A 243,509-nucleotide genomic window follows, 5' to 3' on the forward strand; every position below is an offset into this window, starting at 1 on the left:
GGTTTGGTTTTCACTTTCAATCACCTTCAAGTGGTTTGAAAACTTCCAAGTGCTTACATAGGTGCTCACCTAAGCACTTGGCGGATTGCAAGTGGTTATTAAAATACTTTAAAGTGGTGACAAACTATTTTAGCACTTTAGAAAGTACAAGCTTCCACTTGAAGGGGGTTGAAAGCAATATTTTAGGTACTTTAAATCACTATCAATACTTTAACTGCTTTGCAAAGTACTTGAAGGGTGATTAAACCACTTTTCGATTGTTTTCTCAGTTCTCAAAGGTTTTTTTACAGTTTGATTGTGGTTGTGACAGATCGAAAGTGGTAAACATCGGTCAATATACTGCTTGGAAGTGGTTTTTTACGGTTTGAAAGTGGTGAACATGGGTCAATATACTACTTCAAAGTGGTTTTTTACACTTTGACAATTGTCATAGTTTGACAAAGTATTAGTGCATAGTTCATAATACCTGAGGTTGATCCAACAACTGCAATGGATGTCTAAGAACAACCTTTCTACTGATACGCCTTTGGCATATGTCCTTCTTGTTTGGAGAGACTCGGGTCTCTGCTGTCCAAAAACCACAAACACAAGTTTCTTAATGTCCTCTGTGATGATTGTAGAACGATGAGCTTGCCATTGACATGCTAAGACTGGAAAAGGATTGTTCTCATCCTCTACATGGAATCGTGCATTCGCAATATCGATGTTTCTTTCGTGTATGCCCAACGACTTCACAAGTGCTCTATCCGTAAAGGGACGTGCATCTACTTCGTCCCTCGAATTAATGCATGCCATCACTGTTGAACTCTTGAAAATCATTTTCGTGGCTGAGTGCGGGACCTTGACTTCTGAGAAGGTGTTGCGAATGTTGGAAAACACTGCTCTTTGTATAGAATGTGTCGAGTTTTGCAGGTTGCAAAATACTGGTTGCTGGAGTAACTGTTCCAAAATCTCTCCTTGGAGTTTGGTTGTCAATCCTTGTGTCTGCTCTTGCCAACACCTTGACATGGCACGAAGAATCTTCCTTTTCTGCTTCTCATTGAGCTAGACATCCTTTTGATTTTTAGCACAGAGAGTCTACTGCCTTTGCCTCTCTCTATGTTCCCTTTTCTTTGCCGCCCAGTAATCGTGTAAGCAACCTGTGAACTGCTCGAAAACTCTACTCAATTGTGTACTAGTGGGCATGGAGCCGGATTAAGAAAACCTAAAGAAAAAGAGCTCAACGCATGAACATACATCATGAAGAGCCCAGGCATCAACAAGACCAAACATGTCACAGACACTCACACACACCTAACTGGCGAGAATGCTCCATCCTATCTATAGAGAGAGAGAGAGAGAGAGAGAGAGAGAGAGAGAGAGAGAGAGAGAGAGAGAGAGAGAGAGAGAGAGAGAGAGAGAGAGAACTAAGCACACACAGCAAAGAACCGTGCACAAAGGAAAGAAAGGGAATGCGTTGCAGAAACACTGCACGGAGAAGGAGAGAAAGGTGCTTTTCTCTATGCAAAAACCGCCCATAGAGAATACCCTAAACCTATAGCTTTGTGCAGAACCGCACACAGAAAAGGAGACAAAGGGTATGCTCGTACGTCCAACACGTCCAAGAACTACTGGGGGTGGTAAAAAAAGGCATACCCCTCTTTTTTTAAAAATTCCCCCCCATCTTCATTACTCATCATTGAGTTTTCTCCCCCAAAAATCAAATTTAGACTCAAAAGTTCCCAAAAACTACTTTAAAAAGGAGTGTCCAAGACAACCCTTTTTGGACCACCTATACGTGCTTTCACCGTGCTACATTTTTTGATACGAGTGCTAGAATTTTAGACCTGGAGAGAGCATTCAGAATTCAAGAACGAATGCAACAAGATACCACAACAACAACACTAGCTTGAGAAGAGAGTCTGCACGTAGAAAATGCTACTCTCAGGAAAGAAAATGAAGATTTGAAAGATTTTGTAGTTGCATTACAAGCCAAAATCGGTTGCCTACACTAAAGATCATGGTGAAGATGACCAAAGCGAGCAAGTAGATATACAAAGAGAGTCTCTAGCTCAACAAGGACAACCACCGACACAACAAACAAAGTCATCCTCTGAAGTGACACACATTGCACCCACCAATAGTTGAGAAAATGGGAAACAACAAACTACCCAAGAAGCACCTGAAACAACTACAACACAGAGACAAGAGAAAAGGGTACAAATGAGCCTGTGGTGCCTAAAACCCTAGCTGAAAAACATACCGTTTAACAGAACATGCCATCGCAAAAATGAAAGAACAGATTGCAGGCACATAGGAGGAGCATTGGAAAAAAGCAATGGAATTAGAGATTAGAATCCTCCATCATTTAACCTGCAGCTCCTAAAGCCAATGACAATCAATGAGGATTAGTACCCTCGCTCACTCCCACTTCCTCTAATAAGGTATGAATGTCTTTGCAGGAAAGCTACCATCAAACTAGAAATGTCAAAAGCTCAACCAAATGAGTGACAACTTAAGTGGAGAATGGCGTGGCTTGAGAAGCATCCGGAGTGGCGGATTCACATGATGAGGGCACCCACTTCCCTTGAAAAAAATGTCATTTTTTGCCTAGTGCCCCAAGTACGGACTTGGATTTAGCACGAAACATTGCAAAAAAGGCATCGCCACTGGCTGAACTACCTAATGCTACCAGGGCCCAAATATAAAGAAAGACTAGATGAGAAGTACATGCTCATTACTCTCACTTTGACCATTAGGCAATATGAAGGACTTTGCAACCTATCTTGTTAGATGCTAATAAAAATATGCAGAATGATGGTGCATGCATCACAATGTACCATAAACACTGTATTAAAAAAACTCCATGGTTATCCTTTTTGGAAAGAAACAAGGGTTTATTCTATGACCTCAATACTTCATGAACACTTTTGAAGAAGCATTTCATACGAGATTCTTCACAATGAACACCACTCTCTTTGACCAAAAGTCAATGACATCCGAAAAAGGTTTGTGAGTTACCATGCAATAGAACTTCATCAAACAGACACCATGAGGCCCTTTGCCCGTGAAGACAAAGTGCTAGCATGAACATATCAAGAAGGATTACAAGAGAAAGCAACGGGCTACCACCAACGACAACCCTCTATCAAAGACCACCCCAAATTTGACTCATGTCAAGGATGATGTGCAATAGGAGGGGGGGAGTGTTGGAAGATTCCAATGACAATGAAGACCAATAGTGTACCAAGAGCATTTTCATCATTTTTGTAATCCCAATTGATCGTAATATTTTTGCCAAGACCCGTATCCATTATCATTATGTAATTCTGAAGCTTGAGATGTAATTCCTATTATTATTGTGGCAAATTCAACCTTTGTATCATAAAATCCAGAGCCAAAGTATAAAAGGAAACTTTGTAAAGTTTTTGGCATTAGCATTATTATGAAGAAGATGAAGAGATAAGGTTCTTCTGTACGTTGTGTGTCGTCTTCTTTTCTAATGTGAACTCATCTCTTTACATTGCACCACATGGTTGTCGCATCAAAATTTTGAGGGCACCATTGTGTTCGTCTCATCGAGCTCTACGTGTGGATATCTACATTGCAAGCGCTTCGCGAGAATTGAGCTTCAACTTTTGCAACATTCTAGGTAACATATCTCACTATCCGAGCGTCGTGTTGTGATTCTGTCAATTATACAACTTTCCTGACACTTGGGAGAACTTAATAGGAAAGTTTGAAATTTGAGATGATGGCCTGCATCTAGCTTGCTCGAAAAAATCGCATTCTTTTACTAGATCGGATTGTGCGTCTGATGACCCAATTATGTTCCGCACAGATTAAGGATGTTGTCTATTGAGTTTGGAGTCATTTGAAGTTGATTTACGAGTGGATTTGCATGTGGATGTATGAAAGGAGTAGAGGAATGAGTCCAGGTTTCCGGTAGATAGAACGTGCATTGAATATCAAAGTGGAGTGTATTGTGTTCAGACGAGAGTTTGACGACCTCTTGGCATGCCTCCATGCCCTAGTCGAGTCACTTGCTTCCTAGGATTGACATTTTAGTCTTGGCTCCATCTCTTTTGGAGATGTGATAGGTGTTGACAATTATGGTCTCGAGACAATTTGCTTTCTAGAGACACAAGCAAAGATGATGGATGTGGAGTTCTTTGATATGCTCATGCTGATGAGTTGATGCCAAGACACATAGTTCCACACATGGATAAGAGGACGTAGCCATCCCAATGTCTGCAAAATGACATATCTATATGTGATGAATAATATTGATGATATAGTGCATGCACATAACCTGAGGAGGCTAGCACAACCAAGTTTGCATAGATTTCGTCAGCGTTCGTCATGCCATGTTCAATCTGTTAATGTCAAGGCCCGACTTAGCAAGCAGGGATTGTCAGCTCTACAATGACTGACGCTAGCATGACTCTTCGTGGAGCCATGCAAACCATATAGAGATGTCTTTGCAAGATTTGCATGCAAACTCGTGTGGATTCGCACGCTCATCTATCACTAGAGCCGATACAACTGCATACAAATCGAGTGAGCGAGCCAGTGGGCTTAGATTGAGAGAGTCTCTCACCTATTTTCTTGTACATACCGGTATTTTAACTAGTAGGACCCACTTATCGACACATTCGTCTTTAAGTAAGAGTTTGTTGCGGTTAAAGGTGGATGTTCCTTTGCCACGAGCTGGACGTCCGCTGTCCGATCGTGTACTGATTGCACTAACATACCTTATTCTTTTATATACAAAGAATAAGGAGATAGAGCTAGCTGCTCTATTCTTTTATATACAAAGAATAAGGAGAATAGAGCTAGCTGCTCTATTCTCCACGCACACACTGTGCTCTGCGTCTCCCCCTTCCCTGCACGCGTGCATTTGTGCACTCACACATAGCTAGGTTGAAGCTAGAACTAATCCCTCAAATATGAAATTCTATGTATGCAAGTATGCCGTCTGGTGAGAGAATAGCCTATTACACATGTCCACAAGATCAAAGTTGCTCATTTTGTATAAGGCTAGTTGCTAGCAACTTCATGCTTTAAAATATCTACTAACCTTGGAGTGGTGCAATGTAACCAAGAGAGTGTTAAAAGAGTTGGGAAAGAGGGTAGTGGAACCCATGTGGGGTAATCCATACACAATATCTAAGAATGGGATAATACATATGTACCTCTAATACTAGCCTTTGGCATTGTCTTGAATAATAGGTAAACAACCTTATGGTTGAAGTGTTATTGATTTATGGTTACCTCAAAAAAGATTGGCTCACACCTGAGTGGACAATTAGCTATGTCAATTTGTTGATGTAGCTATCTCACTCGGTCGAGATGGAGCAACAACCCGAACTATTCAAAATTTGCAACACAAATCATCAAAGAGATATAGTGAGAGCAAGTTTTAAAGTAGCATTGGAGCCATGTAACCCCATCTAAGAGATGCCACTTGATATGATATTTATAAGTTGGTGGTTGCCAAATACATATTGCCACTTGATGTATTTGGCAACCACCAACTTATATAGTACGGCTCAATATTGGTGATCAATGAAATTTCTTCATTGTAAAACAACTGCTAAATCCAAACCCCCCAAAAATTACATCCAATGACCTCACTTTGTAGCTATGAAAGAGAAGTTTGCTCACCCATGATGTTTTAGGATTGCCCATGTGGACTACCTAGTTTCTCCATGCTCTTAGTTGCTTGCATGTAGCTCCAACTTTGTTGCCTCCTTCTTTATGGAACCAATTTCTCACCATTAAAAACAATGGTTTTAAACTTTCAAAAGTGACTTGCAAACCTCAACCTTTGCAAGTAAAAGTGGTTCCACATACTAGTGTGCAAGCCAAAAGCTATATAACATCAAATATTAGAGCAATATTAATATTTACTATTGCATAGATGACACAAGCAATATACAATAAGAACAAACGAATGAATGCTTTTCCCTCTCATTTTATATACACTAGTACGGCCGGCCGCCTTCGGCGGCCTCTCTCTCTCTCTCTCTCTCTCTCTCTCTCTCTCTCTCTCTCCTTATCGTGTGCAAAGAGGCTTGTTTTTGTTTTGGACTTTAGCCTTCAGCTCGCAGATTGCGACACGTGTAAAGGGCTCCCCCTTCCGCCATATTATGTTAGTAGATACACAAGCAAGAAAGCATTGCGTGCATGTAAGGTCATAGTGTCAAATTTCAAAGAGTACGTGAAATTCTTCGTCTTAGATGGCCATAATAAACTCTCACCTTGCTTTACTCAATATGGGTTAGCTTACTTACACTTTCACAAGAAGATTTAGAATTTTTCTCATGTAGGAAAACGGACCTCCCCCCCCCCACAAACGAGCCGGCGGTCCCCTGCCCCCAATCATACCTAGCTAGGTATGCGGTGCCTCCCTCCTCACAGAAGCTCGTGATGTTGAGGTAAGTCACAGTGTGGGAATTATTGGGAGAATTTGTCCTTTGTGTGTGTGGTAGCATGTCTATTTTTAGCACTTTTGTCCATTTTCAGAGGACAAACACATGTACACTGCCTCACTTTGGCATCTAGAAGACGTTAATAAAGCGCTCTCTCTCTCTCTCTCTCTCACTCACACACACACACACACACACAAAGTGACAAAACTCACAAATTATCTTTGGCGTGCAAAACACACACACACACACACACACACACACACACACACACACACACACACACACACACACACACACACACACACACACACACACACACATACACGCACCCTGCCTCCCCATCGGGCCGACGGTCCCCTGCCCCCAATCGCACCTAGCTAGGTATGCGGTGCCTTCATCACAAAAGCTCATGATGTTGAGGTAAGTCACAATGTGGGGATTATTGTGAGAATTTGTCCAAAACTTCTTGTGTTTTCCTCAGTGTGTGTGGTAGCGTGTCTATTTTTAGCACTTTTGTCCATTTTTCAGAGGACAAACACATGTACACTGCCTCACTTTGGCATCTAGAAGACGTTAATAAAGCGCTCTCTCTCACTCTCTCTCACACACACACGCACACACACACACACAAAAAGTGAAACTCACAAATTATCTTTGGCGTGCAACACACACACACACACACACACACGCACACGCACACGCACGCACGCACACATGCACGCACCCTTCTTACTATTAGGTATTGGCTTTACTTGAGTCATCAACTCTCTCATGCACTCGTTCTTAAAGTTAGCCTTGTTAAATTTCATTAGATGTAAGATGACAAGTAGCCCCAAAAGGTGCTAGATGGGCACCAACTTTACTAGTGGGCAGTGGCATCTCTATAATGAGACATTTTGAGTACCTTTACAACAGTAAAGCACGTTTACAATGAATTGGGCAAATCTACAATCGAGTTTCATCTGCACCTGCAAAATGAGAGCGAGCCGCCATCTCCCCTTCACAGAGCAAGCTGGTGGAAGCAGGGGCGAGGAAGGGGATGATGCAGGGGCACGGCGTCTTCAAAGGGGCTTTCCTCAGCACAGAAGCGCATTCCTCAGCTTCCTTCTCTGGCGCCGGTAAGTTAAGGTCTAGAATTAGCTCTTCTTTAAGTAGTAATGATCTCACATGCTTCTGCTGCTGCCATGGCTTGGCTTCACTCTCATGGCAAACATCCTCACCATTACCACCATCACCATGCCCTGTTTGTAAGCAGTCTCTTTGGCCGACGTCATAGTGCCGATCAACATGTCCTAGCATTTGCATCGGCTTGCTTACTACAGCACTGCACTCCACAACACCGTAGCCCCGCACAAGCCAATTTGAATCCTTTGCATCCTCAACATGGCAAAAATAGGGCCTCTGAGCTATGATATTCTCTGTCACTGCGGACGATCCGTTAACCGGAGCTTGATCTACAGTAAATGTGCATGAATCTCTTTTGCTTAGCTCTGACATTCTGTCGGACATGGAGATCTGTAAACAAAGTTGAGGATTTTCGTCGCAACCGCCATCACTATCTTGGCTGCCCTTCTGGCTGCTGTTGGATGTAGGGCTGGATCCCCAATGGCATCTCTTGTGGCCGCCCAGAGCTTGGCCAGTGGAGAACACCCGGTGGCAGACGGTGCATTGATGAATTTTGGGCAGCTGCCGTGGATGTGCAAGCAAAGCTCCTGATGCTGCGATGACAGATGAGGATGAGGAGGAAGAAGAGGACTGATGCTTGAGCTGTTTCTTATCTATGGTTATGGCCGACTCGTACATGTCATCTTCCATCTTTTCATGGCATGTCATAGAGAACTGCAAAAATTGCCCCATGGTCATTTTGGTCTGCTGATCTCTCACATCATCTTGCTCTCCCTTCTTCTCTACAGCCGTGTTGGTCGTGTCTAGCTGCATCTCTGTGATGTTTTTCTCATTCAATGTTGTTTCTATCTCTTGCAGAGCATGCGGTGCACCGGAATCATCGGGAGCTTGGGTGCGCGCAAAGCATCCTTTCACCTTCTTATGGCTAGCCCTGTGGCCGCCCAAAGCTTGATGGGATTTGAATGTCTTCTTGCAGGAGGTGCATTGGAATTTGCTTTTGTTGGTGGAGTCCCCTGCTCCACCATCAACTTCTGCTGCCTTTTCGCCTGCATTCAGGACATGAGTCATATTCTCCCAGCTCTTCTTCTTCATGGCCTTCTTTGGCTCTGCAGCAATTGAGGGTAATCTTGAATGGATCTCCTCACCCTGCTGGTCACGACGAAAGTGGCAATCTGCAGCTTCGCCCTTGGCTGCAAATGCAAGCATAACCAGGCAATCTGCCATGTCCTGCTCATCCATGATTACCTCCGATTCAGAATCTGGGCTTGGGGATGGCCCATACACGATGACATCATTTTGCAAAGGGGCTTCAGTGCCTTTCTCTTCCTCCGGACTTGTCTCCTCATCTTTTTCATGCATGTAAGCCGCCTCAATGCTCTCGGCATCACTTTCATCCAGAATGGGGGTGCATTGAGCTTTGCCACATGCGTCATTCCCGATGAGTGGCAATCGTGGATGTGATGCCTTGCAACGCTTCGCAGCTGGTGAGGATTTGAATTTGGGGGACAAAGAGGACAAAGAAGAGGGTGGCTGGATGCCTCTCCATTGCCGTTCTGGATGGCATCGCATGTGCCCAAACAGAGCTTTCCAAGAATGAAACTCTTTACCACATTCTGTGCAGGCCCGCGCTTTTTCAGAGAAGAAGATTGAAGGGGGTTTCTTGATGGATATGGGAGCTGGGGCAGGAGGGGAAGGGGCACATATTGCAGCAGCAGGGGTTTCGCCAGTGGTAGTGATGGAAGATGAGATTGTGGTGGAAGCAGGGGAGGTTAAGGGGAGGGTGTTGTAATCGGGGTCGAGGAAACGGCGGCTTCGCTTAGGATTGGTGCGGAGTACATACTGAAGCTTCTTGCCCTGGCACATTACTTCCTTCGCTATGCCAGAGGTCTCATTGCTGAAAGCAGGGCAATTCAAGCTCATGAGCGGGGCTTCTTGCTGTTGCTGCGGCTCCACACTTGTCGGTTGAGCAAGAACTTCATCTTCACTTTCAGCTCTTGCTGTCTCTTGCTGGTTCCTTTCCTGGCTAATCATCTCGGGCATATGGGTGATGCTGGCGATGGCGGCCTCGGAGGGGTGGATGCCATCAGCACTAACGTGGCAGGCATCAGACATTGGTGTATGTGTGCGCGTGCGTGAAACTGCTGCGGATTGCTGGCTGAAGCTGTGAAGCAAGGAGAGGACTTGATCACCTTTGCTGAATGCTAGAATCTCGTCATGTCATGACCCTGGAGCTCATCAGCAGGAGAAGCAGCAATAGAGGCATGATTGCCAAGTAAGCCCTCTCTCTCTCTCTCTCACACACACACACACACACACACACACACAGTCCGCACAGGCTGCCTACGATGCTTGGCGTTCGTTGCCGCTTCGCAGCTCCCCAAGCGCGCACGGGCAGCCCCTTCCCCTGCCCCGTTCTTGCGGTTGCGCCCCTTTCCTTTTTTTTTTTCCCCACCAGTAGTACGTATGTCCCTACGGTTTAAAAAAAAAGAAAAGAAGTAAGAATCTTTGGAGATGCCTTTAAAAAAAAGAAGGAAAGACTGAGTCGACCTTGCAGAGGAAGAGGGGGGGCGGGGACGCTGTTGGCCTCCACCCACTCCATCAAGACACTCGCCTCCATCAATGCACTGCAGAAGGTCCTGCCGATGACGGACATAGAAGCCCTTTTTTTTAATTGCAAGCGAGAGATTGGGAGCCCCTTGAGGCGTTGCTGTGGGGGTTAAGGGACGAGGCTTGACGTGCACGATGTCTGAAGTTTGATTCTATTCGTAAGCAATCAAAATTTTATTGAATGTGGTAGGAATCGTGAACCCTCAATGAAGGTATTTTGGAAAATTCCCATGAATAGAATTAGAAACCTACAAGTAGGAGGTACCGGCTGGGGAAAATTCCAAAAATGAAGGGAATCTTGGAAGGTGCCATCAGTGCGGAGGCATTGACAGGCGCAATACTGAAGCGCAGGGAGGCAGGTGGCAACCAGTGAATGCTAGAGGGGCCGTGAGGCGACGGAGCAAATGTTATGTGTTGGGTGAGGAAGGGAGCAGAGCCCGGACGAGCAGCAAGGGAGGGGAGAATCAAAATATTTTTTTATGTAGAGAGAGCGAGTCGCAAGGGAAGCAGCAAGTCGTGCATGGCTGAGTGGTTAGCACAAAAACTACCTCTTGCTATGCGCGGTCGTGTGCTCGATTCGCACCCCTGAATACTAGATTTTTGGAGTGCATCGAAGCCTCAAACGTCACCTTCTGAGGAATCTGAGGAGATTCGAAGCAATATGAATTGGAAGCTGCCAGTAGGCAACTTTATACACATAATGTATTTAATATTTACAACTGCACATTGTTGTACATTACACCCTAGAGGGGCGACTGTGGTGCCCAATAAGGAAGGAGGATACACCCAAGAGAATGCAACCCATGAGCTTCGAACCCTCAACCTTTGGGTTCTATTAGAGCTTGTCCATATTACGGTAGTTAATGGTGACCAAGGTTTATTAGGTTTCACACATGCATAGTTACGATAGTTAATGGTGACCAAGGTTTAATAAGGGAAGTGGCCTCACCAACCTTAACTATGCATGTGTGAAACCCCTTTCCTTATCAACCTTGGTCACTGTTAACTACCTTAACTATGGACACACTTTAGACACAACTTGTATTTTTTCATATGATCTACGATCTACCACCAAGTGTGTGCTACTTCAAGCAAAGATTAGGATTGGGTTTTCTTCTTGGCCTTCCCTTTGAAGATGCATCATGTTACCATATTGGATGCCTCAAAAGCTATGGTAAATTTACTCAGTAGTAAAGGACCTTAAGAAAAATTTTTTCATCCTAAAAACTGCCCGTTCGAAACGTGCGAGTTGGGACTTAGCTTGAACAATGGAGTCATAGGAGCTAGTTTAAGTATAGTAAATTGGAGGAATTGCTTCACCGTAACGCAGAATTGGGAGATCCCAATCTCTTGCTATGATTCACAATTTTGATTTTTATAATGGCCATTCATTCTCATCGTGTATTCAATCTATGGTAAGCTAAAATTTGATCCGATTTGATATTTTTGTCGATTTAGATCCGCTCCTCTGAGGCTCGAGAAAACTAATTAATTGAGTTTGTTTCAAATCCTTATTATTGTGATTTAAAAAGAGCATTCCGTAGTTGAGAAACCAATGTCTACAGAAAAACAAAGATATTCTGTATACTTAAAGATGGATTTAGTTCCTTCTCATTCAAATATGAGAGAATATCTCGATTTAAAGAGGCTTTTTGATAAAGCAAACCTATATTTTTCCAAGCCCCCCCCCCTTCCTTTATTGGCTCCTTCGTTCTATTTGCCTTAACCTTCTTTGCATTACCTTCATGGCAAAGCATTGTCTAGAGTGTAAGTGCTCTTAGACGAGTATCTTGCTTTGATGCAAGGTTTGTATTGTACATAACAAATTGAGCCTTGATATCCTACTAAGTGCTCTTCGATTACTGTCTTGCTTTGATGCCAAGTTTGCAATGTACATAACAAATGTAGCAACTCTCTCTCTCTCTCTCTCTCTCTCTCTCTCTCTCTCACACACACACACACACACACACACACACACACACACATTTTAACGACATAGGAACAATCCAAAGAGCTCAAAGATCCATGTGACAAGTCTTGAGCTCAAGTCTCCGCACTCTAGAGGAAAGTGGGATAAATATTCTACCATACTAAGGTGATAGTAAGGTTATTGTAGTTTCCTCTTTTTATTCACAAACAGTTACTTAGAAATATGAATATAAAGGTGCAAAAATGATGGAAATGTAAAAATCTTTTTTTTGAAGTGGGCTCGAGCAGAGCATTGCAACAAGAAACTTTTAATGTTATATATCCACAAAGTTGTTTTATGAGTTGAAAAAAACTTGACATTTTTTTGGGATACTAATTCCACCTTCAACCTTATTCTTGCAAAGCATTTCTCAACCTAAAGTGTGTAAAAAACGTGTGCTATTTTTGGTCTTTTTTTCAAATAATTATACCTATAACACATGAAAACTCATCTTTCATCTATAGTGCTAGAGAATTAGTATTAGTAGTTCTGAACATGTTTTATGCGTATAAGGAGAATCAAATGAATACCCCGTCTAGCGAGCTATACAACGATGGTTAAGTTTTTTGATTCAAGAATTAGAGTCATTCTACATTAACAATGTTACTCTTTATACTATTGCTAATTTCAGTGGCCAACTATGCGAATTGTGTAGTTGTATCCATATCTAATCATGATCTCTAAATTTGTCTATATATTGAGCGTTCTTTAGAGGATTGAAAAGATCAAGTTGTGGATCCCAATTTTTCATGTTGGCTATTTTAGTACGTTTATATTATGCACAAAATTGTCAATGGTGAATTTTTTTTAATGTTTTTGAAGTCGTCGATGTCTACTTATGAATGTAAAGACCCATGGGGACCTAAGAAAAGATGCACTTAGTAGCACCAATGAGCACGGCTATATAATCTTTGATGAGATGTCCGTAGAATGAGAAAAACGTATTTCTTTGAACCTTACTCTTTTGTCCTAAAACTAACTCTTTTGTCCTAAAACTAAATTGGCGAGGCTGAATTAATGACATGGTATGATCACTAATTCATTGAAGTTTATGGGAAAAATTATGATATGGTCTAGAAAAGCCCTCCGTCTTCTTAGTATGCAATTGATTGCAAAAAAAATGATGTTTTGAGTAAAATGTTGTGGTACAACATTAAAAATGATTTTTAAAAAAGAATGGATCTTACATGAGTTTGAAGGTTTTTTTCAAACTCTTGGAAGGACACTTTTATGTCCTGTTAGGTTACCTAGTGTTAAAACATCTTGTATACTTTGATTGTTCTCTCTTGCATGTGCATACTCACCCTTTGTGCTATATAATCTATCAAAGGCTTTGTACCTACAAAAGGGTGGTAATAAATGATTGTAAACAACTTTGTGGCCAGGAGACTTGAAGAGAACAAGAAGAAATTGTGCATGAAAATACCATACCAGCAACTCTAATTCCAACTTCTCACCAAAAAAACCATCAAATGCATAGTCTTTTCAACATTATACCACTGTCTTGTTTTGTAGGCAGTGTTAACAAGGACTATTCAAGGCTTTATGACTTTATCACAAGAAAAAGAAACTTTATCTTTCATTCAAAAGGTTATGTAAATGAGGTGCAAACATAGAGATGCACTCATGCACATGCACGTGTACAACATATATACACTCAACCCCCCCCCCCCCCCCAAAAAAAAAAAAAAACACACACACACACACTCACATGGAGCCGCTTATAAAGGTTATATCAAAAAGAGAAGAGAGAAGAGAGTAGTGAAATGAAAAGAGAGAGAAGGTTATATCAAGAGGAGAGAGAGAGAGAGAGAAGAGAGTAGTGAAATGAAAAAGATGAGTTTTTTTGGAGTTCACTAGCGTTTCTGGTTTTGAAGAGAAAGGTGGAGAGTGAGTGAGAAAAAGGAAATGGCAAGAGGGGACCCCTTTTATAAACAAGAGGGGGGAGGGAGAGGGAGGACAACAAGGGCGCCCACGTGGACTGTGGGGCGTCCACGTGGGCCATCATGGGACCTCACAATCACGACGGCCACATTGCATTGCCGCATGGATTGCAAGAGAGAGAGAGAGAGAGAGAGAGAGAGAGAGAGATAAGGCTTGCTCTATGATTGGTGCATATACAAGCCGGGGGAAGAAAATTTGGCGTATGTGCATTTGTGAAAAGATTAGCAGGCTTGTCATGTATATGTCCTTAAACTAGCATGGCATCTCCTATAGGTAGTCTCTCCATGACGCAACGATAATGCACATCTATGTGCTTTGTGTGAGCATGGAACATAGATTCTTTGCAATTGACAAACCACTTTCACTTTCAATAAAGATGGTGGTGGAAGACTGTTGTCCAACATCCAAGTAAGTCAAAATGCATCTGAGCCAAATGCACTCAACAATAGCTATGGAAGCTACATTGTACAATATGCACATAGCCTCACAACTAGAAGTGGCTCGTGTAGGTTGTTTCTTTCTTGACCAAGTGTATAAGCTATTGAGTGTGAAACAAAAGTCACTAGTGAACACTCATGTGTCATTACAACTAGCCTAATCCGAGTTTGAAAAGTATGTAAATATGGTGACAATGATCTTCCCTTGGGATAAAACAACCCAAGATGAATAGTGCCACTCAAGTAGCAAAAGGTTTTCTTAACTCACTTGTAATGTGTAGACCCTAGGCTATGTGTAGATCTTCTCACATGTGAGGCTACATATCGATATTATGGTCTTGTGAAGTGAGGCATTCAATAGCTTGTTCATAGAGTGTGACATCAAAGTAATCTCAACATCATGAAGACTAAGCTTCACATCTATGTCCATAGGAGTAGCAATAGGCTTACAATTCTAAAGGCTAAATCTATGCGATAGTGTGTCAATATACTTTGTCTGACACAAAGCAATATCATCATGAACCTGTTTAACAAGGGTGAATTGTATCTTCCATAAAAACATATCGACTAATCATGATACGCTTTGACTAATCTTCCATTAACTACTTGTATGCAATAACCCTCCCCCATTAAGGGGAGAAATACTTTTTAGGTAAACAAAAAGAGTAAGGATAGACAAGTATATTAACCCTTGATGTTCTCTGAAACAAAGCCTTTCACTCTTCTTTGTAAATGTAGCCTCTATCTCTTGAAAAATACTACTTAAGGCGTACACATGAAAACTCTTTGGATTCATCCTTCTTCCTTTTATCTCTTTTTGCTCCTTGCTTTTATCTCTTTCAATCTCTCAAATTCATAGATATAAATGAAATAATCTAATTTTTAAAAGTAAATTAGAATTGTATAAATGTATTTATCCATGAATAAAGTGCAGATATAAAAAGTATTAGTATTATTGAGTGAACATTGTACCTTTTATCTAAACTCCATAATAGGATAAAAAACTAAGTATTGTATAGACACTATTTATACTTCATGTAGTCTATGTCACGTTGAGATGACTTTTTTTTCCGGATTTATTTAAATCTAAACTTGTATAATCACACACTCACTCACAAAATAGTGAGAATTTAAAAAGTGAAATCAAAATGTTTACTAGACTTAATTCACCCTTGTTTTTCAAACACACATGAGAATACACACCTCTCCAATACGTGGAGCTACTTTGGATTTTCTTTCATGCGAACAAAGACCTATTAAATCTTCTTCACACTTCCACTCTCTATCTCTCCCTAAACTTGGTTCAAGTTTCACTCTTTTCTCTCACATATGAGAGAGAAGATTGGGTTTCTATTCTCTCTCTCTCTCTCTCATATGTGTAGAGAGAGTTTTCATTTCCCTACCCTTTTATAAAGGCCATGCCTTTTGGCACGTAAGGACATGTTGATATCTTCCAAACTTGGCAAAAATTCTCCTCCATCATACATCTCCTTGCCCTCTCAACTAGTGATCAACACTATGTCTCTATCTTTCACCATCTCTCAACCTCTTTGAGCTTGGCTTAGCTCAAAGTTGGGGCCTCTTATGAAAAATAATCTCTCATCTAATTTATCAAGTACTATACTCTTGTGCATTTACCTTGCATCCTTCAAAACTACAAAGCTTGAACCTTTTATTATATTATGATTTTTTAAAAGCACATCACTATAGAAAATCTTAAATACAAGACAAGTAACTAACACAAAAATGTGGGCATCAACAAGGTAAAGATCGTATTGGAAAGTTGTGGCAATCACTTAACTCAATTGTACAACTCAATTAAGGGTTATGTTATTGTTATCAAGCTCTAACTTTGTCAAAGGATATTTTGCTTGTGATAAAGTCTTTTGAATGTTTGCGTTGCAAAAAGATTAAGGAGCACGTGTTAAGGCATTTGAAAATTAAGCCATTCCAAGGAACTACGTGTTGCATATTACATTTAAGTGAAATTTTTTGGTGAAATTAAAAATATACATATTTTACTTTTCCAAGTGAGAAGTGGGTGATAGGTTGGACCCAAGAATGTGAGTACTTTCCTTGATGTAGGTAAACTATTGCTACGAAGTAAACTCCTTGGACTAGAGGATTAGCTTTTATTCTCTCATGTTTAAGAGAGACTGAGGGATAGATAGCCCCTCCAATGTGTGGGAACTTTTAAGAAACCTCAAGGTTAGATATTTCTCGAGTAATTTCAGATCAATAGGAGATGAAGGAGGATGAAAAAAGTTTCTAAACAAAACAAAAAAAAGAATCTCTTCATAAGTAAAGATGCAAGCATGGTTAAAATTCATTGTTATTAACATATAGAAGGGGTTTAGTTTGTGCAAAAGTATTTAGAGATGCTCATGCCACAAGAAAACTTCTCTCCCACCTATATATTTTAGACTCAAGAAGAAAATGCACATAAGAGAGTCCTTTCCCTGATAAAGTAGATATTATCAAAGATTTAAATTTTTTTTATGATAAAGGATGTATTGGACTGTCCACACATGCATCACATATCCTATTGAAAACTTCAACATCCAATATATGAAAAAACACTTTTAGTTATAGAGTCTATAGATACAAATAAGTGGGAAAGAGAATGTTAGCACTTTTACTTTGACATAAAGACATTTGAGGTAAAGATGAGACTCTAAAGAAGAGAGATTGGGAAATTGAATTGGAAATGGTTGTTAAATAGGTCCTCTACTCTGAAGGATGTCACTGAAGTGATACAAAAAGATAAATTTAGAAGAGAAACTAATAAGGGTGAAAAACAATCTATTTAAAATCCTTGTACTTAGGTATCAAAAGACTAGAAAGAGCTCATGAACTCTCTCTTTATGAATCTTGACAATCGATCCATAGAGCTATATAAAAAACATACACAAGGGTGAAAGCATGTATTGAGGTAAAAGCATGTATTGGTGGTATTAAAAAGTGATGTCTTAGACATCCCTTTGAAATCACTTTATAAACTCATTTCTTATGTTTAACATGTAAAATAAAACAATGCATCATATATCAATGGACAATTTTTTAAAAGTAGAATTTAAAACTATAAGATCCAACAAGTTTTGAGCTTTTTTTGTAAAAAAACTACCAATCTTCACTTTTTGTAAAAGATATCACCTTTACCACTTAAAGGTGGTACTTTATAAAAAGCGGAGATTGGTAATTTTTTGACAAAAAATCTCAACTTGTCAAATCTTATAGTTTTAGATTTAAACAACTACCCATTGATATATGACACGCTAATTTATTTTACATGTAAAAAATAAAAATGAGGTTTGTAAAGTGTTATTAAAGGATTGTCCAAGACATTACTTTTTGATACCACCAATACATGCTTTTGTTCATATATGCAACTTATTCATGTAAAACCATAGAATCAAAAACATACAAGATTCTATCTGTAGATACTAAAATCATAGATTCTCCTTCAAATTTTCCTTAAGAAAATTCCATGATACTTATCCTTAACAACTTAAAATGGATCCATATCTTTGGATTGATCAATACATACACTAGACATTTATTTTCATACACACAGAGGAAGCTATTTATAATTAAACACACCCTTTAATTTAAAAAGAATTATCATTAAAGATTAGGACCATATAACAACACCACTAGCAATGCTTTGAGAAATGAATGCAAAGATGAATTCAGGGAGAAAGAAAATTTGTGTCTATCCTTAAAAAAAACAATAAGAAGTTTAGTCAGCACAAATACAAGTGGCTTGATCTTATTCATTCAAAAAATTACAAGTGTTTTAGATCCCTTTAAGAAACTTAAAGTATCTCTACATAAATTTTGTTAAGAGTCTACACTTACAAGTGGATATGAGTCCATCATGCTAGTGATAATTATGCTATCCAAAGTGCCTTATTCACTATCATTTATAATATTTATTCAATGGTTGTAGATATATTTTTTATATGTTCATAGAGAAGTATGTTATTATATAGGATCTAAAAAGTGTAAGTGTCACAATATAGGATTATGAGCGCTTTGATAAGCTTTGAGATTTTCAATATCTAGAGAAACGTTAAAAAATGAGAAAGGAGATCCAATCTATAGCTTTAATTGTTAGAACTTAATACTATCAGTCATATGAGCTACCTACTTAATATAATTTGCCTATAACTCGACAATGCATGGAGATAACTCTCTTTATATCTTGAGATAATTACAATTGCATTACACCATTGACTTGGTCAAACTCTATATACGGAGAATAGGACTTTATTACACAACTCTCAAGTGTTCTTCAAAGAATGTGTCTTAATTTTCTTGTGAGTTAGGCTGAAAAAAAATCATATATCATCGAGGAAAAAACAAAAAAATTCTAGCTCCCTCATCTGTGACACTCCAAGATAGTCAACAGACAAACCTACAAATCTAGTTTCTATAGAGTCCATCTCAAAATACATCATAAGTGCCAAGGAGGTTTGTTAAATTATATGTATCAAGCTTTGACCTTATACTAAGTAAATATAAAAGAGCACTATCCAATGGAGATATTACTTTATTATAAATAATATCGCTTAAGTCAATCACTATGAGTCGACGACTTTCTTGATTAATTTTTGAGATGAGGACATCTTGATTACTTTAAGAAGGGAAGAATGTGAGAACCCTTCGCAATAAGAAGATAAATAATTTCTAAGTTAGGAATATTTTAAGATGCTAAAATGATTGGTGCAATCTTTGTTTGAAGCAAGATGTTGGGCAAGATATCAAAAGCTTGGATTATTATATTTTTATTCAGAAGCTGTTTTCATAAATTGGAAATGCCATGGATAACCTTCTTGGCAAAGAGCCAAGAAAGGGTAACTAATGATGTGTAGTACATTGAAATAATTATGGGAATCTTCTCATCCTCTTGCCAGGTAACCAATGATACCACTTGTGAGGGCTATACCCTCGACCCTACTCACCTCCCTCAGTCTTTCAGACTGCTCTAGGAAATGACGTAGATCTATTTGTAGGTATCTCTCCCACTTGGGACCGATATCCAGACATGACTTCAGCCTATCTCGAATGCCAATCCAAGGGGGTAAATCCCATCAATTTGACGACTATCCGCTTATCATAATTTAATCCGTCCTTGGCATCTCTCAGTCACCCACATCCGAAATCATGGTTCTTAGTCTTGATTCTCTTGATCTTTAACTTGAGGATTTGCTCTTGCTTTCTTGTTCTCCCTTGGTTCATGGCGATAATCCTTTTTTCCTGACAAGCAGGCACGACAGTTATCGCTTTCCCCTAAGAAGAGGGATCTTGTAATCCTACTTGGTCTCGCTCGTTCTCGATTACCCGTTTTTATCCCGTATAGTTCTAGCGTTTAACATAAAAATTTTATTCAACATCTGGCCCTCCGGATCCGTCCACCCACGGAACCATTTCATGAAAATCCCTTCCCGAGGTCGTATTTAACACTAGTTTGGTACCAAAACAGGACACGTAAGTGTCTTTTTTTAACAAATTTAAATTAAATGCTACTTGCACTAGAAAGTTTATTTAAAAAAACTCTCTTGATATTCTTAAATATGTTAGCTAGAGGGTCTTTTAAAAATATAACCTTGCATTTTAAAATCTACCATAATCAAGAACTATACTCATCAAGTTGACCCTTGTAAGACTGCGATTGATGGTTTTAAGAAATTGACTTTATAAGCTCAAGAAAAAATGAAGTGACCTTGTAGAAAATTTTAGGTGTCTTTTTCACGGTTTTGCTGTAGATAATTGAAAGTTTCATGTGCAAAAAAATCGACTTAGGAGTATATAAAATAATGGAAAGTTCTATGTTTTTGATATAACCATTTCAAGCATATCGTTGTATAAAAGGAAAAATATGTTTTTGATGTATTTATAAGTTTTAGAAAGTGATGCATTGCTTACCCTTTTTATCTAAGAGTCAAGGTGACAAATAGAAGGGCTTTGGTATGCAACAATTATTAGATTATTTTAGATATTCAAAACAGCATAAGAGAGAACTTTGATATTTTCATTCTTGAGACATAAACATTCAAAACCTCAAATAATATCAAACTTTCTATGTAGATGAACTAAATGTATCAAAGTACATGGTACATACACAATTGGGGTGCCAAAAACCTTCGTTTTAATGTTATTGTGGAGAACTCAAGATTTTCAAGAGTTTTTTCACTATAAAAAATTCAAGATAGAGTTCAAGCAACAAGATTTAATTGAGTTAGGGAGCCCAATAAATACGTAGTTTCTTGGTTTCAACCTATAAAGTCATTTGTAGTTGTCAAATTGCACTAGAATAGCCCCAATTCCATGAGGGGAGCTTTGGAAGATCAAAATTATTTTCTAATTCAGCACGTGCTCAATTATGAAATTATGTGTATAACTTGTGTGTGACTTGGAAACTTGTTTTTAAAGTGCATTCCATTGTTTTGTAACACTAAGTGCTAACACTTGGATTTTATAAACATAAAAAGGACAATCTCTATAAAAAGATATAAGAATTTTATGATTTTTTTGGTAAAACAGCTTGAAATTTTATCAAAATTTATGACTTAGAACTTACCAGAATTCTATCCATACGGATTGTATTTTGACGTGGAGAAAAATCGAGTGTGTTCTTTCCCTCATGACCAACCTATGGTAGAAGCAAAGTATAAAACTTGACAAATAAATTGCCAAAACTTGAAAGGAAAACATGACATTTTAGTGTCTCAGGACACTTAAGTGTCCAATTACAGAACTAGTGTTAACTACTACAAAATCAGGCAGACAGTCTATCAGACATCATCAGACAATAAGAAACATACAATCTGTTGCATACCCTCGTTCAATGAAATTTATTTGGTTGTTCTCACCAGATCTTTATTTAGAAACTTTTAATTCATTTCTTTACCTTTATCTGCTACAATTAGATTGTAACTAGTTTCCTAACTAATCATGTAACACATATAGTTTCAACCAATTCATCTCACCTTACTCAGGACCAAGATAATCGGTTACAAGCCATTAAAATGACAGCACCTTCATAATATTTCTCAGAATTAAATGTTTGGGAAAGGCTCATTAAGTAATTTAATTATTCCTTCTTAAGCATTTTATTTCGAAAGGTATAGTTTTTCAATTTTCAAAAGGTATAGGATGATGTGAAATGAAAAAGCATCCTTCTTAAGCATTTTAATTCACATCATCCTCCCCGAGTATGACTTTCTCATCCAACTATTGGCATCAGGCCATATCCGGATTCTGGCCGTTTTTCTAATAAGAAACCGCGAGTACAAAAATAAAACAAATCCATTCATCCCTTATCCTTCGGGCATGAATGACTTAGGTATAACAAACTTGTCAGTTACGCTGTCCTATCCAAAAAGGGTCAATCTTCATCAAGTTCCCCAAGAGAATCTTCTCACTGGGCCGGTCTTTCAATCAAATTGACCCCAAGAAGATCCATCTTGGTTTTCGGTCATTTCCAGACAATCTTAAAAACTCGTAGTTAAATCTATGTTTTGCAATGGGCTATCCCTATCACGTTTCGAGTTTCCTTTTTAACTCATAGTTGATAATTTTTAGGTTAATTTATTTATCAACTTTAATTTTTAATTTCATTAATTATTCACAATCCAAGTTTATTTAAAAAATACAAGCGAGTTTTTGTCATAGGTATTTGATGATTAATGTCTCTTCGAAAATGTCAACTTTTTAAGTTCAATCCCCATTTTGTACGATTCCCAAGTTTTGCAATCCTTTGTCATCCATGGATATCTCCATGGAAGCTTGTAGAGTTTTAGGTTCAAAACAACACGGAGATCAATTCCGCGAAGTTATCCTCTATCTTGTATTTGCAAACAAACTTGAAATTGACAACTTTAGGAATACTCTTCAATAGCAAAAATTGAAATACTTCTATCGAGTTTAAACGACTACTCTTTTCTTATGGTGCTTATCTTTCCATTAAAGATTGGAAGAGAGGATCATAACCATACATTCTTCCTACCGTAAAGAGACATGCAAACCCTAAGCTTGATTACCATAATGAGACTAAATCTTTCTGTCTTTAATGAGACAAGGTTTCCATGGAAGCTTAACCCTAATTACACAATGTCACCATGGAAGCTTAACCCTAATCACACACAAGATCACCATAGAAGCTAAACCTTAATCACACAAAATCACCATGGAAGCTTAACTTTAATCACACACAAAGTCACCATGGAAGCTAAATCTTAAATTGCAAGTTTGTCTTTCAAAGCTTTTCCTAAGTGCAAAGTTACCATCAAAGCTTAGCTTAAGAATGCAAATCTATCTTTGAAGCTTAACTTAATGATACATAGATACTCTTAGCACTTAACACTAATTGCGAAGTTATCTTAAACTTAAAATACAAAGTAGTCACTAAAGCTTACACCTAAGTGCAAAGTTACTATTAAAGCTTAGCTTAAGAGTGTAAATCTACCTTTGAAATCTTAACTTAATGATGCATAACTACCATTAATACTTAACTCTAATTTCAAGGTTATCATTAAAACTTAAATTTAAAATACAAAGTAGTCACTAAAGTTTACACTTAAGTGCAAAGTTATCATTAAAGCTTAGTTTAAGAGTGCAAATCTACCTTTGAAAGCTTAACTTAATGATACATAACTATCATTAATACTTAACTTTAATTCTAAAGTTACCATTAAATGTTAAACTTAAAATACAAAATAGTCACTAAAGCTTACACTTAAGTGCAAAGTTACCATTAAATCTTAACTTAACAGTGTAAATCTACCTTTGAAACTTAACTTAATGAGGCATGTATACTTTTAGTACTTAACAATAATTGCGAGGTTATCATTAAAGTTTAAACTTAATATGATGCACATAAATCTTCTTAGTATTAAAACACATGGTTTATGTTAATTAATCCTGTTAGAAGTGAAGATTACCTCCTCTAAACAAAAATGAAGTAAGGTTGAAGTCTTTCTTGAAGAGATGTGAAACTCAAGAAAGAGAAAAAAGGATTTAAGATGAAGAGGAAGGAGAGAGGAGCTTCTTCACAAAACTCTCAAGGGTTTGGTCTTCAAAAGAGTGAGAGAGCGAGAGCAAGGTTTAATGAAAATTTTGATTTACTTAAGCATAATCTTGAGCATGGCAAGTATGTAAGTAGTTTAGCAATGTGTGTAAAATTACAAAAGAGAGGGGTGCTTATATAGGAAATCGTAGGTAGAATACAGTGTATATATTGGGGGGTGGATGAAAAGGTACAGATACAGTCTTACTAAAAACCCACGAAAGTAGAGAGAGAGGGAGGGTGGTTGGCTCACCTTCAATGCAAGCTAGAGAGAGAATGAGTGGAGAGTTGCAACTTTTGACTCATTCAAGAATTTTACTCTAAATTGAATTTGAATTCTTCTCAATTCCTATTGGACTTCAAGTCTCTTCTCAATTCCTATCGAACCCCAATTCTTTTCTTAATTTTTATTGAACATCAATTTTTTCTCAATTCTTATTGGATCCCAATTCTCTTCTCAATTTTTATTGGACCTCAATTCTCTTCTCAATTCTTATTGGACCTCAATTTCTTTTCAAATCCTATCTTTTAACTTTATCTTCCAATCTGGTTAGTCTCTTTTTTTGTCAGTTCTCGATTTAGATCAGTTTCCACGCGGCTTTTGATAAAATAATCTTAATCTTTTTAGAAAAAATATAGGAATGACGAAATTTTTTATCCGAAATATCCTCGTCTTTTTATTCTAGAGTAAAGTTCCATTGTCCGTATGACTTATTTTTCGGTCTTTTTTTAAAAAATTATTTTCTAGGCCGAAAAAGTTCTGAATGGCTTTAGGGTTTAGGGAGGGACCTTAGAAACTTCCCAATAAAAAGAAAGAGCTTTCCTTAGCTCGGGACATGCTTTAGAGAGTAGATAGTCTCAATCTTCGGTCAACTTATGATTGAAGATAGTCAGTAACTTTATGGTATTTAGATTAAAAGACAGTGAAGCTGGTAGGGACCTTGAATAATACACTCTCTTCTATTTTTAGCGCTGACTCAAAAGTGTTAATCATAAAGAAGTCTTAATGACTCGGAGTTACTTTAATTACTGAATGTGATCTTACTCATTACCAAAACTAGGGATCTCAAAGACAACCACCTACTAACAAAAATCAAGCAAGGAACCCTAAGAACCCTGGGCTAGTTATTCAGCGTCCCAACTCACCTCCCACAAGGGTTACAACCAACCACGTGACTATCATGGATGAGGTGGAGGAGCATGCACAGATCTATGCAGCCCTAGATCCAAGTGGTAAGAATAAGCAATTTTCTATTCTAGAAGCACAAGGGGACTACCAAGGTGAACCCTTAGTTTTTTTTAATGATTCTGGTAGTTCGCATTCATTCATCTCCCCTGCCACTATCAAGCGTCTATATTTAGAAGCTCAACCTACATGTAAGAATCTAGAGTCTCATTAGCTAGGGGGACAACCTTATCTTGCGAAGAGCAGATTATAGAACTCCCTTTCCAATTAGAAGGTCATTCCACTAGGCAGAAGCTTAGAGTCCTTAAGATGAAAAAATTCCAGGGAATCTTGGGGATGGACTGATTAAGTCCGAATAAGGCTAATATTTATTGTAGCCAAGGAATGGTATCCTTCCTTTCCGCTAGTAAATAACGGGTACAAATCCATGGGAGAAGAGAAAAAGTCCCACTAAGGGTAGTTAAGGCCAACCAGTTAATGAAAGGGTTACGGAAAGAATTGCCTCTCTACATCTTGAAGTTAAACAAACCTGAGGAAGAGCCAGAAAAGCAAGAACCAGAATGGTTGAGTGAATACCAAGACGTCTTTTCCTTAGAGGCTAACAGACCTTTTCCCAACCAAAGGGCTAGTACATGATATTACCTTAGTTCCCGAAGCCCAACCCATTGCCAAGTCAATCTACAAGATGTCTCTTTCGGAAGCTTTCTTGTTTGGGTGTCGGTCCCAAGTGGGAGGGATACCTACAGATAGATCTACGTCATTCCCTGGAGTAGTCTGGAAGACCGAGGAAGGTGAGTAGGGTTGAGTCTGGGTATGGCCCTCACAAATGACAACTAGGGGGTCATACTTATGGATTAGACCCAAACTCTAGGTATCGGGATTGGGTTCCTATATGTGGAAATTCATGGCGGTGCTAGGAGCTCACTATGGACCGAGTTGGAGCATCTGAGAACGCCTTTCCATGCCATGAGTTACCAAATCAAGAGGTGCTTATGGAAATACATGAACCTCAATATGCAGGATGGAGAGGAAGGGTAGCCACCTTAAGTGCTTTAGAGTACTTCTTTTATTGGCCAACATTGAAAAGGGACACCCATAACTATGTAGAGTCATGCTTGGTTTAGTAGAAGTTGAATTTTGATATAGACAAAGGGCTTCAAGACTACTATAACCATTATTTGGATCAAATAATCCTAAGGAATCTATCACTATGGATTTTATTACAAGAATTTTACGAACACTGCAAGGAAATTATATGATTTGAGTCATCATGGACATGTTTAATAATCATGGTCACTTTATTTATTTCCACAAGATAATAACTTCTTCTGAAGATGGACAGCTATTTATTCAACATATCTTCAAGTTACATGGTATGCCTTTAGAAATAATCTCTAATAGAGATTCTAAATTCACAAGTAATTTCTAGTGTGCTCTATTTTTAGAAACTACGTAGAAGTTCTCCTCATCTTTTCATCCACAAATAGATAGCCAAGCCAAAATCATTAATCTCAATCTTCTTGATATGTTTAAAGCTTATGTCAGTGGATAATATTCACAATGGCAAAGTTACTTATCTCATATTGGAGTTTGTCTACAACAATATTGTACACTCATATACAAGAAGGCTTCAAATGAGATAATGCAAGGTAAAGTAATACCTCCAACTACTGAGGCGGTCCGAGGCGGGCAACAAAAAGAGCGACCTCTAAACACTCTTCGAGGCTCCCGTGCTACTCAATTGGGGCTGGGGCAAGCAAAATCAGAGACAACAACAACCCACAGCCAGAAACCAAACAAGAAAAGGGGCACCACCTAGTTGTAGATGCGAACTAGGACGCACGTGATATCTCCTTGTACTCAAACGCACAAAGAGAGGGGAACGCAAGATAGCCACACACACCAAACACAAACATTCACCACGCCAGAGAGAGGTAAAGCGCACAAATCAACTTGAGCAACTCAGTCTTAGCCTTAAAGACTAGATGCACACAAAGCTTGATGAGAAATAGAGAGACAACACAAAACTTGACCTTGTTGCCAATACACAAATTGTCTTAGGGTCACGGGAGCCCTCTCACCGAGCACCCTCTTACAATTGAAAGTTTTGGCAAACAATTCAACAAGCCCTCAAACCACCAAGTATGAAATGACACAACAAACTTCAAGGACAATATACTTTCAACCACCTGATGAGCCAACTTATCAAGTCAATTTGGAGAGAAGAGTCGTAGTTGCAGCATACAATTGCACCCAAAACTATAAATCTTATTTATGCACAAGAGTAGGCTACAAGTGTGATTGCAGAGTATAGTATCACTCCACTCCTCTAGATGGCATAACTAGCTTCAAGCTTCTCCATGCACCTATGTGTAGTGATAGAATAGAGCACTCACAATGCACACTCTACACAACTAGGCTTGAAGAGTGGTGTGTTATGTGTTGAGAATGGTGTGGTGTAGTGTGATCATGGGATGATTTACAAGGGAGAGAAGGGCTCTATTTATAGTTTTTAGAAGCCCCAATTAGGATTAGGCCTAATCAAGTTTATTTGAAGGAATAAAAGATTATGCATATTTTTATTTTTTTTTAATGAGGGTGGGTCTCTCTTGTCCTTTGAGTCACATGAATGTGGGCTCAAGGGAAGAGAATTATTGAGGATGAAAGGAGAGAGGATGGAGTGAATAATTTGGGAGTGCCTACTCTAGTAGAGGGTGCATTTTACAATAAGGTTAGTGGTTAGTAGTTAGTAATTATCACTAAAAAATATTTACAAAATCATTCATCAAATGGTGAGATATATGATGAAAAAATTTAGAGAAGGGATGAACTTGTAAAGAGAGGTTGAAGCTTTGGAGAAGTTGACATTCACCTCTTTACAACACCGGTAAAAGAAGCGGTCAGCATGGCGAAGTAACGCGTGTCGATGAAGCTATGTTATTTTCAAACCTTGGAAAATTCATGATAAAAGCCTTCATTTGTAGAGGTTATCCTTGGATTTTTGTTGATTTTTTGAAGTTCTTTACAAAGCTGAAGAGTGTATGGTAATATGGACATATATGTAGAGAGAAAGGGGGACACATAGGGTGTAGAAATGGAGGATGAAGGCTATGGAGGTGTGAGAGATGTGGCAATGGTGAAGAGGGTGAATTAAGACATGGGAGTTGCAGGTTTGGGAGTGGGAAGGAGAGGGAGGAGTGTGTGTGAAAGAGAAAAATGATAAAGTGGAAGAGGGAGTGTGGCTGCATAGCATGGACAAACTGGGGTCCACCAATAAAATCATAGCTCACAGCTCGTAGCTCAAACAAATATGAAAAAATTTGAGGTGAAAGTTCAGCTCACGAGCTACAACTTTTGTTTGTACCACCTTTCCAAATTCGGGGAGCATGTGATCTTTAAAAATTCAGCAAAACCGATTGTTTTTTCCACTGCACAGGGTCCTTGTGAGGTCCTTCTTTGGATGATCCTTTTGAATACCTCCAAGAGTGAGCTCCCCATGGTACATGCATGCATGCCACATACCCTTGACCTTATTTGGTAGGTCTATAATTGAAGATATTGTTGAGATCATGATATAAGTGAATAGTATAACTAAGAAAATCAAATATTTAGGGGTCTAAAAAAAAATGTACATGTCAAATATAAATAATATAGGTGGAAAAAATATAAAGGGGTCAAAATAAATCTCTCATTATAAGTCTACCATAAAAAGATGAATATTTTTGGTGTTCTAATTTATGAGAGTAAAAGAGAATAGATGTAGGAAGGAAAAATCACAATAGTGAAAAAATATACACATAAATAAAACTAGTTTTTTTGGATTTTTGTTGGGATGGAGTTACACCCAAAATAAGAGAAGCTTGCATGAAATTATTTTTATATGGAATGATGAGTATGCAAAATGGTAAGAAAAAATATGTTAATGGTGAGTCAATGTACATAGCATAAATAACACACCATAAGTAGAAATATTTAAATAAATATCAAAATAATTATAAAAAATCCTTTTATTTAGGCCCTATATACAATGAAATATTTACACACAAATGGGTCATAATATACTTATATTTTTTATATTTTTGGCTCAACTAGCCCAGTGACTAGCTAATTAAGGGTTTTTAAGAAGATATGGGAAAAGTCTCCTAATTCACACACACCTATATACAGTGAAATGGTAGGGATAACCACAATGTTTGGATGATTTTGGTAGGGTGGGTTAACTCACTATGGCAATTACGAAAAGCTGAAAAACGGCTATCACCACCATCAGTGCCAAAGATATTTTTTTTTAATGTTGATAAGCTTGCTTGACTATAAGAGCCCCATACAATAGAGTGCTTATTTAGAATGCAATACTTGAAATACTTCAACTAGATGTTCAAAACAATATCCAAAGAGACAATAGAGAGAGATAATGAGGGTTCATTGAAGATAGACAACCCCCCCTCCTCCCTAGAGTGAGTTTAAGTAGACTCAAACTCATTGATCATGCAAGATGTACACGATTTCACGTGCATAAAAAGAAACTACAAACAATAGTAGAGCCTTCCAATTTGTACAAAATCAGTCTATCCTTGCCATCTAGTAGTAGTTTATATTCATGGTCACATCCACACACACACAAAGAGAGAGAGAGAGAGAGAGAGAGAGAGAGAGAGAGAGAGAGAGAGATGGCTTTTTGAAGGGGAGGAGGAGGTAGGTGTAGAGAGGCGATGATATAGGGGCTTCTTGGGCTGAGAATAGAGAGTAATTTCAACAATGAAGTGATGGTCAAAATGAGAAAAAAGGAGATGTTTTTGTAGGTAAAATGGTTTCGCTTTGAATAAGGAGGCTATATGATAGCATTAAACAAGTGTCTTGCCATTTGTCAAAAAAAGTCAATTATCTTTACAAGTGTCCTTATATATGTCTCAAGTGCCTTGACACTTGTCTTTTTTTAGAAGACTCCTTCTAAGATCCTTCTAGCCCTTGATTTCTAGAAGTTTCTAGACCTTTCCAGAATCTTATAGAATCTTTCTTCTTGAGTGAAAAACTAATAATAAAAAGAAACATCAATATGGATATCAAATGAAAGCTCTCTGCAAATAGAAAGTAAATGCAACTTCAAAATAATATTTCAAGATATGCATAAAGAGTTTTGTGCATTTAAAGCATTCAACTCACCAGCCATCTTATTGATTATAATTGTTTGCTCAAATGGACTTATCCGACACTCCAAGATATTAATTCTTTATATGTGCGAGTATGACTTTGATATGCAAGAACTACAAGCCACATGCAACCCTTTTTGGCTAGCTAGGTGGGAGTGCATTATGTATGTTCTAATCCACTGTGTGGGTCCACCATAATCTGTGACTACTCATCAATGGCCTACTCAAATACACTTATATGGCTATCCTTTAACTTGAAAAAGATAAAAAAAATTATAAGTAGATATAAATCACCAAAAGAGATACAATTTTTTAAATTCCTTTTTTATTGAGATATGACAACCCATTAACTCTTAATTAGTTGTTCTTAGCTCAATAGACGGTTGATTAAGAGCTGATCGGTTGTCACAACTCATAGGAAAAGACTTCTGAAATTCGTTACCCTTTTGCTAATTTATATCTACTCCAAATTTTTTCCCCTTCTTTAAGTTAAAGGGTAGAAAAATAAGTGCATTTGAGTGGGCCACTAATGAGTGTGATAGGTATGGTGGATTAATTTATTGGATTGTGGATAAGTCCTCTCAAACAGAAAGTTACAATTAATACAATGGCATGATCATGAAATTTTATCCAATGTGCATGTGTGGGTTGAATGTTTTAACTGCACATATCTCTTTATGCACATCTTAAATGATGTTTTGAAGCGTCATTTTCATTCTACTCTAAAAAGCTGTCATTTGATACCCATATTGATGTATCTTTTTGTTATTCGTTTTCTATCGAGGAGAAAAGATTTCAAAAGATTCTATAAAGTTCTAAAAGCTTCGAAAAACAAAGAGCTAGAAGGATCCAAAATGATCATTTTGTAAGAAATACACGTGTCAAGACACTTGAGACAGATGTGAGGACACTTGCCAAAGATAATTCATCTTTTTTGACAAATGACAAGACACATATTTTAATGCTACTACATACTTCTTTATTCAAGAGAAAACTTCAGTTCTAGAAATTGAACGTTTTTCTCATTTTGTTTATCACTTCATTGCTAAAATTGCTCTCTAATCTCTACCAAAAAATCTCTACATTACCATTATCATCACCCTCTATATCTACCTCCCCCTCCCTTTTAAAAAGCTCTCTCTCTCTCTCTCTCTCTCTCTCTCTATCACACACACACACACACACACACATTTTTAATAGCAAAAAACCTACAAAACAAAGAATCTAATCTCTCTCTTGAAGATTTTTTCTCTCTCCTTTTATGGATGTGACCACAAAGATGGAATACTACCTTTTCTCTTATACTGGTCAAATTTCTCTCTTATATATGTGTTGGAATGTTTGCCCTTATGTTCTAGTTTATATTTATGCATTTGCTCATATGACATCTTACATGATCTATGAGTGTGATTCTACTTTAGCTCAGGCTTATGTTGATTGTAACTGAACACAAATCTAAGGGACTTGGATTGAGCAAAAATACATTATTTTGTGAAAAAGTAAAAACATAATGAATGAGATTCCATAAAATAGAGGAACATTTTGTTGTACACTTTTTCATTAAAGAGAAAAGATTTAAAAAGTAGTATTTGCCAAAAAAAGTAAAAGCCACAAAAGTGTCTTTTAAATTCAATAATATGCCTTTATTCAAGGTCCAAAATGATCTGACTATGTTTAGTACTGTAAAAATAGCATATACATAGATTGCACTCTACACATATCCACATATTTTTAAAATACAGTTTAGGTTTCTTTGATGATGTTTAAGGATCCTACATGGGATAGCATAAATATTAGTGAATTTTTTGCCAATTGCCAGTGTAAGTGATGACCCATGAAAAGTGACATACCCATTTAGGATTTTTTTGGGGTATTTTTTGACCACTTATATACCTTGGGAAGAAATCCTTGATGTAGGTTTATGCGATTCAAAAAAGGTGAATTACCTTTGAAAAATGTCCTTACGTATGTCTCAAGTGTGCCACTTGTCTTTCTTCTAGAACACTCCTTTTAGATCCTTGTAGCCCTTGACTTCTAGACTCCTCTAGACTTTCTAGAATCTTCCTTCCTCATTACAAAATTGATAACAAAAAGAAACATTTATATGGGTATCAAATGAAATCTCTTTTTGAGTAGATACAAATGCAACTTCAAAACATCAGCTCAAGATGCACTGAAAGAGATACATTGTCAGAAAGTTCGCAGTGTGGCTAGGAAAGCACCGGGCCTCTGAGTGTGAGAGTTCACGGCTTATTTGATGACAAAAACCACTTATTCAAGAGAATGAAACAAAGAATAAAAACCTCAATTTAGCCATGGAAGCTCCACTTATACACAAGGCCAAGATCAACTCAAAACTCTTCACATGTGAAGATTTAATGTAGCCTCAACCAGAATTACACAAATACAATGCCTTGCCTTGTGGTAAACCCTATCTTCTTCCTTGAGGCCATTTTATGGAAGCTTGGGCACTTCCATTGACAAGCCCACATGCCTTTCTGAAGGGGGAATCCCTAATTGTAACCTGTACATAGTCAAATACAAAGTAAGAACAACTCGGGACTGTAGTAGCACACCATAGAAGAAGCCTATGCATTCCTTCTGAAAGAGGCTTAAAGTGATGATATTCTTATTCAAACAAGATCCCCCCTTTGTTTCCATGACTATTGAATGATGTGGAAATTTGAGCCATATTTTTTTTTAAAAAAAGGATAGTTTTTGACAATTTTAGAACATTTTTTGCAATTTTTAGCTAAAAAATGATCCATGTTTTTTTGTAAAAGCCCAAATGAGATGGGAGGATTCCCTTGAGCTCAATTTCTATGCCGAAGCTCATTTGTCCACTTGACATGACCTCTAATCACATCCTTGATGGCTACGCATGCTAGTTTCTACTTTTATACGTTGTTCGTCTGCATCAAACTTTCTCGACAAAAAAATGTGCCACCATGATGTACTTGGCATACATACATTTATAAACCAAATTAAGCATGCTTTATTGTGGGAGAACACGAAAAAATGCCACGTCTAGGGCCTCACCTCGCCTGCATGATAGGTATATGAATGCAACCATGACAAATATTTTCGCACATATGACATTGTAGGATTTGGTCCCACATATCAAAAGGCAAAAAAAGTGAGGTAAAAATTTTGATTTTGAAAAGGATAAGTAGCTCCCGCTGTAAGTCCTCTAGTGTGTCGAAAAAAAAAAGTGCCACAACACAACATGCACCCCCTCTAAATCTACATATCCTTTGGCATGCAATAGTTTTTGGTAAGCATCAAAACTCATTGTCAAAAAACATATCTTCACTTTCACCCTCACTTAGTACATAGTCATATGTGTGAAATGATTGGGCAAACTTTTCACACTTATGACATTATGTACATTGTAGGATTTGTTCCACATATCAAAAGGCATAAAAAGTGAGGTTAAAATTTTAATTTTCACATTGAGAACATGCCACTACACAACATGCATCCCCTCTAAACCTACACATCCTCCGACATGTGCCAAAATAGTCTTTGGTAAGCATCAAAATTCATTGTCAGGTAACATATCTTCACTTTTATCCTCGTTTTGTACATAGTCAGCACGCCCATCATCTTCATGACTTGCTTGTGTATAAAATGGATCAAGATCCTCTCTTCTTTTGAATGATTTAGTCTTTTTCTCGCAATGGGAATTTTCATTTTTGTCCCATCTAACTCACGCAAGATATATGTTGCATTCCCATGCACATGCTTAACAACATAAAGACCAAACCATCTCTTTGCAAGATTCCTTATTGTAGAGTTTATTAAGGAGATTATCATACACCAACACCCAATCACCTTCCTCAATAACTTTTGGTCTAAGCATGCATGTGACCCTCCTCAAACCTGTCTTTATTTTTCAACCTTAGATCTTCCAATCGTCATACGACAAGCTCCATATCTACAGGCCTTCTTTCTAATTGATGCATTTACAGAGCAAGAAGGTCTTCCCTAATCATTTCATCCTCCCCAGAAAATACATTCCATGTAGGAACCACATCCTCAATTGGAATCACAGGTTTTGACCATACATAAACTCCACACATATAACCAATGTGAATGAGCTATGAGCTATACGATCAACCCATAAACAATAAGGTAATAATCTTGGCCACTCTCCAAGTTTACCTTTGCAAACCTTAAGCAAATATTTAATGATTGGTGAATGCTCACTCTTATATTTACCATTCCCTTCAAGATTGTAAGCAATAGTGAGAGCAAGTTTGATGCCCAACCTAGAAAAGAACTCCTTGTCTTCCTTAGAACCTATCTACTGTTAATTTCCAAGCATAGCCATAACAAGAAATTAAATATTCCAAAAGAAATTTGCATATCACCTTTGTGGTCTTTGTTCTCAATGTTGCACGATCTTCCACTTGGTTTGACAGATTTTATTTTGTAAGAACTATGTATCTCATTTTCCATAATATTAAAGGCATAGCTACCAAATCTACCACCCATTTGTAATGCATGGCTAATGGGTAAGTAGGGTGCAACCCAACACGATGCCTTACATTTGAACACATTTGACAGGTTATACAAGACTCCACAAATGAGATACATATTTTAAATTCCTTCCTACCAATACCTTTCTTTTAGTTTGGCAAAGGTTTCCCATATACTCTCATGAAACTCCTTGACAAGATTCATTTGAGTGTCCTACCACTCATTTTGGAATTTGATCCCTTTGTTTTGGATGCTTCCACAAGTATCCGTTCTTCAAAAAGTATCCATATGCCTTCCTTCATATTCTCTTGAATTCTTGTTCAAACCAATCTTATTGTTTTTCTAAAGTGCTCAAGTAACTCCCAATAAAAAGCCATTCACCTTCATACATCTTCTCTTGAAATGGCTCAAGTGAGGCTACCAATAACATTTGAGCACCTTTAGCATGAGCAATGGTGTAAAACTTTGTACCTTCATCATCTCAGTCAACAACTATGTTCTCTTCATCTTCATACCTTGCTCTTGATAGCATATCTACCATTGGATTATTCTTCTCTCCAATATTCCTAAACTTTGAATTCAATGAATTCATATAGAAATCCATTGTAACATAGAAATGTCAGGAGTTGTGAATAGTTTGTAATCATGCCAAGGATAGGTAAAAAATTAGTTTCTACAATCATTGTTGCCCCTATCAGGTACTCCTTGTCACGCCTTAATGATGTAACAACTCCTCCCAATTCCCTCTTTACATTGCATAATTGTGTCGTCAAGAACTCAGAACCTTATACCAAATCTCACCACATATTTGTTTTGTTCTTCTCATCATCTTTTTCTATTGTACATCCAATCTCTATAGGACTTGTATCTACTATCACAACCGCAAGTCTTCATGCATAGTCTACCTTCCTCAAGGTTGGTGATTAAAGAAGTAACATCTTTATGGTTTTTGTATTCTCTTCTTCCCATTGAAACCTTTGGTTCTTTCTCAATAGCTGATTGAGAGGACCTGCTACTACACGTGCATAATGTGGCATCCAAATAAGATAGAAGATGCATGCACCCACAAATCTTCACTCTTCAATTATTTTTGTACATGTTTTTGATTGCATCCACCTTTTTTGGACAAGGCCTTCCACCATAAGGACTAAACATATGTCCCACAATCATCACTTCATTGACTCCACCATAAGGACTAAACATATGTCCCACAATCATCACTTCATTGACTCCAAATACAAACTTTTTCCCGATAGGGTAAGATTACTTCTTTCAACCTTGTAAAAATATTCAATTTCGAATACAACAAATTTAGGCACTCCCTCAAATTCATAGCTTCATCTTTGTCTTTTTCTTCACATCCTTTGATAGACACATCATCAAGAAATGGTGGTGTGATTTGAGGTATAAAGTCATGTAGAATCTTATTCATCCCGCTCATCATATGTGCAAGTGAATTAGTTGCTCTGTGAGATAAGGTACACATCCTTACCAATATCAAGGTGTTTTCATTGTTGTCAAATCTCTGCTTTCAATAGCTAGCTGAAATTGATCATAATGTAACAGAATCGGACTTGTAACATGGAAAGTAGCGGAATTAAAATAATTGTAGTGATCATTTTTAAGAGAATTCTTCAAGAGCATAAAGAGAAGACTTGATGATAGATAGCAACATATTCATTATACCTAATTAGATTGGCATGAACAATACTTTGCAAGAGAGATAATTAAAGAAGCTGACAACAGTTGAGGATCGAATTTACTTGGAGCCGGTCCCACCTCCAGAAGCCTTTTATATTATAGATTCTTCCATAATGAGAGACTTGGTACATTACAAGATTTGTGTTCCTTAAGACATAATTGATGCAATGAAGATGGAAAGATTCATGCATCAAAATTATGCCTTTGATCAACTTAATGAAAGCATTAACTTGTCCCCGGCCTCAGTCCCAAGACCTCAAACACCTTCAAAGGTGGAGAGAGCTAGCAGGGAATGAGGGTAGGGAAGAGGAAGAAGAAGTAACATACGAAAAAGAAGTACCTTACTCACCATAAATTACTTTTGTAGCTTAGCTTAGCATAGCATAGTAATATAGATGGTAGAAAAGATAAGCATGCCATTGAATCTTGGTTCTTGGCTGGATTTGCATTCCATAGCCAAGAGTTGTTGGTGTAGGCTCTAAACTTCTCAAGCTTGGAGAAGAAGATGGAGTTTTTTTTTTATACCATCAAAGTGTGTGTGTGTGTGTGTGTGTGAATGAGAATAAGGATGCCCTGCCCAAATCAACCCCCCTTCTCATGCTTGGTTGACCTCTCTCTCTCTCTCTCTCTCTCTCTCTCTCTCTCTCTCTCTCTCTCTCTTTTGTATTATTTAAATATATGATTTGGACAAGTGTCCTCTTTTTTCTTTTTATAGAAAGAGATTAATTTTTTATTTAAATGCATCTAAATTCTCATTGGACCCCTTTAAAGCCTATCCAATAGGATTCAAGCACATCATGAGGGCAAAATGGGGAGGATCTTGACATGTGTCTTTTATGCTTCTTAAGAGATCATGTTTGAATTGAACACTTCAAACACCCTAGTCAATTAAGCATGACAATCTTTTATGCCTCTTGAGAGATGATGTTTGAATTGAATACTTCAAGAACCTTATTCATTTAAGCATGACAAGTACCTCAAGCTTCGACAAGATTCCCACAAACACCTTAAGAACCTTAGTCAGCAAGCATGACAAGCCCCTCAAGCTTGGGTAGGGTTCCCACCTCAAGGTTAGCTCCAGCTTGCTTAAGGTACTAGGTCTAAGAACTTTTAACACTAACCTTTGGAGGTCTTTAATGAAGCTAACCCTAAGTGTCTTCTAAGCTCCATTATATATACATGTCTATATTTTATCTCTTGTTCCCATTCATCTCTCCCATATTATATAATCAGTTCAATATAAGAAAGTCTTTTAAGAATAGGTAGATATTATATTTTATTACATTACCTCTCTCTTGAAACCATAGTCTTCCTCGACTAAGGTAGAAGAGATAAAGTCTTAGTCATTAGTCTATATTTCTTAGCGCGTAGAGGATCCCTTTACCCTACGACATCATTTCAAAATGGATGACTAAGACTTTATCTCTTCTACCTCATAGTTGAGGATGACTATGAGTTCAAGAGAGAGGTAATGTCATAAAATCTAATACTTACTTATTCCAAAAATACTTTCTCGTATTGAATTGATCATTTATTATGGAGGAGATGAATGGAAACAAGAGGTAGAATATAGACATGCACATATAATGGAGCTTAGAAGACCTTACAGTTAGCTTCATTAAAGACCTCCAAAGATTAGTGTTAAAAGTCCTTAGACCTAGGACCTTAAGCAAGCTAGGGCTGACCTTGAGGTGGGAACCCTACCCAAGCTTGAGGTGCTTGTCGTGCTTGCTGACTAAGGTGTTTAAGGTGTTTGTGGGAACTTTGTCCAAGCTTGAGGTGTTTGTCATGCTTAAATGACTTAGGTGCTTGAAGTGTTCAATTCAAACATGATTTCTCAAGAGGCATAAAAGATTTTTATGCTTAAATGACTAAGGTGCTAGAAGTGTTCAATTTAAACATGATCTCTTTAAGAAGCATAAAAGACACATGTCAAGATCCTTCCCATTTTTCCTTCATGATGTTCTTGAATCCTATTGGATAGGCTTTAAAGGGGTCCAATGAGAATTTAGATGCATTTAAATAATAATTAAGCTCCTTCTCTCAAAGAGAAAAAATAGATGACTTATCCAAATGATATAATTAAATAGAGAGAGAGAGAGAGAGAGAGAGAGAGAGAGAGAGAGAGACCAAGCATGAGAGGGGGGCTGATTTGGGCATCCTTATTCTCATTCTCTCTCTCTCTCTCTCTCTCTCTCTCTCTCTCACACACACACACACACACACACACACACAAAATTTGATAGGGCGAAGCAAAGAACTCCATCTCCTTCTCCAAGACTGAGAAGTTGAGAGCCTACACCACCAACAACTCTTGGCTATGGAATGCATATCCAACCAAGAGCCAAGCTTCAATGGCATGCTCATCTTCTCTATCATCTATATTACTATGCTAAGCTAAGCTACAAGAGTAATCTATGGTGCGAAAGGTACTTCTTTCTCGTATGTTACTTCTTCTCCCTCTTCCCTACCCTCATTCCCTCTAGCTCTCTCCACCTTTGAAGGTGTTTGAGGTCTTGGGACTCAGAGCGGGGATAAGGTAATGCTTTCATTAAGTTGATTAAGGGCATAATTTTGATACATGAAGCTTTCCATCCCCGAGGGATTCACCATGGAAAACTTACCGCACCACGTAAGTGCAGGGGAGGGGAGTTTTTTTATAAGTTACATAAGCGTATAAGTTAGGGGCAGGTCCCCAATAATTTATCTCCCAAGCTTAAAACTTAGGGAGGGGGGTATCATTTTATTTCTTTTGAAGGGGGGGAGGGGCTGACCTGGGTTGATTACTTGTAAAGATAAGTCATCGATGTGCACTAGAACTCCGATGAATTTAGGGAAGTTTTTTATCAGGTCACACATCAAATTTTGCATCAACCCGGTCATAGATAAGGGATGATTTGGAGCAGGTCAAGGATTGATTTACACCAGCTTTGGATGTGTCAAAATTGGACGAGTAGCTAGAGTGTAAGCTGATTGAAAACATAGTTGAAACTCAAAGTAAGACACATTGAGGATACATCCACCAGTTATCAACATAAGTGGCTCCTTAGTACTATGCTACACACTCTTTGACTAGCTTTACTCAGTTAGATTATGTGGGACCTAAATTTTATATGTAAGATAGGGCTATGATAGTTTTCTTTATTGATTGTTGTATAAGCGTAGAAAGGGGGGTCATATTCCCTAATATGAGTCGTATATAGGGGTTTTATCAAAGTTGTTTGCTCGCAGGTGGCGTCCCGTTTTGTATATAGACTGAATCCCCCGGGTTTTCATTTTCATTGCATCGATTAGGTCTTAAGAAACACAAAGCTTGTATTGTACCAAGTCTCTAATTATGGGAGAATCTATAATACAAAAGCCTTTTGGAGGTGGGACCGCCGGCTCCAAGTAAATCCGGTCCTCAATTGTTGTCAATTTCTCTAATTCTCTCTCTTGCAAAGTATTTTTCATGCCAAGCTATTTAGGTATAATGAATATGTTGCTATCTATCATCAAGTCTTCTCTTTATGTTCTTGAAGAATTCTCTTAAAAATGATCACTATAGTTATTTTAAAACCGCTACTTCCCATGTTTCAAGTCCAATCCTGTTAAATTTAATAAGATATTGTTAGATAATCTTACCATGTCTTAGTACCTTGTCTTTGTGTCCAAGAATTAATTCGGGTTGCAACACCTCTTCTTGATCTTCGATCTCTAGCGAGTCCTCAATTATTGGCTCTTTTGGTGGCTCGTCTTTGTAAGGCTTGAGTAGGCTCACATGAAAAGCATTATGGATGAGCCAATGGTTGGACAACTTGAGTTGATTGACCATCTCGTTGTTGGTGTAGGCTCTCAACTTCTCAATCTTGGAGAAGGAGATGGAGTTCTTTGCTTCACACCGTCAAAGTGTGTGTGTGTGTGTGTGTGTGTGTGTGTGTGTGAGAGAGAGAGAGAGAGAGAGAGAGAGAGAGAGAGAGAGAGAGAGAATGAGAATAAGGATGCCCAAATCAACCCCCCTTCTCATACTTGGTCGACCTCTCTCTCTCTCTCTCTCTCTCTCTCTCTCTCTCTCTCTCTCTCTCTCTTTTGTAGTATTTAATTATATAATTTGGACAAGTGTCCTCTTTTTCCTCTTTGAGAGAAACAGCTTAATTATTTATTTCAATTCATCTAAACTCTCATTGGACCCCTTTAAAGCCTATCCAATAGGATTCAAGCACATCATGAGAGAAAAATGGGGAGGATCTTGACATGTGTCTTTTATGCTTCTTAATAGATCATGTTTGAATTGAACACTTCAAGCATCCTAGTCATTTAAGCATAACAATATTTTATGCCTCTTGAGAGATCAGGTTGAATTGAACACTTCAAGCACCTTAGTCATTTAAGCATGACAAGTACCTCACACTTGGGAAAGGCTCCCATAAACACCTTACCACTAGGTTTGTGTTTAAGCCACAATAATGGCTTGGCATCTCATTCTATAAAATTGCCTCTAAGACTGCCTATTTTCCAAGAAACCCTGATCATAGGATATCATTGAGGTCCTATGACATAGAGGAAAATTCTAGTATATCCTTTTTTCCAAAAAAGTACAAAATAAAAAGATTTAGTTTTCTAAAAATAATAAGAAGACACAAAAGTGGCTTTTAAGTTTAACAACATACATGTTTTTGAGGCCTAAAACAAGTCGACTAGTTATTTTCTAAAAATAGTATATGTATAGATTCTCATTGTATACATATCCATGTATTTTTCAAAAAAATTCCAATGTCCTTTGAAGGTTTTGAAGGGGTTTATATGGAATATCAAAACTTTTGAGCCATTTTTGTTCGATTGTACCTAAAAGATGGCTCTTAAAAAATAACAATTTTACATGAAATTATTTATTTTTAAAATTTTCAACTCCCTACATGCCTTGAGAACAAATCCTTGAAAGGTTTTGATGAGTTTTTTTCTGGTCTATGAGAGCAAGAATCTCCAAAAAGTTTCTTATAGCCACAAAAGTGGCTCATGTTCATACAACCCTAGTGTTAAGCACCTTAGTTAGCAAACACGACAAGCACCTGAAGCTTGGGTAGGGTTCCCACCTCAAGGTCAGCCCTAGCTTGCTTATACTATTAACACTAACCTTTGAAGGTCTTCAATGAAGCTAACCCTAAGGTTTTCTAAGCTCCATTATATGCACATTTCTATATTCTACCTCTTGGTCCCATTCATCTCCCCCATATTAAATGATCAATTCAATATGAGAAAGTCTTTTTGGAATAGGCAGATATTAGATTTTATGACACATACCCTGAATAGAGATCATCTCCCATTGAGTAAATTTCCCTTGCTGCAAATGCCTCTGTAAATTCATCCATAGTTTGTTATGTACTCGCATTCCTAATAGTAAGCTTGTAAATTAATAGTGACCTTGTTTACAAGCTGCATATCTTGTGTGAAATGCAAAGCTCCATTCTTCTTAGGCACAATGAACCACCTGTTTGAATATGGTGTGCAAGAGAAGGCTCCAAAATATCCATCTTAATTGTCTCATTGAATAACTCTATTAGGTTTGGCAAATGTGCTTTTGGGATCAGAATTGGATGTAAATTCCAAGGTACGTGAGGAAAGGTCACCATAGGTGCAATGAAACTAGGATCAACACATCCTATCTCATGCCGCTGAAAAGCAAAAGCCACACCATGTCTTAAAATAATTTTATAAAACACTTCTCTTCTTGTGTTGAAGTCCCCTCATAAACAACATTTAGTTCTTTTAGAGATTCCACTGTGATTTTTTGTCCTGTTCTTTTTAGATTCCTGAGGTTTGGATGCAAAGAATATTCTCTTAGCTTCTCCCCAGAATCTGCGGATAGTAAATGCAAGGCCGTTCTTACTTCTTTCCACAATTTTGTACTTGGTCTCTACTTGCCTTTTAGTCCTTCATTGACATTGAATGCTTTCTCATTTTCAAAAGCCTCAATCATTTCATACATTTCCAGAGTGCACATTCCACAACTTAGCTTCCATATTGCATCTTAAAATCCATTACAACCTCAAGCTCATTCATAGTATCAATAGAAGAAACTTGCTCAAAGAAACATATTCTCATCTCATTCGGTACATTATATACTTGTTAACATTCAATTCTCTTCATATCTTTAAGATTCATGAAACATACTGACCCATGCTCTGTTAGCGCTTGAAAACCTGTAGAGAAAGCTTCTACTCCATTTGGGTCAGGTGATAACTTTTCTCCTTTTGTACCATTGCAATCCCACTTCACAATGGTACATGACCAAAACCCCTCATCCCCCTCATGTAGACCTTGGATTCTTTGTTTGTCGTTGGTAGAGGATACTCCCAAAGACTATCACAGTTCGAGTCTCATGATTCACACGTACTATCAAAAATTGGATAGCGCACTTTCCATCTCTACGCTTTATCCTAGCATAATCAAAACAATCATCCAAGACCCTTGTTTCCATGCAAACAGCTGTGATGTATGGTTGTCCAAGTATAAGAGGATAAACTTGTAGAATCTCTTGCATGAAGAAGTTTTGCTCATCTTTGACATTGCAAATGTTCACCTTTACATTTGAACACACCCCAAAGAGATCTCTTGATTAGGTTCTGGTAGCTTTAATCATCCAACAATGGTATGTACCTATCGACCACTTTCCCTTCATGTAAAGACTCTTGGAAATTTTCCATGTTATCTCTTGCCTAATGACTTTTAGAGTAGTGTCTTTTATGTGAAGGTTCATCTTCATCATTGTCATCCATAGATTTAACATGCATATTTCTTCCAGAAGACTGGTAGCATCCTACCACATTGTCATCACATTCCTTCTCTTGTACTTGTATCCCTTGTGCCTTCAAACATTCTCCTTCATCCTATGATTGTGGTGGAATATCCTCATGGAACTTACACTTAGCTATGCAAGAACTTCACCCAAAGTAAACTCAACTTTAATATTCGAAATCCTTTCCTCCAATACTTGTTTTAAGTATGTAGCAACTTCAATGTCATATTGCAACATGTAAGTAGGAACTTTTACCTTTGCTTTTTTGTGCTCTTTCTTCTTTTTTTCAAGATACCTAAGGAGGAGGAGGAACTTGCGGTGAAGCCTATGAGAAGGTCCTAGATCCTTCCTTCCTCCAGATCTTATAACCCTCTTTGAAGTAGAGGTTCCTTTGTCCCCATTCTCATGCCTTCGCTTCTCTTCCACAATGGTTTCTTTGTTATGACACTAGTAAGAATGCACTAATAAAGAGTCCATATAATCATCCCAACTTGCTGTGTGGTGTATGAAATCACTAGCTTCATGCAACGCCTGTCAGTTAACTTTCCTTTCTTAGCTAATGCCTTTGCATACGGGCACAAGCCATGGACCTCCTCAAAAACATCATAAATCCTCTAGTAATTTTTGCATAAACCCTTTTCTAAAGTTAGTTTCTAATGATGTACTTGTCTCGCTTTCTCACCTAATGCCTTTGCATACGGCCACAAGCCATGGACCACCTCAAAAACATCATAAATTGGGCTTGAACCTTTCTTTGGAATTGGCTCCATCTTTGCTCCATAGCTAGCGACCTCCATTGTAGAGATGGCATGACTATCCTCTAGTAACTTTTGCATACCCCCTTTTTCTAGTTAGTTACTAATGGCGTACTTTTCTCCCACAAATGGATCTTCCCATCCTTTAAAAACACAAGATCTCTTTTCAAAGCATCACTGAAGCTATCAAAATCCCTTTTGCCATGGTTTGCGTTCACACTCCATATACATTCGTGCACAAACCCTTCTTTGGGATTTCTGTCCAGAAGGTTTCCTTTTTTCTTCAAGCCTGGCCAGCTTCAATTTCATTTCATAAATACCCTTAATAAGCTCATCAAGCACATAATTATCACCTTTTGGAGTCACAATAGCATGACTTGTTGGGATCTCATGCATGCTAGAGGTAGGAGTAGCACCATTCACCACCATCTTGTCTCTACATCGTTCCCTCTTAACAATCAATGAGACTGCATTCATAGCCTCTTTCCACTTTGCCTTTGAACCTCGTTTTGTATTCTTGTCTTCTAACAATAGTACTAACTTTTCTTGGAGTTCGGGTTCCGTAGTTTGAACAAACAATTCAGTCTTCTCACTACTCCCTCAAAAAGTCTTTCTGTGATCCTACATGGTTAGGCTCTTATAATTGTTGTTCTATCTGCAAGTACGCTTAGTCTTCTTGAATTGTTGTTTATCCTTATTGAGAGCTTCATATACTTTACTTGGTTAAGGATAATAAGTTAGATGCTTTACTGGCAATTTAATAGAGGTGGGAAAGAGGCTCTAATGAAACCAAGTTTGAGCATGCAGATGTAGATTGATTGGTTAAAGTTTAAATATTTTTTATTTTTTTCTTTGTGTGTGAACGTTGAGTTTTACATTAATGTATACAATGTCTTATAGTTTGACCTTGGAGGAGTTTGAAGAATCAACATCTTATGTGTAAAAGCAAGGAGCCACAAGTCAACTGCTTATGCAACCACAAGGAATGATGACCCAATATTGTATAGAATGAAATTTTGCCATACAAACCAATAAAAAACCAATCTACAAAATCATACACATATGTTAATGGATTTTAGGCTTGAACTCTTTGAGTGCAATTTTGTCTCCCATGACTATGCTACAAAAGTTGCTCCAACAATAAATTCAAAAGCTAGAGACAAAATATTTAACACAACATCAACACGCTTCTAAAATTCAGGGACATTCAAGTCTGTGCATCTCATCTAGGCATTGATGTTAAGGGCAACATATGAGTTATGACTATAAAGTAAGTCTTAGAATTGATTTCTCCATATAGCATATAAGAAGATTAGCATACAAGAGATCGAGTATTGGCTTAGAGCTAGGTGACAAATCCATTTGTTTTACAGAAAATGACATAGATCAATATTAGGTGAATATTCAAGATTTTTTCGACAATATGTTACTATAAAATTAAAGTACATCTATGTAGTATATTATTGCACCCTACCTTACAAGCTCTACATTGATTCGATTTGTAATATATTGGTGAAAATTTTCAAGATATTTGTATTTAAGTTGCTTGTAAAAAGCCAAATTTTGCATTGATTTAGCCTTGTAATATATCGTTTGAGAAATCTTGAGCTTTTCCTTAATTTTGGTTCTCTCATTTTCTATAGGACACATGGACTTATAATTTGACTCTAAGCCAATACCCGATCTTTGTGTATGCTATGTGGAGAAATGAATGCTAAGACTTAAGCCATGGTCATATGTTACCCTTGACACCCATATGAAACTCAAATAAAGAGAGTTGAATGCCCATGAATTTTAAAAGCACATTAATGTTGTGTTCAATGTTTTGTCTCTCCCTTTTAAATTCATTGTTGAAGTGAGCAACTTCTGGTCATGGGAGACAAAATTAGGTTTGAGGAGTGCTTGCATAAAATCCAATGGCATATGCATATGATTTCTCAAGTTGATATTTTATTGGTTTCTATATCAAAATTTGTTACGATATTGGGTATCCTTTTTTTGTATGTGGACAACATTGCAATTGGGATAGCTGGCATCTAATGGTTAGTTGTTGTGTTAGTCTTTATTTTTCAGTATAGTGAGTTGATGTTCTATAGATTGGAACTCTCAAAACTGAGGAGAAAAAGTTGGCAATAAGAAAAATAATTTTTGGCTTTTATTTTAGCATAAGTATTGTAGTTATTTTTTTAAATATACCATGTGGATTCGTTGTACAAGGTTAATGAGAACCTACCCTATGAAGGTTCATGCAATAAGTACTATAGGTACCACCCATGAACTCGAGGTGTAAAGAAGGACCTTAAAATTTTTGGTACTAACTAATAAAGAAATTAAATATCCAACTCCACAAGAGGTGCTTTGGAGTTTGGCGGCTATCACGTTAAGCCATTGTTGTGTGAGATGTTGTCAATTTTTTTCTTTCTCCTCTCTTAACGATGTCAGACTATGGAGATTCTCTGTGTCAACTTCTTGTGCAAGAGTTGTCTCCTTCCCTTCTTTGTGTACTATTTTATGTGTGTATGTGTGTGTATATCAATATCTCCATCTCTTTCTCTTAGTGACAACATCAATTCCTTCTCTCTCTTTTCTTCCTCCATCATGACAAGGTCAATTGTTTTATTTCATGGCCAAGGGTGGAGACCCACCTTTGGTCATGAAATAGGACAATTGACCTTGCTCACTGCTATAATAAAGGGTGGACCCACTGTTGTATCAAAGGTGGGCCTCCATTGTTGGCCATGAAATAGAACAATTGACATTTTCATGATCAAGAAAGAAAAGCAAGAAAGAGAGACAAGGGGTTGATGTTACCTTAGAGAGAAAGAGATGGAAATATTGACATGCACGCGTGCGCGTGTGCACACACACACACACACACACACACACACACACACACACACACACACACACACAAAGTAGGATGCAAAGAAGGCGAGAAGAAAACTCTTACACACTCTTATACTAGAAGTTTCCACAGATACGCTTCGTGGTTCAAGACATAGATTAAGAGAGAAGAAAGGAAAAAATCAATAGCATCTTACACAAGAATGTCATAAAGTGGTAGCCTCGACACTCCACAGCACCTCTTGTAAAGTTGGGTATCTAATTTCTTTATTAAATTAAGTTGGTGCAAAAAAATAGAGACCCCTCTTTACACTTGAGTTCACGGGTAGTACCTATCACTTGTTTCATAGTATAGGTTCTCACTAACTTTGTACAACGAAGACACATGGGCTTATTGAAAAAATAACTACAACACTTATGCTAAAATAAATAGCCATTAAGTATTGGTCTTATTGCCTCTCTTTCTCCTCAATTTTCAAAGTTTTAATCTACACATCATCAAGTCACTATTAGTGAAAAATAAAGACAACATAGTAAGTAATTATTACACACCAAGGATTCCAATTGTAATATCAACCACATACAGTAGATTGTCCAATATCGTAACAAAATTACTGATTCTTTACTCTATTGGGTTTTCATTGCTTATGGTTGCATCACATGTAAGATTATGGTTTCTTGATTTTTACATGCAAGATGTTGAGTCTACTTGTGACAACATTATACATCCATTCATCAAGTTGTGCTTAGAAGCTATTGATTAATGGTACAAAGGTGAATTAGAAGAGAGAAATGCAATAGGGAAGTATAACAGGTATTTTACACAGCAAAACTGCCTTGCAGCTATAAAAGTTTTGCTTCATGGATCTCTATCATCTCACAAATTATGAGCAAGAGAGGGCTATCCACTATGAAGACCTCCAAGTGATGAAAGATGACTCCTCTGCAATCCAACCCTATGATACACAGATAGTTAGGCAATGTGTAATCTCGTTTTGCCATGTCTTCATCACTTTAGATAAAGGACTTAGACATAGCAAGGCCATCTCTTATATTAAAAATGGTATAAGGAGAAAGATGTTAATTTGGAATCTAGCTATAGTGCCTTGGGAATAGTATGGAAGATGGATCTTTGACGCCTTGAGGGATATTGTTTGGTACAACAATCTATCTATGTTATGGAAGAGTTGCTCCTATCAGAGATCATAAGCTTCACAAAATTGACCCTAAAAAATGCAAGGATGAGATGGTTGGTGATGAACAACTCATGCAATAGCCTCATGTACAATGTTAGTAATGGTGCTCCGGAGCTCTCCTGCAAAGAATTGCATTTTTGCAAACTCCCCCTAGCAGGAGTACCTTCATTGATATACACTTGCTCGCAGTTAAAGCTTTCACATGGAAATGTAGATTACATCTTTAAAAAATTCTCAAGAAAGTGATGTTTGAGTTATACAAAAGATACTTCAAAGGTGAGGAAACACTTGCTGTCTTGAAAGTAAGTCATTTTTGTAAATACTACATGCTTGTTGCATTGCACCCCCTTTTCTTGAAAACAATTATTGTCTAGGAGCATGAGGAAGCATGCTTTCAGTAAGCACTTTTGGTAAAGGAGGATGATTTATTGGCCTTATAGACACTTCTAGGGGCTAGACATAGATCAAGGGAAATATTTGGAGAAACGAGGAAGTGGGAACCAACTGTAACCTTTGAAGGGTCTAGGTTCCACTCTACTATGTATCTATTTATCATTAAAATTACGTTGCTTACACACCATGTGCCCAAACTTGGGTGCGTAGACGTGGAAGCCTATTGTCAAAAGCCATTCATGGTGTAATATGGGTAGCGAATTTTGTTTTCGACAACCAAGACTCCCTGCTCAAGCTCGGACGGGGCTTGAGCTCTTGCAAGCGCGATCCAACAAAGGCTACAAACCAATAATCTACGAACATTCGTTGTCAAAAATCTTGTTTAAAGAAAAATAGAAAACATTACGCTTGCCCGCCCAATCCTCGAAAACGATGGGCATGCAAGATCTTGGTGTGTAACCAGCCTCAACTTTCTCTATATACTATAAAAAGATGAAAGATCATAGATTGGCAAGAATGTCATGTTACATGTAATGGAGATGAAGAGATTGAGTGCCACGATGAATTATCTGGTCCACAATGTAGCAATGCTTTAAGACACTATGATAAGAGGGGTGACAGAAGGAGACTTTTGTGTAGGGGGACATATGCTGAGATACAGATATGTTGTTTATAAAGACGTTGTCACACTTTTTCTTGGCAAGCAGTTTTGAGTTCTGAATGCTTTTGTGCCCATCTCCATACATTTTATTGAGTATGTGGACAATTGATGTAATGGAATTTGCCTATTCAATTTGAGAGTAGCGGAATTTAATGAGAGTACTTTCAAGAAATGATTTTGTGAGCATAGCGGGTAGACATAATTGAAGATAGCAACATAATCATAGCAATTAGTTAACTTGGCATAGACAATACTTTTGCAAGAGAGAGAATTTAGAGAACATGACAACAATTGAGGACCGGATTTATGTGGAGCCGGTCCCCCCTCCAATAGGCATTTGTATTATGATTTCTCCCATAAAGAGAGACTTGTTACAATACATTCTTTGTGTTCCTTGTGACCTAGGTGAAGCAATGAAGATGGAAAGCTTCATGCATCACCATCATAGCAAAACCTAAACTTGAAGAAAGCTTTAACTATACCAAGCCTCAGTCCCAAGACCTCAAACACCTTCGAAGGTGGAGAGAGCTAGCAGGGAATGAGGGTAGGGAAGAGGAAGAAGAAACATTTCATACGAGAAAGAGCTAGTTCCTCACTTATCATAACTCTTGTGCTAGCATACATAATAGCATAGTAATGAAGAAGAAATATATGGCAAGCTCAAGCATTGAAGCATGGCTCTTGGATGGATTTGCACTCCATAGCCAAGAGTGTTGGTGTAGGCTCTCAACCTCTACTTGCTTGGAGAAAGAGAGGGAGCTCTTGCACTTTGCATAGTACACAATGAGAGTGTTTGTGAGTGTGTGTGGGTGAGTATACCCCCTAAGCACCCCCCCAGCTTGCTTGGGTCGACCCCCCCCTTGTAGCTCATGCTTGAAGCTCATTGGACCCCTCCAGGCCTAGCCAATCACAAGCAGGAGCCATTACAAGCAACAGGGATAGCCTTGGGACAAGTGTCCCCCTTTCCCAATGCAAAATCAATTAATTAAATATCCTTTATTATCATTGGACCCCTTGGGTGGCCAACCAATAGGTTTCAGGCACACCATGAGGGCAACATGAGGAGGAACTTGACAAGTGTCCTTGCTGCCTCTTCAAGCTGGGGCTTCCCTTGTGTGTGTGTGTGTGTGTGTGTGTGTGTGTGTGTGTGTGTGTGTGTGTGTGTGTGTGTGTGTGTGTGTTCTCTCTCACCCCCCCCCCCCCCCCTTGTAGGCTCGCCCCCCTCCTTGTAGGGATCTTTTTTACTTTGGATGAGCAAGCCCCTTAGTCATCAAGCATGACTAAGCACTTGAAGTAGGGGGTGTTCCCACAAGCATCTCAGGCAAGCTTCTCAAGGCACCTCAAGCACCTTAATCATGCACCAAGTCAAGCACCTCAAGCATGGAGCCAGTCAAGCACCTCAAGCATCTTAATCAAGCACCTCAAGCACGACAAGCACCTCGAGTTTGGGCCGGGTTCCCACCTCAAGCTCAGCCCTAGCTTACCTAAGGTCAAAGGACTTTTACACACATTATTGGAGGTCTTCAATGAAGCTAACCCTAAGGTCTTATGCTCCATTGGTTAGCCTTGCTCTTGATAGACCATCTCCCATTTGGGCCCCTTTGCTATTGGCTCCGTGTTGAGATAGATCTATAAGCACATATCTATATCTTAACACTTGTTCCCGTTTATTCTCCCACATTAAGTGATCAATTTAATATGAGAAAATCATTTGGGTTGGTTAGATATTAGATTTTATGACAATTGAAAAGCCGAGGGTTAGGGACACTCAAAAAGTTAGGCTCGTACCTATATAGAGACTTCTTTGAGTGTATGCAAAAGAAAAATTGATCATCAGTTTTTATGTGATCTCTCTCTTTGAGCACTTGTGAAGACGACCAAGGCTTTGAGATTTCTTGAAGTTGAGCACTTGTGAAAATCAAGAAGGGCTTGAGCACTTGTGACAACAACTTGTGTTGGCCATTTTTTGCAATATAAAAGAAATACCCTTTGGGGGCCCTCGGCTTGAAGGCCAAAGCTTCTAGGGAAGGAACTCCGCCTTCCTATGTCTCTTGTGTTTGGTTTCTCTCTCTCTCTCTCTCTCTCTCTCTCTCTCTCTCTCTCTCTCTCTCTCTCTCTCTCTCTCTCTCTCTCTCTCTCTCTCTCTGTCTCTCTCCAAGTAGAAGTGTCCGCTATTGCGATTCACCATTTGTCCTTGATGTACAAAAAGGTATTAGTGGTATCACAACTCAGTCAATTGTTCTTCTATGAACAATCCAATCCGTCCCACAGTAGCAGAGCACGATGGTTTCAGAGTCTACCTTTTACGAATCTACCTCTTATGAAAGTGAAGAGGAGGACACCAATGAGAAGAAGTAGAACTTGGGAATGGCGCCAAAGAGAAAAATCCTATAGAGAATGTATGCGGATAATGAAGAAGTAGATAAAACAGAAACCATGCAACTCATGCAACAGTTTCTTGGTTCTACTAAGGATCCAAAGCTTTCAAAGTTCATTTCGACAGAGGATCTTGACGGTAGCCCCAAGACATAGCAATCACATTGGACCTCCAAGGTTATCGGTTGGAGAAGTGACACCTAAAAGAGACGTTGAGAAATTTCAAGTTGTAATCTGCTAGGGTTTTCATGGCAAGCATTTCAGGATACCCCATTTTGTCAAAAGCTGCACTCCAAAGGAAGATGTTTGAAGGCATGTAACTTCGGGAATTTTTTTTCCTTGAAAGCTTGCCAAGTCCTTGGAGTGTGCGGCTTGGTAGCTATAAACATCCACCACTTTATGGCACTACCTTTGAGAAAAACGGTGGCTCAAAAAATCTTTGATCCTTCTCTTGCAACTGATCTTGGGTGGATTATGCTCTGTAAGTCAAGTGATGAAGATGGGAGCATGTCCGATGCATGATGGACTAAGCGTGCGAGTGCCTAATAAGTTCGAGATTGAGGCACAAAGATTTTTTTGTACAAATTTGGAAGCGCCATCTTGCTCTTTCTGCTCTTTGATAAGACTTGTATGCTTTCAGAAAAGCACATGTCTGAAGCTAGGATACCACTGTAACGGGGCGAGCACCACGTGCCAATAAAAAAGAACAGATTGAACAACTTTAAGCAATTCAAATAATACTAAGTTGAAAGAGATGAACGACACATGAGACGCAGAGTGGCGGAGTTCCATCCCAAGAGAGCACTGGTCCCAAGCCTTGGCATCCCTTTCGGTATTTCTTTATGTTGCTTCAATATGGTACAATTCCCATGGCTCTGCTATGCATCTCTCACGAGTAGACTACCAGAGTGAGTCCATGGGTCATATTTAAAGACCCTTGGCCTCTAAAAGTTGTTTACATGAAAATCTTCAAGTTCTAAAAGCATATGGCCTCCCAAAAGCAGCCAATGCAAAAGTAGAAAAACCCGTACATTGTTGCCACATCAGCGCGTAAAACGTGGAAGTGTCCGCATAGTCCTGCCACATCAGAATGTCAACGGAATTTTTGAAAATCTGCGACGTTAGCATTGCCATCATAAAATCTGGGCTGTCCATACAACAGTGCCACGTCAGCACTGTCAGCATAAAATCTGGGTTGTCCATACAACAGTGCCACATCATTAGTTGATTGCAAGGTTTTTTTGTGAGAGTAGGTTCTACTTTATTTTATTATGGGCCCCACCAAACGGAAACCCCATAAGTTAGTTCGGACTTCTTCTGTTGCTACTTCTTCTTAGAGGTTAGGCCCCTCGATCGGGATCTGTAGGTAGGCTCAAGTCTTCAGTGGCTTGACTCAGCAGATTGTGACAAACTCCGCCTTCTTGTGTCTCTTGTGTTTGGTTTCTCTCTCTCTCTCTCTCTCTCTCTCTTTTCAAGAAGAAGTGTCTACTCATCTATTCTTTGTTGGCCCATGAGGCCTTTATGGTTTATTTGGCATCAATACTGGCAGAATGAACCCGAAGTGGCGAAATGATGATCATCGCTACGACGCTAGGCTTCTCAGTGGACTCAGGAGACAGAGTTGACCACAGGCACGCGGCATGCTCAGGCAGGGGTTTGACAGCTCAGGAGGTAGAGGCCGAGTCTGATAAGATGCGCACTAGAGCTACTGATTTTTAACGGGAACTCTCGTCAGCAGATGCCCCTACTGAGCAGCATGATGTATGTAGACAGGCAGGACTCCCAGCTACGTTGGCAGAGAGTCCGAAATCTAGACCAAGCGTACAAATTCTTAGCCAAGGCTTTGAGTTTTTGAGGATCCGGCCCTACCTTGGGGATTCGATTCATGCTACACAGACAGGGTTTGTCAAGGAACGCAGCATCCTTGGAAACATCTTTACTTTTTGGGAGGCCACCTCTTGGGCATGTGTACAGAGGGAGGCCGATCTGGTAATATGGCCCTTCTCGATTTTGAGAAGGCATGTGATTGGGTGGATTGGAGCTTTCTTGAGGGCGCTTTGTTGCGCTTGCGGTCGTGGCAGAGCTTTGCTTTGACTAGATCGGTGTGTAAGGGCTGCCCCTTGGCTCCTTAGGCTCTGAGCATGTACCTAGCAGCAGAGGAGGTGGGGTTACGGGGTTTGCAGCTCCTAGTGATCAGGGAAGAGGATTTGCTTGATGCAAAGTTTGCTTCATACACCAGTTTATATTTGCATGGCCAAGAGACCAACTTGATTCGGGCAGCGCAGGCCTTGTAGACCTTCTGTGGGGCCTCAGGAGTGCTGATCAATTGGGTGCAAGTCTATTGCCTTTTGGATTAGTCAGAACTCCCACTCTCACTCGGATCCCAGACCCAGTTTTTCAATGGATCCCTCCTCGCACTGCAGTGAGATACCTGGGATGTCAGAGTGGCGTGGATTTTCCATTGGAGCAGCAGATTGCTCTTCTTCTTCTGAGCATTCGGAAGAAGCTTCTATATTGGAGCTCAGCACGCCTTAGGGGATAGTGGAGTCAAGCCGGGTTCTACTTGTGGCGACGTGGTACAGCACTCTGGGATATGCATCGCAGGAGCAGGGCCAGAAAGCTCTAGGCTGTTTTCAGCTTTCTACCCGGAATGTTGACTCTTGGAATGCACTCATTGTGGGATGTGCGCAACAAGAGCAAGGTCAATGAGCGATACAGGAAAGAAGTTGTGCTCGTCTTTGCTTAATATGGTGCTCTTCAGAACGCACGGAAAGCGCTCGAGGAGCTTCTTGTTCGGAATTCCACCTCTTCAAACGCAATGATTGTGGGATGTGCTTAACATCAGCGGGGCGAGAAGGCTACACTATTTTCAGCTGATGTGTAGCCGCGATCCATGCCTTTTTGCTTGCCAGCAAAAACGACTCTCATGTGCATCAAAAGCTTTTCAAAGGAAATGTCTTCTTCCAGATGGATTCACCCATGCTTGCACCTTGGAAGTTGGTCACCTTATGCAAGACCCTCACATGGGTTTGACAATTCATGACGATGAAATTGCTAGCTGCGGGTTGTTGGAGAAGATTGTCATGCCCAACGTTGTTTTGCCTAATGCCTAATGTGGTGCCCTCACGGAACTCCAAAAAGTCTTGGATGTGCTTCTTCTATTGATTGCCTTTTTCTCAAGCACATTGATTGCTAGGTGCGAGCGACATGGTTGTGGCAAGCCATCTTCACAAAGCACGGTGAGTTCTTGAGGGGCTAAAGCGAGCGCATCTCTTTAGATGCAATCACCTATGCTTGCTTCTTGAAGGCCTCTGGCAATTTGGAAGATGCTAAGATGGGCAAAAGCCCCAAGCTATTTTCAACAGATGCAAAGCTAGAGCATCTCTCGAGATGCATCACCTATGCTTGTTTTGAAGGCATGTGGCATTGCATTGATGTCCGGAATGTCGTATCTTCAAGTGCATTGATAACAGGGACAGGGCCAAGAAGCTCTAGCTGGCTGTCCGAATGTCGTCTCTTCAAGTGCATTGATTACGGGATATGCCCGACAACGACGAGGCCAAGAAGCTCTGGCTGGTTGCTTCCAACATGCGAAGTGAGGAAATTTCTCCTGATGTAATCACCTATGCTTGCATCTTGAAGGCGTGTGGCAATTTAGATGACGCATGGGCAACAAAATGCACGATGAGATTGTTACTCACGGGCTGCTGAAAAGTTGTGCTTGGCATTGCTTGGGACATGTATGCGAAATATGGTGTTCTTCAAAAAGCACAAAAATTGCTCGAGGAGCTTCTTGTACGGAATGTCACCTCTTGGAAGGCATTGATTGCGGGATATGCGGGATAGGGGCACGGTTTGGAAGATGCGGTGTACTTCAAAACACATAGTGAGTTCTTGAGGGGTTGAAGTGAGTGCATCTCTCTAGATGCAGTCACCTATGCTTGCATCTTGAAGGCATCTGGAAATCTGGAAGATGCTGAGATGGGCAAAAGCCTTGGTCTGTTTTCAACGGATGCAAAGCCAAGGCATCTCTCCATATGCAATCACCTATGATTTTGTCGTGAATGCATGTGGCATTGCATTTATGTCCGGAATGTCGTCTCCTCAAGTGCATTGATTGCGGGATATGCTCGACAACAACGAAGCTCTGGCTGGCTGTTTCCAACATGTGAAGCGAGGATATTTCTCCTGATGTAATCACCTATGCTTGCATCTTGAAAGCATGTGGCACTATGTAGGAGAAACAATCATAGCGAGATGTGGTGCTCTTGAGAAAGCACAAATCATGCTTGAGCAGCTTTTTGTCTGGAATGTCGTCTCTTGGAACACATTGATTGCGGGATATGCTCAACACAAAAAGCTCAAAACATATTTCCTTCAACCCTTTACTAAAAGGACAACACCCTCTAGCAATCAACCTCCTGCTTATCGAGTAGTCATCAAAAACAAAGAGAAGACTGTTGTGGTTCTGATGAGATCAGGTATCAAAATAGCCCACAAGCCCAATCCACCTAGTAGGATGAGCAAGGGAAGAACACCAAGTCTCAACTCGTAGATCCGGCTATGGCTCAGAATACAAAAAGATGCATAATCAAGAGCTCTCTAGCTCGAAACATACATCTCGCAAACCTTTACATGTGTCCCTCTCTCAGATTGCATTTTTAGTGGGATGTACTGAACAGAGGCGGGACCAAGAAGCTCTAGAATATTTTCAAGTGATGTGAAGTGAGCACATCTCTATATGCAATCACATATGCTTGCATCTTGGAGGCATGTGGTACTATGCGTAATCAAGAGCTCTCTATCTCAAAACATACATCTCACAACCGTTCACTTGCATCGCTCTTTCAGATTGCACTGATTGCAAGATGTGCTGTACATGAGCGAGGCAAGGAAGCTCTAGACTCTTTTCAACTAATGTGAAAAGAGTCTCTATATATGCAATCACCTATGCTTGCATTTCAAAGCCATGTGGCAATTCGGAAGACGGTAAGATAGGCAAAAGAACTTACGATCATATTGTTAGTCAAGAACTGTCAAAAAAATCTTTATGCTTGACATTGCCTTAGTTGACATGTATGACAAATGTGGCAGGGCTAGCAAGCCCTCAAAATACAAAGCAAGGGTATCACTCCAGATGAAATCACCTATACGATGGACCTCATGTATCCCAAGTGGCCAGTCCACAACTTCTCCATGGCTATTGCAAATGAGTAGTGTTGACTCAAATCCAAACAACGAGAATTTACGATAAGATTGCTAATTGCATACTCGACTCCAAGATATATCTAACTCCGTTATTGCAAGCAAGCTCTGATACAGAGTTAAAGTTTTTCCGTTGACATTTTAATCGTTATGGAAAATGCCAAAGCTTTGTTGTGAAATAGCATTGTATTTGGATTGGTGCAAATACTCACAAATTGTTTTGATTTTTATATTAATTGTAAAATATTCAAAGTTAGAAAAATGTTTCATGCATCCTACTTATGAAACCTTTCTAATGTTATTATGTTTCATTGCAGTCAACGTATAAAGAAGCCTGGACAAAACTCTTGTACATTTACAAACACGAGATATTTGAGTGTACGGTAAGTAAGAACTACCACATTTTACTCTTGATTGCTGAGAACGCTGTGAAATGAATGCACTGAAAATTGCATGCTTTTGTGGGAATGGCATGTTCCTTCGTATTATAAGAATTGGGAAGGACTGTGCAACTTCCCCATGCAAGGAGACTTGCATGTTTTCTTTTTTTTTTTTTTCCAAACATAAAAAGGAAACAACATCTAAAAGTAAATATATCTCAAATGATCTGTATCATCAATTTCTATAAATTCCAACTCTTCTTATGGTTCTTTTTCGAGGTATGGATAAAAAATGTGCGTCGCGATCATAACGTACTAGAGGGGATACCAATTAAAAACCATGGAAACATGCTTTGATGAGCGGTAACAAACTTTCTTTCTCTCTCTCTCTCTCTCTCTCTCTCTCTCTCTCTCTCTCTCTCTATATATATATATATATATATATATATATATATATATATATATATATATATATATATATATATATATATATATATATATATATATATATATATATATATATATGTATGTATGTATATTCAATTTCTAAAATCTTGTTCAACTCTCTTCGTCGGATAAATCTTTAAGGTCTCTTGGGATACTTTCCTACGACGTAAAAACTATCTTCTTCTTCTTCTTCTTCTCTCTCTCTCTCTCTCTCTCTCTCTCTCTCTCTCTCTCTCCTTCCTTAGCAAGCAAAACTACTAACCATCTGTTCGATATAATCTATTGTTTCTCTCGAACAACAACTAGACAGCCTTGTTAATCGCATTCATGTCGTATTGAGAACAAGATAAACATATTAGAGAACAACATGTTTAAATTTGTCCTTGGATTTTAAATTTTATTAATTCTTTGACTCATTCTACATCAGTATCTATATTATAAACATGAAACAGTTTCATTCTCGATTTACTTATGTTCTTCTTTCATGTTCTTAAATCAAATGATCATCAAATCGTGTCAATGTAGCTAACAAAGCACTCTAGTTAGCAAAGCCTTGCAAGTGCAACCATGCTTTTTTGAACGAGGGAGAAGCCTCAAAGAGAATGGCGCTAAGCCACTTGAGTACTTTGTGGTTCTTTCTCCTAAAAGCAAGAGTACTACAGACAGGGAGAAGGATTGCTTTTGCTTCACCCTATCAACGTCTGCCGCAAAGGATACACACATCTTCCCTACACACTATGGCCGCCTTGTCTAAACCGAGCTTTAGCCTCCTCTTGGCTTTCGGTCATTGAAAAAGCCTACCTACGTTGAGCAGTGACACAATCTACTGGAGTTTTGGCCTCGTGGCGAAGTAAGCCTAGCCCGTTCCTAGTCGACGAACTGGTTGGCAACCCTTGACTAACAAGTGATTTTAAAGTAATAAAATCCCGACGCCTACAAAAAAACCTTTGTGAAAAATTGTGTAATGATCTTCACCATAAGTGGCAGGAATATACTTTTAATTAAATATGCATTTTTGCTTATATAAAGAAAATCTTGTTTAGGTAGAATTTTGGAAGGTTTATAATCAAATGTATACCATTTTGACATTAGCAAAAAGCTATACTAAGCTTATAGAAAATAAAATGTCTGTTTATATATTCTAAATCATGCTAGTAAAAATAATCAGTTAATTTTTTTATTTTTTAATAATAAAACTCAATAGTTACAGCAATAAATTTATTATGGCATACATGTTTAAACTATATTTAAAACTTATAGCTTAATTTCACTAAGTTAATTTATAGATCAAATTACATAAATTGTTAGGCTGAATGACAATTTTCAACTCTATGCTTGAATTTTCAAAAGATAAAACACCTCAAGACCCTCCTTATTCAATTGCTATTGATATATCCTTGGAATGAAGTGGCTTAAAGGCCCCTCTATGTGTTTTTGCGTTTTGTGTGTGTGTGTGTGTGTGTGTGTGAGAGAGAGAGAGAGAGAGAGAGTGACTAGAGAGAGAGGGAGAGAGGGAGAGGAAAAAGGGAAGAGATATTTAAGCATGGTAGGATTAACCTTAGGAGGCCTCATGACATGTATATTGTTAGGTGAAAAGTGGGTATATATAAATACACACACACACACACACACACACACACACACGTGTGTGTGTGTGTGTGTATGTATATTACTTTGAAAAACTAAACCAAAAGATTATTTTAAAGCATTCATAAGAAAATATAGATTTTAAAAAACCTAAAAAATAATAAACCAATTTAATGAAATGAATCTTTGTGAAGTCTTTAAATGAAATGATTCCTTACAAATCAAATTCTATATAAAAAAAATAATGATTCAATACTTCACATCATGGATCAAATTTTTATGAATACTTTTTAACACTCTTTTGTTCTCTACAACCTTTTCAATTTCAGCATGTTAAAAAATGAATGTAATCTTTGAAATTGCATCTGAAAAGACAAGATATTTTTTGTTTAAGACTTTTAAGGCTTTCTCAGGGACACATGTGAAACAACTAAAATTGAACGACCTTCACCCATATGGATACTAAGGCTTTAGCACGCCAAAAAGATAAAGACGAAATACATACACCCACTTTGATCTCTCGAACTCACGATGGGAAAGCGCAGCTCTTACCACAATGCTGCGGCCGCACACTTGTGTATACGAGAGAGCATGGTGTACATATTTCTTTTTGCTATGTTCTCCCCCCAAAAAGCACTGTCACTGACTCTGTAGGTCACCCCAACCTACACGCAGCCAAGCGGGCCGATATTTAACCATGGCCAATCTACTGTAGCCAAAGAGAGGAGACAGTTGCAGCTAATAAGCACAATTCTTTATTCCATCCCATATTGTCCTTGGGATGATCCCATGTTAGAAACATGAGAGCGGCATGTCGCTCAAGAACTTCATGTTGTATGACTCTTTATATATGACATGCCGGAGTGGAATAAGGATGCATTTAGTAAGGCAACCATAGTTGGACAAGTGTCAAAGCTATGAACACAGGAGAAAAAAAAGATCTTCCCATTTACAAGTTGAAAAATGACATAGTAAGAGCAATCATAATAAGGAGAGCAAATCAACAATGAGAAGCATCTACAAATCGACATACAAAGCTCTGTGTCAACAAGTCGTAAAGGCCCTTAATATGCATCCACATCTCCGTGTCCATGTGTTTGCTTGGACTACACAACTAGACTATAGGATAGGGTATGGTTGTTTGGAGAGACACAATGTCGAATCTCCACTATACTTCTATATAGAACTTTTGTATGGCATGCACTATATATGGTCTGTGGTTTGTGTCATTTTCTTATCGCATGACAAAAAGTTTAACTGCTCATATGGTTTTTCTGTAGTTGGACAAAACAATGTTCTCTACCTCGTGGACTCGAAACAAATGCCTAGTCAATGACCAGGTTAGTAGTCCTTTGCATTTCTCTACACTACAATCTAGTAGCAAACTATTTTTGATTGTCAACAATCCATCAATACTAAACCATATCATCAAGTTTCTTCGAGAAGGCCAACGAAGCAAGATTAGTTTTTTTTTTTGACCCCAAGTTCAAAAATTACTCCATAAGGGTGCACCCCTTGGTGGCCTTGTGCTTACATCAAGGTTTCTTTTTCCGATCTCACAATGATTGGTTCCGCCACCACTGGGCAAGTCCCACTCTTAGTGAGTGCAAGGAGGAGATTCTTGGGGATCTCCGCTGACAAGCCCAATTGAGGGATTTTCTTGTGAGTCTTCAAAGTTTTTTTTCTTGTTTATGTTTGCAAAACCGAAGCACAATGAGAGCTTTCATACCAATGTTATTTACAATGGAAATATGTTAGGATTCTTAGCTCAAGATTAGTACTTCTCAACTCAAGGTTCTTTGGTGCTAATTATATTTAGGGTTTCTTTTCGTTGAAGAGAGAGAGAATAGAGACATAAAAGAAGGTTAATGTGAGAGAGGTAGAGAGAGAAGAAAGTAACCAGATGAGTTCCCAACCACCCTCTTAGGGCCCTCCACTCCATTATCAGAGTGATATTTATTGATGACTGCACAATGAACGGTGATACTTGATACTAGATGCTTATGTGAAACTGAGAATTATGTACTTTCTGGAAGGTTGTTCACGATGAAATTGGTTGATGTTGCGGGTACTTAAGGATACTGATGCTCGAAAAAGATAGTGCTGGGATACTGATTTGGAAGTGATGGTTGTCCAATGTTGCAAATGATGTTGAGTGAACATTGTGGTTGCTAGACTCGAGAAAAAATATTAAAAATGTTGGTACTTGTGTTGTGAAGGCTGAGGAAACATTGTCCATTGGGAAAACGTTGGCTCTACTTCCCACACATTCTAGATAACCCTAAAAATTGAAGGTTGTACGGGTTGCATGACCACCCAAGACTTCTCATGAAGTCCTGAGTGTGGTTCAAAGTTTCTCTCAAAGGCCGAGTCCTAAAATTGGCCTTCACACTTTGAAGGTTATAAGGATCCCCAGGCCTTCAATTTTTGTGAAGTCTCAAACCTTAAGGTATATTTCAATAACCAATTGATATGCTATGCTATACTATATTCTAAAAATTGAAATTGCATTCGGACAAGTTTGAAAGCTTAGGGCCAAGGCTTTTTAGAATCCCAAAAAAATTGACTCTATTATCAATAAAAGTGACGAGTCTACCTGCGTTTTTTGCATAGTTCAACAACCGAAAAACTAAGGTAGGAAGTGGTTGCTCAAGGGGGTTCTTTCAAGATTTTTTTTTTTAATGCATTGAGAGCAGGCAGTGGGGAGTGGTCACCTTGGAAGTTGAAAGTTGGCGCTTTCTGTAGAACACATAGTTTACAACTTTACTCTCAACTCTCCAATCTCAATCTCCCTAAAGGCCTAAAGGTACACCTTTTCAGATATTGATTTGATGTCGAAGATTGACTATATGAGGGTACTTACAACTGTGTACTAAGTATTATACATTATATAGTGTCTTGACACCCGTGTAGTGTGAGTCTAGGACATAGAGAGAGAGAGAGAGAGAGAGAGAGAGAGAGAGAGAGAGAGAGAGAGAGAGAGAGAGAGAGAGAGATCCTGTAAACTAATGTGGGCTTAGTTAACATTCTGTCCTCCGGCATTGTTGAGAAGCGCCCATGTAGGTTGAAAGATTGTTGATTGGTTGCCCATGGAATGTATTGTGTTCATTGATCGATGAATTTGTTGGTGAGCATCATTCCAATGTAGCATCTTTAATATCCAATCTTATCTCTAGTGTGAGTCGAGGCTGTTGCATTATTCATTGTAGCAGCATAATGGCGAGGCTTGCTCATTATTTACTAAGAGTATGTACATGAGAAGTATAATAGTGAGGGTCTAGATTAGGGTCTAATACCTAGGGTCTAATACTTGAATAACCAAAGGGAAAAAATCCATTGAAAAGGTGTCTTTGGGATCACACATTATTGGAGTACTTATTAGCATGGAAAATATTAACAAAGTATTGAAGGGATCATTTGCTGATATATATAAAAATGGGGTGGCAGCAATATAATGGTAGTGATATGGGAAATTTGTTTGCCCGTTATAGTCCACTCAAGGTGCATGGGTGAAAGCAAAAAAGAGTGTCTAATGCAGTGGCATGGAATGATGGGACATCCTATATGCATACAAAGAAATACATTGAAAACAATTTTGCTACGCAAGAAAGATTTTTGAAGGGTTCATCGAGAAAAATGTATAGCTATAGAAGCTTTAGGAAGGGTTTTCATTGTTGAGGATATGAGCTCTTATTTTATTGTGCATTGTGCGTGAGTATAGGACTCTATACCACTCTACCTTTATTAAGTTAATAGACATCGAATCTTATGCTCATCTCTTCGAGTGTGAGCAACATGACTTAGATAAACTCAACTTTTTCAGCTTGAGGATAATCTTAATAAATACAAATCTTAGCCCAAACTTTATTGAGACTTTAAGCTTTGACACTAATGCTTTGCTCATTTCACGGCTTAACAATCCGACTGACTATGCCAAAGAGTATTTTTTTGCACCCTGGCGACTTTACTTTTTACATTCTTGTGCTTATTATCACAAACATTTCTTTTAATACAAGTAAGCTTGAATCCACAAAGAATGGATTATTGAAAGACCAAATTTGCATTGAAGGTTTCTTTTGCCATACCTATTTAATCACCTTTGACTTTGTAGTTATATCAATTGGGTTGTCATTCTTTGATTGTGAAGACTTCATTATCCATTTCATCCTCCAAGTAGACTTGCTAAAAGGAGCCTTTAAAGTTTTTGTAGTACTTTAAAGTCAGTATTTGACTTTTGACATGAGCATTGGAAGAATTAGAAAATCAAATTCTTCTATTAACCTTGTAGCTTCTTTGGTGACTTTTTGGAATCCACCGTTGTACTTTCTTGAGGATAACGGAAGGCTTTAGCAACATTCGGTGTTTTTATTTTGTATTTTCAGTAGCTTGAAATCTATCAAGGTTGATACCTATATGGGCTTCTTCCTTGGGAAGGTCTTGTTTGCGCTTCATATGCTGTGATATTTGGCTTTAGCACCCATACCTGCCTATTACCCTTATAGTACTCATGATCTTCCAAATTGTACTATGAAAATATCCATCCCTTGTGTTTATCTTTTGGTATTGATTGTCATCTTCAATCCACACAGGATCACTAACTTCTACAAAATTGCTCCAAACGAACACTTTCTTGATCTTCTCCTACGTTAATGAGTACTTGGGCTGATATACCTTTGTTTTCTTGAGTTGTTCCATTGAGTTTCTCTTCATGTCAGTGAATGACTAAGACCTTTGAAAGCTTAAATTGGTTGAGAGAACTGATCCATCAGGGTTCTTTGATGTAGAGACATATGCTATCACATCTTTTACAATAGTTGTTGGAGGCTCCACTTTAGCTTTACCTTTGTCTGTAAGATGTGTCGGCGGTGAAATTTGTGACACTTGCAACTTTGAATCCAACATAAGTGGTACCTGTAACATTTGCTACCACTTGTAAAGGAGAATAATAGCATTGTAGTTTTTCCTCCAGGTATTGTGTTTATCTAACCAATGATAACAAAGGATGACATCTGCAATCATTTATCTTGAAAGTATCACTCGAAACTTTACCTACTCTGCATGGTTTTGGATGCTAAGAGTACTAGCCAATTTCTCTTGACTTGTAGCCATACCTAGGATTGCTTTTCTATCTTTCTTTTAGGGAGTAATCTTGAATATTCTTTGGGTGTTGTTGAAAACCATATTGCACTTTTCTTCTTTATCCAGTAGAGAGATGATATGGCGCTTGCTCCATTTGTACTACTAAGTACTATAGCTATCCTCATTGGTGGTTCTATCGAAGATACTTGTCCTTCTTCTCTTGTGGTCTCATCATGATCTAGCTAGGTCTCTATGGGAGGTGGTTTAAGACTTTGTGCTCCACTAGGACCTATATCCGTTGACTTGGTCGGCAGTGAATGACAGACCTTCAAATTTTGAGTTGCTTTTGGTTTTCTGCAACCTCGATCTTCTTTACTTCTTGTCTTGATGGTAGTTCCTACTAAGTGGCTATTGTGGTTGCTACATGTTGTATTTTCACTACACCTGCTATAACTTAATAATCATCGAGCTCATTTGGCTTTCTATTGGGTGGAGTTGAATCATCTTCAATAATAGCTACCTTGATATTGATCTCCACCTGTACTGTGTTCGAGTTATTTGTGCCATCTTTTTCCAATAAAAATATCTAGTTCTCTTCATTATTAAAATGACATTTCTTGCAAACACTGTATTTCTAGAGTTGTCTGGGCTAGTGGGCATTCCCAAAACAACGTCGTCATGTACATCCTTTAATATCATTACATGAAATTGAGATTTGCGGATCTGCAAATCTATTTGAATGATGGTGGAAATGATTTTCCAATATTTTTCTAGTTTATTTTCAGACATGCTTATGAATTCTAGAGAGTCATCTAGTTGTAATTGGCCATATTTTTGCCAAGTGTGAAAAGACATGAGGTTCTTGTCTAGCTAAAAATCTAGCTTTGCTTCTCTGAGAAGCTCACCTCCACTTTGACAATTAATGTCGCACTTGATCTTTTTGGGAATTTCTTCCTTTCTTCGACCACCTGCTATAGTAGATATTGGTTCACTTGGCTGTGAGACTACATCTTTTTCTTGTGACTGTTGCATATTGTCTGCTTGCATTTGCATAAGTTTTGAACTTAGAAGATCCACGATACTTTTTGGTAGAACTTGTTTGGAGGACTTGTTGGTGTTGACCTTTGTGTAGCATTCTAAGTTCTAGCGTCCACCAATTTTGAGCTATCTGAACCATGTTGTCGCAACTTGAGGTTTTACATAAACTTGGGATAATCTTTGCTTTCAGTCTTGCCATCCGTAGGGGTTTGTACAAGGCCATAAACCTATTGGTATTCATTGGCATTTGCATCTTGATATGTATAAGTGAGCTTGGTCACATGAAATTGCTTGAACATTGTTGGGCTGGTTAGCCTTTCACGTTGACTTGTGGAAGTCAATAAAAATATTAGTCCTTGATGATCTTCATACATGCATTTGTCTTAGAATTTTGATGGAATCTAAAGTGTCAAATAGTAGCTTCCAGCAACTATATAATCTAGCAATAGGTTTTTCTTTGAAAAGATCCAGCTAGAAGATCTAGGGCTTCTAACTAATGTTGTTATTCCTCGTAGGAGATGAGCTTAATGGGGTTGAATTTTTCCCCTTCCTAGGGTGATCAGTAATGATTTTTCCCCTTCCTAGGGTGATCAGTAATGATTTCCCCATAAGCAAGATTCAAGAATGTTTGGCTCTGGTTTGAATAGAGTTTTTGGGGTTGTGAGGGTATGTTGTGTATTTCTTTTTTTGATGTTTGACATCTACAGACCTTCTATATAGTACCTCCGTGAAACATGAAATATGATCAGGTTGTTCCTCCTTTCTTGCCACAATCTAAATATTATACCTTGATGGGTGGTACTTCAATCTGCTCTTCCATATCAAGCCCTTGTTGGGAAGTTTCTGTCCCTATGATCGCAAATTTGTTGGTATCACCTTTCTAAATACTTAGCATCAAGTTGTAGACTTCTCCTGCTTGACCTTTATACCATCTTTAACTTGGTTCTCTGATAAGGCTTTCTTCAATTGACTGATCCATTGGGTTTTTGTTGGTTGGTTTGCATAGATATCTGGATAACAATTTAGATCAATCTTTTGAACATCTATCTGTACCTCATCTTTGAGTTTGCAATACCTTGCTCGACTAAAATTTGTATACATATGGGAGTTCTAGATTTGGCTTCACTCTGATCAGTAGGCTCGTACAATGCTTTTACTGCTCATCAGAGATTTATGGCCTTCTAATCAATATTAAAAACTTCACTCTGATCAATAGGATCTTGGCTCCTACACTGCTTTTACTACTCATTAGACATCTATGGCCGTTTAAATTAGTATACAAAACTTTGTCTCCACTGTAGCCATAAAGCTATTTTTTGCACTCTGTTCCATGTTGCTGATACTATTGTTGGTTGAATTTGGTGCAATTGAACTCTCTGATTGACATGTGTTCATGATATGCTTCAGTCTATAAATCTGTCTCCTAGGAGATTCATGTTGCTCAATGGAATTTTCTCCTGCTCGGGTGGACAATTTTCCTTGTAGCTTGCTCTCTCTGCTGAAGATTGATGAAGATTTGGCTAACAGCAGTTTGAGCGAGCTTCTCATGACATCAACTCACAATGTGTGCCTTTGAATAGCCAAATTTTCATAAATGGCATATTAAACTTTTGATCCACTTTTCAAGCTATCATTTTTTCCTTTCAAAAACGTCCTTGTTAATCAATCAATAGATAAAACCTGAGGGTCTCCCACTTGTTAGGTCAAAATTGGAAGCTTTGCTGGTGTTACCCTGAACACCTCCGGATTGGGGCTCAGGAAGATTTTGATGGGTTTTGATGGGCTCTATGACCATTCTATTAGGTTGCATCAATAATGTTTTCTAGGGTTTTATTTGGTTTCAACCACATTCAAATTAAATTGAACTAGTTTTGAATGGCTTCCTCACGGCTTGGCGACTTGAGGATTCTTCTCTAGTTGAGCTTGGAGAAATTTTCATGACCTGACTCAATGCTTTGCAAGAATCAACCGGCCTAGGAATTATGATTGGGTTTTGAGAAAAATTAAGTTTGTTTTATCCAAACATTTTCAATTCAACGCGATTCTTCTAAAATTTATGCAAGATGATTTGAATCAGATTTATATTTCTTGATTTGTGTTTTGCTTCCTCCCATTGGTGGTATTGGTTGCCCGATTGGCTCAATGTTTGATTTTTTATTATAAAATATTATTTTTAAGTTTTTTTGGTTTTTTACTTTTTTATTAATTTTCTAAGCTTTCTTGATTTTTTATTAAATTTTCCTAGTTTTTAATGCTTTTATTTGATTTGTTTAATTTTTTAAAAGATTCTAGTATTTTTTATTTTTTATTTTATAAATTTTACTTGTTTTTTGGTAATATTTTTTAAAACAAATCTATTTTTAAGAGTTATTAACTATGAATTTTTTTTATTTTTCTTTGTTTTTTAAATTAAAAATACAAATAAATAAAAAAATTAAAAAAAATTAAACTAACACTAAATAAAATGAAACTCAAATAAAAATGAATTAAAAATAATAAATAAAGAAAGAAATAAATAAAAAGTCAATAAAAAAGGGGGATATCGTGCAGTTGTTAAAAATAAAGGCATAGCTAAGTAGAGATTAGAGTGGCTTACTTAGTGGAGAGAGATAATTTTCACACACAATAGAGAGAGAGAGAGAGAGAGAGAGCACATATATACGTGATTCACCCAATGTGGGCTATGTGCACGGAAAAGTTGCCACTCAATGGCTTTGCACTTCAAACTAGAAGTAGGTTACAAAGGGATTAACAACCCTTAATGGAACTCCCACCTTGCTTCACTCACTTTCATCAAGTCACACACACACCTTGCTTTACAAACTTTATAATGCTTCAATGCCTTTGTGTGTAGATAATTGTCACCTCCATTGTTGGATCTGAGGCATTTAAGCTTGGTTCTTGATTCATTTTACACAAAGGCTTTCCACCTTTGAAATATAGAAAACACATCAGATTTATTCTTCATTGCGTAAACCCATGTTTTCCTAGTTGCATCGTCTATGAATGTTACATAGTACAACGAGCCATCAAGAGATGGTGTACTCGCATGACCCCATATATCAGAATGAACTAATTCAAGCTTTTTAGTTTTTTTTTTCATTCCCTACTTAAAAGAATTTTACCCTCTTTTGTTTACCGTAAACACAATCTTTACAAAATTCTAGAACTACTTCTTTCAAACATGGTAGAAGCCTTTTTGAATGAAGGATTTGCATTCCTTTGACACTCATATGTCCACCTCGATAGTGCCACACCACACCGTCAACTTCTATAGCTATTGCACAAATTGAAGTTTACATGTTGACCGTACACAAGTAGAGTGTACCTATCTTATCTCCTTTTGCAACCACCAAAGATCCTTTTGAGATCTTTCAATGTTTGATTTTGAATGCAATATTGTGACCTTCATCATCCAATTGACCTATAGTAGAGATCAAGTTTTTGCGAAGAGAGGAAACATGCCTAACATAATTTAGCCTCCATTTATTTTCATTTGCTATTTTGACACAAACTGTACCTTTGCCGACAATTTCACAAGCTTCATCATCTCCCAAGTATATATACCCAAAATTACCTTTGGTGTAATCTTGAAATTTTTGTTTGTGGGGTGTTGCATGGAATGAAGCCCCAGAGTCTACTATCCAAGAATCAGACACATTGTATAATGATAGAATTAAAGCATCTTGCTCTACTTCTACTTTACCTGCCATATTGGCCTCTGATGTTGGTTTGTTGTTTTGAGACTCTGACTCCTTTTTCTTGTTGGACCAATAATCCTTTTTGATGGGATTTTTTAAACCATAGTTCGAATAGTCAAGAATTGACTTTGTGTGTGACTTGATCCACCTTGACCAATGACGACCCCTTTGATTCTTGAATCTCTCCTTCAGTGTTGCTCTCATTTCCAATAACATTCAGCATTTGATCATTCACATGTGCTTCCATTCACATTTCCTTATTTAGGAGAATACCCTCAATATCATTAAATTTGAGAGTATTCATACCAGAGATAGAGTTACCACAAGGCTGTGCCAACTATCCAGCAAAGACGATAGTGTAAGGAGAGCTTAATTTTCATCGTCAAAATTGACCTTCACCAATCGAAGCTGAGTTATGTTGGTGTTAAGGTCATTCAGGTGCTCTACAATTGAGCCCCACTCTGACATTTTTAGATTCATCTTCGAAACGTTGAAGGACACCGTTGACGCCAAGCATAGCCACATTGTTCCCAATGTCTTTTGGTCAAGGACAATCCAAGCTTCATTTGCCGTCATTGCGGAATTCTTTGCAATACCACCTAGTGGTAAATAAAGATCCTTTTGGTAGAGACAGTCTTCAATCTGCATCTTCTAGTGTTGATAGGTTTTGCCATTGAGCTTATCAATCTTGAGTTTACCTTTCTCTGCCATCACTCCCACTCAATGCAAGGAATCCTTTCCTTTAGATGTTGTAGCTACAAATGAATCTTGCTCTAGTACCAATTGTTAGGAATAAAGGTGTAGCAAAGTAGAGGTTAGAGTGGTTTACTTAATGAAAAAAGAGAAGTTAAACACACAAGAGAGATAATAGAGAAGAGAGAAAGATAGAGCACACATGATACATGCGGTTCACCCAATGTGGGCGACGTTCGCGGGAAAGCAGCCACTCAATGGCTGTGCACTTCAAATTAGAAGTAGATTACAAAGGGATTAATAACTCGTAATGGAACTCCCGCTTTGCTTCACTCTCTTTCACCAGCTCACACAGACACCTTGCTTTACCAACTTCACAATGCTTGAATGTTTTTTTTGTGTGTAAAAGAGGCCTCCTTTTATAGGTCAAAAGGGTTTCCCTTTCTCATGAGAGATAGCCATCTATGCGTCCATGTATAGCTACCCTTGTGTATAAAAGTCCAAGTAGAAGGGAGCCACTGGCCCATGTGTAGCCACCATCGTGTAGAAAAGTCCAAGTAGAAGAAGTTGGTCATTAGCCATTGAATTTTGATCATCGACCATAGACTTTTGGCCACGGCCCACCAACCATTGAACATTGACTATTGACCATCAACCATTGACTATCGACCAATCATCGAACCGGTCATTAACTATTGACCCCACCAACTAACCGGCCATTGATTACTTGCCATCGAGCGATCGTTTTTTGATCACTTTCCAATCATTCCGGTGTAAAGAACATGAATTTTTTGGTTTTTTTGGTGAGTTGTCATGAACGATGGATCTCTTCATAAACAGGGGCCTTACAAATGTACGTTTTTTAGAATAAAAATTACAAGGGATGAATCAGGCTCCGTATTATTTAGTATGGAGCGTGTTTCACCCCTTGTAATTTTTATTCTAAAAAACGCACATCTGTAACATCCCCATTATGAGGAGAAGCCATCATGCATGAAAAAAAACACTCGTAAAAAAGACCAAAGATTTATATTCGTTTTCATTGGAATATCTTGACGTGGATGATGGCTAAAAAGTGACCAAAAAATGACTGATTGATGGTCGATAGTCAATGGCTAGTTGGGCGGTGGTCAATATTCAATGGTCGGTTGGCCAATGGTCAATGACCGATGGTCAAAATTCTATGGCCAGTGGCCAAAATTCAATGGCCGATGGAAGACTTCTACTAATACTTTTCTACACAAGGGTGGCTACACATGGATTGATGACCGACTTCAACTTGGACTTTTCTACACAAAGGTGACTACCCATGGGCACATGGATGGCTCTCTCTCATGAGAGAGGGAAACCATTTTGGTGTATAAAAGGAGGCCTCTTTTACACACAAAAATGCATTGAAGCATTGTAGAGTTGGTAAAGTAAGGTGTGTGTATGAGTTGGTGAAAGAGAATGAAGCAAGGTAGGAGTTCCATTAAGGGTTGTTAATCCCTTTGTAACCTACTTCTAGTTTGAAGTGCAAAGCCATTGAGTGGATGCTTTCCTGTGGACGTAGCCCACGTTGGGTGAACCATGTATATCGTGTGCTCTCTCTCTCTCTCTCTCTCTCTCTCTCTCTCTCTCTCTCTCTCTCTCTCTCTCTCTTCTCTATTATCACTATTGTGTGTGAAAAATCTCTCTCTCCCCATTATGTAAACCACTCTAGTCTACACCTTTATTCCTAAAAATTGGTATCAGAGTAAGGTTTGCTTGTAGCTACAACATCTAAAGGAGAGGATTCCTTGAATTGAGTGGGAGTGATGGTAGATGAAGGTAGGCTCAACATCAAGAAGTTCAATGGCAAAACTACCAACACTAGAAGATGCACATTGAAGACTGCCTCTACTAAAATGATCGTTATTTTCCACTAAGCGGTCTTGAAAAGAAGCCCTCAACACTGGCAGATGAAGCTTGTATTGTCCTTGATCAAAAGGCATTGGAAGAAATCCAGCTATGCTTGGCGTCAATAGTGGCCTTTAACATTTTGGAGATGAAGACCACGGAGGATTTGATGAAGTCTCTTGACAGCCTCCATGAGAAACCATCAACATCCAATAAGGTATTTCTCATGAGGCAGTTGTTTAATCTAAAAATGGAAGAGGGTGGCTTGATTGCAGAACACCTAAATGCCTTCAATACCAGCATAAGTCAACATTGAGCGGTGAAGATCAATTTTGATGATGAAGTGTGAACTCTCCTTATACTATCGTCTTTGTTGGGATAGTTGGGAGAACCTTGTGATGGCTATAAGTAGCTTTATCTCTAGTGAAAATAATCTCAAGCTTGATGATGTTGTGGGTGTTGTCTTAAGCAAGGAGATACGAAGGAGAAGCATAGGTGAATCATCAAGTGTTGCAGTGTTAGTGAAAATGAGAGGAAGTCAAAAGGAGATCTTCAAAAATCAAAGGGGTCGTGATCGCTCAAGATAGAGCAAGCACACACAAAGTACATTCTTAAGCGCTAGAACTGTGGAAAGAAAGGCCATGTTAGGAAGAATTGCTGGTTCAAGAAGAAAAAGAAGTCGGACTCTCAAGACAACAAGACAATATTGGAAACCAATGTGGAAGGTAAAGTAGGGGAGGATGCTCTAGGTCTATGATTAAACAGTGTGTCTAATTCTTGGATAGTAGACTCTGGGGTTGCATTCCATGCAACTCTTCACGAGCAACATTTCCAAGATTACACCAAAGGTAATTTTGGGTATGTATACTTGGGAGATGATGAAGCTTGTGAAATTATCGGCAAAGGTACAATTTGTTTCAAAACTGAAAATGGAAATGAATGGAAGCTAAAGGATGTTAGACATGTTCCTCTCTTCGCAAAAACTTGATCTCTATAGGTCAATTGGATGATGAAGGTCACAATATTGCATTAAAAAACAAACGTTGGAAGATCTCGAAAGGATCTTTGGTGGTTGCAAAAGGAGATAAGGTGGGTACACTCTACTTGTGTACGATCAACATGCGATCTGCAATTTGTGCAGCAACAACTACAGAAGTTGACGGTGTGGTGTGGTACTATCAACTTGGGCATATGAGTGCCAAAGAAATGAAAATCATTCATTCAAAAAGGCTTCTACCAGGTTTGAAAAAAGTGTACCTAGAATTTTGTGAAAATTTTATTTACGATAAACAAAAGAGGTTGAAATTCAATAAAGTAGGGAATGCAAGAAAAACTAAAAAACTTGAATTAGTTCATTCTAATGTATGGGGTCCTATGAGTACACCATCCCTTGGTGGTTTAGTGTGCTATGTAACATTCATAGATGATGTAACTAGTAAAACATGGGTTTATGCAATGAAGAATACATCGAATATGTTTTCCATATTTCAAAGGTGGAAAGCCTTTGTGAAAAATGAAGCAGGTATGAAGCTTAAATACCTTAGATCCAATAATGGAGGCGAGTATTGCAACCAAGATTTTTAAAGATTTTGTGCTAGCAACGATACACAAAGGCATAAGACAAACCCACAAACACCTCAACAAAATGGAGTTTTGAAAAGGATGAATAAGACAATCATGGATCGAGTATGAAGCATGCGGCTACATGCAAGCTTGTCACTTGAGCTTTGAACGGATACACCTCATGTACTTACCCATGCTTAGAGTCAACATACCATAAGAGATGGGTCCATGAATATAGTCATGTATGGGCATACATACACATACACATACACATACATGCCCATGCACATGCATGCATATGCATACCTTAGACTTAGGAATTAATTTATTAACGTTAGGATAAAATTTAATTATCTAAAGTGAACTTGGCTTATTAGAATTTAATATTGAAAGTTTCTATTAAAAGACAAGCTTGAGGATGACAAGTTAAGGTGTCAGATGCACAGGCTTACTATATTTAGTAGTTTTTGGAGCAGACATCTATTTTTATGGAAATTCAAGTGGATAGATTTAGACAAGATGACTGCGTCTAGGTGGGTGTAAGCACCTCAAAACTTACTATGTTTGGACAAAAGTGACAAAAAAGTAAAAAATTCATTTTTGAAAAGCTTACAACAATATATTCATCATTAGTTCATCATATGTGAAAAAATTGCCAAAAATAAAACTTTCTATTTATGATCAAAATGTCATGATATTAATCCTTTACATGGGAATCCCCTCTCCAAGGGTGGCGGAGACCTTACATCACTAGATGTAAGAATGTGATCATTGAATAAATCCCATATGAGAATGAGGGAAAACAGGATGCTAAGACTAGAAAGTGGAAGCAAAAGAGAGCAATTTAGAAGGCCAAAGGGCAAAGAGAAGGTGGTAGACGAGTGGCAGGAACATCGTGAGCTGGCAACAAAGTTCACCAAAAAATAGCTAAGAAACTGCTAGAATAGCCAGAATGTTGAGGCTCACACAATCTAGAAGCTATCACCCAAGTCTTCAGAGGTGCAGAAGCACTAGACTAAGAAGGTAGCATCTATAAACCATATTCCATGTTTGATGTAGTGCAGAATCTGGAAGATAAGGTACGACAAGTCAGATCACACTTGGCTGAGGTTGAAACCATTGGACTGAGGAAGGACCAATTAGGGGACCCATCTCAGATTCAGCTAACCAGATAAGAGAAAGTGGAATGGAATTGTGAAGATAGTCATAAAGAAAAATCTTCTAGATTTGACAATAGCTCTGGAAATGAACAAGATGAAATCTATGTGAAGCTCTATGAACGCATTCAAAAATTAACAGTAGAATTGGATGCCATTAGTCGCACATTGTCATAGGCTGTGAAGTTTATCAAACAGAAGAGAAGTGTAGAAGATGAAGCTAGAGTAGTGGACCTGATAGCTATCCAAGATGATGAAGTTTCAGCTATTCGGATGGATTACAAGCTGAGAAAGCAATGGAAACCATTGTCAAAAGTCATATTGGATGGTGGTACTGGTGTAAATATTCTGGGAGAACACCTCAGATGGAAACTGAGAATCACTGAGCTAAAACCTGCACCATTCAGAGTGAGGATGATTGATCACACAGCGGTTCAAGCTATTGGGTTAGTAAGAACATGACAAATTTGAGTGGGCAAGAAGAAATTTGAGATCAAATTCCTAGTCTTGGATGTGCAAGGAGCATATGGGATGCGTCTAGGCAGACCTTGGCTCAGAACTGCTGGTGCCATACATGACTATGCAAATTAGACATTAACTATTCTAGGGGTTGGTAAAAGGATTCAGATAAAACCTAGAAATAGTAGAAGGTGGAAGAAGGCCTTCAAACTTGAAGAACTATGCAATATATATGGGACAATTTTTTAATAGAAAAGATACTTGCATGAATGAATTTCTTCCCACTCACATAGATAGACCTTAGTCCTGTGTTCATAGATAAGGATCAAGACAAGAGACAATATCCATATTAGTTCAATTAGATAAACTCTAGGAGAGGACACTTCAGTTGGATGGACAACCACTAGAATAGCCAATACCAAATAGATTCAATTTCAGACCAGCTAGGGACATTAGTCAAGCAAATGCTGAAGAGAGAATCTAGCAACTGAGGAAGTTGAGATTCAAAATAGCCTACTTGAATTAAGCAATCCCTTGAATGATTATGCGGTTAGTATTCAAACATAGAAAGAAGTTGAATCCATGGCTAAATGGAAGGGAGCAGGCCCGAACTGGTTACTCTCAAACAACCAAGAAGTTGAAGAGTTTAATCTCTGCTTAGAATAAAAGATCAAAATCAACAAGCATCTGAAACCATAGATCAAAGAGAAAGCTAAGGCAATTTTTCAAAATTACAAAGACGTATTTACATGGGAACATGTGGATCTAAAAGGAGTGGATCTAGAAGTGTGCCATCACAGGATACACTAAAGCCAGATGCGAGAGCAGTCAGATTATAGAGGTACAATACACACCCGAATTATGGGAAGACAGTGAAAGAGGAGATTGATAATATTCTCAAGGTGGGGGTTCATCACAAAAGTTGCAAGCTATGAATGGCTATTTTCTATAGTGATAGTCCCAAAAAATAATGGAAAACTAAGGGTATGTGTGAACTATAGGAAGTTGAATGCACATACCATTAAGGATCCTTTTCCACTGCCCTTTTTAGATAAGATGCTAGATGAGATTGCAAGCCAAAAAATATATAGTTTCATGGAAAAATATAGTGGCTACAATCAACTCAGAATTGCACTTGAAGATAGGGCCAAGACCTACATTCATATGTATGGGGAGCCTTTATGTATCTGGTAATGCCGTTTGGATTATGCAAGGCTCTAGCAACCTTTCAACGATGCATGATGAAAATTTTTGGTGAGTTTCTTCATAAGTTTTTGGACATATTTGTTGATGACTTTACCATATTCTACTCTGAAGAAATGCATTTATTATTTTTGGAGATGGTCTTTGAGAGGTGTAGAGAAAAGAGAATCTATCTGAATCCCTTCAATTAGTGTTTATGGTTTGGAAGGGATAGCTTCTCAAACATGTTGTTTCCAAAAATGGGATTGATATGGATAATGATAAAATCAAGTCTATTCAGCAGGCCAAAGCGCTCATAAGAGTATCAAAATTCAGTTCCTTTCTGGATATATCAACTTTTACAGGAGGTTTGTGCACATGTTTGCAGCCAATGCACTTCCTCTATATGAATCGACTAAGAAAGGAAACAAGTTTATTTGGATCGAAGAATGTGAGTAGAGTTTTCAATGCTTAAAGGATGCAATCAATAGGAAGCTAGTGCTTTGAAAGCCGAAGTGGGATGTGATTTTCCATGTATAGTAGATGCTTTTGGCATGGAAATGGGAGCTATACTGGCCTAGCTTGATGGAAAGATGGACTACCCAGTCTACTTTTCTAATTGCAGGGTCAATTTAGCTAAACAGTGATACTCAACTACTAAGAGAGAAGCACTGGAAATGGTATTCTGTGCTACAAAATTCAAAAACTATCTACTGGGAAAATTGTTTACTTTTATGTAGATGTCCATACCCGAAAGCATCTGCAATATCACAATCTTCTTCAGCCTCATCACCTCCCTGACCAGGCAGGGATTTTAATTACGCGATGATGCATTTTGTTAAATGTTAATTATTGTTGTTATTATCACTATTTTTTTCATGTTAATAACATATATAATGTCATGACCTACGAAAACCGGTAGAAAACGTAGAACCGGCGGGACAACCAACAATCCCGGCAGGCCCAGTGGGTTTAACATGAACCCCGGCGGGCCCGGCGAGACAAGCAAGAATCCCGTTGGGCCCGTCGTGTATCCCCTCCATATTTGGCGGCTCTATATAACCTCTTTATAGACATCACATCACATCACCTCTTCCTCTAAATTTGGTCATCCTTTAAAATTTAGAAGAAAAACTAAAGGTAAAAAAATGAATAGTCTTTAAAAAAAAAAAAAACTTTATGTAACTCTGATCATGGATCATTAGTTCTTTTTTGGACTGAACTGATTCTTGAAAGGAGGTAGAAAGGTGAATCTTTGGGTCGGTATCTCTACATTTGGGATGGACTGATCTCATGTTTGGTTCACCATTATATTTGCTAAATTGATTGTTATACTGATTAGAACTTCTATCATGGGTCATTAGTTCTTTTTTGGACTGAACTGATTCTTGAAAAGAGATAGAAAGGTGAATCTTTGGGTTGATATCTCTACTTTTGGGATGGACTGATCACATGTTTGATTCACCGCTGTATTTGCTTGCTATTCCGATTAGAGCTCCAATCATGGGTCATTAGTTCTTTTTTGGACTGGACTGATTCATGAAAGGAGGTAGAAAGGTGAATCTTTGGGTCGATATCTCTACTTTTGGGATGGACTGATCACATGTTTGATTCACCGCTGTATTTGCTTGCTATTCCGATTAGAGCTCCAATCATGGGTCATTAGTTCTTTTTTGGACTGGACTGATTCATGAAAGGAGGTAGGAAGGTGAATCTTTGGGTCGATATCTCTACTTTTGGGATGTAGTGATCACATGTTTGATTCACCGCTGTATTTGCTTGCTATTTCGATTAGAGCTCCAATCATGGGTCATTAGTTCTTTTTTGGACTGGACTGATTCATGAAAGGAGGTAGGAAGGTGAATCTTTGGGTTGATATCTCTACTTTTGGGATGGACTGATCACATATTTGATTCACCGTTGTATTTGCTTGCTCATGTTTGAGTAGATTGAGGTTTGTTCCCTTCAGGCTTCACTACTACGCTTGTGTGTGATATTGATTATAGCACTAATGTTTGGTTTGAATAATACTTGAAAGAAGAGATAACATACTGAGCTATGTTTATTGGTATTGCAGGCATCCAATAAGTATGTCTTCCACCGAGAATGTGAGCGGTGATGTTGGTGTCCCAAGCCTGGCTTCATTGAGGAGACCTCCTACCTCGATGCCAGGTCCTACTTCGTAGGGCACCACTTCGCAGGGCAAGCAAAAGGCAGGTGGAAAAAGTCCAGGACCCGAGTGGAATTTTGCCACAAATTTAAATAAGTATCAAGATTGGAAATGTAACTTTTGTGGCGAAGAGAAATCTTGAGGAGCACCAAGAATAAGGGATCATTTGCTAGGTGGCAATACCAGAATCCAAGGAGGAAAGTGCAAGGGCTTAGGTGCAGAAGAAGCAGCTATGCGCTTAAAAGCTTTAATTGGTAAGCTAATTTCCACGAGCAAAAGATCAAAACTCTCTACTTTCACCCATCACACCCCGGTATCGATAAGATCAAACCAGTACGAGGGATCATTGGGTGTAACGCCCGCCAATGGAAGCACTCAAAGCAGGGAACCAACTTCTCATATCGATGGAACTACACCTCCAAACCATGGATCTCTTGACTTTCAGGTAGGATCGTCAAAAAGTAGACAGGTTAGCTTACAGACGAGCTTCAAAATGCTTGCCTTAGAAGAAGCACAACTTGCACTAGCTAAAGCCGTCTATTTCACTTGGGGATCATTGGCCATTGTCACCCGTGATGCATGGAAGTCATCTTGGAAACGCATTGGGGAGTATGGTGCTGGATTTACCCCTCCAACATATCACCATATGAGAAACCAACTGTTGGATAAATGTTACACAAGCACACAACAGGATATTCAAAGGGTAATATTAAATGCAACAGAACAATCTGGATACACCATAGTTAGTGATGGTTGGTCCAACATTCAAAGGCGGCCATTGATCAACATCATGCTTGTATGTCCTCGTGGTGAATGTTTTATCAAAGCTGTGGATAGCTCTAGTCAAATACAGTCTGGAAGTTTTATAGCTGACATCATTGGCGACGCAGTTGAGGAACTTGGAAAAGAAAATGTTTTCCAAGTAATCATGGACAATGCCAAAAATTACAGGGCTGCAGGTAGGATACTTGAAAGTCGCTTCTCTCACCTATATAGTGCTGGTTGCACTACACACAGCTTGAACTTGGTATTGCAAGATTGGTACAAGAGTAATGACACAGAGTGGTTCAAATAGATAGTAGACAATGCTCGCTTAATAGTCAAGTTTTTTTTGAAGCGTTAGAGGATTCTTGACATGTACCGTCAGAGGATGTCTACTATGTTAAAAACTGCCGTGCGAAACTAGATTTTGCACCAACTACTATACGGTAGAATCACTAATAAAAAAATAAGAATGCTGTGATGGAGACATTTGTTTGTGCCACTTTTTCAGAATGGGAGGCCGGTCAAAGGGAGAAGATAAAAAGAAAAATAGGGGTGAGCAGAGATCTACTAGCTGATCGCCACCTCTGGGATGATGTGGTGGATGTGCACAATGTCATGACGCCAATTATGCTCGCATTACACCAACTGGATTCTGCCTTGCCTAACATAGGTAAGGTGTGGATGGCTTGGTGGAGTGTTCAAGAAAGCCTTGCAAATCCAGAGGAGCCCCAAGAGCCAATTGTGAAGCCTTGGAAGACACCATTCACTCAAAAGAGGAGAGAAATTCTGAGAAAGTATGTGCATGGTCGATGGGTTGGAGCACATAGTCCACTACACAGTGTAGCTTTCTTATTGGATCCAGAGTATTGGGCAATGGAAATAGACAAACTTGATGAGGAGGTGCTGGAAGACTTTTATGATGTGATAGGCAGGTTTTATGCTGATCCTGATGAGCATGCATCATATGTTACTGATCTTACGAAGTTTAAACTCAAAGAGGGTAAGTTTGGTACAAAATTTGTGCAGAAACTTGCCACGGAGCAACCAGCGTGGAAGTGGTGGATGATGAATGGTGGTAGTGCACCCATCCTTAAACGCCTAGCTGTTAGAATCCTAGCCCAATGTGCATCCAATTCAAGTTCTGAGAGAAACTGGAGTACATATAAATATGTACATTCCACCATCAGAAACCGCCTTCTAAATTCAAGAGCTGAAAAATTGGTGTATATGTACTGCAACCATCGGCTATTGGCAAGAGTGCAAGCTGAGAACTAAAAAAAGGAGATGCCACGCTGGACTTATGATGTAACCAATGATGAGGTGGACGAAGACAGTGAGCTGCAAGGGGAATCTCATGAAGTAGAAACTACATGTACTTCATAAGAGATTGAAGAGAATTTGGAAATTGAACCAACTTTGACCCGTCGCAGCAAGCGACGGTGGTTTAATTAATAGATTATCGAATCCATTGAGTGACTTCTGTTTAAGTTCAGAAAACTGTTTATCTTATAAGCTTTTTTTTATATTTAGTTTAAGGTTTAGACATTTGCTTAATAATAAACGAAGCCCTTAAAAACCTTTACAAGGCCACAAATCACTATTAAAGCTTTATAATATACAAAGCCCTAACAAATCTTTGCATTATCACATATCATAATTGAAGCTGAAGTGAAGACAATTCACAATTCACTAATAAATTCTCGCAAGACAACGAGTAAATGTTTTCAAATGTTACAAAAACTATCTAAGTGATAGTAGTGAAATATTTGTGAGAATATCTTCATTCTCATGTTCACGCTGACCTTTAAGCTTATTATAGTCTTCAGACATTTGAACATTGCATACAGCTTTTTGGATATCTCATACTCACATATAGCACAATGAAAGCTATTCATCATGCTTTGCATCAAGCATGATATATGGTACATATGTCCGCATGGCAAGCTGAAGTGACCACACCACTCATGAAAGAATGATCTACATATGGGGCAAGGACCACCATGCTCACCAAAAGCTGGAGGGGCCTCAATAGATGTTAGGTGCTCAATCAATGTGGCAGCATTTTGTTTTTTTATAGTCGCCTCTAACTCTTTTACGTGGTGAGATAGCACCTTCACCTCCCTTTGCAAGTCTCTATTTAGGGTTGCTTCAGAATGAGAGCCTTGTGTAGCTTGTGATGCTTGCCTGAGTTGAGTTTGAAGCTCCTCCTTAACTTGGTGCACTTCCATTGATGCACCTTCTAGTGCTAATGACATCTCTTGCCGTGTGATGGTGATTGCATTGTTGCAAATGTCCTCAACCGTCATATGAGGTGTCCTTGAGCTGAAGTCCACTGCTTCACCCAAGACATAATGCATGTATAACATCTTGGCAAACCACAATGGGCAATCCATATGATGCATAGGATGACCCATAACATCGAGATATATGTTCTCTCCATTGTCCCGTATGTCTGCATTAATGCATTGTGATAGCTTGAGTCGGCCATTCTTGATGTTGTCATTTGCAACGGCTGGCCATATGGATTTGACCATTTCTCGGTCAATCCTAGAGTTCACATCTTTCCATTGTGTACCCACTGGGAGCAACGAGCTGCAATTCGAGCGGTGTCATTCACTCCACCACCTTGACACATGGATCTGAGACGCTCAAAAGCGTGCTTAGCCCTTTGATTATCATTATCCATATCCTGATTAAACACTATACTTCAGTTACGTATGGCATACAAACTAAATGATAATCAATTGCTATAAGAGTAACCACCATTTTACGACAATCAATTGCTATAAGAGTAACCACAACAATCAATTGATATTAGAATAACCACCATCTTACGACAATCAATTGATATAAGAGTAACCACCATTTTTTAAATCAATGAATGACAATCATTGTGGATCACTCCCTCGTCATGTGCGAATCGCAATGCCTTCACCAAGGCATGGATCAATGAGGGAGCATGATTGCACAGGCTCTTGATACGTGTTTTGTGGTCTTCAGAGGGCTGCTCCCATTTAAAGTCTTCAGGGATCTTTCCTTTCCCCTCTTGATGCGCTACAAGCGTCGTGAAAGAGCCATGTGTATGGGGCACTGTCTCCATAAGATCACCTAAATTTCCCCCATTGAAGTAGGGGAATATCAGAAACCATGGCAATGTTACAGAGTGGGAAATACTCCTCACAATCCCTCTATGGTTGAGATCTACCCCACTTTCTGATGCAAAGCTTTTCCACTGATGCTTGGCCTGTCCTTTGACCTCCTTGGCACAATAAGTATTCGTTGCAGGAAGGAAACTGATCCCTTTGATTTGAACTTGCCACCCTGTGCCATAAGCCCCTAACCCAAGTTTCTTGATCTTCTTAATGGACTTATTTGGAATGCCCAGAGTCATACTACATTTAGAATTGTATATACTGCTCTCTAGGTGACTGGCAGAAGCAGTAGAACTTGATGTTCTCTCAATGGCAGCCTCCTCAATAAATGGTTCTCCAACTTGGCTGCTCCCCACAACTCTGGTGATATCCATTCGCATTTTCTTCCTTAGGCCAAACTGTGTGTCTATGAGGGATGCTCGGCTTGACCTCTCCTTTTCAGCTCTCCATCTAGTATTCCAATGCTCTAGCTTACCCTTGTCTACTTCTTGAGGGCATTCCTCTTTCAAATCAGAGGCCACCTTGGGAAAATTGCTCAGTAATGAGATTATTGATTCGGTTGTTTTGTTTGGATATAACAACAACATTTTGCGGGCAATCTCACTGTATAATGATTGCAATCTAGACTCATCTGCAACAATCTGCACTATATTGTCGGGATCTAGTGCACTGACAATCGTAATCAACAATTGTCTAATTTTCTTTTTGAACTCTATCATTGAAGTAGCTGAAGGATCCATTTTGCTTGCAATGGTATTATTGCAAACAACACATTGTGAAATATAACTATGTGCCATTGCATTTGGATCTTTTCTACGTGAAAGAAAAAGTGCAATATAGACCATAGATCTCGTAACTTTTGCAGTGACACATCTAATCGCAATTGCAACCATGTGCCAATGCCTCACCGTACGACAACTTACAAACAGATGCTCCTGTCATTCTAGTAGCAACACACCTAGTCGCAATTGCAACCGTGTGCCGAAGCATGAATGACTGGGAGCAACATAAAACATAGTCACCCTATGCTTTTGCAATGACACACCTAGCCGCAATTGCAACCATGTGCCAGTGCATCCACGCACGGTGACTTCTTTCAAACAGATGCTCCTATCATTCTAGTAGCAACACACCTAGTCGCAATTGCAACCATGTGCCGAAGCATGAATGACTGGGAGCAACATAAAACATAGTCATCCTACGCTTTTGCAATGACACACCTAGTCGCAATTGCAACCATGTGCCAATGCATCCACACACAATGTCGTCTTTCAAGATTCAAGCATATGAAGCATTATGAAATTATTTGAGCACACATTCATGCATTAGATGCCACCGTCAATCTAGCAGCAACACACCTAGTCGCAATTGCAACCATGTGCCGAAGCATGAATGACGGGAAGCAACATAAAACATAGTCATCTTGCGTTTTTGCAATGACACACCTAGCCGCAATTGCAACCATGTGCCAGCGCATCCACACACGATGACTTCTTTCAAACAGATGCTCCTGTCATTCTAGCAGCAACACACCTAGTCGCAATTGCAACCATGTGCCGAAGCATGAATGACTGGGAGAAACATAAAACATAATCACCCTACGCTTTTGCAATGACACACCTAGCCGCAATTGCAACCACGTGCCAGTGCATTCACACACGGTTACTTCTTTCAAACAAATGCTCCTGTCATTCTAGCAACATCACACCTAGTCGCAATTGCAACCATGTGCCAATGCATTCACGCACGGTTACTTCTTTCAAACAAATGCTCCTGTCATTCTAGCAACAACACACCTAGTCGCAATTTCAACCATGTGTCGAAGCATGAATGACTGGGAGCAATATAAAACATAATCATCGTACGCTTTTGCAATGACACACCTAGCCACAATTGCAACCATGTGCCAGTGCATCCACGTACGATGATTTGATAAAAGAAATTTTAAACCTTTAAGTTTTAACCCAAAAAACTCAAAAAAACAGCAATAAAATAAAGAAGGGTTTAAAAAATTACTGCTACACTGCTTTGAGAATGTGGAAAGCTGCCAGAAAGTTTGGTGAAGACTTTTCAATATACCTCTTTTGTGAAAAAGACAAGCATCGGCATCGCCTTTATATAGCCATGGCGGGCCTGGCGGGAAAATAGCTTTACCCGACGGGCCAACTAATTAGCCCGGCGAGCTACGAGCCGGTCTCCAGGTCTCCTTGGACGTCAAAAAAGATGAATGTCAATTAACAAAATATTTGTTATTTTGCATTTCTATTGTTATTAACCTGAAATTATAGTGTGATCACGTCATTTTGAAATCCCTGTCAGACCAGGAGCAATGCATTCCTCATCAGTTTGTGGCTTGGTTGCATGCAACTCAATTAGACTCATAGAAGCCGTTCTCCTACCCTCTTCTTGGTTAGTAGAGCTCCCTAGAGTTCAGCCTCCACTTCAATGACCCAAGCACTGTCAAAGCTATCTTTGTGTACCAAGCAAAGGTTGTGCAGGACCAAACAAGCAACAACTATATTTGGCACATTTTGTAGGTTCATGTCACAACGCTTCAACAAGATTTGAAATTGATCTTTTAACATTCCAAAAGCTCTCTCCACAAGCATGCGAGTACTTGATTGAATAAAGTTCCAATAATATTTCTCTTGCAGTAGACCATCTCTACTCCCAAGATTTGAAATCAATCTTTTAGCATTCCAAAAGCTCTCTCCACAAGCATGCGAGTACTTGATTGAATAAAGTTCCAATAATATTTCTCTTGCGGTAGACCATCTTTGCTCCCTTTAAAAGGGACCAGCATGTACGTGCATGCTAGATATGTACAATCCCCCACCAAACAATAATCTAAAACCCCGGTTTCACATATCCTTCCCAGCATGCTTCGCGAGAAATTCTTTGAGTCCAACCCACATCATAGTCCCAAACCATGCAATCTGCGGATATCGCCAACTACAAAATAAAAAACCATTGAAAAGGACATGTTCTTTCTTTCAAAGTGATTGATAATGGTTGGATAGCTAAAGTTCAACATAGGTACATGGCCAAGGATATGGTGCAAAACTTGGATGAATATCCCACACTCCATTCTTACTATAAGAAATATAAAATCTTCTCTATTTGATACAATGAGTTTAACGTTCTACCATTGTTATTTCTCATTTTTGGATTCCATTTCAGATATCTTTCCTTCAACAACTATGGAGTGGTAGCCCATAGAGAGCCTAAGTGGTACATTCAAAGCAATGCATAAGGGGATTGCAGATTGTTAGTGGGTCACCGTGACAAACGTGTGTAGCATAGCTATCTGGCACTATCATAATGTCAATACTCAAGGAAGTGACTCAGATGGGGCACAAAGACTCTTTGAGGTTGTCAATCTCAAGAAGTGAACCTAACAAGCTAACACAACAACTCAACAAAAAAATCATCCACTCAATGATCGAACAATATGTCTATGTCCTTTCTCACCGCTCTACGTCATCACGCCATTTTGACACTTGAATGGATTCAAAATGCAACGAAACTTTAGGAGGGAGTCTAGGACACCTAAGGGCACTATCTTACCATACAAGGTCAAGGGGACCGCCACGGAGCACAACAACATTCAGCGGGATCATATGATGCAAAAAAAATCCTTTTGTGCCACGACACGCAAGGGACAGATCTGTTAAGGCAGAGTGACATCATCACGTAGGTCATAAAAGATGTCATGGATATGCCATCACATAGTGACTAGAAAAAAGCATGAGCATCAAAACTATAGTGGCATGTCCCTAAAGATTCCACCTCAAAAGCTAAAGCCACTTTACAAAAGGATTCCCTCTCCACTAGTAACTTAGTGTGCACGACAAGATACTTGCCTTTGAAAGGCACCTCGCCCCTCTATATAAAGAGAGTGCTCCTTCATTGTATATCATCTCAAGTCCAGCCTAGCCTTGAATACAATCTCCATATTGATCCCTTGTACACTTAGTGTATTTCCTTTCTATTCCTTTTAGCTTATAGTACACACCTTCTGTTTGTAATTATTGTGTATGTGTCTAATGGTATCAGAGCCTATGAAGGTATTGCTTGTTTGTGAAAGTATCTCTTGTGCGTTTCATCTTAATGCTCAACGTTTACAAGCCCTTTGTCTCCTGCTACAAGAGAGATTAGCATAAGCTGGTCTCTTTTAACATTGTCTAATCCAAGAAGCTATTGCCATTTTTCTGTATTGTTTGGAAGGCAAGGTTGCTGTCGGCATTTTTGAGATATAGCCATAGGCAAAAAATCCTCGATAAATTCCAATAGAAATTTCCAGAGAAACTCCTACCTCTCAACCCAATATCATGTAAAATTTCAATAAAATTCTAGAATAGATTGTTGTCAAAAGTGACCCAGTCTCTAGCACATCTCTCCATAGCCATAGAAGAAGTAGAACCATTCCCCCAGTTTCAATGAAATTCTAGAACAGATTATTGTCAAAAGTGACCCAGTCTCTAGCACATCTCTCCATAGCCATAGAAGAAGTAGAACCATTCCCCCAATGGCAGATACCAGACCTGAAACCTGACCATGTATATAAACATATTAAATTATTCAAACTTAAAGCCTCAACAATTTACTTAGACAATAGATCAATTGTATCTATCCCTACAAATAATCAAATGCATTTCATAAAGCTCACTGAGATCCTACAACATGATAAAGGTGAAGCCATTAGAAAGGGATATCACTTTGTTCATCTTGGTTGTGTACAAATAGGAGTAAACCCTATGTTTAGAGTAGGTTTAGTAGTATCTTGTTTATTCTCCTTCCATGATGAAACCATAGAATATCTCCAGGATCTTCCCTCAACATCACATAAATTCCCAGGTCTATCATACAAAGAGTTTCTCGAGAAAGAAACAACATTACAACAAAGGGAAGAATTGCTTGAAAAGCAACAAGCTCTACTTTGATGCAAAACCAATCTACAACAAAGAGAAAAATCTCTTCTCTCTAGGCGGGATGAGAAATATCCACCATATCCACCAGCATCTCCAGATCCAGTTACAACCTCTCCAGCTCTGGTTCCATGGGATATTTTGCTACCAAAAGAACAATCACCAAAAATAGTAGAAGGGTCAAATCCAAAAGGTTAGCTACTATCCAAAGAAGAAATACAGAGCTTAAAGAAGTATTAACTCTGCCAAAGCAAGAAAAGGTCCAACCATCTTGTAAAGAGTCTTCAAAACTATCGGTAGCCAATGAATGCCAAATTGACAATAAAGATATCCTACCACCAAAGGTGGATATCATGGTAATTGGCAAAGCCCCTCTCATAGGAGAATGACATCCAGCTTCTTCAACTAGAGAGTTAGGATCTAGCTCTTCATCAAATAAAGGTAAAGAGTCTCAAACTAAAGATAATGTCTCTTTTGCAATAAAAGAAATTAGTGAATCACAGAGACAAGATATCTTGGAATCTCTAACAATAAGTATTGATGGTATTCTTGCACAAGATCTACCATTTCTTACTCCTGCACAAAAGGCAGATTCCTCTATCCATTACTCCTATAAAAAAGAAGAAACTATTTTAGATTCAGAATACCCTATCAGACTTCAGATTGATAAAGATAAATCCAAATGGATAATACCAATGTGGTAGTACGTAGAACATCATGGTACAGAGAATGGAGAAAGTTTTATGTTGACTATACGAACTCTGATTTAGAAGCAGAAATCTCTAAAGAAGCTGACCCTCCTAAGCAATTGGATGATGAAAAAATCAAGCCAATTAATCTTGTAGCCATAAAGAAAGCATGGATCAATCCAATTGACAAACAGATTCAATAATGGATTGATGATCCTATAGAGCTTCAAGTCTTTACTTGAATAATAGATGATAAGCAATCCCAGGAGCGAATCTTAGAAGGATTATCTATACAAAGCAATAGAAAAGATAAGCAAACACAAGAAGAAAGGTTCTACCCAACAATCACCCAATCAGAAATCTCTAAGAACACAAGTCTGGTTCTCTATAAACTTGACAAACTTCTAGAAGACATTGATGACATCCGAACCAGCATATGTCACAACACAAATTTGATTATCAATAATCATCAAAGCCTTGCAAGGATTTCCAAAAAGGTAAAAGAAGTCATCTTCTCATAGCAAAAAGAAATTTAGAATGCTATACTAGATACAAGAGCCAACTTGACACTCTTTAACAAAAGGTTTGTTCCTGAAAACTACTTGAAAAAACTAAACAAAACATTTCTGATCAAATGTGTTAACAAATCTAAAGGGCCGATAAAAAATTGGTTTAAATTGTGGCTATTGCTTGGAAAAGCCAGAATACTTATCTTTGTCTATCTCTGTTTTCAACCAAGTAACAATATGATCATTAGCAATGATATTTTGGACAGATTGCAGCCTATCACATTTGATAATGAACACTTCAAATTCAGATGGAAGAAAAGGTTCATCATACAACTATCTTGCATTAGATTCAATATACCATTCCTTCAAATGAATGGCCAAATGTATATCTCAATGAGTTTAACCTAACACAAGCGGCTACCCAAACTGAAGTTGAAACCCTAACACAAGCAGATCCCTTTCTGGATAAAGGATGCACATTCTTTCAAAAAATAACAACAAAGACAAACGATTGCTCCGATGGCCCTCCTGGTTTGCTCAGTGGGACTACAAGTACAAACACGTCGAAGGCTCCAAAAATGTCATCCTGGTTTTCTCGATGGGAATACATGTACAAACAAGTTGAAGGCTCTAAAAATGTCCTCGCTGACATCTTAAGTCAACTCATTCCACAGGCCGGGTGGAGTGACTTCATCACTTAGGTCATGAAAGATGCCACGGTTGTGCCAGCACATAGTGACTGGAAAAAAGCGTGAGCATCAAAACTATAGTGGTGTGAACCTACAGATTCCACATCAAAAGCTAAAGCCACTTTAGAAAGAAGTTCCCTCTCCACTAGTAAAGTCACTTTAGAAAAGTGATTCCCTCTCCACTAATAGCTTCGTGCACACAACAAGATCCTTGCCTTTAAAAGGCACCTCACCCCTCTATATAAAGAGAGCGCTCCTTCATTGTATATCATCGCAAGTCAAACCTATTTGTATATAATCTCCATATTGATGCCCTACACACTTAGTGTATTTTCTTTGTAATCCTTTTACCTTATAATACACACCTTCCCTTGTAATTATTGTGTGTGTGTCTAATAGCAGAAACTATTTTGTTTTAACATTGCCTACTTCAAGAAGCTATCTCCATTTTTCTGTATTGTGTCGAAAGGCAAGGTCGCATGGCCGCGTGGTCCAAAGGTCGCTGTCGATATTTTTGGGATATAGACATAGGCAACAAATCCTCGATAAATTCCCCCAAAAATTTCCACAGAATCTCCTATCTCTCAACCCAATATCAAGTAAAATTTCAATAAAATTCTTGAATAGATCATTGTCAAAAGTGACCAAGTCTCTTGCACATCTCTCCATAGCCGTAGAACAAGTAGAACAATCCGCCCAATGGAAGATACTAAACCTGAAACCTGAATATGTATATAAACATATAAAATTATTTAAAATTAAAGCCTCAACAATTTTCTTAGACAATAGATAAGTTTCATCTATCCCTAAAGATAATCAAATGTATTTCATAAAGCTCACTGAGATCCTACAGCATGATGAAGCCATTAAAAAGGGCCGTCGCTTTGTTCATCTTGGTTGTGTACAAAGGAGTAAACCCTCTGTTTAGAGCACATTTAGCAGTATCTTTTTTAGTAATGATTCTATATACCCGCCATAGAAATTTGCAAGAAGGATTCCTTGGAGGATTTGGAAGCAACTTAGTAGATGGACCAATTTATCTGCAAGTTCGCCCAAATTATAATGAGCCACTTGTTGATTCCTATTTTGGTGAAGTTTTAATTCTTGCAATTAAAATAGCTGGCTGTGATGTAAAGCACATGACCCCGAATGTAGAAAGTGTTTTTTTTAAAGGAAGAGCAGTAAACTCAGGACTTCTTGCAATTTATGAAGGGAAATTGATAGCAAAAAAGAAAAGAGATCATAAAGGACAAAACGTAAATATGCGTTCTGATGATCATTCTCAAATGCTGCGATGTGATCAAACCGCATGGACAAAAGTAAAATTACCTAGGAATTGGGTGGTAGACATTCATCCTACCTTAAAGTCAGAAATAGTTAATGGAGTATTGAATATTGAGAATATAGACATTGAATGTAAAACAAAAAAATCAATTTCTACATTGAGAGTCATGTGCTTTAGATCACAGCCGACTATATTAATCGCAAGGTTAAAGCTTCGCCAAAATAGCGGTCATCAAGTGACACATTATAATTCGAGCGAACTTGCAAATAAATTGGTCCATCTTCTAAAATGCTTTCAATTCCTCCAAGGAATTGGTCTTGAAAATTTCCATGTTGGGTATCTAGAATCATTACTAAACAAGATACTGCTAAACTTGCTCTAAACAGAGTGTTTACTCCTTTTTGTACACAACCAAGGTAAAAAAAGTGCTAGCCCTTTTTAATGGCTTCACCTTTATCATGTTGTAGGATCTCATTGAGCTTTATGAAATGCATTTGATTATCTGTAGGAATAGATGCAGCTGATCTATTGTCTAAGTAAATTGTCGAGACTTTAAGTTTAAATAAATTTTTATGCTTATATACATGATCAGATTTTAGGTCTCGTATCTGCCATTGGGCAAATGATTCTGCTTCTTCTACGGCTATGAAGAGATGCGCAAGAGACTGGGTCACTTTTGACAATGATTTGTTCAAGAATGCCATTGAAATATTACCTAATATTGGGTTGTGTTACGGCATTAGTCGCACATGCGGTTCTGCGGTCCCGTAGAGGTCTGGACACTGCAGATCAGGAGTCATGCGGTATGTGGTGGCCGTAGAGACAGTTCTTCACGGGATATCATGGGACAGGAGTGTGTGCGCCGTTCCCGATCTGCGCTGGAGCAGCGGTTGTATATGGAGGGGCATACCTGTCTTTCGATGTAACTTAACCAATCTCTATGATATTCATGGCATCTACTGTTGTAACTCTAAGTCTGGAATATACATGAATGAAGCAAGAGGTGTTCTGTGCCTGTGTACTGTGTACTTCCTTCTCTTGTCATTCTATATGTTGATGTTCATATAATGTAGTTGCGGGTAATCATTCCCGTAATGCCTATTGATCCAGTGTGGGCAATAGCCATTACATCTGGCGACCACGATGCGTGATGGACAGCCTGCGATGAATATGCATGCGCACTAGGTTGCAGGGTCCGCCTGACCCTGTGGTTCCAATTGTAGGAAGACGACGGAGGAGAGGCGGTTCAAATGAATTTGTCTTTTCTTCACCGCAAATTGAGGAATCTGTATCTCCATCACCAAGCCCGGTGCGTGGTAGGCGATTGTGGGGAGCGAGACGTACTCCGCGCAGTCAGTCATGTCCTCTTGTCATATGTTCACCCTCTCCCACACAGGTTGCTCCACCACCGTCTCCGGTAAGCAGTCCGGGGGTATCTCCGCCACTGTCTCCACCTCCTAGTGCTTGTCAGCTTTTCCCGGGAGGAGGAGGAACAGCTGGGCAAGGGGTGATGGCTCATCCTCAGATTAAGTATAGTCGGTTTCGAGGTCTTTCGAGTGAAGACCCTGATGCACATTTGCACCAATTCAATAAAGCTTATGGATTGAATCATCCTGGGGTGGTGATTCCTCTCCATCAACAATCAGTGTTTGAATCTACACTCTCAGGGAAAGCTGCAAAATGGTTGTCCGAATACCCTGATGACTATTTCCAGACGTATGCCGATGGATCCATAGCGTTTCTACGAAGGTTTTGAACAGAAAAGACAGTCCCTCAACATTTGGAGAAGCTTCGAACGCTCCGGCAGAAGTCATTGCCAGTGGAGGATTACGCTGCAAAATTTCGGATGCTTTTGCAGAGGGTACCTCAGGCACAAAGACCGGCAGCCGAAGTGCTGAATGATTATTTTTTGCAGGGGCTCAACAAGGATCTTAGAACGGCTATGGCAACAGTGGATAAGGTAACTACTCCACTGGATACTGTAATTGCTAGGGCTGTAGTAGCAGGAGAGGCTTTAGAGGATACGGAATATCCAAAGAAGTCAAAGAAGAAAGACAGGAAGAAATCTCATCGGAAGTCACAGGACAGTGGCAGTGATAGTTCGGAGTCGGAATCCGTAGTATCTGATTCCTCGGACTCAGGCAACAACGATTCGGGGAAAGAATTGGAGGAGACACCGCGGAAAAAATCCCAACGTCACGGGAAAGGTGTATCATCCGGATCGACGGAATCGGCTGCAGTGGCTAAAAGTCTGAAGGAAATATGGTGTACCCAATGTCGGAATCCGGGCCATGCTGCTCAGGAATGTGCATTGAATCAGAAGTGGTGTGCGATTTGCTCGACCAATACTCATAGTACAGTGGAATGTTATTTCAATGGCCGGGGTCGTCAGAGTAGAGGGGACTCTTCTACTTGGCAAAAACCACAGATAGGGTAGGGCCAAGAGCCTGCTGTGGCGATGGCTCATGCTCATACATCAGAGACGCCTATGCAAGGTCAAGCAAGAGGACAGGGTCAAGGGGGAGGAGGAGGTCGCGGAAGAGGTGGCCGAGATCCTAATCGCCCCAAGACATGCCTTTTATGTTTGGGGGATGGACATTGGTGATCTGAGTGTACTGAAGCTATGGAATATGATCGGAAAAAGCAGGAACGCGCTGCAGGGAAACAGCCTAGTGTGGCTATGGTTCAGATTGAAAGACTGGAGGAGTCTGACCCAGTGGTTTCATTAATCACGCGATCGGGCAAAAGTGTGGTTCCAACTCCCGATGTGAAAATTCCGGATTGGACGGTTCAGGAAGAAGTGCGGGAAAAGACTGTGTCCTGGTTGCCATAATCCGCACCATCAGTGAAGACAGCAGGACCATCGACATCGACCATGCCATCGACTGTGGGTCTGGAAATAAAGGAAGGGAAAGATGGAAATAAGGATGGCATTAAAGAACAGGAAAAGTGGAATTCCGTTTGGAAAGAGGTTCTCATGTCACCAATTCAAGTACCTCTGGGTTCATTGCTGAAATTAGTCCCGAATTTCCATAATGCATTGCTGCGACAATCGGCCACTGAGCTGCGGGAAGTCGCCATTGGGAAGGTTGAAAGCGAGGATGATGATTCAGTCCCGTTGTTGGCGAATAGGATCACAGATACCCGCATTCCAGAGCTTTCAGTTCGATACCATGGCACATACATTGACAAGGTACTCTTGGATGGAGGAGCGGGGGTAAACATTATCACCCAAGCAACGTGTGAGCGTTTTGGTCTCAGTAATTGGGAGCCTGCACCCTTTTTAGTCCGCATGGCAGATCAAAGAAGAGTGCAACCAGTGGGTTTACTTCATGGCATTGTTTTGGATGTGGCGGGCTTATCCTTTACTGTTTCCTTAGTAGTCTTGAATATTGAAGATCATAATCAGGATTATCACATTATCTTGGGAAGACCCTGGTTATGACAAGTGAGGGTAAAGAATAATTGGGAAGCAAATATGCTTACAGTAAAGAAGGGTAAAAGAAAAGTGCGTGTGATGCTGGGAACATGCCGACAACCAGTTCAGGCAGCATGGCCGGTGATAGCTGAAACAGTTAATATGGTGGAAGGTTTAGAAGAGGATGAAGAGGAACAATTTCTCAAAGCTAATCCGGATTTGGTTTCTCTATACCTTGCGGATATTTCTCTGATTTCGAAAGGGAATTCGATGGGGGTTTCAGGAACTCCAGGAGGAATAGGGGAGCAACAACAGGTGCTTCCGAGTCCTGAATCATTGGAGGACGTGATTCAACAAGAACGAGCGTTTGAGGCGCAAATGGGAAAAATTACAAGGGTTAAGGAAGATGAATTAGAGAAGGTTTTTCTTGGGGAGCAAGCGAAGTCGCAACCCATATACATTAATAAGCAGTTGGAGGCAAGTTTTAGAGATGATTTGATCAAGTTACTGACAGAGTTTAAGGATGTTTTCGCATGGGAATATACGGATATGCAGGGATTGGATCCTAAGTTTTATCAGCACACAATCAATCTGAAACCGGATGCGGTGCCAGTGAAGCAGCACTCATACAGGATGAATCCGAATGTGGCAAAGCAAGTTAAGATGGAAATTGATCGCATGTTGGAAGTGGGTTCTATTACCCCTATTGATAATCCGGAGTGGATTTCTCCAATTGTGGTCGTACCAAAGAAGAATAAGCAAATTCAAATTTGTGTGGATTACCGAAAATTGAATACAGCTACTGTTCCAGATCCTTTTCCTCTTCCGTTTTTGGATTCCATTTTGGATGATGTAGCAGGACATGAGATGTATAATTTTTTGGATGGATTTAGTGGATATAATCAAATCCGAATGGCATTGAGGGATCAACCAAAAACAGCTTTTATTACCGCATGGGGAGTATTTGCTTGTACAGTAATGTGGTTTGGATTGCGGAATGCACCTTCCACTTTTCAAAGGGATACGTTTCAAATCTTTGGGCCTTATTTGACGGATTTTATGAGGATTTTTCTGGATGATCTCAGTGTTTTTGGAGCACAATTGGAGCATTTGAAACAATTACGGTTATGCTTTATGAAATGCATAGAGGTGAAATTTAGTTTGAATCCTTTAAAGTGTGCATTTGCTGTCCACAGTGGCAGGTTACTAGGGCATATCATTTCTGAAGATGGTATTTCTGTGGATCCGGATAAAATTGCCGCAATTATGAAAGCGCCTGCACCGCGGAACCAGAAGCAATGTCAGATTTTCCTGGGTCAAGCCCGATGGCATGGGAGGCATTTGCGGTTTGTCACGCATTTGGCAATCCCGATTACTCAGGCAGCTCATACTATAGATTTTGAATGGACACAAGAATGTGATTTGGATTTTTGGAGATTAAAACTACAGCTTTCCGAAGCTCCGATTATGCTGGCACCAAATTGGGGTGAGGATTTTCATGTGTTCGTGGATGCTTCGGATCAAGCTATTGGCAGTGTGTTGATGCAAGAACAAAGTCAAGGATGGTCCTGACCTGTCTATTATGCCAGTAGACGATTATCATCCGCAGAAAGAAATTATTCTGTAACTGAAAGGGGATGTTTAGGGATGATTTATTCAGTGAAGAAATTCCGACACTATCTGTTGGGCCGACGTTTTTTCTTCCATGTGGACCATTCGGCTCTTTTATACCTGGTAAGGCAATAGAATTTGATGGGAAGATTGGCTAGATGGGTGCTTTTGCTGCAAGAATTTGACTTTGAGGTCATACATCGGCCAAGGGCCCAGCATGCGGTGGCTGACTACCTATCTAGGCTAGATTCCGGAGAGCCGTCGACGGGTGTAGCTGATGAATTTTCGGATGCGTCTTTGTTTCTTACAGGAGTAGCTGCAGAGGATAGCACAGTCCCGCAACAGGCGAGGGTTATTCTTAGCATTCCATGGACATGGTATGAGGAGATGTTTCACTTTCTCGACAGCGGCAAAATGCCTTCTTTCTTGTCCAGCCATCAGAGGAAACGTATGGCTATCAGAAGCCGAAATTTTGAGATTATTATGGGGAAGCTATATTATCATACAGTGGTAGAGGTGTTACTCCGATGTGTGCTACCACGGGAGCAGGAAGCAGTATTAGAGGAAGTCCATACTGGTATTGCGGGAGGTCACTTTGCAGCATTAATCACAGATCGAAAGGTTCTCCAATCTGGATTATGGTGGCCCACATTGTTTCAGGATGCGAGAAATTATGTGCAACAGTGTGATGTGTGTCAGCGGTTGGGGCAACCTACCAAATGGTCCAGAATGCCTTTTCAGCCAGTTCTGCCTTTGGAGCCTTTTCAAAAGTGGGGTTTGGATTTTGTTGGTCCTTTTAAACCAGTGGCAGCTCACTCAGGAAATAAGAATATCTTGACAGCCACGGATTACGCTACCAAATGGGTGGAGGCATGGCCTTTGAAAGACAACACTGCAGTTTCTGTGGCAGGATGCTTATATAAGGATATCTTTTCTAGATATGGCTGCCCTATTGAGTTGGTCAGTGACACGGGAAGTCATTTTTTGAATAAAGTGATGGAGAGAATGCTACGGTTTTATTTTGTATTACATAGGAAATCTTCTCCATATTATCCTCAGGCGAATGGGCAAGCAGAATCAACTAATAAGCAATTGATTCGGATTTTAACAAAGTTGGTGAATATGCATCGGACGGATTGGGATGTGAAACTTCCTTCCGCCTTATGGGCCTATTGGACAGCTTATAAAGTGGCAACAGGATTGACTCCTTTTAAGTTGGCATTTGGCATGGAGGCAATCACTCCGGTGGAGCATGTGATTCCGAGTATGCGGATATTGATTGTGGATCGGCTTTTTCCAGAGGATTCTGTGATTTATCGATTGTATGTTTTGCAGGAATTGGATGAAGAGCGGTTGAATAGCTTTGCGGTGTTGCAGGATCTATAGTCTAGGCGGAAAAAATGGCTGGATCGCCCGAAAGCACGGCAATTTGTTCGGGGACAGCTGGTCCTTGTCTTCAATTCCCGTCTCGGGAAGATGCCGGGGAAGCTTAAATTACGGTGGTCAGGACCATTCTGGATTTTTCAAGCGTGTGGACCCATCTCTTTTTATTTGGAGGATTTGAGGGGGGAGGTTATTTCTGTGCCGGTCAATGGTTTCAGACTGCGCCATTATGTTTCACCTACCACGATTCAGTGACCCTTTGCTATGGTACAAGAGCCGGAAGCTGCCCTAATCATGATTGGAGATTCTTTTGCATGCAATCTTGGAAAGCGGGGAAGGATCTATGATGGTTGTGACACCGTGGATCACCCTATTTTGGGAACTCATTGTGGAAAGGTTACTACTGCATGCAGATGATTTTTATTGTGGTTCTCTTGTTTCATGTGTCATGCGCTCTTAGTGCTCTACTCTCTGCTCCTTCATCTCATCGCCACCATGACATCTTCCCTCTGCAATGTGTCCCTTTCACTCCCGTGCAGCAGCTCGCGCTTCGACGAGTGGACGCATGGCTGCAAGACTTGCGGCTGCGTGTGTTCGCCAACCTGGATTGGCAAGGGATCCCAGTTCACCCGAAGGCATCAAGTTTGATTGAGCAACTCGCTGCTGGCGATATGGTGGTGCTGAATAATCAGCAGATTCAGTTGACAGCAGAAAGGATTCAAGGTGTTGTTGTTTGCCCAGCAATGGCGTGGTGCGCGCCTCTCATGTGATCCCTGCTGCAGATGTAGAACAAGAATTTGGTTTGAAGGTCAAAGGGGAGTATAAACTGTCAGGGTTGTCAGATGTAGCATCCAGGGATGCATATAGGTGGTTTCTCGAGGCCATTTGGCTGCTGGACAAAACTTATACCATTTCGACCCGAGCAAGAAATGTGTTGCATTCGGCCAACTTTGGGCCAGTAGCTTGGGTAGCGGTGGTCAGAGAACGATTGCTGGCAGAATGCCAACGAGTAATGGCACAGTTGGGGAGGAATACCCCAACCAATACAAAGGTGGGCCAACTGCTCACATTGATTTTTCCGTTGAGAGAAGTTTTTTCTCTCGCTCTGCATCCTCTCTGCCACTTTGAAGATGATCGCTTGATGGTCCAAGGCACTAATGCTCCGCTGTCGCAAACACAAAGCTTGGCAGTGCCGGCTGAGAGGGAAACACAGCAGCAACAGGTGGGCGTTGGGGATTTGCCTGGTCCATCAACAACAGTGGTATCTTCTGGAGCCCAAGAGATGGCCACTGCAGGTGCAGGATCAGCAAGCTGCAAGCATGGCAGGGAGGAACATCAATTTTTGACACCACCTCCGGCAACTGCATCTCTTGTTTCGGAAGATTTTGCGGTGGCTCACTGGCGTCGCCGAATGCAGGAGAGAGTGAGCAATGCTACTCCTTTGCGGACGAGCTCTTCTCCGGTTGCGGATGTCCCCGCTCAACCAGAAACTTTGGGTACTACTAATGTGGTTGCCTCGACGGGAGGTACTCTCCCCGCAGCGCTACCCTGGGAGGCTACGGCAACAGCGACCCTTGCTGACCAATTACAGGCATGCGGCACATTTTTGAGCAGACTTGCAGAGTCTATTCGTGCGGCCTGGCCAGCCCCAGCCACAGAGGGATGAGTCAATGAGTTGGAAGCGCAGGTAGCGGCTTCGCAGACTCGCATTGCCGAGTTAACCACTCAGAATGAAGAGCTGACTGCCACAACTCGCCAGCAAGGGGCAGAAATACAAATGTTAAGAGAGGCTAATGCTGAGTTTGTGGCCTCTATCCAACAGGAACTTCTTCAATTGAGAACACAGCATAGCCTAGCCTCTTACTTAGCCTCGCACCCTGGCGATGTAATGATCAACATGACTGATTTGGACACATTGGCAGTGGAGATGCAAGAAGATCTCCGAATTTTTTTAGATACTCAATTACAAAGCTGGAGCACACGCTTGGCTGCTGAGGTGAGAGCACAACCACCCACTCAGCAGGTTGTGGTGCACCAACCCGAGTCATCCAACACTGACAGAGGTAAGAGTGTTGTTCCCGAGGGTTTTGATGTTGCTGATTGGGCACAAGCTACAGAGGATTGTGCTGAAGCTTAGGCTCATGTATCTCGTTTGCAGAAAATTATTCGTCGATTTTGTAAGGAGCGACGCAGGGTCTGTTTTTGGGTGGAGACCTTAGCTCATTCTTTTTCTGTCAGTCTACCACCTTGCCCTCCATTTTGGTCTTCTCTTAATAGATACCTTTCCCGCTATTATCCATTACATACACCTCTTGCTCCTCTGCCACAGCCGCCTCAATCTATCTCTTTGCCAACGCAGTTTATTCCTTGGGCTGCCTGGCCGGAACAAACTGAGATAGATCCACATCTTCTGGATGAGGTCTATTGGGCACATACTGCAGATTTTAGAGGCTTTGGCTATATTGATATTTCCTTTTCACCAGAGCAGGGTGCAGAGCAACCACCGGAACCTTCCAACCGGAGGCGCTGAGTGTGGGTTCACGCAATCCACCGTGCGTGCCAGATGTTACGGCATTAGCCACACATGCGGTTCTACGTAGGTCTGGACACTGCGGATCAGGAGTCATGCGGTATGTGGTGGCCGTAGCGGTAGTTATTCACGGGATATCATGGGACAGGAGTGTGTGCATCGTTCCCGATCTGCGCTGGAGCAGCGGTTGTATATGGAGGGGCATACCTGTCTTTTAATGTAACTTAACCAATCTCTATGATATTCATGGCATCTACTGTTGTAACTCTGAGTCTGGAATATACATGAATGAATCAAGAGGTGTTCTGTGCCTGTGTACTGTGTACTTCCTTCTCTTGTCATTCTATATGTTGATGTTCATATAATGTAGTTGCGGGTAATCATTCCCGTAATGCCTATTGCTCCAGTGCGGGCAATAGCCATTACAAGTTGAGAGATACGAGTTTCTATGGGAATTTTTGAGAGAATTTATCAAGAATTTTTTGTCTATGGCCATATCCCAAAAATGCGGACGGCGTCCTCGGACCACGCGACCACACGACCTTGCCTTCCGACACAATACAGAAAAATGGCAATAGCTTCTTGGAGAAAAAAATGTTAAAAGAAAACATTTTTGCTATTCACGCTTATAGCAAGAGACGAAGAGCTGATAAACATTAAACATTAAGATGAAACTCACAAGAGATACTTTTACAGGCATGTGATACCCTCACAGGCTTTGATAACTTAGACGCACACACAAGAATAACAAGTGAAAGGTGTGTATTATAAGGTAAAAGGATTACAAAGGAAATACACTAAGTGTGTAGAGGATCGATATGGAGATTGTATACAAGGCTAGGCTCAACTTGAGATGATTTACAATGAAGGAGGGCTCTCTTTATATAGAGAGGTGAGGTGCTTTTCAAAGGCAAGTATCTTGTTGTGTGCACTAAGTTAGTAGTGGAGAGGGAATCACTTTTCTGAAGTGACTTTACTAATGGAGAGGGAGTCCCTTTTCTAAAGTGGCTTTAGCTTTTGAGGTGGAATCTTCACAGGAATGCTACTATAGTTTTGATGCTCACACTTTTTTCCAGTCATTATGTGATGGAACAACCATGGCATCTTTTATGACCTAAGTGATGATGTCACTCCACCCGGCGTGTGGAATGAGTTGACTTAAGATGTCAGCGAGGAAATTTTTGGAGCCTTTGACGTGTTTGAACTTATAGTCCCACTGAACGAACCAGGAGGCCCACTGGATAATTGTTTGTCTTTGTTGGCATTTTTTGAAGTGAGGAATCCGGGAAATTGGTTGAGATCCATTCAAACAATGAAGACTCTTCTTAAAGAAAATAGCCTAAGTTTCTTTATGCTTGATTTTGGAGCAATAATTTCTCTGTGAGCAAGAGGATAATTTTGCTATGCATTTTGGAAGGATCTGCTAGCAAACTTGCAAATTATCATTTCTTTGTTTCTATTCTCTTCGCAAAGAACTGCACCCCAAGCCTCTAGCGAAGCGTCTGTGTAGAGGATAAGTTGTCCCTAGCCTGGTAGCTTTTGGGAAGCATCCCACTTTTTTGGACTGATTTTTTGCAGAAGCACCCTGATTTTCTTTCTAAGGGTAGCTAGGTAAGGGATGTTCCAATTGATCCAATTTAGGCATCCTAGGAATTGTTAGAGCTCTGTGACATTTTTCAATTGATTTGGAGTTTTGGAAAATATTGCTAATACATGCTCTTGTAGCTTGATACATCTATTGCAAATAGTGATGCCTAAGAAGTCTGCTTCTCTTGAGCAAAGCTACATTTGGTATAGGATAAAACTAGACCTGTTTTGTTTCGCGGCTTGTGGAATTGATTAGATGTTTCACATGTTGTTCTATGCTTTTGGAGTATATTAGGATGTCATCCAGATATACCAAGAAAAAACTTTTAATAGAACCAAATATTATTTCAACCTTGAGTTGGCTATCTGAAGGGACATTTGCTAATCCCATGGCATGGAAATCCAATGATACATACCTTGAGGCACAACAAAAGTTGTTTTGTACCTATCTTTAGGGTGTACTTTGAATTTCCAGAATCCGCTTTTAAGATCGAATTTCGAGAAGATTTTTGCTAAATTTATTCTTTTGATTAAATCTTCTTGAAGGGCGATATGAAATTTCTTTGGAAATAAAAATTTGTTAAGAGGTTTGTAATCAATTACCAACCTTTTGTTTCCCATTTTTTGTTCACTATGTTTGTTGACATAGAAGGCTCTGCAGGACCAGCTTAAATTGGAGGGCTCAATTATGCCTTTCTGTTGTAGCTCTCCTATTTCTTTTAGACAAAGCTTAGTGTCTGTTATTGACATCCCGGGATGAGATGCTTTGGTTGGATTGGCTTCAAGAATAGTTGGCAGTGTGATCATGTACTTTTCTTCATCCCAGAAGGCTAATGGGTTATTCAAGGTTCTCTGCAGGATTTTGTCCTTAATTTCTTCTATTTGGGTTTTGTATTTGATGGATACCAAACAAATATCAATAGCATAACTAGCTTTTTGTTTTATGCGAGTGGTATATCTTTTTTCCCAATAGGAGAAGTTGTGAAACAAGGTCAAAACCGACAACTAAATCATAGCATATATTTGGGTTGTGTAAGGATAGTCTAATAGGTAGCTTGGGAGTACCTAACTCCGTCCATGTATACACCATTTCCTTGATAATGGCTTTGGAGCCATTACGATATATAACCTGTCTAGCTTCTGGATATAGTTTGATATTGTTGATGGGAATAAGTCTTTTTTAGCAAAGCTTCCTCCTGCACTTGTATCTATTAAATCATCCAAAGCGATTGCTTGAAACCCTTTTGGTTTGATTAGCAGTCCAACAATAGGAATTGCTACATTATTCTCATTGATAATTTTTGTTTCATCAGCCACATTTATTTTTGTAGATTCTTCAGTTTCTTTTATATGAGGCTGAGTCTTTTCTGCTTAAATAAGGTTATCATTTCCTTAAGGTTCTATATGTCTTGTTTGGATAGTAGATTACTCTTTTGGTGTTGGCTCTTTAGCTATTTTTGGTGATTGTTCTTTTGGTAGCAAAAGATCCCGTGAAACTGGAGAGGTTATAACTAGAACTGGTGAGGATGGTAGATATGGTGGATATTTCTCACCCTTCCTAGAGAGAAGAGCTTTTTCTCTTTCTTGTAGAGTGGTTTCCCATTGAAGTAGAGCTTGTTGCTTTTTAAGCATTTCTTCCCTTTTTCATAATGCTATTTCTTTTTGGAGAACCTCTTTGTATGATAGACCAGGGATATTCTATGGTTTCATCATCAGAACTAGAGGGAGAGGAGGGTTCTATTCGGAGCGGTAGGTGATGGGTTGATATGACTTTGATTTTGCTTGAGACCAGATTGTTGATAAAGTGATGATCAAAGAGGGGTTCATTCTTCTAAATTTGTTTCATTTTCATTTTGTTGGCTAAAGCTAGAATAAGCATTCTTTTCAAAGCTGGTGGCTTGGGTTTATCAGCTTCCTTTAGAGCAGCTTTTAGTTGCTTCTAAAATGTAGCTGCCTCATTGTAACTTTCCTTTGAGAAGGTCTTTTTACCTGATTTTTAGAGTCGAGGGAGAAATTTGAATTGTTTGACTCTCAATCTTCGGACTTGTATTGTTGTTTTCCTTTAGAAATTTTTTTCCATTATTGAGGATTAAAAGGAATAGGCATGAAGTCTTCCAATCTCATTACATTAAGAGCTATGGAACAATCCTCAAAACTTGAGTCTGAATTGTAGTTGTTGTTCATTGATGAAGAAGACTTACTTGCAAACTGAGCAATGTTGAATTCAAAATTTGAAAGATCTGAAGAGGATAACTTTGAGTAGCTACCCATCTTCTAGGATATTGTTTTAAAGGCCACATATTTTTTTGTCTTGGGACATTCAGAGGCCCAATGACCTGTTTTGCCACAAATGAAGCATTTATTATCATTTTTTGACGATGTGGACTTACGTTTTTGAAAAAATCGATGCTTGGGTCTTCATTTGAACTTCTTCTCCTTTTTACTCTTCTTGGGATGCTTGCACAAGCATTCCTTCTTTTTATTGGTGCATCCAAAAGCTCTAGAGTAGTAATTTTTCTTGGAGAACTTATTTGAAGGTTTTGAGTCCTTCAATTCCTTTTGTGCCTGCTTTTGAATACATAATTCCTGTATTACTACCTAAGGCTTGGATTATATCTCCAAGTGTAGCTGATTGGAGATCCAGATTTTGGTTGTCCAATTTCAATAAATAGCTTTGTAATGGCTTTTGGCAGTTTATACACAAATTTTGCTTTGATTTCTCCAAAATGGTATTTACCTGCTTTATATATTAAATTTTTGCAATAAATATAAAAATCCCAAATGGAGGAGAAATTACAGATTTGAGTGTCATGAAAAGCCTGTAATGCCAATGTTGCTTGATCTTCTTGATGCCCAATGAACTCTTTACAGATACATTCAATTAGGAGCAAGAGAGGCGAGGCATTTCCTTCAGGTCGCATAATATAATTTTTGACTTCGGGGGGAAGAATTTTCCACCATCGTTTGATGATGCCTATAAAACCATTTACTGCAGCTTCTACTGCGGTTTGCTGTCTCATGCGTCCAAATAGCATTTGTTGATAGATCCAATTATGCATATACTCTAGAACTAGGATGATATCATCATGCTCTAGATTATCAATATTGTAAAAGGTAATATCTCCTACTTTTTTTATACCTTGCACAAATTGGGGAGTTTTTTGAGTTTGGGTGGCACTTCTGGATGCTTCTTCCATTAGCTTGTCTTTTTCCATTTGTAATTGAACTAGAGGGTTTTCAATTAGAGAATCATCTATTTCTGGTCCATCTGCGATGTTGAAAGGATTTTTATATGCACTGGGAAGAGCTGGAATATTATCTAAAATGATTTGTGCTTGAAGACCATTGTAGATAATTTCGTCATAAAAGTAATCAAATTGGTCCCAATTACCTTAGAAGAATATAGTGCCATAATACTTGAAGGTATTTTTGAAGGCCTCTTTCTTTTCCATCTCTTTCATTGTTTTCCTCCTCTTTGCCTCTCATGATTTAGAAACCAGGTCGCGTGGTATTACCTTGATTACTCTTTGTTTGACTCACGGTCCAAATCTTTGCAACGTGGTTTCCGCGGTGGCCTGAGCACCAGGTGCTGTGACAACATGCGAAGGCTCTGGATTTTGAAGTGGACCTCGGTATTCTTCTTTGGTTTCTCTTGTTTCTTACATGGCTCTATGTAGAGATGAAATTGGTGGGGGATGTGGTAGAGGTGTGCGGGGTTGGCATGGTTTAGTGGTCCGAGATCACCAAAAAAATGTCGCATGGTGGTTTGATCATCTAGATTTGATAATCGGGAAGGTCGTTGGGTGTCTAGACTGGGCTGGGGTGTTGGGTTATCCACTTGTGGTTGGGGATGTAGATTTGAAGCTGTAGAGTTTGTATAGGGTGTTGGCTGCGGATTTTCTATGGTGTGAGTGGCTATGGTGGTATTGATGTGCGTAGTGGTGTGAGTGGTTATGGTGGTATTGATGTACTTAGTGGTGCAAGATATGAGTGCGTGCACGTTTGGACTCGAGAGAATCTTCTAGAATGTGCAAACAAGAAATGAACTTCATGTTATGAGTTTTGACTTATATAGTGCTTAATTTTTTTTTAAAGAACTTAAAAACTCAATGATACTAATAAAAATTAAAAAAAACTCCAAAATACACGAAACTTGACCCACAGACCCACTGATTGGGGCATCAACAAATCACGTGAATTACAATGCGTGTTTACAATAGAAGTGGTTAGTATCAAAAAATAATTGGTTTTCAGCCAACTCCTGCCATTTCCTTTCCTTGTCTCCGACCATCATCAGAATCGATCTTTTGCACTAGAAGCATGATATGATTGTGATCACCTCAGGCTAACCACTTTCTCTATTTTGCATTTCAAACTTCTTTGCATTCTAGTCTTCTTCCTTTCTCTCCCCGCTAAACTATGTAGAACCAATTGAACATTTCCTGTAGGGCATTGCTCTTTTTTCTTCCACCTCCATGCCGTGTCTTTTTTAAATACGCTACATTTTCTATAGTGTAAGTGCTCCATTCCTTGGCTACTAAGGATGCCCAATGAACCAAATGTGTCAAGAAAAAATGAGCTATGAGCAAAAGGAATGTGCTGAAAAAACAATGAAACTTTAGTTCAAACACTGATGTTTTTTTACTGCAACAAATGACAAAGTGTTCAACCCACCATGCAATGTGCTATATGCATCTCCCCTTGAGCATACACCATTTGCATTGTGAAACTATTGATTATAAACTTTAAGGTGGATATCTCAAATTAGGTTAGATTTGCATTTTCAAGAAAACAAAAAATACCATCTATAGACTACCAAACACGAGCACACTTAATTCCTAGGGCTGCTTTGTTACCTTTATAGGTGGTAATGTCATACACCTTTTTTTACAATTAAAACTCATTGGTACTTTGGGAGTTAGAATAATCTGAAAGAAAATTCTTAGCTTTACTACCACCCATACATATTTTATTAGGACGATCCTGTGTACTTCCAGATTCCTTCTTGTCCTTTGATAACTCAACTGCACTCCCATGTAGACCAACACCTGATAGAATAGATTTGAGTTCTCTTATACACTCTTCTCTTCTTTCTGCAGGCTCCATAATCCAAGAATAATTAATATGAAGCATAAGAAACTTGTCAAGAATTTGTAGACGATCATGAAGAGTGCACACATGCACATTATCAGAGAGAATCGATAGAATAGGATCTCAATTTGGATCATCCATGTCTCGATTAGGGGGTACAATCTTGTTACAACAACTGAGGATACCTTGAAACCATTTTTGTAGTGCTTTACCCACTGTTTGTGTAGTGGGAACACCTTTTGCAGAGTTGACAGCAGCTTTGCCACCCTTACCCTTACTGCCCTTTGACTTGCTAGCCTTTGTACCCTTGCCCTCAGTTCCTAATGATATTTTATAGTGGTAACAATAAATGCATGGAAAGAGGGTCATTGCACCTTTCTTGCACCCTAACATACACTTGAGAGTTTTCAAGTCTCTTGCCAAATTCCACTCCACTTGGAACGTACCCAAAACTAAAACCTGCAATCATTGTCCTTCTTGTTGTTGCGGAGTGACATCAATGATTGGGGTGTGATTAAAATACCATTTGAGGGACTCATGTGTCTCGTGTGGGAGATGAAAAGCTGTCAGCCACCAAATATTCTTCTCTGACTGGAAACCTAAACATGTGTTTCCTTTCTCGTTGGCATTTAGCTCAACATCGACACCCACCAAGGCTCTATCATAAGCGTAACACTTACCCTGTTGAGCCGTTGACCTTTGACAATCTGACACTCATCAAGGTTCATCACAAATATAACTTTGCAATCACACTCTTCCTGTGTCAATCCATAAAATTTGATCATAGAGTCCTGAAGCTTCAACAAGTCAACATATACATTATTGAACTTGTTGTAACGGAAGGATTTGATCTCTTTTAATGGCAAGGCATCCTCCACATATTGAAATCCACCCAACGAGCTTGCAACATCATTATTGGTGCACCTTTTTGCAACACTGACACTGTAAAGTGTTGGCAGCAACCTAAAAAAACCTTTTTCTCTGTGACCTAGTGTGACAATTCTATACAAAGCTTTGTAGGCCTTGAAACTTATTCTTGCGCTATCACACACCTCCATCATCTCCTGAGGTGACACAATGCTCTTTAGCTCATTGAACTACTTTTGGCACAAAAAATTCGCAATGCCAACATTGGATCGATCATCCAATAGCTCCACCAACTCTTTTGGCTTGATGATATGCTCCAGCAAAATATGTCCAATTGTTGGAGCATTAATCAATTCCAATCATCATTTGAGCCAATTTCTTGCATATTGAAATAATATTACAACAATCTATAAAAAATGTAAAAAATTAAAAGCTTGCATTTGTATCCCAGCCGAGTTTGGCAGATACGTTTCTTTTGAGCACCATCGCTTGCAGATAGCATAAGCATCACATGTCTCTTGCGCTTGCAAATGTGGTAGCCCAATGGAATGTGTGTGAGATGATCAATTCATCCATGAATATTACGCACAATGTGTTGTAACTGAACACAATTGTCTAGAGAGCGCTCTTGCTCCTTTTTTTGATGCTCTACTTTTTTATTAAGATTTTGCTATCTCATTGTTTAGCTGCTTTGTCTTCTTGCTGGTTTCCTCTTTGACTTGATGAGTGTCTTTCATGTACTTCTCTTGCAATGATGAATAGACAGCACATACTTTAGAGACTTTTTCTTGCTTCCCTTTTATTAAAAAAAGCTAAATATAATCTCTAGCAGTAGCCAAACAATCACTCTCTCCCATCTTCAATAAAACACAGTCACTCAGTGATGTTACAAAAGGGCGGTGATGCATTTGTCATTGGATCGCCAGGGTAAATATGGCCATCAATCCATAAGTTGATTTCCTTGCACCCAAGGTTTCATAGCTGATCTTCAGCATTGGGATTAGATGTGCCAAGTTGCACACTAGCATAATCCTGCTCTAAATAAGTATTTAATTGATATCATTTTGTCTTGTTAGTAGTAATGTCTTGCAGTGGTAGGGGATTGAATGACATTTGTGTTAGCTAATCAAGCAAATTAGAGAGAGAATGTATAATGGTGACTGCTTCAAGCACGTGAAGTTGGCTATGGAGGAAATAAGTGGAGAGTACTCAAAGATAGGAGAAAAGGATTTTATTGTAAAGGAAAGAAAGAGAGAGAGTGAAACTCAATCTCCTTTGAATTCAAATTGTGATCATGAGGGTAGAGAGATAAATGCTACTGCACACAACGGTAATAGAGTTTTCCATTGCTCTCAGCTGGAGCTAGAGTGGGGGAAGTATGAGGGGGGAAGGAGAGAGAGAGAGAGAGAGAGAGAGAGAGGGAGAGAGAGGGAGGTAGTGGGAGATAGAAAGACGATAAAGGAAGAGAGAGTGGGAGAGAGAGCAGATCTGCAACCTTGGAGGATCTGCACTATGACAAAAATAGGCAGCAAAGAATGTTCCTTGATGATTGGGAGGGGAAGTGACAAGAGAGAAAAGGGAGAGAGAGAAAGAGAGAGAGAGAGAGAGAGAGAGAGAGAGAGAGAGATAGATAGATAGAGAGATAGAGAGAGAGAGAGAGAGAGAAAGAGTTGCCTCACATTTTAGAGAGAGAATGCAATGAGAGAATGTGGAAATTTTGCTTTGTTGGCAAGGAAGGGGGGTTGAAAAGTGCCTCCTTTAATGAGATCTAAGAGAGAGAGAGAGAGAGAGAGAGAGAGAGAGAGAGAGAGAGAGAGTGTTTTATATGTTAGAGAGAGAAGAGGGGTGGGAAAAGGACATTCTAAAATTTAATTACCCACCTCTCTTTTGGGTTATTAAATAGTTTACTTTCAAATACAAAATATGGAAATGGATTTTTTAAAAATCTTTGCATAGGCCTTTTTGCCCTCTCTTTTAGGCTTGGTCAAACTTGGCTTAAGCTTTAAGCATTCCCTTAAACTGCCAAATAAAGAGGCCCTCTAATACCCCATTCACTTCCTAATGATGAAATCAAACTGGAAAGACCATTCATGAGACATTTAAAAATGATCGAGGATTGGGGATATGACCATATTTACCTAAGAAACATGGAGATCACAACCATGATAAAATTAAAAGACCATAGCTACAAGGATGTGACACAACCTTCTATTGTAGAGTTCAGTCAGCTGCATTAGGTGGATTTGAACTGTTAGAATGGTTAGACTAGTCCAAATAGCTGTGGATGTGTGGAGCTTTAGATTGTGGTAGCTTAAAATGAGAGGAATGTATCCTAGAAAGGGCTTTAGAAGACAAAGGCTATATCCCAGAACCCTTTTCAAAAGAGGCACTAGAGCCTTTAGAGTGGGAACGCATTTTAGCACCCTTGGATGTGTGTGTTTTTGAAGACGGTCCCACAAAATTTTTTTGTGATCCATTAGGAAAATTTTGAGCTCATTTTTGGGCCTTGTAAGAATTGTTGATGTGGCATAGCTTTCAAAAAGTAGGGATCGGTAAAATTTTTGTAAATAAGATCCAAACTTGTCGGAGGTTGGATATTTAGAATCTACTCTTCAAATGCTATCTATTGATATATAGCATGCATGTATTGGACATTGCCTTCATATAGATCTAGAAAAAGGTGATTTTAGATTACCGTAACGGTAACAAAAATTGGTTGATTGAAAAAAAATGGCATAACTTTTATAGAAGTCATCCAAAATTTTTGGACCTTATCTCTTTAGAATCCATTTTTTAAAAGCTTTCCAATGATAGGTCATATTATGGGGTTTTGAGAAATATTTAGAGGGGTCTACCAGGTTGCTTTCTTTTGTACAACTTTGATGATGTGGCACTCTTAAAAGGCCCAAAAATGAGTTCAAAACTTTCCTAATGAAGACCATTATGATGTGGTGCCGTACTTTATGATCAAGGAAGTTCAAACTAAGAGCCAAGCCTTGATTTTTTCAAAAACCTAAGTCCATATCCTAAAAAATGATAATAAATGCTGTCAAATAGGTCATAGGGCCTCTAAATGTCCCAAGAAGAAAAAAACAGTGGCGTTCAAAAATATAATCCTAGAAGATGGGTATAGCTACTATCCTCTTCAAATATGTTAGAGTTTGAATTCAACATTGCTCAGTTTGCAAGCAAGTCTTATTTATCAGCAAACAACAACTACAATTCAGACTCAAGTTTTAAGGATTGTCACATAGCTCTTAAAGTAATGAGCTTGGAAGACTTCATGCCTATTCCTTTTAATCCTCAACAATGGAAAAAGTTTTCTATAAAAAAAAAAAATTCAATACAGGTCCAAAGATTCAGAGTCAAACAATTCAGATTTCTCCCTTGACTCTGAAAAATCAGGTAAAAATACCTTCTCAAAGAAAAGTTACAATGAGGTAACTACATTTCAGAAGCAATTAAAAGCTATTCTGAAGGAAGTTGGTAAACCCAAGCCACCAGAGTTAGAAATAATTCTTATTCGAGCTTTAGCCAAGAAAACGAAAATGAAACAAATTCAAGAGAATAAGCCCCTCTTTGATCATCACTTTATTAGCAATCTAGTCTCAGGCAAAATCAAATCTAGATTAACCCATCAACTACCACCCAAAAGAGAACCCTCCTCTCCTTCCATGATGAAACCATAGAATATCCCCAGGAACTTCCCTCAACATCACATAAATTCCCTGGTCTATCATAGAAAGAGTTTCTCCAAAAAGAAACAGCATTACGACAAAGGGAAGAAGTGCTTGAAAAGCAACAGGCTCTACTTTGATGGGAAGCCAATCTACAACAAAGAGAAGAAGCTCTTCTCTCTAGGTGGGGTGAGAAATATCCACGACATCCACAAACCTCACCAGATCTAGTTACAACCTAACAATGATGTTCATGACAGATTGCAGCCACTTTAGAAAAAGGATTCCCTCTCCACTAGTAGCTTAGTGCACATGACAAGATACTTGCCTTTGAAAGGCACCTCACCCCTCTATATAAAGAGAGCGTTCCTTCATTGTATATCATCTCAAGTCAAGCCTAGCCTTGTATACAATCTCCATATCAATCCCTTGTACACTTAGTGTATTTCCTTTTTAATCATTTTATCTTATAGTACACACATTCCGCTTGTAATTATTGTTTGTGCGTCTAATGGTATCAGAGCCTATGAAGGTATCGCCTGTCTGTGAAAGTATCTCTTGTGCGTTTCATCTTAATGCTCAACGTTTACAGGCTCTTTGTCTCCTTCTATAAGAGAGATTAGCATAAACTGGTCTCTTTTAACATTGTCTACTCCAAGAAGCTATTGCCATTTTTCTGTATTGTTTGAAAGGTAAGGTTGATGTCGACATTTTTGGGATATAGCCATAGGCAACAAATCCTTGATAAATTCCCCTAGAAATTTCCACAAAAACTCCTACCTCTCAACCCAATATCATGTAAAATTTCAATAAAATTCTTGAATAGATCATTGTCAAAAGTGACCCAGTCTATTGCACATCTCTCCATAGCCGTAGAAAAAATAGAACCATCTGCCCAATGGCAGATACCAGACCTAAAACCTAACCATGTATATAAACATATAAAATTATTTAAATTTAAAGCCTCAACAGTTTACTTAGACAATAGATCAGTTGTATCTATCCCTACAGATAATTAAATGCATTTCATAAAGCTCACTGAGATCCTACAACATCATAAAGGTGAAGCCATTAGAAAGGGATATCAATTTGTTCATCTTGGTTGTGTACAAATAGGAGTAAACCGTATGTTTAGAGCCGGTTTAGCAGTATCTTGTTTAGTAATGATTCTAGATACCCGCCATAGAAATTTGCAAGACCGATTCCTTGGAGGAATTGAAAGCAACTTAGCAGATGGGCCAATTTATCAGGAAGTTTGCCAGAATTATAATGTGTCACTTGATGACCCCTATTTTGGCAAAGATTTAACTCTTGCAATCAAAATAGCCGGCTGTGATCTAAAGCACATGACCCCCAATGTAGAAATTGCTTTTTCTATTTTAGGAAGAGCAGTAAACTCAGGACATCCTGCAATTTATGAAGGGAAATTGATAGCAAAAGAGAAAAAAGATCATGATAACTCACACAGCCCCTCTCATAGGAGAATCACATCCAGCTTCTTCAACTAGAGAGTCAGGATCAAGCTCTTCATCAAATAAAGGTAAAGAGTCTCAAACTAAAGATAATGTCCCTATTGCAATAATAGAAATTAGTGAATAACAGAGACAAGATATCTTGGAATCTCTAGCAATCAGTATAGACGGTATTCCTGCACAAGATCTACCATTTCTTACTCTTGCAGAAAAGGTAGACTCCTCTATATATTACTTCTATAAAAAGAAGAAACTATTTTAGATACAGAATACCCTTTCAAACTTCAGATTGATAAAGATAAATCCAAATGGATAATACCAATCTGGCAGTACTTAGAACATCATGGTGGAGAGAGTGGAGAAAGTTTTATGTTACTATACAGACTCCGATTCAAGCAGGAATCTCTAAAGAAGCTGACCCTCCTAAGCAATTGGATGATGAACAAATCAAGCCAATCAATCTTGAAGCCATAAAGAAAGCATGGATCAATCCAGTTGACAGACAGATTCAACAATGGATTGATGATTCTACAGAGTTTTAAGTATTTTCTCTAATAATAGATGATAAGCAATCCCATGAGCGAATCATAGAAGGATCATCTATACAAAGCAATAGAAAAGATAAGCGAACACAAGAAGAAAGGTTCTACCCAACAATCGCCCAATCAAAAACGTCTAACAACACAAGTCTGGTTCTCTCTAAACTTGACAAACTCCTAAAAGACATCGATGACATCCGAACCAGCATATGTCACAATGCAAAGTTGATTATCAATAATCATCAAAGCATTGCAAGGATTTTCCAAAAGGTAGAAGAAGTCATCTCCTCATAGCAAAAAGAATTTCACAATGGTATACTACATACAAGAGCCAACTTGACACTCCTTAACGAAAGCTTTGTTCCTGAAAACTACTTGGACAAACTAAACAAACCATTTCTGATCAAATGTTTTAACAAATTCAAAGGGATGATAAAAAATCGGTTTAAATTATGGCTATTTCTTAGAAAAGACAAAATACTTATCTTTGTCTATCTCGGTTTTCAGCCAAGTTACAATATGATCATTAGCAATGACATTCTGGACAGATTGCAGCTATCACATTTGATAATGAATATTTCAAATTCAAATGGAAGGAAAAGGTTCATCGTACAACTACGCTGCATCAAATTCAATATACCATTACTTCACATGAATGGACAAATGTATATCTTAATGAGTTTAACCTAACACAAGAGGCCACCCAAACTAAAGTTGCAATCCTAACACATGTAGATCCCTTTCTGGATAAAGGATGCACATTCTAAATAGCAACAAAGAAAAGATTGCTCTGATGGCCCTCTTGTTTTGTTTAGTGGGACTACAAGTATGAACATGTCAAAAGCTCAAAAACTATCGTCCTACTTTGCTCAATGGGACTACATGTACAAACACGTCGAAGGCTCCAAAAATGTCCTCACTGACATCTTAGGTCTACTCATTCCACATGCCAGGTGGAGTGACATCATTACTTAGGTCATGAAATGTGTCACATTTGTGCCAGCACATAGTGACTGGAAAAAAGTGCGAGCATCAAAACTATAGTGGCGTGACTCTGAAGATTCCACATCAAAAGCTAAAGCCACTTTAGAAAGAAGATTCCCTCTCCACTAGTAAAGTCACTTTAGAAAAGTGATTCCCTCTCCACTAGTAACTTAGTGCGCATGACAAGATCCTTGTCTTTGAAAGCCACCTCACCCTCTATATAAAGAAAGCGCTCCTTTATTGTATATCATCACAAGTCGATCCTAGCCTTGTATATAATATCCATATTGATCCCCAACATAGTTAGTGTATTTCCTTTGTAATCCTTTTACCTTATAATACATACCTTCCGCTTGTAATTATTGTGTGTGCGTCTAAATAAAAAAAACTATTCTCTTTTAACATTGTTTACTTTAAGAAGCCATTGCCATTTTTCTATATTGTGTCGGAAGGTCGCTGTCGGCAGTTTTGGGATATAGCCATAGGCAACAAATTCTTGATAAATTCCCGCAGAAACTCCTACAAACATTTCTTGAATAGATCATTCTCAAAAGTGACCCAATCCCTTGCACATCTCTCCATAGACATAGAAGAAGCATAACAATCCGCCCAATGGCAGATACCAGACCTGAAACCTGATCATGTATATAAACATATTAAATTATTTAAACTTAAAGTCTCAACAATTTACTTAGAAAATAGATAAGTTGCACCTATCCCTACAGATAATCAAATGTATTTCATAAAGCTCACTGAGATCCTACTGCATGATAAAGGTGGAGCCATTAAGAAGGGATATCACTTTGTTCATCTTGGTCGTGTACAAATAGGAGTAAAACCCTCTGTTTAGAGAAAATTTAGTAGTATCTTGTTTAGTAATGATTCTAGATTCCCTCCATAGAAATTTGCAACACCGAGTCCTTGGAGGGATTGGAAGCAACTTAGTAGACGAACCAATTTATCTACAAGTTCGCCCGAATTATAATGAGCCACTTGATGATCCTTATTTTGGTGAAGCTTTAACTCTTGCAATTAAAATAGTTGGTTGTGATCTAAAGCACATGACACCCAATGTAGAAAGTGCTTTTTTTGTTTTAGGAAGAGCAGTAAAATCGGGACTTCCTGCAATTTATGAAGGAAAATTGACAACAAAAAAGAAAAAAGATCATAAAGCACAAAACATAATTATGCATTTTGATGATCGTTCTCAAATGCTGCGATGTGATCAAATGGCATGGACAAAAGTAAAATTACCTAAGAATTGGGCGATAGACATTCATCCTAACTTAAAGTCAAAAACAGTTAATGGAGTATTGAATATTGATAATATAGACTCATCTAATTATCTTATTAGCTCTCAAAAAACTATCTCTTCTCCTCTTGTGCATAAAGTCCCTACCAAGTCTAGAGCAATGAGAATAAAGGAGTGTTGACATTCCTTTATTCTCATTGCTCTAGACTTGGTAGGGGATTTATGCACAACAGGAGAAGAGATAGGTTTTTGAGAGCTAATAACATAATTAGATGAGTCTATATTCTCAATATTTAATACTCTATTAACTATTTCAGACTTTAAGGTAGGATGAATGTCTACCACCCAATTCTTAGGGAATTTGTACACAACCAAGATAAACAAATTGATAGCCCTTTTTAATGGCTTCACCTTTATCATGTTGTAGGATCTCATAGAGCTTTATGAAATGCATTTGATTATCTGTAGGAATAGATGCAACTGATCTATTGTTTAAGTAAATTGTTGAGACTTTAAGTTTAAATAAATTTTTATGCTTATATACATGATCAGGTTTTAGGTGTGGTATCTGCCATTGGGAAGATGGTTCTGCTTCTTCTACGGCTATGAAGAGATGCGGAAGAGACTGGGTCACTTTTGACAATGATCTGTTCAAGAATGCCATTGAAATTTTACCTGATATTGGGTAGCAAGGTAGGAGTTTCTGTGGGAATTTTTGCTAGAATTTATTGAGAATTTGTTAACTTTGACTATATCCCAATTAAAATATTGATGGCATCCTTCAAACCACGCGACCACACGACCTTGCCTTCCGATAGAATACGGAAAAATGGAAATAGCTTCTTGGAGCAGACAATGTTAAAAGAGAACAGTTTGTGTTAATCACTCTTATAGCAAGAGACAAAGAGCTTATAAACGTTAAACATTAAGATGAAACTCACAAGAGATACTTTTATAGGCATGCGATACCTTCACAGGCTCTCATAACATTATACGCACACACAATAATTACAAGTGAAAGGTGTGTATTAGAAGGTAAAAGGATTACAAAGGAAATACACTAAGTGTGTAGAGGATTGATATGGAGATTGTATACAAGGCTAGGCTCAACTTGAGATGATTTACAATGAAGGAGTGCTCTCTTTATATAGAGAGGTGAGGTGCCTTTCAAAGGCAAGTATCTTGTCGTGCACACTAAGTTAGTAGTGGAGAGGGAATTACTTTTCTAAAGTGACTTTACTAGTGGAGAGGGAATCCCTTTTCTAAAGTGGCTTTAGCTTTTGAGGTGGAATCTTCAGGGGCACACCACTATAGTTTAGATGCACACGCTTTTTTCCAGTCACTATGTGATGGCACAACCATGGCATCTTTTATGACCTAAGTGATGATGTCACTTTACCCGACGTGTGGAATGAGTTGACTAAGATGTCAGCGAGGACATTTTTGGAGCCTTTGATGTGTTTGTACTTGTAGTCCCACTGAGCAAACCAGGAGGCCCATCAGATAATCGTTTGTCTTTGTTGGCATTTTTTAAAGTGAGGAATCCAAGAAAATTGTTGAGATCCATTCAAAGAATGAAGACTCTTTTTTTAACAAAATAGCCCAAGTTTCTTTATGCTTAATTTTACAGCAATAATTTCTCTCTAAGCAGAAGGATAATTTTGTTATGCTTTTTGGAAGGAGCTGCTAGCAAATTTGCAAACTATTATTTCTTTGCTTTTGTTTCTTTGTAGAGAACTACACCTCAAGCTTCTAGTGAAGCGTCTGTGTAGAGGATAAGTTGTCCCTCGCCTGGTAGCTTTAATGGGGGAAGATGGTTGCAAATCATTTTAAGTAATTCAATGGTTTTACTATGGGAAGCATCCCACTTTTTTGAATTGTTTTTTTGCAGAAGCACCTTGATTTTCTTTGTGAGGGTAGCTAGGTAAGGGATGTTCCAATTGATCCAATTTAGGCATCCTAGGAATTTTTTGACCTCTGTGACATTTTTCATTTGATTTGGAGTTTTGGAAAATTTTGCTAATACATGCTCCTGTAGCTTGATACATCCATTACAAATAGTGATGCCTAAGAAGCCTAATTCTTCTTGAGCAAAGCTGCATTTGTATAAGATAAAACTAGACCTGTTTTGTTTAGAAGCTTCTAGAATTTGATTAGATATTTCACATGTTGTTCTATTCTTTTGGAGTATATTAGGATATCATCCAGATATACCAAGCAAAAACTTTTAATAGAGCCAAATATTATTTCAACCTTGAGTTGGCATTCTAAAGGGGCATTTGCTAATCCCATACGCATGGAAATCCAATGATACATACCTTGAGGCACAACAAAATTTGTTTTGTACCTATCTTTAGGATGTACTTTGAATTTCCAGATTCCGCTTTTAAGATCAAATTTCGAGAATATTTTTGCTCCATTTATTCTTTTGATTAAATCTTCTTGAAGGGATTGGAAATTTCTTTGGAACTAAAAATCTGTTAAGAGGTTTGTAATCAATTACCAACCTCTTGTTTCCCATCTTTTGCTCACTGTGTTTGTTGACTTAGAAGGATCTGTAGGGCCAATCTAAATTGGAGGGCTCAATCATGCCTTTCTGCAGTAGCTCTCCTATTTATTTCAGACAAAGCTTAGTGTCTGTTATTGACATCCCAAGATGAGATGCTTTGGTTGGATTGGCTTCAGGAATAGTTGCCACAGTGATCATGTACTTTTCTTCATCCTCAAAGGCTAACGGGTTATTGGAGGTTCTCTGCAGGATTTTATCCTTAATTTCTTCTATTTGGGTTTTGTATTTTTCTTTCTCCTTCTAGAACCATTCTTTGAATTGTTTGCTATCACAATAGCAAACAAATATTAATAGCATAACTAGCTCTTTTTTTTATGGGAGTGGTATATCTTTTTCCCCAATAAGAGAAGTTAAAGCTGGTTTCTATGAAGGTGCTAGGGGCTAGTTTTGAGACAAGGTCAAAATCGACAACTAAATCATAACATATATTTGAGCCGTGTAAGGATAGTCAAATAGGTAGCTTCGTAGTACCTAACTCTATCCATGTATACACAAATTCCTTGATAATGGCTTTGGAGCCATTGCCATATATAACTTGTTTGGCTTCTGGATATAGTTTGATCATTGTTGATGGGAATAAGGCTTTTTTAGCAAAGCTTCCTCCTGCACTTGTATCTATTAAATCATCCAGAGCGATTGCTTGAAACCCTTTTGGTTTGATTAGTAGTCCAACAATAGAAATTGCTACATTACTCTCATTGATCATTTTTGTTTCATCAGCCATTTTTATTTTTGTAGATTCTTCAATTTCTTTTATATGAGGCTGAGTCTTTTTCTGCTTGAATAAGGTTATCATTTCCTTAAGGTTCTGTATGTCTTCTTTGGATAGTAGATTACCTTTTGGTGTTGGCTCTTCAGCTATTTTTGGTGATTGTTCTTTTGGTAGCAAAATATCCCATGAAATTAGAGAGGTTGTAATTGGAACTGGTGAGGTTGGTGCATATGGTGGATATTTCTCACCCCGCCTAGAGAGAAGAGATTTTTCTCTTTCTTGTAGATTGGTTTCCCATCAAAGTAGAGCTTGTTGCTTTTCAAGAAATTCTTCCCTTTGTCATAATGCTATTTCTTTTTGGAGAAACTCTTTGTATGATAGACCAGGGAGTTTATGTGATGTTGAGGGAAGATCCTGGAGATATTCTATGGTTTCATTATAAAAAATAGAAGGAGAGGAGGGTTCTCTTCCGTGTGGTAGCTGATGCGTTGATATGGCTTTGATTTTGCCTGAGACTTGATTGTTGATAAAGTGATGATCAAAGAGGGGCTTATTCTCCTAAAATTGTTTCCTTTTCATTCTCTTGGCTAAAGATGGAATAAGCATTCTTTCTAAAGCTGGTGGATTGGGTTTATCACATTCCTTTAGAGCATCTTTTAGTTGCTTCCGAAATGTAGTTACCTCATTGTAACTTTCCTTTGAGAAGGTCATTTTACATGATTTTTTAGAGTTGAGGGAGAAATCTAAATTGTTTGACTCTCAATCTTCGGACATGTATTGTTGTTTTCCTTTAGAATACCATTAGGAGAAAGTTGGACTCACTTTTGGGCCTTTCAGTTCTAGAGAGATAGTGGTGCTCGACCAATGAGGAAGAGGCTAACGTTAAGTTGAGAATCGACATTTTGGAGCCAATATCTTTTAGGAAAAAGGGAGAAAATATTATTTTTGTTCATCAAATTGGACAATTTCACGCTTTCAAGGCATAAATGCCATAAGTCCTACTAACACTGTACCGACGAATTTCAGAACTTTCATTGAACACTCTATCTAGTATCTATGTTCTTTCCCAAATATGACTTTGAGTAGCTCTACTTCCCTCTCAAAACTTCTTCCCTTTTTCATATTTGCGCTAACCTTTCTGTGTATTCTAGTGCACACCATGACTACTTCTTGAAGGCCTAGAAATACCATTTTTAATAGTTATACTATAGATGATCAAGCATGGATACCATCTCGAATAACTATTGGAAGTTGGGTTCTACTGTAAACTAGGAGGAGGAAGAGGAGGCAATGCAATGATTTTGTGGAGGCTTTCAAGGGACAAGTTAAACAATTTAAAGTATGTGCACAAAGCAAGCGGGTGAAAGAGGTCCTCATAGAACATGCTTTCCAGCATGCAGACTTAAGGTTGCAAACATCTCCTCCAAGTTTTCCACAGCATCGGCCCAACTGTAAGTTATTTTGAGCATCTCACTTAGTGCATGATTATATTCAAAGGTTAAGTGGTGGATATCATCTTTGGTATGTTTCAAATATTTATCCATCGAATAGGACAGATTGGAAACCAGTTGAGAGCATAGTTGGGATTTTTGATGCTTTCCATGCATTTATTGGTGAGCAAATGTACCGAGGAGGACAACACAAGGAACTTGCAGATAATGGAATATTCTTTTATGATATGTCATATTTGGAACCGAGAACTTCCTTTGGTTGGGGTCGTGTAGCTCTTTTGTCACTTCCATCCTTTGACAGCAAGGCCGATTGGTCTCTTCCAGCTTTGCAAACTAGTGAAATCTTTAGGAATAGGTTGTTTTAGGATATGCAAAAGTCCCTCAAGTATTCAATTTCCACAAAAATAGTTCGGCTCGCACTATTTATGCCTCTTGAAGTGTTTGTAGATTTCTTCATTGATGAGCAAATAAGAACTACCACAACAATATTCATTTGCAAGTCTGAGAGCTGTTTGGACTTTTTAGATGATAATTGGGATAGGAAACAGTCACAGGGCAAAATCTGTATTTTGCAAAAGAAGTCCATAATTTGCAAGTTTATCATAAGCTCTCAAAATTTCATAGTGCTGTTTTACTATTTTAGATATCATCTTCTTAGTGGGCAGCTTATTCCACTCGACCAAGATACAGAGTCTAGCCTTGAGAACAAACCTTTATCAATGGAGCTCTACTTTTGAGACAGCCTACTTACTGTGATGGAGACAATGTCAAGCACAACTCTTGCACAGATCAGGGTAGATCTTACATGTGAAGAACTTCCACTTTTGTTGGAATTGTATGCATTCAGTCTCAACAATAGAAAGGTGCTTACTAAATGGATGAATTTTGATTGTCTTTAATACATTAAGACATAGAATCTAACTCTTTCTTCTTCTTAGATTCCAAGACACAAGGAGAAAACAACATTGTGCAAGGAGTCACTCTCAAATACACTTCTCTTAATTGCTTCCACCGGAAGCTAGCTCGCATACCTTGTGCATGCAATGAGCTTTGATGCCATGCAAACCATGATGTACTCTTCAAAATGACTAATACAGAGACATTTTGTGTCGCTCAAACAATGTTTTAAAAATGTACACTTTTCATTGTCTCAAAGATTTACAAATTGTGTTGTTTCTGTCAAGATGTATACAAGTTATTGCTCCCTTTCCCTTCTATTGCTCCCCTGTCCTCTCCCCCGATTTGTGCCACTGGTCCCATGTCCTCTCTCCCGGTTGTTGCCACTAGTCCCCTGTCCTCTCCCCCCAATTGTTGCTGCCACTGTTCCCTTGCCCTCTTCCCCGGTTTCTGCTACTTCTGCCTCGAGGGACGCTGGTCTCGGACATCTTTTCGCGTCGTTCTAAATCATGGACTTTTCCCATGGCTTCCCATGCATCTTGCACCTGTGAAGCTTCCCTCTATTCTTGCTCTTGCCGTTGACATGTAGCCCATTCCTCTACTTCTGCAACGTCCACATAATATTGATTTATTACTTCTTGCATATTTCAAACCTCTTCTTGAGTCTGATTGTAGCGCTGCATCATTTTGTCAATGCGAGCCTGTGTTCAAATTCCTTAGCTCTCGCCCCTTCCTCCTCTCTTGTACGTCTGTTTACTGAGATTATAATATGCTAGATGGCCATTACAAAAAAATGTCGCACATCGTTGGGGGTGTAATGTGATTGAAGTTCCTGTAGAAGCGTGATAATAGGAAAGTAAGTAAAGATGTTGCTTCTTTTAATACAAACGTTGCAACAAACAAACAGTGAAACAGCACGATTACTTATGTTTGGTACATCCAAAATTTGACTGAGGAGCAACAAGGCATTCAAACAAGTTTGCCAACCACAGCTATAGGCATCAACTTGCGTGGGCATGGTTACCCGTTCGTGACGGATGGTAGTCCCTAGATCATGTTCTAACAAAACATGCTCTACATAGCATACAAGTTTTTTTGCAGCACTACATACGTAACCACCTGAGTCAGTAACACATTACAAAAGAGACACTACTTCCAAATGTACCCAGATGTGCCTTACATTTTTACACGACCGTGAAACAACCTGCTTTGCCTGGAGTTTACGTAGTAGAAAATCTTATCTTCAATGTCAAATAACAACAGACTCCAATGATCACTACACCAAAACCATCAAAGATGAGGAGAAAGATCCTAAATCCAACATGGTTTCTACAAGGCAAGAAGAAACTCACGATTGATTGTATGCAGTGACAAGAAAACACACTAGATTAAAATTGACTCTGCTAAACCAGCCCATCAGAGTCAAAAAGGAAACTCCACTGTTCTGCAGAATAGGCGAGATCAGCGGATCTATTACGTATATTTTGTTCTGAACCTCAGCGAGCAGAAGCAAGATAGCATGCCTAACATGAATCAATGGCAGAGATTAGACTTAAGATATTTCAGCGGGCTGTCACTGTCATAAACCCATGAGTCAATATCGAGCAATTGGGGCAGCTATCAAATTCCATAAGCCACTGAATCACTTAGTATTGACCCATGTCTTAGCAGTAGTGAGCCATCTAATGAACCAAGCATGACTTATAAAGAAAAACTTGAGACATAACACATAGCAACATTGACGACTGTCGCGAAGATATGGGTCAATACCGAGTGAGTGGTATCACTATCCAGTTCCATAAGCCACTGACTCTCTTGGTATTGACCCATGTCTTAGCAAAAGTGAGCCATTTAATGAACCAAGCGTGACTTCTAAAGAGCTTGAGAAGTACCACAAAGCAATGTTGAGGATTGCATCCGTTGCATTGGAGCTTGAGAAACTGCGCATGCACAGGAAGTCTTGTTGATCAAGGTTGAAAATGCAGGCCTCCTCTCACCTTCTAGGCAACAAAATCTATGCATGCAGAGGTGCTGAGCTGATCAGAACTTGTAACTCCTCTTTGTTGATTTTCTCTAAAATAATCAACTCCTATGATAAAGGCTCCTCATTGGATGGCCCTTGTGAAGCAGAGCCTTTCTCTTACCTTTCTTGAGCTTTATCCATGGCTACCTCATTCTCCTCCCTTAATGGCACAGGCTCCTCTAATAGGCACATGCTACTCCCTAACAGGCAAGGGCTCCTCCCTTATAGGCATAGGATCCTCCCTTATAGGCACAGGCTCCAGATCCTCCATGCCTTGCTCATTTTTCTTCATACCTGGTTCCTCCATAACTGTCTCTGTTTCTTCAATGACCACCTCAGGGTCCACCCTTGCCTGCTCATGCCCCTCATTGGCTGGCTCAGCCTGCCCATCTGTGTCATTCCTCTCGACCTGTGATTATGTCCTTCTGCTGTTTAATCCAGCCCTAGAAGGCTCTGTCTGTCATGCACGAGGATGGAGAGGGGGATGTTAAGAATATCCATGGTTCTCCTATCCCCGATAGGTACTGGCTAAAGCAGCCCATCATAGCGGAAGTGCAACCTCCAAAGAGTGTCAAAATCCCACGGCATGATAGTAATACAGTGTGCATGGGCAGCCAGGATATATCCATCACTGAAGAATTCAACAAGGTAGTCTTCTGCAATTTCTTGCAGAAAGAGAAGTGCACTGCTGGCCCATCACATGCCAACTCTCCACTGCTCGCAAATCTCTCGCACTACTCGCTGGAAAGGAATACGTGAAATGGTCGGTTGCACGTGTCGTTTGATCCTTCGTAGCTCTTGTTGTACACCTCTATGCGCCTCATATTGGTGTCTTCTTGCTTGAGCATTCAAAGAGTCACCTGTTGCCCTTCTAGGCATGGCCTTTGCACGAGGCATCTCTACAAATAGCATAACAGAAAACAACATGTCATTTGTTTCACAAGGGACTTAAGATTTCTAGGGTCAACACGAAGCAAAGAAGTGCACCAAATACGGTTGTATTGCCTCTACTCGCTTGGTACTGACCTTAGAAAAGTATAAAAGCAAACATCATAAATAATGACGATGGTCGGTATCAAGCAAACAAATGCAACAAACAAAGTTTACCTTCCCTTATTCGCTTGAAACTGAACTCAAAAAAGTGTAATAGCAAACATCATTTATATTTTCTGAGGTCAGTACCAAGCGAACGTGTGCAACGAACAGAGTTTGCCTTCCCTTATTCGCTTGGTATTGACCTCAGAAAAGTGTAACAACAAACATCATTGATATTTTTTGAGGTCAATACCAAGCGAATAGGTGCAACGAATAGAGTTTGCCTTCCCTTATTTGCTTGGTACTGAACTTAGAAAAGTGTAATAGCAAACATCATTTATATTTTCTAAGGTCAGTACCAAGCAAACAAATGCAACGAACAAGGTTTGCATTCCCTTATTCGCTTGGACTGATCTCAGAAAAGTGAAATAGCAAACATCATTTATATTTTTTGAGGTCAGTACCAAGCGAACATGTGCAACAAACAGGGTTTACCTTCCCTTATTCGCTTGGTAGTGACCTCATAAAATATTAATAGCAAACATCATTTATATTTTTTGAGGTCAGTACCAAGCGAACAGGTTCAACAAATAGAGTTTTCCTTCCCTTATTCGCTTGGTACTGACCTCAAAAAAGTGTAATAGCAAACATCATTAATAAAGACGATGGTTAGTACCAAGCGAACAGGTGCAACGAACAGATTTTGCCTTCCCTCATTTGCTTGGTACTGACCACACAAAATACAAGTGCACAAAGTGTAGTAGCATACCTCTTCAATGTGTGTAGAGTTATACATCACTAAAGCTCTACAGAACAGGAGTAAGAGGATGATGCGCAAAAAGGAGGAGCACTAGAGAGTAAGAGGAGATGCACAAAAAGGGTTGGGAGCACAAAAGAGATGGTTTGCTTACCGTGTAGCGTTGACAGGGGTAGAGTTAAAACACTCGGCAGTAGAGGATGCAAAAAGAGGCAGAAGAGCGCACATCTGGGGCGAGGGTATAGTTAAAATGTTTGGCGGGGATACTGCCTCTAAACTTAGAATGCTTACCTCAGCGAGGGTGACAACTTCACTTATGCGCATGATTACACCCAAGATTGTGGTTGGTAGATCGTACTGCATGTAATCTGAGCCCGTTTATTACTACTTGTCCTTGTGAGCAAAATCCACGTGCTTTTTTTGAGTGACCGTTTAGAGTCAGACGCCAATCGTCGTTGCAGTCGCCATCTCTATCTCTAAGTAGAACAAACAGATTGCCCTTGCCTTTGTTTTTTTTGTGCTCTTCCGCTTGGCCACCTCTCGCAATCCTGCGCTGAGCGACCTCCACTGGTTTGAGTCCTTTGCTGCCACATCACCATCGCCCTTGCCTTCAATTTTTGTTCCTCTTCCTCCTGCCCACCTTCTAATTCTTGCTCTTAGCGACCTGCAACATCACCATCCAACTCGACACCATTGGATATTGCAGAGATAGGTTCTTTCTCCCTCTCTTTCTCTCTCTTTCTCTCTCTCTCCCCTGCCTGTGTGTTGTTAATGTGTGCGCACCGAAGCCACTGCATTAGGGGGTTGAGCACAAGGGGAACAACACTCCAAAGGCCAAGAGTGGTCGTTAGGGTAAGATTAGAAGTCTCGCACCGCATGGTTGTATGTGACTGTGCCTGAGTTGTTATTCAATGCTATGTTTGGGCATACTGAGTGAGTAGGCCTATATATCTTTTATTGATAACATTAAATGCTCTATTTCAATCACTGTAAATTCAACTTGGGTCAGAACCAATCAAATAGGGCCCTTCGGAGATTCTTGGGGCCCCTATTTGCCTGGTTCTGACTCAAGTGATGTCACCTATTATGACATTAGTGCACGGGACAGAACCAAGCGAATAGAGACCTTGAGAGATACTCGAGGCTCAATATTTGCTTGGTTATGACACCAAATATAGACCAATTTTTAATAGGAGTTTTGGCTTGCTTTTTCTTTCAGTCATGGGGATCATAGTCCTAGAGACAAATGATGTGGATGAGGATACAGAGCATTTACTGATAACATTAAATGCTCTGTTCCAATCCACTTGTTCCCAATGGACGTTGGTACAACATAAATTCAACTTGGATCAGAACCAAGCAAATAGGGCCCTTCGGAGATTCTTGGAGCCCTTATTCGCCTTGTTCTGACTCAAGTGACGTCACCTATTATGACATCAGTGCACGGGACAGAACCAAGCGAATAAAGACCTTGAGGGATACTCGAGGCTCAATATTTGCTTGGTTATGACACCAAATACAAACCAATTTTGAATAGTAGTTTTGGCTTGCTTTTTCTTTCAGTCATGCAGATCATAGTCCTGGAGACAGACGATGTGGGTGAGGATACAAAGCATTTACTGATAACATTAACTGCTCTATTCCAGTCCACTTGTTCCCAATGGACGTTGGTACAACGTAAATTCAACTTGGGTCAGAGCCAAGCGAATAGGGCCCTTCACAGATTCTTGGGGCCTTTATTCGCCTTGTTCTGACTCAAGTGATGTCACCTATTAGACATTAGTGCACGGGACAGAACCAAGTGAATAGAGACCTTGAGGGATACTCGAGGCTCAATATTTGCTTGGTTATGACACCAAATACAAACCAATTTTGAATAGTAGTTTTGGCTTGTTTTTTCTTTCAGTCATGGGGATCATAGTCCTGGAGACAGATAATGTGGGCGAGAATACATTTGAAGAAAAACTATTCATGTTCTTATACAACGCCCGTGCTCATCACCGTGCACCAGAACTATTAGGAATGTTTAATGTAGACTTTTCTATACAGAGGATCATAGATTGCTCATCTAAGTACCTACAAACCCATTTGCATAGTATGAGGCAGTCATTTGTGACAATTCTATGACAATTGATGGCATGAGATATGTGCACCCAACCGACCTTGACCCTGACAAGAGTGCTTCAATGGGACTGAATCGTTGTCTAGAAAAGTGTCCCTCCAATGCATTACTTGTACAAGACATGTGTATGAAGCACTTAAAAAAGTGTCGCTTCGTGGAATTCTACCATGGGTTTGTCTGTTACTTGTACTTGCAGATGGATGGTGAGTCAGAGACTACCCAGTCAACAGCTTTCGGTAGTTTTCCATTGGCGCGGGAGGAAGAGGTAGAGGATGTGGAGGTGCAGTTTGACCTAGAAGAAGAGCGGATAGAGGTATCATGCATGAGATGACAGATATCATGCATGAGCTGAATATACGAGAGGACTACTGCCTAGATACAATTGCAGATTTTTGTGAGTCAGACATGGGATTTGTGGATGATGATGGAGTGGACCAACATCTTATTGCTGACACAGCTGTCTACGACTCACAGTTTACTTTAGGGTGGTAACTGATCAATGATACATTCAATGAAGCAAAGTCTAGAGAGGCCAATTTTCCAACAGATGAGCATTTTCAATCAACAACAAATCAACTTGGATTGGAAAACATGGGTAGGCCTGTGGCACCCAGAGCTCAGGTAATGAATAGTCAGTCTATTCACTTGTGGGGAAGGTCGATGCTGCAAATGGACGAGAATCAGATGGTAATTTGTAAAGGCATTTATATGGTATTGGAGATGGTCCAGTGATAAAATATCATGATCAATCTTTTTGTTGACAGGTGCTAGTGTATGAAGATAGTTTCCTTAGAAGAGCGGGAGGCTCACGGCAAGGGCTTGTCATTGGAGTACAAGGCAAGGATGCGGCGTTGTCTCACTACATCGGGCATTTCAACCACAAAAAGGTTTGTAGAAACAATTAAAATACTTGGCAATTGTACTCATCTCGCTTACGACCAATAAATGTTTTACTATTGTTTGTAGATCATAATATACCACAAGGAATACTCCGAGGACAATGCAAAGTTCCCACTGTTTGCAATGAAAGTTATTACAAGATTGTGTGGTGGGCACCTCCTCCCACTAAACGCAGAAAGACTAATTCTAATTGAGAAACAGTTTGCTCTATGAGTCTTTGGCATAGGGTATGGGTGCCAAGCACTCAGAGTTCCCTATTTCATGTCCTACAGAGCTCAGGCTCTCACTACAGGGGTTGAAGACCCGGAGAGCTTAGATCCATACAACAAGCAACTATTTTTTAGGGAAAGAAGACGCCTAATGCCCCTACCATCAACAGAGGAACGAGCTCATCTACAGAGCTTTCACATCAAAGAGGTACAAAGTGAGGAAGAAGGAGGTGCATCGAAGAGGATAAAAACAACGGGCTCAGGTCCATCTTCTCCCTCAAATCCTGACTCGTGACTATCACCACCTTGCATGGCGCTCCCCCACATTTGAATTTCCCCAAGCCATCTGTTTATTTTCTTTGCGGATGTGTTGTAAAGACGATGTAATTTCTGAACTCTTAAGAAGCTCCTTCTGCCTTGCTCTATGAATTATTTGTCTATAAGTCCATTGGTGTAACTCTAATAGTCTATTGGCCTTATCCTTTCCTCCCCCATGTCTAGTGTGCTTAAAGTAACTTGTTCTTGCCATGTAGTGGGTTATTTCCATGCCTTGTGTGGACCATATTGATAGTGAGCCATATGTCTTGGCAAAATATGGACCATGGTTGAACAGTATGTGCTGCATTGAAATAAAACAAAATGGTCAGTAGAGTACAATTTAAAATTTTGTTTTGTATACATAGAATGCTAACCCACCATGTAATGTGTGATATGTTGCTCACCCCACCTTGTAAGGTAAGCCTTCTTCCAGTCCAGCAAGGTTGCTTGAAATGATGTGAGCTTACTTTGGTCCCAAAAATGCTGCTCAACGCAGTGGAAAATTCTATCTAGTGATTTCCACACATTCGCCTTGTGATTTTGGATTGCCCCACCATGAGCATTGTCTTTAACCACTTTATGTAACCGTTTCCATTTGTTGAACAAGTTTCTACTCTCTTCTCTATATGTATCTTTGAGGCTAAACCCAAGAAACCTTTTGGCCTTCACGCCACCTATCGATACTTTCCTAGGTACCTTGTAATGACTTTGAGACATCTTAGGGTCCTCTTCAATTTTGACATTGCCTCCATGAAAACCAATGTCGGAGAGAACTCCCTCTAATGCTTTGATCACTCTTTTTGACTCACTCTCTGGCTTCAATGTCCATGCAAAACATATGTACAAATGAACCACCTTTTCAATTATTCGATAGAGTGCATGAAGTGTACATACGTGAACTCTACTCAGAGGAATATCAAGCACTGGCCTAAAAGTTTTATCTTGAAGATGTCTGTTGGGAGCTCTATTCCATTGCACACTCTCAAGAGATTGTGCATCAACCATTCAATATAATCATGGATTTTCCACAACTACTCCGTGTGTTATGTTGTACATACACTTAAGAGTCTTTAAGTCACCTGCCATGTGCAATTCCACTGTATAGTCACCCTGAAAGAACGACTCCATTTCTTTGTTCACTGATGATAAAAGGAATTTGGGTTTGACTAAAAGCCCAATCGAGGATTTCAAAATTTTCCTTATCAACCTACAATGAAAAACAAAAACACAAAAGCAACGACCAAATAATCAATATTTTTGTTATTATAGAGTGAACTAAGTATACTGAAATGATCCTAGAGTTAGAATGTTGTTTTTGGATTGCACGGCTGAAGTATCATGGATCCTCTTTGATGGATCGAGAGCTCTATTCATGAGGGTAATGGTGACTCTCTCCATCTTCTTGTACTTCTAGACCTCGCACTCGTTGAGCTTCAAAACAAACTTGGGAATCCCACCGCACTCCTCTCGACTGATGTCAAAGAAGTGAACTGCATACCTTTGCAATGCTTCAAGATCAATAAAGAGGTTGTTGTGCTCGTTAAACTCTACCTCTTTGCCACCCTTGCCTAAGAACGTTGCTTCAATATGGAATTGTGACCCAAGTTTCTCAAACACCTCATTGTTTACGTGCCGGCAAGCAACCTTTACATGTGATGGCTTTGGCAGCAATGATCCTCTCTATAGTTTATTTTGAGACTTTTTAGCTAATCCTTTGAAGAGTGCCCTGTATCCCATCTATGAGATGCCACTCTCATCAAGTATTGCTTGCACTTCCATTGGTTCCAACTGATTCTCGTTCATGAAGGAGATAAGGAGCCTCCCTTTCAACTTACAAAATTTTTTCTGAGCTATCATCTCTTAACTACTTCTTTTGGAACTAGACGGCTGTAATGCACTCCGGCATTGAAGCCTACACCGTTCGAGTTTGGATGCAGTAAAGACCTGCCAAAAAATCACCATGCGTTATGATCATGTATAGGAAAGTGTATCCGTTTCTTAGTGAAGCACATTGAAGATACAAAAGCAAAAACAAACTTTGAGTTACCTTAAAGCTTGTATTTATTTTTTCAGGCCACCACTACCAATCTTCATGTTCTCAATGTTGCACAGATCTCGTTTTCTTTTCCGACTACCAAGCACGGTGTCTTTCTCTCGCAAACTTGTGATCTTCTTCTCAAGGCCTTGGATTGTCTCTTTGTTTGATAAAATCTTCCGAGAGCATGCTTCATTAAGTTTATTCAGCTACATGTTCTCCATCACCAGGAAGTTTCTTTGCTTTATGCATTCAATCCTCTCATTTCCAAATATTCGGTGTATCCCAATAGCCCATCCTTGCCATCACCTGTGAAATGTAAAAGGCTAGTGATATTAGCAAAGGGAGGTGGCGCATTTGTCATAGGATCCTTTGGATAAATAGACCCATCGGTTCACAAATCCAAATGATGTTCCTTGTTTTTCCTTCTAAGTTCTTTCTCCCGTTGAGATAAGAAAGACTCCCTCCTACGTTTCTACAACTATGCGTACTCTTGCAATACATCAACATGAAGATGATGAGTGTTCTTTCTTCGAGTAAGTATTAAAGATGAAGGGGTTGAGGATTACAAGTTCAAATTGGTGTTTTCATCATAAAATGAAGTGTTCTCCATTCCTAGGGTTGATAGAGAAATAGACAGACACTCGAAACTCATGAAATATCTCAGGTTTTGGGAGGGAAGGCCATATTCTTATATTTAGAGTTGATAGAGTTTGTGTGGCTTATATTTTTGGAGGGAACACTTGTAAGTTGGCATTTCAAATCATTAGTCATATGGTTAGTTGGATTCCTGACAAGAGAACAAAGGATAAGAATGATAAAGACGGCGGCTACCTACCAAAGAATGTCATTTTGGTTTTTTGTTGGCGCAAAAAAGTATCACATAAAATGCACAATTTAACATTTTCATTTTCTCTCTCTAAGCCGATGCGGAACTTCTTACAGGGCCCAAAAGTGAGTCCAACTTTCTCCTAATGTTTTTCCATTCTTGAAGATTAAAAGGAATAGGTATGAAGTCTTACAAGCTCATTACATTAAGAGCAATAGACAATCCTCAAAACTTGAGTCTGAATTGTAGTTGTTGCTCGTTGATGTAGAAGACTTACTTGCAAACTAAGCAATGTTGAATTCAAAACTTGAGAGATCTGAAGAAGATAGCTCTGAGTAGCTATACCCATCTTCTAGGATTATATTTTTGAATGCCACTGATTTTTCTTTCTTGGGACATTCAGAGGCCCAATGACCTGTTTTGCACAAATGAAGCATTCATTATCATTTTTTGAGGATGTGGACTTACGTTTTTGAGAAAATCAATGCTTGGGTCTTCATTTGAACTTCTTCTTCTTTTTATTCTTCTTGGGATGCTTGCACGAGCATTCCTTCTTTTTGTTGGCGCATCCAAAATCTCTAGAGTAGTAATTTTACTTTGCAGAATTTATTTGAAGGTTTTGAGTCCTTAAATTCCTTTTGTGCCTGCTTTTGAATACATAATTCTTGTATTACTACCTAAGTCTTGGATTATATTTCCATGTGTAGCTGATTGGAGATCAAAATTTTGGTTGTCCAATTTCTCAATAAGCAGCTTTGTAATGGCTTTTGGCAGTTTATACACAAATTTTGCTTTGATTCCTCCAGAATGGTATTTACCTGCTTTATATATTAAATTTTTGCAATAAATACAGAATCCCAAATGGAGAAGAAATTACACATTTGAGCTTCCTGAAAAGCCGGTAATGCCAATGCTGCTTGATCTTCTCGATGCCTAATGAACTCTTTATAGATACTTTCAATTAGGATCAAGAGAGAGGCATTTCCTTCATGTCGTATAATAGAAATTTTGACTATGGGAGGAAGAATTTTCCACCATCATTTGATGATGCCTATAAAACCATTTATTGTAGCTTCTGCTGTCTCATGCGCACAAATAGCATTTGTTGATAGATCTAATTATGCATATACTCTAGAACTAGGATGATATCATCATGATCAATGTTGTAGAAGGTAATATCTCCTACTTTTTTTATACCTTGCACAAATTGGGGAGTGTTTTGAGTTTGGGAGGCACTTGTGGATGCTTCGTCCATTGGCTTGTCCTTTTCCATTTGTAATTGAACCAGAGGGTTTTTGATTGAAGAATCAGCTATTTCTGGTTCATCTTCAATGTTGAAAGGACTTTCATACGCACTGGGAGGAGATAAAATATTATCTACAATGATTTCTGCTTGAAGACCATTGCAGATAGTTTCCTCATAAAAGTTATTAAATTGGTCCCCATTACCTTGGAAGAGTATATTTCCATAATCTTTGAAACTTCACAATCTGATAATTACTTTGAAGTACTTCAGGATGGGGTTTTGTGTGATTGGTTAACATAAGGGGTAATAAAGACTTTATCATTATCTGAGATAATAAAATATTTATCTTTGATCATACAAAACTGTATAGAGAATGCAGAGGATGATGAGGCCATTTGACTAATTAGTATTAAGTAGTGTCTACAAAAGGTTTGTCTTCATTTTTGAAAGTTTCGGAATGTTGACAATCCTTATTCTCATTGCTCTAGACTTGGTAGGGGCTTTATGCACAACAGGAGAAGAGAGAGATTTTTGAGAGCTAACAAGATAATTAGATGAATCTATATTATCAATATTCAATACTCTATTAACCATTTTTTACTTTAAGGTAGGCTAAATGTCTACCGTCCCCACTAACAGATTTTTTCAACGCACAGGGATTTTTTTTGTGTCATCCGACCCCAGCAGACACCATTGTGCTCCACGGTCGTCCCGTTGACCCCGTACACCCCCCCACCCCGGTTGCCCGATTTTATAAACAAATCACCGAGATGTGTTTTCCAACTGATGGGTCGCTGCATGGCTTTTTTTTTGTGCCTTCTAACCGCTAGGGCGAGCCGTGCACCGTGGTGGTCAACTTAAATTTAACATCTTGAACAATTCAAATACTTTTTTTTATAAAAGTGCCAAATCAAGTTCAACAATTGCATGGAATGGTAGAATTGACATGTGATATTACAAATCATCAAGAGAGAGTAAATGGGATAAACTAAAGCTAAATCCATATTTTTCCATGTCACATGCTTAGCATGCACCATATAGGAAACATCAACCTGAAACAGCTCCACCAACATGTCTTCAATTTCATCCTGTAGGGCAAGTAAGGCTACAGGTTGTATGTGTGTAACGGAATCGCTATATTCATCCATTATCTCTTTCACCACCCGACAAAAGGCTGTTTTGAGTATGATGGGCTTATTGCTCTTCTGATATTTTTGAATCTCTCGCAAAGCAACTATGCTTGGCTTCCATCTCCGTTTTTTCTGTGATGTTGGCAATGGTGGAGGAGCCGCCTGCCTGGCCCATTGAGGAGGATCATTTTTATACTTTTTCCTCCTCTCCCCTTGGGCATGTTGTTCTTCAGGCATCACCTTGTCCTTTTTCCTCTTTGCACATTGCTTGGCTCTTTGAGGTATTTTTGAAGGCCTAGAGCTCCTAGCCTTTGCTTGTTGGGTAACTTGAGCTCTATCCTTTGCTGCCTTCCTCTCTTTCTCTTCTCGTGCTTGTAAGTTTGCCAAGTGAGCTCTCTTGGCCGTGGCATTCTGCCATTCATCTTGCTCCTTTCGTCTTCTTTGTTCTTCTTGCATTCTTTTTTCTTCCTTCTCAAGTGCCTCTTTCTTTTCCATCTCTTTCATTATTTTCCCCCTCTTGGCCTCTCATGCTTTAGAAACCGGGTCGCCTGGTATTACCTTGATTACTCTTCGTTCGAATCAGGTCCAAATCTTTGCGGCGTGGTTTCCACTGTGGCCTGAGCACCAGGTGCTATGATAGCATGCGAGGGCTCTGGATTTTGAAGTGGACCTCAAATTCTTCTTTGGTTGCTCTTGTTTCTTGTGTGGCTCTGTGTAGAGATGAAATTGGTGGGGGATGTGATAGAGGTGTGCGGTTGGCATGGTTTAGTGGTCTTAGATCACCAAAAATGTGTCGCATGATGGTGGTTTGATCATCTAGATTCGATGATTGGGAAATCGTTGGGCGTCTAGTGGGTTGGGACGCTGGTGTAGATTCCGTCCTCGAAAGCTATTGAGTTGAAGCTCGTTCGTCGAGGTGGAAGAGCATTTGAGATGAATGTCCTTAGCCTTCTTCAGTCACTGCAAAATCAAACAACATTGGCACAGTAATTGCATTCTCATAAGCGATTAAAAAGCATATGCAGTTTTAGGCAGACAAATTGATTGGTATCAAAATTTTAAACAATTTGTCAGCAATAAACATTAAATTGCAATATAATCAAATGCATAAACAAATGTAAAGGTAAAAAATTAAACAAGTCTGGGGTCGCTAATTTAACGGTCAAAAGGCACTAGAGATCGACTATTAATACCATGGGTAAGCTTCTTAATTTTGTCTGGTCAATTAAGTTGTTTAATCACGAGAGCCAAGTATTTCATGTTCGAGGGCTGACTAGAGGCTATACCTAGAAGACCTTGTAGTTAAGCTACGATAAAAGGAATTTCTCATGAAATCATCGCCTGACTTATTTTCTTTTCTTTGACCCCCCAAAGTCTTTTCACAGTGATTCAATTTTGATGTGTGTGCTTATTTTGTATGCCTTCGGTTTTTTGCTTTTCAAGGAAAAGCGCCCACACTGGGAACCTCTAGGGCTCTAGTACCATAGGCAATACATGTGAGTGAAGTACCCAATCAAGCTGAGATTTCTCTTCCATCTTAGGATTTTACATTGTGGCACTTTGATTTTTTGTTTGTTCATTTTCAGCATTTTAATTTTGTAACTTTGGGGGGTCATATAACACTGTTACACCTCCCCAAGCTCATCACACTAGTAAACTCCCTTTATAATACTTAAGCTAAAGGTCAATAGGGTCAAGCCCACTAGAAAGCCCTAGTACATTTCACACAATGCTGCCTAAATCGGATTAAGAACCTAAGTAGCCATTGATTATTAGGAAGGCATTCCCCATGGTATTAAGAGAATATATGTAACACCTAACTTGGTCAAACTAGCTTAGTCGGACTGCTTGATTTTTAAACCTAGACAAGTGATTATGACAAAAAATTACATTGAATTTAACGTTTGGTACTAAGCAAATGCACTGAGTATTATGCTACCAATCACAATTAAAGCAGACAAACATGGATGCGAAAAAGATAAGGGGCAATGCTAATGGACAAGAAACACTTGTTTGTGTCGATGGTCGCGCTTGATTTGAAGTGTAAATGACAGAAAGATCCCATGAAGGTCCAAATCCTAATCACAGCAACACGCTCCTGTACACAGTAGGAAACACAAGGAATACCTCTAGGAGGCACATCGGTGGGAAAAAAGAACTTTGCTAATCACTCAACTCTAAAATAGAAACACTCCTATTGTATTAATCCTACCTACCCTCCATCACTCGAGTGATGAGGATCAAAGGTGTTTTATGACATAGGTTTCTGTTTCAGTGTACCGAATGTGAATGTGTAGGTCTGGGTCAAATGTTTTGACTTTTATTGTGCATACTCATTTGCTTATTGCTCTTGCTCTTTATTTTTTTATTTATTTTGTGTGAGTATAAGGCTTTATATATATACATTCCCTAAGATTGGTGATTGAGAGGTCAGGGAAAAAGGTTGAGAGGGAAGCAAATGAATGATGACTATCAGCAAACACTCCCCCCTTCCTTGGGTAGATCATACTGTTTGAAATGAGCTCGTCACCCTTTGAAACCAATCGTTCCAGTTGGTAATAGGTGAGTATTTTTGCCAGTAGTTTTCTATTACCTTAGGTGTCTCGTCGAGTTGTAAGGGTGGTAAGGTACTTTCCCAGGATCGAACTTGAAGTGGTTCATCAAGTGATTCGTGAACATTGGGAGGTGTGGATTCCTTTGTAGCTTCATGGAGGTCGACTATTGTAGGTGGAGGTTGTGGAGAAGCTTTTACCTCTATGGATGCATTACATGAGGAGCTAGAAGCTTCATGGGACTCCCCCCTTTCTGAGCTAGGTGGAACAAATCGTTCTTTCTTCGGTACCCAAACTAGCTCTGGAGCGGGTGTGTAGCATTCAATGATTTTTTTCTTTCCACGATGGTCAATTTGTTTTGGAGCTACAGGATTGGGCTCACATGGGTCAGGTGATAGGTAAGAACACAATCTACATTTTGGCACCCAGATTTGATCATTTCCTTGATAGTAGCCTTGGGCTTCCAATAGTCGTTTAGGAATCCAACGCAACATTTCTTTACATTTCTTGGAGCGAGTGGGACGTTTCTTATAAGGCTTCTATTTTTTAGTACTAGCCATGGTCGCTAAAGAAGCTTTAGGGACCCACTTGTATGTTTTCTTTGTTATATGAGGATGAGTCTTGTCAGAAGCTATATGCATTGCTTGTAGCATATTTAAGGGTACGGGAATTTCATCCCCTTCAGGTGTTACTGAGGTTGTCCCCCTATTTCCCCAAGTGTCTATGGTTGCTGCTAGGTGGACCCAATCCACATTGACCAACTCAGTCATCCCAGGTAGTACATCCATATAAGGAGAATCTTCCCCAACATCAGTGTCCGCTTTACACGTGTAACAATACTGCAATGGGGCCGAGTGAACTGTGGTGTCAGATCTATGATCAATTATAAACTTGTTTCCTAGAGGATGTGCTCGACACATCAGAAGATCCACTCGAATGACAGAATCTTGGAACTACAAGTAGACATGGTTTTTAGACCAGCCATGCACCATTTTTGCTTCCCTCATGAAAGGACGTCCTAAGATCATCTCAGATGCCATAGGGTGCTTGGAGAAATCCATAACAATGAAGGTAAATCTTATTTTATGTCCAAAGACCTTGATCTTGAGATCTTCTAGCATCCCAATAGGTTTAACAATAGAGCCGTTGGCCATCTTCACTACAATGGTTGTGGTCGCAAGGTGAGGTCTTCCCATATTTTCCCAGCAATTTTTAGTCACAATGCTAACCCCAGCGCCACCATCAAGGATTCCCTTCACAGTTAATCCCTTAGTAGTGATTGGTATGGTCGCATTGGACTCATCACCCTCAAAGTATTGTCCCAACTTGTTAACAGGTATTTCTATAACAAGGTTCTCATCTAGGTTGGGTTGTGGATCTATGTGTTCCTCCTCTATTGGCATCTCCCCAGCTCCATCCATCTGTGCAAATTGTGGTAGCCCAAACTTCAGTTCTCCATTGAGGAAGGCTCGAAGAGCTGAGACTAGCTCGGGGTCTTTATATAGTTTGGACATGATGGTGGTTCTAACTTCTGAAGACATGAAATCCATCAATTTGGCAATGTTTAACGGTACCTTTTGGCCTTGAGTCCCTTGACATGGGGAAGATGGGATCTCCATTTCTTCGATAGGATCAGGTAGTCCCTCTGTAAACATTCTTTCCATCAAGAAGTGAGTACGCCCACTTTCCCATGACTTTAAGTCACTTTCTTCTTGGATGACACTAGGTATGTCCAAGGGTCTATGGACTTGGTGAGGTTGTTGTTGCGTAGGGAACACGGTGTCTGTAATCTGGATCTTCCTAGGTGCTGGTTCTAGATCCCTCTGGGTATCTTCTACCAAACTCCTTAGTTGCTTGACTCGCTCAATCTCCTCTGTAGGGTTTGGGTAAGTTCCTATCTTCTTTTTGGATCATGACCACTGTGGCTCATGAAGATCTTCCTTGTTGGTTTCTATGTTAGTGGTCGTTTTGGTCTCCATGGTTTCACCTGAATCAGAATCTTCTTCAACGTCGTTCATATATACGGGGTCGTCACCAGTCTCTATGTTGGTCTTTGAACTGGGGTCTGACTTCGCTGCTTTTTGCAATCTCTTTCTTCGTGTTTTCTTCTTTTTCTGAGATTGGGCAATTGATGCCATGTCTCTTTCCTCAAGAATATAATTTTGTTTTTGGAGCATCAATCGTGTGAGTACGTTTACTGGTACCACGGGTGTACTTGGTGATGGCTCCTTGGTAACTTCAATCAAGTTTAATGGCGTGATCTTTGGTGCATTTGGATTATTTGGACATTGGGCAATCAAATGATCTATGCCACATCGATTACACATGAGTATCGGCATTGTAGACATGCTCGCTTGATTGGTTTGCATTAGTGTGGCATTCTTTTGTAGCCTAATAGGACACTCAGCTACACGATGTGGACCTCCACACTCATAGCATTGAAGAGGTGGTCTCTTAGCAGTGTAGTTGATATTTTGGCCTCTTGCCGCAATAGTAGCTACTTGATATACAGGTTTGACTTGTCCCCAATAGTCCTCCATGTAGTATTGTGGACTTTCTTCAAGCCCATCCATCCCATAGGCGATATTAGGATCTATAACTTCCTCACAACCTTCCAAACAATAAATAGATGACTCACAACCCACTTGATTCACAGAAGTTATTCTCGGATGCGGTGGTTGCGGTCCTAGCACTGGAGGTGGTAAGGGTGTTGTTTGAACAACACTTTGGTCCCTAGGGACCATATGTTGTGATGTTTGTTCAAGAGGTGGGGCCGGCATCAATGCAGGCACTCGAGGTGTGTCTGTCCATGCTAAGGTTGGTCTATTGGCCATCGTACGCTTAAATACTATGCAATCCTTAGCTTGATGACCATACCTTCCACATGCATTGCAGTTCCCATTGAATTTTACTCTAAAAGTAGGGCATTTACTAGTACTATGCGGTCCATAGCATACTGATCACCATTGCTGCTCCCTTCTTGGATACATATGATTGTTTTTCAGAGCACGATTGTCTCTAAGACTCTCTTGAATAGCCTTGGTGAGATCTGCTAAAGTCATCTCAGATATCTTTAGCTCCTTAGCAATAGGATTTAGGGTCATTGGCTGATGCCCTGATGCTTGCGAGCTAATAGATTTAGTCTCAACAGACACTCTTTCTCCTCGAATCATTAAATTATCCTCCAATTGGATCGCATTGGTGGTGACTGCTTCCCAAGTGGTGATACCTCTAATGACTAGGCCATTGTAGATATCCTCATGTCGTAATCCCCTAATGAATCTATCAAGCAATTGGTTATTGTTGAAGTGCTCATTTGGATTACAACGAGAATTCAAATGCTTCAAGCAACTTATAAAGTCTCTCATTGACTCTCCTTCCTCTCGTTGGGCTTTCTGGAGCTGAGAGGCTACACCCCAAAGTACTCCCTCTCGTATGTATTCTTTTAAGAACATTATCCTAAGAGTAGGGTAAATCGTTTTTTCTTCCACCCTTAGGGTTCTATACCAATCCCCAGCCTTCCCACTTAAGGTTAGGCTTAAAGCATTGCTCTTATGTAGGTCATTGTGTTCTCCTAGAGAATCGTATATTTGTTCAAACACTTCAATATGCTTTCCCACATCCCCGTCTCCACTAAATTTTTGTGTGAGCTTGGCTATTTGTATTGCCTTACTTCTAGGCTCTCTATCAGGCACGTTACGCATATTCTCAGCAATAGATCGACCAATAGCTTGAGCAAATGTTGCCAAGTCACCTAAATGAGCAGGCACCATGGGTGAAGGTTCTCCAGAGACTACATGTGGAGTAGGTATTGACATTGGGCTAGGCGTATAGGAAGCCCTTGGATTCCATGTTGGGTACGATGTTGTGCCATGTGGTGGTCCATAGTTCATATGGGTGGCCCTAGGCATAGCAGACGTCGGATGTGACATGCTAATGCTAGCCGGTATAGTCCCATGGAAATGAGAACTTGTGTATTGTGGTTGTGGAGCATAGGTAGTTGAAACAATGGGAGGGGTAGGGACTACATGAGTGTGATGACCCATAGGTGCATATGATTGGTACACACTTGTAGGTACTGTTGTTGCAGGCATTGAGCTACCATGTAGTGGTGCTTTACTAATAAATGAGGTCCATGGCGTGTTTCTCGGCATGCCCATCATTGGGGTAGGCATGGTAGTCGTGGTGTCATCAAGGGAAAGATGAGCTAGACTTGGAAAAGTAAAGCTATCACTTGTGGGCTCAGATTGCATTGAGACCCCTGGCGAAACAACATATGGGGGATTGATGGGACTCACTGGGGGAGTCTCTATTTATGACAGAGTGGGTTGTTTCCCTTTTCTCGTGTCTAAAAATTGCATAGGACCCGTCGAAGGTATGTTCATTCCTCAATTTTGCCTCTCGGACTGGATAATTCTATGGATGACATTGTAGATCATGTGTTGTTGTTCCTCTAGACTAGTGGCACTAGATGTGGATTGTACAACTTCTAACCAACCCACATGGTATGTGTAGCCCATGTATAGGTTGGTCAAAGTCTCCGTGTGTAGGTCATATTCCCAATTTTCATTGATAAATACCCCGTCCAAACTTGGTGTACTACAGGGTTGCCGTGAGGTGGATGCAATGTTGCTTCCCATGTTTTGACTTTTAGTCACCGCTACCTTAGAGGCGACTTTGGAAGGTGGTAGCTTGGTAGGGCCCTCATTAAATGAGGTAGGTAGAATTTCCACGTGGACACTCTGAGGGAGTGTGGGGTCTACAGGAGATGTGAATGGTGATTCTACTTCCCCACCCCCTTCGTTTACTTCACTAGCCATAGGTTCCGAGCGCGCAGCTCTACTAAAAGTTTCCATCAAACGGCTAAAAACACTAGTTCCAGGTTGTTGGGCCCAGCTAGGTATGGTTTCATTTGTTCCCCCGGGGCTTTGTGTAAAATGCTCTTCCATAATATCGTAGTCAGAGGAAGAGTCGCTAGCCGCTATATTTGGGTCTTGGGTTGCACTACCTTGGGTTCCCGCCGAGGGCGTAGACCCTAGCGTGGAAGGATAGTGAGTACCCCCGTAAATCGAAGCACTAGCTAGTTGTTCGGACTCTAGCACACGACCAGAGCGTAGATGCATGTGCTTTGGGCGCCCTACAAGTGTCGGCAAGTACCCTCAAAGGTTACTTGCTTTGTTTTATGGGTGTTTTGCACCCAGTTTTCTACTTGATTTTTTCTTGTTTTTGATGTTTTTTGAGGTTCAAAAAACGGATTGGGACGTGTGATAGCTCGAAACGAGCGTATCGCTTAGGAGATCTAGGCGCACTTTACAGAACACTGTTTGACTATCGAAAGCTCCCAAAGTCCCTAAAACAGTCAATTTCTCCTAGTTTCTACTTGGGCACATGGCTTAAAATAGAAAGTTGAAGGGTGACTTGTGGAGGGAAAGGTGAAGGCTTTGCCCCACATGCTTTCTCCTTTCACTTGAGGACTAGCCTATATATAGTGAATAGCATTCACCTTACATCATAAGACCAAGACCAAGCCCAAGCCCAAGCTCAAACCCCCGATCCCGATCTATCTTTTTGGGACAAACTTACAACTAATTTTTTTTTTTGTGGAAATAAATATTCCCCTCACAAGAGAGCCTTGCGCATGAAACCTCACCCAGTTTTTTTTTTAAAACTTTTTTTTTACAATTTCTTTTTTTCTGTTTTTTTTAAATGATAATGTTGACGAAAACGTGCTGATCTGTGGTCCGTGAGACTACTGCGCACTGAGCTGAACTAAGTGCGGATAACAGGATTGTGCAAACCAGATCTGAGCCATTCCGACTGTGCAGAATACAAATTGCACTAGATGTACCGAAAACGAACTGACTTGACTATGCTGAACCGAACTGTAAGCAGAAATCAAAATGTGCAAACTTGCTGTGAGCTCAAACAGAACTGTGTGAGCTGCAGCAGAGCTGTAAATAAACAGACCTTTCGTATACTAACCCACAACACAAAACTCTTGCAAATCTACACCAGATCTGTGCACACAGTCGCCAGGCTTCTCTTTCTTCCTTCCTAATTAAGCTTAGTGACTCCACGGGGCAGCACAGAGTGCTTCCCGGAGCTTGGTGCAGGAAAATTCCCCTACAACGGCACCAAAAATGTGCGCGTCTGCCGCACGTTGTCGAGAAATTTGCGGTCTTTCCAGGAAAGCACCGGGCTTATGGCTGTGAGAGTTTGTGAGAGAACTCAACAAAAACTATATGAAGGAGTTAAACCATAGATGCCATGAAGACTAGGGTTTGGAAATAAGTGCAATCAAAGAAGACTCACTCTTTCTCTCTTGCACTCACACACACAAAGAAAGAACGCAAAAGAGAATGTCAAAACAATACGAAGATGAAAACATCAAGGCTATGGTCATATCGTATCATGGGTAATATGAAAGGGTTAATGGATGAGTTAATGGCATTCAATCTTGGCTGACCAAATAGGCTACGAATTGTTCTTTGGAATTGTAGTTTTGTGCTTACCGTAATATATATATTTTGTCTAGTGATTGGGATTAATTGTGTGTACAAATCCTCTTGGTTCATAGCAAGATAACTACGCTTACATCAAAAAAAAAATTATAGTCTATGAGAGGTAGTATGATGGGATCCGGTGATAGAAGTATTTCATTGAGCCTTTCAGGGCCGAAGAGAAACACTATACGTTGTTGAAAGTGTATTTTACGGCTAATCCATATGTTAATTCTAATAGATCGTACAGAGTGAAAGCGATAGAAATGATCATCATGTGGGTTATTCATCTAGGATAGTATGTGAGAAATGTAGATATGAGAGAAGTGAAGAGATGAGAAGTTTCCCTCCCAAGCCCTATTCTTGCCCGTAGGCAATAAGGATACTGCGGGGAGAGATGTACCTGTAGCAAGAGAACCTAGAGAGGATGAATTACTAAGAATGAGAGAGATAGGTTTGGTTAAGGAGATGAGATTAGATACATATATATATATATATATATATATATGTTGGATTAGAGATGAAAATGAAAACAACAAGAAATCAAGAAAACATCAATGTAGAACACATCTTACTTGAAACCCTTCGGCACCATTATTGATGGGAGAGAGAAGAAGAGTGGATAATTCCACTTTGATTGATACACCAAGTGCAAGACCTTCTTTGATTAGAGTTGATCTTCCAAGGTTAGCTTGTTGCAAGAATGGCTAGTCTCCCTCTAGGAGAAAGTGTAGGCTTGGGCTTATGTTAATGGCTAAGTACAATTAGGCATTACTACTCACTCCCTCGAGAATTCCTCTCATCAATGGCTTGAATGCTTGAGTTCTTTCCAAGGAAGAAGAGGTCCCCTTTTATAGGTGAAGGGAACCCACAAGGGTTTACACAAGAAGAGAGGAGCCAGTGTGAACAGGAATTGGAAAAGTTGGAAATGAGCTATCCCTGCATGATGTGGACAAACTGGGGTCCAGTATTTTGATCATATCTCCTCAACCGTGGCTCCAAATAAAAAAGTAAGAATATGGGCAAAAACTTCAGCTCATTAGCTACGATTTTCATTTTAAAATCGTTTTCCAATTTGGATTGGAACCTTGTGTTAAAAAAATCATCAAAATAGGGTCCATTTATGGCAGCAAAAGTCTTCATGTGGTCTCCTTAGCCTAGACTTTCATTTAATTCCAAAGGACACCTCATGCCATATGAAAGCATGACATTGCTCCTTGACAAATTTTTGTAATCATGCTTGCAATAATGCATTAAAATAAGTGTATCTTTGAAATCATGCCACCTAGTGTCCCACTAGGATTTGATTCTCTCCTAGTAGCTATTTAAAAAGAAATATAAGAAAAGTATAAAAAATACATAGAATATATATATATTGGAGTTTACCCTAGATATAGGATCTAGCTAGGGTGTGAGATGATAATGAAATAGTAGAAATAAAGAATCAATGCTTTTTGCCCCAAGTTAAAGAGGCGGAGCTATTGATGCTTTTCCCATAGTATTTTTTGATGGTAAAGTAAGGATATGTTACCCTTGAGAAAAATACTAGGATGAGATGGAAGGCTTATTATTATACTTAAATATGCATATGTACACTATAGGAAATATAATTATGTATCTAAAAAAATACAAGATAGATCTTGTAGCATGCGTTCCCACTATGTACGTGTCACAGCACGACATCCACCCCCTCTAAACCTGCACATCCTCTGGTATGTGCCACATTGTCTCTTTGTAAGATTAGACCTCTTCTACATCTTCCTTGTCTTCTTCTTCATTGGATGATTCCAGAGCTTCATGTTCACTTTGATCTTCACCTGTGTTTTTCTCTTCTTCCTCATCCATATCTTCTAGATCATTGTCTCCTCTTCTCTTAAACATTTTAATTCTTTTTCCTGCAATGGGAATCTTTACTTCTGTACCATCTAGTTCAGACAAGCTATAAGTAGCATTTTCATGCACATGCTTTACAACATACGGTCCAAACCATCTTTTTGAGAACTTACGCATGACTCTGTGCTGGTTATCAAGGCTACTATCATACACTAAAACCCAGTCACCTTTGTCAATTGCTTTGCTCCTGAGTCGATGTCGCTTATCAAAATAGTCCTTGTTTTTCAACCTTGCATTTTTGAGTCGTTCTTTTGCAGCTTCAATGTCTCCAGGTCTTCTCTCTAGCTGCCTTATACGCAGTGCAAGGAGATCTTCCCTACTAAGCCCCTCTTGCCAAGGTAGTACATTCCATGTGGGAATTGTATCCTCAATCGGCATCACTGGCTTTTGACCATGCATTAGCTCCGCAGGCATGTAGCCAGTTACTGAGCTATGTGTTGTACGATCAGCCCATAAAGCATATGGTAACAATTTTGGCCACTCACCAACTCTTCCTTCGCAAGCCTTGGCCAAAGCTTTGATGATAGGAGGATGCCCTCTTTCACTCTTTCCATTGCCTTCAGGGTTGTAAGCTGTAGTAAGAGAAAGCTTGATCCCTAATCTAGAAAAGAACTCCCTTGCTTCTTCGGCATCCAGTTCACCTTGATCTGCAGTGATTTTTCCCACACAACCATAACGGCAAATCACCTCATCAAGAAGGAATTTGCACACAGCTTCTGTGGTCTTAGCTCTTAATGCTCTTCCTTCAACCTGGTTAGTTAGGTCCTCTCGTGCAAGAACCAAGTATCTCATCTGCCAGAGTCCTAAAGGCATCGTGACTAGATCCACAACCCATTTATAGTGCATGGCTAGTGGATATGTAGGGTGCAATCCATCACGATGTCGAACATTTGAATACATTTGACAAGTTACACATGACTCTACAAACTGAGACACATCTTTATGCATACCCTTCCACCAGTATTTTTCTTTCAACTTGGAGAAGGTTGCCCACACACCCCTGTGTCCAGCCCATAGACTCTCATGAAACTCTTGCATGAGCTTTACTTGAGTCTCTTTTTTACATATAACCCGTTGTGGTGTAGCACCCTTTTGTTTAGGATGCTTCCACAAGTAACCATCCCTTAAAAATTACCCATATGCTTTCCTGTGTATCCTCTTGAATTCTTGTTCAGACCAATCATCCTGTTTTGTTAGAGCACTCAAGTACCTTCCAATAGAAATCCAATCACCTTCATAAAGATCTTTCAAGAACAATTCAAGCGAATTAGTCATGCAGACATTATTACCTTTGACATGAGAGATAGAATAGAATTTTGTGCCTACATCATCTCCCTCATCAATCATTTGTGACTCATCTTCATACCTTGCCCTTGATAGCATATCTGCCATTGTATTGTCTTTACCTGCAATGTGCTTAAACTCGGGATTTAAGGACTTAATGTAGGCAATCCACCGCAACATAGCAATGTCTGGTGTTGAGCAGCTTGTAATCATCCCAAGAAGTGGTAGACAATCTATTTCTACAACCACACATGCACCAATTATGTACTCTTTCCCACTTTTCAAGGCTGTAACCATACCCCATAACTCTCTCTTTATCTGTGGATAGTTTCTTTGGCGAGCACTTAGTACCTTTGCTCCAAATCTTACCACATACCTGTGTCCTTCTTTGTCATCTTGCCCTATTGCCCATCCAATCCCTGTAGGACTGGTATCTACTGTCACAATCACTGGCCTTTGACACTCATATTCTACCTTTCTCAAAGTTGTTGCTGACTGAAGTAACTCCTTTAGCTTTTTCATGGATTTTACATGTGCTTCTGTCCATTTAAACTTTTGATTCTTTCTAAGCAGCTGATAAAGAGGATCAGCTACATGTGCATAATGTGGAATCCAAATAACATAGAAGACACATGCTCCCAGAAACCTTCTAACCTCAGTGATGCTAGTGCATATTTCTTTCATTCTTTGGATGGCATCTACCTTTGATGGACAAGGTTTCCTACCATATGGCCCGCACATGTGCCCCACAATGAGCACTTCTTTGACACCAAACATAGACTTTTTCCCTGACAATGTAAGATTCACTTCTTCCAACCTAGACAAAATTTTATCACAATCATTTATGTGATTTACCACAAACCTGCGACATCCCTTGAGATCCAAAGCTTCATCTTTGTCACTTTCTTCACATCCTTTGATAGGCAAATCATCAATGAAAGGCATTGTGATTTGAGGAATAAAGTCACATAAGACCTTATTCATCCCATTCATCATATGTGCAACCGAGTTGGTTGCTCCCTGTGGCAAGGTATACATCCTTACCAAACCCAAAGGTGTCCTCATGGTTGTCAAGTCTCTGCTTTCGATTGCAAGCTGAAATTGATCATACCCTGAGTAGAGATCCCCCATTGAGTAGATTGCCCTCCCTGCAAACGCCTCTGCAAATTCATCCACAATTGGACCTGTTCCTACATTTCTAATTGTCACCTTGTTCACTGGTTGCATATCTTGGATGAAGCGTAGAGAACCATTCTTCTTTGGAACTGTGAACCACCTGTTTGAGTATGGAGCACAAGAAGGCTCCAAGATTCCCATTTTGATTTTCTCATTCAGTAGCTCTACTAACTTTGGCAAATGAGCCTTTGGAACCGGAATAGGCCACAGATTCCAAGGCACATGAGGTATTGTGAAAATTACCATAGGAGCTACAATATAAGGATCAACACATCCTATCTCATGTGGCTCAAATGCAAAAGCCTTACCATGCTTTGAAAGCATTTCTTTGAAGCACTTTGTCTCCTCCTGTGTTAGAAACTCCTCGCAACCAATCTGCAACTCTTGAAAGGACTCCTTTGTGAAGGTATGCCCGATCTTTTTAGGATTCCTCAAACTTGGTTGTAAAGAAGCCTGCTCAATCTTTTCCCTGTTGTTGGGTGGTAAGGGTGAAGCTACTGGTTTCACCTTCTTTGCTACACTCTTGTATTTAGTTTCAACATGGACTTCTGGGCCAACTGTTTGGCTTTCTTTAAAGACTTCTATTACTTGATACATTTCCATAGAGCAAACTTCCACAACTTCATTTTCAAGATGAAAATTAGACCCCATTATAGCATCAAGCTCACCCATAGTATCTACAAAAGAAACTTGTTCACACAAACCCAAAACATTTTCAGTAGGCTTTAGCAACCCACTCTTTTTCATGCCTATTTGTACATTATGCACATATTGCCTCTCATATCTCTTCAAATCTTCAAGTTTTGTAAAACATACTGATCCATTCCTTGTTACCAAGGAGCTCATCGAGAAAGTTTCACCTATTTTTGGATCAAGCGAGACCCTTTTTCTTTCTGTACCACTGCAATCCCGCTTTACAATGGTACTTGGCCAAAACCCATCATTTCTCTATGATCATGAAACTCTTTGCTTACCTTTGGTAGAGGATGTTCTCTGAGGTTGTCACGATTTCTTTCATGGTTTACACAGACTGTGAGAAATTGGACAGCTCGTTTACCATCTTTGCTACGTATTCTAGCATATGCTGAACCATCGTCCATTACCTTTGTTTCCATTCGAACTCCCACAATGTAGGGTTGTCCAAGGATGAGATGATATGAAGATGTATCCTGTACAAAGAAGTTTTGGTCAATCTTTACATCACCTATTGTTACCTTCACACCTGGACATGCTGCATACAATTCACCGAATGAATTGTTTGCCACTTTTACCATCCAGCCATGATCTGTGTCCATCGGCCATTTGCACTTGTTGTAGAGACTCTTTGACATTATGTTTATTTCTGAACCATGGTCAATCAAGGCAACAAATGCCTCTTCAAGATCACCTACCTTGACCAAAGTTTCTGTAGTAGCCCTTGCCAAATGACTTCGTGAATAGTAACTCCTAGGAATATCTTCAACTTCTTCATCATCATTTGAGAAATACACTTGCTTCACTCTCCCACTAGATTGGTAGCATCCTACCACAGCTCCATCATTCTCCTTATTTTGCAGTTGCATCCCTTGTGTCTTTGAGGTTTCCCCTTCAACCTGTGGACGAGAAACTTCAGCAAGGGTTTGCCTCTTTCTCTTGATGATGTCAATGATCTCCTCATGGAATTCACGCTTTGCAATACCAAGAACTTCTCCCAGAGTAAACTCAATCTTGCTATTCAAGATCCTTTCCTCCAAGACTTCCTTTAAATCTGTAGCAACCTCAATATCAGATTGTTGTTTATAAGTTGGGCCTTTTGTCTTACCTTTCGTTGGCTCTTTCTTCTTTCCTGTTGTAGACTCCTCCATGAGTACTTCAGGTGGAGATGCTCCTTGTGTTGAGGGTGTTTGAGAAGGCATTGAGTCACTTCTTCCCCCACTTCTAGAAGCTCTTTTTGATGGTCCTTCATCAGCATTCTCACGTCTGCGCTTCTCTTCTACAATTGCCTCATTTTGTTGGCATTTTGTAATGTAGGCATGCACTGACAATGAGTCCACTGGATCATTCCATCCTGTTTCTAGACGTATGCAATCACCTGATTCATGTAGAATCTCTTTTGTAAGCTTTCCCTTTTTAGCTAATTGCATGACATTTGGCCAAATTTGACCATGATGGTCACTCACCTCTTCATCACAAAAATGTTCAATTTTTACTCCATAAGTAGCTGCCTCAACTGAAGAGGTGGCATGCTTGGTTGCCATATCTTCAACTAAGGTTTGCATTCCCCCCTTCCCAAAGTTAGTTCTCAAGGGTAGACCTGTCTCTCTTAAGTGGATTTTACCATCCTTAAAAAAGACAACATCTTTTGACAAAGCATCACTAAAATCATCACAATCCCTTCTTACATGGTCTGTACTATCACACCAAATACATCTATTAACAAACCCTTCTTTGGGTTGTTGTCTTTGCCTAGGAAGTGTTGCCTAGGAAGTGGCCCTGATGGTTGGCCTTTTTCTTCAAGCTTTGCAAACTTCACCTTCAAGTCACGCATTCCCTTCACAAGCTCATCTAGAATGGACTCATCAAACTTAGGAGCGATAAAAGTAGGCTTTACCATTTTGTCAGAAGTTGAGGTGGAAGGACTTGTAGTGTTTACTACCATCTTGTCCCTTCTTCTTTGTCGTTTGGCAAGCAGTGAGACAGCACCTTCAACCTCATTCCAGTCGGTCTTTAGTCCTTGCTCAGCATCTTTATCTTCAAGAAGAAGCTCCAAATTTTCTTGAAACTCTTTACCTGCAGCTTGTAAGAAAAGATCTGTCTTCTCTGCATCTAGTGTGGCCCTTTCTGTCCTAGTGAGTTGTGCATAGCGCCGCTCAAATTCCCTAAGTAGCTCTGTTATTGATAGTCCTTGCTTTGGCTTGACTACCCATTCTAAGAATGTCCTTTTGGTCACTCTCTCCGAGTCCTCCATGAAATATTCCTCCTTTAAAGCTACTTTGAGTTCTTCCCAATTTCTCCCATGCCCATCTTTAATTGCCCTAACATGCTCCCTAATTTCTGGAGCAACAACTAGCTCAAAGCTTTGAATCATCTCACCTTCTGACACGCGATGCAGCTCCATCTCCTTCACATACTCGCGTAAGTACTTGGTTACATCTTTGCCATTGAACTGATCCATTCTGTTGACGACCGCTTGTATGGCCTTCGTTGCTGAAATCTCCCTTCTTTCAGTAGCATGTTGTTGTTGCATGAACATTGCAAATGCTTGAAACATTTGCATTGTTGCTGGGTCAAAATGCATACCCTGTTGCTCAACATGATCACCCATGGTTACCCACAAACTCTCACCCTAGCAGTTTCGCGTCGGGTTCACCAAAAATATGTCGAGAAATTTGCGGTCTTGCCAGGAAAGCACCGGTCTTGCCAGGAAAGCACCGGGCTTATGGCTGTGAGAGTTTGTGAGAGAACTCAACAAAAACTATATGAAGGAGTTAAACCATAGATGCCATGAAGACTAGGGTTTGGAAATAAGTGCAATCAAAGAAGACTCACTCTTTCTCTCTTACAGTGACACACACAAAGAAAGAACGCAAAAGAGAATGTCAAAACAATACGAAGATGAAAACATCAAGGCTATGTTCATATCGTATCATGGGTAATATGAAAGGGTTAATGGATGAGTTAATGGCATTCAATCTTGGCTGACCAAATAGGCTACGAATTGTTCTTTGGAATTGTAGTTTTGTGCTTACCATAATATATATATTTTGTCTAGTGATTGGGATTAATTGTGTGTACAAATCCTCTTGGTTCATAGCAAGATAACTACGCTTACATCAAAAAAAAAATTATAGTCTATGAGAGGTAGTATGATGGGATCCGGTGATAGAAGTATTTCATTGAGCCTTTCAGGACCGAAGAGAAACACTATATGTTGTTGAAAGTGTATTTTACGGCTAATCCATACGTTAATTCTAATAGATCGTACAGAGTGAAAGCGATAGAAATGATCATCATGTGGGTTATTCATCTAGGATAGTATGTGAGAAATGTAGATATGAGAGAAGTGAAGAGATGAGAAGTTTCCCTCCCAAGCCCTATTCTTGCCCGTAGGCAATAAGGATACTGCGGGGAGAGATGTACCTGTAGCAAGAGAACCTAGAGAGGATGAATTACTAAGAATGAGAGAGATAGGTTTGGTTAAGGAGATGAGATTAGATACACACACATATATATATATATATATATATATATATATATATATATATATATATATATGTTGGATTAGAGATGAAAATGAAAACAACAAGAAATCAAGAAAACATCAATGTAAAACACATCTTACTTGAAACCCTTCGGCACCATTATTGATGGAAGAGAGAAGAAGAGTGGATAATTCCACTTTGATTGATACACCAAGTGCAAGACCTTCTTTGATTAGAGTTGATCTTCCAAGGTTAGCTTGTTGCAAGAATGGCTAGTCTCCCTCTAGGAGAAAGTGTAGGCTTGGGCTTATGTTAATGGCTAAGTACAATTAGGCATTACTACTCACTCCCTCGAGAATTCCTCTCATCAATGGCTTGAATGCTTGAGTTCTTTCCAAGGAAGAAGAGGTCCCCTTTTATAGGTGAAGGGAACCCACAAGGGTTTGCACAAGAAGAGAGGAGCCAATGTGAACATGAATTGGAAAAGTTGGAAATGAGCTGGCCCTGCATGATGTGGGCAGACTGGGGTCCAGTATTTTAATCATATCTCCTCAATCGTGGCTCCAAATAAAAAAGTAAGAATATGGGCAAAAACTTCAGCTCATTAGCTACGATTTTCATTTTAAAATCGTTTTTCAATTCGGATTGGAACCTTGTGTAAAAAATTCATCAAAATAGGGTCCATTTATGGCAGCAAAAGTCTTCATGTGGTCTCCTTAGCCTAGAATTTCATTTAATTCCAAAGGACACCTCATGCCATATGAAAGCATGACATTGCTCCTTGACAAAGTTTTGTAATCATGCTTGCAATAATGCATTAAAATAAGTGTATCTTTGAAATCATGCCACCTAGTGTCCCACTAGGATTTGATTCTCTCCTAGTAGCTATTTAAAAAGAAATATAATAAAAGTATAAAAAATACATAGAATATATATATATATATTGGAGTTTACCCTAGATATAGGATCTACCTAGGGTGTGAGATGATAATGAAATAGTAGAAATAAAGAATCAATGCTTTTTGCCCCAAGTTAAAGAGGCGGAGCTATTGATGCTTTTCCCATAGTATTTTCTGATGGTAAAGTAAGGATATGTTACCCTTGAGAAAAATAATAGGATGAGATAAAAAGCTTATTATTACACTTAAATATGCATATGTACACTATAGGAAATATAATTATGTATCTAAAAAAAATACAAGATAGATCTTGTAGCATACGTTCCCACTATGTATGTGTCACACCACGACAACGTATCGGAGCTAGGGACTTTCCGAGCACCGTGTGCGAGCCACGAAGGCTGCAAGTACACAACTAGTAGGCCTAGCAAGCTCACAGAGAGCAGGGGTGTGTCACTCACCTCCCTGCGCTTGTCGCCGTGAAGGATTCCTCGCCGGGAAGAAGAGGGAGCCGCCACCGTACTGCGCTCAATCGTCTCGCCGCCGCAGGTGCCGTTGCAATGCTCGATCACACACACACACTCTCTACCTCTCTCCCTCTCTCCCTCAAGCGCACACACACACACACACACACACACACACACACACACCTGTGAGCACACAATGGAGATGGGGATGGAGATAGGGCAAGAGCACTTCTTCTATTGCACACTGAGAGAATGACTCAATTTTAGGTTTAGGTGACTTTTATATGAGCTCGCCCCATTCACATTTGGGCGCCCATGCTTAGCTAACTAACCCTTACGTGTTCCAGTTAGAGTGCGCCTCTCATCGACGATCACTCCACCCTTTTCCTATTGGACCGACAAGCCCGGTGCCTGACTCTACTAAATAAATAATACAATGTCGGTCGTAGGTTACAACGTCCGTCGTAGGTGATAGGGTGTCTGTGAGCCGTGAGGGTTAACAGTGCAGGTGATGGAGAGAGGGGACATTGGATAGTGAAAATGCATATTCGGATGTTCAATAGACATCAAAGCTCATTGCATGAGCTGGCTATTGTTGCTAAAGTAGAATCACTCTCACACGAGTGAAAATTCAATTATTGCTTGGAAAACTCTCGCTTGACTTTTTGTTTGGTTGACTAGTGGAGCAAAATTAGTGAGAGAGAGAGAGAGAGAGAGAGAGAGAACAAAAAGTTTTGGTAGCTTTGGATCTGCTTCAACTAAGAGTCATGAGCCTTGGCCATCTTTATAGTACTGATGTGCTCCAGGAGCATGTTCAGGTGTTCAAAGTCTTATTAGTTGGGTTTGTTATTACTTGTAGTGTCTCACCTCACAATTTCCTCCTCTCTCTTTCATGCATGTCCCTTGCATCCTTAAATTTGTGCCTTTCCGCTTCATGCTTTGTCAGGGCCTCTTCTTGTGAAAGGTTGATGTGCACATCTCTCTCTCTCTCTCTCTACATCATCTCAGAGAGAGAGAGAGAGAGAGAGAGAGAGAGAGAGAGAGAGAGAGGTTGAATGAGTAGGAGATACAATGAGATAGAGAGAAATAGAGACAGAGAAAGGGGGAGAGAGAGAGAGAGAGAGAGAGAGAGAGAGAGAGAGAGAGAGAGAGAAAAGCTCCCTCCAAAAATTCAATCCAAAAACTATTTTTGGAGCAAGCTTTTAGAGTGAGCTTTTATTCTAGATTTAGCTGGGAGATCAAGATCTAAAAAAAGCTCACTCCAAACCTCAACTCGATCCCAATATCCATAACCAAGGGGTAATTGTATTATAATGCATCAGAGCATGAGAAGAAAAGTCTCATCAAAAATCTATTCTTGTCATGTTGGAATGGAAGAGTGAAAGGCTTCTGACTTGTTGGAGCCAAGAAGACAGTGAAGGAGGTTTTACTACAGTGTGTTTACATGCACAAAGAGCTTCACATCCATCACAAGAGCTCAAATCTTGCCCTACATAATAGAGCTAATTATAAGTGGTTCATATGTACACACTAGATTATTTCAACTTTGCTTTGGCTTGTTTGTGGTTCTTTGCTTCTATTATTATTATATTTTTTGTGCTTCTTTTGTGTTACTATGCTCATTATAGACTTGTATCCCTCAATCATAGAGGAATAGAAGGTGGTGGAGTGTGTGTGATAGATATTTTGGATGTCTGCTAGCATAGATCCATTGGTGAAGATGTTTATAAAGGAAGAAATCATTTTTATGATCATTTTTACATTCCACCAAAATCCATGAATGATTGGGCAATTGTCTCCAAGCTTACCCTACTTGACTTTAGGAGTGGAGAGTGGACACTACCAATCTCAGATGAAGATTGGGCTCAAAAAACAATGAATGGAGTTCTTTGCAAAGTGAAATCTGGATCCATTGTCTATAAATACATGATCCATACCCAAAACTTCATTTTATCAATTTTTGTAAAGTCGATGGCACCATTTTGGGGGTGACATGGTCCCTTTATAACAAAACATGAATGCTTTTAATGAGAACCCCATCTAGGACATTGATGTATGGATGCATTAGGTCCACAAATGGCTCAAAAAGGGTTGTGTAATGAATTGGTTAACTCGCTAATTAGCAAAGCCATTGACGATCAAAACAACTTCAAACTTGACCGTTTTGGCTATTTAAAGCATATCTATGCTATTAAAGCATATCTAGAAACATAGTTTAGATATTCAAAAAGATATCATTTTCAAACCATCCCTTTGTGACTCATCTCAAACTTTATTCTCATTCACTTGACTTGGTGGCAAATAGTTGTTTCCACTTTTGAATGATTCACTCTCTCCTTTTTCTCTCTTACTCTCTTATGACCTTTTAGAGTGCTCTACTCACTTTCACAAGTTTTCTCTTCCCTTCTAATGCTAGCAACTTTGCTACTATGTTATCTCCATTATACTTTCTGTGTGCTCTTCACTACTACTTTAAAAATGAGTAATACTCTTCCATTAGTGATAATTTCAAGTTTCACTTGAACATTAAGCTCAACCAAGAATATGCAACTACGTGGAGTGTCTATCAAAGTCCAATTACAAATGTAAATGAAGCACAACAACTTTGCAACAAGGGGAAGAAGCACATTGACCTATGGACATATGGGAGCTTGTATCCACCGGATCCAAGCACTAGAAGATATCCATGTTTTCACACACCTCATGATTTGATGAGATTTGTTGGAGATGGGGTTGATGTATTACTAGGATATAGTTCTAGGCTATTTCAGCTAGACATTAATCATACACATTACTTTCAATACCTACAAATTTCTTTGTCTTCAAGTGAAACCAACAAAAAAATAGAACTTGAAAACCAAATAGCCTCTCTAAAACAAAAAAATTATCAACTCTAGACCTTAAAAGAAACTCCAATAGGATTACCACAAGTAAAACAAATGAGAGATGTAGTAAACTTGACAGAAGGATCTAGACAAAGAAAAAAAGGATAAAAATTACTACAAAACATGTGACTAGCCTCTTAGGATTTGATATGTCCAATGCTCAGGAAAGGGTGAGATTCTTGAATGAGGTAATGAACAAGAGTGACATTTTGAAACTTTTGGAAGTTCCCAAAAATTCAACCCAAAAGAAATTGGTATTTCAAAATTTACTGAAAGATAAGGATTTATTGGTCTAACCTTCTCAAATGCAAGGAGTTTGTGGGAGTGAGTAGAAGGGGTTATAGGGCCATCTCTAAAACCTGGTTCTAGGTCCTTAAGTATTTCAAGATTAAAGCTTTTGGGTTGCCTAGGCCTCACAATGTTGGGAAAGTAAGGACTGTTAAATATCCGAACATTTTGGAGATTACTATCATGTAGAGGGAACAATGCCATACGAAAGACAAAATAAGAAATCTTCTTTTGAGTATAATCTTTTTAATAACATTTTGATGAGTATTAAAAAAGGTCAATCTGCTATGGTGAGATACTATAAATGAGAGAAGTAGCTTGTGAAGGAGAACTTATACTTGTTATGAAATTGTATGAAGGCGCTCAAATTTAGAAATGTCAAAAAAATAAAAAGTGTATCTATATCCATAATGAATAGAGCATTGGACCATAGTCAGGGTAAGCTAGATTTCCATACCACAAAACTCAATAAAAGATGGAGCTATGGTGGATTGGAGCAACTCAAATACTAGTAGAGAACCACGATACATTAAAATGTCTCTTTTTGTAGACCGATATTCCTTTTGTTACACATGACCAAAATGCAAGTGAACAACTCCATGTAGATGGCACATGTGACTTAATTGTAGAATGGCACTTGAGTGCCGAACTTAAGGCATTGAAGTGCATGTTTAGTGTATGTGGAGGTGGCAATACCAAGTACCCATGTCTGTATTGCATGGCAAGCACTAGAAAAAACGATGACTTGTAGAACATGAGATTGAGAAAACACCATCGGGAATAATGTAAACGTCCTCGGCTACCTATCATCTTCTATGATTTGGGATCCAATTCTAGAAATAGATTCAAAAAATGTACATATATGTTCAATGCATGTAGATATTAGAATCTTGGAAAAATGAATTTGACTCCATCTTGATTACGCATATTCTATTAAGACGAATACACTTGCAGATGAGTGCATAGAAAAATGAGAAGCTTTGCTCTTTTGAATGGGTTGCCATGGTGGTAAAGTGCATCTAAAAAAACATCCTACTCTTTACAAAGGGACGGGTGATGTTTTGCAAGATGTTTCTATGGGAAGAGAAAAATCCAGAAGATTTTTGAGCAACCATGATAGAAAACAAGATGACACCATGTGGAATTTTTGGAAGGATCTCTATCAACTTTAAGGAAAAAATAGAAAACAAAGGAAACTATGTTGGTGGATCGCCGTGATCAGACGATGTAGCCTAGCGAGGACTCAAAGCAACATAAATATGTCAATCCAAGTATGTCAATCCAAGGATGTAGCCGACCAAACTAGTGCATGGAATCATCGAATGCAATGCCCAAATGACAATGCACTGATGAGATAGTTGTCCTCAAGCAAGGAAGCAACTAAGTGGAAAATGCCTTAGTCTCTCGTGCAATCTAACTAACACTCAAATGGTCATAGAGGTGTCAAATGAACTCCAAATGACATGAAACTTGATATTGGGGGTCTCTAGGCTATAGGCAATAGGTTTCCAACATCAAAACCTCCAAATGTGTCACAGTCGGTGAACAACTACAATTGTTTCCACCTCTCACCTTCACCAAAAATGACGAATGCGGGGTTGTATGGCTCCTCCTAATGCCTACTTATCTCTGTCCATGCTTAGTTTCACTTAAAACACCATCAACAACTCAAAACAAGCAATTAAACACACTAGGTGACCTAGAGCTAAAACCGCTCATTGAGTTGCACACACACTCAAACATAGCACATTGAGTATGTACACGATGCCACGAGTATGAGGAATGAATAATTGAAGTTACATTGCATCACACACACACACACACACACACAACACATTGAGCATGTACATGATGCCAAGAGTATTAGGAAGCACACTCAAGCAACACCGCTCATTGCGTCACACACACACAAACACACACACTCAAACATAGCACATTGAGAATGTACACAATGCCAAGAGTATGAGGAAGCAAGACATGGAGTTTCATTAGCAATGCTTACTCTTACATAGAGTAGTGAGCGCATAAGCATAGGCCATTCTTCACCACAAGCTCTCAAGTGAGTTACAATAATTGTGTCTTCAAAGATGAGGCTTTTCCACATATATCTAGGGCTAGAGATGGGGTGAGGACGAAAACTATGAGACTTTACAAAAAGTATATGCTGATTGTGAATCCAAGGTCAATATTAACTCATTCATGTCCGTCGATTCACTGCAAAGTAGATTTTACAAAAAGATGGCTCAAAAATGTACATTTCCCGTCTGGCATTAAAAAGTGATGTTACGCAGAAAATGAGATATAGGGTGAGGATGGAATAACTTGATTTCTTCCTGCCAAAGTGTACATCTAGAAACTCGTAGCAAATGTTGCTCGGTCTCAACACTCGCCCCTCTCAGCTTCTTGTTGTCCATGACAAGGCCTTTATTTGGGAGGCAGTGACATGGTCTTCTTCTTTTTTGACATGTACTGGTTGAATGCGAGTGTCATTTGCTGCCTTTGGTCTTCTTTTGGCTAATGATAGAGGCATGAATATTGCATGTTATGCTCATGAATCATGGAAGAGATAAATTTGGCACATAGGTCCTCGTAGACTAGCATGAAGATTGTGCTTGTTCATCTCAAAGTAGACTGTGTAGAAGTCTTCTTTGAATGTCTTTATGACCCTCTAAAAATGAAGTGCACCTAATCTCTGTGGATTTTTTGTTTCTGAATGTGTTGATGCAGGCAAATAGAATATAAAAAATCTTTAGCATCATCTTGCATGCAATGTCGGATCTGCCATATACTAATATGATTATCTATTTGAGTGCCTAGTGCATTTATATTCAATAGAGGGAGAACTATTAAGCTCTGGAAACACTGGGTAGTTCAGTCAGCATGCTGTAAACGCTCAAATTTTGACCAGGTCCTGCATCTGATAATGGGATAGTATGTGGAGTTGACCTACACCAGGTACACTACCAAGAATGAGTTTAATGTAACTGTTTTTTGTTCTCAACCATGAAGGTTGTCTTCCATTATGGGCGTGCTACTATAAGATCCTCAGTTGTCCACTCTGACAGGTCGCATTCCTGATAGCTTCCCTTTGCATTTGGCAGTGGTGAGGGAAGTAGCCTTTTCTTTTCTTTGATGGTCATCCACTTGAGTAGGGCATAAGGTAGTTGTGGCTCAAGGACCTCATCTTTGCATTGATTTCTTTATCACATCTTTGTCCAACTTCCCCAACAAGTTGCCTGATGAGAGCCGCATGCTTGAGACTTGACATAGGTGTGCTTGTTATTTCTATTGTGGCATTGCTAGCTCCATCCATAAACATGGATGTGCTTGTTATTGCTACTGTGGCCATCAATAATACTTACTTTTTCTCTTTGTTAGGCTCTAGAGGTGAAATTGAGGAGCCTATATTGATGGTGAGTTGAATCGGCCTCGGCTCCTTAACCCCTACAGATCTCTTCTCACTTTCTCACTTTCTTGCCAGTCATATATGTACTTTGTGCTTCCAATAGCATAATCCCATATCTTGGACTGTAATCTATGTTGGCTCTCTTGTGGATCTTCTTGTGGTGCTTGTTCTTCCCTTTCCACTTCCTGTTCTATAGGGATCACTGTTGGTTGTTCAAGAAGCGGCTCATTTATGTCTTCTAGGTCTGTGGGGATCTAAGAAACTTGTTTGATGATGATCGAGCCACCTTTTGGTGTGTCATTCTCATGCTTGCTCATCATTGATCTTTGCTTTCTTTGTTTCTTCTTTTTTGGCTGTAGTGTCTACTGGTTGCTTAGCTATCTTGGCAGGTTTGACCTTTGATTTTCTTTCTTGTTAGGGCTGCCAAGCTATGAGATTTCTCTTCTCTTTCTTGTTTCTCAGCTCTTTGTCAAACTTGGGCAGCTTTTACTTGTCTTTGGTTTTGCTCTTCCTCAGCCTTCGCCTTGTGCTCCTCTTGTTTTTTGGCCTTTATTTCTCTATGAGCACTCCTCTGCTCGAGTTGAATCCTTGGTCGTCTCTCTTATTCTTCCACTTGGAGCTTAACGGCGTCTTCATTAGTCTCTCTTGTTCTGTCATTTGGCTTCCAATTTTCCATTGATTATTTGAATTTTCTATTAGATTTTTAGGAAGGAAACTCAAAAAGGTACTTTAAAAGTCGCAATAAACCCAAAAATTATTCACAAATTACCCAAAATTATGTAAATTATTCTCAATGAAGAGAATAAACTTTTTGCTATAGAAAAAATCTTGAGGCCATTATTGGTCTATTTTTGTTGATTTTTCTTGATGTTTGACCATTTAGACCTTATAATTAGAGAAAAAACTATGAAAAGTTAAATATACAAAGTATATACAAGATTATGGGGTTATGTTTGGCCTGAAATTACCTGATCCCCCTTTAAGTACTTATGGGCATTACTTAGCATTTGTTGAAAAATCAAAGTGCAATAAAACGCAACAAGGTTTAAAACATTGTTAAACAGTGCCCAATAATATGTATAAAGCACTTTGCAATGGGTTCCAAATAGAATGCCTCCCCCCACTTGATAGTGAGTGCTCTTGGACGACTCTTGTTCGTAGGGACAATGCATGGGAGTTCAAAATGTGCCTAAATGCAAGGCCTTGTACTGTGACCCTACGCATGCATTCATACCATATCCATGGAAGAATTATGTTGTGCAAGATGGAGGTCATAAGCCTGTGTGCTTATGGCCATTTGCCGACAAGGCTTCCTATGCTAAACATTGTGATGGCCAATTTGTCGATCATTCACCATGTAATTTCCTTTGTAGCAGTTGGGTTCTTTCCTTGATGGATAATTGAAAGAATTATTGTTATTGGTCCCTAGGTGACTCGATGTTTTTCTTGGGAATCCAAACTTTCTTGGATGCTAGTATCCTTGGCTTTGGATTGGATGATTTTGGTTGAAGCATGGTCTTTGGTATCCATATGTACTTCTATTGGGATTGACTTGAGCCACTTGTTTTGGTACCCTTTTAGGTGTGAGGTGACTGTCTTGAACAATTCTTTTGCCTTGGTCTTTGTGTTGGGCTTAGGTTTTACTAGTTGTGGTCTCCTGGGGACCCAAATATATTCATTTCCACTTTACGCTTTGACTAGCTGTTTTGGCAACCATCTGTCATGTGTCTTACACTTTTGAGTCAATACTTTTGGTTTTTCTTCTCGGCCTCTCTTTGGTGTCCTTGGGAATTTAGGCTTTTAAACCTTTAGCTTGGGTGAGGACGCTTTTCCTTCTTGATCCATGCTTTAGATGAGCTTGGTTGATATTTTGGTTGATGGCCTTTGTTGCTTTTGTTTGTTAGGAGTTGTGGTCTTGGGGAATGTGGAAACAATTTCCTTGGCCATTTTTGGTACCTACTTTGTTGGTTCTTGTATCATGGGTTGTTTCCCTTTATCTTGTCTGTTGGTATCCTCGGTGGTTGTGCAATCCTTGTTGAGTAAAAAATGGTACCAAGAATTTTTTATCTTGACTCTAAATATGTACCACTTCTTTTTACCAATCAATCTGAGAATTATATGTGTGTTGCCATGGTTGTCCGAGCAATAAGGGATGTGGTGCTTGATTGTCTTTGACCACGTAGAATTTGAGAGGATAGACCTGATCCTTGATCTAAATGGGAAGTATGGAAATACCTACTACTTTGGCCTTAATATTCCCTATATAACTCTTGACCTCTTGACTAGTAGCCTAAAGTTTCTTATGGGCAAGTTCCTTGTATAGACTGTATGAGATGATATTTGCTTGAGCTCCTAAGTCCATAAGTTCTTTTGCTGCTACTTGGTTACTACCAACCTGTACTTGAATTACTGGGTCTCTTTTTTCCTCTTCCAATTCATCCAATGTGATCTGTTGAATTTGAAAAGGGACCGCTTGAAGACGTCGTCTTTGAAGCCGTCTTTTGGAAATCTGTTCTTATGCTTCATCTTGGGCTTCCTGGACAATCCTTGACTTTTCTTTGGTCCTTTGCTTCTCTTGATAGATCTTTTGCAACATGTCCACGGTTAGTGGCATATGATATTTCTTAATCCTGCATGCACTAAGCTAGTCAGGCATCTTTTCTTCCTCTAATGTAGCAAGTTTGATGGCTCCACTTGGTGATAGGTCTTTAATCACAAATGGACCCATCCCTTGCATTTTGAATTTCTTAGCATGTTGTCTTAGGGAATACACCAAGATGTAGTCCCCTATTTTGAAATGCTTTGTTTCCACATGCTTATCAAAGAACTCTTGTGGTTGGATTTATTTCTCTAGACTGGCCTTGATCATGAAGTACGGCACCACATCATAATCGTCTTGATCACAAAATTTTGTAGTGGGACCGTCTTAAAAAAAACATACATCCAAGGTTGCTAGAATGTGTTCCCACTGTAAAGGCTCTAGTGCCTCTTTCTAAAAGGGTTTTGGGATATAGACTTTGTCTTCTAAAACCCTTTCTAGGATACATTCCTCTCATTTTAAGCTACCACAATCTAAAGCTCCATACATCCATAGCTATTTGTACTAATCTAACCATGCTAGAAGTTCAGATCGAGCTAATGTAGCTGATTGAACTCATCATTAGGAGTTTGTGTCACATCCTTGTAGCTATGGTCTTTTAATTTTATCATGGTTGTGTTATCCATGTTTCTTAGGTAAATATGGTCATATCCCCAATCCTGGATCATTTTTAAATGTCTCATGAACAGTATGATGTCATAAGCATTAGGAAGTGAATGGAGTATAGGAGGGCCTCTTTATTTGGAAGTTTAAGGGAATGCTTAAAGCTTAAGCCAAGTTTGACCAAGCCTAAAAGAGAGGGAAAAAAGGCCTATGCAAAGATTTTTTTAAAAGCCATTTCTATATTTTGTATTTGAAAGAAATCTATTTAGTAACCCAAAAGAGAGGTGGTAAATAATTTTTTAAAATGTCTTTTTCCCACCCCTCTTCTCTCTCTAACATATAAAACACTCTCTCTCACTTAGATCTCATTAAAGGAGGCACTTTTCACCCGGGTTTCAATCCCCCTTCCGTGCCAAAAAAGCAAATTATCCACATTCTCTCATTGCATTCTCTCTCTAAAATGTGAGACAAATCTCTCTCTCTCTCTCTCTCTCTCTCTCTCTCTCTCTCTCTCTCTCTCTCTCTCTCTCTCTCTCTCTTGTCACTTCCCCTCCCAATCATCAAGGAACATTCTTTGAACGATTACAGGTTTTAGGTCTGCGTACGTTCCAAGTGGAGTGGCATTTGGCAGGAGACTTGAAAACTCTCAAGTGTATGTTAGGGTGCAAGCAAGGTGTAATGACCCTCTTTCCATGCATTTTGCTACCACAGTAAAGTCTCATTAGGAACTGAGGGCAAGGGTGCAAAGGCCAGCAAGTCAAAGGGTAGTAAGGGTAAGGGTGGCAAAGATGCAGTCAACTATGCAAAAGGTGTTCCCACTACACAAACAGTGAGTAAAGCACTACAACAATGGTTTCAAGGTATCCTCAGTTGTAACAAGAGTTTACCCCCTAATCGAGACATGGATGATCCAAATTGGGATCGTATTTTATCGATTCTCTCCAATAAATGTGCATGTGTGCACTCTTCATGACCGTCTACAAATTCTTGACAAGTTTCTTATGCTCCATATTAATTATGCTTGGAATATGGAGCCTGAAAAAAGAAGAGGAGTGTATAAGAGAACTCAAATCTATTATATCAAGTGTTGGTGTACATGGGGGTGAAATTGAGTTATCAAAGGACAAGAAGGTATCTGGAAGTACACATGATCGTCCTAATAAAATATGTATGGGTGGTAGTAAAGCTAGGCATTTTCTTTCAGATTATTCTAACTCCCAAAGTGACAATGAGTTCCAATTGTGAAAAAAGGTGTGTGACATTACCACCTACAGAGGTAACAAAGTAGCCCTAGGAATTAAGTGTGCTCGTGTGTGGTAGTCTATAGATGATATTTTTTGTTTTCTTGAAAAGGCAAGGCTAACTTGTTCTGAGATAGCCACCTTAAAGTTTATAATCAATAGTTTCACAATGCAAATGGTGGATGCTCAAGGGGAGACACACATAGCACATTACATGGTGGGTTGAACACTTTGCCTTTGCAATAAAAAAACATCAGTGTTTGCACTAAAGTTTCATTGTTTTTTCGACACATTATTTTTGCTCATAGCTCATTTTTCCTCGACACATTTGATTCATTGGGCATCGAGAGTATCCAAGGAATGGAGAGCTCACACTATAGCAAAAGTAGTGTATTTTAAAAATACACGACATGGAGGTGGGAGAAAAAAGAGCAATGCCCTACACGAAATGTTCAATTGGTTCTACATAGGTTTAGCAAGAAGAGAAAGGAAGAAGACTAGAATGCAAAGAAGTGTGAAATGCAAAATAGAGAAAGTGGTTAGCCTGAGGTGATCAGAATCATATCATGCTTTCAGTACAAAAGATCGATTTTGATGATGGTTGGAGATAAGGCAATGAAATGGTAGCATTGCCTGGAAAACCAATGAAATTTTGACAGTAACCACTTCTATTGTAAACACGCATTGATGCCACGTGACTTGTTGACGCCTCAATCAGTGGGTCTATGGGTCAAGTTTTGTCTATTTTGGAATATTCTCTCGAGTACAAATGTGCGCGCACTCATATCTTGCACCACTACACACATCAATACCACCACAACCACTCACACCACTACGCACATCAATACCACCATGGCCACTCACACCGCAAAAAATCTGCAGCCAGCACTCTGTGCAAAATCTATAGCTTCAAATCTACATCCCTAGCCACAAGTGGATAACCTAGTTGTTAACCCTCACGGCTCATAGACACCCTATCACCTACGACGGATGTTGTAACCTACGGCGGACATTGTATTATTTATTTAGTAGAGTCAGGCACCGGGCTTGTCGGTCCAATAGGAAAAGGGTGGAGTGATCGCCGATGAGAGGCGCACTCTAACTCGAACACGCAAGGGTTAGTTGGCTAAGCATGGGCACCCAAATGTGAATGGGGCGAGCTCGTATAAAAGTCACCTAAACCTAAAATTGAGTCATTCTCTCAGTGTGCAATAGAAGAACTGCTCTTGCCCTATCTCCATCCCCATCTCCATTGTGTGCTCACAGGTGTGTGTGTGTGTGTGTGTGTGTGTGTGTGTGTGTGTGTGTGTGTGTGTGTGTGTGTGTGTGTGTGTGTGTGTGTGTGTGTGTGTGTGTGTGCGTTCTTGAGGGAGAGAGGGAGAGAGTGTGTGTGTGATCAAGCATTGCGACGGCACCTGCGGCGGCGAGACGGTTGAGCGCAGTACGGCGGCGGCTCCCTCTTCTTCGCGGCGAGGAATCCTTCACGGCAACAAGCGCAGGGAGGTGAGTGACACACCCCTGCTCTCTGTGAGCTTGCTAGGCCTACTAGTTGTGTGCTTGCAGCCTTCGTGGCTCGCACACGGTGCTCCGCAAGTCCCTAGCTCCGACACGTGCGGCGGACGCGCACATGCACAAGCACATAGCAAGGCTCTACGTGCCCCCTGCATCTCCCCCTCGCCCTTTCCAAGCCACCACTCCCCTCCCTTCCTTGCAAGTCATGTCACAACAAGTTTGCAAGGTCTAGTGTCCCAACAACGATAGAGTCGTCGCCGTCATTGGTGCAAGCAGCAACGATCAGCAAAGAGCCTTTCACAGTTATTTCACTGCATGTGCTCAAGAAGCCACCTCCATATATACGGCACACTAGAGTCATGTTGTTGTTTTTCATAGCATTATTCATATATATCTTCATCTTCGAGTGGTATCCTTGCCAAATCAAGCAGGTGGCAATCAAATACCCCAAATATACTATATGTTTTCACAGCTACTTGAGAGAGAGAGAGAGAGAGAGAGAGAGAGAGAGAAAGAGAGACAGACTGAGAAAGAGAGACCTACCTTTCTTGCTTACTTTTTGTTTATATACTAATATGGAACTTAATTATGAGGCTTGCCTAATCATGGATGCAAGAAAACACTCTACATTAGCACAAGTCAACATTGTTAGAATGCAATTGAAGCCTCTAATTAATCATATACTAAAACATATTCACCAAGTGCTAATCCAATTAGTAGAAAATGAGTGTGTAAATTAGCAAAAATTAATGAAATTAGAAAGGGGCTAGTGAGAAATTAGAGTGTGTAGGCACACAATTAGAGCAATATGGTGTCAAATTAGGATAAATTGAACACGTTTCCCTATGCACACACGTCCAAAATCTACAAAACAACTAGCACATAAATCAAATTAGTGAAGAAATTAGGGAGGAAACCTTTTTTACTATGCCAAGATTTACACTAGCGTCGTAGACTATCGATCCCCAACAAACGGTGCCAAATATTGGAGGTCCATCGTAGCATAGCTCCAATGACCAACATATAAATGTCAATAAAAAATGATGAGCTACTTGCTAGGGCATGGAAACATGCACACAAGAGTAGTGAGCTAATCATTACAACACAAAAGGTCAACTCTATGAGGTGAGCTTGGCCTATGAAGGAGGTAATCCACAAGATTGGTTATCTTCAATTCCAGTTCTCCTCACTTAAATCAATTCAATCACACACACTAACAATTCCAATGAGTAGTGAGCTAATCTTTACAACACAAAGGGTTAACTCTATGGAGTGAACTTGGCCTATGAAGGAGCTAAGCCACAAGATTGGTTATCTCCAATTCCACTTCTCCTCACTTAAATCAACTCAATCACACACACTAACAATTCCAATGGGTAGTGATCTAATCAATACAACACAAAAGGTTAACTCTATGAGGTGAAATTGGCCTATGAAGGAGCTAAGCCACAAGATTGGTTATCTCCAATTCCACTTCTCCTCACTTGGCATGTAAACACACACACAAGAGTAGTGAGCTAATCAATACAACACAAAAGGTTAACTCTATGAGGTGAACTTGGCCTATGAAAGAGCAAGCCACAAGATTGGTAATCTCCAATTCCACTTGTCCTCACTTAAATCAACTCAATAACACATGCTAGCAATTCCAATGATGCAGATCATCACTAATCCTATCATGCTACACACTAATCACAAGCATACACACATAGATCTATCAAACATACATGCTCTAATCAGATCTACATGCACACACAAAGAGTAGAGGGCAATCACACAAGATTAGAGATTAGCTAACAATTAATTAATTAGGATTTAGTTAATCAAAGTATCAAAGATAATCAATAGAGAGAGAGAAAGGCATAGTGAATGAGAATTAAGAGCATTGATTAGTATTAAACAAGTCACATGTGCATGAAGAAGCTCAAGGACTCTAGAGCCACACATGTTGGCGGGTCCCTGCAGATTTTTCCAGCATAGCTTTTTGGTACTAACATAATGTCAATATGCAAGGAAGTGACTCGGGATGGGGCACGAAGACTTAATGAGAGTGTCAATCTCACCAAAGTGAACTCACGGGGGCTATTCATACTACGACAAAAGCAAATCAACCACTTCCTAGTCAAAAAATCAGTCTATGTTCGATCTCACCGCTCTAGGTTATCACGCCTTTTCGGCATCCAAGCGAATTCAGAATGCAATGAAACTTAAGGAGAGGTATCAAAACACCTAAGGGTACAATATTACCAAGTTTTTCAGTCATCTGAGAAGGTACATAAATCATGATCCATCACAAAAAAAGTACAGAAAACTGAAATAGAACCATACTGCAAGGTCCCCCTTAAGCATAGAAACACTTATCCAAGGTCAAAACATCAAAAAACAACTATTTAAGACCTCAAATCAATGCAATTATCTCACAAGCAAGACTTCGGTAACTACAACAGAATCAAGAATGATTATGCTTAGATTGTAGAGAAAGAGACAAGGAAAACAATGTGCTATTCAGAAATGAATTCTGATCACCAGACAAGGAGAAAAGTGGATTACGAATTGTAGCAGCAAGAGTCTCTCACAGTAAACGTCCAATACTCCTCTTAGCTAATGATAATGTTTTTGTCAAAAACTAAGGGTTTTGACTTAAGAGCTAAGGGCACCTTCCCGCGGCCATTTGGCTACAAGGGGTGTAGACTCAAAGAGGCTAATAGGGCATGACAAAATATATTACAATTACGAATCCTCATTAGCTTACTTACACCGCTTCTTTCAAAAAAATGAGCAAGTACTACAAGGTTTGGTGTACATCCGTCTTTTACATGTCAGTCTGCTATGTCCACCAAACATTCCCCCCTTCCTATTCGTTGCACATCCTTGTGCAATCTGTCTTTGAGTGTCTTCTAGTGGTTGATCGGTTTTTTTTCTAGCGTCGCAATGAAGTGTCTGACCTTTTGTGCCTTTGCCTCGATCTCCACTTTGTTGCCAGCTCTCTGAAAGGATTATTGTTCTAGAGTGCTTTGATAGGCTCTATCTCGGGCTGGCAGATCTTTGGTCATGGGATTAAATATGGAGGAGTCTACCTCAAAGTATCCGGTCATGAATGTCTCCTCAAAAGTTTGCATGTAGTGGGAGGGTAGGAACATAGCTCTTGCATAGAATCCCATGATGACATTTTTGCTTGGGATTTTTGTCCTCCATATTCTAGCACAGCCCTCTTGTGCCTTCCACAAAAACCTGCCAGGATCCTCCACTACCTCTATATTATTGAATGCCGTCATGCAGGTGATTAGCATCTTGGCAATTTTCACGAGCACTGTTTGGTATGCAAGATCTGGGATCTCCTTCATCATGTTGATGACCCCTTTGAGCATGTGAACCATATACTTCTCTGACAGGGGGTTTTTATTAATTGGCTTTGTTATAACCGGGTAGTTCAATACAACCGGTCTTTTGCTTTGCCAAGAGTAAAAGCTGTCCCAGGATTGTTGTCTGTTGATGGGACAGTAAGTTGGGTGGATCTTGAGATGCTGCAGAGCATTCCCATAGTATGTTTCATATGTTGGTCACTGCTCAAACCATTTCTTTTGCTAGAGGGGTTGATTTTCAATGATAGTATAAATTTGTATTGCGGTGATAGGAACATCTCTGTAATCCCCTCTGTTGTTTGGCTGTAGGGCAAGTAGCATTCTTTGTTTCCATAATCTGGCCTCCTGCCGTATCAGTGGTAGGGTGATCATCTCATGCCCAAGGTTTTTTACCACTTCATCTGGAGTGATCATGAGCATTGCAACACTTTCAGTTCATATTGCAGATATCCTTTGTGTGAGGGGTCTGTGACTTCTGAGATCGAGCGCTGGATTTCTTCCTTGGCCGACTTCGAGATGGATGGCATGGTTGGATCTTCAAATTCCTGCATTAATTTTCCTGTGCTTGTACTTGGCATATCTGTTTGGTGAGCCTCAAAAGTGGAATGCTCAAATCCTCCTATTTGCTCAAATTCCAATGGGGCTGTTTGTTCAAGATTTTATTGTGCTGTCCTCAAAGCCTTCAAATCTCCCCGTGTCTCTGCCAATTGCTTTCTCAATTCTTCAATCTCCTTTTCTTTGGCTTTTTGCAGTGTTCTATGCCCTCCTGTCATGATTTTTTTGTTTTATTTTTCCTGAGCAAGGGCCTCCTTTAGATCTTGGTCCTCTTTGTTCATCGAGGTTGATCTAGCTGTCAAGCTTGAGGAGCTCGGCGTCTCCTATAGGGTTAACAGCTAGTCAGAGTCTTGTTGACCACCACATAGGACTTTTGCAACTTTTCACTCTGCTCTCTTTCTCTAGTTAGCTCCTCCTCTAGTCGTTGTTGCTTGACTTGCAGAGTAGTGTTGGCCTCATTAAATTGCTGGACTTCTTTGTAGTAATAGGCTGATTTTTCTTATTCACTTTGCAGCTCCGATTGGAGTTGTAGCTGAACTTTTTGCAACTCTTTTATTTTGTCTTGTAGTTGTAGAGTGGTTTCAGCTACTTTAGATGCCTCCTTCTTGGTATCTTCCAGCTTTAGCTCATGCAAGTTGTAGAGAGCTCTTTGGCATTGGATATGGAGCTTGATCTGGTCTAAATGTGCATCAATGTTGAACGGCCTGATCATTTAGTCTCCTTTCTCTACTACAGCTTACGAACGAGGCGATCGTGGTTTTTGTCGGCTTCTTTGGCCCTGATCTCTTGTTCAAGCCTCTTCTATTGTTCTTTCCTTTGTTTTTAGTGCTTCAATTAGCAGCTGGAACTGTAGTAGTTTCTGGTGGTGCTGCCTTTTTTTCTTGATCTGCATTCTCTTGTGATAGCACCTTATCTGCCCCTTGTTCTAGAAGGTCTACAACTTCTTCTCTTTTTTTATATTCCAGCCTATGAAGGCACCTCTTTGTCTTTAGGAGATTCAAAATCATAACCTTGTTGTTCTAGCGTGTCCTGCTCTTCCTTCTCTTCTTGGTTATCATCTTCTTCCTTGGCCTCTGTAGATTCGTTGGATGATTCGAGATCATTGACACGTGGCCACTTTGCCTCTTCTCTTTCTCTTTGCTCCATCTTTTGTTTGAGCTCATTATGAATCCATTGCTGCGTGTCATTGGAAATGTTTAGAGCCTCCACTGCTTCCTATCTTTTACGTTGTTTGATCCGTTCAAGAGCTGTTGTCTGCTTGCGTAGCAAAGGGACGTCTTCTTCTTCCTCTTCCTCTTCCTCTTCCTCTTTTTCATCGTCCGCTTATGTTCCCTTATTTCTTTTCTCTTCGTGCTTCGGTTGTCGAAATATTTCTCTTAGTGCTTGCACTTCTTCCATTGTTCTCCTGGCTTATGTAATTGGGATGGCCTCTGCCATCCGGGCTATTCTCTTTTTTAATCGTGTATATCTCATGGAAAACTCACTCCCATGATCCTCATCTGAAGATTGGTATTTTGAAGGGGTATCTTTTTCCTTAGACCCCGCTTCCTCGCTATTCGGTGCATCTGACTCTGTCTTGTCACTCTTAGTGTCCGTTCTTGTTGCGCACTACCTTGTTTGTTTAACCTCTAGTTTTGGCCTTGTGGATGGTCCTGCTACCGATTTTACTGCTCTTTTGTATTTGTGGATCAAATCTATTTGTGCTTCTGCAGGTGGTAGATCAACAATCATTCCCAATGCTTGGTAGGTGATTCGAGTCAGCACTAGTCCCACGTTCATGTAGGTCAAGATTTGCTTCTATTATGTTGTTGAGGAGGTAGTTGCCAAAGTTGCAGCTGACCACTCTTCTTTTTGCTAAGACCATTGCCATTAGTACTACCATGTGCAACAGCGGTTCAGTGTATCTTGGTGGCTTCTGTACTTTGAAATGTTGCAATATGAGGCGCAACGGCAATTTTTTTTTTGAGTAGATCAAATCTTGATATGTCAGTTTGTGTCCTCTTTGCTTCAAAGAGGCTTTGTCATTATCTATTGCTTTTGTCTTTTGTAATAGATTGTGTGTCCCTTGCTGCAGATGGAGAGATTCATTGATTATTTCCGCGGTGATTTTCACTTTGACTGTCGCTCCATCTTTGTCCGTCAGGGTGGCTTCCCCATTGTATTGAATAGAGCTTATGAGTTCATGAGCCGTTCTAAAATCCGTCCTTCATGGTGGTAGTTGTAGAAATTTGTCCAACTGTAGGTACGTGGCCCCTGCTTGCACTTCTGACTTTTGGTGTAGTGTCCATAATTCCCTTGGAAAGATGGTAGTCTTTACTATCTCTCCGTCTACTGCTTGAAATCTTCCAATGAATATATTGGCTGGTATAGCTTCGAGCACCTGTTTTATGATATGGGCCTTCTCATTCAAGGATATATCTGTAATTTTATATGGTGGTGCTCCCCACTCCCTTTGTGCTTTCCTTCGAGGCATCCTGTCAAATCCGATGTAGTAAGAGCTATCGAGGTGGTCGCAATGGGCAGAAACAAAGCGAAAAACCCTATGTTTCTCTCTCTCTCTCTCTCTCTCTCTCTCTCTCTCTCTCTCTCTCTCTCTCTCTCTCTCTCTCTCTCAATGCAAATGAGCTTATGTTGCCCCATTTGGCTATATGCTCCCAATCTACCCGGAATGCTCCATTCATACTTACCTCCATTGATCATATCTTGTTGTTCATATCACCTGCAGTTCGAACCATTCTTTATTTTGATATTCAGTCGACAAATGGTCTTCAACTCTGCAATTTTGATCCTTTAGAAGTTGGCTTGAAATCGGTCGTGTGCCCAATCTTTTCATATTTTCCATGTTCGAATCCCTTGCTTTGAAGTTTCGGCGTTTGCTTTCGAAATTCAATTCCGACTTTCCAGGCTCAACTCATTAATTTTTGTTGATTATTTATCATTTTTAGCTTTTTAGTAAAGGAAAATTAGTTATAATTATTATTAGTTGGCCAAAATTTCACCAAAATTAGTGTAATCTCTCATACATACATATTCTTAACCTGGCATTTAGATGGTGTCAATATGGCTCATGATTATGCCTGCTAAGAGTTAAAAAGTTTTGAAAAACTGTTAAAGGAAAAGAAAAGAAAAATAATGATGCTAATATATACAAAATGATGATCTTGTTGCATTTTCCCCCTTTCTTAGAGCGAGTCACCCCAGATAAACATGTGTTAGAGTGCAATGGAGCGAAGTATGTGTCTATGCATAGCCGTATATTGTGGCTCTATGATGTGAATCGAGGATATGCATGTGGTAACAAAATGTTGTGCAAGAGATGGGTACTGAACAATAATTTCAGTGGTTCTCAATGGTGAGGTTATGTTGAATCTGTGTGGTCCGAACAAAAGTAGCTGTAGAAAACGTGCTCTTTGTTGGATAGTGGCCTCTAGAAGTTGTGACTTTACCTTGTCTTGTGATTGAGGGCTTTGTTTTGGTCTCCACTGAAATTTCTTGGATGTGGTCTTCATTGTCGAGGTTGTTTTGGTTTCCATACCCACTTGACCTCGTTTGCTTGTCGATGTTGAGATTGGATTGGCCTAGGTTGCTTAACAAAAGCCTTGGGCGGTTTGACGAGGTCGGGTTTCTGTTGATGCACCGTGGGTGGGCTAGAATTGCCATGTCGCTTGGGTATCCATAATTTCTTTGGACTGCTTTGCATAATGGAATTTTTTACCCAAATTTTCTTGACCGCCGTTGGAGAACATATCTGGATTGGATCAAGTGTTGATTGAAGAGGTTCCCATACATAGTTGTTTGTACAAAGGGTGTGGTGAAAGATTGGTCATCGTGCTTGAGCTGCAAAGTATTATTATGCCAATTTGGTGTGGCTTGATAAGTGTGCATCCATGGCATTCCCAGAATAATTGCTTTGTTAAGATCCTTATCCTCGACTACATGAAATTGATGAAGATATAATGTGCCATCACCTATTATTGGTAAATTTACATGTCCCAAATTGTTCATTGTGCTTTTGTTGGCCACTTTGAACCCCATAGTATTTTGGTGTTAGATGTTCCTTTGTTAATTTCTTGAAAGTGGAGTAGTTGACAACATTTTCTCTTGCCCCAGTGTCCATTAAATGCACGCTCGGTGGTGCCATTGGCAAGTTGGAGCATAATGCATAAATCCATGCCACCTAACCATGTAGCTTCCGTTTTTATGGATGCTATTGGAGGGGAGTTGATACAATTTCTATGTTGGGCCTTTCTCTGAAGGTTTGCCTATTCCTTCCACTTTAATATATTGATTTTGGATTCTTTTTGTGCTTGTTCCCGAATGTCATGGGCTCGCCTTCTGCGTTGAGCTACCGTATGTATTGTTTAGAGTTCTTCTTGTGTCAACGGAAGAAGATATTTCTTTAATCTGCAGTCACTCATCCAATTACGCATCTCCTCTCCTGCCAATGTTGCAAGCTTGATGGCACCACTTTGTGATATATCATGTATTGCAAAAGGTCCCATCCCTCGCTTTTTGAGTTTCTTGGAGTGTTGTTTAAGGGTATACACTAAAATGTAATTCCCTTTTTGGAAATCCTTGCTAATCACATGTTGATCATGGAAAGATTTCATTTGTCTTTTCTGAGCATATATCCCAAGTACCGCTCTTACTCTGGTTTCATCCAATTGCTCTAGTGTGTCTAGTCTCTCCGATAGCCGTCTATCCTAATTGTGTTGCAACTCCTAGTGTTTTAATTAAGAATTCCATGGGTAGAATTGCATTAATCCCGAGCACAAGGTTAAAATGAGTCATCCCGATGGAAGTTTTAAAAGCTACTCTGTAAGCCCATAATGCAGTGTGTAGCTTTTGGTCGCAATCATTTCTTGAATCACTGACTATTTTGGTGAGCACCATGCATAGGATTTTGTTGGTGCTCTCGGCTTTTCCGTTAGCTTGTGGGTGATAGGATACTGATTTTTTATGGATCGCCATGAATTCGTCAAGTAAGCTTTCAATGACGTTGTTCAGGAAGTGTGTTCTCCTATCGCTCAATGGGTAGACCATATCTTTTAAAGATATGTTTGAAAAGGAACTGAGGCGTAGTCCGTGCATCATTTTTATGTGTTGCCTTTGCTTTTGCCCATTTGTTCATATAATCTATTGCTACTATGATGTATTGTGAGTGCAACCTATACGCAGGAAGTATTATGGGGTCAATAAAGTCAATTCCCCATTTGGAAAAAGCACGTACGTCCATCATTAGTTGTAATGGCATTTCATCTCTTTTTAGGGGTGGTTTTGTGCGTTGACATTCATCACATTGTTTGACATAGGCCTCTGCATCCCCAAACAGGGTTGGCCACCATATGCCTGAGTGAAGTATTAGCTTTGCCATTTTATCAGCAGAGAAATGTCCCCTTGGATGGCTCGAGTGTGCTTGTTCTAGGATAACATAATATTTACTTTCCATAGCACACAATCGTAGTTGTTCGTCCTTTCCCCACCTATATAGTTGGTTGCAATTCTACAGTTCTCATTCTTGCCTTGCCCGATCCCTCTGGGAAGGTCTTGTTTCTTAAGTACTCAGTTATGTGAGTACTCCATTTGGGTGCTTGTGCTACTCGAAACAGGGTGGCATGTTCCACTGGAGGTTGTTTTGTGCAGATATTACATGATTTTACATAAGTATGGACGTTGTGTTCCATGTTTTGCCAGTAGACTCCTAGTCTTGTTAGCCTTTGGTATGTTTGTGTTTCCCCATTGTGAAACCCCGTATGTTGTATATGAGTTTGTTTGAGCTGGTATTCGTATTCTTTTGGTTGTATAGATAGTCTCAAAATCCCATCCTTACCATGCTTGTATAGTTGCCCTGCTAAAACCTGGAGATTTCTTGTTCGATGTATTGTTGATGGTTGTCTTTCCACCTATAATGATCCGATTATGAGTAGAGGGATGACCTCTTCACTCCACCTTGGAACCATTTCAATGTTAAACAGGTATGAATCTAGAAGATCATCATCAATACCTTTAGGTGCTTCCCCATGGAACAGTCTTGAAAGATGATCTGCTCGTGTGTGTGTTGTCCCCTTTTTTATGACTACTGTGAAACTGAACTCAAGCAATAGTATAAACCAGCAAACAATCCTTCCAATGTTGCAAGGTTTGTTGACTAGATATAACAGTGCTTGGTGATCTACAAAGAAAACGAACTTGTTTGCAAGAAGGTAGTGTCTAAATTTTTTGACAGCATATATCATTCCTAGACCTTCTCTTTTTGTAGTGGTGTAATTTTTCTCTGCGTTGTTCAGCTCTGCTGACTAGAGTAGCAAATGAGAAAATCCATTTTCTTCTCTCCTAGCTGGGCTAATATACATCCTATGGCATAGGCTAATGTGTCAACATGAATGTGAAAGATCTTGCTCCAGTCAAAGGCTTGCAAAATTGGAGCAAAAATTAGTTGTTGCTGCTTCAATTTGTGAAAAGCCTGTTTGCATTCTTCTGTCCATTCAAACTTAGCAATGAGGGCATACAAAAACTTAGCTATTACAACATACATGTATATAAAGATCCTGTAGTACCCACAATGTCCCATAAATGCCTGCACTTGTTTCATTTTTGTTGGTCTTGGTAGTGTGGCAATTACTTGTATCTTTTCTTGATCAGTGGAAACCCCATTTTTGGACACTATGGTCCAAAATTTTACCTTGTCTTACCATGAAGACACATTTTTTAGGGTTTACGCAAATATGATAGGTTATACACTTTTCGAAGACTTTTCCTAGATGCGTTATGTGATCACTTCTTAGGTGAGAATGAACACAAAAATCATCCATGTATATCTCTAAAAATTGTCTGAGATATTACTTGCATGCGTGACTCACTAGTCTCTGAAAAGTGGCAGGTGCATTGGTTAGGCCAAAAGGCATTACCTTGTAAGAAAATATACCCCACTCTATTGCAAAAGTTGTCTTGTGTTGATCTTCTGCTTTGATGGTTAATGGGTTGTAGCCGGAGAATCCATCTAAAAAACTATAGGCATCTTTTCCCGCTACTCTCTCAATAACATGATTTGTTATTGGTAGTAGATAGTTGTCCCAGATGGTGGCAGCATTTACCTGTTTGAGGTTTACACAGACATGCAATTTGCCATTCTTTTTGGGTACTACCACAATCAAGGATACCCAATCAGTGTGTTCAATCTCGTACATAAACTCCACATCCTTCAGTTTGTCTATCTCTTCCTCAATTTTCTTGGCAAAAGTCTCATTGTATGTATAAGGACGTTGTCTGTGTGGTCTGGCATCACTTTTAAGGGGTATCGTGTGCTGACAGATCTCTAGATCTATTCCCTTTAGGTCTTTGTTTGACCAAGCAAACACATCTTTATACCGTCTAAGTGTATCTATCAGAAGCCGCTCTTCTTCTTCGGTGAGGTCCGGTGCAATGTATGCTGGTTTAGGTTCCTCACCTGGTTGTGCTAAGTTTATGCATTTGGCTTTTTCAGGCCCATCATATGAAGTTCCAAGCTCTTTTGGGTCTCGTTTGAGTTTCTGCACCACAATTTTTCTATCTTGAATAGTGTACTTCTTGTAGTGGGAAGGTGCATCAAAATTATCATCGTTTGATTCCTCATTGATTTCCAATTCCATTGTTCAAACTTGCTTCAAAGCTCGTTTCAATCCATTGTACGTGTTTTTGCACTCGGTTTTGGACAACTTCATTGCTTTTTCGGTAATACTCTTCGTTTGTGGCTTTTGTGTGTTCTTCTTTTTCACTTTTGTTTTGGTTGAGTCAGGTTTCATGTACCTGTTTGATATCCCATTTTTAAGGCAATCGGTTGCTTCAATAGAGCTTAAGTAGTACGTTTTGTTGGTTAATAGAGGTAATGAGTATTCTTACGTCTTGTTTCGTTTGTTCATGTGTTTATTTTGATACCTACGCTGTCTTCGAGGATTTTGGTTTGGAAAATCATAGTAGATTACTTGTTGATCCTTCCATTTGATGTTCTGATCTGAGCTACTAGAAAGTTCATCGTTTGTGTTGTCCTCTAACAGCTTATCTATGGAGTCTTGGAATGCTTCTTCATCCGTTTGGCCAAGGTCCCTTACTAAGATCTAATCCACTATGCATCGACAATCTGCAACTTCTTCCCTGTCAAGGACTTCCAATTCTGATTTTGGATTTAGGCTAACACTCATCATTTGGAATGGGATGATATCATATCCTTCCTCATCACAAAATTTGGTCAGGGTCACCTCATTCACGCATACATCAAGAGTGGCCAGTATTTGTTGCCATCCAAAAGGCTCAAACATCTCTTCTAGACAAGGCTCTAGTAGGTATGCCTCGTCTTGTGTTGACCTATTGTGAATGCAATCCTCTTTTTTTAAACTACCACCTTCAGAAGCTTCACCTGTCCAATTGTGAGCTTTGTTTTGTGGCCAAGCCAGTATTTCTCCTTCTTGGTCAGTTGTGGAGTTTAGTACTTCTCTTGGGGCTCGTTCCACATCTCTATAGCTATGGTCCGTGATACTGATCTTCATAGTGATATCCTTGTTTCTTAGGTAGATGTAGTCGTAACCCCAATCTTGTATCATTTGAGCTGATGCATAAATGGTTTGCCCAATATGATATCAAAATTGCTGCTCTCATCGAAATTCATAATGGCGAACGTGTGTTCATATGCAATTCCGCAAGAGATTACTACAATTTGCTCCAAAATACCAATAGGTCTCTCCAGATACCCATTTGCTAATTGGAGTTTCATTCTAGTTTTCCAGAGAGCAGTTTTTCCCCATTTTTCCCACATTGCTTTAGTGGCTATGGCTATTCCAGCTCCACTATCCAATATTGCTATCGACTTCACATCTTTGTACTCCACGGGCAGGGTAGTATTTCCTTCTTCTCCTTCACAATAATCTCCTACCTTGTTCACTCGCACTGGCTCATGTTTAGCTTGTTTTGAGATTTGGGTATTCAGTGTTTTTGAAGAAGCATTTGGTGGCAGAATCACCAGCCCTATTTTCTCCAAAAAAAATCCAACCACTATCCAAAGATGAGGTCTTATATGCAGAAACTCTGATAGAGTTAGCGTACAATGGATAGGGGATGACATCAGCTCATGAAGAGTTTTGGTATCCACCATCTTAGGATTAGCCTTCCATTGAGATGGTACTTTCTTTACCTATGATCTGGTTTCATGGTTGCTAATAAATGAAGGTAAATTCTTCAATGATTGAGGCTTGTTGTCTTCCGATATCTCGATACATGCATCACCATGCAGTGATCGAATATCATTTGGGTAGAGCTCATGCTCGAGGTGGATCTCCGTGATCGGTGCTGACTGAAGCGTTACGCTTCCATCTTTTCTGTTTCTGAAATATTCCCAAAAATCATGTGGCCATTGTTCTTCCACCTTAGGAGTGGGCAGAGGTGCTTGCTATTCGCCGCTATCCTTGTATCCAAGGGTGTTTCCTTTATAGAATATGTTCAGTCTCCATATCCAATTCCACGTTCCTTTAACTCTTGAATTTTTTACGGATTAACAGCTCAATTTTTGGAGCAGTTGGAACTGGTGGTTCCATAAGCGATTAAGCGGCTTGGATGAGCTCCTTGCACATCTTTAACCTCTCTTTTTCATACCATGGGTGAGGGTATGTTATCCACCTATCCTCCTGGGTTTGGTTAGGCTTTAACCTAGCATCGTAAGCTTTTACGATCACGTCCAAGGGTTCAAAGACCTTGTCCACCAAGATAGATCCTCCCGACAATATTGCTGATGGCTTTGCTACAACGCCGTCTCTTTTCATCCTCAACTCTTCCTCTATTTGCAGTAATTTGGCTTCCAAAGTCATTTTTTCTTTCTCTCTTTTGGCTTTTATCTTGTTTTGTTTTGCCTTCCAGGATTTCTTAGGGGTTCTGACAGACAAATTTTCTATCTATGTTTGGCTGGTTGGGGTGTTCCTTGCAGCCTCATGTGCTTGGTCTCTCATTACCGCATTTATTGGAATGGTTGGTTATGTCTCTGATCCACTTGATCTTGGCACAATGCCAATTTTGTTCATGGTTGCTTTCCCTTTGTTATCAGGGTTTTTTGGACAATGTGGAATGAGATGGTCATTTGTACACCCTTCACAGAACCCAAAAAGTTTGATTCGTTCTCCTTTGTGTGGACAAATCCTTGCCCATTGATCACCGCCACATTTATAGCATGGTGGAGAAGCTTGTGGAGCCCCCATCGATTGTCCTGTTCTAGGAGGATATCCCCTAGGTTTGTAGTTCCGGTTTTCCATGAACATAAGCATATTTTCACCTACCAAGTAATGGCTTTTTGTTGGTTGTGCTATGTATGAGGGCTCTTGCATCTCTTCACGAACCATCCATGGAGTTTGTCCATCCAAAGCATATGCATTCCCATCAAACCCCCTCTCATAGGTATTGTCTAAATCTTCTTGGTATGAAACCACCTAGACCATACTCTAATCAGAAGGTGCTTCTATAGGTTGAGAAATCCTTACCATGGTCCTGTTTTCTTGGGGTAAAGGAGGTTGATACCCCGACACAGGTTGAGGTTTTTCTTGCCCTTGGATAGCGTTATTTGGCCCAACTTGGTATCTTCGAGGGGGTGGAAACTTCTACCCTCCATGTGACCCATATTGTCTCTTTCTAACATAGTTTCTATCATAGAAACATTCGTGGGTTTCATGGTTTATCCATTTTTGTTCATTAGCACACCACTTCAGTACAGGTGATACATTTACTCCTGAACTCTGTTGAAGGTTGCACCACTAAGTTGGGTGATCTTCTCCACAAGTGTCACATTTTTGGGTGGGCGGTTGTCATGTGTTTGGGTTCATCCTGTTTCCTTGATTCATCCTTCTCATAACTTCCTCGATCATTTGATCAACATCTGGCATAGTTGGGTTTTGCCCACCCAGTTTCATTGTGGACTCACTAGTGGTTGAAGAGGTCCTACTCATCCCTTGGTTTGTGTCTTCTATCACCTCTCCATATTCCTTGCAATTGTCTACCATACACAACGCCTCTTTCCTGACTTGCTCAAAAGTAACACATGCCTTTAAGTACAAGTCTTTTTGAGAGTATCATTTCGCAATCCTTACATGAAAAGGACTGACAGTCTCTCATCTTGAGGTAGTTCTCTAGTAGGGCATCTTTCTATGTATTGTTTAAAACAAAACAAGGCTTCCTTCACCTTTTCCTTCTCCTTTTCTCTAAATGCATAGATCTGGGAGACAGTATTATGCTTAATTCCTCTTTTTGAGAATTCCTCAGTGAATTCTTAGAGAAGTTTCTCAATACTTGCAAATTCCAGGTTGTTTAAAGGTTGAAACCAGGTCAAAGAAGTCCCTTCTAAAGTCAACCCAAAACCTTCATATTGAGCATGGAAATCAATTACCTCTTCCGTCCTCAACACTTGTTTGAAGATCAAAACATGGGTATATGGATCTCTCAATCCACTATACTTTTTGGGTACACATTTTTCCACTTGAGATGGTTGCATGCGTCTGGACTCCGCAACCATCCTAATCACCTTTGGTCCTCTTGGTGTGGTCTCTCTAGATTCATAATCTCCCCTTGGCACCATAATTGGTATCCTATCCAGTGGTATCCTATCCGCTATACGTTCATCAAGTCGATCTCATGTAATAGTCAGAGGGATTTTAGTGGTGTAAGTTACGTCAGGTGCCGCACTGCCCCTCTATGTGTTCATAGAAGACCTAGATCCTGTTGATCCCATAGGCCTTGTGTTCAAAAATCATTCATGTCCAAAAGAATCTTCCACTCTGGTTCTCACTGGGCTTACATACCCAGTTTCTGGTCTCGTGTGAGTAGTCATGGTTTTCACTTTTTCTATATTTACATAGTATTGGTGGAGTGCTCCCCCAAAATATGTATATCGTTCTTACTCCTTACGATCCATAGGAGAGTATTATCAGCCATAATTGTCCATTGTGACCACCTGAATACTTCTCCCCTTGGTGTAAGTGAAAACGTATACTTTTTTGCATTTAGTCAGCTCCTTGATGCGGGGTTCATCACATCTATAATAGAGTGTTTGTTATCCATTATTGAATTTATATAGCCCCATGTAAGTGTTGTCTATATTAAGCCGCTCTGTCTCATTGGTGCATCTGAGCATTGTGTTTTTCTTATCCATTTTGGGTGGGGTCATATGCTAGCTCTTCATCTATCTTGTCCTTGGTGCCAGTCATCCTCCATTTGTCCACAATAAAGGGGTTGTGAATCACTAAGTACATAATTCCATCTCTGTTGAAATACCTATCCCCGTCATAATCCGCATCTACAAGGTCTTTGAACTCACTTGGCTTATGTTCCAACTTAACACCGTAGTGGTCCATTCCATCCTTATAGATTTTGGCCTTAAGCACATTTTCAAATTGAAACTTCAAGTACAATAATTTTACGTCAGATGCAGGTTGAAAAGGACCCACCCCCATGGAATTTTTTTCTTGAGGATTCAACTTATTGGAGTCCTCAGTCATTAGGCTGTATGATCTTTTTGATGAGGTGTCAGAAACGCTTTCCTCTACAATAGGTTATGAAGGATGCAGTGGTCTTTGATTCACGCTACCTTCAGTTGAGTGATTGCTCGCTTGGTCTATGATGCTAGAATACCTATTTTGGTACAATCTTCTTGATCACAAATTCATGAAGAATTGGTATTGCAAAATCCAAACCGGGTTACCTCATTAGCTCGCATGAATTCCCCGTTTTGATCTTACTTGTTGGGTAGTATTATTTAGTACCTGCAATCTGTCAAAAAATGCTTAATAGCTGTGAGTTTACAGTCATTATGTTAGTTCTAGCTTTCAATTGACGAAAGTTTAATGAGGTTTTTCAATAGTACACAATTTTACTCACAACATCAAAAATCAGGTCCAATTTCAATTTTGAAAAAACCATTAGGTTCGTGTGGGCTACCTCTCTCTGAGGTAAAATTCTGCTTTTATTTTGACTCAGAGGAACATGGATCAGGATCCATGTTGGGAAGTCAAAGTGGCTTTTCTTGGTACCATCAGATTCAGCATGCTTAGTAGATACTATGGCATCAATTTTTTTTGGAAATGGACCTCTGGATTGGAAATTAAGTCAATTCTGACACTTTGCCAGAGTTCTTGACAAGTTTGGGCTTTTGGTCTGGTTTTCCTATCCAAATTCAATTTTGAAAGAGTCACTAGACTCCCTATGATGTCATCTAGCTATGGTGCAAATTTTGTATCAAATTTTGTCAGAGGAACATGGATCGTGATCCATGTACCTCAGTGCCAGATTGTATTGAAACTTGACACATAGTTAGTCCTTGGTCTATTGATGCTTGCCATATATTTTTGGATTTGAACAACTTTTTCCGAGTCAAAAGCAAGATTTTGAGTCTGCTTTGAGATTTTTTACAAACAACTTCTTTTCTGATATTTTGATCAGGTTTTTTTCACTTTTTGGCTATGGATCCTTTTGGAAAATTTGTTCCCTTAGTAATCATGAGTGCACTGGTCAAATTTCCTCTACAATTGTCTACCAGGTACATGGATCGCGATCCATGTTTGACAGCATCTGGTCATGATTTTTTGTCCTGTTGGTTCCCTGCTTCTAGTTGATCCCAATTCTCAACCCTTTTTGAATTTGGACAAATAAAAGTTCAATTTTTCCAAATTTTCTTAATTTTCAAGGTTTTTCTCTAATTAATCCAATTTCTTGATTTAAATGATCTTTTAGCACTCTATTTCTAACCAAACTCAAGGTTCTGATGCCTGAGAGTCTGTTCTAAGCAAAGGAACCAATTTCTGCTCATTTTGCGAGAAAGGTACATGGATCACGATTCATGTTGGACAGGTAAACTGGAAACATTCTGCATAGTCTATCTCTAGCAAGCTTGTATATCCCCTTTTTGCAAGTTTTGTTGGGTTTGGTTCAGCTTTGAGGCTTTGACCATCAATTTTTCAACTTTTCAAAATTATGGTCTTTGGCACCAAAATAAGGTTTTGGACAATTTTTTTCCCTGATCCTTTTGGCCCATATTGATAGTGGAAATTGTTATTTAACCTACTCCTATAAACTAAAATAGATGCACAAACATAAATGAATTTAACAGTACAGAAACGACAATGAAGTGTGTGGTGAAACAGTCCTTTCCAAGCATGGGAAAACCAAAGAACAAAATACTCTCTTGTACTTCACTCACAAATTTCTTTTCTCATAAGGAGTAGAACTAGCTAGTCTCTACCAGTCTCTACCTAAGGATCGACTTCCCTCGATAGTGGTGCCAATGTTAGCGGGTCGCCACGACGGACGTCTGTAGCATAGATTTTTGGTACTAACATAATGTCAATATGCAAGGTAGTGACTCGGGATGGCACACGGAGACTTAATGAGAGTTTCAATATCACCAAAGTGAACTCATGGGGCTATTCATACTACAAGAAAAGCAAATCAATCACTAGTCAAAAAATCAGTATATATCCGATCTCATTGCTCTAGGTTATCACGCATTTTCAACATCCAAACGAATTCGGAATGCAACAAAACTTAAGGAGAGGTATCACAACACCCAAGGGTACAATACTACCAAGTTTTGTAGTGATTTGGGAAGGTACATAAATCACAATCCATCACAAAAAATGTGCAAAAAACTGAAATAGACCTATAGAGGAAGGTCCCCCCAAGCATAGAAACACTTATCCAAGGTCAAAACATCAAAAAACAACCATTTAAGACCTCAAATCAATGCATTTAGCTCACAAGCAAGACTTCACGAACCACAGCAGAATCAAGAATGATTACACTTAGATTGTAGAGCAATAGACAAGGAACACAATGTGCTATTCGAAAATGAATTCTGATTACTAGACAAGGAGAAAAGTGGATTACAGATTGTAGTAGCAAGAGGCTCTCACAATAAACGTCCAATAATCCTCTTAGCTAATGATAATGTTTTTGTCCAAAACTAAGGGTTTTGACTTAAGAGCTAAGGGGACCTTCCCGCGGCCATTCAGCCACTTACAAGGGGTGTAGACTCAGAGAGGCTAAGAGGGCATGACAAAATATATTAAATTACGAATCCTCATTAGCTGAATTACACCGCTTCTTTCGAAAAAAATGAGCGAGTATTACAAGGTTTGGTGTACCTCTGTGTTTTACGTGTTAGTTCGTTGTGTCCATCAGACAACACACCACATGAGTTCTCACTAGAAGTGCTCTCAACAGATGATGTTGAGAACCCTAATTCCATTTCCACACTGCTTTATATACCTAGGATTAAAATTTGTAATATTCGAGCACCCAAGGCCTCTAGGGCTCCACATTTACGATATCTACTAGACTTAGGCACACTAATTGACATATTCTTTATAGCTTGGAACTCTTATTGAGGTTGTAACACATCATAACTATTACCATGGTTTGAAATAAATTGTGAAATTACAATGCACAACCATATTGGAAAAATGTGTGACTCCAATCTTTACTTAATGTCTACTTTTAATGAATGGTTAGAAGAGACAACATTATTTTTAAGAACAACCTTGAAAAATATCATGTAAGAAAAAATAGTACTCTTTATTGATTTGTCAAAAGATTCATGAGATACAATGGGGATGGTGTGCCCCTTCTCATTGACTTGCAAAGTGATGTCTCTACCCTTGTGCTGAAATGCCACCAAGCTCTATGGAAACTTGATGGAAGTAGCCATAAAACTAAACCATGGTACTCCAAGCAACGCATCCTCATTCTTGAGTGGAGATATGAGAAAATCCTCTTTGTCCACATGCCCTTGTACATGAAGCCTTAGCTTTCCAATCAAAGGTGTGACTGGAGTCGCTGGGCCTTCAAAGGGTCCTTCACCATCATATGTTTGGTCCATGTCATGAGCATGTATCCCTAGTTTTAATGTCAATCCCATATATGTGTGTGTATATATATATATATATATATATATATATATATATATATATATATATATATATATATATATATATATATATATATATATATATATATATATAGTTGTGTCTGGTAACAGAATCAAAGAGGATGAGTGCATCATATTCTCTCACTTTTCTCCATGTGTAACAGACTATGGCTAATAATATTGATTTGTGAGGTCCCCACCCCGCCGTATCAAACGGCGGATCTAATGGTGAACCTGGTGGCCACTAGATCTATAGCGAAAGCAAACAAAGTGGTTCAGGATTCAGCTAGCGGACGATCTCTCATCACAAAGTGAGTCGAGCTCGATCCTACTAGCAGTGAAATCTAACTCCACCTCGCAGGGGAAGCGTACTTAAACCTTCTAGCGATCCTAAGACCCACTTTCCAAGAGGAGAGAATCCTCGAGTGCCTTTTTTCCCATGTTTCAGAGGCACGTACACTTGAGACTTCACCACTCTAGGGGCAATGAGTATTACTAGTATCAATTTAAACACTATGGGGACAGAGAGTTCCCGACCAATCGGGACCACCCTTCTCATAGGCATTGGCAACCTGAGCCAAGCCCCCACTTTCCACCCCCACACTCACACTTCCTTGTGTGTCCTAATTACTACCACAATGATTGTTCAACATAAACATTCCTTGATTAATTTCGAATCACATTGTTCGTTAAGACAGCCCTTCAATCAGTATTGCAAAGCGGCACCAAGACAGTATGCTAGTAAAAATTCTACTCAAACTTATTCATTAAAATTCCAATGTTCTGGAGGTACAACATCCCCCCCTCCAGCGAGAGTTTACTCCTCCCGTTGACGCCTAGTTGCCCATACAACTAGGTATGTCCACCGCATAGAAAGCACGACATGGACATTCCCACCGCTTAACCAACAGACGTGGGTTCCCACCGCTTAACCAGTAGTCGTGGGTATCCACCGCTTAACCAGCAGTCGTGGATTCAAGAGCCCTTAACCAAGAACTCTGCCCCCTGTGATCAGGAGGGGGTTCATGACTAATTCAACATTGGAAATATAATGAACATGCCAAGCTAAATTTTCCCTAGCAAACATTCTTTCCTATTGCAACAGTATATCCGACAATCATTTTTTTTCCTACTTTAGACTTTAATATACAACTGAATTCAATTGCCGAGGTTTCCGTCGGATTTCTCCAACATGATTGGGGATATGTTCATTCCTAGAGAAACGTATGCAATGTTAAATTAAACAACTTGAATAAAACTGTGATCTACCTCTTCCATTTCTTCGTCATTGGCTCGAGAGATGGCCGGTGCTTGTTCGACCATGGGAGCTTTTCCTTTTCCATTTGTATCGCTCGTTCCCGCCTCGTGGTCGTGGACACCACCGAAGCGAGTTCTCTTAACCGGGGCCATTTTACTTACTACTTTAAATGATAAACTTGAAAAAAAGAGCTAAAGTCCGAGAGCATCATAACAACCAAATGGCATATTAGAATTATTAAAGAATCCTCCTTAGGCAAGAGATTAGATTTTTCCTTCGAGACCTAGCAATTTTATGGGTAATTCCTTACTTACCCTTTGGGAAATGACTCCAAGGTTAATTACTTGGCTTAGATGATTAAGATTCAGAATTTTACTAATTGATTCACGAAAGAGATGAAGTAAGCAAGCTCATTCATTTTCCTAGAGCAATATGAAGATGCAGGATTGTCGCAGGCATGTGTGACATAAAATTCTCTTCTTAATGGCCTAATGACGGATTAATTTTCAGCCTTAATCACATTTTAATGTGAGAGAAGATTGAGTTTAATTTGATTACAACACTATTGAGTGGTAAAAGAATGAATTTCATCAAATCTACACTATTCCTGGCTGACAATTTATTAACTATGCTGCCTAGAGAGAGAATATTTCCTAATCATGCATTAATCCTTGGTTAAGGATGATGAATGGCTGCATAATTTAGCTAATTGAATGATGATTATGTAATGGAGTATAGCTATGGAGATTTAGAAAGCAGCTATAGGGAATTATAGCCAGGATTAAGCATAGTAGCTAAGGAATTTGGAGAATAAAGATGAGAATTAAGAAGAGCAGTAATTAAACCATGATTACCGTGATTAGGGGCTGAGAATCCTCTTATTTTTCTGATCCAATGAATCCTCAAGATGAGAATTTCGGCAGCACCTTCCCTCCTTGCTTCTCCTTCAAAAACTGTGTGTACCGGCAGCACCTCCCCAAGGTGTGTGTGTGTGTGTGTGTGTGTGTGTGTGTGTGTGTGTGTGTGTGTGTGTGTGTGTGTGTGTGTGTGTGCGCTGGGTGTGTGTGTGAGCATATGTGTGTGTGTGTGTGTGCATGACTTTAAATAGGCCTCCTCAAGCTGAAAATTGATTTGTGCTGCTATAAGCATCTGAGTGACTACTCAGTCCTTGCATGGCAAGTCTAGTTGCCTACCCACCAAGTGTCCTGTTGGTTTAGTTAACTGGTTCTCACACTTAGTTGCAAGCTTGGAAACTTCCCAAAGACTCCCACAAGGCAAGAGGGCGCCCCCTAGCTGCTAAAGCTGGTCTGGAGTGGCCTGGAACCTGTTCCCACACAGCCCCGGGTCCCCGGTGCCTCCCCGGACAATTTTATGAAAAACTGGTTTTAGGCTAAAACGGGTCATACGAGTCGGATTTTGATGCCGAAAATTGCTATAGCAAGCTCTAACTAAGGTGTACTGGCCCGATTACCTGACATACTTAGCAGCCCCCCCGGGGTTCGAAAATGCATTTTTTTCAAATTCGGGGTACGGGTGCAGATTTTCGAGACGGTCAAAACTAGACTGGTCGGGTGACCAAAAACTTACTATATTTGGAAAATTTTCACAAAAATTATTTTATTTCACATTTCAAAGCTTTATAACATTCTAAACATCATGACACTGACAGAATTCGGAAAACTGCTAAAAATAGTAACTTTTTCTATTTTGATCATTACGTGGTACACGGTGCTCTTTTTGATCGGGGTCAGAGACCTTACATGATTGTAGTAGAATTAAAGTGATAGTAGTGAGCATTTCCTCAAGAGAATTCTTAATGAAAATAGGGAGAGTACTTGATTGAAGGTAGAAAAACAAATATTTTACCTAGTAACCTTGGCATGAACAATACTTGCAAAAGGCCACATTGAATTGTTGCCCACATTGAATTGTTGGCTATCCATTTTTAAAAATCTGCCCGACAATGGTGGGATTGTCTACAAGGTTATGGTGAAGCTCCAAATACATGAAAAACCGTCTAAGAGTTTTCATAATGAAGCAGCTTCTTGCAAGCGATGCCAAAGACAAAGTTCTTACCGAATGACGAATCTTGAAGCTATCTCCCAACGAGTCTATTCACAAGTATATGGACAAGTTTTGGGATTTACATCTCAAAGCTACGGTCTACCAAAAGATAGACCTTGGAGAACAAAAACAATAGTTTTGTGGTGGGATACCTAAAGACATGACTGAGTATGTCAACTCTCAAAGGCCTAGGACCATCATTGAAGTCATCCACCATACTATGGTTGCTTCACATGTTAATTTCCAACAAGGGTCTAGGAGGAATTCTAAGCCCATGGAAACTAGAGATCAAAATGAGCTTAGAGGGGAGAGTGCTCAAAAATCTTCCGAAGGCAACTCTAGCAACAACAACAACAAAACTAAGGGGAAAGGATTCTACAAAGGTAAGAATAAACTCTCTCTTGAAGAGTTAGAGAATTTTTGCAAAGACAAAAAATGTTTCAAGTGCGGGGAGCAAGGACATGGCTATCGGACATGCCCCAAAAGAAATGCACACAATGAGCCACCTAGGGATTCTACGATTGAAGCTCCAAAAGAAGATACTCATTGCAAAGGATCATCCCTTACCTATGCTTGGGAAAGGGTAAGAAAACATGATGCCTTTATCATTTTCAACCCTAGCTCTACTCACAACTTCATAGCAATAGAGTTGGCCACTAAGTTAGGCATACAAGCTTTTGAGATGGGAGACACTCTGACTACCAATGGGGATTTCAAGGGACAACACGCCTTCGTTACTCCCTTGATTGGGAAATTGAGGCTTCATCTCCAAATCTACGTCGACAAAGAGGAATTTTCCATCTCCCCTCTCCAACATGAGGATGTTATCTTAGGGGCACCATGGTTAAACCACATGGCTGCCAATATGTAGCTCCCTGAAAAGAGGATTTATTTAAACTACATGGAAAAGAACATGTACATAGATGCTAATGAGTTGGGTTGTACTATATCCCTTGTAAATATGCTTGCTTTTGATAAGTCAATGAAAAGATCAGTTTTCGTGTACATGATTTTTGTTAAAGAGTCCATAAATGATCCTAATGTTTTACTAAATCAAAGTAGTAGGAATCAAATATAATTAGAGGTCTAATTTCCTAAATAGATTCCAAAATGTTTTTATCGGTGACATCCCTAGAGAGTTACCTCCAAAACGCGGGGATGATGACCATATAATAGAGTGTCTACCTGGGAGCTCACTGCCCAATAATCCTCCCTATCAAGTTTCACAAGCTCAACAAGAGGATATCATGAGGATATCATGAGGCAAGTACATGAACTGGTTGAGAAAGGATGGTAAGGCCTAGCTCCTCTCCTTTTTGTTCACCAGTCCTTCAAGTACAAAAGAAAGATGGTACCTATCATATGTGTGTTGACTATAGGGCACTAAATAGGATCACTATCAAAAATAGATTTCCCATGCCATGCGTGGAAGATCTTTTTGATAAGTTACAAGGTTCTATCTACTTTAGTAGGATTGACCTTAAAAGTGGATATCATCAAATAAGGATAGTCAATGAAGATATTGTAAATGTTTCTTTTTGCACAATGTTTGGTCTTTATTATGAATATCTTGTCATGCCTTTTGTCCTGACAAATGCTCTGGCCGCATTCAACCATTTAATGGAGAAAATTTTTAGGCCCTACCACAAGTTTACTGGAGTATTTTTGATGATATCATCATCTAATCCAATTCTCTTGAGGAGCATAAGTAACACCTCCATGTAATCTTTCAAGAGAATAAACTTTTCATTAATCAAAAGAAGAGTGAATTTTTCTTGCAAGAGATTCAATACCTAGGCCATATTATCTCTCAAAATGGCATCCATTTGCTTACTCTCATAAAAAGAGAACTAGTCTTATAAGAAAAAAACATTGTTTATCTAAAAGGCATTCACATTTGCTTACTCTAATGTAGCATTGTAAGCATTGACAAGGTTCATACTATCCTTAAGTTGTGCTCCTTGCATTATCTAGCATCTTTAAAAGGATAAGTTTTGAAATTAATAAGATATCGTCAGATAATCTTACCATGTCTTAGTACCTTGTCTATATCAAAGGATGGATTTGGGTTGGAGCACCTCTTCTTGATCTTCGATCTCCAGCGGGTCCTCAATTATTGGTTCACTTGGTGGCTCTCCTTTGTAAGGCTTAAGTAGGCTCACATGAAAATCATTGTGTATGAGCCAATGAGTGGGAAACTTTAGTTGATAAGCCATCTCATTGATTGGTTTAAGGATTTGAAAAGGACCATAGTATCTTTTTGCTAGCTTAGCATAATACTTTTGGTGGCCCGTAGGATTTTTTCTTGTAGTTTGCCTTAGACGAGCCTTGGGAAATTTAAGAAAGACCCAATCATTTTCCTTAAAGGTTAAGGCTCTTTGGTGCTTATGAGCAGCAGCAGCCTTTTGTCTTTGTTGTGAGATGAATATAGCCTCTTTAATATTTCAAAAAAAATCTTGCAAATCTCGCTATACTCATCTGCAGCAAAGATCTTTCCATGAACTTTAAGTATCAAGGGACTTTTAGATCTTCCCTCTATGACCTCAATAGATGTCTTTCCAGAGGCAGTTTGTACAGTGTCATTGTATGCATACTCTACAAGGGGTAGGTACTTCTCCCATTGTCAACATTAATCTACTTCCGTAACATAGTTTTTAGTAGATCTAGAATGTGAAGGTTTTCTATTTCACTTTGGCCATCCGTTTTTGGGTAATAGACCTAGATTCTCAAAGAGACCCTTATAGAAATTACTGGTCATTCTAGGATCTCTGTCTAACACTATGGATGTTGGAAAGCCATGGTACTTGAAAATATGAGATATGAAGAGAGTTGCCATTTTATATGCCTTAATAGTCTTTTTGACAGATATAAAATGTGCTTGTTTGCTAAACTTGTAGATTATTGTCCATATTCCTGTATTCCCATGGATATACTTGGGCAATCCAAAGATGAAATCCATGGATATACTCTCCCATGGTGAATTAGGAATTGGCAATAGCTGGAGCATTCCAGGTTGCTTTCCTCTATCATACTTTGTCTTTTGACACACTACAAATTTTAAAACATACTCTTGTATGTCTACTTTCATAGTGGGCCAATAGAAGTAGGTCTCTACTCCCCTAAGAGTAGGTTGAATCCCGCTATGCCCTGCATAAGGAGGAGCATGATATTTGTACATTACTTTCTCATCATCATGAAGTGAGTTAGTAACACATATCCTATTTCCATAGAGCTTAGATAACCATCCTGCAAGGTGAATGGTTCCTCTTGCCTCCCTCTTTGAACTTCTTGAGCTTGTAGGACCTTTTCAAAGCAGCATAGGACTTCCGATGTCCTCTCCTCTCAAACTCATTAGGAGATAATCCACTGCTTTCATCAAAAGAGGAGGAAGATGATGAAGATGGAGTAGAGGGTGACCTCTTTCTCTCCCTTTTCTTCTTTGTATTCCTCTCTTCCTTCTTGGAACTACAAGGGGAAGGACTATATAATGAACTTTTCCTCTTGGGAGGAATTGGAGATCATCTTGGGACCATCATCTTCATGGAGCCACATCTTTTGAAGGGTTTGGAGATTCACTTATTTCTCTTTTGTATGATTTCTCCTCTTCTCTCATTGGAGAGAGAAGAGGAGATTCACTTATTTCTCTTTCGTATGATTTCTCCTCTTCTCTCACTAGAGAGAGTCTTCTTTTGGGAGTCTCAACAAGAGGCATCCTAAGCTCTCTCTCCTCTTGGGGAATTTGGAGAATCCCATGCGTACGAAGTTGTTGGGCAACTTTGGCTTGTAAAGCGGGGCTACCCATGGCTTGTTGCAACCTAGTGACAAGAAAGTTCACAAGCACAGGGGCATCATTAGTAGCACCTTCATGTGCAAATCAAAGTTTTCAATTTTCATTATGTTTTCTTTATTATTGTCTCCCATGCTAACTAAATTTATGTATATGCTACTTTGTTCTTTGGAAACCTCAAAACTTTAGTTGCTACTTCTTAACTTTTGAAAATTAGCACTCAAGCAGCCATACCCATGCTTTAGAGACCATTAATTGCAATGAGTAGTGGAGAGGGTCTATCAGTGCTTGGTTGATATAGTTCCTATTGAGCTTGATAGTAGCTCAATAGTGGTTAAGCCAAAGGAAAACCCCAAAAGACTCCATTATTAAGTCTATAGTTCTCAACGGTGTACCTCAAGCTGTGTTCATTTCAACAGGGATAAGAAATCCATGTCCCACTTACTCTTTTGCAATGAACAACTCCAACCTTTCATGGACAATTTAAGGACATTTCTTCTTAAGCAAGAAAAGAGGAGCCAATTTCTTTGATACCAATGTAATAGAAAATTGCTAATACCATTGATTGTAGTGGAATTAAAGTGACAATAGTGAGCATTTCCTCAGGAGAATTCTTAATGAACATAGGGAGAGTACTTGATTGAAGGTAGCAAAATAAACATTTTACCTATTTAGCTTGGCATGGACAATACTTGCAAAAGAGAGAGAGAATTAGGGAAATTGACAACAATTGAGGACTAGATTTACTTGGACAATACTTGCAAAAGAGAGAGAGAATTAGAGAAATTGATAACACTTGAGGACTGGATTTACTTGGATCCGGTCCCCCCTCCAATAGACTTTTGTATTATAGATTCTCCCATAAAGAGAGACTTGGTACAATAAATTCTTTGTGTTCCTTGAGACCTTGTTGATGCTATGAAGATGGTAAGCTTCATGCACCAATATTATGCCCATAATTAACTTCCAATAACATGAACTTATCCCCGGACTCAATCCGGGGTTAGCTAACATGTTAGGGTTAGCTAACATGCAATGAGGGAAGGGAAGAGAAGAAGATGTATTCCTACGAGAAAATAAGTACTCTCCTCACATATCATTACTCTTAGAGCATAGCATATCATAGTAAGGGATATGATGAAGATGATCAACATTGCTTTGAACCTCGACTCTTGACAGGATTTGCATTCCATAGCCAAGAGGTGTTGGTGTAGGCTCTCTACTTCTCAATCTTGGAAAAGCAGATGGAGTTCTTACTCAGCACATGAGATAATGTGTGAGTGTGTGTGAGAGTGTGTGTGAGAGTGCCCAAAAGTGAGAGATTTTCGTTGCCTTGGTCAACCCTCTCTCTCTCCTAGCACTAGCTTGCACCCTACTGGCACATGCAAAGGCCTAGTCAATCACAGGCTTTGGTCATAACTAGCAATAGAGGTAGCATTTGGACAGTGTCCTTATTTTCCCCTTTGAGAGAGAGGGAGAGAGCTTAATTAATTATTTAATTGGATCCAAATTCTCATTGGACCTTCCTAAAGGCCATCCAATAGGATTTAGGCACACTATTATGGGCAACATGGCTAGGGACTTGACATGTGTCCTTTATGCCTTTTGTGTCTTGGGCATGCCTTGAGTGTGTGTGAGTGTGTTCTCTCTCATCCCCTACCTTTAGGGCTTACCCCCTCCTATGTAGGGCTCATGTTTGAGGTGAACACCTCAAGCACCTTGGTCATCAAGCACCTCAATAAACTTGGTCATCAAGCACATCAAGCACCTTAGTCATTAAGCACCTCAAGCACCTTAGTCACCTCAAACACATTCCTAGCTTGCCTAAGGAAGTTTAGAACTAACCTTTGGAGGTTTTTAATGAAGCTAACCCTAAGGTCTTTTAAGCTCCATTATCTGCTCATTGCTCTTTGGTAGACCATCTCTTTTTTGGGCCCTCAATGAGATGTAGCCTTCTCTCCCTTTGGTCCCGTGCTGAGATAGGTCTAAAAGCACATATGTATATTCTAACTCTTGTTCCCATTTATTTTACCACATTAAATGATCAGTTAAATATGAGAAAATCAATTGGAATAGGTACATATTAGATTTTATGACACCATGCATAGCATAAGGGACTTCTAGGTGAAAGATTACCCTCTTCTTGAACAAATACCATTGCAGTTCTAGGGGCTCCTTCTTTGCATTGTTTGAGGGCACATGTGGTAAGAATGACCTTTTGCACTGCATTTAAAACATTTATTATTCTTACAATAGCACTCTATGTCTTCAAGAGACAATTGATTCTTACCTTGATAGCCAAATTTATCTTTCGGCTTCCCAGTTTTGGTAGGAACATTTTGATTTGAATGTGTTCCTTTCTCTTTCACTTTGTCTTGGTCATGAGAGGTTCTTTCCCTTTGATTTTATTTGGCTTAATCGACCTTGGATTTGTTTGGTTCAGTATCTTTTCATGCTCTATGTTTGGATATCTTCCACTTTTCTTGTCTTTTATGAAGTCCGTTGCATTCACTTTCATCAAGAATTTAGTCTCAATTTCCAATGGATGTTTTGTAGTTTTCTTTCTTAAATTATGGTCTCATTTTTTGGGTATCTTTGTTGGCATCTTCGGTGTTGGTTTGGAAACTCAAAAAATATTTCTTCCCCTCCTCTGAGTAGAAGCTTGGCTCTTACCTGCTCCTTCTTAGAGTCTGATCCCTTTGTTGTAATTGGTTCTTCTTCCCACTCGTCCGTAGAATCATAATAGTGATCAGAGAAGACCTGTTGCTCCTCGATCATCTCAATAGATACCATTTGGATGGGGACTATATCATAGCCCTCTTTGTCACAAAAATGTGTAGGTGTAGGATTCATTAATACGTACATCCATGGTGACCAAGATTTGAGTCCATTAAAAGGGTTGAAAAAAATGTTCAAGGAGTGGTTCTGGTATGTAATCTGCATTATTTACATCTGTATCCAAAACAAAGTCTTTCTTTGGTAGGCTTATCGATTGAGAAGCACCACACATCCAAATTGGAGTGTTTTTATGTACCCATGATGGTAGTTCAGTTTTTGCACAAGTTTTCAAGTCCAATTCCTGTATTGGTGTCCTCAAGAAATCCTTGTAAGAATGGTCCTTCAAGTTCACTCAAGTGAGTGCCCCTACTTGTTTTAGGTAGAGATAGTCGTTGCCCCAATCTTGGACCAATTGTGTTTGTCTCATGAAAGGTCTTCCTAACATGATTTTATAATTGAGTTCCTTTCCAAAGTCTACAATGGAAAAAATGTGCTAGTAGTCAATCACGCAGGAGGTGACTATCACATTCTCTAGTAGTCCCATTGGCTTCTCTATGTGTCCATATGCCAATTGTAGTTTCATTCTTGTCTGCCTAATTGTTGGCTTTTCCCAAGCTTCCCAAATATTTTTGGTTGCTATGGATATGCCTGCTCCATTGTCTAAAATAGCCATAGTTGTTACATCATTGTATTGTACTGGAATGGTCATGTTTCCTTCATTCCCTTCACAATAGTCCCCTGCCTTATTCATAGGTATTGACTTGACAAATCTAGTCTGTGTCCCTTCTTTTTGCAATTTTTCCAGGTTCATCTGAGATACTCCTTTCAATCCCATCATTCCCATGGTAGTTTGTATATCTCCCCATAGGTGTGGTCTCAGTTTGCATCCCCCAGAGTGATTGTGCATTGAATTGGTATCGCCATAATGGATTGTAAATTAGCCACATCAAAGTCCGTCTTGGCCTTTCTAGTTTTATTGTTTTGTAGATCATGGATTTCTCTTCATTCTCACCTAAGTAAGACGGTAGTGTTCACAAGGTTTTGGTATTTCGTAAAGTGTGACTGTTTTGATCCCCAATCTCCATACAAAAATTGTTCTCCTAGTTTCATGGGTGATCTGTCAAACCGAACTTCTTTTATTGGTGTTGATTTCAGAGTCAAGCTCCCATCTTCTCCTTCCCTAACTCGTTTCCATAGATAGTTTGGCCAATCTTCTTCAACTATCAGCACCCCGCCCCATACTTCTTCACTATCAAGAACTTGCAGTTTAGGTTGTTGTACTTCCTTTTTTGGAGCTTTTTCTCCTAGGACTTTGGTCTCATCTTCTTTTGGTTCTCCTATATCTTCTTGCTGAAGATTTTGTTTTTCCATCAAGGCTTGTGTGATTTGCAACAGGTTTTTGTAATCTTCTAACTTAGTTGCTTTCATTTTAGGCATTGGATAGTTTTTTCATTGGTCTTCCAACGTTTTCCCGACTTTTAGTCGAGCTTGAAAAGCTTGAAAAGTTGCACTGGTTGGTATGTAGATTTTGTCAACCAGAACAAATCCAGTCTATTTGGTTCGAGTTACGTAAATTTTGTTGAAGGAGTCTGTATTTTTTCTTCAGTCTCCTTCAGTTGATTTACTTTTGTTGTTTTTGTCTCTTGAGTTTGTATCTTTTGCGTCTTTCTTTCCTGGAGTTTTTGGAGGAATTGCTGGATTTATCTGATCCATTTGCGTTTTTCAGTTTTTTTGCTTGGTTTGTACTCTATTCATCATTTGAACTATGTTTAAAGCATTTTTCCCTTTGTTTGTTGGATTCCTAGGATAGTCCTCAGGAAAGTGTCCACCCTTGCATCCACACGCTCCACAATATGCCTATATAGGTCTCACATTTTTATCTGGTTTTGGAAAGTCATTTTTCCAATGGTCATCCGCTCCACAGCTGTGACAATTTGCACTTTGTGGTTTGGGAATTGGCTACCGTGGTCTTGCTCCCTAGTTTGCAATAAAAGAAAGAGGTGTTGTATCAGTGGGTGCTTGGCACATTGGCTTGATAGGGTTTGGAGTAGGTTGGTTATACCATGCTTCTTCTATCCCCATTGTTACTGAACTAGTCTTAGGATATGGAGTAACGAGTACTAATTCATGTTCCTCATACACCCTGTACTTGATCAGTATAGGTCTATTCCCTAGAAGTGGAGTTTTCTCACCTTATACTCGTTGAGGTCGCTCCACATTCATGGGTGATCTTTGCATGGGTGCCGTATTGGGTGGGTATCTATATATGGGTTGCCCCTACGGCCTCATTGTTGGCACATACTGAACATTTCCATCACATATTGGCTTGTAATAGCCCTCATTTGTCTCATGATTTGTCTATTTCCCTTCAATGGAGCACCATTTTAATTTCCTTTGTTGTCCCATAGTTTGTCCCTAATTTTGTCCCTACACATGGCCTTGTATTGGCATTCTTTGCATGTTGTTCATCATATTGTTCATGTGTTTAAGCATGTCCTCTATTGCATTGGCAGGAGCTGTATCTATTGATCCTACTTGTGCTAGCACAGTGGATGTGTTTTGATCGCTTTGAGTATCTTTAGCTTTGCTTTCGTCATTGAAGATCTCACAATTATTATTCAAGTCAATCGCATCTAAACTGCATGTTTCCCAAGTCATGTGTTTTTCGCTATACAAAATAACATGCAAATCTTTGTTTAATAGCTCCTCTAGAAATAGTGAGACTAGTCTTTCCTCGGTTGGAATCTCCAACTCCACGCATCTCTTAATGTACTACCTCATTCAAGTCACACTATCACTGGCAGTTTCTCGTTGTTTTTGTTTGAAACTATAGATTTGAGCCACATTACTATCCATAATGCCCATTTTAGAACAAGTAACAACAAATCTCATGGCCAAAGTTGGCAAGTCGGTGATCGATCCAGGAGGTATGGTCTGGAACCAAGTCAAGGCTTTACCCTCCAAGGTCATCCCAAATCCCTCAAGCAGTGTATGGAAATCAATTATGTGCTCAACTCTCAAAACCTATCTAAAGCTGGCCAAATGGTTATATAGGTCCCATATCCCACTATATTTTTTAACCCACTTTTGAAAATCTGTTGGTCTGACTCTACGATTGTGTTCAGCACCATTTGAGCGAGTGTCTCTCCCATTAATCCCTCAAACCAGCTATTTGGTAAGTGTGACTCATTTGGACCTCTTCTCGTCCTCATGTCACTCATTTTTCCCCTATTATAGGTGGTTTTTTCCTTTCTTTCTTTGTTGGTATCATTGAGGTGGCTACTCCTTTGCTGTGCCATATCCCACTATATTTTTTAACCCACTTTTGAAAATCTGTTGGTCTGACTCTACGATTGTGTTCAGCACCATTTGAGCGAGTGTCTCTCCCATTAATCCCTCAAACCAGCTATTTGGTAAGTGTGACTCATTTGGACCTCTTCTCGTCCTCATGTCACTCATTTTTCCCCTATTATAGGTGGTTTTTTCCTTTCTTTCTTTGTTGGTATCATTGAGGTGGCTACTCCTTTGCTGTGCTTCCTCATTGATTAGCCATGCTCTCATAAGATCTAGCATTTGGATCCACATCTTGATCAATTTCTTGTTAGGTTTCCATGATCACTTCATGCATTGAGTGTCCCTAGTACTTGGTTTGTTCAAACTTCTTCGAATTCATCGTGACAAAATTATTGTTGTAACAATCCCTAAGGAGATGAGCGAGAAGTTCTGCTAGTCCCTTTCCTTGATTTTGAAAATGTACATAATTTTCTAGGGCGTTCAAATATAGCATGGGTAGTCCATACCAAATCCTTAATATTGTTTTCTTCCCAGCAGTAAACTAAAAAGAAGACATATCTGAGCTTGAATCGGAGTAAGTGTCTGTCACTTCTTTCGCAATAGTTTCTAATGGTTTCCCTTGGTTTACAGTCTCTTCCATGGACGCTCTGCTCCTATTCTCTCCTAAGTCAATCGAGTTTCCCAAAAATCTACCATATCTTAGATTCATATATGGATTTACAAACTTAATTGAGCTGATACATATATACACACACACACACACACACACACATACACAAAAGATGAAGACACTATTAGACTGCATTAAATGCAGTCCTTGAACCACCATTTAGAAATTAAATGGCCCCTCAAATTTGATGACATATTCCACTGCACATACATTCAGAACCATCATATATTAAATGCACGTCTTCAATTATGATTTTCATTATTCTTTGAGCTGTCACAAGATCTTATGCAACTGTCTTTTCGTCTACCTACCAATCTTTCACTTTCATTAACCTTCACATCTTTCATTAACTTTCACCAGTTTCATTAACCTTCACTTTATCTTTAACTTTCATTAACCTTCACCACCTTCACTTAATCCACCACAGTTTTCTCGCATCTCCACCCTGTAATTTGTTGCTTGAGAGAATATGTCCAACATGAAAGTAACAATAACTTGGAAGGTTGGTGGTCAGATAGTCAACCGTGATATTCAGTTGAAGGGAAACTCATTGTTGCTTAGTGCTTACTATTTGCAGAGTTTGCTGCCTCCATCTTGCCATTTTCAGTCACTATCTGCTCTTATTGAAAGTGATTGTGGCCTAACAAAAGTCTTGCTGCAACCACAGTGGGATATAGAAGTTCATCAGCATTTCTTAATAGATGGTTCTTTTTCGAGCTTGTTTGAGATGCTTCATTCAGACACATTTATACAGGTATATGACAATGAGAAAGGAAATGACAAAGAGATATCTGAAGATGTTTTAAGCATTGTGCATCTTGAAAGTAGTGGTGACGATATAGGACAGCTCAAAACTCAGTCAATCGTCATTTGGATTCAACAAAATCCAGGGGCAAAAAAGTTAAATGATCTATTAACATTATGTGGAGCTCCTTTGCAAGTTTCTGAACTTCCACAACATTATGATGAAAATTTGTGTTTTGAGTTACCTGCGACTCAGGATAAAACAAAACGAATGACAGGGATGGAACAACGCTTTGATGGTCACTTGTGGACTCGCCCATCTGTGACAACCATGGCAATAGCATGCACAATTCGTCTAAGCCACTGTTTGGGATTCATGCAGTGTAATTATTCAACGTGTCCTCATCATATTAAGGAACAAGAATTCAATAGTAGAGATTTTCATGGATATTTGGACAGACAGGTGAAAAAGGACTACCTTGCAATGGAAGAGAATACAACAATAACTTATCATTATTGTCAGAAGGTTGTTACTTGTGTTGCTGCTTGTCCCTGCAAAATCTATTATGTTTTGCCTAGAGATGGTACAATGTCGCGACTGGCAATACATGTTGGTAAACATTGTCATAATGTTAAGGCAGGAACCTCTAGGGCTACTATTTCAAGAGTGCGGAAACTGGTAGGTGCAGTACTAAAAATAGAAAAGGGTGGCCCAAGAAAAATTCAAATGTTGGTGGCTCAACAACTTGTTCTTCACTCCTTGATTGGTGAGGAAGCTGAAGCTACATCCGATGTACAATTCAATGATTTTTTGGAAGAAATGATGCCACTGGTTCAAACCAAAGGGTAAGAAAACTCAATTTGGTTCTTTGAATTTGTTAATTTTTTAACTATTATAAATTTAACCTTCTTGTGATGCATCGTGTAGGTTTTCTTCAATTGTTTCAAAGGAGAGAAAGAGTCAAGGTGTTGTTATTGGGGATGGATATGATAATATTTTATTGCTTCAAAAAAAGTGCATGTTTCCTTTTTTTCATGGGAGTAAATTCCCCGGACAGGGTGAAGAGGATGACAAGTGCTTCCTATTTAAAATGTCCACTAAAGGACCAGGTTCTGGGATTGATCTAGTAAATCGGATGAAAAGAACTGAAACTGGTGACTTGAGAAATGTGTGGGTACATTTTGATTTTACCCATAGAATAGATGGATGGGCAACAATGTCGTGCTCAGTTTATGATCCAAGGTAATCTTTAAGTATTTAAATATCTCGTATTTTTTTATCATTAAATAAAAGAAGATGTGTGAAAATGTTTATGTTGAATATCTTGCAGCATACGATCACTACAAATAATTGCTATATGTGAAACTAAAGAGGAGGATGCAAAGACTCAAGTTATTTTTTGGGAGAGCCTTAATTCAACAATGGAAAAGTACGGACATGGTGCAGCTGACTTTGCAGGTTTTATGTCTGATGAAGCTGGTGCAAATTGGAATGCTATTCGAACAGTCTTCAATGGCGGGCCAGATAATATCATGGAGGGACGTGAACGATCATGCCTATTTCATTGGGAGCAGAGTCTCCACAAATATGCTAAAAAGTGGATACCTCACCATCTAACAAATCAACACAACTGGAGAGATTGTAAGACCATTGTGCTTGCATCTCAAAAGGCACTTTCAATTCAAAAGTGGTGGAGACAACATCTATCTACAGAGAGCATCACAAGAGTGAGCAGATGGTTTAAATGGTGGGAGCAACGAATTTCACACTGGGGAGGAATTGGAACAGATGTAAGTACCTTTATGACAATCTATATTTTTAGAAAAAATTCTTTTCATACATGAAATTTATAAATTTTAATTCATGTTTTTTTGCATTTCATAGGGTGGTCTAAGTTCGTGGGAGCGGGCACAAATTCCCAATGTTAATTTATCAGAAAGTGTACATGCCAGTTGGTTAGCAGGTGAAGGTGGAAAGGGAAAAATATCCTTGTATGATGCATGTGTAACAGATGTTATAAACTCATATATTCAATGTGCAAAGCGTTTGGGATATACTACTGGGCGTTATATAGAAACGGGTCCCACAATGAAGACCTTGCTTTCTCGAGTTGAATCTCAGCAAACTCCAACTCCAACCAACGTGGCCCATCTATTACACGAGGCTGTTGTAGGGACTCCCATGTATGCGCAGCCAATTTTGCATGGAGACAAAGAAACAGTACAACGCAAAAAGAGGGGCAGAACAGGAACAAGTAGCTCCCATCGGCCGGAATATGTCATGGAATCTAAGCAACGAAACCATCGCGGTCGACCAAAAAAAATCAAGTTTGATACCCAAGGACCAGGTATTTCTAACATTCCGCTGCAAATTAGTGACAGTGATGATGATATTGGATCTCAAAAAGAAACAACCACACCTTTGTCATCTAAAACAAACAATGTGTTTGAGAGTGATGTGCCACGCACTCAGTGGGCCCTCAGGAGAATGCCCATTCAAAGTCAAAGAAAATGTTTTGGAACAGTAGGGAGAAAAAATTGTGACAATATCTTGCATAGTCGCTCAATTGGTCTTGTTGCTCCATGTATATGGTCCGAAAGAATGTTCAAGGGTAAAACAATCGAGCAATGGTTATGGTTTTGTAATCATGATATTTTGCATACCCAATCAATCAAAAGACAAGTCAAAGATTTACCTCCTGCTCCAAATGTTTGGCCAGTAGCAAGAGGGACAGATATCTCCACACAGGAACTTGCCGCGCTGCATCAGAGTGGATTTCGGACAGATAATTCAATGGTAAATCCACAACCTCTTGCTGGCGACTGCAAAGAAGGTGGTGGCAGCTCGAGGAAGAAAAAGTGGAGGCATGGAATCTCTAAAGAGGCCATGAAGAAATTGGAAGTATGTAATAGTATGACAATTATATTTTTGGATGAAGTGAAAAGGTCTCAAGAGCATGTAATTTTCCGAGTTCTCACTGAAAATAGTTATGAGATTATATAAAACAGAGTCCAGCATGCACGTGTCCGGATTTTCAGAAGCAAGAGAATACCAACAAATCCTTTTTGGCATGCAAACATATGTACTATGTGTACACAAAAGTGCTCGGACTTGAACCTAAGGAGCACATGATTATTCATCAGCCAACCCTCTCACCAATGGACATCGCTTTTATTCTTGGACAACCAAGGATGATTTCTCCCTCCATTTAATTACAACTGGTTTGGTATGCTTCTTTCACTCAACTAGAATATTGATCTATGATATGAAAGTGTTTTTCTGTATTTATTTTGGTTTATTATACTTGTGATTATTTATCTTGAAAAAACATTGTTTATGCAACAAAAGATTTCAAATTTCAAGCAAAAGATATGAAGCATCTTGCAAGCTATTTGGGAGCAAATTACTTGCCTTTTAGAGTGACCATTACATTTATGGCGACTATCCTTTTTTGTACTCTAATTTTGATCTTATTCTGTGGTAGTTTTGCGAATGTACTTACATCCTCAAACTTATGTTGTTTCAAAAAGCAATTGCTTGGGAAAAATAGTATTGTCTCTATCTGGCATTATTTTTTACTTCATCACATTTATATATGCTGTGGATTATATTTAACTCTGAAATTAGTGTTGTCTCTATTCTGCATGATTTTTTACTTTATCGCATGTTTATATGCTGTGGATTATTTGACTCTGATCACATGCGTTGCGAGCATATTTGACTCTAATGGCATGAGTTGTGAAATGGTGATTTTATTTGTTTACATTTTTTCCGTCGTTATGCCCTCTCGGTCTCTCTCTCTCTCTCTCTCTCTCTCTCTCTCTCTCTCTCTCTCTCTCTCTCTCTCTCTCTCTCTCTCTCTCTCTCTCTCTCTCTCTCTCTCTGCGTAGTGATATACAACTCTATGATTTTACTTTCTCTCTCTAGAAGAGAAGTCACTCTCTCTCTCTCTCTCAAGGATTTATGATCTCTTCTTCCAATGGTAACTCGCATAAATACTATCTCTCTAGAATTTATACTTTCTCTCTCCGTCAACCACACATATATGGAGTCTTATGACGATTGAAAATTACATTAAATAGATACTTTATGCTATGACACATATTTGGTTAAAAAAACTCTAAAGATTGCTAAAATTATCAAAAAAACTTGAAATGAAAAACTCGCAAATGTTAAATCCCCATCTTGACCCTGAGAAGAGTACTGCAAGAAGGTTGAATCACTGTCTGGAAAAGTGTCCCTCCAATGCATTGCTTGTCAAAGAAAGATGTCCTAAGCACTCTAAAAGGTGTCACTTAGTGGAATTCAACCACATGGGCATGTGTGTTACTTGTACTTGTTGACGGATAGTGAGTTGGAGACTTCCCAGTCTCATCAAATTTTGGTAGTTGCCCATTGGCACACGAGGAAGAGGTAGAGGACGTGGAGTTACAGCTTGACCCAGAAGAAGAGTGGCTATAGGTATTGAAAGGAGACGTTTGATGCAGGCTTAACTCTTGCTTCTCTTGCAAATGCAGCACTTGGAAGCAAGCAAGAAAGCCCAAATGAGGAAGGGTCTTTGCCTCTGAATTGCACTCCCAGTTTTTCTATGGCCGACAAGGTGCACTACATTCTCCTCACATATATTATGCATGAGCTGAATATATGGGAGGACTACTGCTTTGTTGTAATTGCAAATTTTTGTGAGACATGCATGAGATTTGTGGAGGATGGAGTGGACAAACATGTATTGCTGACATATTTGTGCACGACACACAGTTCACTTCAAGGGGTCAACTGATCAAAGATATATTCAACGAAGCAAAGTCTGGAGAAGCCAATTTGCCAACAGAGGAGCAGAGAGGATAATGCAAAATATACCACAAGGAATACTCTGAGGATAATGCAAAATTCCCTTTGTTTGCAATGAAAGTTATTACAATATTGTGTGGTGGGCATCACGCACCACTAAACGCAGAAAGGATAATCCTGATGGAGAAACAGTTTTCTCTATGCCTTTTGGCATTGGGTATGGGTGCCAAGCACTCAGAGCCCCCTATTTCATGTTGTACACAGCTCATGCCCTAGCAACAAGAGTCAAACAGCCAAAGATCTTAGATCCATACAACAAAAGGCTATTTTTAAGGGATAGAAGATGCTTGATGCCCGCGCGGATTCTGCTATCAAAACAGAGGAAAGAATTCAGCTAAGGGGTGTGCACGTCGAAGAGGTACACAATGAGGAAGAAGGGGGTGCAATGAAGAGAATAAAAACGATGGGATCATGACCATATTCTCCCACTCCGGACTCGTGATTGTCGCCACCTTGCATGGTGCTCCCCCGCATTTGAGTTGCCCCACGCCCTTTGCTTCCTCTCTTTGTGGATGAGTTGTAAATAACATGTAATTTTTGAACTCTTAAGAAGCTCTTTCTGCCTTGCTCTATGTATAAGTCGTCTATAAGTCCATTGGTGTAACTCTAATAGGCTATTGGCTCCATCTTATCCTCCACCGTGTCTTGTGTGCTTAAAGTAACTTGCTCTTGGCATGTAGTGCGTCTTTTCCATGCCTTGTGTGGACCATATTGACAACAAGCCGTATGTTTTGACAAAATAAGGACCATGGTTGAACATTATGTGTTGCCTTGAAATAAAACAAAATGGTGAATAGAGTAGGAATTTATGGAGCATATATTGTTTCCATATGGAACATGCTAACTCATAGTGATATGTTTCCCACCCCACCCTGCGAGGTAATCCTTCTTCCAATCCAGCAAGGCTGCTTGAAAAAATGTGAGCTTACTTTCGTCCCACGAATGCTGCTCAACATAGTGGAATATTTTATCGAGTTATTTCCACACGTTTGCCTTGTGATTTTGGATTTTTCCACCACCAGCATTGTCTTTAACCACTCTATGTAACTGTTTCCATTTGTTGAACTCGATTCTCTTTTCCTCTCTATTAGAATCTTTGAGTCTAAACCCAAGAAACATTATGGCCTTCACACCACCTATTGACACTTTCCTTGGTACCTTGTAACAACCGTGAGACATCTTAGGGTCCTCTTTGATTTTGACATTGCATCCATGCAAACCAAAGTCTGAGAGAACTTCCTCTAAGGCTGTAATGACTCTTTTTGACTCACTCACCGGCTTTAAGGTCCATGCAAAACATACGTACAAATGAACCACCTTTTCAATTATTCTGCAGAGTGTATGGAGTGTACAAACATGAACTCTACATAGAGGAATTTTAAACATTGGCTGAAAAGATTCATCTTGAAGATGTCTATTGGGAACTCTACTCCATTGCATACTCTCAAGAGATTGTGCAGCATTGGCCATACAGTATAAACATGGATTTTCCACAGATGCACCGTGTGTTATGTTGTACATGCACTTAAGAGTCTTTAAGTCACCTGCCATGTGCCATTTGACTTTGTAATCACCAAATCCTTTCACTGAAAGCACACCTCCATTTTTTTGGTCAGTGTTGATAGAAGGAATCTAGGTTTGACTAAAAATCCAATGAAGGATTTCAAAATTTTCTTTATCGACCTATATGTAAAAAATGTAACATAAAACTAAGAACCATACATGCAATATTTTTGTTATTATAGATTGAACCAAGTGTACCTCAAATGAACCTAGCGTCATAATTATATTTTCTTTTGCACCTTCCATGAAGATGGAACGACATGAGCATCCTTCGAGCTTCGGGTCACTCGCTTCGGGGCCAACGTAACGAGGTAGAGGAAAGGGAAAGAGAGAAAGAGAACTCAAGAATCCAAAGAGCAACATGACGATGGTAGAGAAAACTTGGAGATGAAGATGGCTTCAAGGTAAGAGCTTGAGAGAGAGAAGGTAACTCCGACGTCAAGGCAAGAGAACTTGCGCTTCGGAGAGTATATGTCCGTGTGTCTTGAAAGTGAGGGAAGAGGGTCCTTTTTATAGGCTCTCAACGCCAGCTAAGAATAGAGAGAAGCAAAGAGAGATACGTTCGCGTACGTTCACAGCTCTTTAAAAGAAATAAAAAAATAATGTTTTTTTTATTTTTTTCCAGACACAGAATCCGATGTGCGATTTCGGTTCTCCAATTTTAAAAGAAGCTTCGCTTTCAAGACAAAAACTCTAAACTTAACTCCCTCCTCTTTCTTTCCTAAAAATAATTCTCCTTTCCTTAAATTGCTCTCTCTTTCCAAAAAGGTCAACTCTTATCTTTAGTTACAGTCTTGAGGCTTATGTTTCCCATCAACCTATTGTTTTCAAGTGAATAAGGGTCACAATTAGTAGTTTTAGAATCCGATTTTCAATTCAATAGTTCCATTAGAATGCTCTTTGACTTAACAAAATGCAAACCTTAAATTATTTGCAAAGTTAATGAAATACTTTTATTGAAAAATGTTGGGTACATTACATTCCATCACCAAAAACATGATGCAAAACAGCTCCGACCTTTAGGTCAACCATAAACCATAACTCCACACATATGCAAAAAATAACTTTTTGGCATTTTCGGGAGCATGCAGAAAAACATGCAAATGAAAGTACTTGATCTCAAACCAATGCGTCAAGCTCAGCTCCATAATATAGACTAGCACTCTATCACATCACTTTACCCATATGGTACTTACACAACAAATGGTAACCCGAAAAGAAAACCACTTTAATCATATATGCATATGCGGTTGTCTAACCATATACTCTCACATAAGTTTATGGGCATCTAATAATTGAAATCAAGTCATCAAAACAAACCATAAATCATACATAAACAGCTCGATTAACTCACGATGTCATATGGTACTTCCCCTTGGTAGCACCCCTTATACGTGTAGGCAAAACCTATTATGGGTGAACAATTAATAATTCGCATTTTTGAGGTGATAACGGAGACCTAAATACATATATCATCAAGTTTTATCAAGCTTTTCAATTGGTGAAGTGGGTTTTCCCATCCGGTGAATCTGTATAGTCGTTCTCCAAGGAGCCTAGAGTCAAAAGATTTGGTTGTGCTAATTCATAACGGTTTGTGAGTTATGACCAAACCAGTGTTCCTATGCCTCTAAGACGTGAAACGAAAAATGATTTTTATGCACGCACGTGATCATAAACACATCATGTGCATAAATCAGCGTGTTAAACATGATGAAATAATCATGGAGCAACTTCATATGTACTCGGTTAATCCATATATGCACTCGTATACGAAAAAACAATCACCGAGAGGGTGACTACTCAAAAAAACGACATATAGAGAGAGAGAGAGAGAGAGAGAGAGAGAGATGATGGCTATGGAGTTTAGATCTTCTCACCATGCTTTAGAATCTATTAGGGATTGTCGAAAGGCTTCTTGCTTTGCCACAAGAGAGCGGTGATGAGAGCTACGTAGAGATATTCACCACGAAAGCTTGCGGAGAGCACGTACACCGTGAAGCGAGAGAGAAGATAGTAAGCAAGTAGAGAGAGAGTATTCTGAGAGAGAGAGAGAGAGAGATAGAGAGAGAGAGAGAGAGAGAGATAGAAGAGCTTATGGAGATGGTGATGAAGAGCTTGCACCACTCCATATAATAGATACGTTTAGCCTTGCGGTAGTAGACGCAACAGACGGCACTAAAAACTGAGCACTAACTGGCAATTCATAGGCAAGTGTAGCAGGTCAAAGTGATGCCCAAGCTAGAAGGTAGCACTAGTTTTTGAGCCAACAATAGCTGCAATCTTTTGGGAACTTTGCTAAAAACATGTCTTTTCTTTTGGTAGTCAACTTTCCCATTTACCATCTAATTTTTAAAATTGGCCAATTGAACAGTATCCGGTTAACTAATGGAACCTTAGCTAGAATATGCCACACCGTAATGTACGAACATAATTATGACTCTCCCGTACTACCCTGACGTATTTATGGTACCGCTTTTTATAAAAATAATTCTCGTAACAATCTCGTTTGGTCTCATTTTTGCTCCCGGTGATCATTTTTAAATCTGACGGAGACTAAAATTAATATTTTTATATTAGGTCATCATAAAAAGCACATTGCTTTTCAAAAATTCCGTAAAGCACAAAAAGCTAAAAATAGCGTTAAAAGCCAAAAAAAAAAAACTAAAATTGAACCACGGGTGCCCCTCATCCACTGGAATAAGAAAGCGGACTTGTTTTTCACTAAAAAGCATTTAGAATCATGAAATGCTAAAAATAGTGTGAAAAGCACACAAGAAGCAGATTTTTACAAAATTGAACCATAGCTTCCCCACGTAGATCAAGGATCCGACCTTGCTTTTTGCAAAAAAGTACCTAAAAGCATAAAAAGCATGAAAAAGCTAAAAATAGCGGATTTTTTCAAAACTGAACCAAACATTCATCTAACCTACTGGAACATGGAAACGGTCTTGCTTTTTACTTTAGAACCTTCCAATACTGTCAATTAAGCATCTTAAATCAGAATTTGACAAAATAGATATTGAAAGGTAATTTTTCTTATTTTTAAAAGAGACCCAAAAATTGGGAATCTTACATCCTCCCACACTTGAAAAACTCAAGGTGTCGTCACCTCGACATGAAATATGGATAATTTAGTCTCATTACATCATCGCGTTCCCAAGTGGCATCTTCTTCAGGATATGTTGACCATTTAACAAGGTGTTCAATAATGGTTGGATTACATAAAGGCTTGGTTCTGCTTTGAAATATCACTTCAGGATATACTTCAAAAGTTCCATCGATAGAGGTAGATAATAGAGAATCATCAAGAATATGTTGCAGATCAAGTACATACATCTTGAGTAAGCTGACGTGAAAAACATCATGTACCTTTATGTGTGGTGGTAACAAGAGTCTGTAAGCTTGATCATTAAACCGCTCTGTGATTACAAAAGGTCCACAATATCTAGCACTTAGCTTCTTACACGTCGGTCATGAGACGATTAAAAGTTGCAGGAGCATTGGTAAGTCCAAAAGGCAAAACTGTAAATTCATAATGTCAAAAACGAGTATTAAATCCTGTCTTTGGTATATCCTCCTCCTTGATTTGGATTTGGTAATACCCTGACTTAAGATCAATTTTTGTGAAGATAGAAACCCCGTGTATTCGGTCAAGCAGTTCATCAATCCTTGGTATTGCATACGTATTCTTCACTGTTACTTGGTTCAATCCACAATAATCAATACAAAGACGTAGAGTACCCTCCCTCTTTCGATTAAAGATAACAGGAGTACTCCATGGAGAAACGCTCTGTTGAATGAAGCCTTGTTCAAGGAGTTGAGTTAATTGCACCTTGAGTTCCACAGATTCAGGTACTTACATTTTGTAAGGTCTACAGGCATCTGGTTGAGATCCTAGAGTAAGATCCATTGCATGATTAACATCACGCTTGGGTGGTAGCTGCAAAAGTTCTTCGAGAAATACATCATCAAATTTTGTTATCCATTCAGGTTCAGGTGAATCTATTTTCTTCTCCTTATGGTTAAGCTTTATTGCGTAAATCCTTTCATTTTTCCTATGACTCTTCATAATTTTGGTAAAGTTCACTAGTCTAAACTTAAGCTTTCCCCGTTTCCCAGTAAGCGTAACCCTAGAGTTTTTGTCATTTTTGAAAGTCAATGAAGCGTCTTTACAATGTATGCGAGCATCATTGGCTAAGCCAATCCATTCCTAGAATTCCATCGTAGATTTCTATGGGTAAGACTATGAAGTTTGCATAAGTATTATGACCATCCAAAACAAAATTCAAGTTAACCATTGAAGTAGAAGATCTAGCCTTCCTACTCGTAGCTAATTCCACTGTAAGGTCTGTATCAAGGTGTTCAGACAAAAATGAAGTTTCTGATGCACTTAGGAGATATGAAAGAATGTGTACTCTCTGAATCGATCAAAAAGGTAAAATGGTTACCTTGATACTCCGTTGGGGTTTGAATTACTAAAAAAAATTCATTCACTCCCTAATGTTCAATTGCAGCATTTATATTCTCTTTGACTCACTCTCTCTCTTGAATTTGCTCGTTTAGAGACGGGCAGAAGCCTTCTCCTCTGTTGCTTCTTAGAGATGGAATGTAAGAGATGCACTGAATAAAGCACCTCTCATGCACACACCGTATGAGGCACGTCTCTCTCTCTCTCTCTCTCTCTCTCTCTCTCTCTCTCTCTCTCTCTCTCTCTCTCTTACTGTCCTTGCCTAGCTTTCACTCCTCTTGAGGTGCAACCCTCCACCCCTAATTTGTAGACAGTTTGCAGCTACCCCAACCACCCTCCTCCCCCTTCCTATTACGCACCTCTAGCCCCTTGAGGTCTATTAACTTGAGGTCTTCCTTGAGGTCTTTGATTTCCTCCTCCTCTTGGACGAGGTTGACGGTTAACATTTTCATTGTTGTTATTGTTGGCAGGCAGTCCATTCCAAACAAAAGGTGGATTGCCTGGTCTAAAATTCCCTTGGTTTTGAGGTTGTCTTTGGTTTTGGTTAGAGTTTTGTTGATTGAAGTTCCTCTGAATTTTCGGTGGTCTGGGTCTAAAATTTTTAAAGTTCCGATTTGGATTAAAATTTCGATGTTCATAATTTTCCACTAATCCTATGAAGCTTGAATTGTTAAATGGACAATCTCTGGACTGATGACCAAGATCAAACAAGTGTAGCACAAATGATCCTTCCTGGCTTTCATACGTAACAAGTTCTCTCTTCTTTGTTGTGGATTTACAGACCTTTGTTCCTCCTCGAGACGAGACGTTTTGATTTCACGAATAGGAACAGGTTCTGGTTTCCTCTTTTCGGTAGTAGATAACTCTATTTAGATGGGTTTGCCTGCATCAAGGACATCTATAAAATTGGTAAGACGAAGACACTGGAGTCTAGTCTTCATAGGATTATGTAACCCTGATACGAATCGAGCTACTTTGACCTCTTGAGTCATCCCTACTGGAGCATACATGACAAGGGTTAAGAAATGTTGATAGTATGATTCCAGATTTCTAGTCCCTTGGGTACATTCAAGAAACTCATTCATATGGTCTGAGTGATAAACTTTGTTTTGATAGTTCTTCTTGAAAGAATAACAAATAAATTAATCCAATTTCTATATCACAAAACTTTGGCTTTTCAAAAAATTATACAAGTGTCACGAAAACTTCTGATAAATCCTAATGGCTCTGACATAATGCACTCGATAATATCCATTGTGACATCCTTCCACCAATGGAGTATAGTTGTCCCATTCCTTGAGTATATCAAATGGGTGATCCCAATAATCCTTTTTGATCTTTGGCTACAACATTTCTTCATTGGCGTGTGAGTCATACCATTCCTGAGTAAGGGATTTGTTTGTTACGAGTACCCCCATTTCGGTGTAAACATTTGCCTTCTTGTACCCGAAGAGTCATCGAAGTAAGCAGATTCTTTTGGAAACACATCCGGTGTGTCCCATCCAACTGAGTAATGTATATTTTCACAATCTGCAAGGCACTGCGGTCTATTGTAGGCATTGTATAATTTTTTTACATGGCGAGGATTCTAGATTAGTGACTTCCCAAATAAATCAAAGAACAACTTCCAAGGTACTGGGCTAAAGGAATGTCGATCGTTGTTTTCGCACGGACGGCCCCATACACTAAACATAACAATGTCAAAGCATCCCATAGCCATTACTAAAGGAAGTATGTTTCTTGCCATCCATGTTTCTTTTGTCGGTCTAAGGGTAAGTTCATAAGCATTTATGTACAATATTTGATTAGTGACAAAAATCTTCGTTCCAACTTGGATTGTATCCACTCAATCCTCCCAACAGGCGAGGGTTTATGCTCAGGTGGTCTAAACTCGAGGTTGCCTGCAACATAATGATACCAAGCTCGGAAAATATTAGGTACAATAAATCCGTAGACATCAACCTTTCCTTCTCTTCCCCATTATGCGTGGTAGTGACAAGCCTTTGCACTTCCACTCTAGTTTGGAAATGCTCCTCCACCATAAGGTGGGAGAGTATATCCACCCATATCCCTCAAGGTAAGATGTCAGTCATCTACACATACCCCATCACTCAAGTTAGTTAGAATGATAAAACCAGGATTCAAACTCAAATATTATATCCTCAAAATAATAAGTGTTATATCAAAATGAATTTTTTATAACCGAAGAAGACCAAAAAGATATATAGTGTTTCGAGGGAGATACATAAATACGAAAGGGTCCTATGAACCAATTTTTGGTTCCTACAACCGATGTCCTACCCCTATATTTGTTCACATCTTGAGTATTAAAGTTTAGCACTTCAACTTGAGCATTGAAATTCACGTCTTTCTTTTCGTACCATTCCTCTCCTCGTGATACATCCGTTGGTGGTAATCCATTAAAGCAGCTTACATGAGCATGTCTCTCATTTACATCACCTCTATAGAAATATCTACTCAAGTTCACTGTCATTGGTTGTGCTTGGGCAAAGTCACTAATACACCTTAGTTTCTCAAAGTCATCAAAGATAACGGTGATATTATGAGGGTTGTATTTGAGAATAGATCCATAGACTCTATTGAACCAATCCTCGGGTACATAATAGAATTGGTTGCCGTCTTTTGACTTCTTCCATACTCTGATTATGACCTTCTCACAAAATCCGTATCTTTGGTTTAGCATGAGGGCATTCTTACTAAGTATGAGTTCAGGACTCGGTATGTCCAAAAGAGAACATAGGTTAAGGTAAAGAACATATCCTTGCACTTTAACATCGCCTTCCTGGATCTTTTCCTTTACCCAAAGTTGTGGGTTGGTCATAAACCTATCAGGCACTTGTGTTCGGTGTTCACGCTGAGCTTCAACATATAACTCCCATGCTATGTAAGTGTTCGGTACAAGGTAATCCCTAGTCCCCTTTAAAACTCAAACCACTTCAATTCCCCAATGGAGACTGAATCCAATCGCATGATTAAAAAAGACACTTTACGCAAAGTCACTCAGGAATTCATCTAGACAATTAAAAAGATCCATCTAAAAAACAAGACAAGGAGAGAGAAAACTTAGTACACATGTGAACCAAAACTGAGTCTATGCTTCTTTTATTCATCAGAATTTGATTTTTATGATTTCATTACAATATTATGGTTGTCTGAGAGCTAACTCTCTAAATATTATTTTAACTCTCATGACAGGATATTCCCTTAGACCTCCCACACGACAACATGGTCTATAGTTATCTTCTAACTTTTATTTTCCTATGACAGCTGCAAGAGCTTCAAACTTCTTAGCAACTTCGGCAATCCTTAATATTTGGGAGAGCATCGCCAAGTAGTAGAACATGTCTTCTAGGCCTAACCATATTCTAAGTTGAGGTAGCATGAGGTTGGCAAACCAATCTCTTGGATTGTCGTCAATATAGATGAAGAATTTACGGAAGGGTTCTTGGTGACGAGTAAGGTAACTACGATCAACACTCTTCCAACAAGTTGTGCTTCCTAGCATGCCAAGGATTTTGGTCCCGATTTCTAAGTAAAAGAGTTCCCGTTTATCCCTGGACAATCGTGTCGCTAGATTGTTGAACACTATGTCCAAAATCTCATTCCCCTAGAAAGCATTCAGATGACACTCTGGGAGCCATTTGTTACTACAAAACAAACATTCAACGAAATTACAAAGCCGTTGTTGAACACTTTAACCACTTCACCATAACTCAAACCAAACACTTCCACCCAAGAAGACAATTCAAACAAGTACCATCAACCAACATCACTTATAGATGCATCATGAATACAATATCCTTTCTCAAACAGCATGCACGATTGCATGCACAATGCATAACTAACCCGACTAGTATCGGGCTTAAGGAAATCCCCATAACCTTAAGCATAGGCTATGATACCAGGTGAGAGATACCCCTCCCCAGGGGTCTATGCACAAAATATACAATTTACATCTTTATATAATTTTCATATACATCAGAGTTGTGGAAGCATTTGAAAGGGGAGGAGTTCTCAGCACCCCGATCAAGCATGGAGTGTAGGCCATGAGCCGGACTGCATCTAGAGGCAGCTAGCAACTAGTGCTACCCCTGAATGGGTGCTATGAAATGAAAGCATACTCAAGAAGAATAAAACGTTGTGGAGGGTGAATATATGTGTACACCACATTACGGGAAGAGAGAGAGAGAGAGAGAGTATGGTGGAGGGTGAAATAGAGTGCAAAGAGACATCAGAAAAATAACAAAAGAGAATCTTTAAATGCTCCATCTAAATGAAACAAGCAACCATGTATTAATGCAATGACAAAATCTGGGTATACCATAACATCAAAATTATATGACAAAATAACTAGCAGTGCATCGGACCCTGTGTAGGGATGGACCGGTCCACCCATCCATATCTGCTCTACTACAAACAAAGAGAATTTCAATTCGTTGGGAGCGAGCCAAAACACCTCCGATCTACCTAAGCTAGACATAGGTTGAGGCCGCTTTGCCTCCCTCCATAAACCCAAGCTTTGAAAGAATCCCAAGTACCAGTAGGTGGTAGGATATCAACACCAACCACACCAGTTTAGGTGCCATGTCTCTTTGATGCCCAGCACCGTGTGTTTTGGCAAAGCCAAGGCAAAATCCCTGATGCGTTAGCCGTGTAAGTCATTCAACCCCCGATGCACTAACTATGTAGACCCTTTAGTCTAGGGCTAAGCGATGTAGGTGATTCTAGTCTTGTAGCGACGCTACCATGAGAAACATAACACATGAGTCCAATCACAATAGCACTTCCCATATGCACAAAGAATATTTTCCACGCAGTTAGACTATACACAGTCTCTACCCTCACACGTCTACCATAAACCATCTAGATCACTTCATGATCCATTCCCAAAATCATAAACCATAATCCAATCACATCGCACGGGTGAGCACTCCACCCAACTTGGGTGAGGCACGACCACGGGGCATTTTTTCCCTCAATAAGAGTTTTTTCCCCCTCATACATTGTATATACGCCCATCATTCTAGGGCTATCATAACCACTTTAGAACATAACATGGCTGCAAAAATTTCAACAACATAACCATATCCCAAAAAAAAAAACAATGAGCCACACCGACTTCCACCATAAAATCACAATCATAATCCATGAGGGAATCTCGGCCCTTAACCATAAATCATAACCACATTGAACCAACTCCCACACTTGGAGTTTGACCCTACAATGAATCGGAGTCCACACACATGTGACTCTTAAGACGTGATTCTTTCATGCATAAAAAGAGTCTGACCAGCAACTAATCATGACATAAAAATCCAACTTTGACAACATCCAACCATGCAAAGTTGATGCATCACATTTGCACTTCACCTCCTTAGCACATAGAGCTAGTTTTGACCTAGAAAGGTGGAAAGCAATCATAACCACGCATATGAGGCATCCACATCAATCCATGAGTTCCCATACATCATATGATAACATTTCATCACCAAAAAAATGATGCAAAACAGCTCCGACCTTTAGGTCAACCATAAACCATAACTCCACACATATGCAAAAAACAACTTTTTGGCATTTTTGGAAGCATGCAGCAAAACATGCAAATGAAAGTATTTGACCTCAAACCAATGCATCAAGCTCACCTCCATAATTTAGATTAGCATTGTATCACATCACTTTACCCATATGGTACTTACACAAACAAATGGTAACCCAAAAGGAAAGCCACTTTAATCATATCTGCCTATGCGATTCGGGATGTCTAACCATATACTCTCACATAAGTTTATGGGCATCTAATAGCTGAAATCAACTCATCAAAACAAAGCATAAATCATACACATAAACAACTCGGTTAACTCACGACGTCATATGGTACTCCCCCTAGGTAGCACCCCTATACGTGTAGGCAAAACCGGTTATGGAACGATTAATAACTCGCATTTTGGAGGTGATAACAGAGACCTAAATACATTTATCATCAAGTTTCATCAAGCTTTTCAATTGGTCAAGTGGGTTTGCCCATCCGGTGAATCTGTATAGTGGTTCTCCAAGGAGCCTGGAGTCAAAAAAATTTGGTTTGTGTAGTGGACAGCAAGCTGTTTTTTCACCAAATCTTTTAGCTCATGCATTATTTTCACATGACACCAAAGAGAGAAAATGTTATAAATGATGTGTTTTATCTCTCGTATAAAGGTTTCCGGTTAATTCATAACCGTTTGTGAGTTATGACCAAAACAATGTTCTTACCCCCTCTATGACATGAAACGAAAAGTGCTTTTTATGCACGCACGTGATCTTAAACGCATCATGTGCATAAATCAGCGTACTAAACATGATGAAATAATCATTGGGAAACTTCATACGTACTCGGTTAATCCATACATGCACTCGTATACAAAAAAACAATCACCGAGAGGGTGACTACTCAGAAAAAAGACATAAAGAGAGAGAGAGAGAGAGAGAGAGAGAAAGAGAGACGATGGCTATGGAGTTTTGAGCTTCTCACCGTGCTTTAGAATCATTTAGGGGCCATTGAAAGGCTTCTTGATTTGCCTCAACAGAGCGGTGATGAGAGCTACGTAGACATATTCACCACGAAAGCTTCTGGAGAGTACGTACACCGTGAAACGTGAGAGAAGATAGTGAGCAAGTAGAGAGAGAGTATCCTTTTTCTTCTTCTTCTTCTGAAGAGAGAGAAGAGCTTATGGAGATGGTGATGAGTAGCTTGTACCACTCCGTATAATAGATACGTTTAGCCTTGCGGTAGTAGACGCAACAGATGGCACTAAAAACTGAGCACTAACTGGCAATTTATAGGCAAGTGCAGCAAGTTAGAGTGATGCCCAAGCCAGAAGGTAGCCATGTTTTTGAGCCAGGAATACCTGCAATCTTTTGGGAACTTTGCTAAAAACATGCCTTTGCTTTTGGTAGTCAACTTTCCCATTTAACATCCAATTTTTACAGTAAAATTGGCCAATTATATAGTATCCGGTCAAGTAATGGAACCTTAGCTAGACTATGCCACACCGTAATATAGCATAATTTCCATAAAAATCCTGTTTGACCTAAAATAAAAATTTTACTTTTAGTCTCCGTCGGATTCTAAAATGATCACGCGAAGCAACAACAGCTTAAACCCGTAGCTAATAGCTCAACATAATGAGTCGGTATGCAGAACTACAAGCAAACAAACTAGGCCTCATACATATTGCCATGCTTGCCCGTGAAGTGCATGGGTACGACCTAATGCCAATTACCCTTAAACATCAAAAAGATGGAAAAAAATCGATTTATTTTCTAGTGAATGATAGCCAAAGCCTTGGTGTAGAGAAACCTATTTTCATGCAGTCCTAAAACATATACGACATGTGAAAAAATCCCTTCAAAAATCTATGCAAACCTCGTTAATCAGCTCATGCCAAATGCCTTTTATGCCCCAAAGTTAAATCAAAAGAAATTCAATCGAACACTGTATTATTAAAAAGACCAGCTTTGTTAAAAAAGACCATAGACAGAACGTAATTTCAAAACTTAGTTTGCTTTTAATGCTCATGGCTGCTAAATCTCAAGCCACACCACCTTTCTTACTTTAGTTTAGAAAATATCCCTGCAAACCATATAAAACTAGAACGTCTGGTGAAAAAAACCAATAAATTTTTTTGTACAGAATGCAAACTTGAGAAGCGCCCTCTTTTTCCACAAGCTCCATAATTAGACAGTAGGCAAGCTTTCAAAAAAAACCCTCAATCTCTCTTTATACCAACACAACACCATGCAAAGAGACTAAGTGAGGGGCTCAGGGCCAACCTCACCTTTTTATAGTGCTTTGATGATGATGCAAACCTACGTTATTGAAATCATATGAGTTTCCAAAGTGTATGGCTTCAAGCGGCAGCCGCCATGGCCTCATAGGGGGACTGACTGGGAGAGAAGAGAGAAAGAACATCATCATGCATCGTGCAGGTGCACAGAGCTGTGAGGCATATACTGTAAGCGACAGGCGTGAATAACTCGATATGCACAAGGTCATTTAACACAATACCCAAAACTGCCCTCCAGTTACCATTATTATGGGGTACTGTTCCATTTTCAATGCACCTTTGAGAGGCTCAACAAAGTTATGCTTTTAAGGGGCCACTCCCACAAAAGAGGGGGGGGGGGGTATATATATATATATATATTTGAGGGATTGTGGGGGTAAATAAGTCCTAAACCCAACCAAGTAAGGAGTCAACTTTTTTATTGGGTTTAAATATTAGTTGTACTAAAGAGTGTGTGTGTGTGTGTGTGTGTGTGTGTGCGCCCAATCAAAAACTTAAGCTATTTATAGGGAAGAAGTCGATGAGATAAGGTGCAAGTGAATCAAAAAATGTAAGTGGAAGATAGAGGAATTTTCAAAAGAAATACTTCATAAGCAGTCACAAATGTGTGTGTGTGTGTGTGTGTGTGTGTGTGTGTGTGTGTGTGTGTGTGTGTGCACGATTACAATCCTCTGTAAGTGTCTGTCAGCAAATAATTTTTGCAATTGCAAGTATGATACAACATTTTTATGCTGCTATGCTAGGCATGATGGTGTTTTTATGATGCTACAAGCGATTGCGTGGGGGGGAAAAACAATATTAAACAAGAGGAGCATGATAATGTAGTAGGGCTAAAGTAACATACAATTCAGGAGCTTCTAGCTCACTCCAATGGAGATGTGTGGGTTTCAAGAGATCACGCTGATGATTGTCCACGTGCTTCACAATAACCTATCTAGACTCGATATGTATAGATACACATGAGAGAGAGAGAGAGAGAGAGAGAGAGAGAGAGAGAGAGCCTTGCATGTACTTTCTCAATGTGATCTTCAATATTTTGAACAAGAAGATTTACAACTACTTCCCCTATCCATCCTTTGTTTTGGTCATTCATTTGCTTGGTGTGGTGTACTATTGTGTGTGAGTGTGATAGACCATGGCTTCTAAAATGTGGGTGGCATTGAGCTTTTAAAATATGCCACCATTGAAAAGTACTTGACAAGTACTTGCTCTGTGTGTGTGTGTGTGTGTATGTACCAATTTCTTTTTTCCATGCATTGGTGATGAGGCTTACTTGAGGGGGTCACTATATGTAAAATATATATATCGCATACGTTCAAGGACTATATTATAAAACCCCTTAGCTGTGAATTTTTCACTAATAAAAAGGACCCTTTTTTTATTTAATCTGTTAAAAAAATTCAAGATCATCTTTCCAACACCCTTATGTATGTGAAAATGTAGAATAAAATAATCCCTACATTTGAACCCACATGATAGGCAATTTTTTATTATAGTGACCCCCCAAGTGATGAGGAATGTCTCCTTGGCGGAGGTGGCTATCAGTCAAAGCAATAGATCCCTTCTTTGATGTGCCAGACTCTTAGTGTATTTTGGGACGACAAATTCCCTTGTCACCTTTGCTCTCACTTGCTCCTAGGGTAGAGGAGCCAGTAGGGGGACGGGTAACTTGGGGAGCTTGAATCTCCCTCCTCCGAGCTCAATTTTTTGCGCTGAGTAGCTCAATTTAATCGCCTTTTCATAAGCTTTCAAGAAAAATAATTTGGGATTGGTCCGGTTTGAAAGTCGATAGTCGCGGCGCGATTTTCGGAATCAAGTGTATCAAAAATCGGCATGAATAAGAACACCAATGGGGGCCAAAAGAGATAAAATGCAGCCACAACGTCTTGAACCCACGCCCTGGCCAATGAGAAGGCTTTATTTCAAATGAACTAGCCGTTTCAACTCCACTTTTTTGTGCTTCTTTTGGTCCCCAAACATATTAAAATTAGGGGTTCATGTGTCTTTTCTCTGGGGGGCCGTACCACAACTGGCCCCTCTACCCTATTGTGATTTTTGTTTCTATGACATCCATAATTGAGCGTTCTTTCAAAATGGTTGAGTTTTTGAAGTGCAATGAAAATTAACATTACATGTACATATAGACATATCTACTCAAAGAAAGCTATGAACAAGGCTATAAAGTGTATCTACATCACAAATGTGTATGCGCAAATCTCCATTATTATCAAAGTCTTGTTTTGTATTCTTGTACCAAGGTCCTTCACTTTTATATATTGGGTTCATCGATGCCATTGGAAAGGTTGGGATGAAAAAAGTCTTGCCTGGTCTCTTTTGGGTTGGTATATTCTACCACATATACAACCAGCTTGTCGCCAATACCCTTGAAGCGATGGCTCCAATCACTCATCCTATGCGGAATTTCTTGAAAAGTGTTTTGTCATTGAATTTTCAAATTATTATTTTTGGAAGCAAGATCTCCACACACAATGCTATAGGTACATCAATTGTCATAGTCGGTGTAGCCCTGTGTTCTTACATTAAGACACAATTACCACAAAGAAGGCACCATCTTCCGTACCAAAAGATGTTGAATTTCCTTCTGAAGTGCTGTTGAGCCACAAACACTGTTTTTTAACATCATGTATTTTCTTCTTGTTTTTGTGTAAAATGAAATTTTGCACTATTTTTGGTCGAGTTGATTGCAAGCAAGGCATTAGGGGATGTTGAGTCTTACAGGATGGCGAGCGAGTTTTTTCGAGCAGTGAAAAAAATGAGCGAGTCCTTCAATAAAGTTTTCTATGAATTAGAGAGATTTTTAAAAGTGATATAAGACACAAGAGACATGGCAGTTGTGATAGGATAAGGGAATTGTGGGCCAATGTGAGAATGGGCCTTGCGAACAACCTACGTGTCCATGGGGTGTTGGTAGGACAACTATAGCCAAAGAGAATGACTACTTCTTTGCTATCCTAGGGACACATCCTAAGGCCACATTCAGGGGTGTTTCCTTGCTTTGATTGTCAAAGCAAGTTTATGTTGGTTGCCAAGCCTACCAGTTGTTGGGTTCCCTTAGAAACCATGCTCTTCCATCTTGCATTTGTGTGGGAAGTGCAAATGCAGAGCTTCAAGCAATTAGAATGTGAACATGTAGCAGAAAAAACAACTAATAGGAAATTTTGTGTTATACCTTTCTATGCACCTGCGTCCACCCTTTGTGAACCTACTGTCTTCACCTAAACTTAATCTAAATACTGCTATATCATCTTTGTTGTTCATGATTATAACCTACTTTTCAATATTTTTCTCATATATAGCAAGCCACAAAGTTGTCGATCTCTTGCCTGATATTTGCAAAAAGTTGAATTTTAGTGTACTTTGAATTGATGCAAATCATGAGTGCTATTTTAGAGGGTTGCAAAGGCTGTCGCTCCATTTTGGTTGCTGCTATTGATGACAACCCCAAGTGGTATTATAGCTGCTTTGATTTAACATGGATGATGGGCGTTAATTTATAATCGCATTATCATTATCTACAATTTATCTTGTTATTTTGTGCCTTTCAACTAATTGTGCTTTTATTAAAGTTTATCTAGAGCCATGTATAGCCTAGGCATAGTCTAGTTGAAATCACCCCAACAACCAATAGAGCAGGCCCTTTCATGCCCCTCTTAAACAACAAAATCTTTCTACTCCTCCCCACTAGTTATGCATTGTAAGTGAACGAAAAGGATGGTTCTCACTTCCTCTTTGCACGTGTATAAGGCTAAATAGCTCGTCTGTTGTGAGCAAACCAGCCTATGTACTTCTCCCCATCAATTAGCTACTCCTATCAAAATCAGTTGCTACCATGTGTTGGAAATCTACCACTACATGATTGGCCCCTTTCACCAACCCTTATCACTGTTGCCAATCGCATCTCTCCTCGTATGCACATTATAGCCGATAAAATAGTGGTGCTCTCTACAAGTGAGGCAGCTTGCATCTTGGCCGAGCTCTGTAAAAGCAACTACACCCCACTCCGTCTGAGGTGGCCGTCTCAGGTGCCATATAAGCCATTAAATCAGAGGGATTGTAATCCCAATAAGAGCTGTCATCAATAGGAGTAGCCCAAAATAGAGTCACGGCCTTTGCAGTCCTGGAAAATAGCACTTATCATTGCTAGCTAGAACTCGTATGCTCCAACAAAGACTACTTTGGAGGTATGTGATACAGTTTTTGAAAATAAAAAGAAGAGGAGAATTAACAAATATTCTCATGATGCAATCTGCATAAAAAGGTCGAACTTCAGTTGGATGGTCACGCTTAGTGGTAGATGGTGGCGCATGCGCATGCGACAAGTATGTAGTGAACGTTAGGACTCTCTCTCTCTCTCTCTCTCTCTCTCTCTCTCTCTCTCTCTCTCTCTCTCTCTCTCTCTCTCTCTCTCTCTCTCTCTCTCTCTCTCTCTCTCTCTCTCTCTCTCTCTCATATGAAGGCCACATGGAAGGCTCTATCTTTGTGATGTGATGCACAATATTGCAACGCTCTTTTTCTGTCTGCAAGTTATAATTGAAGAAGCCCATTACGAGCTGCAACTTGGGCCTCTTGAATAACAAGTCTTGAGTTCAACTCTCATCAAACAGATCTTTGAGGCCTCTTGGGATGGTTTCCTACAACGTTAAAATCCTCTTCTTCTTCTTCTTCTACTTCTTCTTCTTCTTCTCTCTCTCTCTCTCTCTCTCTCTCTCTCTCTCTCTCTCTCTCTCTCTCTCTCTCTCTCTCTCTCTCTCTCTCTCTCTCTCTCTCTCTCTCTCTCTCTCTCTCTCTCTCTCTCTCCTGCCCCCGGTTTAGCCCTAGCCCATGACAAGCCTGTAGCCACCGTGATATTTCTCTCCATTTGAAAAGCTGCAACCTAGCTCGCTTGCTCTCATGCACTCACTCTCTCTCTCTCTCTCTCTCTCTCTCTCTCTCTCTCTCTCTCTCTCTCTCTCTCTCTCTCTCTCTCTCTCTCTCTCTCTCTCTCTCTCTCTCTCTCTCTCTCTCTCTCTCTCTCTCTCTCTCTCTCTCTCTCTCTCTCTCTCTCTCGCTCTCACACACACACACACACACACACACATCTCTGACAAAATACACGAGGAACTTGTGTGCCCTAGAAGATATTATGTAGGTTCAAATGCAACGAGCGAAAAAAAAACAAAAACCTCATCGGTATACACCTTGCGAACACTGCTGGAACCAGTCCGCGCCGGCGCGGACTGGTTTCGACAGCTTGCAGAATATTCAAGCAGAGGCAGCACGTGGCAGCAGGCCGACTTGAGCGAATACTGTTGGAACCAGTCCGCACCAGCGCGGACTGGTTTTGACAGCTTGCAGAATATTCAAGCAGAGGCAGCACGTGGCAGCAGGCCGACTTGAGCGAATACTGCTGGAACCAGTCCGCGCCGGCGCGGACTGGTTTCGACAGCTTACACAAGGCTCATGCGGCTGATGCAGTTTAGAAGCTAATCAAGTTCATAACGAGATTGATTGTGTGCGCTACTTTTGACCAGCCTCATTGTTCTTGGATTTCACACTGCATATTTGGAGGCAATGGTAAATGTTTTCAGTCAGTGTACTGCTCGGGCTATGAAAAAATTTGAGACTATGCTTCTTGAGGCTGAAGCAAAGCAATTTGACCATTTTGAAGTTGACATGGAGCAAGAGTATTCCAGCTTGGCTTTGGACATTATTGGATTGAGTGTGTTCAATTATGATTTTGAATGCATAGCAAAAATGTCTCCGGTCATACAGGTATGTGTTTCTCTTAAGCCAAGCACTTCTGCTTTTATGATACAAAGAACGACACGTGTACGTAGGAGGCCGGGAACATGTTTTGCGAGTAAAGCGCTCATCGTCTTACATTTTTCTGTACTTTGTTAATGATTGCATATGGCCAAGATAACTGCTTTGAGGCGGACATTGTGATTGTTTATATCCCAAGAAATGTTGTGCATATGTCACAATGCCTCCTAATCAGGCAGGCTGCTTGGCATCATGATTAGCAAATATGCTGCGAACTCACCCCCACTAACAACCCACATTCACATTCACCTCTTGACAATGCTCAAACAATGTCTAGATTGGACACCAGCTGCCTTGGATGTCCTATAATTGACTAACAGCAATGTTGTACATAACTTCTCCCCCAACAAAATTAGCCTTTTTCTTTAAGAGGTGGCATCAAGACTCGGATAATGAATAGCCCCTCCTTCCATTCCACCTGAGGGAGGGTGCACACAGCTATTAGAGTGGCTCTGCAACATAGCAAAATTGCCCCCAATATCGAATACTCAATGAAATTGGGCCCCATAAGTGATGCCACATCAGATGTCCTGTGGCGTAAGAGAAAACAAGAGAACTTTCCAACCGATTGAAATTCACCATTCAGACTTCTGCGTATTATAAGAGTTATCTATTTAGCATCATTTCCAAAAAGATTAATTTCACTGTTGACTTAAGGAGTGGTTGTGATTGGACTGAACTTTTACTTGTTCTCCCCCAGATTAAATATTGCATATCACCATATCTACGCCTGCTGAAAACTGCATGATATGAACACACAACAGCTCAATTCAAGGACTTGAAGCAAGGAAAATTCTCCTGGAGACTGATGGAACTTATCAGTTTTGGCCGTCGACATTATTTGGATTGATTCTCCCAAAGCTTCCTAGTGTCAAAACTAAATCAAGCAATGACCCTCTGTGCTTATGTAACTGGGATCATGCTAAGTCATCACTGATGTAGATGAGTCAAAATTAGTTTATTCTTTAGGAGTGATCCGTTCAGCTTCTCAGCTCTTAACTTTTGATGTGTAGGCGGCTTATGGGGTAGGGAATGGTCCTTGAGGGACCATTCCCCATAATCCTTCGACCACTTGGCGACCGGCGGATGTCGGGAGCCATGGGGGAGGAGGATTGTGGGGAATGGTCCCTCAGGGACCATTCTCGGCCGTCAAGGGTCCGAGGGAGGGGGGCCAACAGAACAGACACAGATTTGGTCTCATGCGTATAATATGCACAGTGAGAGCTCAGCCGGTTGCATGCGTAACAGTGTCAGAGCACACATGCCACGCATAGCCCATTCGCATTCCAATACGAACTTCGCTTGTTGACCTGGCATATTTCCATTGCTCGAGAGGTTTATTACGGATGCTGACAGGGCCTGCAGTGATTGGCAATGATTGCGAGAGGTCGACGGACTCATTATGAGTGCTGACGGGGCTTACATTAATTGGCAATGATCGAAAAACATTCCGTGCACTGACATGGCAAGTAGCCAGTAGGTTTCCGTGCGCTGAGCTGGTAGAAGTTGATTGAATGCATGGCAAGAACGTCCTGCGTGCTGACCTGGCAGAAATCGAGCGACTGCTACAGGCGATTCTGTTGAGGAAACGCTAGTGGATGGACGGGCTAGATTCTCTGCCCCCCGACCTCGGACCTTGACAGTACATTGTATTAGGCTGAGCACAGATCCACATTCTACATCCCATATTGGAAGCTACGCTTCGCGATCTTGGTAGTCCCTCGCCAACGGAAATTTCAAGAGGCCTTGAAGGTGATTAATGCTTGCCTTGATGGATTGATCAAGGGGGCACGAGAGACTCGCCAGGTTTGTTCTTCGCGTGCCTAATGCGTAACCTCTCTTTTCCATACAAAACTTTGATACGTATTCCACCGATCTATTCATTTTACATACAACATTGTTTAAACTTAAAACAGGTGTGGTCGTAGGGCCATACTTCATACTTTCACGCTCTTTCTTATAGATTAATAGTGTCTTTGTAGGCTCACTTGAAATATCTTTTGTGTGTATGTACATTAGATACAAAGCTTTGTGCTAGTAATTATTTATATTTTTTGATGTTAAGGAGAAGATTAAAGAAATCCTTCGCTTTACCTCTCCTTACTAGAGCAACTGTCTACAACTTGCTTTCATCGTTTTGCATGCGTAGAGATATCATGTAGAGCTAAAAATCCGCTATCATGCAGAGATGTCATGCAGGCCTTTACTTGACCAATGCATTGGAATAATAATGACAAAGCTTGTGAAACAGATGCAACACAAGTTTAACAAACACTTCGGTAACTCTTATCCACTAGTGTGGCCTTCAGGAAGTTTGCCACAGCCAGCTGGGAGCAGGGAGGTCGTAACTATAGATGTCCGACCCATTTGTGTTCAGAAGTTGGTCAAAATTAATATAACATGAGTATTTTCTCCAATATACCTCGCGCTCACATCAATTTATCAAGGGTGTTGCTCATATTTGCTCGGAAATTGGCTTTGCTCGATTTTCTTTGCTCGTTGATTGGAAAGCCCCGGGGATGTTGGGGATAGCCATGGAAGCACCTAGATGCTGTACAGGGAGGACCAAGCATGTAGAGGCCCTACAAGGAGTGGATAACATTGTCAACTTGCAAAAGGAGCTGTTGATCTAGGCTAAAGCATCAAGGTAGCCTAGGCTTTGGCTACTCTACCCTATGCATACTCAATGCTTGCCAAAAAAATGAATTTTATTGTCTTTTTAGTGTATTTTATCACAATTAAGAAATTGGAAGGGTCGTTGGTTATTTTGGCAAGAGACATCATTAAAGGGTGACCTAAGAGGTGTTGATGAGGGATTGGACCCAATCTAGGATCTAGGTGAGGGCTTCAAGTGCAACCCATCATGTACAATTGGTGGTCATTGGTGGTAGTTCAAGGAGTGGCAATTTGGTCATTTCTTCAACCCATCATGTACAATTGGTGGTCACTGGTGGAAGTTCAGGCAACGGTAGTCTTGTAGTAAGAAACTTTTGGCCAAACTACACACACACACACACATAGAGAGAGAGAGAGAGAGAAGAAGAAGAAGAAGAAGAAGAACATGGTTATGTAGCTAGGGGCAATATGGGTGGTGTAATGTATGAAGAGTGACCCATTGGATTCCTCCCAAGGTGGCACTGTAGAAAAGCTTCATTCACTCGGGAGTCTATTGAGGCATCATGTAGCAAGTGTAATGCACTTGAGAGGGGTCACTTAATAATTATGTGACTATCACACGAATGCAGTAGAAGGGTTTATCAAATTTTATTTTTTCTCACATTTTCACATACAAAAGGGTACTGTAAAATAGAATTGGGAAAAAAATTTATAGATTGAATAGAAAAAGGGGGTATTTTATTTGTTAAAAATTCACAGATAAGGAGTTTAAAATATAGTTGTTGAACGCACACAATATACAAAATTTATACGTACTGAACCACCCCCCCCCCCCCCCCCCCCCCCCCCTCTCGGTAATGCATCCATCTCCCAAATCACTTCTTTATGTCTTGTATTTATCCCGTGTTCAAGATCTTGCTTTTATGCATCTTTTGAACATTTTTTCTTGCTCCATGCAATTGTAGGAACTCAATGTAAGGGGTTCCGATGCATCTTTATCATGTACTCCACAACCCTTTCCATTCCCATAACCTCAATTGGAAAATATCTAGACTCAAGAAGTAGAAGCATATATGGTGTTTGTGTCTTAACTTGGAGAAATTTTGTAAGAAAATGCTTTTGGACATTCTCAATCTCTTTCCAAGTAGACTTTGAGATGCTCATGTCCCACACTTCAACTCCATATAGAAGAACTGATGTCACCAATGTGTCAAAAAGGTACTTCTTGAGAACCCAACGCTTGATGTTCTCCGCATTACACATGTTCTCAAAAATGCATGGTACGTTCTCTTTTCGGATTCCAAATGATGCATAGCACATTCATGCCACTTGTGATTGGTCGGAACCTCAAGGCCAAGGTGCGTCATATTGATGCTTTGTCATTCATAACTTCTACTCAACCATTTCAATATACATAGTTGCCCGTTTGAAATCCATACATACTGATATCTTTCCTATCGGCTCATATTATCATGCTTAGTTGCTTCTCCACATGCAAGGTCAATACATAAGGTCCTATGCTGATTCCAAGGTCCATTGGCCAAGCGTAAAACTCTCTATGCGATATGTGATGGCTTTGGAGAGTAGCATACAGTCAATCACACTATCCCCATTATGTTTTCTACAGGTAAATCCATTGGTTCCACTCTTCAAAGATACACCATTGGCAACGACCATACCCGTGCTATTGCACATGTGTAAAAGTAACTTTCCATAATGATCCAGCTCTTTCTCATCCATTGAAGTATGATTATACAAGTGAACTTCCTCCAACTCCCTTGAAATGTATGGTATATCAAATTGTTGAGTATCATGTTGCAATGTTTTTGTGTGAGCATTCATATCCCCAAAGAGAATAGCATCACCTTTCCTCTCTATCTGTCCCTATTTCCTCTCTATCTTTCCCTCTTTCTATCTCTCTCTCTCTCTCTCTCTCTCTCTCTCTCTCTCTCTCTCTCTCTCTCTCTCTCTCTCTCTCTCTCTCTCTATCTTCCCTCTATCTCAATCTCTCTCTTTATATCTCTCCCTCCCTGTTTCCACTCTATCTTCCCCTCTTTCTATCTCTTTCTCTTTCCTCTATATCTCTCCCTCTTTCTATCTCTCTCTTGTTCCTCTCTCTCTCTCTCTCTCTCTCTCTCTCTCTCTCTCTCTCTCTCTCTCTCTCTCTCTCTCTCTCTCTCTCTCTCTCTCTCACTTCCTTCCCTCTTTATATCTATGTCTCTCTCTCCCTTTTTCCTCTCTATCTCCCCCTCTTTCTATCTCTCTCTCTTTCTATCTCCCTCTCTTTCCCCTCTATCTCAATCTCTCTCTTTATATCTTTCTCTCCCTCTTTCCTCTCTATCTCCCTCTCTTGCCTCTATAGTTTTTGACAACACTCTGCATGTAAAAATCAGAATTTTTGCTCCTTTTTCCACTTTAGGTCTCTGTTTACCACCACATTTGGTGGGTGTGCTTCTTACATTTCTTAGAGATTATTTTTTCTTTTGCGTGCTGATTTTGATTCTTTGGCGATGAGTTAGGTCAGTTTTAGTCACTTGGCTCACTCTTTAGCTTTCCTGTAGGACTCTGCACTATCCCACTAGTTGTGATAGTCTTGAAGTAGCTTTTGATCAGCGAGGATGTAATGTGTACAAGTTCAAATTCCAATTTTTGGTTACAATTTGACTCTGCCATGCCAAAATCATGATTTCCACACTACTTTATGCATTCTACTTCTGAACCATGTGACATTCATACCCCACCTTATTCTTAGTGTTAGTAAGCTAGCTGATGACATTGTTTTGTATTTGGAGCTATTTCCATTGGTTAGGGTTAGGGCTTGTGCATGAGAAATGTGGTCATAAAGCATCCCAAGTCTCCCCAATTTAGTTGATCTCTTTCAAGAGTGGATGTTACCCCTAGTTGGGCATGGGGCCAAGTGTGCAACTCACAACTACACATGGATCAATGCAGGGAGAAAAAAACCGCAAATTTTTCACTACCTAACACAAAATTGACTTTTTCCATTAAGCAATGATTCATACACATTTATACACTTCATTCAAACATTGCTATGATGACTTATCTCACTGAACTCATCGCCAGGTGGACCATGGGTCACTATGTCCTCTAGAAAGATCCTCTGACTTTGACATCATATCCCTTGACTTTGTGTAGTGTAATGCACCATTCCCATTGCTTGTGAATAGTCTCTTAAAGCCCTTGGTGAATTCTCATTTCCAGGTGGACCATGGGGTCACTATGTCCTCCAAAAAGATCCTCTGACTTTGACATCATATCCCTTGACTTTGTGTAGTGTAATGCACCATTCCCATTGCTTGTGAATAGTCTCTTAAAGCCCTTGGTGAGTTCTCATTTCCAAGTGGACCATGGGGTCACTATGTCCTCCAGAAAGATCCATGACTTTGACATCATATCCCTTGACTTTGTGTAGGGTAATGCACCACTCCCATTGCTTGTGAACAGTCTCTTAAAGCCCTTAGTGAGTTCTCACCCCATTTTACCCTTCCATTACTGCCTTGTGCTGGTTTTGGAGGTTTCTCATGTTAATTGAGATTTTCCATTAGGAATCACTGAAAGTTAGTTCTTTCATGCAAGTTCCTTTACCAAAGCTAGTTGATTTGATGCCCCAAAGCTATTGGACAAGTTTGGACTTAATCTAACAACTTGCAAAAATCACAATTTTTTGTTGCAGGGGTTTTCTAGCATACCAAAACTAATTTTTGATGCTGAGGGAGGGTTAGTCTACCCAAAATCAACCCCCCCTTTGATTTTCTTTGTAAATGGTTGTCCCAACCCCGCATAGTAGTCCTTTTTGGGTTTGGGTCAGCCTAGGTCGGGACCGTTCTTTTCCCTCGCCGGTTTTGACATGCATTGATGTCAAACAATAGTGTACTAGGTGAGTAACATGCCTCTCATGTCTAGTGTCAAGGCTCAAAGCGTGCAGGGCATGGGAATCACAAGAACAATCACTCCAAGGTAGCGTCCTCTCTCTCTCTCTCTCTCTCTCTCTCTCTCTCTCTCTCTCTCTCTCTCTCTCTCTCTCTCTCTCTCTCTCTCTCTCTCTCTCTCTCTCACACACACACACACACACACACACACACACACACAAACTCACAAGTGGAAATGAGAAAATAAGTGGGTCCCACCTATACATACCCCAGGGTCGGCTTGTTTCCCATCTCATAGTTAGTCCTACCTCATGTGTCTAATGACCACCATGTCAAAAAATTTTGAATTCTGATGCGTCCATGCATCCTATTTGTGTCCTCATGCCTCCTATTTGTCCAATAAGATATTTGTAGCTTAAAAACATTTTTCGCAACTTCTCCAATTTTGACCAAAACTTGCTCATTATTGCTCCGAATTGTCTTTTGAAAACTTTTGTCTCTTTCCTAAATCCATGTACCTGTGTTTGGTTTTTTTGGTAATTTTTTTGCTTATGTCACCATTTATTACTTAGAATATCAATAAAAAATGAAAAAAAATAAAGAAAAATAGAAAGCGTGGTCCAAAAAATCTAAAAACGAGCTAGATAAATAATAGAAGCCGACTTCCACAAAAAGTCCTTATTTGCAAATTCTCAGCGGATTATTCCACTTTATATTATTATTTTTCATCAAAAACCTTATTATTTGGGTGTATACACACAGCTAAGGGCTCATTTTCAACAGTTATCCCTTGCTCTTGAGTCTTTTCACTTTTAGGGCATAAAATCAACACTTGTGGAAAAAGACAAGAAATTAAACACGAATTTCAATACGAGAAGCAAGAAAACAATGCCCTTTTTCTTTCTAGTTTCACATTAGAAGTGCATTTGAAATGCTTTAGAATGCCTCTCCCCCTCCTATACGAGAATGCGTCATTGAGTGTGTGTTGTGAATGGCCATAAAGTGGTGTCCGATACAAGGCTGTGTAAGGGCCCCTATGCATATGTGATCAATGCATGGAAAAATTGATGTTGTGCAAGAGGCGGGTCTTAAGAGAATTACCTAAGGGAATTTGATGGCAAGGTTCACCTGTGTGGTTGTCAATGAGCATGTACCACGTAATAAGCGTTGTAGTTCAAGAGCTTGTTGACAAATTGTCAAAGGCTGTTGTCGATTGAAATTTTGAGATTGTGATTGAAGTAGCGATCACCATTCTTGGGTTATGACTTTGGACTTCCTAGGTTTAAGAGGTTGTATTTTTAGGCCTTGTTCTTTTGGAACCCATTTCTATGTTGGGAGTTGCTGCATCTCATTGTGTTTTGTAATGTTCGTGGCATTGGAAGCTTATTAGCCCGCTTGTCACTCGGATTTTTTGAGGTTGCTAGATTCGAGTGTTTGCACTGTTTGGCAGACTATAGTTGAATTTCTGGAAGCCGAAAGATTGTGCTTGTCCAGTTGTCCCTTTAGGTACCCATATAGGATTTATTTTTTTGTGTGGTGCCATGAGTGGACAGTTTTTGAGGTGCTAACTGAAATAGGTGATTTCATCTTTACAGCTTACTCTAAAGGAAGGGATGATTGTCAACAGTAGCTTCAAATTTATCCATGGTCTCCACAACTACTGTGGTCTACATTGGTTTTTGTTTCTCATTTTTGTTCACCCCATTAGCTTCATTCCCATCTTTGTTATTATTTGCCTTTGTCACAAAATCAACATACAAGTCTTGAGTCCTTGTTACAACATGCACCTGGTTTGTTGGCCCATTGGATATGAGCATTGTATCTACATTGCCATGGTGTGCCCACTATCAGTTGGTTAAACAAGGCCTTATGTGGAGGCATTCATATCCATTGATGTGTACTATAAGTTCCACAAACCCTGTAGCAGTAATGATAGTTTCATTGAATCCTATAAATGATCTTTGCAAGGGTTGTAAGATCAATTATGGCATTTTCTATTAAAGATTCCAATTGATTGTATTCATTTGAGCACCGAAGTCGATCAGCATGTAAGTAAGTAATATTCCAGCTCGTAGCTTACAACAATGGTCCAGATTATCATTATCTTCCTCCATGCTGGTAACTTGATAAATCTTGTGTTTCCTCTTGGCTGCTTGTTCTTTCATTTCTTGTTATGCCTATTTAATCTCAAGTTCCCACCACAACTCTAAAGTCACTTAACGCTTCTAAATTGAAAATTAGACATTCTCAAATCACAAAATTAGACAAAAATGTATCGTATTAAAATGAGAGTATCCTCTCTTTCTCTCTATCTCTCCCCTCTCTCTCTCTCTCTCTCTCTCTCTCTCTCTCTCTCTCTCTCTCTCTCTCTCTCTCTCTCTTTCCTCTCTATCTCTCCCTTTTTCCTCTCTCTCTCTCTACAACTCATTTAAATTTTTTTCATTTATTTTTTTAAATGGTTGAATTCTTTAAACACACTCATTTAGTCATCAATTTATGGTCATTTTCTTTTTTAAGTAAACCTACTTATCTTCAGTCATTCACTTAATTAAAACTCAAACCTGCTATAATCAAACAATTTTTCCTCTCTCTCTCTCTCTCTAATACGTTAGTCAAACATCCTTTCCTTCCTCTCACATACTCTATTTACCTCCTCCCTCTAATTTCCTCTCTCTTTCACTCGAAGCCAATGCCAAAGACAAATTGATTGGGGGCAAACAAAAGAGCGCATAATACAAGAAAATCAAAGCAAACAAATTGATTGGAGGCAAACAAAAGAGTGCATAATGAGCAAGGTGAGCATTTCAAACTGTGTGTGTGTGCGCGCGCGCATGCATGCACATTCCAAACTCTGTGTGTGTGTGTGTGTGTGTGTGGCTGTTTTAACTTATATAATAAGACATAAATGAACTTTTACATTCAAAAGACATCTGGCTTTAGAGAAAAAGTAAAAATTAGTACAAAAACAACTCAGTCTTAGAATTATCTTTGTACATGGCATATGAGAATGAAGCCTAGTTCTAGTATACAATGATAGTGACCCAATAAAGAATTACTTCCCAAGTGGTAGGAACAAGTGTACTCTAGGACAGACAATAGCTTTAAGCCAAAAAAATCCAAGAAAGGATAGAGTCCTCACCTTCATTCATCCAAACAAGACAACAGATTCGTTAGTCTTGGATGTGTATTACAAGTGTCAACGGACTATATCAGTTATTATCCATGTCCAACTTACAACTCTTTTAACTTAAAACCAATGTCCAAAGTGTTCATGTCATCGAGTTCTTTTGTTTTTTTTTTGTAAAAAAGGTTTATTATCCCAATTATTGGAAGTAATTATATGTATGGTTTCTATATAGCCCAATTTTTATATAGATATTTAACATACATATCATTCTCATCAAAAGGCCATCATGCCTTTTGATCGAAGTGTCTTAATCCCCACATTAGCCCATAGGTTAGTTTTTCAAATATTACTTTGCCATATTGTCATACACTAACTCCTCTTTTCACAAGTACCATAAAGCATAACGACATCTTTAGATATGTACCATAAAAATTCCATTGTTAGGTTTAAGGCATCAATCTTGGCTACGTCATCAAGCAAAAACCAAATCTTGCAGGCCCACATGGACATACAGTATTCGACTTACCTCAATCTCTATTTGTGATAAATAAGAAAAAAATCAACTAAATCCAATCCACCTAGCTTTAATCTAGTTAAAACTTATTACACGCTAGTAAACAACATTAGAAATGGCATCTTTTAATATGTTGGTAGCCTGGTATGAACCTGGTATCAAAAGGAATCAGCGATTTTATCTCAAAGTATGCAAACCACAATCCCCACAACGAGGTTCAAGTAATACTCGTCTTTCATGGAGAGCCTCACTGTTATCATTTTAGCCAGTGTCAAGGGAAAATCATGCCACCTTTTTTTTAATAAAAAAACAAAACATTAGGCTGCGTAGTATGAAGACAGGCCAAACTTACGACAGTAATAAGTACCCAATAATCCCCCTTTTTTTAATGTCAGAACGCGACATTATCTAGCACAAGGACTTTGTTTATGCATGGGTTTCCAGAAACCCAAACCATAACATATTATGGAAATATACAAGTCCACAATTGCTTTTTTGAGTCATAACCCACTATATGAAAATCCAACTACCTACCATAAAAAGCCAAAAAAAAAAAAAAAAAAACATCAACATGATCAATATGGGTTTAAAAAACCATCAATCCCCTTAATACCCATCTCCAGTTTTCTAAAAAAAAAAACCGGTTTTGCAAACCATGGTGTTTTACCATCCATCCTTCAAACAACCAGATAATTGCACAGTATGCAGTCGCTCCCGATAGAATACCCACCCAAAAAGGCCAGGTCAAGCTAGCAGGCGGTAAATGCCCTATAATTTTCCAAAATGTAACAGTAGAAAACAAACTAAACTCGTCACAGTAACACGATCCATTATGTACAAATCATTATTGTATGTTATCAAGGTATCATTAACAAGGAGAACACTGACCTAAGGTGGTAGTTCAACCACCTCCATAGCTGCACAGTGTCAAATCCCTCACACCTTACTTTGAAAAACACACGCAAAGAGAGATATACCCACAGACTAAGTGAGGGGCCAAAGCACCCTCACCTTTTATAGCTCATCCAGTTTGCTCAAGGTGAGAAGCCGCCCCACGATCAGAGTATTCAGTGGCTATAGGTTCCCAAGCCGCCGCTATGGCCACCCCTGCTCCCATACTGGGACTTGAGAGGGAGAGAGAGTGTGTGTAGGAGTTAGCACTAGGCTGCGGTGTGTTGTAGTACAGACAAGGGGGACAGAGAGAGTGAGGGCGAGAAGGGTAAGGCAGAAATGAATGCCACGATCTACACATAATATCTTAGGGGTGGGTACCCATGAGAAGACAGAACGAAGAGGGTTGCCCCCCCCCCCCCCCCCCCTTTTTTTAACCGACCCATACGATGGTTTAAGGTAGAACCTAGGAGTTTTGATCAAAATAAATAGGAATCCTTGTGAAAAAAAAATCGTTATACTTATATAATTTGATTGTTGGATAAATAAGTACACACACACACGTGTGTGTGTGTGTGTGTGTGTGTGTTTGTACTCGCCTTGTTTCAGGCACCATACACACACACACACACACACATGTGTGTGTGTGTGTGTGTGTGTGTGTGTGTGTGTGTGTGTGTGTGCGTGCGCGCGCGCCCTATCCCAAGCACCATACACAATGGGTCAATAGTAGGCCCATTGTGAATGGGCCTACTACCTAATCTGAGAAATGAGATTAGTGTGGTTGAAATGTAAGCCAGGCCAATCATTTTGAGAAAGGGATTGTGTGATTCTATTAATTATGTCCTTTCTTTTGAATCCATTAAGGCAAAATTTGTGTATAAGTATCTTAATATCTTCCCATGCAAGAAGCAGTTGGAAGAGGAGTATAGTATCAAGTATAGGAGGCTGATACAAGTACTAAGAGCAGCTTTATATGTTCGGTTACTATTCTTTTTCAAGAATTCAATAAGTGGGATATCTAAAAGGTCTCTCTTCCAAGTAAACTGTTGGTCATAGTCTCCTACACAAGGGTTATGTAATCTAATTGTAAAGTTAGGGGATTGGATAGTAGTGGCAAAGAAGTTGGTTGATGAAGTAAACCCATGTTTAAAGGTTGGTTTAGTTTTTAGGCAGTTGAGATATACATGATTAATTTCTTCTGAGAATAATCTATTGTTGAGGCTTAATAAGTCATCCATATATCTGTAAGTATGACTAAAAAGTGAAAGTTTACAATAGTTACTTTTGTCACTCATGGTTTTAAGAAACCAGTTGTATTCAAAGAAGGCTAAGTATAGATTACACATTAGAGGTGACCAGGAAAATCCCATGGGAATGCCCTGGCTTTATTAAAGCACTATCCTCCGAAGACAATAATGCAGTTATCAAGTACCCAAGATATTTTTTTAAATAGTCTTTCATCATTGAAGTGTAGGAGATGAGAAGATTGTGTTTTTTTAATCCATCTAGGTTTCTTGGTGAGCAAAATGTAGAAGAAACCATTATTCCTAGCATTCTTGAAGGCAAGCTTAATCATTTAAGATAAAACATCTTTCATTCCTAATTCTCCTTCCAAAGGTATATTCTCATAGCATTGAGTAATATCTGTTGTGAAGAGATGAAAATTTTGTTTAGGGAGGTTTAGAGTAGCCTCAGTGGCATTTTTTACCAACCAGAAGGGATTATAGTGTATTTGGAGAAAGTTAGAGCAGATTTTTTGTCTAGAGGCACATATATTTTCAAATTTTGAAAGAACAAGGTCAAGGCAGAGATTGATATCTTTGGTAATGTTAGAAAAAATACTATTTGAGGCATCAGATATTCATCTAAACTTATGCTTGTGTACCTTATAGGTGGAAAAAAGTACTGGCAGTTTGGTATCTTGAATAAAATACCCCATATTTTCTAGATGTTTTGAAATATTATAGGTGACCTCATAAGGAGATGTATTAAGTGGTGTGAATTCCTTCCCAGAAATTCAAGAGTGAGCTGCATTCCAAGCCAAGTTTTTGCATATAAGAGTGGGACAATTGGAGCTTTTATCAAGTCCTACAATAAACCAGTCCTGTGAAAGTTTTTGAAAATCAACAGCTAGTTGTGGTGTGATCCAAGAGCTATTAGTAGACAACCATTGAAAAGGTATAAGTGAGATCTTTTGAAAGAAGCATTTTTCAACCAATTTAACTAAGTCCAATAGGATTGTCTTGTCCAGTCGGAGAATACTGACAAGGTCACTTAAACAGCTAAGTAAAGTTGTTAAAGCTAGATATGGGTTTTTAGAAAAAGTGGGTATGTGATTAAGTCCCTTAGCAAGGATTTTTCGGACTTTGGTATTTTTTATAAGATCCAGATTACAAGTGCAGACATGCAAGCCATAAATATCAAAATCTTTGCATTATGGGATAAATTTATCACAAGCACAATCAGGCACAGTGTTGTGTCATAAGAAATCATTACTGTAACCGCATTCTTAATAGGTTGTTGATACTTCCAACCAATAAGAACATTATCAAGTAACTCATGGTTTCCAAACAATAAGTCAAAACATTCACAAAAAAGTGTTTTAGGGTGAACCCAATCCAGAAGTACATTTTGAAAAAGACAATGTTCATAAATATAATCTTTCAAGATGTTTTTTCGTGAGAAACGATCTTCCACAAGGGCCAACTGCAACCTGCACAATCATAAGTGATCATAAGTCAAGAAGGTGCCTAATAGGGGTATTCCTACCTCTTCCCCTAGTGAAGCTACGAGATTTTCCTATAGTAAAATTAGAGGAGGAGCTGGGTGTCAGGAATGAGGTGAAAGAATTGGGGATGGCAAGAGAGTTGGGTCTTTTTAGTGAGGGGAAGTCATCATCATCAATACAAGGCTTGAGAAGACTGGTGATAATCTGAACACCTTTGTAATTTGCATAGGTAGTTAAATATGTCCCTCGTTCATTAGCTTTCATTCCTTTGAGGATATCTAGCATAAGCCCACAAAAAATGTTGAAGACAATTTGAGCAATTACTAATTGTTTAGCCTGGCCACCTAGCCAAGAGCAAATGAGGGACAGATGATAGTCCATCAGTTTTTCAAGAAAGAGCTGGTCCAAATGATTGAGGATAAAGCAGATAGCATGGTCAAACCACATATTTGCATGAAGCTTTAGGGTAGAACTACTTCTATTGAAGAAAAATCACTCAAAACTAACATGTGCTATATGGCACAACCTACAACAGACTATAGAGTACTTGTTTTGCAGAAATTAACACTATCCAAAAAACAACACATAAGGACAAAGGTGCTTGCACAATACTGTGAGTAGTGGAAACGAAGGTCGAAATGAGCTCGAATAAAAATTTTGGCAGTCCCAAGAGCAAAGATTTTAATCAAAGGCTATGTTGCCCTGTGAACACTCACCAAAAGTCACCTCAAATAGAGGACCTAAGCATGAAGGTTGATGGTGATGCTACCCTAGATTGTCATTGATAATGATTGTTGTAAATATGGCTGCCAAAATGCACACAAAGATGGTGAAGGTGAAGGAGAATCTCAAGAGAACAACGAGCGAAGATGAAGGAGAAGGTCAAGAGCACAACAAACATGAAGTGGTATCAGTGAGTGACAATACAAGATAAGGGCTACCCTAGAGTGATGTGTGTATATACAAGTTGGGGAGAAAAACCTCCTAAAGAGGGAGAAAAGTGTCTCAGTGGTCCTAAGTATGTTCACACACGTTACCCATTACATGGTAACATCACAACCATGAATGCCTCACTTCACCCCAATGGGCTCTATCAATCTGCACTTTCTCTTTATAAGGAAATGTTGTTTGTCTAGTATTTGTGCATGTGGATACTCCAATAAAAATGACCTCTTACTTGAGGTATCGATCAACCACGACATACAAGGGCCGATGTGAAAGCTACATGCACCACATTGATACTAGTTTCTATCCTAAAGGGCAGCAAAGGGCGACCAAATTGACATTGTGAAGTATAAAAATTTGTTGAGCTTGCCATCTTCCCATATGGTATACACTCGATCCACATCATAATCAATCAAGAAGGGGTTGACCCTTACTAAAATGGGGTGCACAGTAGTGCAATAAAAACAACAATGACAAGTTGTTAGCTTTCAACATCAACAAAGCAACAAAAGCTAGCACAAACACACCTTGCGAGCCAACCATAGACCACATGAGCTGAACTTCTTGTATGAGCTCCTTTTATTTGTTATGCTTATGAGAGGAGCCCCCAGGGGGTGGTGGTGCATATAATGCTCTTTACAACCCAATACCTACTCCTCAATTCCTATAAAGGAATTTTCCCACAGCCATAGTTTGCTCTTAATCTCAAAGCCCTAAAACCCTTGGTTTTGGTTAGAATGGTGGAGAGTGTTCGATGATGCTTACTGGATCCCTTTAAAAAATTGGGACAATCCATGCACTTTCTCACCTTAATATAAAAATATGTTTAGTCACAAGAACAAATTTGACAAAAAGTGTCACTGACAATGTCTTTTTTTTTAAAACGTTGCATTCAAATTATATGAGACACTGAATTGATCTCAAACTTGGCATATTCCCTCTACCTAATATAAAATTTCAAAGTAGCAATTAATAAAAACTCTTTGCTCACAATTTAAACATTGGCAAAAAATTTATTGCATGTTGAATGAGGAATTTGGAAAAAGCAATGATAAGTATTCCTTAGTTCATGTAGCTTTTGCAATTACAAGCCTCACGTGAATCCTCACGTGAGCCTTTTAAAACAAGAGAAGGCCACATGAGAACATATCACAATAAAAAAAATTGTATTACTTTTCTTCTTTTTCATCTAAGTCCTCTTTTTTAAGGCCAAATAACCCTTTAATAAACACTACGGGAGCACTACGGTTTATTATTTGAAGGATGTGAAAAGTATATCATGGGCAAGGAAATGAGGAGAGCAAGCACTTGACCTGAACGGTGGCATGAAGAAGTTTTTCAAGGCTGCTAGACAAATGTTGAGTGATTCAGCAACAATCTGTTGTGAAGGACCTCTTGATGCTCCCTACAATATGCCGGACAATGTACTTTGTGGCTTTGGACAGCCCAAGCTCATCACCTCCAGTGCCTCGCTCACTGTTGCAGTTTGTATTCTCTTGAGAGAGAGAGAGAGAGAGAGAGAGAGAGAGAGAGAGAGAGAGAGAGAGAGAGAGAGAGAGAGAGAGAGAGAAGATGTAATGGAAATGGCCTATGAACTATGAGAGTAGCGGAATTAGGAAATTAGGTGAAGCATTTTTGAGAGATTACTTTGTGAGCATAGCGGGCGTGAACTTAATTGATGGTAGCAACATAAACATGGTACTTAGTTAACTTGGCATGAACAATACTGTTGCAAGAGAGAGAGAGAATTTAAAGAACATGACAATATTTGAGGACCAAATTCATATGGAGCCTGTATCCCCCCTCCAATAGGCATTTGTATTATAACTGAAGGAAGACTAACTAGTGAAACTCTCCAAAGAAAAATCTGGGTCATCCTCAGAACGAGCACGCTTCTTAGATCTGCTTATCACTCTAAAAGTTGATTTCCTGCCAAAATAATAGGGAAAATCTGTTGATTTCATTTTCTTCTAAGAGTGCTTTAAGTTTTTTTATCAACTGGTTTGTCTTCTTTTCAAGAGCTTTGTCAAACTCCTTTTAAGAGTACAATTTCAGCTTTTGTGCACGTGACTTTGCTTTTTGTTTCATTATCGACTTGACAGGAAGATGGGACTGCCTCTCGCCATCTCGAATGAGCCTCGTCAAGTGGGTAATTCTTTAAGTGATTCACATACTTTGGGTCTTTGGAGTATTTATCAATCTTTTCATACACGTGTCAACCTGCAGTTGACGTTTGCACTCCGCTCTGCTGAGATTCTCCGCCAAAAATAGCCAAAATCTTTGCTAGTTTCTTTTACATGATATGTTTATTTTGGTCCCGTAGGTCATATTTGACCTTCACATATGATAATGATCTCTCTCTCTCTCTCTCTCTCTCACATGTTGAAAATACAACTACGTTAATGAAACCGAAGACGGAGAAGATGAAGGAGAAGCTCAAGAAGAGCATACTAAACAAGAAGTACTATCATTGAGTGTGTCAGTATAAATATAAAGCTTATCTTAGAATGATGGACATTTATACAAGCTAAGAAAAGAAAACCTCCTAAAGAGGGAAACATGACCTCTAATGGTCCTAAGTGTGTTCACACACATCATTATCATAATATGGTAACAAATCCCCCCGAGAGTGATGCAGTGAACATGAGTTGTCACTCATGTATAAGGAAGTACCATTACCTATGTGATCAGTCCAAAAAGGGACTAAGCCCAAAGCTTTTATAAAGATTTGAAGCCTTTTTTAAAAGATCAATAGGGGGATAGTGCATCGGCACATTAGCCATGTTGACCTCTTTTACATATATTCACTCCCTAACATAACGATAATGCATCTCTATGTCCTTTGTGTGAGCATGGAACACCAAGTTCCTCACTAACCGCCAAACCACTCTAACTATCAGTAAAGATGGTGGTGGCAGATTGTTGTCCAAACCTAAGTCAATCAAAAGGTGTTTGAGCCAAACGTACTCAACAATAGGTGTGAAAGTTGCCTTCTTGTAAACTTCACAAACTAGAAGTGGCCATCGTAGATTGCTTCTTGCTATGCATGAGCTGTCGAGCATGAAACAAAAACCACTAAAGGACACTTGTGTGTCATATCAACCAACCCAATTTGATTCTGAAAAAGCATGTAAATTTGGCACCAATCATATACCTGAGGGGTGTCCATAATTCTGCTCACCTATGAGACTGTATATGTTAGACCAGGGGAACTAGTGCCTTGGAGTCCACCTCCCAACCACCCACTATATAGCATGGCTCCTAGCCCTTTGCCCTAGTTGACTCCCTTTCCACACTGCCTATCCGGCCTTGCCCTTGTCTAGTCCGGCCTTGCCCTTGTCCTGACATAACTCCCCCCTTACAGAAGAGTTTTCGTCCTCGAAAACAAAAGTGGGGAACTTCTTCTTAAGAACACTAATGTTTTCCCAAGTGGCGCCTTCCTCAAGTCGATCTTTCCACTTGATTAAGGCTTGTTGACGTACATGATGACGCGTACGTAAATCATGATAGTCGAGAATGCGTTCAGGTTCATGCGGTAAGGTAGCAGGTTCAACGAAATCAACCAAAATCTGTTGGTCAATGACATTGTCGTCCCCATGTAACCGCTTACGTAAATGGATTACATGAAACACCGGATGAATACGAGAATGTGTAGGTAGCAATAATTTGTAGGCACGATCACCTACTCGCTTGAGTATTTTGAAAGGCCCACAATATCATGGAGATAATTTAAGTGTTGGCCCAGTTTCAGACTTTCTGAATGTTCTGGCACACGTAAAAATACTTCCTCCCCTTCCTCAAAGGTAACTTGCCGACGTTTCTCATCAGCGTACTTCTTATATCGATCCTGCGCTTGTCGAACGTTCTGATGAGCGAGTTTCAGCATATCCATGTGGTCTTGGAGAAAATCCTTAACCTGTTGGAGCTTTTCGGTTGCCAACCCCACCGTAACAGGTGACCTAGGTTGAAACCATACATGAGCATGAAAGGACTAAATCCAGTTGTGACATGCTTAGCACTATTGTAGGCAAACTCGAAGATAGGTAAATATTCTTCCCAGTCTGACTGTTTCTTGCTGACGTATGCTCTTAGCATATCCCCTAACACTTGGTCAACTCATTCAGTCTGACCGTCTATTTCTGGATGATCGGTTGTACCGAGGTTTAGTTGTGTACCCAATAGTTTGAACACAATCCTCCAAAAATGACAGTTAAACTTGGGATCATGATCACTGACAATGTTAATTGGCAAACCATACAACTTGTATAAGTTGTCCACAAATAACTTGGCTAGTTCTGGAGTCTTAATCATTGATTTGGTTGGAATAAACTTACATAGTTTAGTCAACCGGTCTATGACCACCCATACCGAGTCATGACCTCGTACAGTGGTCGGTAAACCTACAATAAAATCCATATAGATACTTTCCCATTTACCATTGGGAGGCGGCTCTCCTTGCCAAGGGCGCTTGCCCACGCAGTCTCGTCTTTGTCGTCCTCCTTCACAGGAGATGAGCTCCACGGTTCTCTTGACCCCGGCATGCAACTCATGCAAAGCTTTTTGTGGCTCCAAAACACCACGCCTGTCCTTTCCCAAAAATAGGAACTTGGCTCTTGATACCAATGTTAGACAAGGGAACTAGTGCTTTGGAGTCCACCTCCCAACCACCCACTATATAGCATGGCTCCTAGCCCTTTGCCCTAGTTGGACTCCCTTTCCACACTGCCTAGCCCGGCCTTGCCCTTGTTTAGTCCGGCTTTGCCCTTGTCCTGACAGTATACAAAACATTTGACCTCGTAATGCATACATAAATGTGGCAATGAATATCCTGCCAATAGAGTGTGATATAAAAGTAATCTCAAGCATCATGAAGACTAAGCTTCAAACTTGCCTCCATACGAGCATTTGGCTTGCAATCCTCGCGGCTTAATATATGTTATTGTGTCTCATTATACTTTGTCTGTCATAAAGCAATACCTCAAATAATGATGTAGAAGCCGTATTCTTAGCTTTAAAATTAGCAATATGTTCCTTAGTTGGTCCAGTGTCTAGCATGTCATCCACATAGACCACAATGATAAAAAACATATCATCCACACACTTGACATACAACATGCTCTTAGTTGGACTCTTTTGAATCATGTGCAATCACATGGTGCTTGTTTCAAACCCTACAACACCTTCATAAGACTGCATATTTTGTTTTCTTGCCCTTTGTGAGAAAAATCATGAGGCTGATATATACACATCCTCATGCAAATCACCATTCAAATATGAGGTCTTTTTGTCAACCTGATGTACATTCCAATGACTATGATCTGGCAATGCACATTTGCTATGGATGGTAGTCATACAACAAGTGGGGGCAAAAGTTCTTTGAAATCAATGCCTTCTCCTAAGCATAATCAGCTACTCCATGTAACTTCTCTCTCTCTCTCTCTCTCTCTCTCTCTCTCTCTCTCTCTCTGTCTCTCTGGCACACACAAAGTCTATTTATCTCTTGCATAGTCATGGAAAGGGTTACATGAAAAAAAAATCCACTTAATAACAAGATCAAACCATTGAGAATAAGAATTTCTCTATTCAAGAAGCATGTTAAAAGAGACCGCTCGGTTTGCAAAAGAGAGCATTGTTTACACAATGCGAGGTGCAATATGAAATATCTACTCTAAGTCATGGGCAGATGGATCTAACTCCACAATATTTGGAAGCAGGGCCAACAGAGTGCTACCTTCAATGCAGGATCCACCACTTTTGAAGGCCTCTTTCTCGCTCATGCATCTCTCTAAGTTGACGGGTTTACATTTCCAAAAGGGTTCGTATTCTAGTGGAGAACTCCTCGTAGCTCTCAAATATTGTCATCATACGGCCCATTTGGCTCCCCAACAAAGACAACACCCCACAGTCTCCTCCGTACTGAACGACAACGTCGTTCTCATTTGTATATTGTGCAAGGGGAACAAAGAAATGTTGAGCTTGAGCAATGCATGCGTGTTTGACTTGTCAAATGCTTTGCTTCAAAGTGTGAAGATGTTTGC

At 39.5% G+C, this 243,509-nt stretch overlaps 4 protein-coding genes across 14 annotated transcripts; 3 read left to right on the forward strand and 1 right to left on the reverse strand.

Moving 5' to 3' along the window:
* The first annotated feature begins 7,108 nt into the window (after positions 1-7,108).
* On the forward strand, positions 7,109-231,262 carry LOC147423321 (uncharacterized). Of its 11 annotated transcripts, none has more exons than XR_015186569.1 (5): positions 9,671-9,810; positions 56,607-56,672; positions 59,984-60,043; positions 114,604-114,744; positions 161,606-163,483. XR_015186569.1 is itself a non-coding variant. In XM_086501321.1 (5 exons), the coding sequence occupies exons 3-5, from the start codon at positions 60,036-60,038 to the stop codon at positions 161,740-161,742; spliced, it is 324 nt and encodes a 107-aa protein (XP_086357447.1). In that variant the 5' UTR covers positions 9,671-9,810; positions 56,607-57,032; positions 59,984-60,035; the 3' UTR covers positions 161,743-163,483. The 11 variants fall into 11 exon arrangements, 10 of the variants coding, with proteins under 10 accessions (XP_086357445.1, XP_086357447.1, XP_086357446.1 ...); XM_086501321.1 differs by lacking the exon at positions 114,604-114,744 and adding an exon at positions 118,605-118,783 and having other exon boundaries at positions 56,607-57,032; XM_086501320.1 differs by lacking the exons at positions 59,984-60,043; positions 114,604-114,744 and adding exons at positions 56,949-57,032; positions 118,605-118,783.
* On the reverse strand, positions 7,577-13,748 carry LOC147423322 (uncharacterized). The gene is made up of 2 exons (XM_086502358.1): positions 7,731-13,748; positions 7,577-7,654 (listed from the first exon to the last, which is right to left on the reverse strand). Exons 1-2 carry the CDS (start codon positions 9,648-9,650, stop codon positions 7,577-7,579), a joined length of 1,998 nt encoding a protein of 665 aa, XP_086358484.1. The 5' UTR covers positions 9,651-13,748.
* Positions 123,437-127,196, forward strand: LOC147423323 (uncharacterized). Its single transcript, XM_086501328.1, has 3 exons — positions 123,437-126,304; positions 126,382-126,504; positions 126,584-127,196. The coding sequence occupies exons 1-3, from the start codon at positions 126,209-126,211 to the stop codon at positions 126,728-126,730; spliced, it is 366 nt and encodes a 121-aa protein (XP_086357454.1). The 5' UTR covers positions 123,437-126,208; the 3' UTR covers positions 126,731-127,196.
* LOC147423324 (uncharacterized) lies at positions 195,149-201,669 on the forward strand. The gene is made up of 4 exons (XM_086501410.1): positions 195,149-199,053; positions 199,136-199,450; positions 199,539-199,998; positions 200,093-201,669. Exons 1-4 carry the CDS (start codon positions 197,933-197,935, stop codon positions 201,209-201,211), a joined length of 3,015 nt encoding a protein of 1,004 aa, XP_086357536.1. The 5' UTR covers positions 195,149-197,932; the 3' UTR covers positions 201,212-201,669.
* Positions 231,263-243,509: the final 12,247 nt, after the last annotated feature.

The sequence above is a fragment of the Adiantum capillus-veneris genome, chromosome 26 (genome assembly GCF_014529385.1).
Source record: "Adiantum capillus-veneris isolate H3 chromosome 26, ASM1452938v2, whole genome shotgun sequence".
NCBI lineage: Eukaryota > Viridiplantae > Streptophyta > Polypodiopsida > Polypodiales > Pteridaceae > Adiantum > Adiantum capillus-veneris.

What these genes read in the sequence shown, in the direction of transcription:
- LOC147423324 (XM_086501410.1), top strand. Translation starts at nt 197,933, where the DNA reads ATGTCCAACATGAAAGTAACAATAACTTGGAAGGTTGGTGGTCAGATA. An exon ending in CCACTGGTTCAAACCAAAGG is followed by an intron (nt 199,054 to 199,135) that starts GTAAGAAAACTC and finishes TGCATCGTGTAG; the next exon opens with GTTTTCTTCAATTGTTTCAA. An exon ending in TGCTCAGTTTATGATCCAAG is followed by an intron (nt 199,451 to 199,538) that starts GTAATCTTTAAG and finishes AATATCTTGCAG; the next exon opens with CATACGATCACTACAAATAA.
- LOC147423323 (XM_086501328.1), top strand. Translation starts at nt 126,209, where the DNA reads ATGGGTAGGCCTGTGGCACCCAGAGCTCAGGTAATGAATAGTCAGTCT. An exon ending in AAATGGACGAGAATCAGATG is followed by an intron (nt 126,305 to 126,381) that starts GTAATTTGTAAA and finishes TTTTGTTGACAG; the next exon opens with GTGCTAGTGTATGAAGATAG. An exon ending in GGCATTTCAACCACAAAAAG is followed by an intron (nt 126,505 to 126,583) that starts GTTTGTAGAAAC and finishes TATTGTTTGTAG; the next exon opens with ATCATAATATACCACAAGGA.
- LOC147423321 (XM_086501318.1), top strand. Translation starts at nt 78,866, where the DNA reads ATGGAGACATTTGTTTGTGCCACTTTTTCAGAATGGGAGGCCGGTCAA.
- LOC147423322 (XM_086502358.1), bottom strand. Translation starts at nt 9,650, where the DNA reads ATGTCTGATGCCTGCCACGTTAGTGCTGATGGCATCCACCCCTCCGAG. An exon ending in TTGTGGAGTGCAGTGCTGTA is followed by an intron (nt 7,655 to 7,730) that starts GTAAGCAAGCCG and finishes GCTTACAAACAG; the next exon opens with GGCATGGTGATGGTGGTAAT.